The sequence below is a fragment of the Papio anubis genome, chromosome 2 (assembly GCF_008728515.1).
Source record: "Papio anubis isolate 15944 chromosome 2, Panubis1.0, whole genome shotgun sequence".
In the NCBI taxonomy this organism is placed as follows: domain Eukaryota; kingdom Metazoa; phylum Chordata; class Mammalia; order Primates; family Cercopithecidae; genus Papio; species Papio anubis.
This window is the reverse complement of record NC_044977.1, coordinates 67,697,572-67,985,929: the sequence shown is the minus strand read 5'-3', so window position 1 is coordinate 67,985,929 and position 288,358 is coordinate 67,697,572. Positions and strand designations below refer to the sequence as shown.

Below are 288,358 nucleotides of genomic sequence, written 5' to 3'. Positions count from 1 at the left end.
CGGATCTCCTGGAGTCAGGAGTTTGAGGGCTAACAAGGCAAGACCCTGTCTCTACTAAAAATACAAAAGTTAGCTGGGTGTGGTGATGTGTGCCTGTAATCCCAGCTACTCAGGAGGCTGAGTCAGGAGAATCACTTGAACCCCGGAGGCGGGGGTTGCACTGAGCTGAGATCACAGTACTGCACTCCAGCCTGGGCAATGGAGTGAAACTCTGTCCAAAAAGCAGAAGAGGAAGAAGAAGAACAAGAAGAAGAGGAAGAAGAGGAGGAGGAAGAGGAAGAGGAAGAAGAAGGAGGAGGAGGAGGAGGAGGAGAAGAAGGCGGCAGTGACAAGCATTTTCCCAAAGAAAGATGAAGGGAGAGTGCCAGTACAAATATAAAGACATGAGCGCTGAGTGGAAGAAACCACAAATGTTCATCTCAGGGTCCTAGGAAAAATCAGAAAAAGAACCAGACCATCTCACTCCTACCATCATACATTCATCAAACATCCCAATGGGCCTGCAGATAGAGATGACCTCACCAGCACTGTGTATGATATTACCTTGCAGCTAGTATCAGTCTTAGCAACTGGCCCCAAGTAGTCATCTCTGAGCAGTGATCCACAACTTGGAGAAGGCATGAAAACTATGTTTCTCTGATTCGAAAATCTGCTCACTTTGTAAGTCAGGATTTTGCAAGTTTTCTAATTATAGTGGTTTACCCTTAAAGTAAAACAAAACCTAAAAACCAATGCCATAATTGCGTGCCATGCTTGAAGCAATTACTTTTGGCAGCTCCAGGCACTACCTCCGTTCTCCGTCATCCATCACAGTGTGGATTGAATGTCTGCAGAGCAAGCATTCTGCTGCCATTCCAGACCAAAAGTCATGCTAATCTCTCTGTCTGTTTTTCCTCTTTCTTCCTCCCTCTTTTAAAGTCTTGTCCCTAGACAAGCAGCATCAGCATCTCCTGGGAACTTACCTGAAATGCAAATTCTTGAACCCCATCCCAGACCTGTGGAATGTGAAAGAGAAAGTAGAGGCAGCAGCAACCTATATTTTCATAAGCCCTCCAAGTGATCCTGACGCACCCTCATGTTTGCTGAATCCCACCTTATGTAATGCCCTATTGTCACACTGACCTCAGAGCTATGCACACATATGCTTCCTCTTTTTGTCTCCTGCTCAGAAACTCCCCATGGTCCAGAAAATAAATTACATACTCAGTTTAGCCATTCAAAGACCTTGGCAATCTCATTTTCCTAACTTATTGCTTATTAATGTATTCATTGTTATGAATCTTATTTATTTATTGAGCATTTAGAATGAGCCAAGCACTAAGCAAGGTCCTTAATATACCTTGTGTATTAGTCAGCTCAGTTGCCATAACAAAATACCATAGTCTGGGTGGTTTAAACAACAGGCATTTATTTTCTCACAGTTCTGGAGGCTGAAAGTTCAATATCAAGGTGCTGGCTGATTCCGGTTCTGGTGAAGGCCCTTTTCCTGGCTTGTAGACAGCTGCCTTCTTGTGGTGTCCTTGTATGGTGAAGAGAGAGAACTCTCTCTCTCTTTCCCTCTCTGTTTTTCCATCTTCTTATAAAGCCACCAATCCTATCATGGGGGCTCCTCTCCTATGACCTCATCTAGCCTTAATTACCTCCTGAGAGTCTTACCTCCAAATTCGTCACACTGGGGGTTAGTGTGTCAACATACTAATTTGGGGGGTATGCAGTTCAGATCATAGTACGTTGATTTATGTAAACCTTCCAACAAGCTGTCAGATAAGAATCACTGAGCCCATTGGCCGTTGAGGAAACTGAGGCTTAGAGAAGTTCGGGAAGCTGCCTAAGACCAAAGTTAGTAGGGGGTGGTGCCAGAGTCCAATCCTGTGGAGGCATTCTTCCTCCTGCACAGCATTACTCCCACGGCCTGTTCTCTCCATTATTCATAGCTGCCCAGGTGTCCAGACATGCCCCTACCTTCCCTCCTGGACACCTTGCTCAAACCACCCCCAAACCTGGATCTCCTCTCTAGGCTCCTTTGTCTAAATGTATTGAGTCCTGGAAAACAAATCCATCTTTACCAGCTTCCCTGATGAGAATCATTTTCTTTTTCTTTCCTTTCTTTCCTTCTTTTCTCCTTTTTGCAGCAAGTTTTTCATTCCTTTTTTTTTTCTAACATTATTCTCAGGGCTCCTCTGCCCCTCCAAATGATCTTTGCTCACCCCAAGCAGTGCACACCCCTCTAAGTTCCTTGCTAACTTCACTTCCAATAGCTCAAGGGAGATCCCTATGGAGCATTATTGATAACAGTGATTATTAGTGTTCTACATATTTTGGAAATGTCCACCACATTCTAGCTACTACAGGTTTCTGCAGACACCCAAAGTCTTGTTTGGAAAGAGCTGATGACCCAGAGTCAGCAGATTGAAACTCAAAGCAAAAGGTTTATTTGGCCAACAGTTTTCAAATCCTTTCTGTCTCTTTCTCTCCCTTTCTTTTTTCTTTTTCTTGTTTTTATTTTTATTATTATTTTTTTTTGTTTGTTTGTTTTAGGGATAGCAGAATCAAATGAAGCAATGACAGAAAAAGGTAAGTTGGAAGGAATAATGAGTGGTGTCCTCACTCCCAGTGGTCAGTTCTAATGTCAGTATGACAACAGAGTAGTGTATAAAGCAGAGGTTGGCGAACTATAGCATGCACCACAATGACCTGGAATGCTTGTGAAAACACGACTGCTGCTGCACCCATTCCTCCTTTCAGATTAATGAGAACTGGATGGGGCCCAAGAATATGCATTTCTAGTAAGTTTCCAGGTGATGTCAATACTGCTGGTCCAGGGACCACACTTTGAGAACCACTGACCTAAAAGGCTTCCTTACCCTTGTTAGAGATTTAGAAATAGACAAGCATATATATATCACTAAGATGCTTTGGCTATGGTATGAGTAAACCCACCTGAATGTAGTTTAGGCAGTAAGGCATCAAAGCAAGTCTGGAGGCAGTATCCATGGGTAGCTCAGCCAATGACTGACTTCAATAAGGATTAACCTCTCCCTGTCTTTCTGTCCTGCCATCCTCATCATGTTGGCTTTGTTCTTGGGCTTGCCTCTTCATTATTCCAGAAAGGCTGAAGGCTGCCACTGTTACAGGTATCACATGTGAACCCAGAAACATCAGTCTGAAGAAGAGATGGGGTTTTCTTCCTTGTGGTTTTTTGTTTTTTTTTTTTTTTTTTGAGACAGAGTCTTGTTATGTAACCCAGGCTGGAGTGCAATGACATGATCTTGACTCACTGCAACCTCCACCTCCCGGGTTCAAGCAATTCTCCTGCCTCAGCCTTCCGAGTAGCTGGGATTACAGGCATGTGCCACCATGCCCAGCTAATTTTTGTATTTTTAGTAGAGACGGGGTTTCACCATGTTGGCCAGGTTGGTCTCGAACCCCTGACCTCAAGTGTTCCACCTGCCTCGGACTCCCAAAGTGCTGGAAATACAGGCATGAGCCACTGTGCCTGGCCCATGTGTCTTTTTATTCAGGAGGAACGACTCTCCCAGAGGTGCCCAGAGGATATCCCATTAAATCCCACTGGCTATAATAGTCATGTACCCACAGTTGCTGGCAAGGGTAATGGAATTACCATGATCTGGTGAGTCCAAGCGATATTCCCTTCCTGGGGCCGGGGAGGTGCCCTGTCCCCCTGTCTCCCTGGCCCACCAGCGGATTGTGGGGAGGAGAGACAGCAGGCCGTGCAGGCCTACAGAGCATTGAAGCAGTGGCGGTGGCTCCATGGGGAGTGACCCCACCTCACTTCCCGGAAGAAGCCAGAGCCACAGCTGTGATGGAGAGACCCGGGACCTGGCCATGCTCCTGGGAAACAGGCACCAGGAGCTGCCATACCTGGGTGGGGGAGAGGCAGGCAGATTCTTTTCCCTGGCCATGCTAGCAGCAGGGGGTGAGGCCTCCAGGTACTCGTTCACACACTGGGCTTCAGCGGGTCCACATGTTGCAAGGGGTGAGTGCCCGATGAACTAGGGCCAAGGCCTGGTTGATGGTTGGCCTGTGGGGCCCAGGGTCACTCACAGTTGTGTCTCTTTGTTCTGAACGTCCATTCTGAGTCGCAGCCCAGGTACACCTTAGGAAGGGCTGGATCCCATTACCCTGTCCCTGAACACCACTTACTGAGACAGCTGATGAGGCTGGCTTGGTGTGTGATGGAGGCCCCCTGGGAGTTAGTAGAGCTAAGTGCACAGCACACATCAGGCAGAGCAGGCCAGGGATGGTCAACTCTTGAACTTAGGCAGCTAAAAGAAGGTGGGAAAGGTCCTTGGGTGAGGCAGTTGACTGTGTCAGCCACAATCACCTATTCCTTCTCTGCAGATGCCACTAGGAGAGAAAATAGACACAAGGGGGTGAGGGGAAGAAAGTATGGGTCAGGGCTTCCTGGGACATTGCATTGAAGGATGTCTGTGGTGGACATTTGCACTTTTCCTACCCAGTGTCCGTCCCCTCCTATCTCCTAACAGTACCCAATTTTCCTCTGGGGAACCACTCCACCCCAATTTGGGTGACCTTGGTGGGTCAAGCAAAGTGCACTGACTTCACCTGGCCTTACCCATCACCCAAGCTTGGCCAATCTGCGTTTCTTTCCTGGGGATTTCAACCTTAAGCAAAGCAACACAAGAGCAGAAAACATTTGGAGTGGGCAGGTGTCCTCCCCTCTTTGAAAATAGGAAATACGCATCCCCCACTTACAATCCTCCTCCTCTTCCTCTCCTCTTTCAGCTAGCATGTGCAGGTGCTCTGTGGGAAACTTTACATGCACGGTCTCAACTAATCCTAGCAATAGTCTTATGGGTGACTACCATTACCTCCATTTTACAGATGAAAAACCGAAGCTTTAAGAACTTTAAGGATCACAGAGCTAGTAACTGGTAGATCTTAGATTTGAATTTATACCTATGAGATTGCGAAGCCCTGTGTTTCTTGTTCTCCTAGAATATCAGGAGAAAATGAGCCCTCCCCAGGCAGCACTGTGAAATGGTTGAAGGTCTTTTATCTTCTCTGCCCATATACGTGGGAGTCTTAGCGCCTACACTGCTGTCTAATCTAGGCTTGTTAGGGCTGGGCAGTGTTTCACGATCCTCCCAGATAGCGGGCAGTAAGATGTAAATAACACTCACAGGGGCCCTCACGGACAGCTGCTTGGAGACAGTCTGTATGTAATATGGATAGAAAAAGCACTGCTGATAGTATCTGAACCTCTGGATCTGGCAATACCTGAAATCCAGACCCGTGAACTTCATTTTTGCTTAAGTCAGTTTGAATTGGGTTTTATTGCTTACAACTGAAAAAGTTTTAGCCAGTGTTTCTTAACCATTTTAAAAACTGGAGGAAGGCAGAAGTGGCTTCACTAGGGAAGCTTTCAGCATGGAGATGGCACAAGCTGGAGGTGGAGCAGTGGTGCCCAGGGCGCCAGTGGGTCCTGGGAGTCCCCGGCGGGTGCAGTGGCGGCACCAAGGGCAGCCGCTGGGAAAGCAGCGCCCAGTCCCGTGGTCCGGGCTTCGCAGCAAAGAGAAGAAAGTGAATTGCATGCCCAAGAACCAGGACGAAGAGGAGATCCCTTTCTGGCTCGGGGAGATTATGGGGAGCTGCCAGAAGATGAAAAACCCGATGGGTAACAAGAAGAGGAAGAAAGCAGCCCAGGTGGCCTTCAGAAAGACATTGGAGAAGGAAGCAAAGGGAGTGGAGCCTGACATCGCCATCCCCAAGTTCAAGCAGAGGAAAGGGGAGTCTAACTAGGCCTATATCCAGCGCATGCAGCAAGAGGTCCAGCACGTGCTATTCCTCAGCAAGAACCAGGCCACCCGGCAGCCAGACGTCCAGGCAGCTCCCAAGGAGAAGTCTGAGCTGAAAAGAGCAAAAAAAGCATTCCAGAAGCGACGACTAGATAAAGTCCGGCAGAAAAAGGAGGAAAAGATGGCAGACAGGCTGGAGCAGGAGTTGCTCAGAGACACGATGAAGTTTGGTGAGGTTGTCCTGCAGCCTCCAGAGCTGACCACCAGGCCTGGGAGGAGCATAAGCAAGGACCAGCCTGGCAGGAGATCGCAGATGCTGAGGATGCTTCTGAGCCCTGGCAGTGTGTCCCAGCCTCTGACTGCCTCCCTGGCCTACCAGCGGATTGTAGGGAGGAGAGATAGGAGGCCGTGCAGGCCTACAGAGCATTGAAGCAGCGGCTGCTGCAAGAGGAGCGACCCCACCTCACTTCCCGGAAGAAGCCAGAGCCACAGCTGTGATGGAGAGACCCGGGGCCTGGCCATGCTCCTGGGAAACTGGCACCAGGAGCTGCCATACCTGGGTGGGGGAGAGGCAGGCAGATCCTTTTCTCTGGCCATGCCAGCAGCGTGGGCTGAGGCCTCCAGGTACTCGTTCACACACTGGGCATCAGTGGGTCCACATGTTGCAAGGGGTGAGTGCCCGATGGACTAGGGCCAAGGCCTAGTTGATGGTTGGCCTGTGGGGCCCAGGGTCACTCACAGTTGCGTCTCTTTGTTCTGAATGTCCATTCTGAGTCGCAGCCCAGGTACACCTTAGGAAGGGCTGGATCCCATTACCCTGTCCCTGAACACCACCTACCGAGACTGCTAATGAGGCTGGCTCTGTGTGTGATGGAGGCCCCCTGGGAGTCAGCAGAGTCAAGTGCACAGCACACATCAGGCAGAGCAGACCAGAGGCACGGAAGATGCACCTGGGGTAGGGCCAGTGGGCACATCTGGACCACCTGTGAGGGCTCTGCAGGGGACCGTGACTACAGGCCAGTTGTGAGTGGTCCCCTGCAGAGGCTGCCCACTCAAGGTTTGGTTGGGGTGGAACGTGATGACAGCACTTACACCAAGAAGGTGAGAATGGGGGCCAGGCACAGTAGCTCACGCCTGTAATCCCAGCACTTTGGGAGGCTGAGGCGAGTGGATCACCTGAAGTCAGGAGTTGAAGACCAGCCTGGCCAATATGATGAAACCCTGTCTCTATTTAAAATGCAAGAAAGAAAGAGAGGGAAGGGAAGGGAAGGGGAGGGGAGGGGAGGGGAGGGGAGGGAAGGGAAGGGAAGGGAAGGGAAGGGAAAACAGTATTGCCACCTACATGACAGGGCTCTAAAAGAGCTGGGCAGGCCCAAAGTGGCTTGAGAAAGTAAAGGAAGGATCCAGATTTGGGCTCAGGGTCACAGAGCAGGGCCGAGGGGGAGTTCCTGCTGAGGGCAGGGTCTTTCCAGGCTTCAGTCTCCACCCTGAGCCAAAGGAGGGAGAGCCCAGGCTATCAGCATCTCCAGATGAGGGCAGAAGGGAGAGGCTTAAACCCAAGTCACAGATCTAGCAGTGGAGTCCGCCTGCCCAGCACCATTTGGGAAGTGAGGAGTGCCTCTGCCCGGCCACCATGCAACCCTCCAGGTGTGAAGTGGCAGCCTTGTGTGTGATCTTTTCTGTCCTCCCCTGTTTTGCATTTTCGACATTAAAGCCATTTCAATTAAAAAAAAAAATCACCCCAGGATTTTTTTTTTTTGAGGCAGAGTCTCACTCTGTTGGCCAGCTGCAGTGCAGGAAAGCGACCTAGGCTCTCACTCGCGCAGCTCCTCCTCACCTCCCGGTTCATGCCATTCTCCTGCCTCAGCCTCCTGAGTAGCTGAGACTACAGGCACCCGCCACCACACCCACTTTATTTTTTGTATTTTTAGTAGAGATGGGGCTTCACTATGTTAGCCAGGATGGTCTCGATCTCCCAACCTCATGATCCGCCTGCCTCGGCCTCCCAAAGTGCTGGGATTACAGGCGTGAGCCACCGTGCCCAGCCACCCCCAAGATTTTTTAGACAATTTTTTTCCTTATTGTCTGTTCCCTTCACCATGAACCTTTAGCACCACAGATATACTTTGTATCTGTTTATGTACAGTATGTATATCTTTGCTTATACATAAAAAGTAATTTTTTTCATTCCTTCCAAGAATGAATTTTTTTGCCTGGTTGGGATGATATTGCCCCTGCTGAGATTGCATGGCCTTGACTAATGAGGATGGACCTCAATGATCCTCACCTCCTGGTATTCATGCCTTCCCACATTTAATCAAGGCTAGCCTGTGTAGATGGTATACCATGGTGGAAGTGATGATTTGTGAGTTTCAAAGCTAAGTCATGAAGGCTTTGTAGCTTCTGTCTTGCTCTCTGCTTGGGTGGTTCAGCCTGGGGGAAGCCAACCAGCATGCCATCATGACACTTAAGCAGCCTCTGCAGGGAAACTGAGGCCCCCTGCCAATAGCCAGCACTAAGCTGCCAGTCACGTGAGTGGGCCACCTTGGAAGTGGATCTTCCAGCCTCAGTCAAGCCTTCAGATGACTGCAACCTCATGAGAAGTCGAGTCTGGACCTCCCGGCCAAGCTGCTGCACAGGAACTGTGAAATGTAATAAATGACTCTTGTTTTAAGCCACTAAGCTTTGCCATGATTCGTTATACAACATTAAGTAACTATTAGGTTGGTGTAAGCTCTCTTCTCCATCACATATATGGAATGGCTGGGCACTGCAACTCATGCCTGTAATCCCAGCACTTTGGGAAGCCAGGGAAGGAGGATTGCTTGAGTCCAGGAGTTCAAGACCAGCCTGAGCAACATAGTGGGACCCTGTCTCTACCAAAAAAAAAAAAAAAAAGACAGAAAGAAGAAAAGAAAAGAAAAAGAAAAGAGAAGAGAAAAGAAAAGAGTACTTATGGAACATACAAGTGGGGGCTGGGTAGTGTATAGGTATGCAATAACAACAAAAGGTTTAGGAAATCTGAGATTTCATAGTGCATAGTACAAGGCATGTTACAATAACGATTAAATAGCTTGTTTAAAAAAAAAAAAAAAAAAAAAAAAGCTAGTGAGAGAAATATTCCACCCCCACGTGAATTCAACAAGCCTTTGCCATTACTTACTCTGTGGAAGGTACTGTGTGAGATACTTAATATATTAGTGTCCTAGGGCTGCTGTGACAAAGGACCACAAACTGGGTGGCTTAGAACAACAGACATTTATTCTCTTGCAGTTCCTTCCTGGAGGCTGGAAGTCTGGAATCAGAGTGTCAGCTGGGCCATGCTCTTTCTGAAGACTCTAGGGGAGATCTGCTCCATGCCTTTTTCTGAGCTTCTGGTTTTGCCAGAAGTCCTGGAGTTCCTTGGCTCATGCGAGCATCATCACTGCAATCTCTGCCTCTGTGTTCTCCCTGTGTGTCTTCACATCATCTTCCTTCTGTGCCCGTCTGTTTGTGTCTCTCTTCTTCTCTTGGATTAGGGCTCACCCTAATGACCTCATTTTAACTTGATTACATCTGCAATGACCCTATTTCCAAATAAAGTCATACTCACAGGTACTGAGGGTTAGGACTTCAATACCCTTTGGTGGGTACACATTTGAACCCTTAACTAGAGACAGCTGAGAGAATCGGATTCATTCTTGACCTTTTAGAATACAAACCATGCTGACTAGAGACCCATGCATAACTAGCAATAACTCACGTTGCAAGGGCAAGCACAATTTGGGAATGCCTCGTGGGCAGAAGCGCAGTGTCACTGGCCTTCAAAGGATGTGTAGAATGTTGACAGTTGGAAGCAGGGCGAATGACATTCCAAACAGAAGCAGAATGAGCAAAGACAAGAAGGCCAGAAGACAGAGGAACTCTTAAGGGCCGAGGAGCTGCTCTGCAGCTGAGCAGGAGTGAAGATTTGACAGCGAGGTTGTCGCCAGGTGCAGGAGGTATTGATTGCTAGTCTAAGGAAGTTGCACTAGATTCTTGGAACAGACGCTATCAGTATCTGAGGTCAGGTGAAGGTGGGGAGTACGAGTCTGGGTGAGGCAGCTCCCATTGCTCAAGGGCAAGCCTCAGGAGAAGGTTGCAGGTGTGAGCCTCTACCTACAGCAGTGCAGGCAGCGGCTTGGAAATGGGCGTAGAAAAAAAGACCCCATGGGATCTGGGTGGGGCACACCAGCCTCAGCTACTCTAGGGAAAATCCAGGTGCCTAGGTCTTGGAGGAGGTGGAATGAAGGACATGGAGATTTGGAGCCAGGTCTGGGCTGAAGTTGTGGGTCAGGGATTCATCCCAATACAGAAGATGGTAACAGCTGGTAGTGGAGGAGATCACTGAGACAAAGCATGAGGAGTTCAAAGACAAGGGCAGAATGAAGATGGGGGTTGGAAGAAACTGAATTAAGGAGATCGGTGTGCCTGAACTCATTTAATTAGGCATCTGTAGTCACTAGATAATCACCACCAAGGGTGAAAGCTAGTGCCTTGGGGAGTTTCAATAAAACTTGTCCCCAAATCTTCAACATACTTTAGGGGCAGGAAAAAAAAAATCACACTGCTCCCACATGGCTGAGGTTCATTATAATAGGGGGCATTTGAGAGATACAGAGTCCTTACTCAAAAAAGTGATCAGGGTTAGTTGAGAGCTTGGGCTCTGGGGTTGGATGCTTAGATTTGGATTCCAACTTTACCAATTATTTAAGTGGGAGACTCTCACCAAGTTACATACTGATTTGGGCCTCAATTTCTTCCTCTGTAAAAGATGAAGAATAACAGTTCCTGTCTAAAAGAGTTGATAAGAAGATGCATGGGATGCTACATGTAAAGTGCATAGGACAATACTGTGCTTTTAATAAATGCTGCATAAGTAATTGTCACATTTAGTCATGTACTATGGCCAATGGGGGGTGGTATTTGTGGTTGGGCTGGAACTTAGGGGGTCTCTCAAGTCACCTCCACAGTGCTAAAGGGCAGGAGCTCTGGAGCCAAACTGTCTGAGTTCCAGTCTTGGCAATGACACCTGCTAACTCTGAGACCCCGTGTCCTGGTTTTCTTATCTGTAAAATGGGGATATAAATGGTACCTACTAATCTTGTGGGGTTGTTATGCACATTAAAAGAACCCATGCATGTAATATGCTCAGAATAGTGCCTGACATGTAGTGAGTGCTCAAGAAGTGCTTATCATAATGATTATTACCCCTTCTGTTCCTTCTTCTAAGCTCCGACACAACAAGGCCAACCTCACAATGCACACAGCTCCATCCAGTAAGCTAGGATTCCCAAATGGAATGGTCACCAAAGATGTTACACCAGACACTTTGGACATCAAGTGGAGAAGAAAATAATATACATTATTTGTGGCATGGCTCTAACTCACATCTCTGTGTGCGGGAGCCCGCATTTATCAGATGGTCTCTTGAGAAACTCTTCACTCTGCAAGGCTCTCAGTTGGGAGTGAAGCCCTGATTTTACCATATTTTAGAGTAACTCACATAAACTCTGGGGTCCATGTCATTCAGTCTTTAAGCAATAGCCTGTTGGAAGAAGCATAGAGACAAAGCCTTAAGTCATCTCTGAAGGAGGTTGAAGAGGCTCCCATCCACCCCACAGGCCTTCTTTCTATGGCTGGCAATGGCCCTAGAACCCCTGACCCCTTGCTCTTTTTCAGTTCTTCATTCTCAACTTTCTACTCAGCTTTTGCAGACATTCAGGCTTCAGGGTCTCTGTCTTTGAAACCCTATTCTTCTTCCTTCCCCCTTCGCAGACCTGCCTCTCTTCTTCATCCCCCTTCCCAGACCTCCTGAGGCCACAGTACGAAGTCTTGGAATGGGTTGGCTGAACCAACCCTCATTAGAGGGCCATGAGGAGGAGGAACTGAAAGGTGAAGACAAAATTCCCCTTGGACATAGGGATACATTGGGGGCGAGGGAGGTGGGAGGCCCTTTCATGCTCTTATCTCAAACCAGGCTCTCTGCCTCTCATGGGCACCAGCTACACCAGTCTCCTTATGTGGCCCACGTAGGCCACGTGCTCTTCCAACTATCTGCCTTTGCTTATACAGCTCCCTCTGCCGGACATGTTCTTCTCCCGCTCTTGTTACATCTCATTCTTCAAGTTTCAGCATAAACATGCCCTTTTCAGAGAAGCCTTTGCAAATCAACTTCTCCAAGTTGCCCCATCCCTCTCCCTGTTTTTCTCTCTGCATTCTCTTAGTTCGTCTTCCCTTTGTAACACTTACTGTAATTTGTGGTTCTTTCATTTGTTTACATTTTTGTTTACATTTTTTTTTCTATCAGCCTCTTTAGAATCCAAGCTCCAAATTGCATGAAAACAGAGACATTACAGAAGCATCCCCAGGGCTGGGCACTTAGTAGGGTTCTCAGTAAATAGTTACGAATAAACAAATAATGGAATGATTGTTTTACATCTTCAACTCACGAGCAGTTGTGTGACTTTGGAAAACTCACTTAACCACCCTGGGCTTTATTCACGTCTAAAGGGATGGCGAAATTTACTCTGACTTCCTCTAGAGGCAGTCATAAGGACCAGCCCCATAAGGCAACCACAAAACACCTCAAAATGCAAAAAGCTTTACTATGCAGAAGTATTAGTGAGCCCTAAAAGCTGAAAGTTTGAAAAGATGTAAACAGCACTGAATGGTGCCTGTTGGTGTGTAGTAGGGTACATTTTGTTGGAGCATTCTCTTGTTTTGAGTTTTCACTCTTTTCACCCTGCCCTGACCCTCAGTATTTTGGAAGGAGCACACCCAAAGGGTAGCGTGCCAGTAGGCAAATGATCTGCTGCTAACTGCTGCCCCTCACCTACTGTCAGTTGCCAAAGTGCCTGTCTACATGGACGGCAGCTTTCCAAGAAAAGTATACATCACTCTCTAATGCTGGTCTGGCTTGTTATTATCATATCATTCAGCTCTAGCCCCATTATACATCCCTCTGTCTGCAACTAAACAGTCTACAAGTGGGAAACCTCGCCTGGCCTTCCCAGAAAACAGGCAAAGTTTTGTAGAAGGGTGGAACTCTCTGCCACCACCTCCACCCTAAAGCAGAAGAAAAACAACCTAAGCCCCCAGCCTCCTCACACGACAGTTTGGCTATTATTTAGCTGACTAAATGCCCCCTTTTCATATCTGCACCTGGAGTCACAAATCAATCACATCTGCTTGCCAAGCGCTCTCCTGCCTTGTGATTAGCAGGCAGTGCTGAGACTGACAGGGAGGTGGGGCCTGGGCTAACCCTCTTGCATTCTGTTCTAGCACCTGAAATTGATCTTGCTTCTTGCATTTCTCCTCTCCTTTTTTCCCTACTCATCTGTTTACCACCCCACAAACTGCACTTATTTAGGGCTTGGGAAGACATGGCCATGTCCTTGATTTATTTCAAATGAGCGGAAAATCAATAATCTAGATACATCCCCTGTACGCCTGGTTTAATGCATATTAATTTTGTCCCATCCAGGGAGGGTAGCACTGTCTGTCTGTATACCTACAGCATCCACAGGAAAAAAGACTGGTGGATTACCACCACTCCAGAATGTTCTGGAGTAGTACTGTCCAATAAACTTTTGGCAATGATCAGACTATTCTATATCTGTACTGTCCAATATGGTAGCCACCAACCAGTGACACATGGCAATTGAGCAGTTGAAATATATGTAGCTAGTGCAACTGAGGAGCTGAATTTTTAATTTAATTTAAATCTAAATAACCTCCTGTGGTTAGTGGCTATGGTATTGAACTATGCAGTTCTGGAGCAGGACTTTTCAAACCTGTGTGGATAGGAATCTCCGTGTCAGAATTTTTTTTTTTTTTTTTTTTTTTTTGAGATGGAGTTTCACCTTTGTTGCCCAGCCTGGAGTGCAATGGCACGATCTCGGCTCACTGCAACCTCTGCCTCCCGGGTTCAAGCGATTCTCCTGCCTTCGCCTCCCAAGTAGCTGGGATTACAGGCATGTGCCACCACGCCCAGCTAATTTTCTATTTTTAGTAGAGACAGGGTTTCTCCACGTTGGTCAGGCTGGTCTCGAGCTCCCAACCTCAGGTGATCCAGCCACCTCGGAATCCACAGAAGTTTGAAAAGCCTTGCTCCAGAACTGCACGGTCCAATACCATAGCCATTAACCACATGAGGTTATATAAAAAGGAACGAGATCATGTCCTTTGCAGGGACATGGATGAAGCTGGAAGCCATTATTCTCAGCAAACTAACACAGGAAGAGAAAACCAAACACCGCATATTCTTACTCATAAGTGGGAGTTGAACATTGAGAACACATGGACACAGAGAGGGGAACAGTGTACACCAGGGCCTGTTGAGGGGTGGAGGGTGAGGGGAGGGAACTTAGAGGACAGGTCAACAGGTGCAGCAAACTACCATGGCACACATATACCTATATAACAAAACTACACATTCTGCACATGTATCCCCTTTTTAAGAAGAAATAAAATAAAAAACAAAACAAACAAACAAACAAAAAACAATAAAATGCAGATTCTGAAACAGTAGGTCTGAGAAAGGGCCCGAGACTTCTCAAGGATGTTGATGCTACTGATCCCTGCTCCAGCCTTTGAGTAGCTGGGGACTGAACTGTTGGTTCTCAAACTTGATTGCACTTTGGGCTTCCCTGGGGAGCTTTAAAAAATACTGATGCCTAGGTCCTGCCCGAGTGACTCTGATGTAACTGGTGAGGGTGCAGCCTGGGCATCTGGATTTTTTAAAAGTCCAAGGGGATTCTAGTCAGCAGCCTTGGCCACTCACACTGCGTTGCAAATGACCTAGTTAATGCTTTTTAAAATAACCTGTCATTGCAGAGAACAGAGCACTAGCTTTACACTAATCTCTGGAGGGATCTTATTGGTTCATGGCCAAATCTTCAGGGAGTTTAGACTGCTTTTGCCCATCCTGACTAGAATGGAAGCAAGCTTTTTAAGGTCAATCCAATCAGAGCATGTGCAGCTCTGGAGATGCGGTGGGGTGGGGTGGGGAGTTGGGAGGCCGGTAAGAATCATCCCAGGAGATATCCAGTCTATATCTGCCAGCTCTACCCTAGCCCCAACCTGGGATTCTATGTCACTACAAAGCCCTACCTGAGCCAACCCCTCCTAGTCCTCCTACCGGAGACTGAAAGCCATATGGATTTCAGACCTTAGGCTTTTGGATCAAAGTTCCTGCATTTGAACTTTAATTCTGTTGCTCATTAGGTTTGTAACTTGTACAAGTTACCTACACTATCTGGGCCTTGATTTTCTCATCTGTAAAATGGGAATACGTATAGTACCTTTCTCCCAGACTTGTGTGAAGGTTGGCCTAGTTCCCAGCACTGTGTGACAGTACTGTCAGCTTTGTTATTAATCCCTCACCACATATCTTTCCCATCCTCTGTGCTCCAACCCCACTGAACTCCTTCTAGTTTCTCTTTTTTTTTTTGAGACGGAGTCTCGCTCTGTCGCCCAGGCTGGAGAGCAGTGGTGCGATCTTGGCTCACTGCAAGCTCCGCCTCTCGGGTTCCGCCATTCTCCTGCCTCAGCCTCCCGAGCAGCTAGAACTACAGGTGCCTGCCAACACGCCCGGCTAATTTTTTTTGTATTTTTAGTAGAGATGAGGTTTCACCGTATTAACCAGGATAATCTTGATCTCCTGACCTCATGATCCACCCGTCTCAGCCTCCCAAAGTGTTGGGATTACAGGCGTGAGCCACTGCACCTGGCCTCCTTCTAGTTTCTTAAGCCCACCATGCTCCTGCTCACCCAGCACCCTGGCATATGCTAGTGTTTCCTGCACGGATTTATTTCCCTTTCCTTTAGGCTTACTTAATGCCTCCCAACTTTCCTCAGATCAGCCCAACTATCAGTTCCCTTGGAAACTCTCTTGTCTCTAATCCTTCTCAGCCCATGCTCGTTAGCACTTAGTGTGGTCCATGTTTATTCATTCAATATACATTGTTTGAGCGCCTACTATATCCCATGCATTGTTTTCTGCTCTGGGAATTTTGTTCTCTGCCGAGAACAATCAAATACTTTACAAAAAGAAAAATCTGTATTTTTATGAAGCTTACATTCTGGGATAGATGGTCTATAAACAGAGAAGTATGCTAGAGAGAAAAAAAGAGCAGGAATGTTGACAGAGTGGCCAAGAAGGCCATGAGTGAAGAGGGATGATTGTGAAAAGGCCTAGAGGAAGCCGGGCAGACACCTTGCAGGGACAAGCATTCCAGGCAGAGGGAACAGCAAGTGCAAAGGCAAAATTGCAACATCACATTTTGTGCAATCATTGGATTAATCTCTAATGCATCAACACAGATCACAAACTCTATGGCAGAGGGCAGGAGTCGTACTTTTTTGTTCTTAGCACCCAGCTCCTTGGCATGTAGTTAGGCACTAAATATGTGTGGAATGAATCCACTCACTAGGCGTTCTGGAATTTCTGGAGAATGTGTGCTGGGGACAGGGGCGGGGAGTGGTTTGTATTCACCCAAGAATCTTTCATCAGTTTCAATACCTGTCACCTGTTGAAAATAACTGTGTCAGGAGAAAAATCTCTTGAAATGGAATATTACTCTTTTCTTTTTCACATTTCCTTTAAATGATCTCCCTTCTACCCAGCCAGAGGGACCCATCACACTGGAGAGGATTAGGATTGTGTGGCAGGAATGCAGAGAGGAAGAAAGAGCTGATGTTCAGATTTCAACTCCTGAAATAGGCACTTGAAGCCCATTTCCGAGAACTCAATAGGCATGAAAGGCAGTGCTTCTGATATACCAAACTGGTGTTTGTGAAAGGAAAACATTTAATAGCTTTATAGAATTGGGTTTTTTTCTTTCTCCAAATCAAATGGTAAGGCTGTGAAAGAGGAGAACACACATTTATCTACAAGAAACAGATTCAAAAGCAAGTAGATGCGGTAGGGAACCCAGACCAGCTAGGATGGAGAAGGGTTGGAGGGGCTGGAGGGGTTGGAGAAGGGGGAACTGCAGGGCCCTAGAAGGTCACTCTGAAGCAAGGCTTTAAGCAGTGAGCAGTGGCCTAGACCATTTTATCAGTCAGCATCCCCACCAACTGCTCAACCAAAGAGACTTCAGTGGGGGGACTATTGACAAAGGTGTGGGCAGGAGAAAGGAACCAGCAAGGGAGGTTGAGGCACTCAGACACCAGTAACCATGGGAAGCCCTTATGTTCCTCGGCCTGAAGGGACAAGGGGAGCGGGGCCATGATTCTGATCCCAGGAAGAGCTGGCAGCGCTACTGCCTGAGCCCTGGTACTGAGGCAGGGAGGGAATGGGGAAGGATTAGCCCCACCTACCTCTTTCCCACCCTCAGAACTCCCGAGGGCTCCTCCCCAAGGCCAAGGCACCTAATGTATGGAAGGTCCTTTGGGATGCCCCACACCATGCCCCCTGGGTCTGCTTCTCATAAAGCTCAGATTCTCGAGACAGCATCCCACCTCAAATGCACCCACTTTCTGCTCAGGATCGTCCTTGAAGACAGGGAGCCCTCTCAGCCAGGGCACATGTGAAGCCCAGAAATGCAGGGCAGTGAGAGCCCTCACAGGCATCTCTGGTTCTTTGGGGCCTGGGAGCTGATGGACAGATACTGCCCAGTGAATGGCTCCAGGCATCTTGTACTCATCTCAGAGGTCCTAGCAGAATCTTTGTCTCAGACAACATACCCTTAAATTGACTGTCCCTGCTTTCCTGTCCTCTTTCCCTGCTCCCTCGCTCCGAGTCCTGAGACCAGCTCTGCCACAGGTTGGGTTCTCTGCAAGAAGACTCTGAGATGGAAGATGGGGTGCAAGGTTTTTATCAGGGAATCAATACCTGTGAAAGGAATAGGGAGGAAGTAGATTTGGGCAGAGGGGGAAGCTGAGATGTGATGCAGGGGTGCAGGATCAGCGAAGCCTTGGGCAGCCCCGCAGGTTGCTGGGAGCATGTCTTGAGTCTCCCGTGGGCTGAATGGCCAGGCTTCTGTGCCCCCACGCAGATGAGGATGTGAAGAGCCCAGGAGGGCGTGTCCGTGGCTGTCTCTGTAGTTTAGGCAAATCCTGAAGGAGGGGCAATCAGTTGCAACAGCGGGGCAATCAGTCCCTCCTGGAAGGGGGTCGTGCATGGGGAGCTCCACATTCACCATAAGCTCCCCAAGAAACAGGCTACCCTCACATCCTTATCTGGGGCTCTGCTTTTGGGAGAACCCAAATAAAGACACTGGGTGAGGTATTGCCAGGATCAGCATCCCAGGGCACAGAGAGGATAGAGAAGGGCAGATAACAGATGTGGGGGTTGAAAGCAGCACATCCATTCAACAAGCACAGCTGACATCCAGTGCTGGAGGCCCAGAGGTGCCCAGTGTGTGCCAGGCTGCCCTCCTGCCTCCTCTCTGAGTGGACACCCTCCCCTGCTTCCAGCACTCAGAGGACCCCGCCCAGGAAAGCCTTCCTGCTTTTACTAGGGAAGAACAGAACCTACTTGATCTCCCTGACAAGTGCCACCTGAGCTAAAGGGGAGTAAACTCTACCCTCATTTAGGGACCATCTCGTTTATATCTTTTACAACATTAAACAGAAGAAAGCATCACTTAGCGGGTGCCCACCCTGATATTCAGCACCACCCTTTGCATTTGCGATGATTACCTCCTTTAACACAGGTGGAAAATGTGACTCAGAGAGGTTAAGTAATTTACCCAAAGTCACACAGCCAAACCCCAACAGAGCCAGGATTTAGAGACATTCTGATTGACTTCACATTCCATGTAGATGGCACTATGAGGCACTGTCTCAGGAAGTTTACTGCACACAGATTCTCCCATCCTACTCCCCAAGGCAGAGCAGAAGGCTGGGTTCTGGGCTTTTCTGACTTGGGATGCGGTAATTAGACCTCCAGCCCAAACCAGTTTCCAGAGGCTTCTCCCGCGTTCCCAGCCTGTCTTCAATCACGCCGCAGCAGCCCCTGCTTTGTTCATCACCGGCTTTCCTTCTCGTGCCTCCTCTAATTTTGCTCCATATCCCTTATGATGAGCCATTGCATAGAGGGTGATTTACAGCTTCCACTCTCATCTGCCTAGGGTTGTTTTTTTTTTTTTTTTTTTTTTTTAAATAGAAGAATTAAATTGGATCAAGCGCTCCAAGAACCTGTCTCTGACTTCAGCCTCTCTCGTTTACCCAGTGATGCATCACGCTGTGTTCTAATGGCTTCCTAATGGGCAACTTAATCTGTCATTAAACCCACTCACCAAGGGCCCCTTGCCAGACTCCTTGGCCATTGGTCTGCTTGCTGAGCCATGGCGTCTGTGGGGTGACCCCGTCCTCAGATTAGCGGGGGTTCTAAGAGGAAGCGCATCATTTCGTCTGGGGTCCCGGGCTCAAATGCCGACGGGGCCAGAGAGGTAAGAAAAGTGAGCAGGGCTGGTGGCTGGGACTCTGCGACCGTCTAAAGGGCCGCCCCTGCTCGGTCCCCCTCATCGCTGACCTATGGGGATCTGGGCCCAGATCTTCCCATTTCTTGACACAAGTCGGAGATGTAGAAGTGTATGTATAATCTTCCCCTTTTAAAAATGTCAGCATCTATTTAAAAACACTTTTTTTAAACACTGGGCAGGCCAAATGAAACATGGCAGCCGGCAGTTTTGGCCCTCCTCAGAGCGACCCCGAGATACCCCGCTGTGCTGCTCCCGGCCCCGGAGATTTCCTACAGCTCTGCTCAGCACGGGTAAGAGAATAATAAATCGGTCGCTTCACTATCCAATTAGCAGCCGTTGCTCCCCGCTGGAGGAAGAAAACAAACAGGAAGACCCTGCCCTGTTTTGTTTAGGGTCAAACTCGCCTCTGTACCACCTACTGGAGGGACTCTGGAGTTTGAGTTCTGGGGACAAGCGCGTGCCTCTGCTTCCGAATGAGCTCCTTTGACGTGTGGGTCCTGGGCACCAAACCACAGCCACCACAAGCCGCGGGTGCTTCCCCAGCGGGCCCCGGGAAGGAAAGCTTTGGGCAGGGGCAAAGCTCAGTTTTGCAACCAGTGAGCGGGAGCCCGGGGGCGTGGCCAGGCTGAGGGGGTGCGTTGTCCTGGTAACCCGTAACTTCCAGAACCATCCATCCTTTGGGGACTTCCTGTATGGGGCTGAAGGACTTTCTTTCAGTCTCTCCTCAAGCTCAGTGAACATCACAGCAACATATTCCCTTAAAAGCCTGAAAAGGTGCCGCACTTGAGAGGCAGTGTAGAGTGTGAACCCTGGAACCAGACCGCGTGGGATTAGGTGACAGGCACTTAGCCTCCGCGGGAGCTGGAGCAAGACATTTAACCCCTCCAGCCTCAGTGTTCTTATCTGTCAAGTGGAGGTCATAGTTGTGCTGACCCTGAAGGTGAAGATTAAATCAGCTAACATACGTAGCACATCCCCTATAGTTCCTAGGGCAGGGTAAGTACTATGTAAGTGTCAGGAATGGTAATAATAATTTGGGGGAGAATCCGCTGTCCCTTTAGCTCTGAGAGATAGAGGCTCATCAATCTATGGGATCTCACATTAAGATATAGTTGAGCTGTCTCTGGGATGCCAAACTCCTAGTATTTATCACTTTCTCCCTCTCCATGTATTGTATCCTCTCCCCTCCATCTCCTCTGCTGCAGTTCTACCCCTTTCCAAACCCAACTCTGCCAATTCTCCTTCATACCATACACAATTTTCTTCACCCTCCTCTGAACTCACTTTATGCTCTATTGACACACACACAAGAACACTTATCACAGTTTGCCTTAGACGGTAGCTATGTGTGGATACGTCTTATCTCCCTGGAGACCGTGACCTCATCTTATTTTTTATATCCACTGTCACACTGTGTCTTCGACATAATAGGTGTTAAGTCAATATTTGCTAAAGATATGTTAAGTGAATAAATGAATTAGATTCCCCGAAACAACCAGGGAGATTCACCCGGAGGAAGTATGAAGTTTGGGAGCTTAGAACTCTCAGAATGGACTTGAACTTGGCCAAGGAAATCTCAGGGGCTATCAATAATAAGCAATAATTATAATAAATAATAAAAACACTAGCATTTATTGTGTGTCTGCTGAATGCCAGATGCTGCTCTAAACTATTGACACGGACTATTTTCTGGAATCTTCACACCTGTCTGGTGAGGTTTGTTCTACTTTTGTCATCTCACGATCCCAGCTGAGGATGCTGCGGTTCAGGGGAGTGGAGTAATGTTCCTAAGACACAGCTGGCCAGGGGCAGAGTACGGATTTGAACCAGATAATTTGGTTCCCATGGAAGCAAATATTTGAGCACATACAGTTAATTAGGGAAGTGGCCCCAGGGAGCGCTGGTAGGGGGATGGGGAAGTGAAACGGAGGGAAGGAAGTAGAGTGAGAGTGTGTTCACAAGCAGGTCATCTCTGTGTGCAATGAAGCTCATTCCCACTGGGGACCACGGGAGACTTTGTAGAACAGAACCTGCCTCAGAGCCATCCTCCCAGAGGCTAGGAAGCATGAGCATTTACCCAATTCCCTTCATCTTTGGTTGGGGCTGCTCTTGGAAACAACCCTGGGCACTTCCAGCCCGGCCAGTGCATGGACTGAGCATGCTCCTGTGGCCAAAGACAGCCCCAAACAGAGTGGCAGATTTCTGCGGTAAGAAGCTGGTGTTGTGTACAGCAATGGTGAATGCCAAAGGCAGGAGACAGGGGGCCAACACCATCTTCTATACCAGGGGGCTGGTTCCAGAGGCATTCCTCTTTCCACTGCCCGCAGTCCAGCTTTGCTCACCAAAAAGTTCCTTCCTTCCCTTCCTCCCTTCCTCCCTCCCTCCCTCTCTCCCTCTCTCTCTTTCTCTCTTTCTCTCTTTCTTTCTTTCCTTCTTTCACAGAGTTTCACTCTGTCACCCAGGCTGGAGGCAGTAGCCTCCCGGGTTCAAGCAATTCTTGTGCCTCAGCCTCCCCAGTAGCTGGGATTGCAGGTGCCCTGCCACCATGCCCAGCTAATTTGTGCATTTTTAGTAGAGACAAGGTTTTGCCATGTTGTCCAGGCTGGTCTCAACCTCTTGAGCTCAGGCAATCCACCCATTTCGGCCTCACAAAGTGCTAGGATTACAGGCATGAGCCACCGTGCCCAGCCCAGAAAGCCCACACTTTCTGATGTTCTTGCCTGGGTAGCAGATGCCTTCTCTAGGGCATTTTAGCCTATTTTTAGTCTCATTATTGTTTCCATCGTCTTGGCATCCTACTTTGTACTTCTTAACACACACACGTATATCACAAACATAAACCTCTAGGGGGCAAGACCTCCCTTCTGGAGGAAGTAAGCAAAGCCTGGAAGGTTGAAGCACCTTGATGAGGAACACCTGGATGGCTCATGGCAGCACAGTCGCCAGGCCTTAGCATCCAGAGAGTCAGACATGAGTTTTGTTTTATTTTTATGTATTTGTTTATTTGGGGGGTAAAAATATTGTCCTGTTGACCAGCCTGATGAATATTAGAAATGAGCTCTTATTGGTGAAATTTAAAAAATTCCCAAGACACATGGATGGGCTTAAAACTTTTGGAGCTGTGCCGCATAGACATGCAGGCAGGTAGGCCACTTCCCTAATACTGTTCTTTTTTTTTTAGATGGAGTCTTGTTCTGTCACCCAGGCTAGAGTGCAGTGGCACAATCTCTGCTCACTGAACCTCTGCCTCCCGGGTTCAAGCGATTCTCATGCCTCTGCTTTCCGAGTAGCTGGGATTACAGGTGCACCACCAGGCCCAGCTAATTTTTGTTATTTTTAGTAGAGACGGGGGTTTCACCATGTTGGCCAGGCTAGTCTTGAACTCCTGACCTCAGGTGATCTGACCACCTCAAAGTGCTAGGATTAAAGGCGTGAGCCACCGTGCCCGGCCCCTCATACTGTTCTGGCACATGGGTCATGGAAGAATAGAGAATAGCCCACCAGGAAACCCCATGCCCACTTCATTTCCCCTCCTGACTTTGCAGACAGCCCTCCTGCAGGCAGCGTAGGCCAGAAGTGAAGAACTTGGAGAACAAACAGACCTGGGTCCAAATCCTGGTTGGATCTGCTATGAAGACCTTGGGTGAGTTATGAAATCACTCCGAAGTTTGGGCTTCTCACTAATAAAATGGGTATAAATAACACTATCTATCTGATAGGGTTGTTGTGGGCATTAAATAAAGTACATGCACATAACACCAGGTACTGTGCCCAGATGCAAACTTACCAGAGACAGTTTGGTAGAGGACAACCCCAGGTTCTTTTGCATGCAGAGCAGCCAGTGAAGAGGTTTGAGGTGCTAAGGGTTTGCCACTCTCTACATGGCTTTGTTTCTGAGCTTTAAAGAAAGGGACTCTCTACCACACACAGGAGAGCTTATCAATTATTACTGTTTTAGCAAGCAGGCACAAAAACAGTTCATATGGCCTATTTTGTTGCAGCCAGCACCTAGCATGAAAAGATTCATTCATGAGAGCATTAAATGATTTTTGTCTAGTGATTTTCTTAGGGTAAAGTCTACAGACTTCTCTGAATTCTTCTATCGTGTTCGTGAAAACATGTGGCATGTCTCTCCAGGATTTAAGCCAATCCATATATTGTGAATGCCTTAATTTCACCAAGGAGAGCCCATTTCTAATATGCATTGAGCTGGTCAACAGGCCAATACTTACACAGAGACATGCACACTCTCATTTCTGACTTTCTGGGTGTTGGTTAACAAAGCTTTCATTGTTACTCAAGATGTGGGAAACAAGGGCTTACAGAAATCAGCTCTAGAATAAGCTTTCTGGCCTTTCATTCTTTTTCTTGAGATGGAGTCTCACTCTGTCGCCCAGGCTGGGGTGCAGTGGTGCAACCTCAGCTCACTGCAACCTCTGCCTCCCAGGTCCAAGTGATTCTCCTGCCTTAGCCTCTCGAGTAGCTGGGACTAAAGGCAGGCACCACCAACCCCAGCTTTTTTTTTTTTTTTTTTTTTTTTGTATATTTGTAGAGATGGGGTTTCACCACGTTAGGCAGACTGGTCTTGAACTCCTGACCTCAAGTGATCTGCCCGCCTCAGCCTCCCAAAGTAGTGGGATTACAGGCATGAGTGTGGCTCAGCTGAACCATTCATTCTTGATTGGGCTGCTCATTATTACCGGGTTATAGATTAAGCAAAATCATAATATCACACTACCTATGCTGAAGGACTTTAAAGGAAAGCAGAAACATCCTAAGCCCAGAAGACAATTAGCATTCAATAAGTGATAGCTCTTACTGTTGGAACAGGGCCATCCCACATCACCACCTCTACTCAACCCCGACTCTCCAGACTGGATCTACTTTTATGACGTACGGGCTAAATTGGTGAAAAAGCAAGCAACTGTACAATCTTCACTCAACTAACACTTGCCGAGGCTGAGATAAAGGTTTGTATTTCCTATGCAGCATGGTTAGGAAGAAGGAGGAGTGGCGGGTGGAGGCTGTGATGAGCTACCGAAATCATCCTTAAGGAGAGAGGCATTTAGGCCCCCAGCTGCTGGGAGAGCTGCCTGCTGACAGCCCTCAGTTGTCAGCACCCGAGGGGATTGCCTTGGTGGAAGAGAGCTGCCTCCTTGCCACTGTCACGCCCCCTTCCGTGGCGGGCTGCATCTAATGACTGATTGACAAGAGGGTGTGGAGTCCCGAGCCTCTCAGCCTCAACTTGGATGACTCAGAAAGATATTCCCAGCAAAGAATTCCCTGTCGAGTGGGCTGAGACCTTCCTCATGACTACATTGTAGCTCAGTGTCTCCCTTTGCCCAATTTGACTTCCTTCCCTTCCCTTCTCCAGATGTTGATCCCATGAGAACTCCCTAGTAAACCTCCTGCTCGCTAATCTCCATCTTTGAGTGTGCTTTCTGGGGAATGTACCCTGCGAAAGGAATGGAAGGGAAAAGTTGAGCTTGTAGGGGAGGAACGTGTTTTTCTCCACCCTCATTGGATCCCTGGCTTCATCTGAAAATTAAATTGACAAGGGTTAACGGAAGAGCATGTAATTTATTTCATACAAGTTTTATGTGACACAGCAGCCTTTATAGGAAAATGAAGACCCCCAAAAAACAGTAAAACAGTTACTAGGTTTGGGGAAGAGTGAAAAATGGAAAACCATGGTAGGACAAAAGGATGTGGGCTACGAGCAGTGAGCTGGGGACGCTTAGCAAGGCCTGCTCATGTGGATTCCTCTCAGGGTCCCTCTGTCTTCAGAGAGAAGGATGCTCCTTGCTCCCGGTACACGGAGGGGACCTCTCACATGAGGGGCTTATGACCTGCTTCAGGAAAGGTCAGAGTCCTTCCTGCACCTGTGGTTTCTCAAATTCGTTTAGCTTTAAATATCCAATATGCCAAGGTGCCATATGTTGGAGTAGTGTGTTCTGAAGCTCCTGAAGCTGCAGCACAAGGTATGTTATTCAGAATTCAGTTCTGGGGCTCATGGAGGGCCTGGGATTATGATTGTCTTAATAGCAGTGTGAGGACCACCTTTGAAGCCAGGTCCCCAAGGGTCAGCACATAGAGGATTTTATGTTTCCAAACTTCTTCCAGTTAATAGTTAGCAGATGCCAGATTCAAACCTCAAGGCAACTTGCCCCTGGAACCTCTCCCTTCTCAGTCTTCTTTCAAATATCTTCCAGTAAACCAAGTGCTCAGGAAGGAGGCTTTCAATGCAAATGGATTCTGCCATGCTCAGAGTAAAGCAGGGTCTTGGAGAGCCTTACCACTGGTTCAGACCTGATACTGTCAGATGAGGACACCAAGGCCTGGAATGGAGTATGGACAAATCCAAGGTCTAAATGACTTTGTGCTGGAGCTGGGACACAGCCCCAGACCTCCCAGCTCTGTCTTGAATTTTCTAATTTATTCAGCTCCATCACATGGGAGGGCGGTGGCGAGGATACTCAAAATCCTACCAGCCTGGGCAAAGGCCTCTTCAACAGTAATAACACCTTTTAGTGAGCATTTACTCTGTGGCAGGAGTCAGATTATACTCTTTGGCTTGTTTAAACTATAATCTCACTGAATTTTTACAATTATCCCATAAAAATAGATATTATACCCATTTTATAGAAGACGAATCAGACTCAGAGAGGTAACATAATTTGCTCAGGGATACCCAGCAAACTGGTGGCCAGATTGAACACACGGTCAATTTCACTTTATCTTGTTTTTTGAGACAGGGTCTCCGTCTGTTGCCCAGGCTGGAGTGCAGTGGCACAATCATAGCTCAGTGCAGCCTCGACCTCCAGGTTCAAGCAGTCCTCCCACTTCAGTCTCCCAAGTAGCTAGGACTACAGGAGCACACCACCATGCTTAGCTAATTATTTTTTTAATTTTTATTTTATAGAGATGGAGTCTCACTATATTGTCCAGGCTGGTCTTAACTTCTGGGCTCAAGTGATCCTCCTGCCTTGGTCTCCCAAAGTGCTGGGATTACAGGCATGAGCCACCATGCCCACCCAGCCTGACTTCACTTATAGTTCCCCCTCTTCTCCAGTGTAATTTACAGTCCATAGTCTTTTTTTCCCAGCCCACTAAAGACTTTAGTTTCCTTGCTGGTCTTTCACCCCTCTGCTCCCTATCACAACTACAAAGGAGGGGGAGATGATGTGTCTTACAAACCGGTGTTTAGGACTTGCAGTTGCCCTTGAGATCAACGTGTCCTGGATTCAAATCTTGACTCCACTGCTTGCTAGTTCTGTCCCCTGTGTGAACCTCCGATTCTTCGTTGGCACAATAAGCAGAAAACCTGTGATTCTAAACCCTTCTATCCTGCTGGAGAAAAGGCTGGGCTCCCGGTTAGAGACCTTTCAGGCAATTCTGTTCCAATAAGTCCTCACCCATGGAGTTAGGAGTAAGGATGTTCTCAGGGTTGATAATGACTGCAGCAGGGGGAAGGGTGAAGAAGCAGGCAGGAAGGAAGGTGATATTTGAAATATTCAACCAACTAATCATCATTGGCCTTGGTTCAGTTTTCCCATCTGTACAATGCAAATGAAGCTAACAGACCTGCCTCCTGAGGGTGTGATGAGACTTGAGTGAGATAATGCCTGGGAAGTGCCAAGGCCAGTGCCTGGTACATCACACATGATCAATGAATGGTTCTATTATTATCATCATCCCAGAGCTAGTGCCTTACAAGTCCTGAGTGTCACCCTCGGACCATGCCAAGAAGCAGAAACATGAGCTATAAGCCAGCAGGAGAATGTAGACTCTAGGTTCTCAGATTTTAGCATGCATCAGAGTCACTTGGATGCAGAGTCGCCTTCATGGGTGCATGTTCAGTGTAGTCACACAGGGCTGCATGCTCAGAGGGCTCTCTGCTTGGCTCAGTGTCATGTAGTCACTGTCTTGAGAGTCTGAATTTCTGAACAAGGGATTGATTGTGTGTTTTCATTTTGCACTAGCCCCTGAAAATGATGTAACCAGTGTTGTCTGGAGAACTGATTACAGCATAGATAACTGGCCCACCTCCAGACTTCTGATGTGGTAGTTCTGGAGGGTGGGCCCCTCAAATGTGCATTTCTGACAAGTTCCCAGGTTGTGCTGGCACTGCTGGTCCATGGGCCACATTTTGAGACCAGTGGATTGAGACTGTTGTTGTGAACACTGCTTATACATTAGAATTACCTGGAGAACCTTAAAAAAAAAAAAAGGCAAAATGCCTGGGATCTACCCTCACCCAATCAAATGGAATTGCTGAGAGTGCATTCTTGGCTTCAGTTGGTTTAAAAGCTCACCAGGTGGTTCTAATGCACAGCAGGAACTGTGAACCACAGGGTGCGAGCAGAGAATCCTTGAACTTCCCTCAGGAAAAGAGTCCCCTGTGGGCATTACTTACCCACACAAACACCCCACCCTGTCCTAGAACTAGTGTTTTGGGGAATCTCCAGAGACGGGACAAGGAGGCTGTATGTTCAACAAGCACCTCAGATGATCCTTATCCTGCCACAAATTAGGAAAAACTGGTGCTTCCCACCATCTGGCCTACCACAAGTCCCAAACGCTCATTTATAAGACACATCATTTTTCCCCCTTTGGTAGTTTTGAGAGGGAGAAGAGGGGTGAAAGACCAGCAAGGAAACTAAGGTCCGCAGTGGGATAGAAAAAGAGACTAAAGGACTGTAAATTACACCGGGGAAGAGGGAAAACTGTAAAGTGAAGTGAGGCTGGGTGTGGTGGCTCACACCTGTAATCCCAGCACTTTCAGAGGCCAAGGCAGGAGGATCGCTTGAGCCCAGGAGTTCGACAGAGAACAGAGCTAGCAACTGGCGCCTGTACTTCTCAATCTTCCATGCACACAGGAAACACCTGGGATCTTGTTAGGCAGCAGATTCTGGTTCAGGAGGCCTGGGTTGGGGTCTAAGAATTTAGATTTCTCACTAGCTCCCAGAAATGCTGATGCCACTGGTGCGGGGACCACAGTTTGAGAAACAAGAAGGTGATAGGGTGACTAAAAATTTGGCAAAGCAATCGCTGGTTGTCCTGTGAGAAAAGAAGCTGGTAAAAAAAAGGCCATGTGCCCCAGCTTCTGTTTGTGTGTGAAGTGTTCATTTCACCTTGAGGAAGCCAGATGTTAGGGCTCATTCTCAAAGTGGAGTCTCAGAAGTTCCAGTCATGCTATGGATAAGGACCTTGGCACGTGGCCGACATTCATCCCCCAGAAGAGTTCTCTTTTTTTCAATTTTTTCTAATTTTAAACTCTATTTGTTTATATTCTGAGACTGGGTTATGAGACTAGCTAATTTTTTTATTTTTGGTAGACACAGGGTTTTCACCATGTTGCCAGGGCTGCTCTTGAATACCTGGGCTCAAGTGATCCACCCGCCTCGAGTGGATTCCCAAAGAGCTGGGATTACAGGCATGAGGCACTGCATCCAGCCCTAGAGGAGTTCTTTTGCTCAGCCCATCAGAACATGGACCAGAGCTGTGGTTTCAGTTCCTGGTCCTGACACTGGCTGATGGTGAAACTCCGGACAAGGCCACTCCTCCTCTCTGAGCCTCCATCTGTGTACGGGTGAGATTGGCAGGATGTCTATTGGTCTACTTCACAGCTGCTTCTGGACGTCTCACTGTGAAGGTCCTTTGGATAACAAGACTCCACACCAAATATTGTTCTTGTTATTTCTGTATATTGGCAGGTTCCTTCTTCCCCTCCTCCCAATTTTCCTTCATCTTCCAGGTGGCATGCATCATGTCCCTGGAATGCTTACCCTCCGTCAATCCACACACCACTATGAGCACTCCAAAACTTTTATTTTTATTTTTATTTTTTGAGATGGATTCTGGCTCTGTCACCCAGGCTGGAGTACAGTGGCATGATCTCAGCTCATTGCAACCTCTGCCTCCTGGGTTCAAGCTATTCTCATGCCTCAGCCTCCTGAGTAGCTGGGATTACAGGTGTGTGCCACCACACCTGGCTAATTTTTGTATTTTTATAGAGATGGGATTTTGCCATGTTGGTCAAGTTGGTCTCAAACTCCTGGTCTCAGGTGATCCACCTGCCTCAGCCTCCCAAAATGTAGATTACAGGCCTGAGCCACTGGGCCTGGCCTCCACTCCAGAAACTTTTATAAGGTGGGTGAATAAAAAGTGTAAACAGGGAAGAGGTGGCAAGGATGGATGGCAAGCGAGGAGTGCGGAGACGGGTTCCTTATGAGAACTCTCCAGATTGTGGAAACCAAGACAGCCCCCGCGTTGAGTAGGTGGAGGGCAGAGCACCCAGGTGAAGGGATGAGGGCAGAGCACCCAGGTGAAGAGATGAGGGCAGAGCACCCAGGTGAAGGGATGGGCACATGAACAGGTGAACTCTATTTAGGGGACAGCAGGGACCCAGGTTGGTAGGACGGGACACGCGAATGGAAAATTCTAGGGTCTTTTAGAACTGCAAGCCTCCTCAAACAACCTATTCGTGCAGGAAAACTGAGGCTCTGAGTGAGGACATGTATCAGCAAAGCATCTTCAGTTACAGGTAATAGAAACAATAGTCCCAAGGAAGCACGAAGCCCTGCCTAAGCTGGAGGTGGTTTTTGCAACTGAAATGACAAGCACCTCGCCCACCTGTAGGCAGAGCAGTCGCCAGAAAACCTCCTTTGGCAGAGCACTGTCATAAATTAATCTTTAATTTCCACCGCTGGGTCTGTGGCACAGCTAATCACGACCACTAATTGCCATGACAAGCTTCTCCCTTTTCTTTTTATGTTTCCATATTAGCCTGTTTAGTATGCTTTGTGTCTGTTTATTTTATAGACAGAAATACTTTTAATAGCCTAGTAAATTGAAAATGGACTTTACTACCATCTGACTTTACCAGAGTTTTACAACCACCCAATTAATGGTATCAGTAATCTTCTTTCATAATTAGACGGTTAGTAGCTTTGTCAGACACTGCTGTTCACTAAATTCGTGCTCAGCATCCACCTAATCGTATTTTTGGGGGACTCCAAATGGGAAACTTGCCAGCTTGGGGGCTGCCAGGATAGAGTGCCACGATTAGCTGGCTGTAAATACCGCCTGCAAATATATGGTTTATTATGGTGATAACGGGCATTTGTAGCTTACATAAATCTAAGCATTCCTGCTGACAGAGGAGAAATGGCTTTCCTTGGTTGCTAGGAAATAGAGTTAGTTCCTGGGTCTCGCATGCTTCATTGGCTTCTCCCGGCAGCTGATGGATTCTTTACATGAGGGGAGAACAGCCCTTAGCCACCCAGAGCGAAGGTAGAAAGTATCAAATCCAGTTCCCCCCCATGCACACACCAAGTGAGTCTACTCTGTGCGAGGTGATGCCAGTGTGCTAGATCTGTAGGATAGAGGCAGACGGAGGATGAAGTTAGATCTGTGCAGCATTGATGGTCTGAAGGCTGATTTTTAATGTCTGAAAACAATCACAATCTCTCATATGCCCAAGAATTTCTGCCAACTGTCATACTTTGAAAGGAGACAGATTGTTTAAGTGCATGAGAAATTGGCAACTGGTAACATATAACCCAAGTGGTCCTATTTCCATATATTTACAGTAATTACATCCCCCAAATATATTTCAGTATTTAACAAAAATTTAAGTTCCTTTAAAAAAATAGATAAATGTTCCTTGTTAGAAATAGTTTAACAACCCAAATATTTTCCGTAATTAAAATGCAAAGAAGACTGTATTTTCATAATGCAGACACATTTGAGTGAAACTTCAGTAATTATCCAATTAGATTTCTGACACTCTCCTGAGTGTCCAGAGAGTGGATCCCAAACACTGACTAATGCTGCCATTCTATTCTTAAAACCTGTATATCTGCCAGCTTTCTAAAACTTCTGAATTCTGACGACACTTGAAATTTGATTGAGTAGTAGGTTCTTGAGACATCAAGAGGCGCTCAGCAGAGGTTTAAAAAAAAGGGTCTTGTGGGAACAGGGAAAAACATATAGACTTATTTGGGCTGAAGGTGAGCAATGGTTTAGCTGACTTTAATCGGGAAGTCAGTATTCTAGAAGGAAAATGAGACCAGAGTTCAGATACTGCTGCTGCTCATCACTAGCTGTGTAACCCTATGCAACTTGTTTAACCTCTCTGGGCCTGTTTCCTTCCTTGTAAAATGGGGATACTCTTTCTTCATAGAATTGTAGTAAGGATTGACGGGAATGACAGAATGTAAAACACTTGGCAAACAGGGTTCGCTGTAGTTCTGCAATAAATATTAGCTTCACTTCTTCCTTCTTTTCTCATTCCTTAAAACCCCCTACCCAGACTCCTTTTCTTTTTGTTCAGTTCAGCAAATGCCAAGTTCTACAGAAGACCCCCCACCCCCGCCCCAAATAAGGTCCTATTTCAAGAGGCTTTCAGTCTCCTGGACTTTTAACTCCCTGCCCATCCCACAACCCTGCCCAAATATCATAGTTGGAGGAGGTAAGGTCTTTTCTAAAAGCTGTTTAAGGAGTCTATGAAGCTTCTGTTGCGTGGACCTTCCTGAAATTTCCTCTGAAAGGCCTCCATACAATACCACTAGAGTAAACATAAAAGCAGAAATCAATTCCGTGGCTGAGGAGACTTGAAGTGATTTGAATTGTGAGCAGTTGGCTGGTTTTTATCCAGTCCTAGCGAAGTGAGAATTATCTTGGTGGACACAACCTTTTCCATCACCAAAGGACTGATCTTTAATATTTAAGAAAAAAGTTACTCTCTGGTCTTTATGGCAGTGTGGATGATAGAGGCAACAAAACATCCTGCTATTTGTAAGACAGTAAGGAAGGTCAGGAAGGCACAAGGTCGGTTGGAGGTAGTCTGGAGAGGTGGGCTCTGTGAGTCACTGTGAGGGGGTTACACTTTATCCTAAGGTCAATGGACAGCATTAAAGGGTAGGAAGCCACAAGGTCAGAGATGTGACACAGTGACAGAGTGGGATGCAAGGACTAAGTTGGGTAGAGTTCAAAACTAAGGCTATGGACAGGGAGATAATCTACCAGGGTCATCTTTTATAAGGTGCCTGCTGCGTGGGCTGGGGGTAGCAGCTGATAGCAACACAAGACCAGATAGCTTAGGACTGGGAGTAAATTGCCTGTAAAACTCTGAGGGGTACACCACTCTGTCAGGCTGAACTGAGGAATGAGGCTGTATATGTGTGATTTATGTACCTGTTTGAACCCTGGGCTCTCAAATAAATTTAGCTCCTGGCCAACAGCCTCGAGCACATGTGTTAGGCTGGAGGACTACCATGGAGGACAACCAGAGTGGAAATTGAGAACAGATGACATGCCGTGCAATTGCTCTTTGGAGAAAAGCCGCCGCCTACCTCCACCTCCCACCCAACCAGGTTTGGGGAGGTGATATCAGACAAGAGTTCTTGGGACAGAGCTTAGTTTTCCTCTAAAGTTACTTTGTTTTTTTCCAAGGTCACATCTACAAACTGTGTGAACTTGGGGAAATTAATCTCTCTGTAGCCTCAGTTTCCTTATTATAGAATGGCAGTGATGAACCTACCTTGTAGGTTGTCATAAGAATTAAATAACTCAATATATATGTGAAACACTTAGAACATAGTCTGGTACTTAGTAAACAGTCGTTAGGATTAGCTGCTGTTATTACTATCACAGTGACTTCATGTAGCCATTGGACACTGTTTGTTCAGCAACCATTAAGTGCCCATCTTCTATGGGTTAGATGCCAGAGATACAAAGATAAACTGTGTGTAATATTTATTCTCTAGGAGCTCCCCAATATTTTCAGTTTAAACTGGAGCCTTAAATAATTTAACACAAAAATGAAGGAGAAACTTGAGAATTTCTTGCATTTTGGTAAAGCCAAAGAATGTATTGTGAGAGAAGACTTTTAGACAGGCAACTGTTGCTTTTTCGCCCCTGAGTCCCAGGAATTTCACTTTATCCTCCCATCAACCCAATGAGATAGGAACTACTATTGCTGCTCCTGTTTTACAGACCAAAAAATAATACATGGCTTTTAGTTACACAACCAGTAGTTACGCAACTAATAAGAGGCAGAGGTAGGATTTGAACCTATTATCCAACTCTGGTGCTCAATCTCTAAACCACCATATGTCTTATTGTCTCTTAGGGTAATAAATGAGGGTGCAAGGCAAGTAGAAGCTGATGTAAATTGCAGCAAGACTAATTAAGGAAGGTATTTTTGAGAGCAGGGACCAAGACAAATGGGAGAGAGAGGGTCAGCCACGGAAAATGGTGACATCCTCCATAAGTTTAATGTATTTTGTCTGGGGACAAGAATTCAATTAAATAATTTCTCAACATACAATACTGACTGAAAACCCATTGGACACATGCCATTCTGCCTCTGCAGGGCCTGGAGTTAAGACATGTTCCTTGCTATGTTTGACTGACCCTGGAAATCTTACAGTGCAAGGACTCCTTCTTGCCAAATACTACAGGAATGGAATGCTCTCCCTACAACTCACTGGACAGCTCTGGCCATTGGGCGAGCTTTAAAATGCCAGCCATTAGAATGGTAATGAAGTGAAAATAAAAGTAAAAGTAAAAGCTTAGATCCTGGGGGTTCCAGTTCGTTGTAACTAGCGACAGTACCCCCTTTCCCGCAGGGGTGATTGGAAATGTGTGAAGGTGGTTCTGGTTGTCTCAGTGACTGGGAGTCTCCATCGGCATTTAGCGGGCAGGGGCCAAGGTTGAAGAATATCCCATAATTTCCATGACAGTCCAAGCCCAAATAAACTTAGCAACCCCATTGAGACTTTTCCGGACTCCAAATTCTCCCCATAGTCACTCCCTGGCCTTGTGACTGTGTTGATCCGCAGCAGACCCACTCTGACAATAGGGAGGGATGCAGACACAGAGCTACCTTTTTACCACTCCTGGACTCACTTTCCACATAGAGCGAGATCAACCTCTTAGCCTCCGTGTCAGTCCGCCAGGGCTGCAACAACAAAGTACCGCAGGCTGGGTGGATTACACAAGGAACATTGATTTTCTCACAGTTCTGGAGGCAGGGAAGTTCAAGCTCAAGGTTAGTTCCTGGTAAGGGCCCTCTGGCTCTCTTCCTGGCTTGTAGGTGACCATAATCTCTCTGTGTGCTCACAAAACCTCTTTGTGCATGTAGAGTAGGACAGGAAGAGAGGGAGAGAGGTGTGTCACTCTCTGGTGTCTCTTCTTTTAAGGACACTAATCCTTAAATGAAGCTCCTGTCCTCATGACCTCATCTAACCCCAGTTATCTCCCAGAGGCCCCACCTCCAAATGCCATCATGTTGGGGGTTGGAGCTTCAACATACGAATGATGGGGGATACATTTAAGTCCATAGAAGCCTCATTGGGAAGTCTGAACAATGGCTGTTTGAACCCTGGAGAAAGGGCAGATTACTCTCTACTTTCTTCATGCAAAGTCAAGAGCTCAGACTAAAGCGCATTTTACCATAGGCCTCAGCCACAGAAGCAAATCAAGACCATTTAGGAGAGAGGTACTAACAGCAAAAAGTCAGTCTCAGAGAATTCTTCAGAAACAACTAAAATGAAATGTCACTGGCATAAATTCTGATGGCTTTTCAGCAAGCAGTTGTAGCAGGGCCACCTGAAAATCTAGCCCTGCAGTGCTGCTCATTTGCTTTCTAATTATTAGAAAGCTTCAAATGATACATTTAAGAGTTTTTATTATGGGATTTCATGAAGTTTTTATTTGAGAAGAATGGGGTTTGGGTGGAGGTGTTTCCAAAATCTATGGCTAGTGATGTCTTTTGAAGACTGCTGCTACATTCTCAAAACTGAGGGCAGGGACTGTTTCTGTCTCCCTAGTTGGCCGTCGTATCCTGCGGATGAGTCTTGTCAATGAAACACAAGATTCTGCACCAAGAGAAGCAGCTCTTTTCTCTTTTTGAAATCCATGCTCCACGATCTTACATTGACTTGGGTGTCTGCCCACATCTGTCAGAATTCTTTTGTTTTCAAATGACAGAGCCTCCATTCATATTTGCGTCAGCAGGAAATATAATGAATTGGCATGTCACAGAAAATCCGGAGGTACTTTGGCTTTGGGCACATCTGAATCCAGACATTTCAGCAGTACTATCGGTGGGTACTAGTGCCTCACTGCTTCTCTCCATCCCTCAGCTTTAATTTCATCTATACTGGTTTCATTGTCAGGGCAGGAGGACTGCCAGGTGTCCAGCCTGGCGGTGCTTAGTTTTCATGATCTCAGGAGCAAGTGCATCCTCCTAGACAGTGCTAACAAACATTCCAGGGAAAACTGTGGTTGATCCAGGTTGCATTGGAGCCCTGAACTGATCACTGTGTTGGAGGTGATAGTGCTTGGGTCAGGTGTAAACTCCTAGGTCTTTTCTAATCCTTACAACCTGAAATGAGGCTTGGGGAAGATGCTCTGAGGCCCCACCCATTAGCCCTGACACTCACTATTCCCGCAAGCCTGCCTTCCTAGAGGAAGTACCCATGACTCAGCCTGGGGCTTCCACTGGACAGAGGAGCAGGTGGCACTCATGCACAGGGCAGGGCAGAGGGTCAGGGAACAGCTGTCAACCAATGACATGTAGGAATTGATGGAAGAAGACCCCGGTTTCCTCAAAACCACCTCCCAGGTGGAACAACTCAAATATATGCTCTACCCTGCCTTCCAGAGGTCCCCAGCACAACTGAGCTCTAGTGGTCCACAGTGGCGACCTGCTCCCCAACACATCCTCTAATTGGCTTCTGGCTCTTCCCCATTTCACTCTCCCACTCCTCTGCTGTGCATCCTGCAATTGTCTTCCAAATAAACTACTTGTAGTCAAATGCTTGTCTTCTGTAACTTCTGAATACAAGTATCTTCTGAATATCTTCTGATTCTGAAGGAATCCCAACTAAGTCAGGGATGCTGGGTCCTCAAGAAGCTTATGTCCACCAAACCGTCTGCAGGAGGGCCCTGCAATCATAGAGATGCACTTCTTACCTCAGGGCTGGGGTCCACATTATTTTTAAAAGTATATATCTGAGAAGCATATGCCAAGATGAGATTAAATGTATACAGATTTTATTATAAAAAACACTCATGAGAGAAAATCGAGAAAGGGCTGGAAGAGGTTGGGAGAGCTGTCAGACCACAGTGCAGGTCTAACTCTGTGTAAAGGAGAGAGGGAAGGAAGGTCTAGTAGATGTGCTCTAGAATGTGTGTAGTCCAAAGTTCAACAAGATGGATCATTAAAGTCAGCCATCAAAGGAGCTCTCAACTCCCAGAATTGGGCCTGCCTCAGTTTTCCCACTTGATCGTTGGCTAGGAGCAGCCTGTAAGGAGTGTGGCTTTGGTGCAAATGCAGGGATGGATCCAAGAGCACAGCAGCCAGGGCACTTGGCCAGTTAGGTTCCCTGTAGTCTGTAGGGTACATTCTCATGGGGGCCACATATATTATAAGAATTCCCACACATTCTCAGACTAAAGTGTTTGCCTCACCTTTCTGAGCCTCAGAAAGCTTGTTGTGGGGCTCAAATAAGAGCATATCTGTGAAAGCCAGTATTTTAAAAAATAGAATATGTGGCTGGGCATGGTGGCTCACTCTTGTGATCCTAGAGCCTTGAGAGGCCAAGGCAGGAAAATCACTCAAGGCTAGGGTTTGAGATCAGTCTGGCAACAGAGCAAGACCCTGCCTCTACAAAAAAAAAAAAAAAAAAAAATTACCAGGGTGTGGTGGCATGTGCCTATAGTTGCAGGTACTCAGGAGGCTGAGGTAGGAGGATGAGATGAGCCCAGAAATTTGAGGCTGCAGTGAGCTATGATGGCGTCACTGCACTCCAGCCTGGGTGACAGAGCAAAATCCTGTCTTAAAATACATACATACACACACACACACACACACACACACACAAACACACACACGAATATGTAATGAGAGCCAGTGGGATTCAGGCCCCAGGGACCACAGAAGCTTGTGGCATTAATGCTCCTGTAACAGATAATTCTGGTCTGTGGTCAAAAAGGCAGTGAGCAAAGCCGTTTGGATTCAGTGTCTCTCCTTCCCTCTGCAAGCCATAAAAGGCAACACATTCTAAGTGTGGCAAAAATTCCCCATGCATTTTTTTTTTTATCAACACTAATGTACATTTGAAAGTAAATCTGATCAGATTAATCTCAGAACCATTAAAAGTGCTTAAAAACTCACCTTCTAGAAGGTGTTTCAAAAATCTCCGATATCTTTTTGTGCCTTTCTTTAGAGACAGCGTTGCTATTGTTTGCTAAGGGTAAGTGGAGAACATTTGGAATTCCCTCCCCTATCAGGAAGCTGTGCTTCCTGCCTGTAGAGCACTTCTCATTCCCAAGCCTTCCAGAGAGGTCCTTGTAACTGCTCAGATAGTCTAGATCGGGGTTGGAAAACTATGGCATGTGGGCCAAATCCGGCCTGCTGCCTCAGTTTATAAATAAAGTTTTATTGGAATGCAGCTATACTCACTTGTGTGTACATTGCTCATAGCTTTATGTATATGTTTATGTATGTTTATACATATGTCTATGGCTTGTACGACAGCACAGTTGAGTAGCTGCAATACAGACCACATGATCTACGAAGTCTAAAATGTTTACTAGCTAGTCCTTTAAGAAAAAGTTTACTGAACCCCGGTCTAGATAATTTCCAAAAGGCAATAAATAGGAGGGAAAGAAAGAGAATATAGGACAGAATAGGAGGAAAAAAAAGAATATACAGTTAAAACATTTCTTAACCCTCATAGCAATGTAATAAGGCTGACATGAAATATGAGGAAATTGAAGCAAAGAGCACTAAATGGCTGACTCAAGGTCATACAGTGAGCAGATAATGGAGCTGGGATTTGAACCCATTTCTCTTTGACTCCAAAGCTCAGGCTTTTCAACTTAGTCTGTTTGTACAAGTCACTGTGTCAACAAGGACTGGCCCCAACATGATTTCTTACCCCAGTTGTGATGGTTAATTTTGTGCCAACTTGATCGAGGCATGGGATGCCCAGATAACTGTTTAAATATTTCTGCATGTGTCTGCGAGGGTGTTTCTGGATGAGATGAGCATTTGAATTGGTCGAACTGAGTAGAGGAGATCACCTTCACCAATGTCGGCGGCACCTTCCAGTCAGTTGAGGCAGAAGGGTGAATTTGTTCTCTCTACTTGAGCTGGGACATCCATCTTCTCCTACACTCATCCATCAACTCTCCTGGTTTGGGGGTCATTGAGACTTTTGTGCCTTCAGGACTCGGATGGGGACTTACACATCACCTCTCTGGTTCTAGGGCCTTCCAACTTCACCACCGGCTCTCCTAGGTCTCCAGCTTGCGGATGGCAGATGGTGGGGCTTCCCAGCCTCCATAATCGCGTGAGCCAATACCTTATAATAAATCTCTCTATATATATCACCTATTAGTTCCATTTCTCTAGAGAACCCAGACTAATATACCAGTCAAATAAAAACCTTCTTTAGTACGGACACTTTCTCAATATTATATAAAATTCAAATGACAGCATTTTTAACTTTAAGAAAACCTGTCTGCTTGCTGTATAAACAATGCTCGAAGATAAGTCCATCATTGCTGTGATCTAATAAAGTCAACGCTGTAGATCACTTACAAAGGAGTTGGAACTGTGATTAATAAAGACTACATCACCTGTAACTAGGGCCATCTCTGAAAAAAAATCATGAAATGTATAAACTTTGCCTCAAAGGTCCTCATCTCTCCTTTTGAAAGGTCTCACAAATTACATAATATTCCTAGGTCTCAGTTTTCTCATCTGTTAAATGGGAATAACTAGAGTACATTGCTCATAGTGATATTTTGAGGATTAAATGAGATCATCTACATAGAGTCTTGCTGTGGGCCTGGGACACAGCAGGAGCTCAATAAATGTTATCACCTTCAGCCCCACGCTGTCCCAGGTAATGTCCACCAGGACTTGCTTTTTATCATAACATTCTCACATTTAGTGCTTTAGCTTCTGAAGCAAAACTTAACAATTCTATGTTCTATTCTCCCAAAGCTTCGATCTGTTTTCCACAAGCTATCCCAGGGGATGTGGGGAGGGAGATGAATGTATAGACATTATTTCTGAAGACATATTATTCTCCCAGGTAAGACATTTAATAATGTTCATGGGCCTGAAAGTTCACCAGTTCTTCACAACCAAAATGTCCCAAGGAGCATTCCTAGTCTTTCCCCTTAACCTGCTGTCTCCACCCGACCCCTAAGTGCCCAGTGATGTCACCACTCACCTAGGCTTGGACTGGTTGGACTGGGAAAGTGGCCCTTGACCATGCCCTCACTTATTCACCAGGTTCAGCTCTCCCGAAGCCCTGCCTCTCTTCTCTTTCTGTGCCCCAAATTCCAGCCATTTTCTTGTACAAATCCTCATTCTCCATTTTCTAACTAGTAACCTCTAGTTTCCTCCTTTTTCCAATTAACCTGACCCAGACCTGTCAGATCCAATTCTGGCCAAGTCACTTCCTGTGCAGAAATCTTCCATGGCTCCCCAGGGTAAAAGTCCAAACACCCCAACCTGGTACCCAGGGTTCCTGCATCATGGCCCCAGCTTCCTTGGCTGGCATTAACTCCATTACCCGTACTATGGTCAAGGGTGGTGTTTAAATACAGTCATGCATTGCTGGAGGGATAAGTTCTGAGAAATGTGTTGTTAGGCAATTTTGACACTGCAGTCAATTGTAACACAATGGTATGTATTTGTGTATCAAAACATGGAAAAGATACAGTAAAAGTATGGTGTAGAAGATGACAAATAGTCCACCTGTATAGGGCACTGACCATAAACAGAGCTTGCAGTACTGGAAGTTGCTGTGGGTCAGTGAGTGAATGTGAAAGTCTAGAACGTTACTGTGCACTACAGTAGACTTTATAAACACTGTACACCTGGGTGATAAAGTAATTGCACTGATACTATGACAGCTGTGATCTCACTAGATAACAGGAATTTTCAGCTCCATTATAATGTTATGGGACCACTGCCGTATATGCGATCTGTCGTTGACCTCAATGCTCCCATGTAGTGCTTGATTGTATCTGAGAACCAGCCACAGGCATTGACCAATCAGATAGGAAGTCAGGGGTGCCAGGCAGTACCCTTCCAGTTCCTGGTTCAGGAGAAGGTCTGATGGAGGATTCCTGGGGGAACAATGCTCTCTACCAACTATAACAGCACACTTCAACACCTGATGAATATCAGACCTCCCTGTGGACAAACAGAAGAATTGGATACTTTCTTACCATGCCTTATAAACACTCCTCTCTGTGTTTGTAAGCCTGGCCCTTTCTTCATAGACCATCTTAATCGTCACTTTTCTCACACAATGCCATAGAGAAGTCACCTTTCTCTGTTATTGTGAATTCCCATAGCGTGTCCCTCATGTACCTCTCTTAGGACACAGAACTTTTACATTACATTAGAGCTATTAGCGTACATGTTGTATTCGCTCCTAAGATGATAACTTAGATCTACGAACTGACAACCCACAGGCTTAGCTTGCAGTGACTGGCAAAACCTGAAAGTATGTATTTTTTAATGATAAATTTCAGACTTCGGATTTCAAAACTCTGTCTTTCTGGCTTCTCTTGAAGCACTGGCATGCGTGGCTGCACTGGGCCTGTCTACTCCAGTAGTTACAGTGGGCTGGGTCCGCAAAGCGGCTGCCCCACCCCACTCCCAGAAGGGGAGCCAGCTCTTCATTTCTCCACAAGTCCCACGTGGCCTGTGTCACCCCTGCCGGATCCCTGTCAGCAGTGGAGTTTGCAGCCCTGCTGTAACAACTTTGAAGGCAGGAAGCATTCCTTACTAATCTTGGTTTGGTGTGATGATTAAAAGCACAGATGTCGGGCCCGAACTATTTAGGGTCCTATTTAGTGCTGATGCTCACTAGCTTGTGGGCCTCGGCAAGGTACTTATCCTTTCCTTGATCCGGCTTTCTCTTCTGTCAAATGGGGATAACAACATTGTAGTGCCTACTCGATAGGATTCTTGTGATGATTAAATGAGCTAATACATATAAGGTGCTTAAAACAGTGCCTGGTAGGTAGCTAGCCATCCAGTGCCAGCTTTGTCTACTAGCTGTAGTAGAGATGATAGAATATTCCTCACGGAACCTAGCATACCTGGTAGATATACAAACACATTTACTAAATGAATGAACAAATTACATATCATTTACAAGGTCCTCACAGAAACTTCGGGCTAACCCAGATGACAGCCTGATATAATGGAATTCCCATCAATGTGGTTATCCTGGATCAATTAGTTGAGGGCCAATAGGACATGATTGGGCTGTTTCAACTTTAGCCTATCACAGCCCGGGAGCGGTGGCTCATGCCTGTAATCCCAGCATTTTTGTAGGCCAAGGTGAGTGGATTGCTTGAGCTCAGGAGTTTGAGACCAACCTGGGCAACATGGCAAAATCCTTTCTCTGCAAAAATAAATAAATAAATAAAATTAGCTGGGTAGGGTGATGCACCTGTAGTCCTAGCTACTCAGGAGGCTGAGGAGAGAGGACTGCTTGAGCACAAGAGGTTGAGGCTGCAGTGAGCTGTGGTTGCACCACTGCACTCCAGCCTGGGTGACAAAGTGAGACCCTGTTTAAAAAAAAAACTTTAGCCTGTGAAAAGATATCTATATATGTATCCAAGGGAAAACAATGAAACAAAACATCAGGTTGAATGGTGGAGATTGTAAGCTAATTATCCAAGTACACAATTCTTAAAGTTCCAATAGGATTGTCTGAATTCCAGTCAGGGTCCTCCAAAACTTCTAACCAGAGGTGCTTGGGGACAATATGGCAAAAGAAGGGGGATGGCATGGAGTCATAGCGTGGAAGTGAAGTGCAACTGCAGAGAAGCTCATTATTTCCGCTGAGGTTGTGTGTTCATTGGAATGGCTCGAGGAGGTTCGTTGATGGAAATTATGGGAGAATTAACTTTTTCCTCCCTGTACAAGACCTCTTCCAGGTACAACTCTCAGTCTACATCAATGACCATATACTAGTTGAAGGGACTAAGCAGGGATGAAGATAATAGCAACATTCAAATGCAGAGAAAACAGACATTCACTTCTAGAAACATCTGACTCTTTATACTGTCTCCCAAAAAGAAGATGCCATGGAGCATAGTTGAGTATTCTCAGCCCTTATCCCTGAACCTATGGTGAGGGATTCTAATTCAAAAGTGATTTGTATCCCTATGGTGGATACCTTATGGATGACGTTTAGCTGAGCCTAAACCAGAGGAAAAGTACTCAGTAAAATAAACTTTATCACCCTCACAAAAGGCCAACAGCTGGAAGATATTTTATACCTATTCTAATTAAGGTAGATGCTTTGCTTTTCTTCTGGAATTCCTGCAGGAATGACCTCAGGGAGAATGATGTCAGTGGATCATCATCCCCAGGCCAAGAGTTGTTCCTTCCAAAAACAAGACCCCAGAACTCCATCTAGAAGGGATCAGCCAAGACTTGGGCGCCTTCACCTGCAGGCCATAGTTCAGTTGTGTTAGAGGAAAGGTAAACTGTGATGACTTTGAAAGCCGAGGTCTGACGTAGCCTTAAATTCATGTGATAACAAGTTTCCAGCCCTGGATTTGGAAGATCTCCAAGGAAACTTCTTTCCAGAGCATCAAAGGAAGCCAAGAGAGATTACAACATCTGGGACCAGCACTGAACATTTGAAGGTGATGATTGTTTAGGCAAGTGATTTACTGGTAACCTGCAGGGAAAACAAAGTCAAGCAGGGAAGGGGACTGACGTAACAGGCAGAAGCAGCCAGTGAAAGCCAATGGTATGAATAATCACTGGCCCCGAGCCAAGATAAGTACCTGAGCGTGAAGTAGAAGAGATTGGTGGAGGGAACAGGAGCCCTGTGTTCTGGTCCCAACTTGGCCACTTACTTTCTGCAACCTTATATGAGAGGCTTTGCTGTTGAACTTTTTTGTCTTCCTCTATAGTATAGAAGAGGAAGATTAGGTCAGCAGTCAAATCTCAAAAGCCTTCAGGGACCAGGCTGGAAATGTCTATCATGAAGGAGATTAGGTGAGACAATAAAGAGGCAGAGAATGTGGGTGATTGTGGCTAACCACAGAGTATCCACTGCTGGGTATGGTGGGTGGCACTTGCAGTCCCAGTTACTTGGGAGACTGAGGTGGGAGGCTTGCTTGAGTCCAGTAGTTCAAGACCAGCCTGGACAACATAGCAAGACCTTGTCTTTAAAAAAGTAAAAAAATAAAAATAAAAAAAAAATTAGCAGGGTGTGGTGGCGTGTGCCTGGAGTCCCAGCTACTCAGGAGGCTGAAGTCTGGGGGATCACTTGAGCCCAGGAGTTTGAGGCTGCAGTGAGCTATGACTGTGCCACTGCATTCCAGCCTGGATGACAGAGCGAGACCCTGTCTCTAATAAAAAATAAAAATGTAAAAAAGAGTGTCCACTCCTGGCTAAAATCTTTCAGGTGCATTATTGCTAAAGTGCTGCCTGAGGAACGTGCCTCTGTTCTGACTTGGCCTGCAGACTATCTTATCCATCCATGGGAACTGAATGATGCCCAGGGCCACATATGGCCCTAAGCTTTAGGGTGTCTGTGATCCTAGAGAGGGTCCATCTCACTCTTAAATACAAAGGACATAGGACTGTAGCTTGTTTGGATGAAGAACATGGGCTCTGCAGTAATGTGGGGTTGAGTCCTCTGCTCTGTCACTAACTAGGGGCCCATGTTCCATTGTTTGTGCTTCCAAAATTCAACAACTTTGAAACCCAAAAGATTTTCTGTAGGTTTACGGTCGTTTGGTGGCAAAACTGACCTGCATTATTTAGAAAGATCATTTATACCAGAGGTTGGCAATCTTTTTTTCCCGTAAAGGGCCAGATAGTATTTTTGGCACTCAGGTCTACCCTTGTAGCAGGGAAGCAGCCATAAGAAGTGGGCACAGCTGTGTTCCCATAAAACCTGATCTACATAAACAGGTGGGATTTGGCCCACAGGGTGTAGTTTGCTGACTTCTGACGTATACTATTTAGCAGAAACAATTCAGACATTTTGCTATAGAAATATTCATGATTCTGATTATTGGGTGCTGTCCCAGATACCTCTGGGGTTATGGCAGACAGAAGAATGGTCCCCAAAGATGCTTGGGTCCTAATCCCTAAAACCTGTGGATGTGTTACCTTACATGACAACAGGAACTTTGCAGATGTGATTAAATGGAGGACCTTGAAGATGCAGAGGTGATCCTTCTTTCTCTGGGTGATCACACCTTCCCCAATGTAATCACATAGGCCCCTCTAGGAGGGGATGCAGAGGCAGAAACAGAAAGTTCAGATGCACCAGAGATGCTATGGCAGTAGCAGAGCTTAGAGAAACAGGGGTTTGAAGACGCTGCGCTGCTGGCTTTGAAGATGGAGGGAGGGGTGTGAGTGAGGGAACACATGCAACCTCTAGAAGCTGGAGAAGGCAAGGAAACAGATCTTCCCCTAGGGCATTCAGGAGGAACACAGCCCTGCTGACCTTGAGTTTAGACCTTCCGACCTTCAGAAGTGTAAGAGAATAAATCTGTATTGTTTTAAGTCATTAAGTTTGTGGTAATTTTAACAGTAATAATAGAAAGTAGCATAGAGGTGTAGCGGTATATATGATATATGCACTAAATTTCCTTTCTAAAATCTAAGATTTATGAATATGAAAACTTGTGAGCTGAAAGCTTTGGGTCAGATACTGGCTTGTGGATTTGTAGTGGCATGATCTTGAGTCAGATAATTCAGCTCCTTAAATCTCAGTTTACCCATCAATACAGTGGGTATAAAATCCTATCTTTCCTTATAAAGTCGTTGGGGAGAAGATGGTGATGTTTCTTCCAGATCTCCCTTCAAGGAAGGGGTGCGCAAACTGCAGGAGGCGCTTTTGGTAGGGAGTCTGCCTTTGGTATCAGCCCAGTAGGGTTATCTCAGCTGCAGAACACCCTGAGGGGGAGCATATCTATGTCTGGTCAGAGTTGAGTATATGGGGCCTGCCATTTCCAAAATGCTGAGAACCAAGAGTCAGAATTTCCAGTTATCAGTAAACACTTCCGTCTAAACTTTAAAAATTGGGAAAGCATGGTGGATATTTCAAAATAGTTTGCTAAAGTCATAGGAAATGCCCAGTCTTCCAGTATTTGGGTGGAGTTGTGTCCCTCTTGGTGTCCCTATACCGTTCTCACACTTAGTAAATAGTCTCTTTATTAAAATCTCCCCAAGTTCCCCAATTTAAGTCTGTCATTTGCTTCCTGCTGCAACCCCACTAATGTCAGTAACAATGAACTTTATTAAACATTGGCTGTAAGTCCTGCAAACGCAGTGTCATTTAATCCCCATGAGAATTCCATGAAGTGAGTGTTACTAGTTCACCTTATGGAAGATGAATCTAAAGCTTAAAGAAATTACAATCACAGAGCTAGAAAATAACAAACCAGGAACTGAATCCCTGCTGAATCCCTCCTCTGCCTATTTGAGTGCCAACTCTGATCTTAACCACTACGCCATGCCACTGTGATGGATCATCAAACCTCCATTTCTGCAAAACTCGGCACATCACTGAAATATTTTTAGAAACTGTTTTTTCCCCCCAGCACCAAATAATGATACAAACAGATTAGTATCTGGTCTACACCGGATAAAAATGATCAGCATTATTGCTGACAATTTTCAGATGCACTCACTCCAAGCATCCTTTCTTCATCTTTTTCTGAGAGGCTAAAAAAAGTTTTGAATCTGTGAGATCTATAAGTGGTGGAGTGTGAGTGGGAGGGTGGGAGCAAGAGAGAGAGAGAATGAAAAAGGTCTAGACAGGCAGGTCATGCTTAAATATCAAATCACTCCCAGCCACGCTTTGGTCTTCAATAAGAGGGTGGCAGATGTACACATTGTGAGTGCTGACCTTTGAAATCGAGAGCCAGCTTTTATAGACAGGATCTCAGCTCAGTCCAGCAGAGTGAGAGGCTATGTGCACTAGGGAATGAAATTTTTGTCTGCCAAATTAGACCAGCCAGAGACCCTTTATCTTTAAACTGGTGGTTCTACAAACCATAGTCTCCACTTAGTGCAGTCATAGATCTTTGTGGCCTCACATTTCCTTTTCAAAACCTTCTTGAATATCTTGCACATACAGATGACCTTTAGACTCCATTTAGCAAGTTCTTAAATCTACCCCCATCCCACTGGGATCTGGGTTGGAATGGTGTGAACTTTCCCATTAATTTCAGTGCAACGCATTGTCTCCGTGAGGCTTCTTTGTTGCCAGCAACAGAATCCGACTGTGGCTAACCTAAGCAAAGAGAAACTTATTGAAAATATATTAAGGGCTTGTCAAATTTTGGGGAGACTTGTACAATTTTTAGGGACTAAATTTGACATGGGTAAGAACTAAGGAAGCTTCACAGTATCAAGGAAGCAGAGAAGAGAGCTCCTCTCTGGAACCTGAAAGAGGCTGATCCAAATGCCTCTGACTCCACCACGAAAGACTTCTAGCCAGTCCCTCCTTTCGTACTGGGCATAACTCAAAAAGTGTACAGAGAAAGTGCCTGGGTGACTCAGCTGAGGCCTTATTCACTCTCTCCCACCTCTTCCCAACTCCTTTCACCAACTATAGTGGAGAGCAGGGGATCTGACTTTCCCAGTTGAAAGTGGTAATCAAGAATTGCCCTCTGCAGATGATGCTGTCAGTACCCGTGTGTATCCTCTTGGCCTTCCCTGGAAGTTGCCTCTAGGTTTGTCTCCATCTCTGTGGCCAGTGGGCTACCCTCAACCCATGAGGGCCAGGATTTGGAAGATCAATAGCCCAGCATCCTTGACCCTCAGGAAGTTCTGAAGTGTGTTCCACACAGTCTCTCAGTGCGAATGAGCCAAGTTGCCCACAGCAGTAATCTGTGCATTAACGTCAGTAAGGGATATTGGCTTCCTCCATTCCACATTGCACTTCTTAGTGCTTCCTGAGATCTCCTCCCAAATAAACCATTTGCACCAAAATCTCTGTCCCAAGGTCTGCTTTAGGGGAACCCGTACTAAAATGTCTTAACCAGGTCTATGCAAAAGGGTAGAGTCAACTCCCTAATAAGCAACTGGGCTGCTCTGAGGTAAAGGGAATTGATGATGAACAACCACAAATGTCAAATAATCACACATCCATTAAAATGATAGCAACAAAAAATTTTAACAAGATTTTTTAAAAGGGGGAAAACTGTAGGGTTTTCCCTACTTAAAGCTTTTATTTTGCTATCTTGTTTTAAGGTAAATAGAATAAGATCCTCCGGTTGTATCATCATGTCTTTTAGAAGTACACCTGTATTAATTATCTGTCACTGTATAAAATATTGTTCCAAAACATGGTGGTTTAAAACCATAAATATTTATTATCTCACAGTTTTTGTGGGTCAGGAATTTGGGGACAGCTTTGTCGGGAGGGTCTAGCATGGGGGCTCTTGTGAGATTAGAGGGAAGATGTCAGCTGGGGCTGAGGTCACCTGAAGGCTGGAAGATCTGCTTCCAAGCTGGTGTTCTTACATGACTATTGGCAGGAGGCCCCAGTTTCTCACCACATGAGCCTCCCTAAAGGACTGCTTGAGTGTCCTCCTGACACGGCAGATGGTGGCCCCGAGTGAGTGATCCAGCAAGAGCAGGAGGATGGAAGCTGTCTTTTGAGATCTAGCTTCTGAAGTCACATTATTCATTTCTGCAGAATCCAATTGTTTACACAAGTCAGCCCTATTCCAAGTGGAAGAGGACTCCATACAAGTGTAAATATCAGGAGGTGGGGAGTACTGGGGACCATTTAGAGGCTGGCACAGTATTCGTCGTCTTCTATATCAGTCAACTATTTTTGATGTCTTTATGAAACTGATGATCAATTCTACTGTGGAGTCAAGTCAGGGAACCCAATCCCACATCTACTAGGTCCACAACTAGATGCTTAATGTAACAGTTTACTATGTAGCCAACATGTTCTATGTTGTGAAAGTAAGGACATCAGTGCAGTTTATTTAACTTGTGCTTGTGATTCTGGCCTTGAGTCTGAGAATAACCAAGTTGCCAGAGTTGGAACCAAAATGTGACTTGTGCTGGATAGACTTGTGTCTGGACAGACAGTCTCTCCCCTGCCAATTTTCTACCTCCTCCTCCACAGTGAACAGATCCTAAACTCTAGCGTGAAGTAAACAAAAGAGAGAAAATTCCTTTGTAAGCCCACCAGAACCTAATAAAAACAGAGCCATATGCTGCAGAACCCAATCCGGAAATTCCAGCTTAACATAAAAAATATAAAATACCATCCTCAATGTGCCAAGCTTTTATAAAGAAGATGAGTGACTCTGCCAACCCAAATAAGAGGGAAGGCCAAATGAGTTAAAGTGCCAAGCACATTTTAGAACTACCCTGCCCCCTCTAAATCATAAATCCAATGTTAGTAGGGCCTGTGGAGAAGGGCCTGGAAGATTATCTTTCATGGCATTCTTTTTATTCACCAGGGCTTGATGTGCATGTGTCTTAGATTGTACTGACCCAGAGCTCAAAGGGAGAATAACATTGTTACCTGAGAAATCAGCCCCTAAAAATAGACTCTAACAAAAGCATTTCTCTTCATGAGAAATGGAAATTACAGGGATATTTTGAAAAGCATTGAAATTTATACAATAGCAGTATCCTATGCATTGATTTAAAGAGTGGGTCATTTCACTGCAAATTTGGGACATAAATACACTGATTCAGATGACAAAATGCCAGACTTAAACAGCATTAGACAGCTCTTTTGCAGAAATGTTAATTGTGTGTGCTCTCTGATTCCCTAACTCCATCACTGGACTTGCAACCATGTGGTTGCTTCGGCCAAAAAACTGGGAGGCACTTTGACATTTCTCATTCACACACTCATACTCCGTTTCTAATTTATTATCGAGGTTTTCATATGCCATATCTTTCTCAATTTTTTTCCACATCTCTCTGTCTCCACCGCCCCACTCAGGCCTCTTGCTGGAGAGCTGCAGACACCCCCACATTCTTATTCCTGCTTCTATTCTTGCCACACCCCTCCTCTGCAGAAGTTATCGTTAGTTTCTGCTCTGACACATTCAAAATAAAAGTGTAAGAAGTATGGAGGTTAGAAATCCAGGGCTGGCATGACATTCTTTCACATCACCAGAGACCCAGGCTTCTTCCTTCTTGAGTTCTACTGTGTGGCTTCTGTGCCAAGGTCACCTCATGTATCAAAATGGCTGCTAGAGCTCCGGCCATTACATTTGCGTTGCAGCTAGCAGGAATGAGGAAAAGGGTTGAAGAAGACCACGCCCCCTTTTTAAAAGGACACTTCCTGGAATCATACACACAAACCTTTATGTTGCGTTGGCTATAACTTAGTTGCATGACCATACCTGAAGGCAAGGGAGGTTAGGAAATTTAGTCTTTATTCCAGTCATGAGTCCAGTAAAAATCAGGGCTGCTATTACTAAAGAAAAGGATAGAGTAGATATTAGGGTGCTACAAGTAGTTTCTGCTTCACCTCTTCCATATCCCCTCAGTCAGAACATGTTCTTTATATGCCCTATGAGGACATGCTCATAGCGGCCCCATAGGCCATGGTAAATAGTTTAGTTTTATTGGAAGATGGGAAGCCACTATGGGGTTTTAAGCATGTGAATGATGTGATCCAATGTGCGTCTTTAAAAGTTCACCTTGGCTACTCTGGAGCACCAGATGTAGTCAGGCACACATAAGGCAGGAAGAGCATCCAGGAGGCCAGTACAGTGCTCCGAGGGAGAGGTGATAAAAGTGGTAGCAATAGCAGTGCTGAGAAGTGGTTGAGTTTGAGCCATACTGTGGTTATAGAACCAACAGAACGTGTTGATAATTTGGATGTGGGTATGATCAAATGAAGTGTGGTCAGGAATGTCCCTGGATTTTAGACAGGAATGCCATACCATTCATTGAGGATGAACTGGCTGGGAGAGGAGCACACCAAGAGAGGGAAAAATCAGAAGTTCTTTTTTGGTGGAGTTAGCAGTGCCTAGCAGGTATCTAAGTGGAGACATCAGATAGACAGTTGGTAGAATCTGGTGTGCAAGGGCAGGGCCAGGGCTGGAGGTATATATATTTTTGGATTCCTGAGCACGTGGATGACATTGAAAGCCATAGAACTGGGTGAGATCACATATGGAGAATATCAATGCAAGAAGAGGAGAAGAAGAAAGGAAAGAAGAGAGGCTAAGGACAAAAACCTTGATGTATTCTAATATGTACAACTCTGGGACATAGGACATGGATCCCTCAAAAACTCAGTTCCCTGAGCTGCAAAATGGGAATGTGTGTGGAAAAGTGCATGGGCCTTCATACCATGCTTTGCAAATGAAAGATAGTCCTTGTTTCTGCATCAAAATATAAGTAGTATACTTTGAAACAACCTAGTACCTTTATCCAGTCAACTGGAATGTTTTATAGCCAGCTGTTATAAAAATAAGTTGTGGTTTCGTTGTGTTTAACGTAACTCTGCTTGTCTTTGCTCTGGTTTTCAGTATCAGTTTATGTGTTTAGGCATAGCCCATGAAACACCATATAAATGTAAAATTTGTTATTAAAAGTGTACATAAAACCTCCTTCATAGTTCTCTTGTTTTATGTAACAAATAACATCCCAAAACACCCTTGGGAAAAGGATTTGGAAGATAAACATCTAAAAGTAGAAAAAAATGTTGCTTTTTTTTTTTTTTTTTTTACATTGAGTACTAGCCACCGTATTAAATTTGTTCGTGTATATCATGATACAAATAATAAAAAGGAAAATGGCTAACATTTCTTAAACACCTATATGGGACACTGTAATTATTATGTACATCATCTTATTTGATTTTTTTCTAGCTATGGTAAGAGGAGGGTATTACTATATGCAGGTTACAGTGGGAGAAACTGAGGCCCAGAGATCTTGAGTAACTTTTCAAGCTATAAAGTATCAGAGCCGGTTTATAAATCCAGGTTCAGTTGGCCCTGAAATGCAGACATTGAGCTTTCATTCTACTGTCTCATAGTTATGATCTCCATTGCTACTCTGTCGTATCAGTTTCCTTTTTCTGCTCTAACACATTATCACAAACTTAGTGACTTAATACCAATTTGTTATCTTACAGTGCTGTAGTTCAGAAGTCAAAACATGGTGGTTATGGGCTAAAATTAAGGTATCGACCAGGCTACATCCCCTCTGGAGGCTCTGGGAGAGAATCCATTTCTTGTCTTTTTCAGCTTTGAGGGCGTGCCCACATTCCTTACAACAATTATGTCACTCTGGCCTCATCACATCTCCCTCTCTGACTCCGGCCCTACTCCCTCTATTGGATAAGGATAACGGTGACTGCATTGAGTCCGCTGGGACGATCCCCATCTCAACATCCTTAACTTAGTCATGTCTGCAAAGTCCCTTTTGCCGTGGAAGGAAATATATTCACAATCCCGGAGATGGGATGTGAAAATCTTTGGGGGAATGTCATTCTATCTACCACACTTACCTGACTTCTCTTCCATGTTCCCATCTTTCCCTTTAATGAGTAAATTGTGATAGAGCATTTGGGGTCTCCACGCAGTGATGAGTCTCCTTTTGGGGTCTTTGCCCACCTGTATCTGTCAGACAGTGTCTGGCCTGGGAAACATGGGCCCTGGGCAGAGTGGGGTCCCTTGCCTCCCTGTGAACTGATCACTGCCATTCATTTATCTTCTTTAGGTTGGGTACGAGGAATGTGGGGGAAATGGGTACCCCCCATTCTACAGGCTGGAGACTGGGTTGCTTCTATTTTCAAACAGCTCCTCCCATCCCCATGCCTTTTTCCCAAGGTCATAAGCCCTGAGTGGGAGAAGAAAGCTGAGAAGAGTCTGATGGGTGAACGGCAGCTTTCAGTGGTGGCATTCAGCCCTTTGTGGTCTCTGACTTTTCCAGCCACAGCCCCCATTCCCAATAACAAGGCCCAGCTCCAACCACAGCCAGCTCCTCACCAGCCCTGAACAGACCCTGCCCTTTCACTTATCACTGCATGTGCATACTCACCTCCCGCAAGTGCCCTGGACTCCTTTGCTGGGTGAGAATTGACTTATCTTTGAAGATGGCCCACATATCACGTCCTTCAGAAAACCTAAGCTGATTCCCCTGGTCAGAGTTAATGGGACTGCCCTCTGGGCTCCCAGTCACTTGCTCATACCCATTTTTAGACAGAAATGCTGCCGCTGCAAGTGCCTAAGCCCAACAGGACATGTGTAGCTGACGTTCAGGAGTGGATCTTGCTTCAGGTATAGCTGGATCCAGGGTCTCAGCCAATTTTGTCAGCTTCCTGAGTTTCCTCTCTCCTTCTCTCTACATCTCCCTAGCTTTGTCCTTTTCCATATGCCCACTTTTTCCATCTTAGCTCTGTCCTCTTCCATATGCCCACCTCTGCAGCTTGAGACAGTGACTGCCATTTGCACCTAATTCCAGTTTTACAAACCCAGTGGAAAACCAGGCCCTCTCTCCCTCACACAAATGCCAGTCCTAAGGAGGAATAATTTGCCCTGTTGTTCCCCTGCCCATGACTAACCACATCACTTTGGCCAGAGAGGATAACTTTCTCTATCACTGGCCACTCTGGGTCATAGTTCCAACCTTGCATGGAGAAGACAGGGCACTTTGGGTCAGCTCCAGTGGAACTCATGGTGTTGGAGAGGGGATCCCCAAAGAGCTACTTTGCTAAACAGATCAAAATCGCAGTGTCTTTGTCTTCCACAGCTGGGGTGGCACTTACCATTTTGTATTTTCCTTGATCTGTTTAAACCCTTAGCTACTAGTTGTCATCACTTCAGTTCGGTAACTTGAATTCATACATTTCATTCATTTGACAAATATTGACCAAATGCCTACTGTGTGCTAGACTATACTGAGGGGCACGAAATTAGGCTGCGTCTTATTCCTCATGCCAACACTGTGGGCTGGGCATTTTCATTACCCCCACACAGGGATGACATAGTGTTATGCGCTGAATGGTGTACCCCCAAATTCATATGTCAAAATCCTAGCCTCCAGTGTCTCAGAATGTGACTGTATTTGAAAATAGAATCTTTACAGAGGTAATCAAATCAACATGAGGTCCTTCAGGTGCGCCCTAATCCAGTGTGACTGGTGTTCCTATAAAAAGGGGAAATTTGGACCCATAGACATGCATAAAGGAAGACAAAGTGAAGACGTCCATCTACAAGCCAAGGAGAGAGGCCTGGAGTAGATCCTTCCCTCACAGTCCTCAGAAGGAACCAACCGTGTGGACGCTTTGATCTTAGACTCCTGACCTCCAGAACTGTGAGAGAAGAACTTTCAGTTGTTTAAGCCACCCAGTTTGTGGTACTTGGTTAGGGAAGCCCTAGCAAACTAATATACATAGATTTACCATGTACTTGCCTATGTGCGTTGCAGGTGCACACATACATACACACGTGCACATGCACACACACACATATTATTTCATTTTTTAAAAAAAGCCCCTAAAAAATAAAATGATCATGAATGCTTAGCAAAGAAATCAACCAAATTTCATTTATAGTCATCACCACCCACCCCTGCTCTCCACCACTAGAATAAAAGGGCTTCATTAAAGGAAGTAAGAAAGAAAAATTTTCTTGTCTCTCACCTTCTACATAAAAGGTTTACTCAGGGGAAATCACCATTTGAAAGCCAGTTTTATCTGGGTCTTACTTAGAAACAGCCTTACCAGAATGCAGAAGTGGAGCAGGAGAAGAGAAGAAAGACAGTCTTGAAGCCACATGTCTGCTGCTGCTCACAAGGGAGCCCGTTGGAAGAGCCAAGAGCTGAAGAGGCAGAGGGACCCATGAGGGTTGCCAACCATCTCGTTCTGCCTGAGATTAAGGGATTCCTGGGATCTGGAACTTTCAGTGCTAAAACTTGGATAGTCCTGGGCACACCAGATGGCTGGTCTCCCTCCAGTCCTTTGCCCCACAGGGTGGCAGGCTCCAAGGAGAGGCTGTGGAGCGGACAGCCTGTGCTAGGACCCCAGCCCCTGCCTCCTGGCTGGTCAGACTATTCACCTGTCTGAGCCTCAGTTTCCTTAGGTTGAAGATGGGGATAATAAGAATAATACTTACCCTGTAAAGGTGTTGAGAGGCGTGGCAGTAGCCCCTGGATGTTCCTGAGGTGAGCAGTTCTGGCTGAACTCAGACTCACCTGCTTTGCCTGCAAGCATCTTTCTGCATTTTGCTTTAGAGCTTTCTGTGCTGAAGCAGCTTGCTTGGCCAGTGCAGAAAGCGGAGGCCAGGAGAACAGAAGAATTAATGCCCCCAAGAGTAACCTTCTACCAATTAGGCTTAGAAGCAGTGAATCAGTGCTCAGACCTCTGTGAGGTTCGGGAACATTTCTTGGAGGCATTCTCCATGCTTCTCCAAGGCCCCACTGCAGCTGGCTTTGGGGTCTGGAGCAGCAATTTTGAGAAGCCCCCTTATATGAGCCTGACAGTCACCCACCTCACACTCTGCCTTCCTAGAATCACCCCTCAGGTAAATCCCCTGTATCCAAGCCCTTGTTGCAGGCTCAGGTTTCAGGGGAACCCAAACTTAGGATAATTAAAAGTCACAACCAGGTTTAGCAAATGTCAAGCAGGCATTTCAAAAATGCCCATTGTGGTTATTTGTCTGGGGTTTAGAGTTCACGGGTGCTGGGAAACCCTGCTTTTAAGGTGGTCCATCTCAGGGACCCAAGGGGTGTCAATACACTTTAGTAACGGCCCTAAGAAAGTGGATCGAGTCCACCTGTAGACGGATGTCACTTGGCTAAGCTGAAATTTGTTCAAAATGGAAAATACCTGGAAGGGTTTGGGGTATTTCTTCAAGTTGGATGAAAGTGTTTCACCCTCCCAACTGTATAAAATTGTGGGTGCCTAAAATAATAACCATTCTCGCCCCATTGGTTTTTATGTCCTCAAAGCAAAGAGATAAAGGAACAAAAAAAGTCTGTACAATAGCCAAACACAATGGTGTGATTTTTCCAGGGCATGAAAGGGTGGTTAGGGTACCTTCCCAATGCTCACTTAGTTTGTAAACAAATAGCTTTAGGCAAGCGACCTTGTCACAGAAATGTTTCTGAGATTTGCAAGGAGACAAGTCTTTTGACATTAACTAAAGCCTGAAGTACACAGGGAGATGTAAATGACTGTGGGGTCTGGATTCGAAAGAAATGACAATGGTGTTCCACAACATGCCATTTGAATATAAGCCATTTCCTATAAGGATTTCTGCCCAACATTTCTCCAGATACAGATCAAGAGTATTTGAGATCCAAGGGCTGGAAGTGTGGCTTGACTCCTGTTAGGTATTGGTTGAAGGTGAGCTATGTCTAGGTTCTCTAAGGCTCTGGATGGAGAGCCAGCTCTAAAGGGGTTGCCAGGGACCCAGAGGGGTCTGAAACACAGGGGAGTTACACAGGGGATCATCTACTTCAAGATGTCTTGGAAAAGACAAGGAAGAATGACAGAGGTGAGGAATTGGGATCCTTAAACGGCCCTTCTCAAACTTCCCTGTTGACTTGAATCCCCTGGGGCTCTTGTTAAGATGTTGATTCTGATTCAGTGGGCCCAGGATTGGGCCTGAGATTCAGCATTTTCCATAGGTTCCCAGGTGATGTTGGTGGTTCACAGGCCACACTTTGAGTAGCAAAGCTTTAAAGGCGGGGACTGTAAAACGGACTTGAATAGCGAAGACATCAGAGCAGAAGTTTGGTGCCCCACTGGAAGCTTGTTAAAGTCTCTTCTCAAATCACCACTCTGGGTATGTGTGGGACAGAGATTGAGAAAGGCTGAGAGAGGAGCTGAGGGAAGAAGGAAGAGGGGGGAGGGAGAGGGAAAGAAGAGGGGCTGGGAGAGACCATATGTGACTACTTCTACTTGAGTGAAATCAGAGAACAGAGCTAATTTCTCCAGATACTACTATGATTTCTGTACTGAAAGATTCTTTAATTAAATAAACACATTCTTAAAGACCATTTCCTTTGTAAGCTGTCAGCACCCAGTCCTTGTTAGCAAGATAATCAGGGACTGTGAGTCCTGGAGGGGCCCCTAGAGATCATTTATCCAATTCTTCCAATTTCCCCCAAATTTAGGGCTTGAAAAGCAAACTGCAGAAGGATCAGACTACCGATGAAGGCCTTCCAAATGAAGCCATTTGGACAGGTGTCTCAACCTATCCATACTGGGGTATAAAAATCTGAGCCATTTCTACCTTTGCAATTACTACTATGAACAGTGCAGCATGGACATCCACCCTCATCCCGTCCCTGCATCTCCAAGTGATAAAGGATTCCTTCACTGATTCCTTAATCCTATTCTGTAACTTTCCACCTCTGCTGATCATTAACATGGTCTTACTTTGGATCTTCAGTCTCTGCTCTATTCATTTTAAAACTCCAATCTCATATTTGATTGAAAGCTTGTCTACTTTGTGCCAGGGAGGTGGCCCCAGAGGTGGTTCTCCCCGCAAAGCCCCGGCCCTCGGGTGATGGGGAGAGAGACAGAAAACTGACTTCCTCTTCTCTTCTGCAGCCCAGGGCTGGCGTGGTTGTCTCCTTTTTCTTTATCATCGTTTCCAAGCTCTCTGTAGGGCAATTCCCAAAGGCTCATTCTTGGTGAAGCATATTTGTGGAACTTTTAAAATAGGCCCATAGACTGTTTAGTTTCCCTCTCCTTGAACATAAGCCAGGTTTAGTGATTCATTTCTAACAAACAGAATGTGGCAGAAGTTATGCAGTGTGGCTTCTGACTTAGGTTAGAAAATGTGATCCAAATTCCACCTGGCTCTGTCTCCTGGAGTATTTGCCTTTGGGACCAGCCACCATGCTGTGCAGAAGCCAAGCATGGAAAGGCCATGCGTAGGTATTTCAGGCAACAGCTCCAGCAAGTTTCCCCAAGGGCCAGCATTCACCACCAGACGTGGGAGTGAGAGGCCCCAGCTCTCGGCCTTGGAGCCACTCAAGCTGTTTATAAGTGATCAGGGAGGAGCTGTCTTGCTGAGAACTGCCCAATCTGCATACTCATAAGCAGAATGATGAGTTGTTTTGTTAAGCTACCAAGTATTGGGATGGTTTGGTACCCAGCATTAAATAACCACAACAAAAATGGTTGGTTCTTTGGAAAACCCACTGGGGATCTCCCTGCTGCATAGAGCTTAGACACAGGTGATCTGCTTCAGGCTCAAGTAACTCTTCCCCCACCCCTGGGTTCTGCTCTGGGCGATCAGCTTCATGACAGACTTTAGTAGCAAGGTCCCTGTGCCCAGAGGGTGGCGCTCCTGGTGGGAACAGCCCAGCTACCTTCACTGGTATCCACTGACCCACGGAAGACTGATGTACCCTTGCTAGGCCCCTAGGTGGGCCTGCAGGCAAGCCCACCCCTCCTAGAGACACTGTCTCATTTCCTCCATCTCCTTCCTGCCCCTTTCACCATTCCCAGGAGCTCCTGGACTAGAGTTTGACAATTTTGGACCAAAGAGACTATCACCATTCCCTGACATGCTCCACGTGCACCAGCTTTTAAGAGGTAGGATATGCAAAGGGGAGAGGAGGTTGCTGCCCCACACGCTGCAGTGGGCCCACAAGGTTACTGCCCTTCTCTCTCTACCGAGCTTCTCTTCCATCCATGGGTAGGAATAGAGGCGGATGATGGTATTGGAGATTCAGCCAAAATGTCACCACCCACAAACCCTGCAGGGAAGTGGCTGGTCCAGGCAGTTGGTGGTTCTTAGAATCTGGATTGAGGAACACTTAACACGATGGCTGCAACATGTCTTGTGCAGTTTGGGCACTGCCCAACTCCCAGGGCAGGGGTCTGCAACTTTTTACTGTACTGGGTCAGAGAGTAAATATTTTGGACTTAACCCTGGAGGCAGAGCTTGCAGTGAGCCGAGATTGTGCCACTGCATTCCAGCCTGGGCGATGAGAGAGACTCCATCTCAAATAAACAGATAAATAAATAAACATATTTTGGACTTTTCAGACCACGTAAGATCCGCCTCAATTATACAACTGTATTGTTTTAGAAAGAAAGCAGCTATACACAACACATAAATGGATGTGTAAAATTGCGTTTCAATAAAACTTTATTCACTAAAACAGACAGTAAGGAGATTTGGCCCCAGGATTATAGTGTGCCATCCTTCACTCTAGGGGATTCCATTCACAAAGCACAATGCACACAGTCTTAAGCTGTGGCTCTGCTTAGCACTGTGTGCTCTTTGGGCCTCAATTCTAGGAAAACAGGAACAATCCAGATGAGTGCCTTACACCGTCCTGGAGGAGTGTTTACAAGGAGGCAGCAGAATCCTCTGGGATGAGTCTAGAATCTTCCTTTCGTCTTAGGGGAACCTTTTGGACATTCTACTATTTCATTCATGAAAAGAGTCATTTTGAGCAGGTGCTCTGTGTCAAGCATTGGGCCCAGTGCTGGGAATATAACGCAGAACAAGACAGACACAGTTCTGGTCTTTATGGAACCTGCAGAATTGTGGAGAAGAGAGACTTCGAACGAGTAATTACAAACGGGGAGGCTTGGGGCTATGGGAGCTCTTGTGGGGAAGCTAAGCCCATCTGAGGAGTCAGGAAATAGCTGTGGTCTAAAGTGTAGTCCCCAACCTTTTTGGCACCAGGGACCAGTTTGTGTAAGACAATTTTTCCACAGACCAAGGTGGGAGGGATGGTTTTGGGATGATTAAAGCAGATCGCATTTATTGTGTACTTTTTTTATATTATTATTACACTGCAATATATAATGAAATAATTATATAGCTCACCATAATGTAGAATCAGTGGGAGCCTGGAGTTTGTTTTCCTGCAACTAGATGGTCCCATCTGGGGGTAATAGGGTGATGGGAGACAGTGACAGATCATCAGGCATTAGATTCTTATAAGGAACGTGCAACCTAGATCCCTTATAAGCATGGTTCACCATAGGGTTCACACTCCTATGAGAATCTAATGCCACCACTGATCTGACAGGAGGCAGAGCTCAGGTGGTAATGGCAGTGATGGGGAGTGGCTGTCAATACAGATGAAGCTTTACTCACTTGCCCACAGTTCATCTCCTGTTGTGCAGCCCAGTTCCTAACAGACCACAGACCTAACAGGTCAGAGTTTGTGGACCCCAGTCTAAAGGATGAAAAGGAGGTAACCAGGCAAACAGTGGAGGGATGTGTGTTGCAGGCAGAGGGGCCAGCATGTGCAAAGGGAGAGTGCAGCACTGTGAGGGAGGGTGAGCTTGCGACCTCGTACTCCATGGCTAAGTCTCTCCTCACTCTACTTTTGACCTTTTGTACATCACCAAGATCAAGATCATAACCTGGCATCTCTAATCAAGCTGGTAAATCTGTACTGCTTGGTCGCATAGTTTAAAAACTTTTGAACTATTTGCCAATATTAAAAAGTCAAGATATCTCAAATAAAATCTGTATCTCTGGCTTCTCTTATTAAAAAAAAAAAAAAAAAATCCTAGCACCTGGGTCCAATCCCTGCCCAGTGACAATTGGCTTGGGGCTGCTGGCGGCTGCCCCCTTAGATGGGACATGTGCTCCCTCTTTTGTCCCAAGCCCCATCACTCCCAATTGTTTTATATCAGGTCTGATGCACTCATTTGCATTACTCGTCTGGCCAATGCAGACATTTGAATTTGTGACTTTCTGATCCAGGCAAATCTCATAATGCACAGAAATGGATTCAAGACAGGATGAAAGGGGGATGTGACCACACTCTCCAAAAACAAATGTGCACTGTGGTAAAGATGAATTATGCTTTCCTGAAAAATCCAGTCACCAAATCGATTGAATTCCCCAAGGCATGCTCCTGAAATCCCAATGCAAGCTGCACACTGACAAAGGACATCTCTTTTCAGCCCTGTCATAGTCTGTTTTGTGTTGCTGTAACAGAATACCTGAGACTGGATGATTTATAAAGAAAAGAGTTTTATTTAGCTCATGGTTCTGGAGGCTGGGAAGTCCAAGGAGCATGGTGCCAGCATCTGGTTGGCTTTTGGTGAGGGCCTTGTGCTATGTTGTAACACAGCAGGGAAGCTGAAGGGGAAATGGTGTGCAGAAGAGAGCAAATACAAGAGTCAGCCTTGCTTTATAAAAATCCACTCTGGCAGTAACTAATTCAGTCCCTCCAGAGACAGACTGCATTAATCCCTTCATGTGAATGTACTTCTCATGACCCAACACCTCTTAAAGGTCCCACCACCTCTCAACACCATCATGTTTGGGACCAAGCCTCAATGTCAGTTTTGTTGGGGACAAGTCATACTCAGACCATAGCAGACCTCTTGCAGAAACCCTGACAGTGTTTAAGGACAGCACAGAAAGGCTCCAGAGAAAGAGGGCTGAGCTAGTGATAGGCTCCAAAGGAGGTTTTTGTTTTGTTTCCCTCAGGCTCTTCCTCTCCAGAAAATCATTTCAGGGATGAATTTTTCTCCAAGGAAGAGTTTTTCAAAGTATGTGCCAAAGAATACTAGATCTAAATGATACTGAAAGATGTTGCAGACACAAACAGCCTGAATGTTGGAGAAAGCAGGCATTTTAGGTCTAGTTCCCCAGTGGCTGACCCTGAGCTGAGGACTCATGTGCAAAGGAAGAACTGATCCTGGGCAATGTCCCGTAGAGGATGGCTTTAGGCTGGTCCCACAAGGGAACTATCAACTGTGAATGATGTCTCAGAGCTGCCCCACCCAGGACAACATATTGGTCACTAGTGGAGGTTGTCCCTAGGGGATGTAAATTTTAGAGCACTTTTATGCATACAGAAACCAGGGTTGGGGCAGAAACAGAAACTAGAGATCTGTGTCTGTCTGAGTGGAGCCCTGCCATTGTCTGCTACCTCCAGCAATTCTAAATGAATTACAAATTTGAAAGTGCTTTTTTTGTCTGCAGAACTTTTCAGAACTTTTAATGTGATCATTGCAATCTCTATGGAAAGGATAGCACATGTAGCAACTCCCGAACTCAACCGAGTATGAGGCTATCTTTTTTCCAGAATGCCTATAGACCTCAGTTTGGGGAACCCCTACTCTTAGGGTCCCATACGATGGAGAATTGAGAGCAGAAAAGGCTTTCTCATGGCCTCAGCTAAACACTGCCCTGGGGTCCTTTGGAAACCAAGAGGAACCCAGCCAGACTGGGCTCCAGACCTTACAGGGGCATTCCCAGCTCACTGCCACCTCTTGACCCCTGCCTCCAGGTGCTCAGTATAGGCTGCCAATGGAACTGACACACAGTCTCACACCAACAGAGTTGGACTCTTCCAGGGCCCCCCAAGAGCTTCCCAAGCATGGCCCTTTTGAACTTATTTTCACTCTTATAGTCCTCAATATCCATCTCTGACTTCTAGAGTCAGCCATCCTGGCCAACCTTTCCAACGTGATCCAATTTAACTCCCAATTTTCATATCTCACAACTCCATTCTGAGCCTCCTGCACCCCCACCAGAGTTGCCTGCTCTCTCCCAAACTAAATATGTTTTTAAGTATATTTTTCTTTTTCTTTTTTTTAATGATTCTTCATCATTCAACTTGAACTAACTAATTATGTTCGTGAGCTAAATTTCTTATAAGAGATGGTGGCTTGGTTTTCTTGGTTGACTCCTGTAGTGTTTCTAATTTTTCAGGTTGATTTTTGTCTTAACCTGCCAGACCAGGTTGGGAGCTCCTGATCACTGCCGTCTACGTTTTCTTTCTGATCGACCTGGGTTGAGTGCAGGCATTTGGCCCAGCCAAGGAACTGAGGGGTGAGCCAGTGAGGAGCCATGTGAGAAGAGCCCTTTGCTCTGTGAACCACAGTGTGGGCCATCTCTCAGATGCCTGGCCCCTGCAGGTTCTGTCTGAATTGTACACATCTTGAGATGAGCTGCATTTCTCCTGGCTTATGTGAGGCAGTTAATGGCACTCAAGAAATCATCCTGAGTTTAAAACTCATTCCAGAGAAAACACGGCTCTGACAGGGTGGCAACCTTGGGATGAGTCCACCCACCAATGTTTACCAAGGCCCTTCCATGTGCCAGTCACTAGAGCTGACTCAGATCGCCACTTCTGGAGTCCAGTCACTTTTTGCCTCTAACTTTTGCTGAGTGTGGACCTTGGTCCATGCACTTTTAGCCTGAGCTTCAGTTTCTTCACCTGTAAAAGGGGAACAATAAATAACTTTTACATCAAGGTGATATATGAATGAAACATACACTTAAGGCACTTAGCATTGTGCCTGAACCATAGTAAGTGCTTAATAGATGTCTCTCTCAATACAACAATACAATACAATACAATACAATACAATACAATACAATACAATACAACACAACAACAACAACAATAATAATAATAAAGAGTGGATAGTGCAATTCAGCCTTCACCCACTTCAAAATTGTCCTATGGCTAGTCCTGGGAAAAGTTACGTTGTGAACCCTTTCTTCTGCCTCCTGTTTTCTTCCACATTCCTACTTCCCTCTGTCACTCCCTTCCACCTTCTTTCCTTCCTTATTCCCTTCCAATCTCCTAGCGTTCTCAGCGTGCTTATGAATCTCAGGGGGAGCTCTCTAAATGTAGATTCTTGGGCCCCAAACCCAGATATTTTGATTCAGCGTGTCTAGAGAGCAGCTCTGGGTCTATATTTGTAATAGACCACCTAGATACCTGTGTTGTGGGTGGCATGTGCTGGTAAATGTTTAACAAGGACTTGGGGCCTGGGAGCGGGCTGGCTTATGTGTAGCATTTGCCAGTTTCCAGGGGTGTAAATACTCCCACTTCAATTTCAAGCTATCCATGCGATGTCACTGAGTGTTGAGCTGGGAAGAGATGTTCTATAACACACCATTATGTAGTATTACAGATACAAAAGCATAGGTGAAAGGAATGAGAAATAGAATAATTAGGAAATAAGTATTTTTAGTATAATTTATTTAATTGTAATTTTCTGTAATTTAGTATTTAATGTTGTGTTTCACAACTGGCTCACAAAATTCCTAAATACTTAACAATCGGCTCTTGAAAGTTGGTATAGGCAGGTGCCAGCACACCATGACAGGGCTGCTGCTTGAAGAAGCCTGCCCATGAGAATTAAATGAACACTCACCCTAGTGGAATGCACATACTTGCACATTTTTACTCAAATTCTTGGAGACTTTAAAAATAGCCCAAAGCTCAAGATGGATTTGGAGGACCCCTTGTTTCCCTGATTCCCTCCTGCACTGTGAGAGTGTCTTGAGGGCTGGTGGGAAGGATGATGGAAGGATCAGTATTTTGAGGGAAAAGGAATTTTGCAGATCCTTCTCTTTTCCTCCTCCTGAAGCTCCACCACCTTTGCCCTGTGCCGCAAACTGATCAAGGGTGCCACTACTACAAGCTTAGAAAGCACCCCATCCCTGTCAAGCCCAAGCTCTTAATCTCCCACTGGAGCTGTGGGGCCACCCAGCTGGTGCTATCTTATCAGAGGCTGGTGACAGCCACAGGATTCAAGAGAGGAAACGGAGGTATCTTATCTGCCTTGCTTGTATCCGGCTGGAAGGCGAGCTGTTCTTTCTCAGTGAAGGGCAGAGTCTCGTGTCACTGCCCTTGGTTGGGAACAAGGGAGAACAAAGGTCATTGCCCTTTGCAGACTCAAAGACTTAGAGGGTCATGAAGCAGGCAAGGGCACTGGGACAAAGAAAGGCTCCATGCTTTAATCCTTAGCAAATTAAATCCCTGAAAGGTGGATACACCTATTATCCTCATTGAAGAAGAAACGGAGGCTCGGAAAATTAACTTGCCTCAGGTGGTGCAGTGAGACATCAGGATTTAAGTAGAAGTCTGTCCAATTCAGGGATCAAGCTCTTAATGCTTCTGCTATTGCCCTTACTTAATCTTTCCAACAGCCCTTGTCCCCGTTTTACAGATGAGAAGATGGGGATAATCACCGAAAGTCTCAGAGCCCCAGGAGGGGCCAGTCAGAACTCTATGGGCCTCTCTCCGAAGCATAACACACCAGCAAAGGGCTGCATCCTTTATAAGACAGTGAATTTCTGTGGGGGCAGAGGAACGGAGAGAGATAGGCAAGACGTGGGTCTAGAATAATCATTGTACATGAGAGGCGCAGGCGTGAACAGCACATGCGGACTGGCAGGCAGGCTCCTGCTTACGCTGAGACTGGGGAAACTTGGAAGGAGAGGGAAGACAGCAGAGCAGTGATAACTCCCAGCCGCAGCCGCCAAACTCCCGGGATTTCTAGAGATGAGGTCATGGGGAACTGCTCTCTTTTGTTCTCACGACAACCAGGCCTACCCCCTTCCCACTCTCCAGGCCCAGTTGTACTAGGAATTGGGGTGGGGGGTGGGTAAGAATGTCAAACAGTGGCGGTGACAGTGGCTGCGGTTACCGTCACTGTCCTTCAATATTCAGATGGTACCCAGAGGTAACCATGGCAACCGGCCATGGGAGCAGTCGTTGAGGAAGATGTTTATCCCACCCAGTGGGTAGGGCTGAGGGATGGCCAGGCCACACCAGGGCACCCAGCCCCAAGGAGACAGCTCCGTGCCCACCGCAGCCTTGCTTGTGGGGGTTTTCACCTCTTACTCCAGGCTTCTGGGGGCGCAAATCCCCATTCTAACACATGGGCAAAACTTGGCCAAGTTCTTAACTCCTCTGAGCCATGGACTCCTCATTTGTTCAGAGTAAGCATGTGATGATGATGATGACGATGATGATGCCATGATTGTTATTATTCAAAGAATGAGCTATAGGACTCATCAATGAATGAGTCAGATGGACCTGGCTAGGAACCTCTGTAACTGAGACAAGCAGCTTTCCTCTCTGGGTCCCAGTTCTTTATCTGTAAAAGGTGAACCCCACAGGCATTTTACATGACTGTCATGTACCTGCACAGCTGAGTATGTGTCTTGGTTTGTGTTTCTGTGAAAACAGAACTGGAAATGGGGTTTGGGTGCAGGTAGTTTATTTGGGAGGTGATCCCACAAGTGGGAGAATGGGAGAGTGATGTGGGGGCCATGGATAGGAGAAGCCAGTAATGAGCAGGTGACCACTGTGGGCACCTGGGGCTCAAGCTCACTGCGGACCCCGGGGGAACTGTGTAGAACGTGCCTCTGGATTGTCCCACAAGGGGTGGGAACATTGGGGAATTTAACAACTGCCATCCCACAGCAGGAAGAGAGGCCAGCGCTTGGGTTAAGTAAGAGACAGACACTGTTGCAGGTAAGTTCAGAGGTAGGCAAGGGAAGATGGTGTGGGGTGCGAGAGAAGCCACTACAGAAGGAAACACTGGGTCCTTTCCATAAAACAGCATCGTGGTCTCATCGTGGTCTCCCTCGGCCTCCTGCTGCTTACACACATATGCGCTTGCTTTCTAGAGGCCATTCCTGTTTCCATGAGACTAGTGCATTAATTTAACTTATTTATCTTTTTAAACTTTAGGTTCAAGGTACATGTGCAGGCTTGTTGTATAGGTAAATTGCGTGTCACAGGGGTTTGGAGTACAGATTATTTCATCACCCAGGTAATGTGCATGGTACTCAATAGGGATTTTCTATCCTCACACTCCTCCCACTCTCCACCCTCAAGTAGGCCCTGGCGTCTGTTGTTCCCTTCTTTGTGTCCATGTGTATTCAGTGTTTAGCTCTCACTCCTAAGCGAGAACATGAGATATGTACATTAATTCAGCCTCTGTAGAAGGCAGTTTGGCAATTTCTCAAAGAACTTAAAACAGGAAACAGGTAATCAAATGGTTGATTACCATTTGACCCAGAAATCCTATGATTGGGTATATACCCAAGGGAATATAAATCGTTCTAACACAAAGACACATGTACACATATGCTCATCGTAGCATGATTTACAATAGCAAAGACATGGAATCAACCTGAATGCCCATCAAAAGTAGACTGGATAAAGAAAATGTGGTCTATAGATACCATGGAATACTGCACGGCCGTAAAAAAGAAGGAAATCATGTCTTTTGCAGCAAGATGGATGCAGCTGGAGGCCATTATCCTAAGTGAATTAATGCAGGAGCACAAAACCAAATACGGCATTGGCCTCCATCAGCCTTGATTATGAGGACCTTGTCTGCCTTTTGTATTAGCTGTGAGCCCCTGGGCAAGTGCCTTGATGCCTCTACATCTCTGTTTGTTTGTCTGTAACAGGGAACAATAACAATACTTACCTCACAGGGCTGTGATGAGAATTAAACAAGATAATGTGCAAATATGGGATCAGCAGAGTATTTTCATAAAGGGCCAGATGGTAACTATTTTAAGCTTTGTGAATGATCTCTGTTGCAACTACTCAACTCTGCCACTGTACCATGAAGGCAGCCATGACTATATGTAAATAAATGAATGGGTGTAGCTGAGTTCTAATAAAACTTTACTCACGAAAACAGGAAGCAGCCAGATTTGGCCCATGAGCCCTAGTTTGCTAATCTCTGGTATAAAGCCCAACATGCAGTACCTGGCACATAGTAGGTTGTCAGTGGAAGCAAGTCACAGTTATTATTGCCACAGCTTGGAAAGAGTACAAGCTGAAGGCTCTCCAGAGCTTAGCTAAGTTTCTACTTCTTCCCCTTCCATGCCACTTAACCATTCAAAGCATGAATCTGTGTCCTAGTCCTTGCTACTCAGAGCATGAAGGTTCATGTACCGGCAGCCTCACCAGACCTGTAAGTTTTTTAGAAATGCAGAATCTTAGGCCTCATCCCAAATCAACTGCATCAGAACCTGCATTTGAACAAGATCCCCAGGTGATATCTGTGCACACGATAGCTGGAGAGACACTGTCCTCTTTCATCACCTGCCTGCTCTTCCCAATCAGACAGCACATGGCCTGGCCCAGACTTGGAGCCAGTTCCTCTGGGGTTGCTTATTACCCCACTCTTCTCTCCATCCACTTTAAGTCGCTTTTCACCTCCATCCCAGGCACACTTCACAACTGGAGGCCCAAAGCCCCATCTTTATTCAGTGTAATTCTCACATGTAGTCCCCTGGATTCTACCCGCGCAGATGTCCTCAGAGCCTCTGCTCAGTTCTAATCACCCCACACCCTGCTCCTGAAATGATCTCTCCATTCCAGCTGCACAGGCAGCCATGCGCCCAGGTGTCCCAGCCAGTTTCCTTGTCTCTTCATTCTCCTCTCCTCCTTTCTCTTGTGCTTCCTCTACCCTAGGCACTCCCATGAAAAAATTTTCCAACTCAAGCGTTGTATTAGTCCCTTCTTGCATTGCTATAAAGAAATGCCTGAGACCGGGCAATTCATGAAAAAAAGAGGTTTAAGTGGCTCACGGTTTTGCAGGCTGTGCAGGAAACATGATGCTGGCACCTGCTTGGTTTCTGGGGAAGCCACAGGAAACTTACAATTGTGGCCAGAAGGCGAAAGGGGAGCAGGCATGTCACATGGTCAGAGCAGAAGCAAGAGAAAGGGAGGGGGGACGTGCCACACACTTTTAAATGACCAGATCTCGTGAGAACTCATGATCGAGAGGACAGTACCTAAGGGATGGTTCTAAGCCACTCATAAGAAATCTGCCCCCATGATTTAATCACTTTCCAGCAGGCCCTACCTCCAACACTGGGGATTACATTTCAACATGGGATTTGGTCAGGGACACACATCCAAACTACATCAAGTATCCTGCCCACCAGGGGATAACCCAGCTCCATGCTGCCCATTACTGCAGCCATTTACCACTGGTGGCTCATCTGAATTAAGATGTACTTAAAGTATAAAATACACTCTAGATTCCAAATATTTAGTAAGGAAAAAGAATGTAAAATATTTGTTAATAATTTTGTGCAATCAATGACATGTTGAAATGGCATTTCAAATACACTAGGTAAAAACATTAAAAAAAATTTCACCTGTTTCTCTCTCCGTTTTCAATGTGGCTATTAGATAATTAAAAATTACACATGTAGCTTCCATTATAGTTGTATTGGACAGCGCTGGTCTGGCAGGATACTGTGTGGATTAAGAGTGCAGGTACCAGAGTCCAACTGCCTATGTTCGGTTCATGAAAGAATGATTCTGAGACTTATTTAAAAGGTAAGGAAGGGTTTATTTAAGACCATCACAGTAGGGGTGCTGCAATAGGGGAGGGAGATGGGAATCAACTCTGAATACAGAAAGGACAGGTGGGGGATTATAGTCAGTGAGCAGAGTAAGGAGAGTCAGTGGATGAAAAATTGTGAAGAGGAGACACCCAGGGTTGGGAAATTCTTGCTAAACTGACCGAACAGGATTCTTGCTAAAGGCAGGTCAAGGACTTATACATTAAGGGTAGGAGATAAGGAAATTGATCAGATTTCAAGGGTGATCAGAGATCAAAGGTGAAGACATTTTTGCTAAACTGGCTTGGCATGATTTTTGCTGGGCAGGACTTGGGCCATATTTGAGGCCTAGTCGAATAGAGGGCTCAGAGGAGCCGAACTAAAGTTTGGGCGAGGAGAGAGTGTTTGTCAGTTCGAATCGTAGCTCTGCCACTGTCTGGCTGTGGGTTCTTGTTGAAACTGGACAACCGCTCTGTGCTCAGTTTCCTTCTCTAGAAAATGGTGATCGTAAAAGTACACGCTTGGAGTGTTGCTGTGAGGGTCACAGGAGATGATGTGGGCTAAGCTCTTGGCACCTTGCCTGGCATATAATTATCACTCAATAAATGCAAGCATTTGTTATTCTTTCCATAAATATTTGGGAGGACTGATTCTGAAACCTCCAGGGATCCTGAATTTGGAGCACTGGAAATGCTGACACAGATTCCTGGTTTCCTCCCACTTCACGTGTCTTGTAAAGCTCCATGAGCACCCAGTGCCATTCTCTTACCACAAGTTGATGGTTATTTCTATATCCTCTGAAACTTTCTCTTCAACCACATGACCATTTTTTGCCAAGAAACAGAACTTCCACCATGTCGTAAGTTCCACCAAGCTAAGGTGCTGGTGCTTCCCAGCCGTGAGACCCAGTTCCCCTCCCTGCTTCCAGATGCACACCATCCAAATTCATGCTTCATTCAAATGGTGCATGACTGTGGATCATGGACCTCTGGGTCATTCACAAATCCTGGAACTTCAGAGGTAATTTGTGAAGGCCAAGGTCAGCCCACTTAAAACAGTTCTCTCTCTTTCTGTCCTAATTTGAAATTCTTACTGACCCCAGAGTGAGCAAACTACAAGGAAACATTTGTTGTGAGAAGACATGGCAGGCCAGGACCATTGGCCAAAGCTGGGCCATTCAACATGTGTCATTGTTGGAAATGGGACAGACAGTCTAATTCTCTAGTGAGGAGATTTAGAATTCTCTGGAGATAGGAGAAATTCATTTCTTTGCCAGTAATCTAGCTCATTCTGTTTAAAAGGCCTTAAAAGAGCATCATGACAGAGACAGCTGAGTCTGACGTCCAGCCCTGCATGGGTAAAGTCAGCTCCATTTATTGGACCTATATGTAAATTTTGGTAAATAGTCAGGCTCTTATCTTTAATGAATGGTTTTTCCGAGAGACTCTTTGCCCAGCAGAGACCTCGGGAAACCAAAGATGGCAAAGAACTAGCCACTCTGTTCTCTGGCCCTATCTCTCCCAACTTCCACCTTTGCTCAGGTAAGTAGAACCTTCATGTAAATGGTTCCCTACTTATAATGCACATGGCAATTGCCCAGAACATCTGTTCAAAATGCAGGCTCCAGGGTCCAACTTCCAGGTTGAGAAAGCTGATATAGCACCCAGGTATCTGCAAGTTAATTTTTAAAAGAAAGTCACATGGGGCAGTAATTCTAGCAAACCTTCCTCCTAGGCCCCTGCAGATCTGTAGAAACCCAGTTGCATAGGGCTTCATGGCTGGCAGGGGCACCCCTTGCTCTGTGCATCCCAGAGGAGGCACGTCTGAAGTCTGCAGAGGAAGCTTTTAGCCTCCCTTCCCCTCCAACAAATTCCTGCTCAGGCCAGCAAGGAAGAGAGTTTGAGTGTGCAGTTGTTTATGGGGTAAGAACAAGAAATCTCTTCTGATTGCACTTCATAAAACTGCTTTACACAACTGTGACTTGCTTTACCATTGTCATTTACTGTGGTGATCCAAATGAATCAGCCCCAGTCTCTGGTCTCATCCCACCCTTTAAGCCTTCCCAGGATTTACTGCTCCTGAGTCCCTTTCTACTAGGCTGGCAGGTCTGGATCCCTGCCGCTAGGTGCACTGTGGAACACTTGGAGAGTTTTGTTTTAATGCCAGCGCCCAAGCTCCACCCTGAATCATGGAAGTCAGAATCGCAAGGGAGGAGTGGGGCCCAATGTAATGCTTTCTAGCCACTCCCTGGGTGCTACTGATGGTAGTCAGAGTTAACAACGTTTGTGCTAGGTTTTCTAGCCTGGCTGCATGTTGGACTCCTCCAGAGCAACTTTAAAAATCTGGATGATGCCCAGGTCCCACATTTTTCCCCAGCACTGGAGTGTTTTTAAAATCTCAAAGTTGAGAACCACTATTTAGACCCTTCTCTTTCACAAGGAAAGTCCTAGCACAAACTTGTCCTGGAGTCATTATTAACTCAAACATCTTTAGGTTCCTTTGGGGGCGTAGGAGTGAAGGTTTAGCTCCCAGACACCATGATGCCCAGGAATAGAGGGCGCTTGCAGCCAACTGGGGCTGTGTACGTGTTTGTTGACAAATGGAACTTTGCTCAGCCTGAGAGCAAACCCTGTAGTTCAGTGAGTTTGCAGACTTGCAGTGCTACTCAAAGCGTGGTCCCTGGACCAGCAGCACCAGCATCAGGGAAACTTGTTAGAAATGCAGATCTTCGGGTGCCACCTTGGACCTATTGAATCAGGAGTGGTTGTCAGTGTGGGGTCCAGCAATCTGTGTTTAGTAAGCTGTCAGGGTTATGCTGGCGCACGCATGCTCTAGCTTGAGAAGCACTTCCTTAGTGTGCATAGGAATCATCTAAGAAGCGATATTAAATGTAAGACCCCTGCACTTCCCTGCAGAGAGGCTGATCCTGGAGGTCTAAAGTAGGACCCAGGAATCTATTAGTCAGCACCCCAGGATAAAAATGGTTCCAGGGTCACACCTAGAAAAGTCTAGTAGAAGCCATTTGGGCACAGAGGCCAATGCTCCATTTGGCCACATATCCCACAGCCTGCGAGGCCTCCAGTCTTCCCTTCCAGGCTCACACCCCCACTCACAAAGCTTCTGGAGTATTAAGCCCTCACCACTCCCCAGCCTTCCCTAGAAAATGGGCTAAACCAATTCACAGGGGGTGAAGGGCAGAACTGGTGTCCCAGCACCAGGGTTCTGTTGCAGCTTCAGAAGTCTGTATTTGTGGACAGAGCTCTTCCAAAGGTTCCAGGAGGATGAAAACATCCAGTGACTCCCAGACATTGCTGGGCTGGATACATTTATTTGTAATAATGCTCCTGGCTCCACGCTTCCAGATGGACAGTCCCAAAGAGAATGGTTTGTTTCCTTTCCTCTTCCTCCACGATGCATTTTACGATTGCAGAGGGTCCTGCTTGCCATGTGTTTGCTTCTAATCTGTAAGTGCTTTTCCACGGGCTTGGCTCTTGGCAGTTCCCATATTTACCGAAGAGAGCACACGCCGTCAGAGGCTGGCTCCCGTCCAGCCTCCTCCAGAGTTCAGTGTTTGGAGGTTGGCAGCAGATGAAGAAGCATGGCCTCTCTGTCGCCGGCTCAAACTTTCAGGGCGTTTTGCCCCTCGCACTCAATTTCTGTTATCTTTGAGGGGCTTGCCTTTTAATTTGTTTCTCCGGCAGCCATGCTAATAAATGGGCCACAGCTGAAGAGCTGTCTGAGCAACAATAGCTGCTCAGTTCCATCAGCCAATTTGTCTCGGGCACCGTTTGTTATGAATCCTCCAGCCCATTAACCCCTGAACCTGGGAGATGCTATCTCCCCAGGGATGAATTACCTTTATTTCCAGACATGTGTTTGCTCATTTAGTACCCTATTCATAAAAGCAGGCCTGTTTTGGCACTGTTTTCCAGAAATGAAGGGGAAGGACACATCATTCGGGAAGAGTGGCTGGCCATAGCCTAAGAATGATGGCTGACATTTACTGAGCAGTTACTATGGGCCAGGCATAATGCTAAATGCTTTTTTGGACATTGCTTTTTAGTCCTTGCCACAGTCCTGAGTCCTGGACAAAATCATGAACTGCATTTTGCACAGGAAGCAGCTGAAGCACAGAGGGGTTCAGTGACTTACCCAAGAGCACTCAGCTGTAAGTGGTGAGGCTGAGAGTTGAACCCTGGTACCTGCTTATTTTAAGCCAACTCTCTCACCAGCTGGCCGAGCTCCTCCCCTTGAGCTCTTCCCACATGGGCTGGGGACAAGGAGGGACATTTGGATCACAGGAAAGAAGAGTTCATTGGCCTCTAATGATCCTTACCAATGGATTTCACTTTCAGAAAAGATGTTTGTTGACAAAAGTACCACATCTGACTATTTTGAATTTGAGTGCTTATTTTAATCCTGAAGTTTGTTTTAAGTTACACACACTGTTTTATTCATGTGAGCGAAAGGACAGAAAATTATACTTAATACTGCACAGATCTGTCACCATTCAGCTTGAATTGATATCTACCCATATCTACTCTTGAATGTGGTAGGATGCGATCAGGTCTCCTGATGGCTTTGGGCGGTGCTTGTTCTGAAAAATCTTAGAAGAGGGAAGTGATTCATCTTCTAGAATTAGATTTCTCATTGAAGTTGAGTTAGTCTGCATAACAAAACTAAAATACCATTGTTTAAAACACAATCAATTCCCTTACACCGGGATTTTTTCTTTAGCAGTGTTCTCAAGCTTAACACATTAGAATCACCAGGAGACATTTAAAAGAAATCATGATGCCTAGGCTGCGCCCCAAAAGATCAATTATATCTGGATCTCTGGGAGTGACATCCAGGCATGAGCATTTTTCAAAGATCCCAGGTTATTCCAATATACAGGGTGACTGAGAACCAGAGCTCTGACATAAAGCAACTCCTAACAATTCCATGATAATATAATGGTGCCACAAAGTCAACCCAGGTTCTTTCCATCTTTCTGCACTTCCAGCCTCAGGACCTGGCATTCATTCTCAAGGTTACCACATTGTCCAGTATAGCTGCTGAAGCTCCAGCCATCACGTCGGATTCCAGGTGGGAGGAAGGCAGAAGGAAGGGAAGAACTAAATGATGTAATGCCTGGCTGTGATGACCTGAATTGTGTCCCCCCTAAATTCATATATTGAAGAGCTAACCCCCAACGAGACTATATCAGAGATAGGGATTTTAAGAGGTAATTAAGGTTAAATGAGGTCATAATGGTGGGATCCTAATCTGATAGGATTGGTGGCTTCAGAAGAAGAGGAAAAGGGTCTTTCTCCTCCTCTCTCTCTTTCTCTCTCTCCCTTTCTCCCTCTCTCCCTCTCCCTCTCCTGCCTCTCTCCATGCCCCTACTTTCTCCCTCTCTCTGTCCCCTTCCCCTATGTGAACACACGGAGAAAAGCAAACCAGAAAGCAAGAAGCAAGCCCTCACCAGAACCTGACCATGCTGGTACCCTGATCTTGCACTTCCAGCCTCCAGAACTGTGAGAAACTAAATTTCTGTTGTGTAAGCTTCCCAGTCTGTGGCATTCTTTTATGGCAGCCCCAGCAGACTAAGATAGTGGCTGAAGTCATCTTACTTTCATCATTCTTCCCAGAAGTTCCAGCGGCACTTCTGTTTATATGTCATTAGCCAGACATCATCACCTGGCCACCCCTACCTGAAAAAGGGGTGGGTGAATGTTGTCTCTTTGCTGGGTTCATCACCATCTTAAAAAAAAATCAGGCTTCTATGACCAAGGAAGAAGGGACAAAAAGCATTTAGGTGGCAACCAGCAGTCTCTGGTCTCAATGCCTTGATGAAAAAGGGAGATGGGGTGCAGGGGTTTGGGAGATGAGAGTGAGCAAATGAGAGCTATGAGAGCGCCTAGGAGAGGGCACTTTGGAAACAAGGAAATTAAGCTCTGGTAAGCTCTACCACATGTCAGGGAGTACCAGGAACAGACGGCAGGGTTTCTGCATGGGAGCTTCCGTGGGACCCGGCCTCCCACCGCCTCTCCACCACATCACATCTGTTGTTAAAGAGGCTCCGATGTAGAGTCCAGCTGTTGGAAGAGCCGCCCTTCTATCGGCTGGGCCTTGCAATCACAAATCAGTTTGCACAAAGGTCCCTGGACAAGCACAATGACTCAGACAAGCAGCGTGGTTTTTTCAGGCTTTGTCACACGCAGAGAACGAACTCTTTGGCAGCCCTCTTCTGGGCCAGCATAGGAAGGGCTTGGGAAAGCCGGAGAAATCTGAGGTGCACAGACATCTGGCATTGCCCAGAAATATAGACCAGGAGCCTGTCTTTGCTCAGTGAGCAACTATTTGAGGATTTACAGCGTGCTGATGTGCGTGCTGAGAGGACAGATGAAGTCCCTGCTCTCACAGAGCTTATGTTCCAGAAGGATGAACAACAAGCAGTTGAACAAATAAGATAATTTCAGATGGGACAATGGGGAAAAGATGGGGCCACATTAGATAAGAGTCAGACGGTTCTCTTCAGGGAAGCAAGAGGGTTTTTTGTTGTTGTTTTTTTGTTTGTTTTTGAGACAGAGTCTGCTCTGTTGCCCAGGCTGGAGTGCAGTGGCAGTCTCGGCTCACTGCGACCTCTGCCTTTTGGGTTCAAGGGATTCTCCTGCCTCAGCCTCTTGAGTAGCTGGGATTACAGGTGCGTGCCACCACACCCAGCTACTTTTTGTATTTTTAGTAGAGACGGGGTTCAAGCCAGGCTGGTCTTGAACTCCTGGCCTCAAGTGATCCACCCGCCTAAGCCTCCCAAAGTGCTGGGATTACAGGCGTGAGCCACTGTGCCCAGTCAGCAAGAGTTAATTGATGAAAAAGAACCCAGATGTGGAGAGAACTGGTGGGGGAGGTGGGGGGAAGAATGTTCCCAGGGAAGAGTGAAGGGAAAGAAGTTGGAGTGTTTGGGGAGTAGAAAGGAAACTAGGGGGTGTGGAGCAGTGTGGACAAAGAGTGGGCAGAACGTGGGGTCAGAGAGGAGGCAGGGACCGGGTCATGGAGGGGTGGAGACAGTATGGAAAGACTGAATTTTCATTTAAGGGCAATGGGGAGCTACTGGGCAAATTTAAGCCAGAGAGAGACAACCACTGCTTACTTTTTAAAGATCACTCTAGCTGCCATGTGGATAGTGCATTGTAGTATCTGGCCCTTTATGAGAAACATTTGCCAGCCTCTGGACTAGAAGGGAACACAGTTGATGGGGATATATGTTGGTTGGGGAGAACCTGGGCCAACCAGATATATTGGTAGTTTGGGTGTGGGGGAAAGGGAATGATGGAATTCAAATTTTAGGCTTTTGGCTTGAGGATCTTGGTGAATGATGGTGTCATTTACTGAGATGAGAAGGTCATGTTTGGGAAGGAAAACTGAGAAGTCTTTGGGGCATGCTATTTGGAGATGCCTGATAGCATAGGGAGAGGCAGAGCACAGAGCATCTCTCTGTACATGGGTCCATCTGGGTTCTCATGCCATTCAGATAACTCCGTGGCTATTCAGAAGTTACTCCACAAGGGAGCCAGCCTTCTCACACAGGGGAACATGATCCCTGGGAGAGTCAGGAATCAAGGGGACAGACACTAAGATGGACCCACAGCAGAGCCCTTGCCAAGTCCAGAAGAATCAAGAGAGCCCAGGGACATAATATACATGAGCTTTGAATTTGGCCAGAAGGGCCAGCCAATGGCTAGCGTGGCATTAGCACCCCTTTACTAACTAGTTGAATTAGTGCCAGCATTATATGTATGTGTCTACTTAAAGGGTATGAATTGAGAGACTTTAGGTTCCCTTTTCACCCCCAAAATTGTCTCCCAGTCTGAGCTGGATACCTTTATGTCAGATCCCTCCATAATCACCCAGTTTTTTTAGTTGCATCATATGAGGCCAATAATAAGACACCAGTGGTGTCATTCACTCTTCTGGGTATCAAGTTAGAAGCCTCAGAATTATCTTCTTTCTCTCTCTCTTGGTTGTATCTTCGAAATGTCTTGCAAATCATCAGGCTTCACTCTTCTAGCATGGATTAAAGTAATAGCTGCCTAACTGGTCACTGACTGACAGCAGTTGGTCCTCACCCGGTTTCCATGGTGACTGCCAAGACACACATCTCATTGTAATGGACAATGATGGTTTTGTCTGCCAAGAAGAGCAACTCTCTTCTATCAGCCCTTCTCTGCACGGCATGTGGCTTCTGATGGGGCTGCTGATCCTGGTCCTCTGGCCCCGGCCACATGTAGGCAGATGACTGGTGTGGGCTAATCAGAGAATGCCACCATTCCAGATCCAGAGATTTAGTCAGTGACTGACATGCCAGGAGGAGAGAGCTTGGCTTTTCCCCTGAAGTTCAACATTTCAGTAGGTTGGTGCAAAAGTTATTGTGGTTTTACTCACACCTTCAAAGGCAAAAACCACAATTACTTTTACACCAACCTAATAGCTGATTGAGCCAATAGCTAAGAGAGTAACCGGGCAAAAAAAGAAAGGAAAAGTGCTCCAGGCAGAGGACACAGCTTGTGCAAAGGCTTGGTGGCAAGAGGGAGCATGGAAGACACCAGGCATGAAGAGGAGGCCAGTACAGCCACAGTGGGAATGAAGAGGGCCACAGGCAGCAGGTGGCATGATGTCTGTTCACAGTGGCAGAAGCAGCAGTGGTGACGGCGCAGCAAACATTTAAAAATGGCCCCATATGCTGGGCATTGTCCTAACCGCTTTACAGGCAGTCACGCGTTTAAACCTACAGTAATGCAATGAGGTAGGTATCATTAGCATCCCAATTTGACCTATGAGGGAAGTAAGACAGAAACAGGTACTTTTCTGAAGTTCTATATAGTGCATGAAATGAGATGGAGAGAGAGACAGGAAGGAGCAAATACAGCATGTGATGAGCAGTGACAAATTAATTTGTCACAGACCAGTCACTAGCTCCAAGCACACATCTCATGACACTGGGCAGTGTTACCAGTTGGTTTGGCCAGAACAGCTCATGGCTGACATGCTTTTCCCCACCAAGGCCATGGGTAATGTTGGCATTAACCAGCGCTCCCCACCAAGATGGTTTTGGTGGAGGTGCACCCGCGCACCCCCTCTGTAGCTTTACCCTACGTCCTCTGGAGAACCAAATAAGCACTGTCATGAGGTCAGAATCCTCAGAGCATTGAGGGGAAGCAATCATTACCCATCGGCCCCATAAAGCACTGAAGTGGGGCATCCAAGTGCCTGACCAGTAATTGGAGGCTCAGCCCCGCAGCCCGCTCTGCCCCCATGCAGAGCAGGTTCCTGGATTCGCTTCCCATTCCTTCTGCTGCTTTTCCACATGGCTGGATTTATTTTCAAAACAATTTATAGTTACATTAAATATTAAAGGCACTTTGCAGGTGGTGTTTACTGTTTGAAAAGTTAACAAATGTATGTTGTGCCGTATGAAATGGCAAAAACCAATTTGGAGCACTTGATGGCTTGGGCTGGGTGATAGCAACGTGACAACTATTTCCATATTTTAATGAGGCAGCTTCTTCAGAGCAGCCCTGTTACATGATTGGGTGCGAGGGTCACACAGTGCAGACTAAGCACGGGTGCCAGGGACAGAAAGGCCGCCGCTAGCCTCTGTGCTGCTCCGCGTAGCGGTTTGTGAAGCCCAGGGCTACATGGTGGCCTATTTTATGATAATAACTGGACAGTCCTGTTGTTCTTATGGGGAATTCACCCTGCGCCTGGTGCTGTGATGAGCACTCTCTGTTCTTCTATGATAGGCTTTTCCATTCCTTCTAGACTTGTTTATGGAACGCACACGCTGTGCCAGTCATTGTGCACAGAGAGACCCAGTTCCTGCCCTCTTGGAGTGTATATGACACGAGTTGAAGAGAGACAAGAAGCAAGTAAGTAGACTCAAAAATAAGGGAGTTGCAGATTGTCATTAGCACCTGAAGGAAATAAGTGAGTGTAGTGACAAGGATTAACGGGAGATGGGGCAGGGTTGGTGAAGAAGGCCTCTCTGAGAAGGTGCTATTTAAACTGAAGCCTAAAAGATAGCACCTCAGCCATGGGGAGAGCCAAGGGCATTCCAGGCAGATGGAACGGTAAATGCAAAGGTCCTGGGGCAGAAAAGAGCCCAGCAACTGACAAAAGGCCAGAGCCATCCTAGAGCCCCGAGTGCAGAAGAGGAGGTGGCTGATATTAGAAATCTCCATTTTACAGATAAGAAATCCACAGCTTAGAGAGGTTAATTTTTCTAACTGAGGTTACCTAGCCAATTAATGCAGAGTTTCTGATTGGGTAGGTCTGAGGTGAAGCCTGCATATTTGCATTTCTAACGAGCTCCCAAGTGATGCTGATGGCACTGGTCTGCAGACCACACTGCTTGACACTGAGGCTAATTCAGATTGTGTGCTATTATCATAAGATGGAAACAGAAGCCAGCCGCAATGACATCCCTAGTGCTGACCCTGTGTCGGACACTGATGTTTGTGCCTATATATACTGTAGATAGTGAATTTTCAGAGCAACCCTTTGAGGTAGGTATGATTTTTATCTGCATATCTCTATTTCTATGGATAGAGAAACTGAGGTACAGAAAGGCAAAGCACTTTTCCTAAATTTGCACAGCTGGTGGGTGGCCAAGCTGGAATTTGAAATAGCACCCGGCCTCTCGGGTCTGCCATCCTGCCCCTCTGAGGGAGGCACTTCTGGTCTCCATGTCTCTGGTGCTATTCACTCAAGTAATTACTAATTAAATTTCATACCTAACCCTGCAGTCTGCTGCCTCCTTGGCCCTCGTGGCACTGAGTTTGCAAGTCCTGCCCTACTCTGAAGGTTCCTTTTGCTTTCCTGCTCTCCTTCCCTGATTAGTTCAAGCAAATATTCAAAGGAGCACACATTCCCTGAGCTCCTTCTGACTGATGGGGGTTGTCACAGGCTTCTGGAGAGAGCCTGTCTGCAATGACTTCTCCGTGGATAATGGACATCGACTTGGCTGCATTTCTCATGCCTTCCCCTTGTGTTTAGCAATCTCACATTGTTGGAGCTGATGTTGATGGAACATCTGTGATGAACCAGGGGCTGGAATGAGAGCTTTGCAAACCCTCGAACCTGTGCTTCTGGGGAGGTGTTATCAGTCCTACTCTATAGATGGAGAAACTGACGCACAGAGAGGCAAAGAAAATTGCTCTGGGTCTCATAACTGGCAAGGGGTGGTGCCAGAATCTAATCCCACAGTTGGACTAGATCCTGAGCCCTGTCTTCTTCATATACTCTCTGGGCCCGTCAGGATTATCTGTAATGAGAGGCTCAGAGAGCCCAGGGTCAGGACCACATAGCTGGTGTCAGAAGGGTCCAGGACAGTGGGCCCATCGCAACAGGAGAATAAGCATATCATGGAAGGTCAGGCATGGAAGCCACACAGCACTCAGCCTTCTGCATCCTCCTATGTGTGTCTTTTGATAGATGGGGAAACTGAGCCCCTGGGGTGGGAAAGTTTCATTTCTAACTAACTTCTCTCTCTCTCTCTCTTTTTTTTAATTTCAACTTTAGATGGAGGGGGTACATGTGCAGGTTTGTTACCTGGGTATATTGCATGATGCTGAGGTTTGGGGTACAATTAATCCCATCACCCCCATACTCAGCATAGTACCCACAGTTAGTTTTTCAAACCTCGTCCTCCTCCCTCCCTGCTCTAGTACTCTGCAGTGTCTATTGCTGCCATCTTTATGTCCATGAGTGCCCAATGTTTAGCTTCCACTTATAAGTGAGAACATGCGGTATTTGGCTTTCTGTTCCTGCATTAATTTGCTTAGGATAATGGCCTCCAGCTGCATCCACGTTGCTCCAAAGGACATAATTGTGTTGATTTTTATGGCTGTGTAGTATTCCACAATGTATACGTACCACATTGTCTTTATCCAGTTCACCATTGATGGGCATTTAGGTTGATTCCATGTCTTTGCTATTGTGAACAGTGCTGCAATGAACATTCGAGTGCATGTATCTTTTTGGTAGAACAATTTCTTTTGGATACATACCCAGTAATGGGACTGCTGGGTGTTGAATGGTAGCTCTGTGTGAAGTTCTTTGAGAATTTCTCTTCTTTATAATACATTAATCCAGGCTTTCTCCACCTTGGCACTATTGACATTTTGGGCCAAATAATTCTTTGTTTTACAAGATTGTCCTACGCCCTATAAGATGGCTAGTGGCAACCCTGACCTCTACCCACCAGAGGCCAGTTGAACCTCCCTGGCCCCTGGCCAGGTTGTAACAACTAGCAGTGTCTTCAGATTGGAGGCTGGTTGAAAACCCTGGCATTCATCTAACCGGGCCCCTTGCTGGCTTACAATTCTTCTAGTTTCCCATAGTTTTTCTGGATAAAATCAAAACTCCTTTGCTACTACAATTCAAGATGCTTGGCTCTACCCAGCACCCTCCGCAACGCCCAGAGAAGAAAATAATAGCTGACAAATACCGAGTACTTCCTAAGTGCGAGGCATTGTTCTAAGTATAAGTGCGGTCTGAGGGTCACCATCTCTATGTCACAGCTGAGAAAATCGAAATCTCTAGAGTTTAAGAAACGTACGCAGGGCCACATGGTTAGCCCCTGGCAGATCTCCAGTTTGAATCCTGGCATTCAGACCTTGCCCCCAGCCCTTCTGCTTAACATACATGATAGGAACCATCGTTGCTCCAGCTTCTATCACTGCCATTCCCTGAGGATGAAGCCCCATCCTGCTTGTCTGCACCTCTGACTCCTCCCACCCTCACTGTTCCCAGAGAGCAGGGACAGCATCTCTTTCGTTGCTCATCAAATCCTATGCCTGGCACAGCCCCAAGCTCAGCCAGTGTTTGTAATTCACCGGGTGTGTCAGCCCAGGACTCACCTCTCCTGGCAGGGCTGTCTTCATCAGGGATGATTTGCTTGACCAAAACGAACTCACTTGAGCTAACTTAAACACAGGGAAAGCAGTCCTGAGGAGTGAGGTTATCTTGTGGGTCACAAGGACAGGAATTCATCTGGGTATCCTCTCGCTTAAGACTAGAAATTCTTCACAACAGACTGGTGCTGGGAATTGGAAAGCTGGAAGGAAGCAAATGGGCATTTCCTCCTCTCTCTTTGGGTTCTTAGGGAGCACTTTTCTCTTTCTCTGCTTCATTTGCCTGCTTTTTGCTGTAGACCAGCCCCGAGCTCTTTCTGTTTGCACACCAGAACATGTGACCCCGAATGCCTGCCCAGCACAGCCACCCCAGCCACCCCAGTGCGGGCAGCTCCAGCCCAAGTCTATGCACCTTAAAGGTTTAGTCCATGAAGTGACTTGATTCGTAAGTCTGAGCCCCAAGGCCAGGTCACTGGGAGGGAAATCCCATTGGCCCTGCTTGGTCAGGAGGTCACAACCTGGCAACAGATGACTCACTGGGGACTCTGAGAATAATCTCTCTCAGAAGGTAAAGTGGGCTGAGACGGAGGGAAGAAGATGAGTGAGAAAGGAATAGAAATCCAGGGGAGGCCAGGCGCGGTGGCTCACACCTGTAATCCCAGCACTTTGGGAGGTGAGATGGGCAGATCACTTGAGGTCAGGATCACAGGAGGTTCGAGACCAGCCTGGCCAGCATGGTGAAACTCCGTCTCTACTAGAAATACAAAAATTAGCTGAGTGTGGTAGTGCATGCCTGTAATCCCAGCTAATGGGGAGACTGACTCAGGAGAACAGTTTGAACCCGGGAGGTAGAGGTTGCAGTGAGCCAAGATCACACCACTGTACTCCAGCCTGGGCGACAGAGTGAGACTCCATCTCAAAAAAAAAAAAAAAAAAAAAAAGAAGAAGAGGAAGAAGAAAAGAAAAGAAAGAAAGGCAGGGGAAAATGGAAAATTATGGCAGAGGAAACAATGGGGTGAAAGAAAAGGCCCAGTGTCTCAGGTCACCCCAGGTGTCCCTGAGTTGAGGACACATCTCTTTCCTCCTTCCAAGGAGAGGACTTGTCACAATGTTCTTGCGGGCAGAGCTGGAAAGGCTTGAAGGAGACCACCCATTGAGGTCACCACACAGTCCTCTGCTGCCCCTCATCCTCCCTGCTTTACGGTGCCCAAGCCAGGGCTGCTGACCAACCACTGAGTGTCTTGACAAGTCTCAGGGAAGAGATGGACAAGGTACAAAATTCCTCCTGCTGGTCGGCTGGGAATGGGCTCCCTAATTATGTTCTCAGCCAATACTCCCTCTGGCCACAGCTTCCAGTTAACTAGCAGCAGTCAGTGGGGTGGGGCAGACAGACCACGTTCCAAGCAGTTATAGCCAAGCCAGAACTGAACACTGTCACAGAAATGTGAAGGGTGTGCTGGCTTCCGGACACCCCAGATTATGGCTCTGGTGTTGTGTCTATATGATGCAACCAGGGTGTGTATCTTCCCCCCAGGGAAAGGCCTTCCCCACTCCAACCACCACCACAGGTGGCGTGGAGAACTTGCTAGATGCACGCAGTGTCTTCTTCCTCCTTCTCAGGGGCCCTGCTGAGCCCAGAAGGCCTAATTATATTTTACGGGTTGCAGTTTAGGACTTGCGGTTAGGCAGGAAAGCGTGTGATTCTCAAAGTGTGGTTCCCCTTAACGCCTGCATCTGAATCCTCTGGGGAGCTTATGAAAATGCAGATTTCTGGGCCCCACCTTTGACCTATCGAATCAGAATCTCTGGATTGGTGGGACCCAGGAGTCTGCACTTTAATAAACTTACTTCCTCCCCTCTGCTGCACATCAATCGTGTACACACCAGTGATTCTGCTGTACTCAAAAGTTTAAGGACCGAAAATCACTGGCACAGTGGTTAAAAGCTTGGTGTCTAAACTCAGAGCCTGACTCTCTTATTAGCTGGCCCTGTGGCCAAATTAGTTACTATGCTTCATCTCAGTTCCCTCATCTGTAAAATGGGCATAAACACAGCATGCATGTCGTAGAGTTACTGGAAGCATTCAGTACCCTTAGCTGTAAGCAGTGAGCACTGCCTAGTGCTAGCTGTCATACTTTGTGGTTGGTGGAGGACAGAGAGGATATGAAAGCTGTGAAGGCCGAAGACCAGAAGCCAACCCAGACTTTAGGCTAAAGCTGGGGGACTGGGGTGCCAGGGAAGAATGATCCCCGAGCAGAGCACAGCAAAGATGAGATGTCATCCAGGGCAAGGCCCAGAGGAGGTCACATGCTGTAAAGTCCCTGCAGTGAGAGAGCATGGGGCACCTAGGGATCAGAGCCAGACACAGTCAAGGGCAAGAAATACAGGTAGGCAGGAGCCAGACGGGGAGAGGCCTGGTAGACCAAGGCATGGGCACTTGATCCTGTGGGTGATGGGGTGATGGGGAGCCATTCAGGGGCTTGATGCAGGGTCGTGTAGATTAGATTTGTACATCGTTACACCTTTAGACATGGGCACCTGAGGTTCTTGCTTAGGGTGTGATTTATAAGACTCTTCCCTGGACCCCACAGCCTCCCTAACAACCTGGTTGAGGAGTCGGTGATCCCAAAGGATATGCCACCTGGAACGTACACCTACTTCTTTATGCATCATGCTTTACATACCTGGAACTCCTGCTCCAAACACCCTGAACCTACCTTTGGGGTCTGTGCACACCTATTTCTATTGTCCCCCTTCCTTCTCCAGGGAGGCCGCTGCAGCCTTTGTCCAGCAGGCCAATCTGAGAGGCAACTGTGTGTGTACGGGAGGGGTTGGCAGCTCTTGAACTTGCGTTCTGTGGGGTCCACATGTGTGGGGCTGGAGATGGGTCTTGCACCCTCCTTTGTGCTTTTCTCCCAGGTTACAGTAGGTATCAGGGGCAGGACTGTTGCAGATTTGCTCTCTGGCTGGTCAGAGGGGAACGGACTAGGCGAGGCCTCCACACTCGAGGCCTGCAGACCTGTTACAAGCCTGTTGTCAAAATCCCAGCCAAAGAAAATGGTGGGTTCTGGCTAAGTCGTGGTGGCTACAGGTGGGGGAAGGTGACTGATTCAAGAACTATTCAGCGGGTGACCTCATACTGTTCCCTGTCTTGTCTTTGACTGCTCATGGGAACCAACCCACCATTCCACAGGGAGGAGGAGAAAGTAATTTGAAGCTAGCGGGGTTAGATGCAGAAACAATAGGCTCATCCAGACTATATAGAAAAAGGTAAAAGAAAAAAAAAATCAGTGACACACAAAAGCTAATACAAGATTACTTCACTTGCAAAGAAAGAGCGTTGCTGAAAGACAGGACCTCTGGTGCATGGCAAAGACTGAAGAAGAGGGAAATCAGGGAGGGAAGCTTTGAGTTTATGTGAGACTAAGGCTAGGTAGTAATCTCATGCTTTCTCATTGCTGCCAATGAAAAAATGTTAGCTTGCCATCAAAAAATAGAATTTCTGGAAAACTTACATCCTCCACTATGTGCGTGAGGGCTTCCCCATGTTTGAAGACTCTTCTGATAAGATCAGTGTGGATATTAACACATGTGACCTTTTGATATTATATAACAAAATGTGTCAACATTTGGTAGATGTGCGGAACTCTGTGAACCAATATTTTCCAAATAGTTGATATAATGTTATAGAATCACACATGGGTTAAAGGTCCATTTAAAACACAACATAGATTGATTTTAATATGATAAAATATAAAAGCTCACTGATAGGGTTTCAGATTTCAGGTTGCACCTAACCATTACAAAACTACCACTTGTTGAGTTTTGGTACAGTATCAAAAAAGAATAGCCACAGTTTTCTGAAGAGGGTGTTAAAATTGTCCTTTTGTTTCCAACTGTATGAAGCTGGATTGTAAAATATACTTCAACCAAAACAATGCATCACAATAGATTGAATGAAGAACATATATGCAAATCTGGCTGTCTTCAATTAAGACAGAAATTGAGGTCAGGCATGGTGGCTCAAGCCTTCAATCCCAACACCACCTTAGGAGGCTGAGGTGGGAGGATTACTTGAGCCCAGGAGTTCAAGAACAGCCTGGGCAACACAGTGAGTCCTTGTCTCTGCCAAAAAAAAAAAAAAAAAAGAAAAAAATAGTGTGGTGTGCACCTGTAGTCCCAAATACTTGGGAGGCTGAGGCAGGAGGATGATCGCTTGAGCCCAGGAGATCGAGGCTGCAGTAAGCTGTGATCGTGCCACTGTACTCCAGCCTGGGTCACAGAGCAAGACCTTGTCTCAAAAAGAAGAAAAAAGAAAAGAAAAGAAAAGAAAAGATTAGACTGGCAAAAATGTAAAAACAATACAACTTTATTTTACTAATTTTTAAGAAAATATAGTTATTTTTCATAAAAATATGATATACATGTTAACATATAAGGGGTTTATTATTGTTATTCTATTGAATTAATAAATATTTTAAATACATATTTTTAAAAACATTCTTTGGGCTCCTGTAGTTTTAAAGTTGTAGGGTTCTGAGGCCAAAGTTTGAGAACATCCGTTCAAACTATTTCTTGGAAAATCTCACTTTTTCACTTAACACCATGTCAAGGACATCTGTTCAAATATAATATCTAATAATGTAAATAATGCTCCCTTTTTAGTACTTAGACTATGCCCAGAGACTGTGCTAAGCAGTTTGCAAGCATCAACTCATTTCCATTTACTGTTTACAAAACAACCTGTGTGAGGTAGGTACATTTACCGCTATCTGCAGATGAAGAAACTGAGGCACAGAGAGGTTAAACTGCTTGTCCAAAGATACACAGCTACTTAGGTGATCAGCCAGTTTTGAACTCAGGCACTCTGACTCTAGAGCCTGCAGGTTTCATAGTAACCAAAAGTATGGAAGTCCCAATATCTCTGTGAATAAACATACCTTGAGTAGGTTTTAAGGACTAGAGTGGTATATAGGGCTTTGCTTAGGAAAACACTGCAACATAAATTTGGGTAGGTGATTTATGTAACCATGAATCTTTCTCACCATAAGTAATCTGTGGTCTTGGTGTACCTGTTGTGTTTTTGCACAGGTCTTCTAGTACCCCCAAAAAAACTCAAAGACCAGAGAAGACTAGCTGTTCACCTGCACACTCTTTTGAGATCCTCAGTGAATACCTAGGGTTTCCCTGCCAAACTGTGAGGAGTGCCTTCTCTAACCCACCTCAATCCACCTTCTGTCTTCTTATTTACTCCTTCATGACCCCATAGTTTTCCTGTAGCCATGTATCCCAATTGCTAATGATCTGTTTGTCATCTGGATTGCTCAGACTCCTGCTCTCTCACTAGATCATGTCAGGGTCTAGTTGCTCCTTGAGAACAGGGAACTTGGCTGTTTGCATTCATCTTTGGGTCCTGTGAACCTAGGACAGTGCTCAGTACACTATAGCTCTCGTAAATGCTGGTCGAGTGAATGACTGTGAAGTAGACACTCTCAGAGCTCTGCACCTAACCCCTTCACTGTTTCTGTTTACACCAGCTCCTGAGGGACTCTGTTTCCTACCAGTCTATCCCTGCGCTTCTTCATCAGGGGCTGCCATCAGACAACTGGAGCCTTGCTGCACCAGTCAAGTGCTGGCGGTACCTGAAAATGTGTGCCCCTCTGGGGACAGCCCTTAACCAATGGTGGTGAGAATTGCAAGTAGAAATACTTCGTCATATCACCCCTCATCAGGACACCCCAGATGCACCCCACTCTTTCCAAAGCTCCCCTGCAAGATTGAATCTAAAGTACCCTTCACAGCAGGGGTTTCCAACCCCCGGGCCATGGACCAGTACCTGTCCATGGCTTGTTAGGAACCAGGCTGCACAGCAGGAGGTGAGGCAGGTGAGAGAGTTAATTTTCACCTGTATTTACAGCCACTCCCAGAGCTCGCATTACCACCTGAGCTCCACCTCCTGTCAGATCAGCAGCAGCATTAGATCCTCATAGCAGCACAAACCCTATTGTGAACTGCACATGCAAGTAATCTAGGTTGCCCACTCTTTATGACAATCTAATTCCTGATGATCTGTCACTGTCTCTCATCACCCCAAGATGGGACTTTCTAATTGCAAGAAAACAAGCTCAGGGCTCCCACTGATTCTACATTATGGTGAGTTGTATAATTATTTCTTTATATATTACAATGTAATAATAATAGAAATAAAATGCACAATAAATGTAATGTGCTTGAGTTGTCCCGAAACCATCCCCCCACCCTCCTGGTCCATGGAAAAATTGCCTTCCATGAAACTGGTCCTTGGTGCCAAAAAGGTTGGGGACTGCTGCTTCATGGGACTTGACTTGCCACCATACCCCTGCTTGCTCCTTTCCCCTTCCCATCTGACTTCCCCACCACCCTGTGTTTTTTCCTGCAACACTTCCTCATTCAGCACACATATCTTTGCCTCTGAGTCTGCTCTTGGAAAACTGGACCTAAGACAGTTTAGAACTGTGTCTCCCTAAGAGGCATCACCCCTCATGCCTTATGGACACTTCATGTTTGTTGAATGAATGATACCAAGATCTCATTTATAATCCTAGAGCTCTTGGGCAAGATTTAAGGAGTGGAATGGCTAAGAAAGAAACTGTTTCAACAATATTCTCTAGAAACCTTGATAATGAAGACCTCTGGGAGGGTGGTATCTCCAGTGGAAGGCTGGAGCTGGTTCCTTCTGGCTTGTGGGAGCCAATTGTTCCACATTCTGGAATTTCGTAAGCCACTTGTTAAATTCTAAGGAGCTTGAAATTGGCCATGGTAGGAGTATTTACACCACAGAAATTGGCAGATGCTCCAAATCACAGCTATTCCCATCCTCTCTTCTACCTTCAGGGAGCCAGTTTACTCCACATTACTGGACATAACCCTTCAGGGTTAACAAGGAAAACCTGTACAATAAATAAAATATAGCATATTGGCTAAAACTATGGGTTCTGTAGCCAGAGAGACCTGGATTCAACTGTATTGTCATTTATTGATTCTCTGACTTTGGCAAGATACTTGATTTATCTGTGCCTGTATTTTCTTCATCTATAAAGCAGGGCTAACACCATTCATCTCTTGACATAATACATTTGGTCTTAATGCCTCATGTGTAGAAGCAGCTCCATGAATGCTGGCTATTAAGTTAGAACCAAGAGACACATAGAAAGTCCTGGAATATGGCCTTGGAGACTACTGTTATGGTGCCCTCAGGTCAGCAGACTTCACCTCACTGCTTTATTCTTTAGTTGTCAGTGCAGCCCTGTCAGGTCACCTTGACCAAAAGCTGTGGTCTGGTGACCTCTTAAGAGGATGAATTGCTGGTCTCAGCTGAATGCTTATCACGTAGATACCCAAGGCACCAGATGTTGGCTCATTCTACAGATCTCTCGAAGAAAGAATGAGCACTGGAACTCTGTCTCTGTGGCTGCCTTCTAGAAAAGACAATCCACCGGAGGCAGATTTGTTAGCAGGAGCTGTGCCCAGATGGCTGGAAATCACATTGCCTCTGAGAACAAGACGCACGGTCCTGGGGCACTACAGTGACACAATCCCATCAGACTTGGCACCAACAAAGCAATACATTTCCTGAGTCAAATGCAATTGATTAGCTAAACTTGAGCAACCTGAGGACTGTGTAGCCAAAGCCACCACTGCCCTGCCCATGTCTCCTGGGAACCAGTTCATACCTGCTGGCTTCCTTTCTGCCACTGCTGCCTTCCACTTTGGCCACTGTCAACTCTGCACAAGATACATGCCCCTAGGAGTAGCTGGCAGCCCATGATTGATCGGAGTTGGTGGCTAAATCCCCAGCTTCCTCACAACTTGGGTGAGACAACTCAGGGGTGTGCTCTACAACGTCTCCAGAGGTAACTAGTAGTGGAATGAGTCCAGTTGTCCACAGGAGTGACCTGCTCATGACACACTGTGATGGACTGCCTTCCCTTCCCTTCCTCATCTCCCCACACCCCTACTAGTACCTCCTAGCTCACTTCCCAGATAAAGTATAGGCCCTCACAGCTTGGTTTCAGAGTCTACATCCAAAGACAATAGATGCCAATTATTCAACACCTACTCTGGACTTTCCTCTGTGGAAAGGTCATAAAAGGGGTGGGTCAGGGTCACTGTGGAGAAAGAATAATGAGCCAAGCTAAGAATGACAAAGCGGGCTGGGATTTCTTTCTTATTTTTTTTTCTTTTTGAGACAGTCTTACTCTGTTGCCCAGGCTGGAGTGCAGTGGCATGATCTTTCGGCTCACTGCAACCTCCACCTCCCGGGTTCAAGTGATTCTCGTGCCTCAGCATCCTGAGTAGCTGGGACTACAGGCGTGCATCACCATGCCCAGCTAATTTTTGTATTTTTAGTAGAGACAGGTTTTCACCATGTTGGCTAGGCTGGTCTCAAACTCCTGACCTCAAGTGATCTGCCTGCCTCGGCCTCTCAAAGTGCTGGGATTACAGGTGTGGGCTGGGATTTCAGATGAAGGATTGTTCTTCTTCAGCTGGCCTTTCATCCTTCTTGGGTTTTGACATGCAATGCTTATGTCAACCTTATAAACATTTACTGCAAGTGTTTTACCAAGACCCAGAATTATGGGTTTGCTGAGGAAGCCCTGGAAAAAATGGAGCAGACATTTAAAACGAAGTTTCTGGACTGGACTTTTCCATGAATAATAATAAAAGACAGCATTTATGAGGCTCTTACTTTTTGTCAGATACTGTGACCAAGGGCATGATCTTATTCAGTCGCCACAACAATGCTATGTGGCGGGTCCTACTATGTTTCATTTTGTGGTTGAAGAAACTGAGTCTCAGAGAGATTAAGTCATTTGTCCAAAGATGTCCAGACAGGTAGGTGGTGTAGCCAGGAATCCCATGGTCACCGGTGTGCCAGGCCCAAAGTGTGATGAAGATGTATAGATCAAAGCCTCCCTCTTCCTCTACCCCACTGGACTACCAGATCCAGGGAATGATGCATTTCTCTGATTGGTTCTGTTTTTAACAAGGTGCTGATGCTCATTGTGGAATACTGCAAAATTCCCCCTCCTTTCTCGACCTTTCTGCCTCTGCAGCAGCCTCATGTGTTCATCACAGGCACATCAGGTGGACGGGAATGAAAGCCACTGTGACAAACAAGACAAAGGCCACCGTTGCCAGTGGCCTGGGACCTGAAAACAAGTCATTGTGTGTTAATTCTTCATGGAAGAAAACGAAAGGTCGTGTGTGTCAGTGTGAATGCTGGCTGTGAAATTAATGCTTTAGCCAAATGACTCAGTCGAGACAGAAACATGATTTTGTTCGCACTGATGTGAGCCAACATCTCAAAAAAAAAAAAAAAAATGCTGCTTAGAGTCAATGGAATCTTCGGAGGCCAGGCCTTTCAGTTTCTGCTGCTCCTAACCAAGCTACTTTGGTCTCTCTGATTGCCGCCCTGCAAAAACCAGACAGAACTCACTTTTCTCCATCTTTCCACAGGTGTAAGAGTACCAGAGGGAGGAAAGTGGAAGCTACTAGAGGCAGGAAGCATAAACCGGGTCCCGATCCCTGATTAATTGAGAATCAGCCAACTTGGGAAGGGGACGGCTGCACAAGCCCACAGAACACAGACTCCCAGAGGAGGCAGGGGTAGGAAACTCTTGGCTGTGGCCCGATTGTCTGGGAGACGGGAGTCAAGATGGCTTGGTTTCAACAAACTGGCTTTGATTACTTGGCGTTTGGCTCTGTGTTCTCTGGCCGGGTCAGCCTGACCCAAGGTTGTCACCCCAGAGGACTGTGAACTAACATGTGCAGTTAACTGGCCACTGCTGACCTGCACCTGGAAGACAACGTCTCAGTTGTTAGGGCTTTTGTTGGCCTGCTCGGGAACCGATTCTTTTTGCCTGCAAATTATTACAGGTTCCTGAGGGAACCATGCCAGTCCTTGCCCTTTAGCTGCTCTGCTCTGTGCCGGGGGTAGAGGCTAAAAGAGGAGACAGAATGGGGATAAGGAGGAGAGGAGAGGCCGTCCTTTGGAGGTGGATATTTTAAGGCTCTAATGTTAGCTGTGGTTGGAATTGACCAAGGGAGGCACGAGCAAGAGGTTGGCGGGCCGGAAGAGGAAAGAAATCAGACTTTCTCTCCAACTCCTCTCTCTCCTTCTCTGCCTCAAATGGTCAAAATTTTAGGGAGACAGAATACAACAGGGCTGGGATTAGGATGAAGTGAATGAGGCTGAGTTGTGCAAATACGAGGTCAGCTCCTGACCTTGTTCATCATGGAATTTTTGTATTAATGTTGATATTTTTTAAATGTTGCATTGAAATATTTATCTTGATTACTGAGCTTTTTGACATTTCCTTAGACTTTACCCCAGAGCAAGAGCCTTGCTTGGTTCACCCTGGTCCTGGCCTTGCCTTCCAGTGTGTGGGACACATTTACATACAGAGAAAAATAAGCAATCCAATGGTCTAACTCTACTGGATATTCTCTATGCTGCTTTCATGCACTCAGTAATGTGTAGTTGAGCACTTCTATGTCAATGAATATAGTTCCACATTGTCCTGGGCTTGAAGGATGTGTTATCAAATATTTTACTAACCCCCCCATTGATGCATCTAGCAGGATCTGTCCATGCCCTGCCCATATCTCTAACATTTCCGTGTGTTCCAGCCAAACTCCACTGCCAGTTCTGCATTTCAGATCTGCAGAATGCCATGCTGCCTATCACTTCAGCAGGGAAAACTGCCATAGAATTAACACCTGCCAGGAATAGCTCTTGACCAATGATTAAGAGGGAATTGGTGTGTAAATACCCCAGCTCCCTTGCCCATTGGGTGGGACAACTCAGGTGTGTGCTGTACACAGTATCCCAGAGCTTTCTCCATGGCTGCAAGCTCCAGTTGCCCACAGCAGTACTTGGCTTAATAACCTGCCTTGATTGACTGTCTGTGCTTCTCCATATCACTTTTCCTTTCCCTCCTGGGGCTGTCTACACCCCCCAACACAATAACAACTGCACTTGAATCTTTGTCTCAGGATCTGCTTCTGTTAAGAAGGCCATTCCGATTATTTTGAATTTTTCAATATTAACATGTTCACCACCCGTATGGATTTTAGCATATTAATAGCCCCCACCCCCTCCTTTGCGGATGTGGTCCATACAAACCAAGGGTAATAGAAGAAGGTAAAGTAAAGAGACAGAAACTCTGAAATTCTACCATGCATCTCAGAGTTATGTCCTATCAAATGAGCCTTTCACTATGTGCTGTGGCATCAAAAGTGTTGAGAAGCATTGTTCTCACTGGTCAGACTGTGCCTTCACCTCTGTAGCTCCAGTGAGTGACGCATAGTAGATAATGGATAAATACATGTTGCATGAATAAAAGGAGGAGTAATTGGTTCATGCTCTGAGCCTCTGCCAAGCTGAGTATGTGAGACCATTTGATTTACCTGAGCAATTGAGCATCTGTGCCTCAGGACTCTCTAGTTCTACCATCAAGACAGAGAATGGTGTGATACTCAGGTTAACAAGGTGAGTCCAAGAGAATTGCCCTGGAGGCATAAAACAGGGGCCCAGCCTTTGGAGATAAAGCATGCTGTGGTCCTAAAAGGCAGCAGGAGAAGAATCTTCCCAAAGTGAGAGTCAGGCCACAATACCTCCCCTGGGAGGATGTCTGTGCCTGTGTATGTTGGAGAGAGAAGGAGCTTTTTCATCCCAAGCGAGTAGAGAGGTTACATCCTCTGACTGCTTCTCCCTCTCTCTGTCTTTCTCTCTCTCCTGCTGTGAAGGCCAAGTATGACTTCACAGAATCCCTAAGCTCCATAAATCAGTTCTAGATCCATCCCTTGCAGCTGTAATGAAAGCAGGATTTTTAACAAAAACTGGATGCTTCTACTGTTTCAGTTGCTATCAATTTACTCTAGAAGCATTTTTCTAAGACGAGGAAGGAAATCTAGTTACTCCAAGAGCTGACAAGGGAAGGCTGGAACTTTTCCTGAAATGTCCCATAGGAGCCCTGGCTTTTGAGTACATAGCGCTCTTTCCCCCACCACCACCCAGCTGCCAACCCAGATCAAGGTTGACTTTGTTCATGTGGCCTTTGTAAATGGCTTGTCCCAGACAGTGACCCATCTGATCATGTCTGAGCTACCCCACCTCTTTTCCCCTATCTCCTCCCCACACTGAAGATTCCTGCTCTGTCCTGTAATTCCCTTGGAGAACAGATGCTGCCATTCCAGAACCACCAATACTGCTGGGAGTTTGCATTTCAAGAGACAGCAGCCCCTTTAGGAGGAGCCGAAATGGTGGTCAGCCTTCCACTGTCACTTTGAAAGGTATAACATTTTATTCCCTGAGTTTGTATGCCTCCATTTTGACTCATCTTCTCTTCATTTCTGTCAGCATATTTACCTGTACTTCTGTCCACGGTTAAATCTTTGCCCACAAGGAGTTCACCTTGGAAATGACAGCATGACCCGACTTCACACTAAACATCCTAGATCATACACACAGACGGTCCTTTCACCTGGGACAGATGAGGAGAGCCAAACTTAAGATTTGTGTCATATGAAGGCTTGTTCTCAGCAGCCTGGCTCCTTGATCTTGCCCAAAAGGCAACTTTTCAGCTTCCCATAAATCATTCACTCACCTGCATTACATCATCTTTGCAGGACAACTGCATAGAAGTAACCTCCCAACCCAGCTGACCAACCTGAGCAGGTAGCAAGAGCTTCGTACATAACTTCCTAGTGGCCTCCTTGCAGGATTGGTTCCCTACCCACTTGTGTTAGTCAGCTATTACCAAAACAATGCTGCATAACAATCCACCTCAACATTTGGTGGCTTAAAATGACTATTGATTCTCTCCACTGACTGTACAGTTCAGTTAGCTCCAGGCTGAGGATCGACCTCAATCTGCTTTACTTGCTAACCAGGGTATGCTCTTTTCACGGTGAACAGTGGGAATGCCAGAGACCAAGCTGAATTGCACACTTCAAGCCTCTGCTTATGTTGTAGTTGCTCATATTCCATTGACTCAAGCAAGTCACAAGGACAAGCCTCAAGTCAGTGGGGCAGGGGAAGTATCCTGTTCCCTAAATGGGCAGGGAGAAGAGTGAACATTTGCTGAACAATAAGATTATCAATCACACTACCCATCTAGCCTCATCTTGAGCCATCTACCCCTTAATTCCTATTTAGCCAGTCAAAATGTACTGGGCAGTCTCTAGCCTCAGGACCTTTGCATATGCTGTTCTCTCTGCCTGGAAGTCTCTTTCTCTTCCTAGTCCTCAATTACTCCTTCTGATTCTTCAGATTTATGTCTCCTTACTTCTGCAGAGAATTCTGCCCTAATCCCAAGACCAGGTTGAGCCTACACTCTGTACCAGGCACTGCCCTTAGTCACTGCCCAGCTTCCAGGAAGTCGCTCCATTCATAGCACTCTGAGAAAGCTTCCCATTTTCATGCTTTTGCTCCCTCTATCTGTGGTCTCCTGTCTTTTCGTTGTTGTTGTTTTTGAGACAGTATCTTGTTCTGTCGCCCAGGCTGGAGTGCAGTGGCGCAATCATGGCTCACTGTAGCCTCAACCTCCTGGGCTTATGATCCTCCCACCTTAGCCTCCTGAGTATCTGGGACTACAGGTACATATCATCATTCATGGCTCATTTTTACATTTTTTGAGGAGACGGTATCTCACCACGTTGTCTAGGCTAGTCTCTAACATCTGGGCTAAAGCAATTCACCTACCTCAGCCTCCCAAAGTCCTGGGATTACAGGCATGAGCCGCCACGCCCGGCCCATCTGTCTTACCTGTATCCATTTGGCTCCTTTGTATAATTCATAGCTCAGCCTAAACATGACTTTCCCTGAGCACCTAAAGTAACACATTACACTCTGCATAACACTTACAATTGACTTTTTTTTTTTTCTTAGTCATTGGATAGCTCCACCAGCACGTATACCCCGGTAAAGAAAATTCTTGTCTAATTTACTCAACCCCATGTCACCAGAGCCTGGCACACTGCTTGGCCCATGGTAGGAACTCAAATATTTTAAAAGCGAATTGCAAATTTGGTAGTAGTGCTTCAGCAGGCCTTGTGTCTGTGAGGCTGACCTCTGCAATGTCTGGGGCCAGATCTGTCTGTTTGCGGTCACACCTCTTTTGCCTAAGACAGGCCCAAGCGGTTAGTTACCTGGCTCAGCACGAATATGTGTTAAGCCTCTGAAAGGCGTTCTCAAGGTTGAGTTCTCACTGGCACAGATGTCAGTGCAAGTGGTTAGGTGACCCAGTAAGAGAGGGGAAGTGAGAGAAGGAAGGGAGAAAAAGCCCTACAGGGTGTGTCTGCGGGGAACTGGGGTCCGCAGTATGGGGCATGGAACACACCTTAGCTATCCCCATGGAGGGGCACAGGAGCTGGGGTGTGTGTCCACCAGGCATGGCTGAGGGCAGCTGGGGACTGGAGGGGTAACACCCTGGAACTTCTGGTCTGGCTTGTACCAGGGGCTGGGCTGGCTAGGGCAGCCAGAGAGGACCCTCGGGCAAACCCAGCAGTTGTTGGAAACCATTAGGGTGGGATCAGCCTGCCCAGGAGTGAGGGTCAGCGGCCACAGGCAGAGCCTGTTGGGGTCTGTGACAGAGACCGGTGGAATGAATGAGCTACCATCAGGGAGAGGACAGCGGGGTGAGGAGCAGGGCGGTCAGGCATGGAGAGAGATAGGAGCCATGCCGAGGCCAGCTTTTACAGCCACGTCTGGAGCAGCTCAGGGGTCTTAGGAGGGAGGGGTCCTTCCGATGAATGATGACTCATCCCAGGGGTGGGCCTAGGAGGATTCCGAGCCCAGAGTCCAGGCTCAAAGCCATCGGCAATTACTTGGCAATTCATTCCCGGTTTCTCAGAGGTAACAGCCAACTCAGGAACAGTGTGTTGCTGCCTTTAAAAAGGTTTAGAACATTCCGGAAAGAGACCTAAATTTAATAGCAGGAGAGAGGGAGGAGGGGAAGTGGTTGCAGAGCCTGGAGGGAAGCCAGGAATCCTGCCTCCTCCTCCCCAGCCTTGGAGGAGGTGCGGACGTGTGTGGGCAGGTCGTTTCTGACCCATGGCAGGTCCCTGTTGATGGTCAGGCTGGGGACCGTGCCGGCCTTTTTGTTGTCCTGGGGTTTCCTTCTAGCCTATCCCAACACTGTGCAGTGCCTATAACCAAGAAGAAAAAGAAAAGAAACAGAGGAAACTCAAAGCAGCCAACCTCTCTGATTTGTGAGCGGCTTGGGTCAAGGACCGGTGGTTGAGCCAATTTTTAATCACAGCTCACCTGCCTAGTCCCACCCGTGGGACCAGTGACCACTGAAGCCAGGCGAAGGCTCACGTCTCCCTTTGCGGTGGTTTCTGTGGTTATCTCCGCTGCACTGCACACCTCCCCTCTCCCCTCCTCCCCTCTTCACTTCTGCCTGTGCGCCTTGTCCAGACCGACTGCCCTAAAGCTGCTTTAACTCAAGCACTGCCGGTCCGTGGAGGTCCCCTTGGACACCCATACTGCACAAGGGTTGTAGGACCTTGCCTCTGGGGCCAAATGGTCCGCGTTCAGAACCTGGCTGCGCCAACCACTGGGTCCCAGTTTCTCCGAGCCCTGTTCAGTGAGCGTGTCTTCCAATAAGCGGGGTGAGCCTCACATCACCTCGTTCATCTGGGGCCCAGGGAAAGCACGGTGGTCTGTTCCAGCACTGGAGGAAGCACTGTCTGTGTTGGCCTCGTGGAGAGACGGCTGTCCTCTCCAGAGAGGTCCCTTCCCAGAGAATTTTCAAAGGCAGTTTGACCGTTAGCAATTTTTTTTTTTTAAGACACAACTTGAGAATCTTTTCTCCTGTGTTTCAAGTGACTTCCATTGGTGTGGTTTCTCCCAGGGACACCAGCTTGAGAATCACCTGGGGAAGGGGTAGGGTTGGGAGAGGAGGGGGCTTATCAAATGCAGTTCCTTGGGACCAGCTCGTCCTTTGCTTCTCTCAGAACCCCTGTGAGCAGATGAATAATCAACCTCCCTTACCATAGATGAAACTGAGGCTCCGAGAAGTTAAGGGACATGCCCACGATGATTTAATTAAATAATGACAGGCACATCTTCAACTGCTGCAGCCCCGGCCCTTGTCACAGGCTCCCTGTGGACCCCAGCTGCTAAGCATAAACAAGCCCATAGTGCAGCAGCCACAACTCAAGCTGGGGGGCCTTTGGGGAGGTAGATTTTTATCTCCCCCCAATCAGGCACAAGTGAGAGTTTCATAAATAGTTCTAACACAGCTGCCTTCCACAGCCAGCTCTTTGCACTGTAAACAAACAAACAAACAAACAAACAAACAAAAACCTGATTTCAGAAACCATGTCCCCAGGCTTCATCGTTTCCTTCTGTTTTTCAATTCTTTGACATTTGCTTTCAGGGGAACTTTCTCAAACACTTCATGCATCCATTCAACAAATATTTATTGAGTACCTTCTATGTGTCAGGTGCCATACAAGGTGATAGAATCAGCTGCTGTGAATAAGATGAAGGTCTTGCCTTTATGAAGCTTCTACTCAAGAAAGCAAAAAGGGCAAGTGTCAGAGGGAAATGAGAGCTAGTAAGTAACATTAGGCAGGTGATAGGATTTAGGATATGCTCCCCAAACTAGAGCATCTTGGCATCTGAGAAAACCACAGAAGCGGGAAGGTCTCTCTGATCCCCACCCCCTCCCCTGAAGCACACCATCAAATATCATAGAATCCTCTGACCTTCTGCTCAAGTCGGTCATAAAAGCCTCATGTGGAATACAGTGGAATACTACCCATGTGGGTTGTGCCCAACTCATAAGCGGAGGAAAGGAGAGTCCATGACGCAGGGACTCAGCGAAGAATCTGAACAAACAGGCCCCCAGGTTATTATCAGTAGATCACACCCCCTGTGTCCTATCACACTTCTCCAGGACTGTCCACCTCTTCATCAAACTTAGCGTAAAAATACACAGGTTTCCCCGTTGTTGTTGTTGTTTGTAGTCTTTCACTTCTAAAGGCTCCCATGTCATATAAAACTATATTAAATAAATTTGTATGCTTTTCTCTTGTGAATCTGTCTTTTATGATAGGTATCTCAGTCATAAACCTAGCAATGGGTGAGGAAAGAAATCTTTCCTCCCCTGCACAAGGTAAGCAAGCTGGAGTGTGAAGGTGGAGAGGTGTCCTTTATTTTAACTCTAAAAGACAGAGACTTTTACAAAACATAACCTCAATGCCATTATCGCACTTAAAAAATAACCAGGACTCCTTAATATGCGATCATGTCCCATCAGTGTTCACACCTCCCCATTGTCGCAAATATTTTTGCATGCTATGAACTTTACTTAAATTCAGGTTCAAACAAATCTCTTTCAGTCTTTAGGTTCTTACCCATTTCCTTTCTTTGTTTTTGTTTCTTGCAGGTTTTTGTTGAAATGGCCAGGTCATTTGTCCCCTAGAATATCCTGCAGTATGGATTTTGCAGATTGCATGCCTATGCCATCATTTCATCTGTTAGGAGGTGCCATTGTATGCAGAATGTGACATCTGAGCAGAGACCGGACTGAAAGACACAAGGGCGGGAGCTATGCAGAAATCTGAGAGCAAGAGGTTTCCGTTCAGCTTTCATTTTTTCTTAGCTTTACTGTTCATAGTTATGACCTCTGAAACCTCCTTCTTTTTTCATGTAAGTTCCCCTGCCCGACTATTACAAGTAACCCAGCTGGCTCATGCCTGTAATCCCAGCACTTTGGGAGAACGAGGCAGGCAGGAGTTCAAGACCAGCCTGGCCAACAGAGTGAAACCCTCTCTCTAATAAAAATACAAAAATTAGCCAGGCATGGTGGCATGCACCTGTAATGCCAGCTACTTGGGAGGCTGAGGCAGGAGAATTGCTTGAACCCAGGAGGCGGAGGTTGCAGTGAGCCAAGATCATGCCAATGCACTCCAGCCTGGGTGACAGACTGAGACTGTGTCTCAAACAAACAAATAACAACAACAACAACAACAAAAACAAGTAACCCAGCTGCCTTCATCAACCTACAGTGAAATATGTGTGGTTAAAAGCACTTGGCCTTGAAAACTGGAAACAACCTGAATACTATCAGCAGAACAAATCAATCAAGTGCAGTGTATTTCTAAGTGGAATACTACTCAGCAATGAAAAATGAATGAGCTACTAATTCAAGCACCATACACATGGGTAAATCTCGAAAATAAGTTGAGTGAAAGAGGCTAGATACAAAACAACACACAGGGTAGGCTACCACCTATGAGGTTCAAGGGCAGGCAAAACTACTCTGAGCAGCACTTTCTTTGGGAGTGATAGTGACTGGAAAAGGGGCATAAGAGAACCTTCTGGAATGCCAGGGAAGCTCCATAGCTTGACCTGGGTGGTGGTTGCACAGGTGTATGCATAGGCAATAGTTCCTTACACTTAAGATGTCCATATCTTCCTATTTGTAAGTTATACCTCAATTTCAATAAAAAATTAAAATCAGGTGGACTTTGGATTCAGGCAGACCCAGCCACTAGTTAACTGTTTAACCTTTATCAATTCTCCCATCTGCTTAGGTCCTGTTTCTTCAACATAAAATGGAATAAATACAACTTACTTCATTAGTATTGCATGCAAACACTTCACACAGTGTCTGGCAGATAGGAAGCCCTAAAAAATAGCTATTATTCCTTGATAATGTTCTTACTAATATCTGCCCAGCTCCCAACCCATGGCAAACTCAGGGTGCAACCTCAAACCAGCAGACTCTGTGTTTGTCTCAGCTCCACGCGACATGTCTCTCTTAGACTCACCGAAGGACTCATATTTGTAACTTGTTCTTTAATGATATGCACATTACCTCCTGCTGCTATTCTTTTAACATGTTGCTTTTATTTGATCTAATTGGAGCCACAGCGTGGTTAATCACAACATTTAGTGGGAAGTTTGAAGAAGCCAATGGGTCCCTCATGTGTGCTGGGCTGCAACGCCGGCCCTGCCAGGTCTCCCTGGAGCCTGGAGACAAGAGACTTATTGGGGAAACATCCTATCCATTTGGAATCCTTTCTCAGAGGACCTTCTTTGCAAAGCTGCTGCCAAACATTTGCAACTGGTTTTTCAAGAAATCGCAGTTTATTGGGGCTGGGAAATAATCTCAAAATTGACTTCTTCCCATCCATTTCCTTTCTCTGTGTTTGATTCTAGCGGTTTCTGTTGGAGCGGCAGGTCATTTGTCATGTCTGGATGTTGCTGCCCTCATCTCTGCTCAGCTGAATTCCCATTTTCCTTTGGGTAATGTCTCCCTTGGTGACATCTTGGTTCAATTCTGGAACTTTTCAGACACTTTAAGTTACTAGAAAAAGCCCATTCCAAGAAATGAGACTTAGTGTTTTTGTAAATATATTCAAATATAAAAGATATGTAGAAAAGTACACAGATTACAAGTGTACAGGTCAATGAATTTGTATGAAATGAACGCATCTGTGCAAACTCAGATCAATAAATTAGACAAGATCATAATCTTACAAACCTTCCTCTAATCATCCCCTCCCAAGGTACCTGCTGTCTGGACTTCTAACACCATAGATCTGTTTTGCTTCTCTCTGAACTTGCTATGAATGAAATCAAATAATGTGTCAGCCTAGCTTTGTTGGCCAGCACCTGTGTCTCTTTGCCTCTTTGCCTGGGGGCTTCCTCTGAGGATTGGAGCTCACTCTGCCAGAGCAAGCAGCAGGCTGAAATTAACCAGGGAATTAACACCTTTCAAGACCAGGAGGCAATCAATGGCTCTTCAGAGTTGTTGAATCAGTATCCCAGCCCCTGTGAGGAATATCTCAGAAGGCATGGTCTCTATTGACTGTCAGAGGTCCCCAGTGGGACTAAGCTCCTATTGCCTGCAGTGATACTTTGCTCTGTGACACACTCTGAAGAGTGTGACTTCTTCCCTTCCCTGATTCGCTTCCCCATTTCTCCTATTAGTGTTTCCTGGAATCCCCTCCTAAACAAACTAATTGCCTCAGAACCTGCATCTAAGGGAACTATAACTAAGACAACCCCTGATTGTCTTCCAATTCCTTTTGCTTGGCCTCAGAAAGCACAGTCCCCTTCCTTTCCCCAGTGAGGTTAGAATAGCTTTAAAAAACAAAAAAAGTGAGGGAGGAGGAGGGTGAGGAGGAAGAGAAAGAAGAATAAAAGGAGAAGGAAAGGAAGAAGGAGAAGGAAAAGAAAGAGCTGAAGGAAGACGAAAGAGATGAAGGAGAAGGAGAATTACACTCCTTCCAAGGCTACAGGACTCTCCCCTCTCATTTTGTTCTTTTAAACTGATAGCTTGTGGAAAGGCAGTAATGATGATTAGTAGTAACAGGGCCCATTCTGCCAACCTCGTCAGGCCTGAGGACAGTGTGCTGCCTCCTTGTTCTCCCCTATCCCAGCGGTGGTGCAGAAATCTCCCTAGCTCTGTGCCACTGTCAGCCAGTCTTAGATGATGGGAGAAAATGCCACTTAGTCTCCTGTTATACATTTTCAAGGCTGGTCTTAGCCTCCAGTCTTTCAGGCTTCTCCCAGACACCAAGAATTTACGTCCTCATCATTCTTCATCTTCCACTTGGGACCCTTCAGTGGGGCTTAGATTCTCCCAGCCTGCCCCTTCCCAGTCCTGGATGACTGCCTTCTAAAACCAGAACCGCTCTTGGCACACCTAGCAAAGCAAGGAGCTGCAAATCGCTCCACTAATGGACTCCACTGGGATTTCAGAGGTAAACTCCTATTGTAAGATTTCTGTGTCAGAAACTTCCACCAAACTCCTGCATATTCCTCTTGCTATCAAGGAGGAAAGGCCAAGACTCTAGAATATGCAGTTTTCAAGTGCATATCTGCCTCCACAAGGCACTCTTGGAGACGGTAATGTGCTCACTGATTGAGCACATTTTCAATATGAGTTGATTTGCAGGTGGCTGGGACTGCAACATCAGGCAGAGCCCTCCCCAGCTTCCTTGACACAGGGGGCCGAGGTTGGGCCTCTGGGTTCAAAAACTCCTAAAAACTGTTGGCAAAATGTTGTGTATATTTGCTCACCTGCGTTGTTCTGAGGAATAGTTTTGTAGATTTCCAAAACTCCTCAAAGTGGCCTAGGACCCCATATTATTTGCAAACTATGCATCCAACAAATGTCTAATATCTAGAATCTGTAAGGAACTCACACAAATTCACAAGCAAAAAACAAAAAAATTAAAAAGTGGGCAAAGGACATGAACAGACACTTTTCAAAAGAGGACATACATGCCACCAACAAGCGTATGGAAAAATGTTCACTATCACTAATCATTAGAGAAATACATATCAAAACCACAATGAGATACCATCTCATACCAGTCAGAATGGTAATTATTAAAACGTCAAAAAATAATAGATGCTGGTGAGGTTGTGGAGAACCTTATACACTGCTGATGGAAATGTAAATTAATTCAGACATTGTGGAAAGCAGTAAAACAGAATAACCATGTGACTCAGCAATCCCATTATTGGGTATATTCTTAAAGAAATATAAATTGTTTTACCATAAAGGCACATGCATACATATATTCATTGCAGCACAATAGCAAAGACATGGAATCAACCTAAATGCCCATCAGTGTAGATCTGGTAGACTGGATAAAGAAAATGTGGTACACACACACCATGGAATACTATGCAGCTATAAAAAAAAGAACAGGATCATGTCCTTTGCAGCCACATGGATGGAGCTGGAAGCCATTATCCTCAGTAAACTAATGAAGGAACAAAAAACCAAATACCACATGTTCTCAGTTATAAGTGGGAGCTAAATGATGAGAACACATGGACACATGGGGGGAATAACACACACTGGGGCCTATCAGAAGGTGGAGGGTGGGAGAAGGAGAGGATCAGAAAAAATATCTATCAGGTACTATGCTTAGTACCTGGGTGATGAAATAATCTGTACACAGAACCTTTACGACACACAGTTTACCTGTAAAACAAACCTGCACATATACCCCTGAACCTAAAATAAAAGTTAAAAAAAAAAAAAAAAAAAAAAGAAGAACTCCCTATTGGTAAGAGAGCTGATTATTTGAAAACTGAGTAACCCTCCTAGGCTACTGTGATCCCGCTTCAACTTTACCAAATAGACACAGGTAACCCAATTATGGCCAATTAGCCTTGGGGCTGGGCTCTAGGCCATGATGCACTCCATTAAATAAACCCAACTCCAGAAGACCTTGAGGAATGATGTAAATCTCCTCCTCCAAGAACACTTGAATCACACCCTGAAACGTAGGCTACATTTCCTCTTCACACATTTCTTTTCTCAAATTCTGACTCGTGGAAGCAGCTACTCTCCCCAAAATCTCCTTTCCCTGCCTCTTCCTAAAGGCCTGCTCTTGCCCGTTTCTCTCACCTCGTGCACCTCTTTTTTTCCAGGTAGCTTGAACCTTTCCTAACTCAAGCCTACTTTGTCTCTCTCAGCTTCTTACCACTGTCCCCTCCACTCATTAACCTGGGCAGCTCAAGGAAGGAGCTATGGAGCCAAGCAACACAGGCATAGAAGTCTAGAAGGTAGCAGAGGTGCAACAGCTCCAAAAGCTATGTCCAAATCACTTTATTGGTATCATACTGGGTAGACAAAAATGAAACCAAAGCAAAACTTACCCTGTATTTTATTTTTATGTTTTATTATTATTATTATTATTTCTTTTTTGAGATAGGGTCTCGCTCTGTCACCCAGGCTGGAGTGCAGTGGTGTGATCATAGCTTATGGCAGCCTCAACCTCCCAGGCTCAAGCAATCCTCCCACCTCAGCCTCCCAAGTAGCTGGGATCACAGGCATACACCACAATGCCCAGCTAAAAAATTTTTTTTTTTTTTGACAGAGTTTCGCTCTGTCGCAAAGGCTGGAGTGCAGTGGTGCGATCTCTGCTCACTGCAAGCTCTGCCTCCCAGGTTCACGCCATTGTCGTGCCTCAGCCTCCCAAGTAACTGGGGCTACAGGTGCCCGCCGCCATGCCTAATTTTTTTTGTATTTTTTAATAGTAACGGGGTTTCACCATGTTGCCCAGGCTGGTCTCAAACTCCTGGGCTCAAGCGACCCTCCTGTCTTGGCCTCCCAAAGTGCTGAGATTACAGGCACGAGCCACCACCCCTGGCAGTAGTTACCTTTAAATTTAAACTGTATTATGAAAAAAATGAGGTAGGGCTCTTTAAACTGACATAGATATCTAAGATATATTACGCAGGGAGTACCAGGACATACAGAAAAGTATTACTTCCTTAAGAGTAAGACACCTGGGACACAAAATTTAAGGGTGCGCTCACTGTCAGGGTTGTGCAAACCATGTCCCTGGGCTAACATGAGCCTGAGAGTGGTTGCCTCCTTAAATTCTGCACCCTTGGCCTGGCCCTGATATGAAAAGAAAACAGTAAAGCAGAACCATCTTATACATGTGTAGTATGACCTCGTATGTAAACACTACGCGTGTGTATTAAAAATATAGAAATCTCTGGAGGGATCACGCCCAACCTGTTCTTAGTGTTTCATTCTGAGATGTGGCATTGGAGGGAAGAGAGAAGGGCTTCCCTCTTAACTGTACCCACTTCTGTACTGTTTTAAATTACAAAATAACAATTATATATGGCTCTTATAATTTTAGACAAGACAGAAAAGTAAATAGAATAATAAACCGTATTACATGTCAAAGGGTCTACAAAAAATATATACACAGACTGGGAGGATTTTCTTCTGTGGTCAGATGCGAATTGTGAAAACTGAGACATGTTGACGATTCTTCTTCCCCTGATTTCAAAGCACCCTCAGTCCGCACGGCAGCCGCCACCTCTGATTCATCTAGTTTGAGGTCTGTTCATGCAGCAGATGGAAGTCAGCATGCCCTTGGGACAACACGGCAAGGGTGGAGGGTGATAACATTCCCCTTTCTCTCCTGCAGAGTGAGGGTGAAGGCGACAATCAGCTGCCCCTTCCCATGGGGTAGCACTGTGATGGGAAAGAGTGAGGCAGAAGAGGCTGGGACTGCCCCACTGCAAATGTCTGGCTGGCAGACACACCTAGGAAGGCTCTTAGCCATCCATGAAGAAGCCTACACATTAGAGTTGTTTTTCCAGACTCCAAACTTTCTAAGCAGTGATATTTATCCACCTATCTTATCCAAGTTTTTCAGTGAAACGTTTAAAATGTACACATTACTCCAAGCAGAGCAGAAGAATATAACGACTTCATTGTTTTCCTTCCTGGCATCCTCTGCATGTCCCTTGACCCCTGGCTCTTCCTGCCTGACTCGGGAGTTCTCCATCATTGGCACTGTTTCCATCATTCTTGGAATCAGACAGGAGATATACCAAGCCTGTGGCCCAAGGGTTTCTTGTCAACACCCCAGAGAATTGTGAGCTTACTGGAGAGTCCCCAGAGCAGTGGTTCCTGTCTCATGGGAACTTGCACCCCAGGGGACACTTGGCAATGTCTGGAAACACTTTTGGTTGTCACATCTTAGGAGGAACTCTTGGCATCTTGTGCGTGGAAACCAGGGATGCTGCTATAAACAACCTCCAATGCACGGGGAAGCCCCCACAACACAGAATTATCTGGCCCAAAATGTCAACAGTGCTGAGATTGAGAAACCTTGCCCTAGAGCCTCACTACTCAAAAAGGGGTCCATGGACCAGTAGCATTGGCATGTCCTGGGAGCTTGTTGGAAATGCAGAATCCCAGGCCCCACACAAACCCCAAGTTGAGATAGAGCAGAAGATGAATAACCCCTGTGTCAATCAGGATAGGCTAGTCAGTAAACATTCGTGTAGAGGGCCAGAGAGTAGGTACTTTAGGCTTTGAGGGCCAGATGATCTCTGTTGCAACTACTCAACTATGCCTTTGTAGTGTAACAGCAGCCCTACATGCTAAGTAAACAAATGCACATGGCTGTGCTCCAATCGTTTGGCCAGCATCACTTTGCTGACCCCTGGACAAAGTCCATTTGTGGAAATAAATGATCCCCCAAATAGTGAAGATTATTTCTCATGCACACTGCATGTCCATCATGAGTTGTCTGAGGTCCCTGCGCCATGCCAGCCCCGGTCAGGAACCCAGGGTCCCACATTCTACCATCACAACCTTCACTGATCATCAGGGAGGGAAAATACGTAGCAGGCACGGCACATGTGGTGCACAGACCAAGCATGCATTTGCTCCTGGAGCTTCCACCTGAAAGTACCACCCACCTCTCTCATATTTTATTGGCCAAAGCAAGTCATCTGGCTGTGCCTAAATTCAAGAGAGTAGGAACATATTCCCAGAAGGATGGCAAGGCCTAATGACCATGCCTAATGACCACCTGGATCTCCTCTCCTCAGAAATCCCAGCCCTACCATAGGCTTAATTCATCCCATCTATGAAATCCATTAACTATCTGGATAGACTTGAGCAGAGTTGCATCTCAGATTAGGCATGGACCACTTAGTGGTGAGTTCATCTCTTCCTCATGCCTTTATAAGGAATAACAGTACAAGCATACATTTATGTGATTGTCTGTACTGTGCCAGGCACTGAGCACTTAATATATTTCATTTATTTCCAATCTCACAACAGTTCTAGGAGGTGAATGTTATCTGCCTTTTACAAATAAGAAAACCTGAGACCAAGAGGTGATGTAGCCTGTCCAAGGCCACCAGCTGGTAAATGGTAGAGTTAGGATTCAAGTTCAGGTCTGTCTAACCTCAAAGCTTGTACATTTTAACATCATCTTTTGTTTTTGTTGTTGTTGTTTGTTTGTTTGTTTGTTTGAGACACAGTTTCACTCTGTCACCCAGGCTGGAGTGCAGTGATGCCATCTCAGCTGACTGCAACATCTGCCTCCCAGGTTCAAGCAATTCTCATGCCTCAGCTTCCCAAGTAGCTGAGATTACAGGCGCAAACCACCATGCCCTGCTAATTTTTTGTATTATTAGTAGAGATGAGGTTTTATCATGTTGGCCAGGTTGGTCTCAAACTCATGACCTCAAATGATCCACCTGCCTCAGCCTCCAAAGTGCTAGGATTACAGACATGAGCCACTGCACCCGGCCTATACTTTTTTACTTTTAATCTTCACAATAATCTGATGGGGTATGTATCATTAGACCCATTTTACTGATGAGGAAAAGGGGCCAAGAAGTTAAGAAATGTGTCCAAGCTCACATATTCAATGGTAGAATCAAGATTCCAACCCAGATCTACTGACACTGAAGACTGCGCTTCTAACAGTTTCTAGTACTGGGACATCTGTTCCATAACTGAGGCCCTAAGGCACTGTAGGTGCCTTGCCCATATCCTTGAATCTTACCACTTCAGAGGGCATCAACTGACTGTCAACTGTTAGGACTTCTGTCTCTTTGCTTGAGGGCTTTCTCAGAAGTCACACAAGGAAGACATTCCCTGTCTGGGCTCAGGGAAATTCAGAAGAGCTGAGAGATGGCCACTGGAGAACCAGCACCCTGCCCCTACCCAAACTTTCAACCAAAGATTGGCAGAGTAGGTGTGAAACATCCCAGCTCCCTTGCCTCCTGGGTAACTAGGCGTGTACTCTAAACTGGTTCCCAGAGGCCACAGTAAGATAAAATTATAGTTATCTTCAGTAGCAGCTGACTCAATCACATACTCATTATTGGCTATTATCTTGGATCGTCAGAGTTCACAAATAAAAATTACAGGATCCCCAGTTAACTTTGAATTTCAGATAAAACTGATAGTTTTTGTAGTGTAAGTATGCTCCAGGCAATATTTGGGACACATACTAAAAAAAATTATTCTTTATTTGTCTGAAAAATATTGCATAGGACATGCTTATATTTAAAAAGTACTCATTGTATGACTTTCTAATTTAACAGGCTTCCTGAATTTTACCTGGCAACCCTACAGCCAGTCCTTTCCTAGGTCATGGCCTCACTTCCCTATCTCCATCTCCAACTACACCGCTTATATTTGAATCCTTGTCTCAAAGTCTGTGCTAGGAGGAGCTCAAATAAGATGTAGGGTGACATAAGGAGCCAAACATGTCTGCACACAAAGAGATTTTACTGATGCTTAAGGGCCATCTGGACCCCATTGGAGCCAGGACAGTGGGGCCACCAGCCAACCTCTACGAGAACCATTTTGAATTCAGTGTATATGAAAGAGAGAAGGCTTTCTTCCCATATTGCCACCATTATTATAGCTGGAGGCTTACTGTGGGCGGTAACTCTTTATCTTCTCATTATATGCTCTTCCGATCAGCATTGAAAGACGTGGACATTTCTAGGCACTTCTTATCTGGGATTTCCTCCACTGAGTTGAGCATCAACAGATCAGACAAATACTAGGGATGACATAGTCCCTCCTTGGACCAGATCCTGCTGCCACTGAATGCCCATCCCACCCACGATCTTCTTTCTTAGCATACCTTGATTTTGCTCACCTTCTTCAGAGCAGCTGCATTCTTCAGGAGAAGCCTGAGCTATCCACAGAGAGTGACTCTTTTTCAGTGCAAATCAACCATGATAATACCATTGTCTCTGCCAATATGTGGTTTAGAAATGGATATGAGATGTACTTCTGGCCAGGGGGACATGAGAGGCCATATGGGAAACACCTAAAAAGAGGCTCCTTTATTGTGACCCTTGACCTCCTAAGAGGCACGAGTAGTGGATGCTAGCTGTACCACCCAGATCCTCTTTCAAGACAGGCACTTTCCCCATACCCGCCAGGAGTGCTTTATCCGAGGTCACCCCACCACCACCCACTCAGCGTCAGCACACATCCAATGACTAGTCAATGGAGAGGTACAAAGGTCCAGCCTCTTGCCACAGTTTTGGAAACTCTGAAGCTCCATCCCAGCTCCAGAGGGCCCTGTGAGTTCAGCTGAGGCCTCCGTTGCAGCCGCATCATAGCTCAACTCCTCCTTTTGGCCAACCTTGCCTCTCTCATTCCCTAACAGCTGTTGTTCCTGAGAATATTCTCCAACAACCTCCCTGCACACAAATTTCCATTTCAAGGAACTGGTGTTAAGACAACATATGAGGAGCAATTTCCCTTTTTCACAAGCAGATATTGCTTTCCACACATGGAACTACAGCAGCCATCTTGGGGCCATGAGGGGAACCAGCCTAAGAAGATAAGTCCATGCTCTGAGGACAACAGAACAAAAAGATAGAAAGAACCTGGGTCTTCAATGATGTCATTGAGCTGCTAAATTAACTTGCTCTAGAACTGCCCTACTTCCAGGATTCTGGTTATGCCAGCTAATAGATGTTCTTTGTCATAAAACCTCTTTAAGTTGAATCTTATGTTGCCTGCAGCCCAAATCACACTTTAAATTACATACTACATATCAGTAGGAGGCAAAGGGAAATACTTCAAGTCAAGGAAGTGCCCAGAATAGCATGGATTCCAAAATCCGGTACTTACGTGACTTGCCAGAGTACTCCAAGTCCAGATGCAGTCCCCTCATCTTAACTACTGTGACACTTGTCCAGATGCAGTCCTCTCATCCTAATCACTGTGACAATTCCCTCTCCTTTTTATACCACTGTTGTCCAGTAACGCCAGAGGCTAAGAAGTATGCAATTCTTTGCACAACCCTGAGAAAGAAGAAATCCCTAGATAATATTTTGACACCTTGTAATTCATGGAACAGCCATGCCTCTATTTCACTTTCTCCTTCTTTTCTTGTTACTTAGAAAGAAAATAGCAGAGAAACATGTCAGGCCAAGAAAGGCTAAATCATCCCAAGCGATGTCAACCTCATAAATATTATGAAATACTGTAGGATGTCCAAAAAATATTTATACAGTTTTGCCCCCTCTTGTGATGAAGGAAGTCATTGAGCTGCATCCCCAGGCCTTTTGACATCTCAGTAGCCCTGTCTCAAAAGTCAGGGGTGCCTTTGGCACACAAGCTGTTGTCAGTGAGCTAAAGATCAGACAATCTGTGCATTAAGTGCCTAAATACACAACTCAAGCATGTGGCCATTTTTGCCTGAGTCTTTATTTTAATCAGTTATATAGAAGATTGGAAGTAAGATCAAGGGCTCTGGAATCAAACAGTATAGAGCTAAGTGCTAGACTGTGGACAAATTATTTAACTATTCTGTGCTTGTTTCAACATCATCTATATAATGGAAATATTAATAGTACCAGTCAGCTTGGACTAAGTTATGCCGCAGTAACAAACAGCCTTAAAATCTCAGTGGCTGGCAACAACAGAAGTCCATTGCTTATTAGAGACACATGTCCACTGTTGGCTGTGGCTCAATTCCATGTGATCTTCATCCCATAATGCAGATTGACATGGAAGCCTGTATTTGGGATACTGTCAATCCCATGGCAGGGAAAAAGAGATCCTGGCAGAACCACACAATGATTGTCAAAGCTTCTGCTTGGAAGTGGCACACATCAACTCTACCCAAGCTTTATAGCCCAAAACTTGTCACACAGCAAGACTAAAGCCATGGAATGGAAAGTATAATTCTCGCACATGGAGAAGATGCCAGTGTTTTGGACAGTAATACAATCTACCACATAAGCATGCAGGATTGTTCTGAGAATTGAAGGTAAAGGGAAGAAAGTAAGGTTTCAAAAAGTTAGCTATTATGAATATTAATACCATCGTTTTAAGTTCTAAGTTACTAATTGGGATAAGAAAGTTTTTATAAATGGTTTCTTCTATTCAGTAGTCATTTAGATTAAGCTTTTGAAAGTGCTGACTCAAGAGCATGTGGATTATAAGGTTCTGTGAATCAGTAACCAAATAAATAAAGTTTATTGGCATAAAAGTAATGTCTGCTACATGAAGATGCTGTGAAGATTAAATGAGATGCCTGCAAATTCTTTGTCACTTTTCCCATTGAAAGTGAGTCTAATTCTCCTCCCCTGGAATCTGAGCTGACTTTAGTGACCTACTTGACCAACAGAATGTGGCAGAAGTAATGTGCCAGGGCTTCTGAGGCTAGGTCATAGAAGCCTTGCAGCTTTATTCTAGCCTTCTTAGAACCTCTTAGAACACTTGTTCTTGGAGCCGTGAGCTGCCACATAAGTGAGAGGGGGATCCAGCTGACTCCAGTCTTCTGGTCTTCTGTGCCAAAGTGCCAGATATTTGAGTAGAGCCATCGTGAAGCCATCAAACTAGCCTGTCAGTTTAACACCACCAAACAACCTTGGTTGATCCCTTGTAGAGCACAAGAATCACCCTGCTGAGCTCTGCCTGAATTCCTGGCTCACAAAATCATGAGATAGAATAAAATGGTTGTTTTAGCCACTAACTTTTTGATAGTTTGCTGTTTAGCAATAGATAACCAAAACACATGCAAGCCCTTAGCAAAATATCTGACTCATAATTGCTTTGGAAATTAATTGCTAATATCATTGGGTCTTGGGTAGACTCACAACTTACCTTCCCCCATTTAGTTTGGAATGCCCATGACTTAAAACTGAAGAAAGGATGGTAAAGACAAAACTTTAGTCAAATGTTTTAGTCTCCTTGACATTTTCCTAAATGTCCAAAAGGGAAGCCATAAACATGTAAGACAATAAGCCTAGGACTTTCAGGAATCCCCTGACTTCCCTTGGGTTCATTGGATACACATGTGCCTAAATCTTTCAAGAAAGCTAAAATTCAGTATTTTAAAATTGCTTAAACTTTCAGGTAAAATTGACGCAACTACAAGGTGTCTTATGTTCACCTGGCGGTTCTATGTATCCTTCAGCTTTGTACTCATTTTAAGAAGTAAGGACCTAGATTCTAGAGTTGGAAAATTGCCATATTCAAGAATAGATGAGCATGTATGTCTGGGCTGGTGCCATCTCTTTTGTTGTTGTTATTATTGTCATTGACTTGTTTATATTCTCAGCATAGGGACTTGGCCATTTTAGGTAGAGGTTGAAACAGAGAGATACTATATGTTCCCCAAATTTCACTCTTTTTCCACCTGGGGACACAGCTAGACCATATTTCCCAGGATCCCCTGCAGTTAGATGGGACCATGTGACTGAGGTGTGGCCAGTGGAATGTGGACAGCAATGATGGACACCACTTCAGGGCCTGGTCCCTGGAAAAAACTCCTGTGTGACACTTCACTTTTTCTTCCCTCATCTGGAAGACAATCCAGGAAGAATTCTGTGGCCCTAAAAGATGGTAGAACCCTAACGCAAAGGAGCCTGGGTCCCTGAGTAGCTGAGTGGAGCAGATCTCCATTTCCATCCCCACCAGGCTGACCAGCACTGGGCTGTGACCTTAGTGAGAAATAAGCCCTGATTACAGTAAGCCCCTGAAATGAGGGGTTGTTTTGTTCTAGCAGTGAGGCTGTCTTAAGGAATACAAAGATATGGGGCGGGGAACATGTTGTGGCTTTCCCCCATCTCCAACATGTGCAAGCCGAGGAGCCGCAGTGCCTTTGTTGGAGAGTTTACTGACAATAGTTACGCTGCCTGTCACAACTCCCAGAAGAAAGGAAACAGCGGCTGAGAGGGCTGCCCCTGCCCTCCCCAGTCTCCTAAGGGTATAAAGCATGAATCTTTTCTTCGCTCTTTCTCTCTGCAGGGGAACAGCGGGAAGATATCTAGCACATCATGTTCTGCTGGCTCCAGTGACAAGTCGATGAACTTCTATCACTCGTCCGACAGGAGACCTCAGAAGTGACTAATTTAATCCCTGAGGCCTCTTTAGAAGGAGAATCCTCAACTTTCTGGGCAACTCCTCCCTTTACTCTGCCTGGTTTCCACGAAGCAAGATAGTCAGTCACACTCAAATCAGCTCAGCAGGGAGCAGATATTCTTAGAGTGATTCTTCCCTAATTTGGCTGACTGAATTGAATAGCTATTTATTAGAGTTCTAAAATGGTGCCTTTTGCGTAACATGGCCTTCGCGCCATTCCCTGGAAATCACTCTGTCGAGAATGTAGGAAGGGGAAGATGCATCTGCCTTGAGCGAGGTGGGATAAACCAGTTTCTGGGGCCAGGCCAGACTGGGAGGCAAAGAAAGCAGCATCTATTACAACCTTCTTCAGCCTCAGGACTTGGATGTCCTTGGCCGCTATTCCCCAAGACCAGATTAATGTAGTGGTGGATGACTCAGAAAGGAGACAGCCCAAATCTGGAGGTCACACAGACCTAGGCAGACTAGCACCTGCTACCAGCTGTGTGACCTAGGGATGTAAGTCAACCTTTCTGAGCTCCTGTTTCTATACCTAGAATATGGAGGTGCATAAAATCTAACTCATAGAGTTCTTAAAAAGGGGTGAATGAGGGCTGAGCATGGTGGCTCGTGCTTATAATCCCAGCACTTTGGGTGGCCAAGATGGATAGATCACTTGAGGTCAGGAGTTCAAGACCAGCCTTGCCAACATGGTAAAACCCCACCTCTACAAAAAATACAAAAATTAGCCAGGCATGGTGGCATGCACCTGTAGTCCACAGCTACTCAGGAGGCTGAAGTGGGAGGATCGCTTAAGCCCAGAAGGTTGAGAGGTTGAAGCTGCAGTGAGCTGTGATGGCACCACTGCACTCTGGGTGACAGAGTGAGACCTTGTCTCAATCAATCAGTCAATCAATGAAATAATTAGTGAAATGCCTGACTTCATTGTAACTCTCCCTCACTCACCTTCTGGAATCTTCATAGTCACTAAATTCAAGTCCAAATTCTTGCAATTGACCTTGCCATCTGTATTAGTCAGCATTATCTAGAAGGGCAGAACTAATGGAAAATATATATATATATATATATATATATGGGTTTCTTAAGTGTTAATTCACATAATCGCAAGGTCCACAATAGTCATCTGCAGGCTGAGGAGCAAGGAGAGCCAGTCTGAGTCCCCAGACTGAAGAACTGGGAGTCTGACGTTCAGGGACAGGAAGCATCCAGCACGGAGAAAGATGTGGGCTGAGAGGCTAGGGCAGTCTAACCTTTTCACATTTTTCTGCCTGCTTTATATTCCCTGGCAGCTGATTAGATGGTGCCCATCCAGATTAAGGGTGTGTCTGCCTTCCTCAGCCCATTGACTCAAATGTTAATCTCCTTTGGCAACACCCTCACAGACATACCCAAGATTAAGACTTTGCGTCCTTCAATCCAATCAAGTTGACACTCAGTATTAACCATCACACCATCTTACTGCTCCTCGGTGGCCATTAATGTGAAATTTGCAGGGGAAATGAGCTAGAAAAACAAGCTTGAGATTTCAGAGCAGTAGCCATAGTGGACCTGGTAGCTGAATCTCCACAGAACCTTAGAGGAGAATAGGGAATAGCACCTCTATCTAACACTTAAGTGGGCTCCTGTATGACCCCAAGTCTCCTAACCACCTATGTCAATCTCTACCCTGCAGTACTAAACAGGAAGAAATTGGAGGCTGGTTGGCAGACCACACCACACTCTCCCGTCATACTTGAAACACATCGTCAGATCATCCAGAAGCCAGGGATTACAAATACATGGCATGCATCTCACTACTCTCCAGTCCTATATCTGTGGCAGACAGCATTAATCAATCACAGCCTTCTTCCCCACTGAGTCCACACAAGGCAGCAGAAGTCTTTCCCACTTAGCACTCCAGGCAGACACCACCAATCGATCAGAGATGTCATGTAAGTGCAAAACCCTTTATGAAGCCATAGACATTTGCCCTCTGGAGTGGCCTAACCCCAGAGAACGAACAGGCAGCCAGAGGGATCCAGTAAGGAGTAAACCAAGACAGATTGTTGAGCTTTCAAGTGCTTACAAGAACTCATTGCATGAGTGCTAACAAAATCTGGATGTGGTGATGCAGTTAGCCATGGAATCCAAGTTTGGAGGGCTAGTCCTCAAATCATGATTTCTGCACTTTCTAGGTATTGCTTTCCTGGGCATTTTCTTCCCTATGGCAATGAGGTTTCCTCAGGAGCATAAGCAAAACACACAGAGAGGGAGGCCATTTCCACACAGTTCTTGGCATCGTTAGCCAATCCTCTAACTAAACACTGGTGTCAGCAAGACCCATTAACCAGAGCTCATCCCACCCCCAGAACTGTTAACAAGACAATGACATATAGTGCAGGGTGTTAAATCTTCTAAGGTGGAATCCTTGTCTTCAGCGAATGGCCATGAATCAACTAAACAGGATATGCCAGGATGTTTAAGATGGCCATATATTTATTTATGAGTGAATGACCAGTTCAGTATTTCTGCCAGTTACCTTTACGGTTTTTATGAGATTTGGATAACGTGTATTTATTGCCCATACTGTTTTCCATTCACAATGGAGCTTTGTTCGACATTTAGAGACATTTTAAATGTTTTTTACTGGTTTCTCTGGCATGAATAAAGGGAGATTTTTTTTTTTTTTGGATTTCTGCAAGGAACTCATGCAAAGCTAATTTGGATGATAAAATGATACCATTTCAAACATCTTCATGCTCGGATTATATTATTTGAACCTTTTCATAGGAAGAGATTAATTATGTGGTTTGCATCACTAACCTTAGAATTTTAATAACAAGGCTGGTCAGATGAAGGGCCAAAATATGTCTTTTACAGCAAAATATGTTACGTCATGAAAATATCTTCCGCTCCTACTGTTGGACTGTGCTTATGTGCTTGTTGGCAAGCCAAGAGGTAAATTTGTTTAATTGTTTCCAGAATAAGCAATATACACCCAAGACAAAGCTATACTATTTATTGTTGTTGTTAACTACAATATGCATAGCTCCCATTTATTGAAAGTTTATTATTATGCCCAGATTGGATGCATAATCTCATTGCAACCCAGGGAAGTGAGAACCAGTGTTCCCTGCTTTCTGGGTGAGGAAACTGAGGCTTAATATTGGTAAGTAGCATGCCTCGATTCCCCCAGCAGGTACATCATAGAGGCAGGACTCACGGGCAAATTTGTCTAATGCCAAGGTGAGTCTGTCTCCAACTCTATTCTGCTGTCCTTGCGACTCAGGCTTTTGAGATCCTCCTCCCAAATTATGTTATATGGTCAAATTCATGAAAAAAAAATCCAATTGGCTGCCAAATTTAATGTAGACATAACAAAGAGCTAATTAACTGAAACTCTTATTTTCCAGGCTACTCTTGTGGTTTTAAGGATAAGTAATCTGAGCCCTGGAGCTGGTGACCTATTGGTTTGAAGGGCCCCGGGGGCTGTGTTGTACACTCAGAGGAGCCGGGGTACAGAGCCTCACCTCTTCCCTCCTTTTTGCCAAGTGCTCTAATCTCCTGTCACGACATCTTCTGTCTGGCTCTCTACCAAACCGTCAGGAGAGCATCACTCCAACCATCCCAGTAATTATCATAAGCATCACAAACCCCTCCAGCAGCCACAGCAACAGCTTGCTTTATGGTGCACCTACTGCCTGCCAGCCAGGCCCTGAGTGTCACATCATAGATGTGCCTGCTCTCATTTTATTCTCCCAACATCCCTGGAAGGTGGGAGAAATACACTACCCATTTTACTGGGTAAATGGGTAAATGCTGGGACACTGCAGTTTAACTTGGATCTGTCCAAAGTCACACAATGTATATGAGCTGGGGACTAGAATGCCGGGTGCTAACTCCAGGGCCTAGGCACTTAGCTTCTCATTGTGAGAGGCTAAGAGACCCTTCACCAAAGAGGCAAAGGAACACACCCAGGACAAACTCACAGGTGGTCCCAGAGCTACAACAAAAACCAGGGCTCTCTCTTCACCTAGAACTTTCTGCACCATACTGCTTCCATTCTTCCTCTCCAGTTGTTCCCCAGCAAACAGGCATGGATGGTTGGCCACTATATACCAGGAACTGTGCGATATGCTGATGGAAACCTACAATAAAACAAAAATTGGAAATAAGTCATAGTTCCTGTTCTGAGGGAATCCAAAGTCAGACTTTCCTGTGTTAGATTCCTGCCATCCATGCCATTAGCTTTGTAAACTTGGGCAACTTATTTCATCTATCTGAGCCTCAGTTTCCTCAACTGCAAAATGTGATAATATTACTATATGGCTTTTTTTTTTTCTTTTTTCTTTTTTTTTTTTTTGAGACAGGGTCTCACTCTGCCACATAGGCTGGAGTGCAGTGGCATGATCACTCAACCTCCAAGGCTCAAGTTATCCTCTGGCCTCGTCTCCCAAGCAGCTGGGACTACAGCTGCATGCCACCATGCCCAGCTGATTTTTATTGTTGAGTTTTAGTAGAGATGAGGTCTTGCTATGTTGCTCAAGCTGGTCTCGAACTCCTAAGCTCCAGAGATCCTCCCATCTCAGCCTCCCAAAGTGCTGTGATTATAGGTGTGAGCTACTGTGCCTAGTGTTACCTGCTTTAAAAGGTTACTCTGAGGATAAAAAGAAAGATACCAGGGCTTGTATAAATGGGTTAAGGTATGTAAAATACCTGGTACTTTCCCTGGATATTTTTAAGCTCTCAAAAAATGAGGGCAGCTATTTGTTCATGTCCCTTGAGTGTGAACCTAGGGACTTGCTTCTAACAAATAGAATGCAGCAAACACTATGGGACATATAATTACACTCATGAGTTGGCACCCAAGTGCCAATCTAGATTTATAAAAGGCAAATTCCAAAGGAGGGAGTTGAGATGTGAATTGGAATGCTCTGGGATACTTTCACAGAGGAAACATGGGTTGATACGGTTCTTGAAAGTTGGGCACCTCGAATTTAGATAATGAGTAGTAATTTTAAAAATGTATAGCTATCATTTCCTACCTACTACACACTTGACAGATGGCACTCTCTTGCTTATAACTCTATATGTTTATAGACTGTATTTAATAGCTATGAAGAAATTGAAGCTCAGAGAGGTGAAGTGACTTGAACAAGATCAGACGATCACAAAATAGTTGGACCAAGAGTCAATCCCCACCTGTCTGACTCTTTGGCCTGCTCTTCTCTCTTCTGTAAAGGTCTTTGAGGATAGCCCAAATAGTGGTCAAGTGGGAAAAGCTGCCCCTGTGTCTGGTGGTAAGTGGGGTGCAGTTCTTACTACTGTGGTTGGTGCTGAAAACAAGGTCTTCACCTGTTGCACATGGTCCATGCACAGAATTCAGGAGGTCTGTGAACTTTGGTGGAAATACAAATTATATCTTCCTTTTCCTTAACATTTATCTGACATTTAGCACTGCCTTCCATTTTGAATCTAGGCAATAAACCACAGTACTGTTAGCAGTGCCTGTGACTTCTTCAGCAATAGATTACTTGGCCAACGCGCCACAGCAACAAGGGGAATAACCTGGCTCCAAAGTCAGAGTCTGCTCTGCTTTACTCAGATGCACACATTAATTCACAACCCTACCACCCTGTGTCTTAATTGCTTGCTCACTTGATCAGCTTCTCGTCTAGACTGGATTACTTCTGAGGCCAGAAACTGCCTCTCATTCGTCTTTAAATTAGTATTTCAGCAAGAGCCTGGCACAGAGTAGGGACTGATACAACATTTGTTGCCTGTGGTAGCCAACCTTCTGCAATGGTCCCTTGTGAGCCCTGAATGTCTGAGACGGGTCTCAGTCAAGTTAGGAATTTTATTTTGCCAAAGTTAAGAACAGGCTCCTGTGACACAGCCTCCGGAGGTCCTGATGACATGTGTCCAAGGTGGTCCAAGCACAGTTTGCGTTTATAAATTTTAGGGAGACATGAGATATCAATCAATATATGTAAGAGAATGGCAGGACAACTCAAAGCAAAGGTGGGACAACTCACAGTGGAGAGGGGCTTCCAGGTCATGGGTAAATAAGAGACAAATGGTTGCATTCTTTTGAGTTTCTGCTTAGCCTTTCCAAAGGAGACAATCAGATATGCATTTATCTACTGATAGAGGGATGACTTTGAATAAAATGGGAGGCAGGTTTACCCTAAGCAGATCCCAGCTTGACTTTTCCCTTTAGCTTTGTGACTTTAGGGCCCCAAGATTTACTTTCCTTTCACACCCTAATGACCCTACCTCCTGTTATTCATGTCCTTGGCAATGTTATTCATGTCAAGGGTAATCTTTGACCCTTGGGTGTGGACCAAGAGACTTGCTTCTAGCAAATAGAATGAAGCAAACATGATGAGATGCCATTTCCAAAATCAGATTGCAAAAGCTGGAACTTCTCTCTGACATTCTCTTTCGGACTTTTCTTGCTTTTTTGCCCTGATGGAGAGGTCTCCCTGGCAATGAACCAAGAGAAGCCTCTGACTAACAGCCAGTGAGGAACTAAGGTGCTTAGTCCAGTAACCCAGGAGGGATTCTACCAAAAATCACTGAGTGACTTGGAGGTGGATCCTACCCCAGCTGTGCCATCAGATGAGACCACAGACTCTAAGCCAGCATCTTGATTACAATGTATAAGACACCCTGGGCTGGAGGACTCAACCAAACCGTGACCAGATTCCTAGCCCACAGCAACTTTTACATAGTAAATCTGTGGTTTTTTTTGTTTTTTTTTTTTTTTTTTTTGAGACGGAGTCTCGCTCTGCCGCCCAGGCTGGAGTGCAGTGGCCGGATCTCAGCTCACTGCAAGCTCCGCCTCCCGGGTTCACGCCATTCTCCTGCCTCAGCCTCCCGAGTAACTGGGACTACAGGCGCCCGCCACCTCGCCCAGCTAGTTTTTCTGTATTTTTTAGTAGAGACGGGGTTTCACCGTGTCGGCCAGGATGGTCTCGATCTCCTGACCTCGTGATCCGCCCGTCTCGGCCTCCCAAAGTGCTGGGATTACAGGCTTGAGCCACCGCGCCTGGCCTGTGTTGTTTTTAAGCTGCCAAATTTGGGGATAGCTTGGCATACAGGATTAGATAACCAATATCTTGCTTACCAGAAGAAAGGAGAAAGGGGAGAAAAGGTGGGAGAGAAAGTGCAACAGAGCTCTCTGCTGTGACTTCCCCTGTGGCCATAGTCTGGGGGTCATTTCATACTTCTTAACACCATAACCCCACACTCCAATCTCTCCCTGGTTCCCCTTAATACTAGTAACTGTAGCACAACCTTGTCTGTGGTGGCACATGATTTAGGTCTCTAAGGTTTAGTGAATTTCCTGCCATGGGCCATACCATGCTCAGTGACTCAATCCAAAATTTTATTGTAACCAATATACCTTTCTTCATCAGGACAGAGGCCAAAATTGATTAGTTTTCTTTTTTAAACCAATTTTTTTTTCTTTTTTTTTTTTAGAGATGAAATCTCACTATGTTGCCCAGGCTGGTTTCAAACTCCTGGCCTCAAGTGATTCTCCTGCCTTCCAAAGTGCTGGAATTATAGACATGAGCCACCACACCTGGCCAGATCATTTTTATTTTTATTTTAGAGCTGGAGTCTCACTCTGTGAGACAAGGCTGGAGTACAGTGGTGGTATCATAGTTCACTCCACTTTTGAACTCCTGGGCTCAAGCAATCCTTCTTCCTCAGCCTCCTCCATAGCTAGGACTACAAGTCTGCACCACCATGCCTTACTAACTTTTAAAAAATCTTTCGTAGAGAGGGGGTCTTGCTATGTTGCTCAGGCTGGTCTAGGACTCCTGGCCTCAAGCAATCCTCCCACTTGACCTCTGGGATTATAGGCATGAACCACAGTGCCTGGTTAGTGTTCTTTTAATACTTAGGTAATGACTCCAAATCCATCCTGTGACATGCACAAAACCGATTTTGTTACTGTTCACTGGATTCCCAGTAATTTCTAAAATTTAGCAGTGGGGACGATTGGTCCACAAAATCACATGAACGTGGTCAGTTGCGTCAGCGCCATCCTCACTCAATCCCTCAGGATCCTACACCTTCAGGGAAGGTGGATTTGCACCCACTCACCTTCCATCCATGCCCAGCTACTTACACAGCTCCACTTTAAGCCCATGGACCCTAAAGCCACTGCCAGAGCCCAGCTTTCAATGGGGTTTTCTAATTGGAGTAGAAGTGCCAGCTAAGAGACTCCCCAAAGAACTCCCAAAGATTTCCCACTTTTCAGCCCAGACAAGTCGTCTTCTCATTGACCACAACACTCATTCTATGGGCTGTAGTGGCTTTATTTGCATAGCTTCATTTTCTCTGTTCTAATGCACCAATCATGGGAATGCATGCTGCAAATTTAGTAGTAGAATTTTGTGGAGGAAAAAAATCTATCATGTTGAATATATACATTGATTTTTTATGATATCAAATTTATTGAGGTGTTTATATATAGTTTATATATAGTTCATAAACTATAAAATGTACCCATTCTAACTGTACATTTCAATTAGTTTGGTTAATTTATACCCCTATATAACCATGACCACAATTAAGACATGCAACACTTCCATTACCCCAAAAAGTTCCCTTGTGTCTTGTTCCAGATAATTCCCTCCACCCTTGTCCCTGGGAAACTCCTGATCTGCTTTCTGTCATTTTAGATTCAATTTGTGTTTTCTAGAGTCTTCTATATAGAATGCCATAATATGTCTGCCTTTGTGTCTAGATTCTTTCACTCAGCATAAGGTGTGAGATTCATCTGCAGGGTCAAATAGAAGGTATCAAGCATAACCATAGTTCATTCTTTTTTGTTGCTGAATAGTATTCCTGTCTCTTTGTTTTGATGTGTTGCTCTTTTTTACATTTTCCAACATTATTAAAGAATAATTAACATACACTAAATTGCATATAAAATGTGTATAATCTAACCAGTTTTAACATATGTGTACATCCATGATGTACACACAGACTTTTATGAATCAGAATTACAACAAAACAGTGCAGCTTAGATCATTGAAATATAAGGTTGAATAACTCTTTTATTCAAGTCCTTTCCAGAACTCTGGGTTAGTATTTGCCTTGCATTTGACAAACCAAAGAATCATTGATTATTTTCCTCCAAAACACATCTCCTCTAAGGAGACTTGCTACCTCTGAGGAAGAACATTTTGGTCCTCCTGCTGAAAAAACAAACAAACAAAAAACATAAAACAAAAAGCAATGCTTACAGTGCATGTCACTGCATTCGGTATTTCCATGAAAGGACTCTGAACTGCAGTGACATGAATGCAACTCAAACCGGCTCAAGAAGAAAAAAGCAGGGAGATGGGCAGGATTTATTGACTAACATAGATGAAAGCCTGAGGGCTTCAGGCATAGCTGTATCCAGGAGTTAAAACATCATCAGGACTTGGTCTCCCTTCCTCATTTTCCCCTCTCTCTAGAGGCTGCTTTCCTCCCTGTTAGCTTCATTTTCTCCATGTGGTGGACTGTGGCAAAAGCCACTTTGGGTGTTGACCTTGGTGAAATTGAATGCAGGGAATTGGTTACAGAGGTGATGGAGTTGCTGAGAGGACAGCATGGCCATGGTGAATAACCCAGGGATTAGCGACAGGAGGAAGACACTGCCTTCCTGTCGCAGTGAGACAAAGAGGGAAGGATGGTGTAACTGAAACCCAGGGGCTTGGGGACACCTGACAGAAGCTGGAACCAGAGTAGGGCAGCCTTGGGGGGCATTGGAGCCACAGAGGAACTGCAGCTGCTGCCGGAGATGCCTCCCAAGGCCAGCAGGGAGAGGGAGAAATACCCTGTCTCTTCTCTCTACTTTCACCCTCACCCTCCCCGAGCGTCTTTCTTGGCCCAACCCAGCTGGAAGCTAGCTGGCAAGAATGCCCAGGAAATGCAGCCTGCAAGGGTTAGTGCCCAGGGATACCAACAAGACAGAGGAAGAGGAAGGAAGTAGGAGGCACAGTCTGGGGGCAGGAGGCCCACCCCAGCACAATCCCCGTGGAAAGTGAGCTTGTGAATGGTTCCCACAGAAGTCAGGGAACAGAGTCTGAGGTGTCCAGGTGCGGGTATCAAGCCCCCCCAGAGGTAGGAGGCTGGCAGAGGATGGGGAACCAGCAACACAGACACCAAGCAGAGCCAGAGAGACCCAAAGCAAAGTCAAGGTGCTCTTCCCTGACATGGATGTGGGGCTGGCAAACACAAGTGTCCACCACATGCTGCTCCAGCTGGACACGTGCTAGAGTCCACACAATTGCAAATGGCCCAGCTCGGGCTGTTTCCACAGAGGAGAACTTCAGGTTTGCTGTGATTCCAAATCATGGCCAAGGTTAAGACCTTACTGATACAATCCTGGTCCCTGGGAAAGTGAGAAGGGGAAGAAAGTGATGAAGCAGCACTATTTCTGCCCCTTCCAATGAGGCGCCCTGATTCCCAAGCCTGGCGTTTGCAGCATGAGGCCCAGGGCCCGGGTGGGAACAGTGGCTTAGCATCCAGGACCTGGGAAATGCAAAAAGTAAATGACTCACCAGTCTTCAGTGGCACATTACCTTCTAAAGGAGACACTTTGCAACCCAAATGCCGAGGCCAGAGGATTTCCTACGAGTCTTTTACGATCTCTATAAATTTCAAGAGAGAGAATTGGTGAGCAACTGGGCTCTGTCACTGTCTGGCTCACTGATTGAACGTGCCTTTAATGGAGTCTCCGGCAGCCATAAAAATGTATGGAAACAGCCTCCTGGCCACAAGCAAGCCTGATAGATGGGACAGTGACACTCAGGAAAAGTCAGATGGGCTGGGCTTGTCCTCATGCCTGTTGAAGAGGACACATCTTGGTCCCTTAGGATAGAACTTGTGTTTGGAGACACATGAGGCATTCTACATACAATTTCTCCCCAGGGGAAGATACACACACACACACACACACACAATCAAAACATTGCATGAGGATAGCTTTATACGACAGTGTGCCCCAGTAGTTAAAGGCTTGGGCACTGTAGTGGGTTAAATAGTGTTCCCCTCCCAAAAAAATTTCTGTCCACCCAGAACCTCAGAATGTGACCTTATTTGGAAATAGAGTTTCTGTGGATGTCGTTTTCCATGTCATTTTAAAGTCTTTGTTCCACTGCACACTGAGGATATTGATAATGATACCCACATATAAAATGAGCAGAGGATAAAGAGCATGTATGATCACCTAATAAATGCACAAGCTATGTGTCGACTATTTTTACTACGTATGAGAAAAAAGAGAAAGAGGGAAGGAAGGAGGGAGGAAAGGGGGGAAAGGAAGGAAGCTATTAAAAGTTGGCTAATTCACATTGTAACCCTGAAATAATACAAGAGCATCCTAAAGGAGATCTCGCTTAGCAGACAAGTTGCCTTCCTTCTCCATAACCCTCTAATTATAGCACTTCAGAGGCCTCTTAAATCTCCTAGAGAAGGGTACACCCGCTCATGACATTCTTTCCTGCCTTCTGGCGTGATGAAGCCGCGCCACTAGCTTAGCCCTAGACACCCCCTGTCCTAGTCAGGTGGTCACCTGATGGTGCAAGCCGGCCAGAAAGTTCAGGAGTCCAATTCAACACTCAGATATGAAAATGTACAGAACCCCTTTATTCCTGACATGAGCATATGGTACAAATCATTTGGCATGCACTAAATCATTAGATACTCGTTTATTTTGGAACGTATGTGAAGTGAGCAGAATAAGGCATGTACTGTTTTCAAGAGAACTCATTCCCTCTGCTGGGGGCAAAAGACCGCTCATGGCAAGGTATTCTTTGAAAGTAAATTATCTTCAGAGGCAAGCACGTGCTGTTCTAAAAGAGAACATAGCTCCCTACACATTCTCAAGTTCAAGGGGTGTCTGTGTATGCGCACGCACACATATATGTGTTACATGCAACAACAATTAATATATGTATTACATGCAACAATTCATGGTTGGAAAACCATTAATCATATTTATTAAAAATTGAAAAGACATATATATCCCAAATAACAGTTTAATAAGTTCAAAAGTTTTGCTCACACATAAATAAGAGAAATCCAGAGACAGATAGTTCAGTGATAGCATACTGGCTCCATGGTGTCATCAGATATGCAGGCTCATGTCTTTGTGCTTTGTTAAACTCAGAGTGAGTGTCTTCCATCTTTAGAGTAACCCTCTGGCCCAAGATGGCTGCTGGAGCCTCAGCTACTACATGTGCATTCCAGGCCAGAAGTAGAGGGAGGGGAAAACAAGGAGTGTACCTTCCAGGGATATCAGCTTTTCCATATCATCTTCCCGAGGTCCTACGCATTTCCACAGTCACATACACACCCCTAACTGTAAGTAAAACTGGAATGTTCTCTTTCTATTGGATGCTTTTCTATCTCAAATAAAATTAAGATTCTGTTACTCAGGAAGCTTGTGGCCTCTGCCATGACATGAAAAACTTAAAAAAGTAAACTTGACCGAGTCATTTGTGTATGGGATAAGGTCTAGAACAGAGATTGGCTATCATTTGGAGGATAAAATTAATCACATTTCTTTGCTTCTGTTTGTAAACTGATTAGACATATTCAAGAGTTTCAATGCAAGTTTGAAAACAATTACACATCTGGAGAAATACATGCCTTTGTGGACTTTACCTTATAATAGAGTTTCTCAACTTTTGAAATAATGCTCTAATTATACCCCTATTTATTGACATTTATTTATTGGAGGGCAATGGGAGAAGAGAACACCATTTCTGTTAAAATCATCTCATTGGTGCCACACCTGTCCCTAGACAGTTTGCATGAAATAGACATAAAGTCATTGAGTCAGTGACAACCAGAAGTACTGAGAATCTTTCACAAAGAATTCAGGGATGGGCCCCCCTAATCTTTTCCTGCAGATATGAAGCTATTGAGTCAGTGACAACCAGAAGCACTGGGAATCTTTCATAAGGAATTCAGGAATGGGCCCCCCAATCTTTTCCTGCTACTCCTGTGAGGCCACAAGCCAGATTTATTAAAGCCAATAGAAAGCAGACCTGTGCATCCTTCTAGAGCAGAGACTAGCTTTGTATTTCACAAAATACTCCACAAAGGATTCCAGAGGCAAGTTCATTTGGAATACACTTAGTCCAGATAACATGGCTTCTTGGTATGTTTTATGTTTTGACTGCAGGTCTTCTCAGGGCCTTAAATGTTTGGGTGTGTTGTGAATCCCCAAGACTGAGCCACATGATGCAGCATCTTCCTAATGACCTCAGGCCCTTTTTGAGTGGGCACTTTTGAGGATCAGTGTTCTGCAAAGCACACCTTGGGAAGCCACAAAGAGCTTTTCCCTAGAGCAGGGTTTCTCAACCTGGATGTTGTTGGCATTTGGGGCAGGATAATTCTCGGTTGTGGGTGGCTGTCCTGTGTATTGGAGGGTACTTACCAGCATCCCTGGCCTCTGCCCACCAGATGCCAGTAGCAATCCCTACCCCACCCAGTTGTGACAATCAAAAGTGTCCCCAGATATTGCCAAATGTTCCCTGTGGGCAAAATGGCCCTCGGATGAGAACCTTTACTCTAGGGAAAGTTCTGGAATCAAGAAAACATATTGCAATGATACAAGAGACCACTCTCTCAGGTATGAATATTCAGCTCACTGTTAGAGTCCTTGGCAATAAGATTGTTATTTGTTAAAAGAGACAGTATTACTGGTGAAGACTCATTTCAAAAATGGAAGTGACGATGAAAGTTGCTGTTTCTATGATAACTAATTCGAAAGCTTATGGAAATTTATGGAACAAGTGCATAAATTAAACTTGCTTTTAAAATGTGGAGGCTGGATGCGGTGGCTCACGCCTGTAATCCCAGCACTTTGGGAGGCCAAGGAGGGCAGATCACCTGAGGTCAGGAGTTCGAGACCAGCCTGGCCAACATGGTGAAATCTCGCCTCTACTAAAAATACAAAAATCATCCAGCTGTGGTAGTGGGCACCTGTAATCCCAGCTACTCGGGAGGCTGAGGCACAAGAATCACTTGAACTGGGGAGGTAGAAGTTGCAGTGAGACGAGATCATGCCACTGTACTCCAGCCTGGGCGACGGAGTAAGATTCTGTCTCAAAATAATAAATAAATAAATAAATAAATAAATAAATAAATAAATAAATAAATGTTGTGGAGTTAGGTATAGACAAGGTACTGTGTTCTTTAAACAAAATTTAATCCCCCCCTCCACCCCGGCCAAACTCCACTTTTTACATTGTTTCAGGAAAATATCTATTGTTGAAAGTCAAACATGGCATTTTTTGATGCTCTTAAAAATCCAGTGGGTAACATCCTACCAATGCCGTTCATTAAAATTCTCCTGGTCCAGTCACGTAAGTGTTAAACTATGAAAACCCTTCTAGGAGGTGCCATCCCCAGGGTATTTCAGTGGACTTCAGAAAAATCTGGGTCTGGAATATCTTATTGCCCCAGAAAGTAAGGAAGTGCTCAAAGATTGATGGACACATGTCCAAAGAACCAAGAGCCAGGCTGATGGGGCTCCTACTGTCCAAATACGGGATACCTTGAACATTAAAATAAATAGCAAGCGAGTAAACGCATTGAACAAACTAAAACTTCATGAATTCATGGAAATAAAGAAAGGGAGGGAAGGAGGGAAGAAGGAAGTAGGGGAGAAGGGGAGGAAGGAAGAGAGAGAGAAAAAGAGAAAGCTCTTCCTTACAGTAAAAAGAGAACAATACCGTTAAAGGTATGATGAGATTAGAAAATCACCATTTGACCCATCGTAATAATAAATAATTCTGTCAAGAATCATGAACACATACTAAAACCAGTGGGTAAAAGTTTGAGGAATAAAAGGATATTTACAGAGCCCCAAACTATCTTCTTATAATATAATTGATTGACCAGGGGAAGAAGGAACTTTACAGCGGACAAACCTAACACCTCAGTCACAGGACCGACCAACATCAAGGGCGGCTTGATAGGACACACTGGGAAGGCCACACTCTGCACTGTGGTATTCCTTCCAGAAGTGCAGAAACTGAGTCCATTCATGAGGAGACATCAGACAAACCCAAATTGAGAAATACTTTATGAAATAGCTGGCTCATACACTTCAAAAATGTCAGTGTCACAAAACACAAAGAAAGCCAGAGAAACTGTTCCAGATGAAAGAAGATCAAGGAGACATGAGAACCAAAGGCAACACATGATTGGGAGTTTCTTTTATTATAAAAGGACAGTCTTGAGATAAGTGACAAAATCTGAATGAGGTCCATGGATTAAATAGTAGTATTGCATCAGTGTTGATTGCCTGATGATGATCACTGTACCACTGTGATTATGTTAAGAGAATGTCCTTGTTTTTAAAAACACCTACTAAAGTAAAGGTATATGTTTGCTATGACTCCGAATGGTTTGGGAGACCGGGAAAATATATATGCATGTATGTGTGCATGCATATTATTATGTATAATTAATATATTTAGGGGGAGAGAGAATGAGAGGGGATGGGAGTGCCCTGGAGAAAGCACGTGTGATAAAATGTTACCATTTGCAAAGTTGCAAAGTCTGGTGAAAAGTATAAGGGGGCTCTTTGTACTTTTCTTGCAATTTTCCTGTAAGTCTGAAATGATGTCAATATTGAAGGACTAAAAAGAAAAAACTCTCATATCCAGGATCCCTCCTCCCACTGAATTATCCTTTCTGCTTCATGCCCCCTTCTCCTCCCACTATACCAAAAGTCTTCCAAATCTCCTTCCTCTCTCAAGGGGGTTCTGAGCAATTACCCACTAGCCTTGGTCTCAGTGGCTTATTACAAGTAGATTCCCAGATGCCACCCCCAGAAACCCTGGCTTGGGGCATCTAGAGCCGGTGGTTGTCTACAGATGCCTGAATCTGGACACCCAGAGGTTCTGATTACATTGGATTGCAGTGCACTCTGGGCCTCAGAATGTTAGTTCCCTAGGTGATTGTTATGGGTAGCCAAGGGTGAACGTTCACAGGAGTCATCTGAGTATCTTGTTAAAATACAAATTCTGGTTCACTAGGTCTAATGAAGCAGGAAGCTGAGATTCTGCATCTCTGATCGTCTCTCTGCGTGGATGATATGCAGTCCAAACCTTGAACAGCAACGGTGTCATCAAGAGTAGATTCCAAGTGTTCTCCACCAACAGATCTTCACCATCTCAAGTTCTGAAAACTCTAAAGGGGGCAGACACAGCATCTGTTTTATGCTCTGCTGAATAACCCGCACTCGGTGCTCCATAAATAGTTGTTGAACGCGTGCGTGAATGAGTGAGTGAAAGGCTCCTAGTACCATGCTAATCTCCACTAGTACCTCCCAGCCGCTTAATATTTCAAAATGGTCATGTTTTGCATTAGAATCACTCCCATCAGATTTCAAACAAAAATCAATGGCTTTTGAAACTGAAAACCACTTTGGGGTGAGAAGAGTTGGCAAGATCCCACTCCCCTTCAGGAATGGCCTGGTGCAGGTGCAGATGACGAAAGCGGCCTCTGAGTCAGCTGCTACCCTTCTTCTGCACTTCTCAAATCATTTTCGTATTAGCATATCTCTAAGTGCATATAATTTTCACATCAAAGAGTGTAATTTTTTGCAGAAGTGGAGTAGAGAATAATTTATCCACTGAAGTATCTCAAGCAGCAGTCTTGATAGCATGACATAAAAATTACACAGAAGACAGGCATTTAGAAAAATTTGGTGGCAGAATTTGTATTATTTAAGTAGATGTGGAGAATATTCACCCATGGAAACTGAAAAAATATACATTTTTGGAGCTAAAACAGATTCCTAGTTGAGGGAGGAGAGGGCAGTTTGAGCTGGTATCTCACTTCCTAGTTCACTGAACGAGGAGATAACCCATGGTCTGGCTTTCCTTCCTAATGGAGTGGTTCCCTAGGACCACAGAATTCACCATCCCTGCTTGTCCCCAGGCCCTGGAATTCCAGCTTCTCTGGGATGCAGGAACCTCAACTTCATCTGAGGGAACCCTCCATTTTGAGAAACAGTCTGGCGAGGTGAAAGGCACACAAAGAGAACCCCTGCTCTAACTTCAATTCCTCAGCGTCACCTCCCTCGTGCAGCCAGCTTGGCTGGGCACATGCACCCTCTTTCTAATAAAACAGGTCTCTGCGGTCCCCTCCTTTTGTCCCAATTTCCATGTCTTTGGACGCCAGTCTCTCTTCCTGGTCCCCTGTGCCTGAAACCCTCTCAGGGAAACCTGAGTAGACCCTGTACACAGAGCCCTTGACTACACACACACACACACACACACACACAACTCTAACACACACACCCCTCTAATACACACACATACCTAACACACACATACACCTTTAACACACACACATACTAACACACACACCTAACACACACACCCCTAACATACACACCTCTAACACACACACCCCCACACACACACACCCTCTAACACACAGACGCATCCCTAACACACATACACACCTCTAACACACACTCATCCTTCACACCTCTAACACACACACATACCTGCAACACACACACCCCTAACACACACACCTCTTACACACACACCCTCTAACACACACGCATCCCTAACACACATACACACACCTCTAACACACACTCATCCTTCACACCTCTAACACACACATACTCGTAACACACACACCCCTAACACACACCTCTTACACACACACCCCTCTAACACACAGACGCATCCCTAACACACATACACACCTCTAACACACACTCATCCTTAACACACACCTCTAACACACACATACTCCTAACACACACACAACCTGAATACACACACACACCTCTAACACACACACATACTCCTAACACACACATATCCCAACACACACATACCTCTAACACACACATATGCCTAACACACACACCTTTAACACACATACACACACACCCTAATACATACACACCTAATACACACACACACCTACTACACACACACCTCCAACATACACACATGCACCTAATACACATACCTAATACACACATGTAACACATACATACACCTCGAACACACACACAGTGCACACATACCTACCATATACACCTAATACACACACCCCCCTAATACATATATACACATACATATACACTTCATATTGGAGAGAAGGAGATGATGTTCCCGCCCCTAGAAAATGTATCAGGCAAATCTCATAGCTATTTTGGTCATTTTTCGGTGTAAAACACTTTAATTCTGATGTATGTAAAAAGTCCAGTTGAGGACACTGCCATGCAGTCGGGAGGAACTATCTTTTCAATGAATGCTGGTAGGTCTGTTGGCTATTTCTAGGGGGAAAAAAATGTATCTTACCCTTCCTTAATTCCAGATGGATGACAGTGCTAAACACAAAAGGTAAAACAATAAAGCTCTTAGAAAAGAAAGTAGGAAAACATCTTCGGGATCTGGGGTAGGCAAAGACTTCTTAAGCAGTACTCAGATAGGGACTAACAATAAAAATGACAAGTAACACTATTTATAATAGTCCCAATATTGAAACTACCCAAATATCCATCAATGGCAGAAAAGTAAATAATTGTGGTATGTTCACACAATGGAATTTGATACAAAGGTGAGAATGATTATAATTGCACACACACACAAACAATAGGTAATCTCATAAACATCAAGTTGTGTGAAAGAAGCAAAACACAAGAGGAAATACCAGCCAGGCACAGTGGTTCATGCCTGTAATCCCAGCACTTTGGGAGGCCAAGGCGGGTGCATCACTTGAGGTCAGGAGTTTAAGACCAGCCTGGCCAACATGGCGAAACTCTGTCTCTACGAAAACACAAAAATTAGCTGGGCATAGTGGCGGGCACCTATAATCCCAGCTACTCAGGAGGCTGCAGCAGGAGCATCGCTTAAACTCAGGAGGGGGAGGTCGCAGTGAGATGAGATCGTGCCACTGTACTCCAGCCCTGGCAACAGAGTGATTGAGACCCCATCTCAAAACAAAACAAAAGAGGAAATAGTGTATGAACCCATTTATGTGAAGTACAAAAACAAGCAAAACTAATCTGTGCTATTGTGTTTGGAGACAGTGGTTACTCTTGGGTCCTCTTGGGTTGATGTGGAGGCAAAAGGGCTTCTCAGAGGCTGGCGTGTCCTATGTGTCCCTTGGAGTGCTGGGTACACAGATGTGTTCATTTTATGAAAATCCCCCAGTTTGGATACTTCGAATATATGTGAGTTTCTGCACATCTGTTAGACTTCAATAAAAAGCTTTCTTAACTATTATCCAAGTTAAATGAAGATTGACATTTGGCAAAATGCTTGTGTCGCTTTTGAATAGGGGCTTTGTTAACGTTTTTATTACTTAATAGAAAAAAAGCGCATGTACGTGGTTCAAACACAAATATTCCCACCGCACAAAAAGTGTACAATGAAACATAAGCCCTTCCTCCATCCCAGACCCACAATCCCCTTCTTCAGAAGAGCAACTGAATTATTTCTTGTGTATCCTTCAAGAAATTGTATATGCATATGTATAGGAATTATGTGTGAATCTGTATTAAGCTACATGTGTTTTTTGTACAAATAAGAATAAACACTGTTTCCTGTACCTTTCTTTCCCCTTAACAATACCTTGAACATAGGTCCATATTATTAATCTCACTATATGAGATTTACAAAAAGAGGTGAGTCTTTATGTATTAGTAAATATGTATTAATATTATCTATTAAATATGTATGGATTAGTAAACACATTCTCACCACTTTTTGTAAATATCATATAGTGTTTTGTTGTAGAGATCCTATATTCCAGGGTGTGTGAGTCTATTCTTGCACTGCTATAAACAACTACCTGAGACTGGGTAATTTATAAAGAAAAGAGGTTGAATTGGCTCATGGTTCCACAGGCTGTACACTGGGGAGGCCTCAGGAATCTTTCAATCATGGTGGAAGGGGAAGGGGAAGCAGGCACATCTTACACGGCTGTAGCTGGAGGAAGAGAGGGAGGGAGGTGCTACATACACCTCCAAATTTAAACAACCAGATTTCTTACTATCATAAGAACAGCAAACAGCAAGGGGCAAGTCACTCCCATGACCCAACCACCCCCAACTAGGCCCCTCCTCCAACATTGGGGATTACAATTCGACATGAGATAGATTTGGGTGGGGACACACGTCCAAACCATATCACTGGGGTTGGCAAATTATCACCAACATGCCGAATTTGGCCTGCTGCCTGTTTTTGTAAATAAAGTTTTATTGGAACATGGCCATGCCCACTCATTTACATATGGCCTATTGCTGCCTTCTTGCTACTGCAGCAGAGTTGGGCTGCAACAGAAACTGTATGCTTTCGTTTCCAATGGCTGCTGTAACACATTGCCACAAACTTAGTGGCTAAAAACAATGCATGGTTATCTTATGTCTGGGGGTCAGAGCCAAAATAGGTCTCGCTGGGTTTAAAGGAAGGTGTCAGAGGGCTGCAAGCCTTTTTGGAGGCTTTTGAGGAGAATCTGTCTTGGCTACCCGTGTTCTAAGGCTTGTGGCTTCCTTCTATCTTTCAAGCCAGTGATGGCTAGTCATGCCTTCCCCACATCACATCGCCCTACCTGGAATTTCCTGCTTCGCTCTTTCATGTTTAAAGACCCTCATGACTAACTTGGAGCCACCCCAATCATGGAAAATAAAACTTCCTATTTTAAGGCCAGTTGATTAGCAACCTTAGTTTCCTCTGCTAACTTCATTCCCTTTTGTCATGTAACATGACATATTCACAAGTTTTGGGGATTAGGACGTGGACCTCTTTGGAGGAGGCATTATTCTGCCTATCACATATATCACCAGCAAAACCTACAATATTTACTTTTTGGTCTTTTTCAGAAAAAGTTTGCAGACCTCTGTTCTATGCTGTCCTTAACCAGTAGCTGCAATTAGCTAAATTCTAGCCACCAGCTGCTCTTCTCCCAGCATGGTAATCTACAGCCTCTTGGTCAGTGAGGACTTCATTCTTGGCTCATGTTTCTTTCCACCAATCCCTCTCCACCAGATGTCCTGCTATAGTTCTTGATGACTTCAGTATCCATGTAAATGATTCTTTCAATATTCTGGCCTCTCCTTTCCCAGACTATCTCATCTCTAACGATCACAGATCACAGCCTCCACTCCCCTCAACCACCCACTCCCAGGGCACTAGGCCCCGGACCTCGTCAATACCACTCAGTGCACCTGTCCATCATGTAACTTTCAATGTTTCCTCTCACAATCACTTCCTGTTTTCCCAACTCACTCCTCTAATGTGCAACAGCCATAATCTTTCAGCTCCTCTGGGACCTGCCATCCCTGTAGCACCTTTTCCCTGTGCCTTCCTCCATGTCCCCACTTCCCTCCTTACCCAGCTCAACTATAATCCCTCCCCTGCACCATCCACACCCTCTCCCCGTCTTTTGCCATTTATCCTTGCTGGTGAATGTCCAGACCTCATGAAATCCAGTTCTCCACTCCCTATGTGCTGGAGCCACTGAAGCAACCTGGAAAAAAAAAAAAAAAAAAAAAAAAAACCTATACAGCCTCAAAACCACAAGCCTCAGTGGGCCTCCAGGACTGCGGAACCATTTTCCATCCACTTTCTCTTCATCCCCACAAACCTCCCACCCCCACAACCCTGTCATAAACCTTGCCTTTATTTTTACTTTGAAAACTGAAGCAACCAAAAAATACATTCAGAAGCTCCCATTGTCCAGGGTTGCCAGATAAAACCCAGGGTGGCCAGTTAGATTTGAACATTTGAACTTCAGATAAATAGTGAATTATTGTTTAGCATAAGTACATCCCATGTAATGTTCTACAAGAAATTATTTGTTATTTGCCTGAAATTCAAATTTTGCTGAGCATCTTGCATTTTTATTTGCTAAGTCTGGCAACCATACCGCCCAGCTTTAACCAACCTACCTGAATCTGTCCCCAAGACTGTGTTGCTAACCTAAGCTCAGCCTTGGTGATGGCCCCAAGGACTCTTGTAGTTGTTCTCTCTTACATGTCTTCAAGTTTTCCTTGTAACTGTATCACCAGCATCAGAACACAAGTGTAGCATCAATATCTTTATCTTTAAAATAAACTTCCTTGACCCTCTCCACCCTTTCCAGTGATCACCCCATCTCACTGATCGCTTCTAAGAGAGCAAAGCTCTTGTAAGGCATCATCTACATCTACCTTCTCCCCTTTTCTCCTCCCATTTCTCTCCAGAAAGACTTTGTTGCCTCCACTCACCAAAACTGCTCTTAACAAGGGGCAGTGATTGCCATACGGCTAAATCCAGTATCAGTACTCAGTTCTCATCTTACTCAAACTATCAGCAGTTCTCATCCCAGTAGACTGCTCACCTTATTAAATTTATAGACTTTATTTTTTAGGGCAGTTTTAGCCTCGCGGTAAATAGAATGGAAAGCAATGCAGAAAACTCCTTCCTATATAGCCCTTATCCTTCCCCAACATGCACAGCTTCCCCCACGACCAACATCACACACCAGAGCAGGACATTGACTACAGCCAATGAAACTATATTGACACATCATTATCCCTCAAAGTCTATAGTTCACATTAGGCTTCATTTTTGTTGCTGTGCATTCTATGGGTTTGGACATCTGTGTAATGACAGCTGTCTACCATGGTAGTCTCATACACATTCACTCATTCTTGAAACACTTTCTTCACATGGCCTCTGGAGTACATGTCAGTGTTTCCCTTTCTCTCTCTCTCTCTCTCTCTCTCTCTCTCTCTCTCTCTCTCTCAACTACCGCCCTGGCCACTCCTCCTCAGGTTCCTTTATGGGACCCCTTTGGCCTCTTGACTGCAGTGCCAGTCCTCATACATTTCATTTTTATCCTTACTCATGTTCTTGGAGGTAGATGACCTCATTGCTTTAAATCCCAACTATATTCTGATAATCTCCAAATTTCTATTTCTAACCCTGGCCTTTCTTCTAAACTCTAAACTTAGATATCCAAGTGGAGATGTTGTGTCATTATTTAGAGCTTGGTATATAATAGGCATTTCAGAATTAACATGTACAAAAATGAGCAGCCGATTCTATCACCACTCCAGCTTGTTCCTCTTAAAATCTTTCCCCTTTAAGCAAATGTCACCTCCATTCTGTCAAGCATTGTGAAGGGTTTGAGATTTTTACCTTACTTGCAAACTAACCAGTTAGCCTCCCACAGTTTCATAGATGCTAGTAAAACATAAAATTCCTGGGCCAGAGACAAAGGACCTTATTATTCACAGACATAGTGGTTTCCAGGGCTTCATCCTTTTATTATACCAAATCCCCAGTTCCCATAGGGTAATGTGAAGGAGGCCAAGTGTCACCTGCAGATTCAGTGGGTAGCATTACAGGACAGGGGCCCTGCTTAGAGAACCCAAATATTTTCTGATTTGTAGTCAGCAAGACTGTCCTTTAATTTGAGGGTATCTCTGTCCATTTTCTGCTGCTGTAACAGAATGCCATAGACTGGGTAATTTATAAAAAACAGAAGTTCTGAATGCTGGGAAGTCCAAGAGCACAGCACCAGCATCTGGTGAGGGTCATTCCAGGTGGAAGCACAGAAGGTGGAGGCAGGCAGATAAGACAGACAGAGACAATCTGGCCAAACTCATCCTTTTTATCAGGAACCCACTCCTGTGATAACCAACAAGCTCCCACAGTATCAGCTTTAGTCAATTCATGAGCAAGCTGTCCTCATGACCTAATTACCTCTTAAAGTCTCCACTTCCCAATACTGTTACATTGGGGATGAAGTCTCAACACATAAAATGTTGGGGACACATTCAAACCACAGCAGAGAGAAACATTCTTTATCTTCCAAAGCTGTTCCCTATACAAACATCATTTAAAAGATTGTCTGAAACTAAGGCCTTCCGTGCTTCTGCTCACCAGATGTGTGGAAACATGAGAGTCCCTGGAGAATTGTCTCCTAACATATTCAGTCTTCCCATTACCCGGGCCAAAACCTCCCAGTTCAGTCTTGGCTGCTTTCTGCTTCCCACCCCAGCAACACATTCTGCTGTCTCCTCACCACCATCCATTCCACTCTACTTCATGCCTCCATCAGCTTTCTCCTGGAGGATTGGCCAATGGCAATGATTACTGCTTCTCTCTCACAACCCTTCAGTCTTCCCTCAATACAGCCATCAGAGCAATCCTCTTACACTCCAAGTCCAAGCCTGTCCCTCCTCTGCTCAATACCTCCAGTGGCTGCCGTCTCACTGAGGATAAAGCCAAAGTCCTTCCCTTCCAGGCTTATGACCACACTTCCCCAGCCCTCCCACTCTCTGCTCTCATTTCCTTCCATTCCTCCTCACTCACTCCTCACTCACTTACAACCATAGACCCACACTTTTTTAAAAAATTATTTATTTTGAGACAGGGTCTGGCTCTGTCACCCAGACTGTAGTGCAGTGACAAGATCTCAGCTCACTGCAACCTCCACCTCCTGGGCTCAAGCGAGGTCCCACCGGTCTCCTTGCTGTTCCTGAAGCTCATTCTCAGCCCATGGCACTTTTCATTTGCTACTCCCTATCCCTGTAACAGCTTCCTCCCAAGCATCTGCCTGGCTCAGTCCCTCAACTCTGTCAGAGTCATTGCTCAAATGTCACCTGACTGGAGGAGCCTCTGGATTTGGTTTGGGTTCTCCCAAAAGCAGACCTACAGACAAGGGCCTGGGTCCGTTAGCTTATCTGGGAGGTAGTTCAGGCCACAAAATCAGGAGGTGCAGGAAGTGAGATGGGGGAGGGATAAAAACTCATAACGTTTATGGAAAAATGGGGGCCACTGGGCCTAATCCCACTGGGAACCCTCTGAGAGACCATTTAGAACATACTTCAAAATCCCACAGAGAATGGGAGAAGCTGAGAAGCTGGGCCATTCATTCACTGAGTCGCTCCCTGTATTTGTTTGCTAGGGCTGTCATTTAAAAAAAATACCACAGACTGGGTGGTTTAAACAACAGAAATGTATATCCTCACAGTTCTGGAGGCTGCAAGTCAAAGACTAAGGTGTAAGTGGGGTTGGTTTCTCCTGAGGTCTCTCTCCCTGGCTCGCAGATGGCTGTCTTCTCACTGTCTTCTCGCTGTGTCCTCACGTGCCCTTTGCTCTGTGCACAGGCATCCTGGTGTCTCTTCCTTCTCTTATAAAGACACCAGTTGTATTAATTAGGGCCCCACCCTCCTAGCCTCGTTTTAACTCAATCACCTCTCAAAAGCTCCTGTCTCCAAATACAGTGACATTCTGATGTACTGGGGGTTAGGGCTTCAACATATGAAATTGGGGTGGACACAGTTCCACCCATAACACTCCATCATTGCTTGGTTGTCGCTATTGTACCTGCTCATGCAGGGCAAGTTTTATGACAAGGAAGAAAACCCTTGTACATCAAATCAAAGGGATGCCGGAGCCGGGGGTGGGGGAGCTGCCAGCAGGGCCAGAATGACCCCCATGAGTCAAGCGTGGGCAGAGGGGAAATGAGAAGTGAGTCTGCAACATCATCCATGTTTCCCTGACTACTCTGTCTAACAGAGCACCTCTCTGTTACTGTCTGGTTCTTCACCTTGCTTTATTTTTTCTCCTTATCTCTTATTACCACTTGATATATTCTATGATGATATTTTTATTGAGATCTAATTTGCATACCATATAATTCACCCATTTAAAGTGTGCCATTTAATAGTATATTCACAAAGTTAGACAACCATCACTGCTATCTAATTCCAGGGCCCTTTGATCACCCCAAAAAGGAAGGCCACGTTCATGCCCAGTCACGAATATATTATATTTTACTTTATTTGCTTAGCGACTCTGACTCTTGCCACCAGAACATGCTCCTTAAGTGCAAAGACTTTGTCTAACTTGCTCACTGTTCTGTCTCCACTCCTTAAAAAAGAGCTGGGTATATGGCAGTAACTCAAAAAAGTATCTCTTGATTTAACATATGAACCAGAAGCCACCTCCCTGAAATTGACTCTGGATTTTGAGACAAGGGAAAAGACCAGGAATGGCAGGTAACTGGTTCATTTCACCTCAGATGAATCTTGTCCTAAAAATGCAGCCAGATGCTCAGGGGCTGGTATTCAGGCTCCAGCCTAGAATGGAACGGGGCCCCTTTTGAGGTTGCTGGCTCCATAACTGGGCTAATCTAAAATGTATGGGACTAGGGCCAGGTGCGGTGGCTCACGCCTGTAATCCCAGCACTTTGGGAGGTAGAGGAGAGCAGATCACCTGAGGTCAGGAGTTTGAGACCAGCCTGGCCAACATGGTGAAACCACATCTCTACTAAAAATACAAAAATTAGCTGAGCATGGTGGCTCACGCCTGTAATCCCAGCTACTCGAGAGGCTGAGGCAGGAGAATCGCTTGAGCCCAGGAGGTGGAGGTTGTAGTGACCGAGATTGTGCCACTGCACTCCAGCCTGGGTGACAGAGCCAGACCCTGTCTCAAAAAAAAAGAAATAAAATAAAATGTATGGATCTGTGGTTGGAAAGATTTCTTTTGATGTGTGTTACATCGACTGTGTCATAATTCTTTTCTTATGTCTTGAATTTGAACACTTGTAAGCTTTAGAGTGAGTTGAAGAGGTAGCGGGTGTTCAGCCTGATACCAGAAAGAATAGGCTTCCATCTCAGCTTGCTCACTTAGGAGTGGTGTGACCTCAAAGCAAGTAAAGTAACCTTTCTCAGCCTCAGTTTCCTCATCTGTAAAATGGGGCAGGGAATGAGGAGAACAAGCCCTACCTCATAGAGTAGTTTTGAGGATCATATGAGCAAAAACACATAGTTCACCCTTGATGCATAGTAAGTGCTCCTCAGCCATTAGCTGTGAGCCCTGAATGAGGCCATGCTCATAATGCCCAGAATATGACACAAAATAAAGTACATGCAACAAATGACTTGGATGAATTGGTCTCCTGTCTGCTAGACATTCCAAATGATCACTGAATTCTGTGTCTCTGCTCAGGAAAGTGAAACCCTATAATAGTAACTTATCTTTCATATGTATTTGTGTATATATATATATGTGTATATATGTGTGTGCATGTGTGTGTGTGTGTGTATATATATATACACACACACGCACACACAAAGTCTATAGCTTCTTATTTAAAACCCTGGGGCCCAGAAGCATTTAGGAAATCAGAACTTTCCAGATTTTAGAAAGGGGTATATACATATACTATGTGATTCCCCCAGTGGGATGAGGGCAGCAGTCAGTAATCAAATGCATTGATATTTTTGCCGTGAGACTTATGAATGGCCACAGAAGTGAACCACGTGGACTGACAAGCAGCACTGCATCAGCACAGGTCAGGGTTAGCAGGCAATGATTGGAAGTCAGAACAGGTTTTAACACCAACAAGTAATTTTATAAACTTTCAGTTTTCAGAACTTTTCAGACTTGCATAGAAGGGATGGTAGATTTGTACTTCCATTTTAGAGACCAAAATGTTTTGTTTTCTACTCTCCCCTAAGAAGAGGCAAGGGAAACAAACATCTTTATTTCCCCAAGCATGATACTTTTATATATTTGCAAAGAGAAAAAGATGATTACAATGTTCCAATAAGAATGATATATGCAAAAGAAGGGGGAAAAAAAGATCCAAACTTGAGACTAATTTCAGCAACAGCAATGTAGTTTTTTCAAAATTCCTTGCTCACAAATTCAAAAACAAAAACTGTCACACTGATGTGTCTTCCCAAATTTGGTTGAAACATCTCTCCTGGTTTTGGAGAGGTCTTCTTTTGAGCACCAGCCAAGAACACATTCTCATGGCCAAGTTAGAGACATAAAAATGCAAATGCAAACACAGAGAGGCCCTTCCAATAACAGCCTGAGCGTGACTCCGGTGGTCCAGACACCTTCTGAGCTACATCATTAGCCCACTGAGTGAGGCCTCCATCCCTGGCGAGGCCAGTGTCTGTCAGACTCAGAAAACATTTCAATTGCGTGTAAACTCTACCCATTTTATTGAAGCGTGATCAGTCCCTTGTCAAAATAATTAATGTGCATCAAAAATAAAAACAAACAGTTTTTCCTCCATTGGGAGTTGAACATTCCCAGAGAGGAAAGCAGCTGAACTGCAGACAGTGACCAACACGCAGGGTACCTCTGCAATCCTGGGCAGATAACAGGTGTCTTGGAAGATGCTGTTCCTGCTTACAGTTCTGTACAGCTGAATTCTGCAATATAAATTATTAAAGAATGTGCAGAACATTACACAGTTCATGTACTTAATGATTATAGTTCACAGTCTAGGTCAGATATAATTAGATGTTACATTAAAATAGCTTCACAGAGCCATTTATTCTGATTTAATTACTTAAAATGATAGCATAATGAGCAATGCTTTCAAGGAAAAAAGTACTCCTTTAAATGGGCTCATTTTAAGTTAATACAAAGAAAATTAATCATTTAACTAAATGTAAGAGGACAAGTCCATGTCTTAAGTGACATCATTTCCATGTCACAAAGGTTACTTCCCTTTGACAACATGTTGCAAGTAATAGGAAAATAAATTCCACCCCCTCCCCCCCATGAAAATAGACTCCCGTTTTCACCATTCTCTCCAAGTCTTATTCTCTTTTACTTAAGCCTTGGTGCAAGCGAAGATGACTTAAAACACCAGCATTGTGACGCTCACATCCAAATGAGATCACCTCCATGGAGAGTAAGGAGGTACAAGGAATCCACACCAGTGAGACGGTGGCATTAGGAAATAGAAGCAGCATCGTGGCACAGCAATTAAGAGAGCAGACCCTGGAATCTCACAGGAACAGGGTCAGATAGCAGCTTTGTCCCTTTACCTGTGAGACTGTGGGCAAGTTGTCTGGCCTAGCAGTCCCCAATCTTTTTGGCACCAAGGACCAGTTTTGTGGAAGACAATTTTTCCATGGACCGCAGAGGGTTGGTGGATGGTTTGGAGATGACTCCAGTGCATTACATTTATTGTGCACTTTATTTCTATTATTATTAAATTGTATAATGAAATAATTCTACAACTTGCTATAATGTAGAATCAGTGGGAGTCCTGAGCTTGTTTTCTGCAACTAGTTGGTCCCCTCTGGGGGTGATGGGAGACAGTGACAGATCATTAGGCATTAGATTCTCATAAGGAGAAGGCAACCTAGATCCCCTCGCATGCACAGTTCACAAAAGGGTTTGCGCTCCTATTAGAATCTAATACTGCTGCTGATCTGACAGGAGGCGGAGCTCAGGCAGTAATACGAGCAATGGGAGCAGCTATACAGAGGAAGCTTTGCTCACTCACACCGCTCACCTCCTCTGGTTCTGTTCCGGTCCATGGTATGGGAGTTGGGGACCCCTTGTTTAGCCTGTCTGGACCTCCACTTCCTCATCTTGAAGCTGGGGATAAAAAGCACCTACCTCATTGGGTAGTTTTGAAAATCAAATGAGATTCAGTATGCAAAGTATTTAGCACATGCCTAGCATGGAGTAGCTGAGAATAATTAGTAGCTCTTGTTAGTGTAAATGGAGATAACCGAGATTTTGCTGACTCCTGACCCCTTCCCTGCATGCACTCCTCAGAGTCTCTAGGCCTCTGTTGCATTTTTCCAGGATAAATTATAAACGTCTTGAATGGAAAGAATGGGGCCTCCCCAGTGCAATTTCTTTCTTCTGTTTTCAATAACTATAAATGATAAGAGATCCTCATATGAAGCTTTGAGAGGAGTATCAGTTCACTCAAAGAAAATATTCTACAAGGTTTAAAAACATATGGCAATGTTTATCTGCTTTTTTTCTGTCCTGAGTCAGGCTTTGTAGTAAAAACATTTGATGCCGGGCTCAGGGGAATGGGAAAAAAATGTTCAATCAGGAACCTTCCTGTGAATACCTTCTTAAGACAGCTGTAATACTACTCGGGGGATGCTGTATTTATTTGGATCCTGGGACGCTTAGCAAAGGTGATGACAGAAAACACTGGCTTATGGATGCAGGGGGCTGTGGCAGCCAAAATAATGTGTCAAACTTGGCCTTGCTTGAGCAAATACCATCCAAGAGAGAGCTGACACAATCTCCAAATGTATAACATTCTGGATGAGAAAACCAAAGCCACAGGGTTTGGAGAGCATGGGCTGCCATGGGAATTGCTTTTGTTCAAAATGAGTTTTGCCCCCACTGGGGGCAGCACCGCATGCTGTGCTGAGTTAAGGAGGAGAGTGAGGTCAGAGGGCTATCTTAGTTAGGGTTCCTCCAAAAGCTGACTCTAAAGCAAAAATCTAGGCACAAGTAATTTACTTGGGAGGTGTGGTGGTTGGTTTTATGTGTCAACCTTGGCTAGGCTATGGTCCCCAGTTGGTAAATTAAGAACTAATCTAGGTGTTGCTGGAAAGGTATTCTGCAGATGTGATTACCATCTACATCAGTTGACTTAAAGTAAAGGAAATTAGCTTCCATAATCTTGGTGGGCCTGATCCAATCAGTTGAAAAGTAATAAAAGCAGAGTTTCGGGTTTCCCTGAGGAAGAAGAAATTCCACTTGTGGACTCCAGTACCAGCTTCTGCTCAAGAGTAGTTTCCTGCCTGCCCTGTCTGATGGCCTGACTTACAGATTTTTGGACTAACCTAGACAGCCCTCATAACTGCATAAGCCAATTCCTTTCAATAAATCACACACACACACACACACACACACGGAACATTTTCATTTCTTTAATGAAATTTCTTTTTTCACTACTTTTTTTTAGCTGTTTGCTTAGTGGGTTCTCTAGGGCTTACTATATACATTTATAACTTACCATAATCAGCTTCAGATTCATATTAACTTAATTCCAGTGAGATATAGAAAAGTTATTTATAGGGACCTCTACTTTTTCCCCTTTCTGGGTTATTTATTTTTGTACACATTATAGCCATAAATGTCATAAGCCCAACAATGTATTGTTACAGTTATTACTTTTTATGACATTATGGCTTTTTTAAAAGGTGAGAAAGGAGAGCAAGTATATATTTATAACTTTTGTTATATTAGCCTTTTTTATCATTTCTGGTTCCCTTCATTTGTCCCTGTGGATTTGAGTTATCATCTGTGATTCTTTCATTAGTCCAATGTAGTTTTGCTCCAACCCAAGCATCTTTAGTGCTGTTATTGGCAAATATTTTACATTTTTGTAGGTTATGAACTCAACAGCACATCATATGCATATCTTATGCAGTTGCTTTTTAAATCAGTTAAGAGAAGAAAGGAAAAGAAAGATGCATTTATATTGTCTTTTATAATTACATGATTACATTTGCTGGAGCTCTTTGTTTTTTGTTTGAATTCAAAGTATTATCTGGAGTGATATGCTTTCAGCTAAGGAATTTTCTTTAGTATACCTTATAAAGTGGGTTTGCTAGCAAATTCTCTCAATTTTTGTCTATTTGGGAATATCCTTATTTTGTCTTCATTTTTAAAAGATAGCATTTCTGGATAAAAAATTCTTGATTGACAGATTATTTTTCTTTGAGCACTTTGAATTTGCTATCCCACTGCCTCTGACCCCCCATTGCTTCTGGTGGAAAGTCAGCTGTTAATCTTATTGGTGATCTTTTGTAAGTGACGAATCATTTTTATTTTCCTGCTTTCAAGATTTTCTCCTTGTCTTTGGTTTTCATCAATTTTACCATAATGTGTCTGGTTTTGGATCTCTTTGCGTTTATCCTATATGGAGTTAGCTGAGCTTGTTGAATGTGCAATTAAATTTTCTTTACATTTGGAAAGTTCTGGCCATTATCTCTTCAAATACTTTTTTTCCTGATGTTTTGCCTCATCTACTTTTGGTACTTTCATTATGCATACCATATATTGGTGTACTTAGTAGTGTTGCACATTTCTCTCTGTTTATTTTTCTGTTCTTTTTCCTTTGTTTTTGGATGGCTTAATTTCTATTAATCTATTTTCAAGTTCACTAATTCTTTCTTCTGTTGGTTTAAATCTCCTGGTGACTCTCTCTAGTTAAATTTTTACTTCAGTTGTACTTTTCAAAACCAGAATTTCTATTTTGTTCTTTTTAATAATTTCTATCTCTTTATTGATAGTCTCTATTTGATGTTACATTGTCCTCATACCTTCCTTTACTACTTTAATCATAGTTTCCTTTAATTCTCTGAACACATTTAATGCCTGATTTAAAGTTCTTGTTAAATGTAACATCTGCTTACTCTCAAAGGCAGTTTTTGTTGCCATCACCATCCTGCCCTCTTATACACACACACACACACACACACACACACACAGAGAGAGAGAGAGAGAGAGAGAGAGAGAGAGAGAGATAGAGGAATCATACTTTGTTTTTTTGCATGTCTTATAATTTTTTTGTTGGAAACTGGCATTTTAGATCAGGTACTGTAGCAACTCTGTGTACTCTCCACCCTCCCTTGGACGTTGTAATTGTTATTTGCTTGTGTATTTGTTTAGTGACTGTCTGGATTATTTTAGTGAAGTCTATTTTGCTCTGTAAGTAAAACTTCTGATATTGCTCCTCAGGAATTGCAGCCTGGGGTATGCCTACAGTCACCCTGGGATGACAATAGTGTTGACAGACTTTGACTTTCTCTTTCCTTGACTACTCCTAATGTTAAGCTACACTACTGGCTCTAGTGTTTCAACATGCCCTAGGGTATAAATTGCTTCACAGGCTGATCCAATCAAATTCCATTTTCAAGAAATAGTTGCTTAGGTCAATGTTTGATATTTTTTTCTGACTCCAGGAAGGTTCTTCTTATTTATTTCTTTTCCCTGTTTCTCTCTGGCAAATAAATTGGCCTATAGTCTAGCCCATGTCAACAATGAATCTGTCAGTCTCCAAATTGTCTTTGAACACAACCTCCACTGTTTTTGAGAGGACTGTTAGGCTTGAACTTCTTCACACTTTGTGGCTAATCAAGTCAGTTCCTTTGTGGAGATATTTGGAGCTCTCTGTTCTACAGTCTTCTCACCCCAGGCAAAATCTCTAAGCCCAGGTTCTAGTACTGTGGGCAGGATCAATGGCACATTTTTATCTAAGTAATAATCCCACTTTGGGAGCTAAAGATTTGGTGGAGGGAGGGGCAGCATCCCCAAGTCACCTTGTCTTATTTCTCTCCGCAGCATGGAACCCTCACTCATGAGCTGGATCAAGAGTGATTAAGGCCCTGGTGTTTTCAGTGGGACTGTGCTTGAGGTAGAGCCTCTGTCCCATGAATGAGGGCTAGGCAGAGGAAGAGAGCCTCCAACTCTCAGCCTCACTTGCCACCACTTAGCCTCAGAGACTAGGAGCTAGGACAGAATGGGAAACACTGACATCCTGCCCTTCCTGGGAAGATCACTCTCTGGGAGCTAGGAGAAAAAGAAACCTTGTTTTCTTGTCTGTATCACTCTGGAGTGGAGTTTCTGTTTTGCTGGGCTGAGAGAAGGAAAGGAGGGAAAAGATCTTGATTCAAATATCATAGACTCTTGCTGTTCTTACTGAATATCAGTAGATTTTCTTCAATAAGGGTTTCTTCATTTGCTATGTGCCTTTAGGAGCATTTCCAGAGGTTAAAAGAAAAAGAAACAGTTCTCACCAGTTTCACTGAGAACAGGTCAGCAGAGGTCTTCACACCATTATGCCAGAAGTGGAAGCCACCTGAGTATTTAAATATGAATCTGATTCATAATCCCCCTGGAAGAGTGGCAAGAAAAGGGGATTTATTTTGAGGCTTCATTTGAAAGTATGTTGCATATCCTGCTTCCATTGCATTGCTAATTCTATGACTTCAGGCAAATTATTTTACCTCTCCTTGTCTTTGATTCCTCGTCTATAGAATGGGAATAGTAATCCCTACATTGCAGAGCCATTGTAAGGAATTGAAATTATGTATCAAAGCGCTTGCCAAATATTAGGTTTTCAGGAAAATGAGGTGGTTTTTATTATCATTTATTATCATTCAGGAGAGCTGAGAGAGGAAATTGGCTCTGGAAGAAACGGAACTCAGGCTCAGGAACACCTAATAGTGGATCCACCTCACAATTTCTCTTTGATCATGAAATTGACTCTCTTGAGAAGTTAGGCTATTCTCCCTGCCTCTGTGTGCCCACCTCCACACATACACACATAGTACAATTCATTCAAGGGGGAAAAGAAAAACAACAGCTGATTTTCCTCTTTTTTAAAGAATCTAGTTTATCAGTTTAACATACCACAGGAAATCCTCCCACACTTGAAGAAAACTGTTACAAAACAGAGAATGGCAATGACATAACTCATCAACAAAATGGGAAATTTGGAGGAAAGAGGTCCCCCAAAACAGTGCTAACATGAGCAGGACCTTTCAGCAGTGGTTTTCCAATTGCAGAGTATAGAATTACTTCCGAGGAATTTTGTTGAAAGGCTGATTCCTGATCTCCTCTTCTTCCTCCCTCAGAGACTCCGATTCTAGAACTGGGGCCCTGGAATTCGCATGATGAACAGCCCCCGGCGGATTCTGATGCAGGTGATCTTGCTACTTTGAGAACTCTTCATTGGAAGCTGACTCAAGCATCTGTAATGCCTTCCAGGTTCTTTCTGAACAAAGACATACAAAAGGTTCATACTCTGGGTCCTCGCTGAGAAGACTTTGGGGACTCTTAGATCACTTCAGTTCTTAATTCAAGCTCCCTCTTTCCAGAAAGTCTAAAGGCAGCCCAGGGTCCCTATGCACAACCTGAATTCCTTCACTTCTTCCTTCTAGGAAGAGAAGTAAGTAGACCAGTCCTGGGCCTGTTGTCCTCACATTCATTTCCCACCCTTCCCTAGCTCTGCTTTGTATATCAAGGAAGCTAACTCTGGGGGCTGCATCTCCCATGTTCCTGGGTGAGCTCCCTTCTAGCTGCTTTTGTTCAACTGGAGGTATTGGTGGGAAATCAGAGGCAGAACGAAGAGAGAAGCCAGAGGATTTCTCCCTGCGCATCCATCCATTCTGCAGCAACATTTTCTCCATGCTCCAGTTGCCACTGCACAGCCCACTGTGGATCCTGAATTCTAGGTGACCCTGGCCACTGGAATCTGGTGACATAACCCCACTTCCTTCCCTAGTCTCTATAGCCTAAGCGTGGCATGGTCTATCCCTTGCCTTCTTACCTCCCCCAATTCTCCATATTCAATTCCCTGTGTTGTAAATACCTGAAGGGGTATTTCTACCTAGACTCTTATTGAGACATTAAGTTTGGCAAATAGAGGTGAAGTTTCTGGTGAGGAGGGAAAGGTACCCTTTGTAGAGAACAGGGAAGAAGGAGGGAACAACTAGGGGTCCTTGCCCTGAAGAACCTTCACTGGTCAAGCTCCCATACCTCCTACCTCCAAAAAGTAGGGAAGGAATATGGATGCAGAGGAGCTAGAACCAAAGGAGAGGGGTGCTATGGTGGGCATGCATCCCCCAAATTTCACATGTTGAAACTAAATCATCAAGGTGATGCTATTAACTGATCTTATCCTTCGTGATCTAATCACTTCCTAAAGGTGGTAATACTATTTAATCACCGCCTTTAGGAAGTGATTAGGTCATGATGGATAAGATTAGTGCCTTGTGAAATAGTTGGAGAGGGCAAATCTGTTTCTTGCATCTCTTCCACCATGTGAGGACACAGCATTCTTCCTTCTGAAGGAAGCAGTACACAGGGTGCCATCTTGGAAGCAGAGAGCTATCACCAGACACCAAGCCTGTTGGTGCCTTAATTTATACTTCCAAGCCTCCAGAAGTGTGAGCAATAAATTTCTATCATTAAATTACCTATCCTATATTACTTTGTTATAGCAGCACAAACGGACTAAGACAGGGAGCAAGTACATCCTAAGCAGAACCATTACATCAATGGCTTCACTGTAGACCAGGATTTCTCAACCTCAGCATTATTAACATCTTTGCCAAATAATTCCTTGTTATGCAGAGCTGTCCTGTGCATTGTAGGATGTTGAGTAGCACGCCTGGACTCTACTCATGAGATGCTAGTACCATACTACCCTGAGCTGTAACAACCAAAAATGTCTCCAGACATTGCCAATGTCTCCTGGGGGGCAAGGTCACCCTCTCTCCCCTCAGTTGAAAACCACTGCCCTAGACCCATTTAGCTTCAGAGTTCTTGAGCCCCTAGTAATTCTTCTGCTGTGTTAGCCTTGTTGGAGTCCACAAAGTCAGCTGAGAAGAGAAATAAATAATTATTGCCACATGCTCTACAAAGAAGTTGCAGCTAGGCCAAGTGCTCAGAGCTGTCACCAGGAAGTATGGAGTCCCCCTGCATTCTCCTCATCCTCTGCCTCTCTTTCCCCATTAATCTAGGTGAAATCACATAGAAGCCTGGCTTCAGAGGTAGAAGATTCAGGGCAGAAGCAGGGAGGGTCTTTCCTTTCTATCTAAATTTCATGAGGTAGCTGGGAGTTTTGGCTATTTGTATAAGAGTCTCAAGTCGTTTAAGTGCAATCCACTGCTTGAGGCTGCAGAGTCAAATACACCTGTCGCCTATTCAAAATCTAGTTCTGCACTTGAATGTTATTGGGCAAGTTCCTTAATCCCTCTGAGCCTCAGTTTCCATATCTGTCAAGTGAGGATAATTCTTTTTTTATTGATGTTTTCTGGGTACTAGGGGAACAGTTGTAAACTGCAAAACAAAAAACAAACAAACAAAAAAACCCACAGACACTCACTAGATGAAAAGCTGGAAAACCATGACCCACAGTCAGATCAGGCTCACCTAAGGTTGCCAGATTTACCAAATAAAATATTGGATTTGGCAACCCTACATGTTGGCCACCTGCTTTCATAAATGAAGTTTTATTGGATATTGCTATACCTGTTTACTTCTATGTTGCCCACGGCTGTTCTTGGTACACAAGGCAGAGTGCAGTAGACCGTGCAGCCCTCAAGTCTCAACTCTTTAATATCTGGCCCTTTACAGGAAATATTTGCTAACCCCAGCACCACAGGGTCAGTGATGTTCATAACAGCGGTGTGATAGTGCCAGCTTTTAATGAGGCAGCGCCTCCTCTAAATGAGTAGGCAGCGTGGATATGATGGGACTCTGCACCCAGTCAGGTGTCCTCACTTCAAACCCTGGTTGTCCTGTGGAGCATTGGACAAGGCATTTAAACTTGTAACACCTCAGTTTTCTCCTCTCTAAAATGCTGCACTATTGGAGCTGTCATAGGAAGGCAGATTGCACTCGGATTGATTGGCTGTTCTGGGTTTATTTGAAAAACCCAGAGAATCCTCTCATGGGGTCCTGGGAAAAACTCATCAATTAAATGCATATCAAAGGAACACCACAGTGCTAGGAACATGGTAAATACTTATCACATCCTAGCTTACTAAAGAAGTATGATAGCTATTTCTATTACTACCATTACTTCTATTACTGCTATTATTTTACTACCTCTGCTAATCCTTCACAGCATTGTTGTGAAGCTTAAATGAGATATGAATATAAATGGTCTGGCCCTAGTAAATGCTCAATAAATGCCACTTTTGCTCCCTTCTCCTCTACCCATTTTCCTGGGTCACTGCCCATCTGTCCACAGCAGGGTCTTGCATGCCAGCCAGCCCTGGCAGCTTTGCATGAAGAGTGCAATCCGGCAGGCTCTCCCACTCAGAACATAGCTCTGGTGCCAACTCCTTGGGCCTTGTCTGCCCCAGGAGTTTCCCATTGCCTCATTCCCTGCACAACAGCACCACTTCCTTCAGTAGCCCTGTCTCCTTCCTTCACTCTCCCAATCACATCTCAGTTCCCCAACTCACACACTTACAGAAATCAGGGGAAGGGAAGAACTCGTTCCTGCATCTTGGCCCCTTTCCTGGGATCTGGCTGAGAATCTTGTGCATATGAGGTGCTGGCAGAACCCCATAGAAGATTAGTGTGCTAATGGCCTCATAAAAATGAAACATTTATGGAGAGGGCTTTATTTCACTTTACCTCAGTTCCCCTCTTTTAATGAGGCTGGCTGAACTGTGGGAAGCCTTGGGAGTCAGACAGACAACACAATTTCCAGTTCCAGACTCTGGTTGTGAGGAGTGAGAAAGAAGTTGTGTTCCCCATCAGGGGGGTTGCAGGGCAAGGGGCAGGAGCTGAGGAGTACCAGGGGACAGAGGGCTGGGGCCTCTGGGAGGACTTCATCCTTCACCAAGGACCCTTTATCTCCTCCCCAGAGTAGAAGGAGTTCTTTCAAGAGGAGAACAGCTAGAAGCATTGGCCAGTCTGCCAGGCTCATGACTCCTGTGCCCCTCACTAACAATAGGTCCTTTGACCCACAGTGGATTCATCTCAGTCAGTGACCAACATGGCCCTCACTGGCCTTGGCTTCTAATCTTCACATGATAGGAGCTCACAGCTTGGCCAGAAACACTGGACTAAGTTCTGGCAACACAAGGCTCTTGAGAGAAGCACCTTGTTGCTCCCCAGCCCCCGTCTCCTCTCTTCATCCCTTGGCCCCAGACTGCTTCCTCACCTCCTATCTGCCTCCTCTCCAAAATATAGCCTGGGTGGCTGGATCCCTGGCTTTGACATCAGGTAGATCTGGGTTCAAATCCCACCTCTGCTGTCCAACCTTGGACAAGCTCATCCTCCTCCCTGGGCGTCATTTCCTCATCTTTCAAATGGCAATGCAGCTGCTGAAGACATAGAGCAACAGCACTGAGAGACACTCACAGCAAGCATTTGATAAACACAGGCTGTTTCACAATGGCAGGATGACAGGGCTTCAGTGTTGCCTCACCTCTGGGCTGGGACACTTACCAGGAGCTTAGCCTAAGGGGCTGGATGAAGGCTTGGTAACGAGTGATGCTTGAAGGACGTAGTCTGGTTTCTCCCTACTGTATGCCCATCTTCCCTCCTCTTGCCTCTTCTTTAGAATTTAACAGCCGCAGAAACTGATTGAACACGTGCTGTATGTGAGGATCTGAGGCAGACCAAATGCCTGTCCTCCAGGCTCTCCTGTTCTTTCATCTGGCTGCTGAAATGCTGACTGGGATCAGGGATCTATCAGATGCAAAGATGGAGCTGGATGTGACGCATTCTTAAATCCTGCCGATGCTGCTGACCCTCCACTTCATGAGGCTCTGAGAAAGATGCCTTCTCAAGAACAGCAGGAAAATGTTGGCTAAAGCAGGCAGGGGCTCCACCCCTCAAAGCAAAGAATGCTGGTAAACTAGGTCATTGCACATGAAGAACTGCTTCTTCCTAAGCGACTGGACCTAACTATTGTCAGGTCTGCAGCAGGGCCCCACCCCAGAGGCCCCCAGAGGCAGAAGCCCTAAGAGGCTTCCCCATCTCTGCCTAAGGCCATCTCTGGAACAGGGAGCGAGGTGGAGTTGGTGGATCTGTGCCTCAGCTTCCTCACTGCTCAGTGCTGTGTCCTATGCGGTGTCCCAGAGGTTCCCCATGGGATTGAGCCCGTTGCTGCCAGCAGTCACCTGCTCATTAACTCACTCTGTATTGATTCCCTCCCTTCCCTCTTCACTTCCTGACTCCCTCACTCCCTCACTGTGCCTGTTAGTGAAGTGGGAGAAGTTCCCTTATCCCCCTGGCAGGGCGTGTGTGCCACAGGGCTGTGGCTCCCTTCTTCTGTGCTCCGCTGTCCAAACCCCTAGGAGGAGCATGCAGATGGGCAGGTCATGGGGAGTGTTTTTGAGCTCCAACCCAACAGCAGTGTCTAGGGTTGTTTACAGCTCCCCAAGCCCCAATGGGAGGGTGTCACAGTGCATTCTTTCAGCTTTGCCATCTGCAGGTGGCTCATGTTAATCAACTCAGTTAGACCCTCTGCCTTATCACAAGGACAGAGGGCTTTCTGTATCCCAGGTCTTGGCCAAATGTACCAGAAAAATCAGATCACATGTCGGCTTGGAGGATGGGTGCAAGGTTTTATTGAGTGGTGGGAGTAGCTCTCAGCAGATGGATGGGGAGCCAGAAAGAGGATGGAGTGGGAAGGTGGTCTCCTGGAGCTGGACCTCCCAGCAGTCAGACTTTCCTCCGACCGCCCCCAGCTGAAATCCATGTCGCCCCGCCATGGATGGCCTGCCAGCATCTGCTGGTGTCTGCCGGTGTGCTCTTCCACTCCTCTGCTCCTCTTGTCATCCAGACACTTGTGTGTGTGTCCACTTAAGGTCTCTTGGGTTTATATGGGCACAGTATTGGGGGTGTGGAAGGCCAGAGTGGTCTTGGAAAATGCAACATTTGGGCACAAAAACAGGAGTGCTTGTCCTCACTTACATCCATGGGCACAGGCCCTTGGGTGGAGCCTTCACCAGCACCCCACCCTTCTCTAACCAGCACTTTCCTGCCCCCTCCTGTATCATTAGGATCACCTCCCAAGTAAGCTACTTCTACCCAAGCCCTTGCTGCAGGTTCTGTGGTACATGCAGAGGCCACTCTTTAAAGAAGGGCCTTGTGGGGATGTGGACAGCTGCAGCCTCAACTGTGAGCTCCTTCAGAGGCAGCCTCAGCTGCAGAAGTCCTGACCCGAGGTCTTGCTTCAACCAGGCAGCTCACACCCAGTCATTGTGTAAGGCAGGGTATAAAGACCAGGCCATTTCAGCCCAGCATGGGGACAGTGACAGGCGATGCCCACTCCCTGTTCCCTGCCCCTGCTGGCTGGCTGAGCCTGGGGCTTTGTCAGGCCTGTGCTACACTCTGACTTCTCCCCTTGCCTGATCCTATTGCCTTTCCTTTCCCTTCAGAAGACTTGATCCCTAATAAACATCTTGCACCCCAAACTCCATCTCAGGGTCTGCATTTGGAGAACCCTGCCCTCAAGATTCCCTGAAGCAAACCTGCATCTCAGATCTTACCTCACAATGTGGGTGAGCAAGAGAGGAGAGCAGAAGCCAGTGCAACTCCTTAGCTGGTGAAGTGCAGCCAGAGACAGAGAGAGAGAGAGAGAGCGCCCAATTCCTAGGTGAAAGAAAGGAAGAAATGGGATTGAGGAGAGAGAAAGAGATGACTGGGCCTCTTCCCATGGAACAACACTCTGGGCCTATGGGACCACAGGAAAGAGAGAAGCAGGAGAGAGAAAACCATCAACTTGCCTAAGCTTTTGAATGCAATGACCCTGCCACCTAAGGAATGGTGGCCCATGGAAATTCTTCCCTCACAGGTCCCCAGTTCCTCTGCCTTCCTCCCTTTGTCCAGGGAATGGCGTTCCTTCAGCCTGTGAGCAGCGGTTCTGCCAAACCTCATTAACCAGGTCCAGGGAACGAAATTCCACTCTGGCCTCTGCAGTGCAACACTCGGCCAAACTCCCTCCAGAAGCAACTGCATGGCCAGCAGAGGAACCTGACTCACTGGAATTTGCTTTGTCAACAATCGTTGCGTTATGAAGAGAATGACAGGCTTAGCGGGGTAGCTGTGGGAGAGACAGAACTAGAGGGTGTCTGCCTTTGAGGGGCTCTAGAACCTAGCTGCAAACTGACACAGACCCAAAAAAACTACAGAGCAAGGCAAGAGATGCAAAGTGACATGTAAATAGTTTTTGAAAAAGAAATGCCTATGGGAAACATCTTCAGCTGGAGTAGTCAAGAAGCTTTCAGAAGGAGGAGGTATTTGAGCCAATCAACTATCAGCCCTGTAAGCCAGCGCTGTCCAATGGACACATTATGTGAACTATAATGCGAGCCACATACGTAACTTCAAATTTTTTAGTAGCCACACCAAAAATAAAAAGAAACAGGTGAAATTAGTTTTAGTCATATATTTTACCTGACCCCTGCATAGTTCAAAATAGTATTAATGCAATAATTTTTAAAAAGAATAAATTTGATATTTTATGATGTTTTTTATGCTAAGTCTTTGAAACCCAGTATGTATTTTACACTTACAGCACATCTTAGTTTAGACCAGCCATATTTCAAATGCTTAATAGTCACGTGTGCTTACTGACTACCATACTGCTCAGTGAGACTCTGTGTTCTTGTTACTGAAAGGGCTCACGGACTGGGAGTATCAGCTTATTAGAAAGGCAGAACTTCAAGCTCTGGCCCAGACCTCCTGAATCGCAATCTGCACTTTAACAAAAATCCCTGTCAATCTGTTCAAGCTGCTGGAACAAAGTACCTTACACTGGGTAATTTATTAACAACAGAAATGTGTTGCTCACAGTTCTAGAAGCTGAGATGCCCAACATCAAAGCACCAGCAATTTGGTGTCTGATGAGGACCTGGTCTCTGCTTCATAGATGGTGCTTTGTTGCTGCACCCTCACATGGTGGAAGGGGCACAGAGCACACTTGAGTCTTTTTTTTTTCTTTTTTCTTTTTTTTTTTTTTTTTTTTGAGATAGAGTCTTGCTCTGTCACCCAGGCTGGAGTGCAGTGGCGCAATCTCAGCTCACTGCAACCTCCACCTCCTGGGTTTAAGCAATTCTTGTGTCTCAGCCTCCTGAGTAGCTGGGATTACAGGCACCTACCACTGTGCCAGGCTAATTTTTGTATTTTTAATAGAAATGGGGTTTCACCACGTTGGCCAGGTGGGTCTCGAACTCCTGACCTCAAGTGATCTGCCCATCCCGGCCTCCCAAAGTGCTGGGATTCACAGGCTTGAGCCACCGTGCCTGGCACTTGAGCTTTTTTTTTTTTTTCTAATAAGAGCACCAATCCCATTCATGAGAGTGGATCCCTCATGACTCAGTCACTTCCCAAAGGCCCACCATCTTAACACTATCACATTGGGTATTAGGTTCCAAGATGTGAATTTTAGGGGGACACTAGCATTCAGACCATAGCAATCCCCAAGTGAGCTCATGCTAAAGTTTGGGAAGCATAGCTCTAAGACTTTTCTCTTCTCTCCACACAACCAGCCAGTCACCCAGTCCTGTTAAGTTCAACTTTAAAATATCTTCTGGATCCATCTCATTTGTTGTCTTGCCTCTGCCACCAACTTGATGTAAGTAACTACTTTCTCACCCTGTTATGGATCAAAGTACATCCTCCAAAAAGGTGTTGAAGTTCCAACCCCTAGGAACTGTGAATGTGCTCTTCTTTGGAGATAGGATCTTTCTTTACAGGTGATCAAGTAAAAATGAGGTCATTAGAGTGGGCCCCTAATTCAGCATGACTGTGTTCTTATATAAAGGAAAAATTTTGGACACAGAGAGACACATACAGGAAGAAATGCCACGTGAAGATGATGGCAGAGATCAGAGCGATGCAGCAGAAGCCAAAGAACACCAAAGATCGCCAGCAAGCCACTCAGAGCTGGGAGAGAGGCGTGGAACTGATTCTCCCCCACAGCCCTCAGAAGGTATCAATCCTTCAGTCACCTTGATCTCAGACTTCTAGCCTCCAGAACTGTAAGACAGTAAATTTATGCTACTCTGAGCCACCCAGTGTATGGTACTTTATTCATGGCATGGCAGTCCCAGCAGAATACTAGACACCCAAGTCTCTATAATAGCTTCCAACACCTCTTCCCTCTTCCACTAGTGCCAACCCTTACCCTAAAACACTGACCCACAAGGGTGCTCTGATCACAACCAGAGGAACCTTCTCAAAATGAAAATGGGAGCAGATCACTCTCCCCCACCGCCATGCCCTTCCATCACTCTGCATTTCATTTCTTTCTTTCTTTCTTTCTTTTTTTTTTTGTCTTTCTCTGTCACCCAGGCTAGAGTGCAGTGGTGTGATCTCGGCTCACTGCATGCTCTGTCTCTCAGGTTCACGCCATTCTCCTGCCTTAGCCTCCTAAGTAGCTGGGACTACAGGCATCCACCACCACTCCCGACTCATTTTTTGTATTTTTTTTTAGTAGAGACGGGATGGTCTTGATCTCCTGACTTCATGATCCGCCCGCCTCGGCCTCCCAAAGTGCTGAGATCACAGGAGTGAGCCACCACGCCCAGCCTTGCATTACATTTCTAACCAACTCTCAGTTTTAATACACATTCCCCCACCTCTGGTGATCTTTTCATTCCTCAACAGGCCAAGCTCTTTCCAATTCTGGGCTGTGGCATATGCTGTTCCTTTCCCAGGAACGCAGATCCCTCTACATCCCACCTTGGTTGCCTCTACTCATCTTTCAGGTGTCAATTCCTCAAGTATCCTTCGTTGGTTGCCAGCCCCCAGTATTCTCTCTCCTAACACACTCTCCTGTCGTTGATAAAGTGCCACTCAAAGTGTGGACCAGTTGCTGGGCCACCAACAGATTATTATGTGTTCATGTCAAGATGCGGAATTTGAGTACTTAGAAACTTTTGTTGCAGCTTGACATCACTGTGACATCTAAGCAAGTGATCGGGGGACTTCTCTCCTGGAACAGGATTCAGACCAGCTCAAATATTGCCCAACTCACATGGTACAAACTCCAGTTGTCCCTCAGTATCTGTGGAAGATTGGTTCCAGAACCCCCACGTATACCAAAATCCGTGCATACTTAAGTCCTACAGTCAGCCCTAAGGAATCCAAGGATATGAAAACTTTGCCCTCCATATATGTGGGTTTCACATCCTGCAAATTCTGTATTTTCAATCCATGTTTGGTTGCAAATGTGGAAACTGCCCATATAGAGGGCCAACTGTTGTTACAAAAAAAAAAAATCTGGGTGTAAGTGGACCCACATGGTTCAAACTCGTGTTGTCCATGAGTGAAATGTACACACAAATCATGCACAACAGGACCACGTATCTATCTGTGGTCAACAAGAAATGGAAAATAACAGGTCCACAGATATTAGAGAATCTCTGCTTCCTAGGAAACATCACTAGTAATTCTTTTAATTGGTAAGAGGATGTGTGTCCATTATCCACCCCTCCCACGGGGTGAGTTTCACTATGGTGGCAACTGTTCTGCTCACCACAGATCTGTCCCCAGAACGTCTCCCTGAGTCTGACACAGAGAAGTGTAATAAATCCTTGATATGTGAATGAGTGGGCTGAATCATAGAAGGTAGGAATGGGGAGGGCATCCTAGGTGGACGAAGGGCCTGAAGCCAACATTTGAAGGTGAGAAACTGTACTGGCAAACCAAACAAAGACTCTGCCTGCAATATTTTTAAAGCCCAATGACTTCACATTGAGGAATTCCTCAAATCTTAACATGGGGTCCAACAGGACAGATGGAGAATTCCAGAGGAATGGATAGATTCTTTCGATCTTGGGCTGCATTCTGTTTTCACAATTGTTTCTGGCAGAACCCTAAAGAAAAACACAAACCAGATGTACAGAGAAATATTTTCTTTGTCAAGAAAAGAAAAAGTGGCTTATCCTGCTCTCACACTGCTGCCCTCAACACAGGCCAGATCCACAACCTTTACTTTGAACGGCTTAAAGAGGCTCCAGAATTCTTCTCCAACCTCCCATGTTTGGAGTAACCAGGAGGCCAGCCCTGGAGTGGCCACTGTCCCCATGCTTGGGGCTCTCCAAGCTGCAGAAGCAGATGGAAATGTGATTTCTGCTTCTCCCTGAGGAAGGGTGAGCACTGTGGCTGCATCATGAGCCTGGGGCTTAATTGAAGTAAATAAGAAAGCTTATGCAAGCAGTTTGGGCAGGCTGCAGAGAATTGTTCATCCTTCCCTTAGATTCTTGGGAAGAGACTGTCTCCCACTAGGGTCTTGCTGGTCCCCCCTGGGGCCTTGGCTCCCTGCCCCAGTTGCTAGTGACCCTGACCCAGAAGAGCCAGCTTCTGCCAAAAACCAGAAAGCAAGCCAAGTTTGCCTTTAGCAGCCCTGACAAACCTTGAAGCAATCCCAGTGCTCAAATACCTCATGACTGATTAGATGTCCCCACATCTGAGCTGTCACTCTCCTCTCCCATCACCATCAAAATGCATCCATCTTGTAGGCCATTCCCAGCTCATGGAGGAACCTTGTCTGCAAGCATGTGATTAGGGGTGCCAATGGGAGAACATGCCTCTTCAGAGCTTCTCAAAGTGTGGGTCCTAGACAGCAGTATCAGTGTCACCTGGGAACTTGTAAGGATCAAAGTTTCTCAGGCGTAACCTCAGACCTCTTGAATCACAAGCCCAGCAGCTGTTTTAGGCAGCCCTCTGGTGATGCTGATGCACACTTAAGTTTAAGAACCACTGTGCTATTTATTACCGATCCTTAAGTTCTCCCACCCAAACCCCTAAGGGGTCAGGCTGGAGAGTTAAAGGAAGAAACTGGAGAGCACCTGTCCATCTAGGGAGGAGCTCCAGCCCTCTCCAGGCCACCGGAGTCAGGCAGAAGATGAGCCCAGTTTTACCAGATCTTTCCATTGTTCAAGAGCGGCTGTAAATGTGAATTAAAATAAAAAAGTAGAATCTTCCCATTTTTAAACATCGTCTTACTGTTTTTTGTTTTGGTTTGCTTTGGTTTTTTTAGACACAGTGCAGGCCTAGCCATCTCCATGAATGACAATTCCATCCATCCGGTTCTATGCGCCAAGAGGTATTCTTGATTCAAACTTTCTCTCACTCCTCACATCCTATCTGTCTGAACATCCTGTTGGTTTCACCTTCAAAATACATCCAGCATACATCTACTGCTCCCCACACTCATACAAGGCCCTGGGTCAAGCCGTCATCTCTTTCTTGGAAAATTGCAAAGCTTGCTGCCTGGTCTTCCAGCTCTCACCCTTGGCCATTGCACTTGCATCTCAAAGCAGCCAGAGCCATCCTTTAAAAATCTAAGTCAAGTCCTCTTGTGCCTCTACTCAAACCCCGCAATGGCTCTTACACACTGCTCATCATGAAAACCAAAGTCCTGTGAGGTTCTCTGGGACCTAGCCTCACAGTTACCTTGCTGAACATCACTTCCTCTCTCCCTTGATCACTGGGTCCAGATGCACTGAAATTCTTGCTGTTCCTCCACCAGGCAGGCACTCCTTTGCTCCCATCTCCCACCCTCGGTAGGGCTCTCATTCTGGCATTCCCCTGCCTAGAACATTTCTCCTCAGATGGCCTCATGGTGCCTAGAACATCCCTTCTCAGATGGCCTCATGGCTCCCTCCTCCAAGGATTTGTTCCAATATCTCTTTCTCCATGAAGCTCACCCTGGGAGCCCCACTTAACATCCTTTCTCTGGCACTCCCAATCTCCTTGGCCAGGGCTATTGATCTTAGCACTTAATCACAGAGCGTACTATCTACATGAATACGTACTTTCCTAACTGCCTCCATCTGCTAGAGTTGAAGCTCCACAGGGGCAGGAACTTCTGTCTGATTGACTGATGGATCCTTATCACCTAGACCAGTACGTGGCATACAGCAGGTACTCAATAATTCAACTCAGTAGGTGTTGAATGAATACATGAATGAATGCAGACTAGATATTGCCACCAAGCAAGCAGCTCTGTGTTTGTACTTCAACAGAAATTTCTGGAAGCTGTTGCTCCAAGCCCAGATCTAGACTCTACTCAGAGGAATTTGCCAGCTGACCAGAGGGAGATTGAAGGACAGGAAGTATTTCTGGGGCCCTTGAATCAAGAGCCACCTTCCTTTCCTGAATGTCACTTCAATCTTGCCCATAGTTCTAGATCACTGCTCACGCCTTTGGGGAGTTTTTCAGCCAGGAAAGCGGCTCCTTTGCAGCCTGAACAGTAACTACTCTTTAAGCCAAAGTTTCTCAAAGTATATTCTTTGCAATGCTGGTCCCAGGAGATGATCCAAGAAAAATAAGCTCTAGAAATATACACATTCTCTTTCTCCTTCTTGGAGCTCACAATACATCTTAGCATTGTAAAGGCTTCAAAAGGTCTGGTAGCAAATGCTTTATAGCTTTGTTTGTTCCCATGTTCCTCAAATTTGTTGGACCACACAACCCCTTCCCCAACAAAACACCAATTAACGCTCCAAGACACTAAGCCTCTGGCCAAACAGCATCATACTCTTCATCCTTTTGTGGGGCAAGGCTTTTCCTATCTTACTATATTCTAAGACAATGTATTCTATGCATTTTTTTCTCCAGCTGGATACACATGGTGGGCTAGATGAGATACGAGACTTCCTCATGCTCACACTTCCCTGGTAACCATGTGCTTTTCTCTCTACTGCTGTCCCCAACCTACAATGTGCTGCCATTTCTTCCTTGTCTGTATCAACCAGAGGTCTTACCATTAAAAGTGACAGAAAAACCTACTCAAGCAGACTTAAGCAAGCAAAAAGAGAATTTATGGATTCATATAGCTGAAAAATTTAAAGGTAAGTCCAGCTTCAGGCATGGCTGGATCAAGGATAAAACTGTGACATTAGGACTAATTTTTATCCATCTTCCTGCTTGGCCTTCCACTCCAGAGTCTTCTCTTATGTTGAAAATATGGCTACCAAACTGCCAACCTCACATCTTCCCAAGTTTAGTTCCAGCTGGATAGAAATAAAACATTTTCTGGCAACTCCCTCAAAAGTCTTGAGTTTTGCTCTGATTGAACCTGCTTAGGATCTATCCCCATCCTTGAACCAATCACTATGGCCAGAGGGATGGGATGCACCGATTGACTTAGGCTCAGGCCCTATATGCCACCCGTGGAGCTGGGCTTAGAGCCCTACCCAGACAAGAAGGACTGAAAATGGGTGAAGGGTGCATCTACCCTGCCACCAACCAAATTAGGCCTTAATGCTGGAAGCAGGAGGGATGGATGCTGAGAAGACAAATTTCAAATAGGCACTATACAGCCTTTACACACATGCAAACACTGCACCTCCTCCAGGAAGCAGTCCTAGATCCACCAAGCCACATCTATCTAAACATCTCTTTTTAGGAATTAACGTATATACACAAATACCTGTAGAGCATGGTGGAAAGTTTTCAGGTGCACAAGAGGAAGTGCTAGGCAGCAAGAAATATTTGAGATTTGGAGTCTGACAGACTTGAGTTCACTCTTCTGGATGCATGACCTTGAACAAGTTAAACCTCTCTCAGTTTCCTTTTTCTCATCTCCACAGATTTGAGATTTTTAATAATTCCGACTCATGGTAGAAAATGTCACCAATAAAGAAAAGTATAAAGAGTAAACTTGGCCGGGCACAGTGGCTCATGCCTGTAATCCCAGCACTTTGGGAGGCCAAGGCACTATGGTCTAGGTGGTAAAATCCCAGCATTTTGGGATCACCTGAGGTCAGGAGTTCGAGACCAGCCTGGCCAACACGGTGAAACAGTGTCTCCATCAAAACTACAAAAATTAGCCAGGTGTGGTGGTACACTCCTGTAGTCCCAGCTACTCGGGAACTGAGGCAGGAGAATTGCTTGAACCCAGGAGGCAGAGGTTGCAGTGAGCCAGTTCTCACCACTGCACTCCAACTCCAGCCTGGGCGAGAGAGCAAGACTCCATCTCAAAAAAAAAAAAAAAAAAAAAAAAAAAAAAAAAGAGTAAACTCAAGTCAGCCATTACCCCAGCTCTTCGTGCCTGGATCTTGTCCACTCCCTGCCTCCAGCCCCACACAGCAGGGTCATGTCTCTCCCAAACCTCTCCAGGAACAACTGCTCCCTGGCAGCCTGGGGAAGCATCTTGCTCTCTCACCACTCCATCAGCAAGGAGGCGCTTCTTGCAGTCTAGCCTGCACTCTCAGCTGGTACAGTAGAAGTCAGCTCCTGTGTTCTCAGCCTGCACATCCCCCACCAAGATGGGAGACCAGAAACAGAGTATTTCTTCTGGCAGCTGCCAGTACTCACATGAACAAGACAAACTCTGGGAATAAAACAAAAGTAAATACCAGTATTCAGCTCCATCCCATACAAAAACCCTACTGACTCACAATTAAAATGGGAGAAAGGATGTCCAGGCACCAAGGATGTGTCTTTTTTTTTTTTTTCCTTTAGGAGGCAACCAATCAAACGGAGAAGAGAGCAGCAAAGACCATGCTCCTTGTGGCAGAGATAAACAATGGAGATGGGGAGGAGACACAAAAAAGGTGGAGGGAAATGTTAAGGGAAGCAGGGACCGATTTTGTCAACGACAGGGCTCCTATTTTATGGGAAGGATAAGCAGTCTAGGAGACAGATCAGAAGCGGTCCAGAGGGAGGCTCAGAGCATCAAGGAAAGAAGACAAACTCTGGAATTCTCCTCATGAGGGCTTAGATATACATTCATTCATTCATTCATTCCCTGGTCAACAAATTTGTATTCAGCACATGACACGTGCTGAATGTGTCAGGCATGGGTGGACATAAAATGCTGAGGCCCTGCCCTCATTGAGCTTAATCCAAAGGGATAGACAGGCCATGGGCAAAGCCCTCAAATAAAGACACAGCCACAAACTGTAATAAATGCCACAAAGGACACTAACCCGGAACACTAAGAAAGAGTATCAGGTGAACCATTCTCTCTCAGGGTGGTCAGAGAAGGCCCCTCTGATAAGGCAGTTCTTAACCCAAGTCCAGAGAATGAAGAGGAGGCCCCTGAGTCTGTCAAAGCAGGAAGGACCCATGTTCAAGGATGGAAGAAGCCACTGGGACTGGAGCTTTGTGTGTGATTAAAGGAAAAGAGCAAGGTGGGCTGGGAAGAGGAGGGAGGGTCCAGATTACACAGGGACACCTGGGTGCTCATAGAACTTAGATTTCAGCCAAAGGACAGAGCCTTTTTTCTAAACCACCCCCCACCAGTAGGGTCCTATTCGTGGCACCTGCATTCATTTGAAACAAAGAAATGCATACGTGAGGTCTCATTTGTTTGGGTAACAGACAGTGCTCATCAGGAGAACAGAGGCCTTTACAGTAACTCCCCCAGCACACCCAGCCCACAAACCAGGAACTCCTGACCTGGAACATAGTACAAAACAACCAAGAGACCTCAAATAATCTACGCAAGGGGAGAAACGAGGGGACAGAGACAAAACAGTGTCAAAAGCCAGCTTTCACGGAAGCCACTGAACAGCCTTCTCCCACATCCAGGTCCTCACCTGGCCTAGGAGGAAGCCCCACCCTCAAGAAGCCTGAAGCTTTGTTACTCACAGCGTGTCCTGGAAGCACCACCAGGAAGCTCAGCAGAAATGTGGATTGTAGGAGTTTTCTCATTGTTGCTGTCACAAATTACCACCAACTTAGTGGCTCCAAACGACATGAATGTGTTCTTTTAAAGTTCTGTAGTTCAGAAGGCTGAAATGGGTCTCGGCAAAAATCAAGGTGTTGGCAGGATCTCAAATTCACAATCCTGGAGGCTCTGGGGGAGAATCCACCTCCTCGCTCTCCCCGGCGCCTAGAGGCTGCCTGCATCCCTTGGCTCGTGACTTCCTTCCTCCACTTTCAAGGCCAGCAAGAGCAGGTTGAGTCCTTCTCACTCTGACCTCTCTTCCTGCCTCCCTCTCCTCCATGTAAGCACCCAGTGATTCCACCGGGCCCACCTGCATAATCCAGGATAATCTCCCCATCTCAAAGTCAGCCACTCAGCTACCTCAATTCCATCTGCAACCTTAACTTCCCTTTACCGTGTAAGCTAGCATATTCACAGGTCCTGGGGATTAGGAAGTGAAATCTTTGAGGGGCTGTTATTCTGCCCACCACATAAGACACAAGGGCCCCACCTGCACCGACTGAATCATCTGCTTTGGAATGAGATGTACAGGGGGCTCAGATGCACATTCAAGTTTGAGAAGCCCTGGCCTCCTGGCCTATCCAGGACCGACATCTCCTGGGCTGTACCCAGCACTGCCAGACTGGTGTGTTCAATTAGGCCTCAGAAACCCCTCCCTGAAGTCTGATTGTCTCTGCCGGGTTGCCACAGCTGCAAGCATTTCCTCTCTCTCCACATGCACTCCCATCCTTCATGGAGAAGGGGGTCTTTTGTCCGGAAGCCTGGACTTGGAGGCAGCCTCTTGTAGGGGGTCTGAGGTTTCTGAAATGTTTCCTTGGGGGAGGAAATGGGATTCGCATCTAGATATGGGACTTGAACACATCAGGGCAGAAGAGCAGTTTGCTCGTCCCCCATGGCAGGTCTGAGGATGGCTGGTTTTGGGAAAACGTCAGCAAAGCTCGGCAACAACTGTGATTCCCTACAACTCACTGCAACAAAGACTTCCAGATCTGGCGGGAGGGGCTCTGGACATTTTACAGATGAGGAAACTGAGGTTCAGAGAGGATGTGACTTGCTCAAGGTCACACAGGAGTGGAGAAGTTAGAAAAACAGGGAGCTGGGCCAGCGGGGCCATGCTGCACACCCCTGCTTCTAACTATCACTTGGGGGGTATTTCTCAACTGAGGGTCACCCCCTACAGGAAGGAGAGAGCAGGGATTAGGATCGCCAGACCTCTGGCTCCATGTGCTCTGAGGGAAAACGATCACAGCAAATGCCTGGACTCAGCCTGATCCGGTCAGCTCCTCCGGTTCCTCCAGACCAGAGCCGCCAGCCAAACCTGGAATTTTCCAAGCAACCAGTTCAGTCATGGAAGCCCTCCAGGTGTCACCATCTGGGTCCAGAGACTCCAGGGCCGCAGTGGGAGGAAGAAGCATGTGCACTCACTGGGAACGCTGACCCAGAGCATTTCCTCCCTGTGGCAGACTCATCCCAGCCCAGCACGAGTTCAGAACCAGCAGCCAGTTCCTGGCACACTGCTGGAGCCCCAGACAGGTGCCAGGAATGACACTTCTTGGAGGTGTCCACTTCCAGGCAAAGCGCTTCTCTTGCCCGTCCCAGAGCCACTTCCCCTCAGCCCCCCTGAGGAGCTGACATTTGGAAGCATCCCTCCACACCCTAGCAATGCTCAACCTCCTTTCGCTGCTGAGAAACATCTGGCTGGCTTGGCACCTAAGCTGGGTAAAAATAGCATGCCATCTTGTGAGCAGGCACCATGCCATCACAGCAGATGGAGACCTGCACTGCCAGCCAAGAGACTGCCGAATGGCAACAGACGCATTTGCAAGGGGCAGGATTCGCAGCTGGAAGGGTCAGAGGGCGGAAGTCAGGACCCTAGTGAGAGAGGCAGGAGGTGAAACAAGAGGGCCAGAGATTGGGGCAGGTCCCTCTGCCCTTCACAGGTGGAACCGGGCAGGGATGCTAGAAGGCTGCAGAGCACACCAGTGACGTCCTGGTTTTGAGGCCAGATGAACACACATTTAAATCTTACCTCTACCTTTACCAGCTGTGTGACCCTGGGCCGCCTGTTTAACCTCTCTGAGCCTCAGTGTAAAATGTACCCCGTAGGGTTCTGAGAAGGATAGTCCATCATTATTTCTTTCAATATGCGTTTTAGTGAGTGTCTCCCATGTGCCAGGCAGGCGCTGTGTTAGGTGTGGGATGTGGTGGTGAGCACGGGCCACCGAGTTTTCTTCCAGTGTGGGAGACAGACATGAATCAAAAAACGACACAAATAAAAGTAAAATGTCAACAGAGATAGACAGGTACCACAAACAGAAGGTTCGTGGTGCAATCAGAGCACATAATAAGGGGATGGGGGCAGCAGGGGTGAAACGAGTCAAGGAAGATATCCCCCAAGGAAGGGACAATTAAGATCCGAAGGATGAGTAGGGAATTATGTAGGGGAAAATGAGAGAAGGTATGTTAAGTCCTTAGCACAGTGCCTGGGATCTGATAAGTGTTGGTAAGTGGAATAGATCATTTATGAACACTTATTGAAAATAAAATCATAACCATAGCAATCTCTTCCACTGAGGGGTTACAGTGCAAGTCTTGGGCCTTTGGGACTGTGAACAGTCATGTCACAAGAGAGTCTGACCTGTGTCAACTGGCAAGGGAGCCAGAGGCAAATGGATGTTAAAAATAAAAACTCATAAAAATATCTCAAGCCTCTAGTGAGGCCCGTTTGCAGGCCTCAGATACTGCAATTCAAGCAACAAACCTCCTGAGACTCCTCTCCTGTGAGCTTTGGACAGGTTGGCCAAGGCCCAGCCAGGTTCGCTGGCAAGCTTTCTCCCCCTTTCTACAGGCAGCCTGCACAAAAGCCAGGACCTCGCCTGCTCAAGCCTCCATTGCCCTGGCCCGAGCACGGCACAGGCTCCCTTTCTGTCCCCGCTGACTGCAAGTCCTTGGCTGCAGCACACTAAACCTCACCCTTGGGGCAGAGCCAGCTTGTAGGGTAAGCAGGAGGCAGATTTCCCCCTAGGAATACAGACTGCCTTTGGATGAATGTACAGACTCGAAGGGAGAGATGCTGGGAAGCAGGGTGAGATCCCTGATGAAATGTCGGTCCCCAAACTCTGAGAGATGCCATGCTGTGTGTGGAGTCAAAGGTGACCCCTTCCTCACTAGCTGGAATGCCCGCCAGCCAACAGGCAAACTGTGCAGAAGCCCCCTGCGACCTGACTATCAGGCACATCATGTGCCTGTGTCCCTCAAAGAGGGATAAGGCAGAGGAAAGTAGCCAAGGGGTTGCTGCACTGAACACCCCTGGTGCCCTGCCCTCCACCCTCCCCACCCACGCTTTGCCTCCAGCCGGTGCTGCAGCCATCACGTGTGTCCACATCTCTCACTTTTCACCCTGCGGATTCCCGGCTGCCATTCCATGCAGGAGCGCACTCTGCTGTTCTGCTGCCTACCCAAACCCAACACACCATGGGCAATCTTTGACCCATGGAGGGCAGGAGCCACTATACAATTCCTTCCCTCTCTGTTCTTCAGCTAGACAATTCTTAGGACTCTTCTACGTGGCTTCTCAGAGGGTCCTGGCGGCCCTAAGCTCCATGGTCCACAGTGATGATGGGCTCAATAACGTATCCTGCATTGCTTTCTTTCCTGCCCTGTCCCCACTCTGTGGGGACAACATAAACTACCTGCATGCAAGCCTTTGTTCTGTAGCTCTGCTTTCTTGGGGGAACCCAAGCCAAGACAGTGGTCTTCCTGCTCTCTCCCTACCAGCTGTCAGGAGAAGTGGGGCTTACAGTGGCACGTGGGGCAGTTCTGTGGTCAAGAAGCCAGAGAGTTCCTGTCCCCTCCTCTCCTGGCTGGAGGCTGAACGGCTGAATGGGATGAATTTCTCTAGTTGTCATGTGGGAAGGGCCCTTAGCCTGATGCCTTCCAAATGAATGTACAATAGAACTCTTCTGCCAATAAAATCATATGCAGAGAGTGAATATTTGTTATTTGGGACTGTTGATCATCTACTCCTTTTTCCTAGAGAACCTGGTTTACTTCTTAGAAAAACACCTCATGTCTCTGTGTGAGGTCTTGGTTGGAAAGATTTTTGGGTGACCACTGCCCACTTTGAAAGTCCAAGAGGTAATGGCTTCTCTTCCTGCCCCAGAGGCAGGCTCAGCCCACTGAAAGCCTTCTCCCTAGATTCAGTCTTAACAAGAAAGCCAAGACTAATGGCCTGGCTGGAAGACAGCCTGCATGATGGCAGCATGCCCACCTGCTGGGGTTCCCAATCCAGCCTTTCAGAACTTTCTTGGCATTGTTTCCTCCAACCCCAAGCCTGGTCCTCCAGCATCTTATTGAATCTTTGAATAACTCTCTCTACCTCTACTGTCCTTTTAATTAGTTTCCTTTCTCTGGCTAGGGAAGTCTGATTCTATAGTTTGCAACCAATAATGCTTGCTGATACTCACAGAACCCTAATATTTAAAATGGATAAAAATAGAGATACTCTGTTGAAATGGGGAAGAGTGGGCAGGAGCTCCTCCCTTGAATCATACCCCTAACCATAGCCTCCCTGTTATCTCCAGAGTGCCACCAAGGCCTCAAAGAGCTGAGTGTGAAACCCTTGGTCTCATCCCACCCTCTTTGTAGAAGTGAAGAAAGCTAAGCAAGAGAAGTCTGCTGATTCGCCAAGATCTCAGCACTGCTTAGTGATGGTCTTCTATTCCCAGAGCAACGGCCTTTCTACCACACCACGGTAGCTGCCTCACCAGAATATGGGAGACAAGGAGACACCACAGTGAAACTCAGGGGCCATGCAGAGATCAAGGACATAAAGTGGTCTCTCCTGTACTTCTCCCAGGTCACAATAAACAGCAGCAGCAGGACAGACAGCCGTGGAGGGCTCCTTCACGGCATCAGACCCATTCCTCATCTCTGGTCTTCCAGTCCGCTGGCCTATGTAGGCACACTGGTACCATGACACCTTCAGGTCATAGTGACAGATACACATCTCAAAGTACTCTGCCAGCATTTCCCAAGGCATAGCTCCCAGCATCCTACACCGACAAGATGTTCTGTAAAAAAATGAGTCCCATTGCTTCACAGCCTTTTGGCTAAGATCAAGTGTAATATCTGCTCTTATCAATGTGGCCAACAAGCATATGAGAAAAAGCTCAATATCATTGATCATTAAAGAAATGCAAATCAAAACCATAATGAGGTACCACCTCACACCAGTCAGAATGGTTACTTTTAAAAAGTCAAAAATAACAGATACCGGTGAGGTTGTGGAGAAAAGGGAATGCTTATATACAGCTGGTGGGAGTGTCAATTAGTTCAACCATTGTAGGAAGTAGTGTGGCGATTCCACGAAGACCTAAAAACAGGACTACCATTCAACGCAGCAATCCTACTGCTGGGTATATACCCAAAGGAATATAAATCATTCCATCATAAAGATATGTGCATGCATATGTTCATGGCAGTACTCGTCACAGTAGAAAAGACATGGAATCAACCTAAATACCCATCAATGATAGATTGGATAAAGAGAATGTGATATATATACACTATGGGATACAATGCAACCATAAAAAGGAATGAAATCATGTATTTTGCAGGGACATGGATGGAGCTGGAAGTCATTATCCTTAGCAATACTAATGCAGGAACAGAAAACCAAATACTGCATGTTCTCACTTATAAGTGGGAGCAAAATGATGAGAATCTATGAGCACAAAGAGGGGAACAACAGACTCTGGGGCCTACTTGAGGGTGGAAGGTGGGAGGAAGGAGAGAATCAGAAAAAATAACTATTGGCTTAGTACCTGGGTGATGAAATAATCTGTACATCAAACCCCTGTGACATGAGTTTACCTGTATCACAAACCTGTGCATGTATACCTTAGCCTAAAATAAAACTTTTAAAAACAATGAGTCACTTAATAAAATCTCTAATTTCCTAGATCCTAGGATGCACTTTCTTGCTTTTTCATGTATTAATAGTAAGTGCAAGGTTGTGTCATGAAGTGAATAACAAGTCCCCTGAAATCTGACTACCTTGGTTTGATGATCAGCTCTGCCACTTACTAGCCATCTGATCTTGGGCAAGGTACTTAACCATTCTGGTCCTCAACTTTCCATCTATAAACTAGAAATGAAAGAAAAGATCCAACTGTGTTAGTTCAAGACGAGATTAGACGTGCAAGACATTTGTTTGGGGAAATACCTGTGAAAGAGTATGGGGAGAAGTCAGAGGAGGCTGGAAAAGTTGTGAAACCTCAATGTAGACCTAATTCCTACAAAAAAAAAAAAAAAGAAAGGGAAGGAAGAAGATTGGGTAGAAATAGCCTTCCATTGCAGTGCAGTTCTAGGAAGTTTTGGCAAAGTTTTGAGGAATTTTTGAGTCAAAGTCAACCATCAAAGGAGCCCTGCATCTCCCTGGAAGGGACCTACATCAGTATCCCTGACATGCTCAGTCATTGGCTGAGAGCAGCCTGTGAAAGCAAGGCCCCTGCCCAATGTGGAGGTGGATTTAGAATGCAGCAACCAGGGCCCTTGGTCAATTATGCTCTTGCAGTAAGAGATCTGAGAAGTGCATTCTCAGGCCCCACATCCACCTCAAAAGACAGGATTAAGTGAGTCATTTTATTTAAAAGCTCTTAAAGTAGTGTCTGGCACATAGTAAGTATTCTGCATATGGTGCCTTAAAACAAACAAACAAAGTTATGAAATCAAGTTGCTTCTTAAAATCAATTTGCACACCTGATGTGATAGTGTTTCCTTTTGGTTTGAACCCTGGAAGGCTATTACTAAACTCTGGATACATCTTACAGTCAGCACATCTTGGAATTGAGGTAATAAATTTGGAAAACTTTGCAAAAGATATTTCTCTCTTGGAGATTTGTATTAGCAGACTAAAGATCCTGAGAAGTCCCCCAGTAGATAGACCTATGGACTTTGCTCAACTCCCTGTTTCCCGAACTTCTTTGGCCACAGACCTCTGGTTTGCATAACACTTCCGATAGATTTCTTTTCTTTTTAGTTAAAGAAGTTGGTTTCTGTTGCTTGCACCGAAATCCCAGCTGATACACATATGCAATCTCAGTATATAAAAGAGGCAAAAGTGCAATTGCTCTGGTTGATGAGAAGGAGGAGAACAGAACTGGAATTCCATGGAACACATTTTGCCAAATGCCTGGCTTTGCAAAGGTTGGCTGCTGCTATTTCAGATGATTCTCAGGTATTAGGTTCAGAGTAAATGGAGCACAGGAAACAAAGGAAGGATGGGAGATGGGAAAGGAAGAAGAAATGTCTCCTGATCCACCCAGGTCACCCTACCCACCTTGCAGCTTTTTCCACAAGGTGCCTGGAGTATACAACTGAAAAAGTCCTCACCTAACCCAACCCCGTCACCGAGGTCAGCCTTACCAACGTCATCCCATAAGCAGAGCAGCTTCTCCTTCCAGTCCCCGAAGAGACATGAATACCATAGAATAAGAAAAGGCAGAAGATAAACATCTCCCCACTGTAACCAGTGGCTGAGGGCCATGAACAAATACAGCAGGAACTTTTCCCTCCATTCCACATTTATTATGTGGATTAATGCCCGCTCCATGCCAGGCACAGTGCTTAGAGGTCGGGATTCAGGGATGCAAAGGTAGACTTTAGCGTTGGGTCTGACATCTTTTATGCACCATTTCACACTCTTACAGCCCACCTTTTTGTTCCCTCCAGAGCTGTGGCAACCCAACGGTGCTTCACTTGTTTGGGGAAAAATATTTAAGTCTTCTGTGTCTTGAGCAGAGCATGCTGAGGTGCATTCTCTACTGCTCAGAGGGACCCAGGCCCACATTGGTATCGCATTCATTAATGCACCTAAATTGGACTGCAATCCCTGTTGCCCTCTCCCCCAGCCCCCAACACCCTTTCCCAAAAATTACTTCTTCAAAATAAATTATCTGCATACAAACCCTTGTCTTATCCTCTGCTTTTCAAGGAAACACAAGGTAGGACTTTAAAAAAAAAAAAAAAAACTCTTGTTTTGCATTAGTAGCAATTACAATGGCACATACTTCTATTAATGCAGTAACTGGAAATGAAACATGAGTCTAATGTCATTTTCATTTTAGAGAAGAGAAAAACTGTAGCACAGAGAGGTCACTTGCCCTGCTAAATGTCACACAGCTAGGATAAAGCAAGAACCAGGGTTCCCACATCTCCTCCAGAGCTGCTGTTACTAGATGAGTCAATTCAGGGACTGAGAGTCTCAACACAGCCTCACAAATGAACGTTTGGAGTTCCTTTGGCTGGATTTTGAAGGATGCTTATTAATTAGCTAGATGAAGAATGGAAAAAAGAGAGGGTTGGAATAGGAATTCTGCCTGAGGGAATAGCAGAAGCAGAGGCGTCCAGTGAAAACTATTCAACAGGGTTTCTTCTGGAAACTAGTGAGCAGGGGCTTGCAGCGCCACAGGTCTGAGAAGACATAAGGGGCATGGTAAGAAATAAAGAAGAAATAAAGCAAAACATCATACAGGGCCATGTGGACTAAGCAGTTTGTTGACTTGTGGACACTAGGAATCATGGGGTGGAACAGTGGGAAGAGTGGGTGTATTAGTCTGTTCTCACGTTGCTAATGACGATACCGGAGACTGGGTAATTTATGAAGGAAAGAGATTTAATTGACTCACAGTTCCACATGGCTGGGGAGGCCTCACAATCATCGCGGAAAGCAAACAAGGAGCAAAGTCATATCTTACATGGTGGCGGGCAAGAGAGGTTGTGTAGGGGAACTCCCCCTTATAAAACCATCAGATCTCATGTGACTCACTAACATGAGAACAGCTAAGAAAGACCCCCACTGTGATTCAATTACCTCTCACCAGGTCCCTCCCATGACACATAGGGATTACAGGAGCTACAATTCAAGATGAGACTTGGGTGGGAACACAGCCAAACCATATGAGTGGGTAAGGCACACAGGGATAACTTCAGATTTGTGGATTTTGCCCTCAGTCAACTGGCCCGTATACAGAGCCTCACCATCACACGACCAAGGTCAAACTGTTTCCCCAAGGGAAACAGTTTTTGTTTTAGTTTTTGTTTTAAAAAAAGATAGTTCTTGTTCTCTTGGGAAGAGATGCATCTTGAATCTCTAACAAATAACTATTTAAGATCAGTGAGGGGCTAGAAAGGAAAGTGGTGCCCATAGATGGACTCAGAACCAGCAGTCTACCAACAAGCCTCCTCCCCAGCAGTCTCTTCAAGCTGTGGCCATTTCTGTGAAGGAGGCTGAAGAGTAGCTCTTCACTCCACAGAATTAATTACTGAGGACCACAGGCCTTGTCTACACTTGGCGTAAAGAACAGTTTTTAACAAGTGATTGATCTCACACACACACACACTTGCAGCAATCAGTCTCTCAACAGGCAGTCTCCTCCTTTGCTGGTGAGAACATAAACTAGTGTGGGCTCTCTGGAGAGAGATTTGGCAGAATGGATGGAGAACCTTAACAGAGCTCGTACCTTTTGCTGCTACAGTTTCCCTTCTAGGAATTCATGCACAAGAATGCTCATTCTAGCCTCATTCGTATTAGGAGAAAATTAAAATCAACCTCGATGTCCAGCCATCAGGACTGAATAAATTATAGCATGTCCATTCAATGGAAACGAATGCAGCCATTAAGCAAACATAAGGTATGTGGTAGACTGCAAAAATAGCCACAATTATTCCCCTCCCCTTATCCATGCCCCTTGTAATGTGACTTGCCACGATTCCCAAAAAGAGGTAGAGTCTATTTTGCATCTCCTGGCCATGTGAGTCACTTTGGTCAACAGAATATAGAGAAATTGACAGTGCTCCTGTCCTCAGACCTCAAGAAGCCATGAGCACTCCTGCACTCTCTCCGTCTCTCTCTTCCCCCTCCCCACCCTCCTAGCCTTCTTGCTCTCGCTCTTGTTCCAGCTCTCAAAATCTTGACACTGACGTGTGCACAAGCCCAGGCTAGCCCACTGGAGGATGAGAGACCCCATGGAGGAGAGCTTAGCAGTCTCAGCTGAGGCCATCTTCGATCTGACTCTAACCAGCTAACCCTCAAATACATAAGGGAGTCACCAAGTTCAGCAGAGCCACCCACCTGCCACACTTGATTATAGACACACCAGTGAGCTCAGTCAAGATCAAAATAGCCCTCCAGCTGACCAGAGGTCTCATAAGCAATAGTAAATTCTAAATTTTTTAAAATCAGCAGTTCTCAAAGCATGGTGTGGGGTCTGGGAACTCCTGGGGAGTCCCTAAGGCCCTAGTAGAGGGTGTGCAAAGTCCAAACTCTTTTGGTAATACTACTAGCATGCTGTTTGCCTTGTTCACTCTCATGAGTGTACAGTGGACTTTCCCATAGGTTATATGATGTGTAATACCATTATTGCTTTGAAAGTTAATAGAATACATGTGTGTGCATTCTTCATTTTAAAATTGTCTCAGCTTTAATTTCCTATACAGTAAATATTGATAGATATAGCTGACCTAACAAAAGCTCTTTGAGGTCCTTAATGACTGTATAAGTGTAAAAGAGTCCTGAGACCAAAAATTTCTGAGAACCACTGTAAAACCATTGAGTTTGGGGGTAAATTGTATAAGACTTTTATACAAATATAAGCATGTAATCAAAATGTTAAGAGTGATCATCTCTGGATGATGGGATTATGGGAAATGTGTATAGGGATTTTTCCCTTTTTTATACTTTATCTGTATTTTCTAAATTTTTATAAGAAATGTTTTGCTTATATGAGAAATACAGCTTTAAGATAAAGTTGACTGATCTGTATAATCTTTAGAAAGAAAAGAGAAACCTCTCTTGCTCTGTGGGAAGGTCGCTCCTGTGGGAAGGTCTTGGCAGAAGGAAATAAACATGTTGAAGGCCATTCTCTGTAGCCCTGGTCACCTCCATCCAGAGAAAGTAGCAAAGGGATCCTGAATTTCCACCTCCTCCACTTCTAGAGGGCAATTTGCTCAGGTTTCTCTCTCTGTCCTCTTTTCAAATAAGAAAACAAGGACTCTAGTTCCCAGTGTAAGGATCCCACTCAGAGAAGCCCCCAAACAAGAAGTGAGCAAGAGCCATTTTCTATTCCTGCCTGTGAAGAACCTCTAGAAGTTGACTGCATTCCAGCAGCGGTTGCCTAGGGAACACCAGTGACAAAAAGGAGCCGTGAGGACACACTAAATAACTTTAGCAACTATTTGCATTTGACAGATGTAGCCAGGGGCAGGGCCCTGCCTGGCTCCCTGTGGAAGCCGCAGGAGCCCCACAAGGAAGAGGGGAGCCATTGGAACAGTCATAGGGGAGCAGGGAGGTGGGTGAAGAAGTGGGGGACTTAACTCTTTCATTGCCCCTCCCCAAGCCTGCTGGGGCAAGGGTTTGTCCCACAAGAGATCCCCAGGGCTTTGTGGAAACCCCAGAGAATGTGCAGCCTCTTCCCGGAACTGGGTCCTCCCACACACCCCCTGCCTACAGCCCCCCACACACTCGTCATGTCCCCCAGTCTTGCTTCTGCTTCCACCACCAGGGAAGGCAGGTGACAGGACGGGCTGTGAGCTCCAGGCTCAGTCTTGCTGTGGCAGCTAATTGGGACGGGTTTTACCAGCCAGGTGAAAAGTCTGCGTGGAGAGGGGCAGTCAGCTCTCTGTTAACCCTGCTCCCTTTCTGTCTGCCAGCTCTCATTAGGACTAAGCCAGTCCCACGGAGCCCCAAGAGGAGAAGAGGCCAATGAACCAAGCCATTCCTGCCTGTGGCCTGGAAATCAGAGCTGCTTCAAGCAAGCTCTGTGGGGGCTCTTTAAGGTGAGCCCCAGTGCCCGGGCTTCCCACTTTTTGGCTGGAATGGGGACAAGACCGAAAACAGAAAGCTGCAGAGGCCCAGACCAAGCCTGGCTTTTCTCACTGCCCCCTTCAAAAAGTTCTGGTCAGATCAGATGATATCAGAAATGATTGGCGCCTTTATTTCCCCCCTTTGCTTCTAGTCCCCCACCCCCTTTCCAGTTTGACCACATCTGTAGGCTCTGTTGAAACAGAGCCAACATAAACAAAAACAAACTGAAACCCAGCAGCCAGCGAGGGTGGGATGTGCCACCCATCTGGGCAGGCCACGTGCAGGGCTGAGGACTGCCAAGGCACACCTCCTGCTGGTAAAAGGCACCGTGTGGAGTATTTAACCTCCAGGCCTTGGTGAGTGAAAAGCACCACGTAGCCATGCTGGGTAATTGAAGAGGAAGAGAGGAGCGCTCTCCCAAGTGAACATTAACATGTGTGCAGCTTGCTTGGCCCTCTCAAGCAGGATGGCAGTCGGTTGGCCACGCCCCATAATGTGACTGACATCATTTGTCTTCCACATTGTTGCCCAATCAGAATGGCTTCAGGACCCTTCGGCTTCTACGTATGCATGCGTAAAGAGACATCGTAAAACCATGCAGGATTTGCTGTTTTATTTTTTAGTGAGAATGTCCAGAGCTGGCAAAAGCGGAAGAGAAATAAACACCGGTAGACTGCTAGTGAGGATGACAACTGGTCGACATTTCTGGAGGCCAGTTCCGGCTCCAAGACTGTTTGTGTGCATCTGTGAAAGAGACCCAGGTGCCATGAGGCTAGGAAGGCTGGAATTTTGCAGCTCTTTGCACTGAAACTGTGCTGCTTCCTTACTGATGCTGCTGGAGCTGAAAATCCACCATCCTCCAGAGCTCCAAATCTCTCCTGGCACCAGCTCCTGGTGGCCAGCAAGTCCTATCATCAACTAGAAGAAATGAATGACATGCTCTCTGCATCACACTCACTTAGAGGGGTCACACAGCAAAGCTGCTTAAGCCCCTAAAGCATTCGAGTTTAGAGATGTCTCCCCTTCAATTGACAGCTATGACTTTCCAGAAAACACATATTTTTAAAAAGCCCTACTGTGAGGTAGGGTAGGTTCTAGTATTCAATATACAGTACCCAGAGCTCCTTCTCCTTGTGATGTTGATGCTGTCAGACATCTGGTTTACCATGCAAGACACCATCCCCCATCATGGGGGTCCCCAAAACTGGACCACCATCCAAGCTATCAAAATTCATTAGTTCCATTAGCATATGTCCAAACTCAAATGTGGACGAGTCAGGAGACTTCACTTCTTAGAAGCTGCAAATAGACAACCAGAAAAAGGATTCTCATCTAATTCTGTTCATCTGGTCATTCAAATTCTGGTTCCTACTCCACCCAAAACACCATCACATGAGTCTGGGAAATGACTGGATTACGCAGACAAATATATTCTCAATGTGTTCCTTGGGATTGTGGGATTAAGCTGATTTTCTGCCCTTTGCATCTTTCTTTGCACTAAAGACTTTCTGCTCTTCCAAGTGATCTTGAGCCTGTTATTTCATAAGTGTAACAGACTGTTTGCAAAAGTGGCCAGAACTATTCTACCCTCTGTATCTGCAGTAAGCCTTTGCAATGTGACTTTGCTGCTTTTCCCATCAAAAGGTAAAATTTGTTTCTCCACTCCTTGAGTCTGGGCTGGCCTTGTAACTTGCTTTGACCTACAGAATGATGCAGCAGTGGCACCATGACAGGCCTAGGTCTAGGTCTGAAAAGGTTTTGTGTCCTTCTATCCTGGACTCCAGAAACTACCTGGGGTAGCCTGTTAAAAGATGAAAAGCTCATGGAACAGACACTGTCTCAGCTGAGTCAGCCTGGACCAGCCAGCCCTCAGCAGCCCCAGCAGTTAACCAGAGATGCATGAGTGAGCCTAGTCAATGCTGAAGAACCACCCAGCAGAACCCAGCTCAAACTGTCAGTCACACACAGCATCATGAGCTAAATAAATGGTGGTTGTTACAAGACACTAAGTTTGGGTGGTTCTTTTTATGCAGCAAGAGCTGATACCATGAACTCCAAACTAAGTGGAAGGGGTGTCCACTTAGCCAGTTAAGACCCAGAAAGTGCTGGCACAGAAGGACTGAGTGTTTTATTTATTTATTCATTTATTTACTCAAGGCCTAGTCAGGTAGTAATATATTCAGAACTTGAACCCAAGTGCTCCACTGGCCTGTTCCTCATTTGCATCTCCTCCTGAATGGCAGGTACTTGGGAAGCTTCCAGACAGCAGCTCCTGGAAATCCCTCCTGAGAGAGCCTGCTACATTTTCTTGGGGATCTGTCCAATTTCACCGGCTGCCACCCCACCCCGGCACCCTGCCTGTCTCCAACCCTCGGTCCACAGCAAACCCACATCCCCACCATCAGCTCCCTCATAACAACTCAGCCAGCACTGCCAGCTCTTTCCATCTGCACGGTTCCAGCAGCTCCATCACCAGCCAGCATCGCTCCCTTCTGCAGGCAGCAAGAGCAACGAGCCCCAAGAACATGAAAACGCTTCTTTTCAGTCACACTGAAAGAGATCAGTGGGTGGGCCCGTCCACTTGTCGGCATCCATTGGAGATCAAAGCAAACACAAGAGGGAACAGACCCAAAGGAAGGAGGAGGGAAAAGCCCCCCTCAACACCCTGCAAACCCAGCCAGTGGTTCTGAGGGGAGAAGTGGGAATAATCCTGACCGAAACCCCACCCCTCCCCAAGGAGCCCAGAGGAGAAAGGATGACAAAGAAATAGGAAGGTGGGGGGTGTGGGGTGGGAAGAGGAAGTAGCAGAAGGTACACAGGAAGGGAGGAGGGCTTGGAGGAAGCACCCCCACCTCTGGCAGCTCCCAAAGAGGGCCTTGCTCTATTGGGGCCCTCGGAGAAACAACAGGAGGGCAGGCAGCCCAAGGAGGGGGCAGCTGCACGCAGGTCCTGGCTGTGCACGCGGGCACCGGCTGCCAGCTGGAGGCTGCCCTGGCTGTGGAAGGGAGGGGGTGGTGCTTTTCTCTTTTCTCTAAAGAGTTGGAGAAAACAGAGCCCGGCCCATGAACACGGCCAGGCCCAATTTCCTCCCACCAGGCAAATTCTTTCCTGTGCTTGGGAAACACACCTGGCTAGAATTCTCATCCCATGGGCCAGGAGCTCAGAGCTTTCTGCCCAGTGGATGGTCACTAGGGAAAATAAAATGTGTGGCTAAAGCAAAAGACTCTGATGTCAAAAGTCATCAGCAGGAGACACATGGCAAGCACCAAATTGGCTGCTCAGTGTGCCCTGAGTTGGTAGCAGTCACAGGAATGGTAATGGCAATAATAATAAGAGTAATCTAAGGGCCTGGTGTAGTGAGCACGTATGAGGTGCCAGGCATTATTTTATGGCTCCCTCACAACTCTATGGGGCAGGTATCCGAAACACTAACAGCGCCTGGCTCCTTAAACACGGTGCATTCTGGCCCGACTTCCCCTGCCAACATGTGCACTCTGGCCCAACTTCACTTGCTAACACCTGCATTGCTTTGCCTAAGGCTTTCTTCTCACTGGCTCTGCTGCCTCACCTAGCAGGCCAGCGGTCCCCAAGAATTAATATCACCCCAGAGCAGCCCTCAGCCAATGGGTGACGCAAGATCAATACCCTAGCTCCTCTGCTTTTTGAGTGGGATAACTCTCTGTGGGATCTTCAGGAACCCCCAGTGTACCCAAGGGCATTAAGCTCCAGTCGCCCATTGTGGTGACTTGCTTGATAATATGCCTAGTATTGGCTACCTTCTCCTCCCCAACTCACTTCCCCATGCCCCTCCTAGTGTTCCTGGGGTCATCTTCCAAATAAACTACTCGCACTAGAATCCTTGTCCCAGGATCAGCTTCTGAGGGAATCCAACCTGAGAGAGGTATGGCTCCATTTTAGAGGCAAGAATGTCAAGGCTCAAAGGGTGTTAAGAACTCAGCCTGGTCCGCCTGACCCCAAGTGCTCTTAACGACTATTCTCTACCACAGTTACGATGATTTTTGTTGAGTCTTTTGAGTGCAAAGTAAACTTTCGTTCAGGCCAGAAAAAGCCCGAAGCTCACACCCCCATTGAGAGGGGCTTCTGGCATGCTATTCTGGGGTCTCCTGAGCAAACTGGAGCTAGACACAACTGGTTAAGAAAACAAGCTTTGACATCAGAAGATCTGGGTTTTCCTTCTGAAGATGCTACTTAGGAGTCTATGGCCTTGGGTGAGTCACTTAACCTCTCTGCACCTGAGTTTCCTTCTCAGTAAAGTGAAGATACAGAGGCTCCCTGGTGAGGTAGAAAATCCAAGGAGTAAGTTCCCAATGGCATGAGCGCCTGTGAGAGAGAGGGAAGTAGTGCAGGCAGGACAGGGCCAGCCAGGGAGGTGTCCTTGGAACCAGCTTCAGTTAGGTTTGGGCAAGCTGCTTTCCCTTTCCCCTTTCCCCACATGGGTGAAATGGGTGTGTGTTGTGTCACTGATGACATGAGACCATGAAAGTGAGACTCTCGTACATAGGACAGAACTGCTCCTTCCTTTCTGGTCTTGTATCAAGGATTTGTGTTTAACAGGCTTGATCTAAGTCCCCAGAGATATTTAAATAGAATCAGAATTTAAAAAATCAACCTGATTCCAGAGCACTCCACGCAGCTGCCGGGTGCCCAATTAGCATCCTGAACTGTGCCAGGCAGTCAGCTCAGTGGATCTCCAGCCATGAACAGCTTCAGAAAAAGCCTCCCTAGCCGCAGGCCAGGCAAAGCTGGAGGCGCAGTCATGGGGCACTGGCCAGAGGGTGGAGGCCACTTCTTGGAGAGAAGACACAGAGCAAAGAGCACTCCAAGTTCAAGGCGAAGCTTTTGGAGCTGGAGCAGCGGTTCTGAACTGGTGGAGCACAGCTCCCTGGAATGCCTGAGACCCTTCATGAGTGGGCCTCAGACCCTTCACGAGACAGGAGTCTCCAGCGTGCCCCTCCAGATTCACCTGCCATTTTTCTCTACGCTGCTCTGTGTCCTGGGAGGCCGCCCTGTACGGAGTCCTCTGGCTTCTTCTTAGTACAGTGGTCACCTCTTACCCATGATTTTAGTTACCCACAGTCAACCATGGTCCCAAAATATTAAATGGAAAAAAATCCCAGAAATAAAAAATTCATATGTTTTCCATTGTGCACCATTCCAAGTAGAATGATGAAATCTTGTGCTCTCCCACTCCAGCCTACCTGGGACATGAATCCTTCCTTTGTCCGTTGGATCCACACCGTCTACAATCCCCACCCTCTAGTCACTTAGTAGCCCTCTTGGTGATCAGATCGACTCTCACGCTATCCCAGTGCTTGTGTTCAAGGAACCCTTATTTTAGTTAATGATGACCCCAAAGTGCAAGAGTATTGATGCTGGCAATTCAGGTATGCCAAAGAGAAACTGTAAAGTGCTTCCTTCAAGTGAAAAGATGAAAGTTCATGATTTAATAAGGAGAGAAAAAAAATGTATGGTGAGGCTGCTAAGATCTATGGTAAGAATGAATCTTGCATCTATGAAACTGTGAAGAACGAAAAAGAAATCGTGCATTTTATATATATATGTATATAGATGTGTGTATATATGTGTGTACATATATGTGTATACACGTGTGTACATATATGTGTATATATGTGTGTACATATATGTGTGTATATATATGTAGGGTTCAGTACTATTCTACGGTTTTAGGCATGCACTAGAGATCTGGGAACATACTCCCCATGGAGAAGAGGGGACTACTGGCAGGAGACTGGTGGGTGGAAAGAGAGAGGCCAGGGTGCTTATTGCACTGCAAGTTGGCAGCATCCCTCCACCCCAGGGCACACTCCTGTCAGGCAGCCTTCTCTCACTCCTCTTTCTGGCTCCTTTCCTTGCCCTGTTAGCCTAAGGGTGAGAACAGCTCCCAGCTGGTAGCCCCAGGGCAGTAACCAATCTCTTGTGGTTTCCCTAAATCTTCCAATACCCTTCCACTGGTGCCTTCATTAAACTTTCTTTAATTACACTATTTGAGTATATCGTCAATTCCCTGCTGAGACCCAGATACAGTCACCAAACTTGGAACAAAATATAAAGTATATTTTTGCCACAACTAAGCTTATAAACCATGATGGGCATCTGTCTCTGTGCCAAGCTGAGCGGGTCATGTGGTGCATCTGCCAAGACGCCATTTGGTTGCAAATAACAGAAACCCTGATTCATGCTGCTTTAAATAGAAAATGGGGTATTTTCTCACCTAACAGAAGGTCTGAAGGAAGGCAGTCGCTGACACTGATTTCATTGATTTCAGGATCAACCTCTGTGATTCTCTAGGCCTTTCTCTTGTGGACACAAGACAGCTGCTTCAGCTCCAGGCAACTCATCCATGCTCAAGTTGGGAATAAGTTGGCCTTATGGCAAAAACCGCAATTACTTTTGCACTAGCATAAAAGCATCAATCACTTCTGTGCAGGAAAAAGGAAGATTTCCCAAATGCTGCACCAAGAAGACTCACAGGCTATACCTGGGTAGCCCAGCCACTCTGGCTGCAAGGAAAACAGGAAGAGAATTATACAGCATTCAATCCTCTGGAGGGGGAGGTATAAAGGGAAAGAGAGTCTGGAAACCGTTTGAGGGTAAGGTAACTCTTCAGCAGGGTCTTCCATTGCACCAAAATGTAACAGAGGTACACCTTGCAATCGGTACAAAGTAAGAGGCACAGGTGAGGGGCAAGTCAGTCTCCCCATCTCCCATTTCCTGTGTTTACCGGTAAGCACGAGTGAGACTTTTGCTAGTCAAGGCAGTAAATGATCCTATTCTACCAGCAGCCCTGTCCCTTCAATTGTGTTACCAAAAATACTAGTTTTTTCAAAGTCTAATTGGCCCACAAAAAGTTACAGTAATTCCGGTTTTCCTGGTGCAGAGAGACAAATTCCTGACTCGCCCCAGAGTTGCAAGGCACAGTGGCTTAGGGCAAAGGGCAGAATCCTCCAAATTACCAACCTGAAAGGCTGCAAACAGAATCCAAATCAGGGAACGATGCCTCCCACCCCCCTAGTTCCTCATCTCCGCCCTAAGAGTGCGCTCATGTCTTCTCAGCCTCCAAATGTACTTTGCACTTTAAGCAAGATCATTCTTATTCCCCAATTTTTCCCCCAGCTCTGCTCAAATATGTAAGCATACAATGACTGTTTGGCTGCCTCATCACTGTCAAATGACACCAGACCGGTTGTTATTTTCTTCTTTCTGCTCATCTGTCTCTTCTCATTTTCTTGACAATAAACATGGATGGTGTGTAATCAATTTTTTTAATTTAGTTTTTTTCTTTTAAACAACACTAGGCATCTATCAGAAGGGAAAAGAGAATACCCCTCCAGCAAATTATACCGTTGCCCCCATTTTGCCCATCCATGGCAGACTAAAAAAATGTAATCCCTAAAGGACACAAGTAGCTGCCAATCATTCGTTGAGTCAGAGGCAAGAAGCTTTGGAAGGAGTAGTTCAATCTAGTGGCCTTCTCCCCACTCCCTCTGAGCTTCCTGCATAGTCTGGGGAGAGAAAGGTTAATTCCACACTGTGATTGAGGTTTATCAAACATATCAGACTTTCCTCAAACAGTTTTGGAAATGGTCAAGTAATGGAATGACCTTGCCAAGCTCTTTCGCATTTAATTTCGGGGCCTGTGTGTATTTCAATGGAAATATAATCCATATGTTTGCTTCATTTATACATCCTCATCCACACAGCTCTAAGAGCAAGCTGATTGATGTCCAAGGGCTCTTAGAGACTTTTTGGATAATTTTTTTACTCAAAAAGGAGGAAGCTGACTTCACTGGCAGCAGTAGGAGCTTGCCTGCCAAACATGTGGGAGTGAGTCAAGATACAGAAGCCAAAGGTCTGGAGAAGAAGATGAAAGATCAGGTATCATCCTTCTCCAGGAAGAAGACTCATGGCTTTTTTCTATATCTAGTACTGATTGCTGTGGTTCAAATGTCCCCTCCGAAACTCATGTCAAAATTGAATTGCCATTCCAACAGTATTAAGAGTTAGAACCTTTAAGAGGTGATAGGTCTTGAGGCCTGTGCCCTCACGGATGGATTAATGCTGTTAACACAGGAGCGGGTTAGTTCTCACAGAAGCGTTCTCCCAATAAAAGGATGAGTTTTCTCTCTATCACACCCTTCCTCACCATGTGAGGCTTTCTGCCACATTATGATGCCACAAGAAGGACCTCATCAGATGGCCAAGCAGGGGACAGCACCATGCCCTTTTACTTCCAGCCTCTAGAACCATGAGCCAAATAAACCTCTTTTCTTTATAAATTACCCAGTCTGTGGTATTCTGTTACAGCAGCAGAAAATGGACTGTGATACTTATTGAGCGCCTACTATTTACAGGCTGCAGTGTTGCTGCAGGGAGCAGAAAAACTACAAAAATGATTCTCATCTGTGGATTCTCTCCTCAAGGAGCTATCTACCAGTTACACTGGGGGCAGCAACTTTTCTGTAAAAGGGCAGATAGTAAATAATGTGGCTTTACTGGCCTGGAGGTCTCTGTGGCAACTCCCTAACTCTGCCAGCAAAGCATGAAAGCAGTCATAGACAATACATGAACAAAAGAGGATGCCTATGTTTCAATCAAACTTAATTCACAAACACAGGGCTGGGGCAGACTGGTCCACAGACCATAGTGTGCCAAGCCCTAGTCCAGCTGGAGCCATGTGAAATTGTTGACATTTGATTTTTCCCTACTTCCATAAACAGCAATTTCTTACGGTTTCACCTAATGGTTGGGGAGAGTAAATAAAGTCAGACAGCTGTAATAGGAAGAAGAAAGTAACAAGGCCATGATCATGGTAGAGATGATGTTGTTTGTCTGATGCTTCCGAAATGCAGAAAGCTCATATTTCTAGCCAGGTGGCCTCAAACTCATCTCTCTTTACTACCCTACCCTTAGGGCACCATGGGGGCCTTCATTTCCAATGTGAAAGTACAACCATTTGTTCTGCTAAAGTTGCATTAAAACCTAAAATACTTTGTAGGTTTTAATGGTATTCATGGCAGGGAGGCGTGACATGGCTGAAGATGTTTGAGAAGCACAGGAGTAACTGATATCAACCAGGTTGGTTTCTTGCAGGTCTTACCAAAACCTTTAACATGATCATCTTCAGAATCTAGGACATCTAAAGAAGGAGATGGAACAGAAGCATTTCCCCAACTGATTTGTTCAAGAAGACCTTTGTTTATGAAAAGCATCCCTCCAGATTGTGGTTCTGTGAACTCTACCATAGGAAATTCTGAACTTCATGTTTCTAAAGAGGCCAGTCTTCTCTCATGGCAGATCCTGTCTCTAGGAACCACGTGATTCTCCCATGACTCTATTAACAAAGTCGGATTAGGAAAGGTGGTAAGACAAAGATTCTGCCATCAGCCTGACATCTGCCTTGGGCCTGGGGGAGGAAGGTTTGACCAAGGATGATCCCAGAAGCAGTACTGATTAGATAGCTGCCACTTTCCATTTTCTGCTTTAAGGGATGTAACTTGACACCCAGACTTGAACCTTTCTGGGAGAATTCATGTAATGACATTATGACATCTTGTGGCCACTTAGAGGAACCCACAATATTCCCGCTAGGTTTCAATCCTGAAGGACAAAATCCCCCATTAAAAGACCAGCCAATGGAGTCCCAGGAGGACATCTCCCCTTTTCTTGCTCCTTCTTGGCCAACTGGATAAGTTTCTACCAGTTAGTCCCTTGCTACTCATAGTGTGATCTGTGTACCAGCAGGACTGGAAGCATCAGTACCAACGCAAATTCTTCAGCCACCCCAAAGCAACAGAGTCAGAATCAGCATTTTAATAACAGCCTGAGTGATAGGAATACACAGTAAAGTTTGAAGAGTGTTGCTTTGGTCTACCTTTCTTTGTGGGTAAATGCCAAGTTTTGCTTCTTTTTTTAGTATTGGGGGAAAGACAAGCATCAGAAGTGGGCAAGCAGAATGTTAAGCTAGAAGCTCTGCTCTGTGGTTTGAGCTATGTCACTGTTTCTGGGAATTTCCAAGGACCCAAGAGTAAGGCCAATAATTGTGTTTGGTTGTTTTTTCTAGTATTTATTGGAATTTTTTTTTTTTTTTTTTTTTTTTTTTTTTTTGCCAGATCCCATGCTAAGCATTCTCCATGCACACTCTCACTTAACTCCCACAGACTTTGAGGTGGAAACTATTACTAGCCCCATTTTCTAGAGGAGGAGACTAAGGCTAAGAGAGGAAGCGAACTTCCAGCTAACCACATAGATGGTGATCTCTGCTCAGTCTTCAAAACTCACTAGAGTCGGGGGAAGGAATAAAAAAGCTATAAACAAATAAGACATAAACAGGAGAGGGAACAACAGCAAATAGGAAATGTCAAGAAGTTTAGGGGGATGGAGAATGGACAGACAAGGACAGCCAATTTGGATCTTGGCTTTCTCCTCTCTGATAAGTGCCTGCAAAGACAGGAGCAAATAAGCAGAGATCATGCACTGCTGAATCTTGGAAGCTTCTGGAACTGGAGGTACCAGGTACCTCGGGAGGCAGGCTGGGGAGGGTGGTTGAAAGTCATTACAAGCTTAACCTCTCCCTTTCCCTATCTTCTTCCCAGGCCCACATTACCAGGCAAGTGCCCCAGTTCTGCAGCTGCAAGTGGGTAGCTGACTCTCAGCAGATGCTATGCCAAGGATGCTGGTTTAGGGGACACCAGACCCTACTAAGGGTAGGAATGAGGAACTGTACTGAAAACAGGGGAGTAAGTGAGTGTCTGTCCATTGAAGAGTGAGGCTCAGACCCTTGTCTCCATCTCAGCTCCAGAGTGCCATCATCTAGTTCCTCAGCATCCTGCAAATATGGCCTCCAATCCACAAACACACACACATACACACTCAACCCCCAAGCAGACCCTTAGGTGCTTCTTCCCCAGGGAGGCTGGCTGAGTCAAAAGCAAAGACCCAAGGAATTTGATATTTGGGGACTGTATTAGTCTTTCTTATGCTGCTGATAAAGGCATACCTGAGACTGGGTAATTCATTAAGAAAAAAGAGGTTTCATGGACTCAGTTCCACATGGCTGGAGAGGCCTCACAATTATGGCGGAAGGTGAAAGCCACATCTTACATAGTGGCAGACAAAGAGGGAACGAGAATCAAGCAAAAGGGGTTTCCCCTTATAAAACCATCAGATCTTGTGAGACTTATTCACTACCATGAGAACACTATGGGGGAAACCGCCCCCACGATTCAATTACCTCCCACTAGGTTCCTCCCACAACACGTGGGAATTATGGGAGCTACAACTGAAGATGAGACTTGGGTAGGAAAATAGCCAAACCATATCAGGGACGCTTTGGAAAAAAATGCCCACCCACAGGATTTTCAATTAGACAACTGCATCCCCCTAGACATATGAACAGAACCCAAAACAGACTGAAAGGGAGAAACAGAGAAGCAGAAGAAGGTTTTCAAAAACATCCTCAGGCCAGGCAGGCATGGTGGCTCATGCCTGTAATCCCAGCACTTTGGAAGGCTGAGGTAGGTGTATCACAAAGTCAAGAGATCGAGACCAGCCTGGCCAACATGGTGAAACCCCGTCTCTACAAAAAATACAAAAATTAGCTGGGCATGGTGGTGGGCACCTGTAGTCCCAGATACTCAGGAGGCTGAGGCAGGAGAATCACTTGGACCCAGGAGGTGGAGGTTGCTGTGATCCGAGATAGTGCCACTGCACTCCAACCTGATGATAGAGCGAGACTCCATCTTAAAAAAAAAAAAAAAAAAAAAATCCTCAGAAGAAAATATAACATATCCTTTAAACAAGAGTAGGATACTCTTAGAGACTACTAGAACTGAGCAGGAGAGTCTAGAAATTAAAAACAAGTAGGTGCTGGGTGCGGTGGCTCACATCTGTAATCCCAGCACTTTGGGAGGCTAAGGCGGGCAGGTCACCTGAGATCAGGAGTTGGAGATCAGCCTGACCAACATGGTGAAACCCATCTCTACTAAAAATACAAAAATTAGCTAGGCATGGTGGCATAATCCTATGATCCTAGCTACTCGGGAGACTGAGGCAAGAGAATCACTTGAACCTGGGAAGCGGAGGTTGCAGTGAGCCGAGATTGTGCCACTGCACTCCAGCCTGGGCAACAGAGCAAGACGCCATCTCAAAAAAAATAACAAAAATAAATAAACAAATAAAAACAAGTAGGTAACCAAAGCAAGACAGTGATGGGGTTGTGCATTCCAGCCCCTGTTTCTTTGTTTCTTCCCTGCTCCTGCTTAACAACTGCTCCTCCCAGGCTCCCTCTCAACGTTGCCATCAGTCACCCACTTACGAAGCCCTAGGAAAATGCTATGGGCCGAATTTTTCTCCAAAAATTCACATGGTGAAGTCCTAACTACCAGCACTTCAGAATGTTCCTGTATTAAGACATAGGGTCTTTAAAGAGGTCGTAAGATTAAATGAGGTCAAATAAGTAGGCCCTAAAGCACGTGACTGTCCACACTTGGAGATGGGGCCTTCAAAGTAGGGCAGGCCCTAATCCACCTAATCCAATCTGACCAGTGTCCTTATAAGAAAAGGAAAATTGAATGCAGGATGAGAAGGCAGGAGTGCATGCGCACAGAGGGAAGACGATGTGAGGACACAGTGAGAAGGTGGCTGAATGCAAGCTAAGGTGAAAGGCCTCAAAATGAAACCAAACCTGCAGGCACCTTGCTTGGGCTTCTGGCCACCAGAATCATGAGAAATACATTTCTGTTGTGTCAGCCACCCAGTCGATGGCATTTTGTGATGGTAGCCCTAGAAAACTAATACAGAGGACTGTATTGTTTAATTGAGGGTGAATTTTCTTATTACAGTAGTTGAGAAACAAACCAACCAATCAGGGAACTGACCCTGAAAGAGTAAATCTTTTCCCAGAGAACAGGACTCTCTAGGCATGAGTGAGATACAAATAGTCCTTTCTGCCTCCTCTTCTTCCCAAGAACTGATAAGGTTGAAAGAAAAGAACCCATTCAGGGAGAGAGGGAGTAAAGGATTCTGCTACAACAGCCACATACCAGCGTCATCCTGGGAGACCACCGGCTGATGGCCCAGGCCCAGATGTGAGCTCTTCCCAGGCCTGAACTCCCCTACTCCCACCTGCTCACCCTCACTAAGCCTCACAGGCTCTTTCCCATCTTATAGTCTGCTCCCTGGAACATTCGGCAGCCAGAGTTAGCTAATCCAATCAGTTTAAAGGCGTTTTGCATACGCCTGATCATAACCCTCACCTGAGCAGTGTTAAAATAAGCAAGCTCCCTGGATCCTCCCCTGGAGATTCTGATTCACAGAATCAGAATCTGTGAATGTGGGTTATTCTGAACACATTGTCTAGAAAATTCTAATGGAGGTGTATTGGGAAGACACTAGACTAATGCCACTTAGCGGGATGGCCTCTTTTCTGGATCCAGGGCATTTGAATGGTGGGGCTCTTTGAAACCCAAGAGGCTGCCTCTGCAGCCCTGCTCTCTGAGTGACCCTGAGGTTTGACTCCTGACACAGCCATTCAGATGAGGGATAGTGCAGATATATGGTGACCTCCCTGGGCCAGCCTAAGCCACCCTCAGCATGAACCAAGGAATGGAAATTCCAGGATGCTGGCTGTAGCCACGTGGAAAGCAGAACTTTCTGACCATCAGAGCCACTGTCCAACAACAGAATGTGGCCCTTGGGAGGAAGGGAGCTCCCCATCCTTGGAGAAATCCAATGACCAAAGGGTGAGCTTTGTAAAAGGAAACTATACATTTTACTTGACTCAGATGTCTGATAGATGCTTCCTGGAAGGACAAGGGGGTTGTTTAGAGCCTCCCTACTCGAAGTGTGGACCACAGGCCAGCAGCATGAGTCTCACTAGGAGCTTTTAAAGACCTCTGACATCAACGTCATGTCCTAAAATTCCAGCCACCTTGATTCAAGGTTGGGCCCTGGCATAAGCACCCTTAAAATCTCCCCAGTTTATTCTCATGTAAAGCCAGGATTGAAAGCCGGAGAGAGCCAGAGACCCCAAGGGTTCCATCTAACTGAGATAACAAGAATCTCTGGCTAGGCTGGTGGGGAATAAACTTGTGAGAGAAGGGAAGAAACATTTGTGAAAAGCTTCAGTCTCTTTTTCACTTTCTTTTCTGCTTGCTTCAGCAGGAATTTGTCTCCCAGCTGCCAAAAGCAAAATGACTCAGAGAAGTGACATGACCTGCTCAAGGTCACTCCGTGGATGATGCGAGACTAGCAGGCAAGAATATCTTTGGATTCCTGCTCCAGGGCATGACGACATCCCAGGCCACTGGGGTGGGGCTGCAAAGTATTAAAAAAAAAAAAAAAAAAAAAAAAGGGAAGAAGAGAAGTTTCCCACCCCTAGATATAGCCTGGCAGTTAAAGCAAGTCAAAATCAAAGTACAGCAGACACAGACGTCGTAATAAACTTGTCTCAAGTGCTTATGTGTGTATTCTAACCACTGCATTTTTTTTTACGTGTGTCACATCATTTCATCTCTGGAACAGTCTCAAGAGAGATTGTTAGGTCCTATTATTAGCCCCTATTTTACTCATGAGGACACTGAGGCTCAGAGTGGTGCAGTCATTTGCCCAAGGTAGCACGGCTTGTACGTATGATAGCAGAGCTGAGACGCAAACTCAAATTCAAGAGCCCAAACACCTAAGCACTGTGCTCCACTGCTCTTGCCTAGAAACAGGAAGCACAGAGTGAGGGGGACCTCTGTGAAGGCCGACAGACTTAGGAAAGGCTTCCTGGGGGAAGATGCCTTTCTTTGAGCTTGGCCAGAATGGGTCAAAGAAGAGTAGATGTGCGGGGCAGAGGTGAGGCTGGGGATGGGGAGCAACAAGTATCAAAACTGAGCGCAATCTAGGATTTAAAATCCAGGTATTCGTAGCTGGGCATGGTGGCAGTTGCCTGTAATCCTAGCTACTCGGGAGGCTGAGACATGAGACCCACTTGAACCCAGAGGTTGCAGTGAGCCGAGATTACGCCACTGCCCTCCAGCCTGGGCAAAAAAAAAGTAAAAATTAAATAAAATCCAGCTATTGGAGGAAAGGGTGGGCTGGTGAGCCCTTTGGCAGAAAGAAGAGGAAGTTTTTGCTCTGAAGTCCTAGAGAAAATGAATTGCTGAAAGCAGGGATGGAATAAAGTGTGGCCCCTTTGGGACTGCTGGATGGGCTCTGAGGTCCTGTGAGAGAGGGAGGCAGGGAGACAAGGAGCTGAGGAAGTTGTAGAACACCCTGGGAGATGCGGACTTGAGGGGCTTCTTCAAAGAGCCTAACCCCAGCCACCCATGTCTGGCCCAAGCTTGGCGCTGCCCACAAGTTCTGTGGTCTATTATCATTATCATCCCACTTTACTCTTCACTTTACTCTTCTTACTTTGAAGGGAGGCCAGGCTAGAAAGGAAACCAGGCTTAGATGGGGTCAATGTGCTTGTCCAAGGCCACTTAGCTGACAGGAGCCGAGCCAAGATGGGAAACTACGTCTGCCTGACCCAACTCTCATCTCACGCGTTGAGGAAATGAGACTTCCGGCAAGGCATGGCAGAGAAAACATGTGCTGTTCTCTGCTCCTTCCTGAGAATCACTCACATGCCAGCAAATAAATTTCTAAAAAGTCATAAATAAGCCTGCAAGGTAAAAAAGAGAAGGGAGAAATGCAAGAAGACATGTCCAAATACATACGTGTGTGTGTATGTATGTATATATGTATTTGGAAGCTGCAAAGCAGGTTGGATGAACTAATGTATCAGAGCTGAAAGCTGAACCAAGACAAAGGGGAAACAATGGGAAGCAAAGTGCACTGGGTCCCAGAACCCCAGGAAACATCAAGAATTCATCAGCTCTGAATAAAAAGTGTTGGGAGGGGCTGGAAGCAAGAGGATTGCTTCAAAAATCTTTAAAAATAGAATCTAGATCTCCAAGTTCCTTCCTCAACCCCAGGCAGCAAAGTGACTACCTCTCCTCCAATCCCACAGAAGAAAAGAAGTTTAACTTCTAGCCAGCATCAGGAAAATAGGCTCTGGATTCTGGGCTTAGGGGCACAACAGAAGGTAAGGCTCAGCCATCTAATTCAAAGAAGGGGGATTAAATGAACTCAACACATTGAATGATGAGACATCATCCCCCCTCCCAAAAACGCAGGCTCTTATCTTGGATGACCAACTGTCCTGATTTTCCTGAGACTGATGCATTCCCAGGGTGATGGATTTTCAGTGCTAAAGCCAGGGATGTCCTAGGTAAATCAGAATGAATTGTCACCCTTCTTCTATCCCTCTGAGACTAGAAGATGTCTTTCTGGGGAACATGACCAGCCAAAGTGAAAAGATCTGCAGAGTAAGAGGCAAGAAGCAAAAGCCCTCACAAGACGACAAGGTCCTCATCCTATAACAAGACCACCCACGACCAGGTCCTGCCCCACACACAGGCCTTCCACTCAGTAGATCACAGCATGAGCCTGGTGGGTCGGGGCACAAGGCCCCTGACAATGCCAGCTGGGTGTGGCAGAGCTGTCTGCCCACAGAGGGCATCGGCAGCAGAGGCTGCCTCCAGGCACCTGGGACAGAGCATCCATTGTGTGAAACATCCCCACGGATGCCCAGAAATAGAGGAGACTCTTTGGTGGGGGTGTCACTGTGTGAGTGCTCAGTGACAAGGCTGGCAAGAGAGCAAGGGCTTATGTGGGACAAGAACAAGCTGGCAGCACTCCTCACAGTAGCCGACATTTGGAATCAACCCAAATGCCCATCAACAAGGGAATGAATGAACAGGTTGCAGTCTATCCATACAATGAAATATTATTCAGCCATGAAATGGAATGAAGTACTGATTCTGCTGCAACAAGGATGGACCTCAAAAACATGATGCTGAGGCATAAAAGGTTACATCCTGTAGGGTTCAATTTACATGAAATATCCAGAATAGGAAAATCCATAGACCTGGAAAGCAGATTAGTTGCCAGGGTCAAAGAGTAGAGGGATGGAGGAAGGGGGTGACTGCTTCATAGAGACTGACTTTTAGGGTGATTGGAACTGTTCTGGAACTAGACAGAGGTGATGGTTTCTCAACAAGGTGAATGCACTCAATGCCACTGACCTGTATGCTTTACAACAGTTAATTTTCTGTTATGTGAAACTAACATATATCAATTAAAAAGAAAAAAAGATCAATCTGTCAAGAATGGAGAGGCCTATACCACAGACCCACCTAACCCAAGCAAATACCAGCAAGCGTGTCTCAGAATCTGAGAGCTGCTCCCCTGTCTCCCATCCATCCAGGCCCTGCTCTCAGGAGACCCCAGAGACCCAGCGGGTAGACAGGCTTGTTCCCAGCAAGGCAATGGCCAAACTGAGCCCTAAGACTCCCCACCACCAGAGTGCAACAGGTAAATCTCATGGTAAGTGTTCTCACCACAATAAAACAAAATCTTAAATAAATGGATAAGCCCAAAATTAAACAAGGACACTCACACACACAGAGCTCTGAGTAGTTTCCTCTCTTCCTACTCCCACCTGACCTGCCAGGCACCCTCCCAGCACCTGGTGAGTCCTGCAGTTCTCTGACATGCATGAAGACCTGCCGGTTTCCGGAATATTCTCATGAGAAATTGTCAATACTTGGATGCCACAGACCATGCTTCGTGCAACTGCACTCAGATTTGTTTAAGAAACACAATTAGGAAGGAAAAGCACACTTTTTTTTCCTTGTTAAGACCTGAGGGAATTGTTGGTATTCAAGCCGGCTCTCTGGAGGCCTCTTCCTCCTCTGAAGGAACATAAATACACTGCATTCCAGCCAGCCACAGACAGACCAGGGCCCTGTTACAGACCCGGCCCGGGAATGCACAGCCCCCAACAGCCAACAGAGCCGAGCACAGCCCTGCTGGCTCCACACGCAGTTCTCAGAAACTCCAAAACTTCCCGAGCACCTTGTCTGGTAGTGCAACACATTTTTCTTTGCAGCAAAACGCTTTTTCTTTTTTTTTTTTTTCAAGGAATTTTATGTTTAAAACCACAAAATAAAAAGCAGGTTTGTAAGTGGAGCTTTTCTTGTTGATGGAGAAGTAAGGGACCCTAACTTCTCTCCTCCCTATCTCCTTATAGTTCACCTAAGGGACTTCGGGTTTCCCCAAGACACTCAGGGTTCCCGAGGGCACAGTTTGCTAACCCCTGATCTGCTCCCATGTCTTCATGTCAATGTATAATTCTCAAAAAAGTAAAAACGTGACTCTTACACAAATAGTAAATGAGCACATGTCAAGGATTTCTTTAACCTATGAGTGGGGGGACAAGCAGGACAAGAAAGCCAGTTCAAAGCCTTACGGGAAAGACCAAAGTAACTGCATCAGAGGACAGAAATACCACTGGACTAAGACGGCAAAGTCAGATTTAGAAATGATGAATGTCCTGCGGGTCAATAAAATCGTATTCTTCGAGGGTATCCTTCACACTGGACAGAAATCATTTTCATGACTACTGGACTGAAATCATTTGCAAGTTATCAATCTTCCAGAAATTAGCATCACACTTTCCAGAGTCTGGGCCCGAACCGGTAGTAAAGAGTAAATCACACAAAAGTACATTCCCCTCCCTTGAGCAGGGTCAGCAAAAGTGCTCGATAAAGGGGCAGACAGTAAATAATCGTCAGCTTTGTGGGCCATATGGTCTCTGTTGCAACCACTCAAATGCAGCCGTGGTTGCAAAATGAAAGCAGCACAGACAATCTGTACGCAAAGGGGTGTGGCTGTGTTCCAATAGAACTTTATTTACAAAAACAGGCAGCAGCCAGATTTGGCCCGTGCCCTGAAGAATTAGATTACCATTGGGCAGGGCCTGTCTGACAGTGCTTTAATGTGGCATTCAAAGGACACGCAGTCATCTTCTCCCTTATTTCAAAGTTTCAGATGCTTTTTCTTAACACACAGATATGGAAACAACAGAGGGGAAGCAACTGGGCCCAGGGGACATGACCAGGCTGGGCTTCTGGCCACAAATTCCCTCTGTCTCCTGTTTCTTTGGAAGCCAAGGCACTGCTGGTCTCTCCCACCAGGAGGGCAGGCTAGGCTAAGGTTGAAGCAGCAGAGTTCTCACTTCCCCAAAGAACCAGCCTTTGGGAATTTCCAAAGGAAATTTCCTTCTCAGCATCTCCAAAGGGGGCCTTTGATTGAATGAAGAATCTTTGCTCTCTTCACCCACAACAGATGCACGAAGACAGAAACGCGCAAACCCTCGGCAGATCAATGAGCTTCCTCTTGACGTGCTCCACGGTTTAAAATCAAGTCAAACAGGAGACATCGCCACTAGAACAATTAGTCGGAGACAGCGGTTCATTGTCAGAGTTTCTGGCACATTGCTGCGGGAGAAAGTGAGGAAACGATTTGACATCAGAGCCTTGGAAGTATTTTTTCATTCAACGGGGAATAAAAGCACTTTGTTCCCTTTTCCTTTCAAAATCAGTGCTTCCCTGTCCAACCTACCACAAATGTCTCTCACTGCATTAGAGCTATGCAAAGAGATTTTTAATGGAATGCCGTCACGTGTGTGTGCGCTCGGCAAGGCTCTTTCAGTAAGCAAGTCATTGTCTTTGGGAGGAAAAAGAAATGAGTGGGTAAAGGAACACGGGGCTGCTTTGAAAAGGTGCTTACATAGGGTGTGAGGAGGAGACTATGTTGCTCCATTTTACCCAGCCCCTACTATGGGCAGGACGTGCTTCACACAGAACGTCATCTAATCCTTGCCACCATCTATGAGCTCAGAACCCAGGCACAGAAGCTTATATGAGGTCCCAGAATCTAACGTATGGAGTTCTAAGACCTTGATATTTATTAGCTAACTTCATTCTCACAGCCACATTGTGAGACAGGCACTTTGATTACTATCCCCATTTTACAGAAGAGGGAATGAAGACACAAACAGGTTGAGCAAACTGCCCAGGGGCCCACAGCTAGCAAGTGACAAGACCAGGATTTGAACCCAAGCAATTAGGCTCCAGGGACCATGTGTTTGACTGTTACACTCACCTGCCTCCAAGAGCTGAAGTCTAGCTTTGTCTCCAAACTAACAGGTGCTGGTGAGAAGAGTAAAACTGAAAGTTCCAATGCTTCTGAGGCCCAGGAAAGAATTCCTAAGTCAAACACCTCAAGCAGCGGGTTTTATTTTTATTTTTGGTTGATTTCCTCTTAGGAAAATCAACAGGTTCTATTTTTACTTTTGGTTGATTTGCTCTTAGAAAAATCTGTGACTTGCTATGGCACAAGGAGGGGCAGATATCAGGTGAAGTTTCTAGTCCAGGCCTCTGGCTCCTGACAAATTGACTTAAAAAGACAGTCAGTCATCTCTTATTTATTGAGAGGTTGTGAAAGAGTCAGGAGGCTTCCAAGATGGCCGAATAGGAACAGCTGTGGTCTACAGCTCCCAGCGAGACTGATGCAGAAGACGGCTATTTCTGTATTTCCAACTGAGCCTCTGCTGGTGATACCCAGGCAAACAGGGTCTGGAGTGGACCTCCAGCAAACTCCAACAGACCTGCTAGAGCTGAGGAGCCTGTCAGTTAGAAGGAAAACTAACAAACAGAAAAGAATAGCATCAACATCAACAAAAAGGACATCCACTCCAAAATCCCATCCGTAAGTCACCAACATCAAAGGCCAAAGGTTGACAAAACCACAAACATGGGGAGAAACCAGAGCAGAAAGGCTGAAAATTCCAAAAACCAGAACGCTTCTTCTCCTCCAAGGGAACACAACTCCTCGTCAGCAAGAGAGAAGTTGTTGTAGGGTCTGGCCAGGCTTCCAGGCCATCTTCACAAATCACAGTTTCTCATAATGAAGATGTGCGACATTAGACTCAGGCTTTCCCTGTCAGGGTCGGGGCCCATGACTCAAGCTGGGCCAGTCAGAGCCTTCCCCGAGATCTTTGCTGGCCCTTTAAGGAAATAAGCACACTCTTTTGGCTAATAGGGTACTCTAACTGGCAATTCTGGGTCATTTCTGAGACTCTGTCACTGACAGCCCTGCCAAGTGGGAGAAGGACAGTTTCCAAAAGGGAGAGATGCAAAGCTGTTGGGCAAACAGAAATAACAGATGTGCTCTTGGCTCATCAACTCAACATCATTTTACATAAGAACATCCCTGTGCCGCCTTCAAAATGAGACAGTCAACCTGGCAAAGGCAATAAGATGCTTCTCCCAATTGCCTACAACATCCCTAGTGGAGAAGCCCTTCCTTTTCCTGTTCATGGAGCCCTGATGTTCTGGTGTCTACTTTCCTTCCAGAAGGCAGCTGCTCCCTAAGATTCATCTGGAACCCCAGCACCAGAGTGCACCATGATTTGTCTCGGCTACTCACGGTTGTTCCATCCCCTTGCTGGGGATCAGTCTAAGCACGGGCCTCTGACTCCATTCAGGCTGATGACATGTGGCAGGGGATGTCTGCTGATGGGCAGCAGAAATACACAGGAAGAACCCCTCTCTCTCCTTCCACTGGCTGTTGTCATGTCTACATACGTTTCCTGGAGCTATGGCAGCCACACTGTGAGGAGGAGGCAGTCAACTCACTGAGGTTGGCGAAGTAGAAAGATGGCAAAACCATGGGTCTTGCTGTGTAGTAAGCTGCTAAATTAACCAATGCTGAAGCCCACCCTACCTCTAGACTTCTACTTCAGTGAAATAATGAATTCCTTATTGTTCATGGCACTTGACTCTAGTCAGGCTTTCTGCTTCTTGCAGCTCGAAACATTCTAAGAGAGTGCCATCCCATAGAAAACTAGCAAAAGCCACAAATGCAAGCCATGCATATAATGTTCAATTTTCTTTCTTTCTTTCTTTCTTTCTTTCTTTTTTTTTTTTTTTTTTTGATGGGTTTCTCTCCTATCACCCCAGGCTGGAATGTAGTGGTGTGCTCTCAGCTCACTGCAATGTCCACCTCCCTGGCTCAAGCAATCCTCCTGTTTCAGCTGGAACTACACGTACGTGCCACCGTACCTGGCTGATTTTTGTATTTTTAGTAGAGATGCGGTTTCACCAAGTTGGCCAGGCTGATCTCGAACTCCTGATCTCAAGTGATCTGCCCGCCTCAGCCTCCCAAAGTGCTGGGATGACAGGCATGAGCCACTGTGCCTAGCCTAATGTTCAATTTTCTAGCAGCCATAGAGGAAAAGGGTAGAATTCATTTTAATGTATTTTATTTAACCCAATGTATCCTATTATTATTATTTCAACATAAAATCAATACAAAAAGTATTAATGAGTTAGAATTTTGTACAGCGCTCTTTTCTTTCCAACCTAGTCTTTGAAATCAGTGCATAGTTTATATTCACGGCACATCTCAGTTCCAACGGGCAGCATTTCAAGAGCTTAATAGCCACGTGTGGTTCTTAGCTACCAGCCCAAACTGACATCCCGCACCATCTTTCTCCTGTCTTTTACTCCTCTCTTTAATCCCTCCATGGAGTGTCCCAGGATTTGAGACACTGACCTGAAAGCCATGGCAAGGACTCTCCACTGCAGCCTGAGTTCCCCTGTCTTCTTTCTATTTCCACATATGAGCCATGTGCTTTGCTCAGCCCACAGAGCTCATGCAAAGACAGTTGTGGCTTCTCTTGGCCCATAAGGAGCACCCAGTAAGACAGGGCAAAAAGGAGGTGGGGTCAGAAATCATTATACATGCAGATGCCCCAGGAAGACAACAAAGGGAAGGGGACAAGGAGTAGGAGAAAGCTAGAGGGCATACCCTGCCCTGGGATCATGGAGAAAAGGCAGCCATGAGGGCGGGGAGCAAAGTGACTTAAGTTCTGGTGCCTCAGTTTTCTCATCCATATGATGGGCATATTGATAGTATCCACATAATAGGATTCTGAAGAGGATTAGGTGTGTTAGTGCATTCAAGGTGCTTAGTGCAGTGCATGTTACATAATGTTTACTAGTATTTTGTTATTTTTTAAAAGAGGGGGAAGAAAGAAAGCTAAAAAGTAAACAAGCTGATATGCTGGGACACAGCAAGAAGAGAATGGGAGGAGAGTAGAAAGGAGAGAAAAGGAAGGAGGAGAGAAGGAAGGAGAGAAGGAAGGAAGGAAGGAGGGAAGGAAGGAAGGAAGGAAGGAAGGAAGGAGGGAGGGAGGGAGGGAAAGTGAAGGGAGGGAGAGAGAAAGGATCTTCCCACTGAAACAGCTTCAACTTTGTCCAAAAAGGCAAAGCAAAATCCAAACAGGGTTTACAATGTTTACTCACTCAAAGAACATAAAGAAGATCCAGGGTGGAGCCAAACCAGCTCTGTATTAAATTCCCCAGCTTTCCAGCATCCTGGATTCCCCTGCACAGAGCTTCTCATCTCCTTTAGTAACGGAAAGCATTTTCACTGCCTCTGTCTTCCCCCTTACTCACCAGAGAGCTTCTGAGAGAGAGGTGAAGGGTGGGCAGGGGTTAAAAAAAATGTGGGAGGGATCTGGGAGGGTGCTGAGGAATAGGAGGGGAAGGTGTGCAGAGAAGGGGCCCATCAGAAACCTGCAGCCTGAGCCCTGTCAGTGGCCAACAGGGCCTCCTTCCAGGATGCTGGGTAGGAGAGGCCGCCAGTGTTTGTCTACTTGCCAAAACTCCAAAAGCTCCAAGAGCTGGGGCATAGGATTTATGGGGATCTTTTCACTCAAGGTGCTACACCAGGGGCTTTCCATCATGAGCCGTAGATAGAGGGAGGGACAGAAGGGCACATGGGGGAAGGGAAGGAGGAGCTAGCGGGAAGGAGGAGGCAGTAGTGGGGAAGGAAGAGGAGGAGGGAGAGGGCAGCAGGAGAGAAGGGTGGAGAGTGGGGAGGAAGGAGGAGGAGGGAAGGAGCAGGAGGGAGAGAAAGAAGAAAGGAGCAGGGAAGAAGGAGGCGAGGTACAACAGGGAGAGGGTGTGGAGGGGAGGGGAGGAAGAGCTACCTCTGAATGTAGCTGGAGCCCAGAAGTTTCCAAGTCTCTCTCCTGGCTCCTCCCTAGTCTGTCCCCATCCACCCACTCATTTCCCACATGAATCACTGCAGTGGCACCCTCATACCTTCATAGAAGCCTCGAGCTGCTGTGAGAACAAGTGCATCCTCAGGAAAGTAGGTTTCTCATGGAGCTGGGGCTCCAGTTTCCCCCATTCACTGTGTAATCTTGGGAAGCTCTGCTCCACTCTGAGTGCCCAGATTTCCTCTGCAGCTTGTGCTTCTGGAATTTGTTTGACATTTAATAACCAGAATCAACTTTTCCTAGTATGGTATGTAATAAGTTCTATGGCCATCCCCATTTTACAGATGAAGAGAGGAGGTTTGCAGCTAAATTAACTTGTCCAAGACTATTTGTCCAGGAGCTGGCAGAACTGAAGTTTGAATCCAATCTCTGCAGCCTTAAGGCTCACCTATCTCCCTAACCACCTCTGGAAAGCCTCTCTAATCCAGAAGTGTGGGCAGACCTATCTGTTTCTCCTTCTACCCTTCCAGAAGCCCAAACGTTAGCCAGGCACATGGCTGCCCAGAATCAAAACGACGTTTGCAACTCTCTGGCAGCTACATATGGCCGTTGACTGTTCTGGCCAACGGGATGTGTAGGGAAGTGAAATGTACAACCACGGGTCATGCCCCAAAAAGGAAGGTACACTCTTCCCCTACCCGCTCTCCCCTTCCTGCCCGCACAATGTGAGTCTGGTGATAAACTATCTTCGTAGGGCCAGGACCAGAGGGAGGTCAGGGAGGCACCTAAAGTACAGAATTTACGGAGGCGCTCACTCTTTGGGTTGCACAATGCAGACCAAGAAGGAAGGTCTGGGTGAATGTTGTTCCCTGTACCTTACTCACTTCATCCTCTTCCTGGCCTTGTATTTTGGAGCATATGGAAAGAGCAAGATGCTCAGAATGTGGGAGCCCCTGCATTGTGGAGCAGAGCCCCATCTCAACCACTAACAACTCAGTGGGGCAGAAGATGGGGTGGGTGGGCAGGAAGCATTATGGAGAGTGGAGAAGAGACTACTTTGGTCAGCATGTTTTGCACAATCTCCAGTTGCTTCCTCAGCAAGGACTGAGGGGCCCATGCTCCCCAAATGCATTTTTGTCCCTCCAATCCATTCTCCAAGCTACAGCTGGGAGAATCTTTCCAAAACAAGATGTTTTCCATTGTTCTCAAAATAACACACAAGAATAACAAGCAGAAGAGTGTCCCTCACTGGCCCACCAGGTCCTGCCCCATCTGGTCCCTTCCTTCCTCCACGGACCTCTTTCAACACTCTCTGTGATTAGCCACTAAACACACTCGAGCTCCCTGAAACCCCCACCAGGGCATATGGCGCCTCTCAGCCTGGAACATCCTCCCCAACCTCTCTCGCTTCACCTCCTTGTTTGTTCCCCGGCCTTCAGATCTTAGCTGAAGTGTCACTTCCTCGGGGACACCTCCCCCCACCCCTGACAGGCCAGCTCCCACAATATGCATGCCTGCAGCCCCCGTGTTCTCTCCCCTTATGGCTCTCCTCGCAGATGTCGCTTCTCCCTGGTTTGTGTCATCAAGTCATTATTGTCTCCCTTCAACACTATGGGGACATCAAAGCCATTTACTTCTCATTCACCTCGCAATACCCCAGGTCTGACACAGTGTCTGGCACCTGATGGTACTCGATAAATATTTGGCAAATAAGTAAATGAAAGAGGCGGCTATGGTTTGAATGTTTGTCCCCTCCGAAATGCACGTTGAAATTTAATCTCCAGTGTGGCAGGATTGGGAGGTGGAGCCTTTAATAGGTCATGAGAGCTCTGCCCTCAGGAATGGATGAATGGGTTAATGGATTATCAGGGGAGTGGGACCGGTGGGTTTATAGGAAGAGGAAGAGAGATTTGGACTGGCAAGCTCAGTCCCCTCACCCTGTGATGCCCTGACCCATCCCAGGACTCTACAGAGTCCCCATCAGCAAGAAGGTCCTCACCAGATGTGGCCCCTGGATCTTGGACTTCTCAGCCTCCATATATATGAGAAATATTTTTTTTCTTTATATACTACCCAGTTTCAGATAGTCTATTAAAAGCAACAAAAGACAGACTAAAACAGAGACCCTGGGACTGTTGGGGGACCCAGGCACAGTTGATGAGGCTAAGGCAGCCAAGAGCAATGTCAGGGTTGAGCTACCAAGAAACAGATCCTCATACAAGTTACACCCTCTGTCTCTGTCTGACTTGGCCTGCACTACACTGGTTCTAAGGAAATCAGAAGAACGCCTCAGAGCCTGCCATGGCTCTCCCTTCCATTCCAAATTCATGGCCTGTTAACTACTATCTGCTCTGGGCAAGTCACACCTCAGAGCCTCAGTTTTACCACCTATAAAGTGGGAGAATCCAAGGGATCTGCCAGTCTACTTTTTTTGAGATTATCATGATTCTCAAAATGAGATAATATAAAGAAACATGAAACAAATTAAAATCATTTCTATTCCCCCACTGAGAAGTAGGGTCTATTTTCTTCATCCTCTGAACCTGGGCTACCCCTGTGACTGCTTTCACAAATGGAATATGGAAGAAATGACTACATGCCAGCTCCAGGCCTCACTTTTAAGAGAACAGTAGCTCCCACTTCCTCTTTGAAACCTAGCCACCTTGCTGTGAGGAAGCCCAAGCAGCCTTGTGGAGGAGCCCACATGAAGGAAAACTGAAGCAGCCCCAGCTGAGCTCACAGCTGGCAACCAGCACCGCTTTGCCTGCTATGTGAGTGAGCTCTCTTGGAAAAGCCTCTAGTGCCAATTGAGCTGCCCATCAAGCCCTGCCAAAGTTGCAAAACTGTGAGCAGATAGATTAAAAAAAAATTGTTGCTTTAAATCACCAAATTCTTTGGGGAGGAGGGAGAAAATGGGGTTTACTGTGCAGTAGTAGATAACCAAAGCAACATTCTTTGGACTTGTATAGTTCTTATTACTTGCCTTTATTTCCAACCCAGGGCAGTACTGTTCTCCTGGGGGTGTTTTGAAAATGAGAGACATATTTTTGTTTTTTGTTTGTCAGAAAGACCAGGTTTGTGGAGTGGGAGAGATTGTGCTACTGGCATTTAGTGCCAACAGGACCAGGGATATTGAATGTTCTACAATGCTTCAGATAGTCACCCACAATGAATTGCACCACATAAAATGACAATAATGGTCCCATAGAAAAAAAGTAAGGCCCTGAATGGAAAAAGGGTTTAAAGATAAAGATGAAATAAAACTATAATAATTCAAGCCAGGTGCAATGTCTCATGCTTATAATCTCAGTGCTTTGGGAGGCCAAGGTGGGATAATTGCTTAAGGGCATGAGTTCGAGACCATCCTGGGCAATATGCAAGACCCATTACTACAAAATTAAACATTGAAAAAGTATCCAGGTCTGATGGTACACAGCTGTAGTCCTAGCTACTCAAGAGGCTGAGGCAGGAGGATCTCTTGAGTCCAAGAATTCGAGGTTGCAGTGAGCTGTAACTGTGCCACTGCACTCCAGCCTGGGCAACAGAGTACAAACCTTGTGGCTAAATTTTTTTTAATTAAAAAAAATAGTGTAAACTGCTTTCTAAGGAAAGAAAAATATGATTCATCTCAAAGCCAACTTTGATTGCTCAGAGTGACTGCCTAGAGCGTTGTATAGAGAATGTGTTGTGGGGCTGCACGTGGACTGAGCACAGAAATGGTGCTGTGATCAACTAGTGATGTCTGCCACTGGCAAGGAAAGAGAGAGTGATGGCCTTTAAGTAGGGTGACCATGTGCTTTACCATTCAAACTGGAAGACTTTTAAGAGGAAAGGGGCACTATTAATAAGTACGCTGGGACAACAGGCATAAACTGGGACTGTCCCAACAAAATCAGGACACCTGCTCATCCCATGCCATGGATGTGGTCCCTGGTGCACCCTGATATGTAGCTTAGAGGCAACCTAAATAGGGGCTGTCTAGACCTACAAGCCCCTGAGATCCTAAACGTTAATTTTTCTTTTAAGTATTCTGTTTCGGTGTGTGGTTAGGTATGAAGAATTGTTCTAAAGAACGCATTAAAAATTAATTAAAAGAGTTTCCTCTAATATTTAATCTTACCAGCCATGTACTCTGAGTGATGTATTCCCAGTCAGCGTGTCAGGTCCTGAATAATTAAAAGAGAAGGGGAGTGTGATTCAGCCCCTTGAGGAGGCTTTCTAGGGTTTTAGAATCAGCACAGACCCAGGATTACATCAGCTAAGGAAAAGTTCTGCACTGACCAGCAGGGTCCAGTTCAGTCTCTACTCTAAGGCCAGCTTCACCACCAGGACAGGTACAGTCCAGGCTAATGGAAGCCTCAGAGAGAGATGGAGGTGAATTCGGTTCTGCTGAGCCATCAGTCCCCAAGACATCTCATCCTTACCTCCCTTCCCTCCCTGATAAGGAGGAGGGAGAGGCGGTGGTAAATTATGGAAGCCTTCCCAGGGCTCCCCCATGAGTTTAGAGCCTCCATATTTCCTCACCTCCAAGACACATGCCCCTTCATTTTGTAACATTTCGGAAATCAAGACGTGAGTTAAAATCAATGGGGGGATTTAAGGCAGTCCTTTTTGGGAGGTGTCACAGAACGATGGCTAAGAGACTTGCTCCCAGCTGGACCCTGGCTCTGCCATTTGCCAACTGGGTGGCCCCAGGCAAACTGCACCTTCTCTGTAAATTGAGGCTATTAATAATAGCACCCAATCAATAATAAATAAAAGAAGGTTTGAGTGCAGTGTCTGGCAGGTAGTAAGATCCCAACATACGTTAGCTATTGTTTCTTCTTGTTTATCTTCTGCACGCTGTTATTAAATTGCTGGTGGGTCTAAAAATCCTCTTCAGTGCGTCTGCAGTACTGTCAGCCTCAGAAAGAGCTCAAAAGCAATGACTATGGAGCTCAATCTTTGGTGACCACCAGTGTGGATTATGGCCTATTTTTGGAGTATTGGGTAGGAGCAATTCCTATTTGATAGCAGGACTTGACTTGATATCGTTACTACTCAGCTAAATGTGGGAAAGATAAAGATTCTCTTCCCAACTTCCAACCCTCCTTTTTACCATAGTTTGATGCATTAAGCCTAAGACGTGAGCTTTCTTTTCTTTTAGCAATGGGCGTTCATCATTAGGGCAGTGGAAAGTGATTAAAAGGAAGGAGGAGAATTTTTATCTGGGCACCAGTACACAGAAAAAGGCCATCAGCCATCATGGCAAGTGAAGAAAGTTATAGGCCCAATGGTTCCAAGAGACAGTGAAAAAAACAAGCTTTGGATCTATACAGCCCTGAGCCTGCCATTCAGTTCCCCACACAGGCTCCCCACTCTGTCATATGTGGCTGTTGGGATAATCTATTGAAATAATGCATGCAAGCTACATAAGACACAGCCAGCCTCCTACTAAACCCTCAGTAAATGTTGACTGTTATTTTTGAGATCTAGAAGTCACTCAGACCCATATTGGGCAGGATTGTTAAGGACAAATAACAGAATCTACTCAGGCTTGCTTAACCAGAAAAAAAAAAAATAATATATTAGAGGAGATAAGCTCACTCTCTGCACAGCACCCCGAGGAGGACTATGTATGGAAGGCCACTCTGAAGCTTCACAGCCAGGAGCCATGTCCGGCCACACCATGGGAACTTCTGAGAAAACACTGGTCTTCTGTCATTGCAGAAAGCTCCTCGGGCACACAGAACCACTATCCGGGGCCCCTCTCGACTGCCCCGAAGGGCAGAATTCCTTGGCCGCTGTTCTTGCCAGATGATGGGGTTCCCTTTGTGTGGCCATGTCCTCGGAGTGCTCACTTCTGAACACTGGGCTCCCGTGGAGGCCTCGAATGTGCAGGCCCTTGCAGGTCATGTTGTGAAATGCCAGGGAGTCCAGCAATGTGTGTCTGCTTCCTTCCATCCTGTTAAGGCTGGACTCAAAACAAGGGAAATTGCCTAAAATGGAGGAAGAGGGTTTCTGAGTGATGGGCAGCCACAAACGACCAATGTCTGCTCCGTGCTACTCTGTCCCTTGGGATTCAGGTAAACTCGGCTCAGACCCCTGCACCCCACCTGCGTGACGCATGATCCCACAATCGCAACAGGTTGCCCACCTTACTTCTCTACCCTTGTGTCTGCTGTGCCTGCTCATTTTGGACTGTACCTTGGCCCTGTCACTTGCTTTACAAGAATCCCACCACCTGCATGAATTGCACAGCTTAGTAACTTTCCAGAAGGCTTGAGGAGTCACCAGGAGAGATTATCCTGCCCACAGCTTCTCCCCCAGAATCTCCCATCATCTCTCCCCTGGCCTCTGCTCCCTTCTAAAAGCCCAGGCTCCCCACCGGTGACCCTCTGCCTCAAATGGCCCCTAAGAAGGAACAGCTTAGCCTTCCCTGTGATTCTGTGGGGAGTAGTCCCACCAAACAGCAGCCTCCCATGGGCTGTGCCCAAGAATTCTGATTGTCATTTGCCCCACTCCTGTAAATTGCTGTCTCCATCATCGTTGATGTCATCTTCATCTCCTTAAGATGTTAGAGCTGTTTGGCAGGGGGCCTTTATGGTCTTCAAAGTTTCCCAGTTGGTCAAAGACTAGCTACTGGTCCATTTAGCTCAAGGATGCCAGCCTCTGGCTTTAAACTGTAATCAGGAAGAGAAAGCAGGGGCCGTTTGACTGAGTATCATCCCATACGTGTCTTTCTCTTGGTTCTCCCCCAAAGCAGACCCCGAAACAAGGGTTGGAGTTCAAACAGTTCATTAGGAGGTGATATTAGGAAGCACCAGTAGGAGAGAAGGGAAGGGAAATAAGGATGGAAGGTGGCATTAATAAATGAGTTACCACTGTGAGCAACTGGGGTTCAATCACCCTGGACACTCTCTGAGAGGCTGCAGAGATTCTAACTCAGAATCATCCTGTCCAGAGATAGGGAGGCTGGGGATCCACCCCACAGCTCCCAGTCCTCACTGACCGAGGGCTGTTCACAGGGCATTCATTCTTGGCACCTGCAGCCTCCTCTGTGCCCTGCTGGGCTTGCTCTGCATTCAGAGAGAACCTTCGGGCAGGGAGACACCGGTGCTTGAGGTAAGAGCCATGGTGTGCACACCAAGCTTCCGGTGACTACAGGGTGGCCTGGAGAAAAAGTGCAGGCATTGATGGCCTCTATGATCATCAGGCACTGTCTTTGTTTGCTCAGGCTGCCATAGCGAAGTACAGTCAGTCCTCTGCATCTGTGGGTTCCACATCCATGGAACCAAGAATATTCGGGGGGGAAAAATTATATCTGTACTGAACAGGCACAGACTTTTTTTTCCCCTGTCATTATTCCCTAAACAATATGATATAATAAGTACTTACATAGCATTTATATTGTATTAGATATTATCAGGAATCTGGAGATGATTTAAGGTATACAGGAAGAAGGGCATAGTTTGTATGCAAATACTATGCCATTTTATATCAGGGACTTGAGTATCCTTGGATTTGGGGTGCACAGAGGTCCTAAAACCAATCCCCCATGGATACCAAGTGATGACTGTACCAAAAACTGGGTGGCTTCAAACAACAGTGCATTCTCTCCCAGTCCTGGAGGCTAGTCCAAAATCAAGGCTTCAGCTGGGCCGTGCTCCCTCTGAAGGCTCTGGGGAAGAATCCACCTTGCAGAGGCAGTTCTTGATAATCGTCAGTGTTCCTTGGCTTATGGCCGCATAACTTACCTCTGCCCTCACAGGACCACCTTCTCTGAGTCTTAGCTCTGTGTGTATCTGGCTCTGTGTCCCAGTTTCCCCCTTTAAGAAGAACACCAACCACACTGGAAAGGACCCACCTCATCCAGTGACCTCAACCAATTACATCTGCAACAACCCTGTTCCCAAATAAGGTCCCATTCTCAGGAACTGGGGATTAAGGCTTCAACATATCTTTTTGGAGGGATGCAATTCGATGCCCACCAGGCACCTTATCCACGCTATATTCTTCAATCCTGACAGCAGCCTGTGAGACAGGTGTGCTTCTCCAAGTATCACACGGAAGAAATTGAGGCCCTGAGAGGTGAAGCAACCCTGTCAAGGGCCCCCAGCTAGGAAGCTGCAGAGCTGGAAGCTGACACTGTTCTGTGTCAGGCTGAAGTCCCCCGTGTGCTCTTCCAAACAGTACCGTCTACTATAGCCCATGCTGACTTTAAGGAGGAGCAAACCAATGCACAGGCTCTGAAGTCAGGCACCTCGAGTTCATGTCCCACCTCCACTGCTGACTACCATGAGACCCCCCACACATTCCTGACCTCCTTTAAGGCTCCCTCTGAAAAATGGGAATCAGATCTGTGCCTGCACCACAGACTTATGATGAAGATCAATTTAAGTCATATATGAAAAGTATTTAGTAAGTATACAGTGAATGTCAGTTGCTGTCATTATCATCACAGTTACATTTAATATTCTGAACGTTAAACACCACGAGCCTCTACAAAAAGCTCATATTTCCAGGCCACAATCCAGGATCATTTTTGTCTTTCACTCCTTACCACAGCTGCCCACGAGTGATTCCAGGCAGGGCCATGACGGCTGCTGGGCTGGGCAGTGCCAGCCCTTCTCCCCCCATCCCTGCGCGCCCCCCTGCTTGCCCCAGCTTGCTAATGCCCATGTGACATGAGACTCTGAAAACAGCGATAAAAACAGCAGCTCTTAATCTCCTGCCTGCTGCATGTGGCTTTATCTCAACCCCTCCTTTCTGGGCTGCTGGGGGCTCAAGGGGAGATGGGCAGATTAAGAGCAACGTTTCCGACATGCCCTCCCACCTCCTGCAAACTGGGGCCGCCGCCAGCAGATTTCCTCAAAGCCCAGCGAGGCAGCCGCCAGAGGAATGTGCGGCCTCCTTGGCATGGCAGACATTCAAGGGAGCCCACAAAGGCGCTGTTATGAAAACCCTCTGGAGCACGGGGTAGGATGGGAGTGTTTCATTTGCAATTGGGATTGCACATTTCAAGAACGGGAGCTCGGCAACAGAATGCATGCATGTGAACACACACGGCTCATAATTAATTCATTTCACTTCCTCCTGTTGAAAAAACATTGCAGGAGATGGGGGGTGGAACCACCAGTCTGAGCAGGTAGTTATTTCTGTGCCTGGGGCTCAGCCTGGCTGAGAACCAACCTGTCTAACGTGGAAGCTGAAGGGCAAGTAACTGTTGTGCAGGCTCCTGCCCCAGCCCAGGTACAGCCAGCAAGGCGTTCCTGGGTGCCTGGAAGTGGCTTTCCCAGGCTGGTCTCCTCCGCCTGCATTTTGTGTGGTCTTCTCATTCTTGGACGAGATTGTCTTTTAACTGCTAAAAACTAGAGATAGAGCTAGGAGCTATCACTTAGCCACTGGCACTTCCTAGCCATTCCCCAGGAGTTACGATGCTCAGGACGTATTGGCAAACTTGTAGGAACTACAAGGCCCGTGCTAGGTCCTAGATAAGGTGAGGAAAGCCCCACTCCCTTCCTTCAAGAAGCCTACAGTCCAGAGGGAGGGGGCAAGTCAGCGGATGAGAATCAAGTATGTGTGTGTATGGCCTACTGTGGAAGAACAGAAGGGGAAAACCAAATCCAGCCTGGCAGTCAAGGAAGCTCCCGGGAGAATGGGATATCCACGAGGAAATGGAAAGAATAAACAGGGGTTAGCAGGGAGAATCAAAAGTGCAAAGACCCTACAACTAAGAACAGCCTGGCACATTCTGGAATATTCTGGAATGGGAGGTTTGAGGGGCGGTGATGGCACCAGGAGGATTAAAGAAGCAAATAAGGTTTAAAAACTGACTTTGATTTCTCTATCTGGGGGGCACTCACTTAAAATGATAAAGAGAGGCTGGGCTTGGTGGCTTACACCTGCAATTCCAACACTTTGGGAAGCCAAAGCGGGAAGATCTCCTGAGCCCCGGGGGTTTGAGATCAGCCTCGCCAATATGGCGAAACCCTGTCTCTAAAAACTTTTAATGATTAGTGGGCATAGTGGCATGCACCTGTGGTCCCAGCTACTTGGGAGGCTGAGGTAGGAGGATCACTTGAACCCTGAAGGTCAAGGTTGCGGTGACCCATGATCACGTACTCTAGCAACAGAGCAAGACCCTATCTCAAAAAAAAAAAAGGTACCAATAGCCCAAAATGGTCATGAGTAAATTTTACTTGATAGAAAAAAATGTGTAAGTGCTTTTTTTCATTCTATCACTTACTCATGTAAATAAATGTTTACTGAACATCAGCAACACACCAGGCCCTGTGCTAGTTATTGGTGATTCAAAGGTAATTCAGATGTGCTCTTGTCTTCAAGGAGTTCACAGTCTAACAGAAACAGAAGTCGTCACTAAGGTTGTTCGTACACTCAGATGTCCCAGGAGCTCACGTGCCCTGTCCCATTTGTTCCTCTGCAGGCTCTGCCTTCTAAGTGGGAGTGGAGGGAAACTTTGGGACACATTTGTCTTCCACAGTCACTCAGTGCCCTGTGTCAAATGCGTGGTGGAGAGGGGACAGGGAGATGGAGAAAGGAAGAGACAGAAACAGACAGACAGACATTGAGACAGAGAGAAGCAAAGATATTAACAGAAACAGATAGAAAGACAGTCAGACAGTGGGGAGAAACTGACCAAATAAAGAGAAGACCAGGAAAGTGAGGATGGGAGAGAAAAACAGATAAATGCAGAGAGAGAGAGAGAGAGAGGCAGAGGCAGACAGGTAGAGAGACTGAGAGAGAGAAACAGAAGCAAAGCACAGAAAGAGAAAGAAACAGAGGGAAAATGAGAGACTCCAGACTGAAAGGGGCAGAGGCTGGGAGGGTGACACCCCAGCTGAGTTCTTTTTTAAAAAACATCCAGGGCTCCAGTGCCTGCTAGCTGGGGTCTGGCTTGGCTGGTCTCCAGGTGTCCCTACAGGCACGGCTGAGTCAGAGCCAACACAGTGGGAGAGACTGGGGCTCCAGGTACAGAGTCCTGAGACACCCAGCCCAGGGGAGTGGGAGCCAGCAACAGCAGCTCACCACCCTTCCCCAGGTGTATTCCTCCCCACCTGACCCCACATACCTGGCCAGGGCCCTCACTGCAGGGACAGGCTGGTGCACCTGAGGAGTTAAGGTAACTGAGAACCCTCCAGGACTGGCCCCTGCAACTAGTCATCTGCAGAGTCTGGCCAAGGAAGCAGTCTCCAAAGCTGCTGTGTGTGGAGTCCTGTGGGCTGCCTGGGACCCTCAGCTGTCCAGCCACTGTGTATGGGGCTGTCTCTTGGTGCCAGGCACTGCATCCTCACAATAAGGCAGGTACTTGTAGCCTATTTTACAGATGAGGAAACCAAATCCGGGAGAAGTCAAGGGCTTATACAAGATTACACAGACAGCACACCTAACTAGTAAGTTTCACTGCTACTGTGCTAAGTATTTGTCATTCATTATTACAGAAACCCTTGAAGCAGGCTTTAGGAGTCCCGTTTTATAGTAAGAAACTGAAGTCTGAAGAGGTTAGGCAGCAAGCTTGGGTTACAGAACCAGTGTCAAAGAGAGCTAGGATGAGAACCTTGGCATGCTCCTCTCAGAAGCTCTGAATCCCTTCCCTACACGCCACTAACCCCAGGACACACATCTCTTCCCCCCTTTAAACCTCAGCATCCAGGACCTAGGAGAAAAACGGATTGGATCTTCTGATGGAGACACGCTGTGCCCGGTGGCACTCGCCTTCCACAGCACAGCTGCAGCCTGCGATTTGCCCTCAGCTCTATTTCTCTACCCCAAGGGTTCTTAGCCTGGGACCACGAAATTCAAGGATCTGTGGATAGAATTCAGAGGGTCAATAGACTTGGGTGAAATCATTATTTTCACTAACTTCTAACCAAATTTCAGCATTTGTCTCCATTGTAAATGTAAGTGACAAACTACAGTCAGATTAGCAGCACCTGTGACTGTCACCAGTAGAAATCACAGATAGTTGCCTATGGAAGGACAGTTGCTGCAGACATCTCAGCACACTATGCATAGTCAGCACCACTTCAAGCTTCTGGTAGCTGTGAGACACACTGCCAGACCTTCTAATTTAATCCATTCATAAAGAAGCACATATGTATATATATTTTTTAATATCTTGATAATTGCATTTCTTTCTTTCTTTTTCTTTTTTTTTTTTTTTTTTTTTTTTGAGACAGAATTTCCCTCTGTCACCTAGGCTGGAGTGCAAGGTGTAATCTCATCTCACTGCAACCTCCACCTCCCAGGCTCAAGCGATTCTTGTGCCTCAGTCCCCTGAGTAGCTGGGATTACAGACATGAGCCACCACACTGGCTATTTTTTGTATTTTTAGTAGAGACAGGGTTTCACCATGTTGGCAAGGTTGGTCTTGAACTTCTGGCCTCAAGCGATCTGTCCACTTCAGCTTTCCAAAGTGCTGGGATTATAGGTTGTGAGCAACCATGCCCAGCTGATAATTGTATTTCAAAACTATTTCTTTCCTTAGTGTATATATATATACTGTATTTCTTGTACAGTACTGAAGCTCTCTTTGACACTGGTTCTGTAACCCAAGCATGCTGCCTAACCTCTTCAGACTTCAGTTTCTTAATCTATAAAATGGGACTCCTAAAGCCTGCTTCAAGGGTTTCTGTAATAATGAATGACAAATACTATATATATATAGAGAGAGAGAGAGACAGAGAGAGAGACAGAGAGAGAGAGAGAGGACAGAGACAGAGCCTTGCTCTGTCACCCAGGCTGGAGTGCAGTGGCATGATCATGGCTCACTGCAGCTTTGACCTCCTGGGCTCAAGTGATCCTCCCAGCTCAGCCTCCCAAGTAGCTGGGACTACAGGTGTGCACCACCACACCTGGCTAATTTTATTTTTAATTTTTAATAGAGACGATGTCTCACTCTGTTGCCCAGGCTGGTCTCCAACTGGGATCAAGCCATCCTCCTGCCTCAGCCTTCCAAAGTGCTGGGATTACAGGTGTGAGCCACCATGCCTAGTCTCCTTAGTCTTATTATGTAAAACAAAAACTTTTTTTTTTTTCTGAGAAGAGTCCAGAGGTTTCACCAGATGCCCAGGGGTCCAGGACTTCTGAGTATGCATCTGGGGACCTGGGGGTGCAGAATTGCAGAGGTGATCGTTGCTCCCCACCTGCCCTGCCGAATCCCTGGAGTCTGGGCTATGGGTCCATGCCTATTGGTTCCCTGGCTCAGAAGCTGAACCTCTACCAGCTATCTGAGAAGTGCAAGCTGGAGCCAGTCAGCACAGATTCTTCTGTGTTACCAGGCACTCCTCTGTGTTACCAGGCACAGCCATGTCAGAGCACATGCTCAGTGTTTGAAGACAGGAACCATCACTCTTGGGTTTGTAACCAGCCACCCAAAAGTGTTCAAAGCAGACCCTTTTGTTCAAAGCAGAGCCTTCTTACAGTTTAATTAATTCAGAAGGCAGCAAAGTGTGAGGCACTGGTTCTCCACCTTGGCTGCTCATAGAAATTGACTGAGGAACTTTTAAAAGTACTGATGCTTGGATCTCCCCTGGGAGATACTGACTGACTTGATTTGGGGTGATGCCTGGCTGTCAAGATTTTTAAAAATTCACTAGAGGATTCTAATGTGCAGCCTGGGTTTAGTACCTCTGATGTACTGAGAAAAGTCAAGCCCCAGGCTAGCCCTGAGGGTATCAGAGTCCATGTCAATGTTTCAGGCAAGCAGAAATCCTGCTGGGTCAATGCTGCGATTTAAATGTGTTTCCCAAAAGTCAATAGGTTGAAAACTTGATCCCCAATGCAACAGCATGGAGAAGGGCAACATCTGGGAGGTGATTGGGTCATGAGGGCTGTGCTGTCATGAACAGATTAATCCATTCATGGAGTAATGGATTAATGGGTTATTGAGGGAATGGGTTAGTTATCCCGAGAATGGGTCTGTAATAAAAATGAGTTTGGCCATCTCTCCTGAGCCCCTCATCTCTCATGAGCCATCTGATGCCCTGCGCCACCTCAGGATTCTGCAGAGTCCCATCAGCAAGAAGGCCCTTACCAGATGTGACCTTGGACGTTCAGCTTCCAGAACTGTAAGAAATAAATTTCTTTTCTTCATAAATTACCCAGTCTCAAGTATTGTTATTGGGACAGAAAACGGACTAAGACAGTCAGTTTCCCCATTTGCAAACCTTTGGGATGGGAAGAAAGGAATTATGTTTATCAAGCACCCACCACATGCCAGGCCCTTTATCATGTACTTATCATGCTCCATCACTCTGCTAAATTGGCACTGCTCAAACTTTGCTAGATCTTGTTAAAGATTTAGAGATCTTGTTCAAGTACAGATTCTGATTCAGTGTGTTAGGAGTGGGTCCAGAGACCCTGCATTTCCAGCAGGCTCCCAAATGATCTGATGCTTCTGTCCAAGGAACCCACTTTGAATAGCAAATGGCTAATCAGTCTTTGTAGCCAGCATCTGTTCTAATTGGTCAGTGCCTGTGCCAGGCCAGTTGGTTAACTATTTAAGCCATCCCCTCTGCCAATTCATTCCCCTATTCTGATGACAGCACCCAGGTTTGCTCTAGGATCTCTGTCCTTCCCCGTGCTCAGGCTTGAGGCTCTTGAGAGACAGATGACCACCTCAGCTCCAGAGAGGGGCCTGATCATCCTAAACCAACCAGCACGTCATATCCCTAAACCAGGTGCTATGGCTCAAGGATGGGTACCTAATTTAACCCAAGCAAATGGAATGCCAAGAGTTTGAAAGTAGAAGCTCCTCTCTCTTCCATGGATACTACCAGAGGGGACATTCTTCTTCAGATTGATGAGGCTTAAGAATTTAAAAGATGTAGCCACTGTCATTATTTCCTTTCCTGAAGGAAGAGCTCAGAGATGTGGGCTATAGGAGCCAATGGCGAGGAGCCTAAGGATGAAGGCTGGCAGAGCAGAGAGAAGCCAGGTCCTTGAAGACATCATTAGAGTGGCTGGATTAAGCCTTGCCTGAAGTCCACATCTGGGCTATCAACTCAAAAGCCACTGAATCCCCTTACTGTTTAAAGCCAGGTTGAGTTAGATTCTATGTCTTTTAACATCAATAGTCCTAACACAAGCTCAAGCATTAGAAAGAGCAGAGTTTTAACCTCAGCTCAGTCACTCACTAGCTGTGTGGCCTTGTACAAATCATTTGAACTCTCTGAGCCTCAGTTTCCTCACCTATCAAATGAAACTAGTAATACATATCCCAGGATTGTTGTGAGGATCAGGAGAAACCATGAGTGTGAAATGCCTGGCGTCTATGCCATAAATGGTAGCTATTATTATAAAAACTCATTATTAGTCCTATCTTGGCAGGCCCTCATTCTACAAACTGTGTATGTCAAAAGTTGTTTCTAGCTGTTGGCCAAAAAAAAAAAAAAAAGGTAAATTAACCTAAAAGATTGGGAAGGAGGTGCTTCATGGTTATTAATACCATTGAGAAGGAAAGGGGAAAGAAGTCAGAACTCCCTCGGTAACTAGAAGAGATGAGGAAGCTTGTCCTGGAGGGGAATGTAAGGCTTGCCCAGGCCGTAATTGGTTTGGTCATAACACATCCAGACCTTGGCTCCATCTAGCAAAGTGTATGGAAACCACGTTCTGCTTCTCTGGATATTTGATGGTCTGATTGGCTCAGCCTTCCTAATTGTGTTGTATTGACAAATATATTTGTTTGGAACAAGCAAATGTATTGCAGGCAGGAAACAGACCAACTCCAAGAATTTATTTTGCTTTTTGGCACTGCTGCACTGAGTTTAGCATTCATTATGCGCCCATGTAAAACAGTCTCTGGGAACGCTGGCCTGAGTTATCTTTTTAATTATATTTATTTTTTCAGCTGCATTTCGGATCATGAGCAGACTTGCTGGTACTAAACAGGCCTCATTGGGTGAAACCTCCTGCCTCCCTCAAAATCACGTTGCGTGGATTACATGTTCAAAGACATCAGACAAACCTGTGACGCTGCCATGGGCCATTATCGCTAATGGGAGAGAGATGGGGTTAAGTCAGTCAAATCCCTGCTCTGAGCCCAGAAAAGTCCACAGAAACTAAACCCTGGTCACCAGATTGAAATTGAAATCAGGTTTAAGGAGACGGATGAGAAGATGAATAGAAGGGAATTTAGAATGGATCATTTGGCGATCACCAGGCCACATTTTGCTTGTACTCCCCCCACTACCACCACAGGGGCACCTGGCAGCCATATTTGAATATGGCCCTCCTCCTTGATTGGATAAGGGGTTAGCACTGACCCCAGAAGGGCCAGAGTCCTTGATGGAGTTACTAGGAGAGAGACTAAGGGGCAGACAGACAGGCAGACTGACCACACGGCAGGTGCTGTAACAAGAGATCTGGGAGATGTAAGCAGCCATCTTGGATGTCATATGGACAGAAAAGTCCCAAAAAGGGAAAGAAGCCATCACAGGGAGATGCAGATGGGAGGCAACAGGAAAGATCCTTCTGTTGGTTCTCAGCTTCCTGGTTCCAGTCGCTGAGGCACCCTGCCTACTTAGACTGAATGCTTCCTTTTTGTTCCAGCAAGCTCAAGTTGTTCTCTCACTTACATCCATACAAGGGAAAACTATGCAACCAACCAAACAATGTTGTGGGAGAATATTTATTAACATGAAAAATGTACACAAGAACATTGTTGAGTGCAAAAAGCTTGCTGCTTTCCTCCTTTCAGCCGATATTTATCGGGCATCTACAGCACGTCAGATGCTGTGTATTCAATGGCGAGTAACGTCACGGCCCCCGCCCTTGTCAAGTTTACAGTCTGGTTACAAAATGTCAGAGAAGATTATACTTCAGTAAAAAGAAGAAATAAAATAGATTTATAACAATATTCAAAACTGGTGCTGCTCCAGGTGTGATCTGTGGACCGCAGTGCATGGGCATCATCTAGGAGCTTGTGAGAAATATAGATGCTCAGTCACACCCAGAGCGACTGGGGGTGGGGCCAAGAAATCTGTGCTTTAACAAGCAGCCTACCAGATGATGCTGATGTGTCCTCAAATTTAAGAACCACTCCAGGGCCAGGCACAGTGATTCACACTTGTAATCCTAGCACTTTGGGAGGCCGAGGTGGGCGGACCACTTCAGGCTAGGGGTTCAAGACAAGCCTAGCCAACATGGTGAAACCCCATCTCTACTAAAAATTCAGAAATTAGCTAGGTGTGGTGGTGCACGCGTGTAATCCCAGTTACTCAGGAGGCTGAGGCATGAGAAGCACTTGAACCCAGGAGGTGGAGGTTGCAGTGAGCCAAAATCCCGCCATTGCACTCCAGCTGACCCTCTCTCAAAAAACAAAACAAAACAAACAAACAAAAACCACTTCAAAGCCTCACCTTCCAAATTAACAAGAATTTCCAGCTTTTCCAGTGTTCCCATTCCTAAATGCTGCAACTTCAAGACCACGTAAGTGTGTATGTGTGTGTCAGCAAACATAACAATCAGCTAGATCTAATTTTACATATATTAATTTAATCCTCATAACAACTCTCTAAGATAGGCACTATGTGTCCTCCCACTTTACAAATGAGAACACTGAGGCACAGAGAGGTGAAGCCACTTGCCCAAAGTCACAAAGAAAATAAGTGGTAGAGATGGGATTCAAACCCAAGCAGTCTGGCTCCAGAATCTGTGCTCTTAATCACTAAGTTTAACCACTTGTCAAATAAGCCCTGAGCTCTTTGCTGCCTGGTAGAGAGAGAGAAGTTCAGTCAAATCTCGCAGACTGGGCCATATAGCTGCAGCTGGTTCTACGCCATTCTCTGCCCCTCCCAGATCTGATCAGGTTGTACAAGATCTACAGTTGCTGGCTGGACTCGTAAACTGGGGATACCTCTTTGTCCCTTCAGAACTGTGTACTCTTGCAGTTGAGAAGGGCCCTATAGCAATGTTGCCCGAGCTCCAAAGTGTTAGAACTATTAAATTTTTATTCATGATCTTCCCCATGGGGTACCCACTCCTCTAGGGTGGCTGGATCAGGAAGGTTCTAATGCCAGCCTCAAACCATGCTCAGAAGGGACCCTCACCTCCAGCCACCAGGGCCTGGGTGCTGAGTCCTGGCACCTGTCCAGGCTGTGTTTTCTCTTGTGGTATCTGTTCTAGAATCCTGTGATCCTTTCTGTGTGCTCTAGATTGAGGCCAGCCTCGCCCAGAGGGTGAAGTTGTTTTTACCCTCAACTCCTAAAGTAAAAACAAGGATCACAGATTCTTTTTCTTCCAGGAAACCTCTCAGTCCCTGTTGTGGGGAGAGGGTGATGAGGGAAATATGGATTTATAAAAAGAGAAAGGGATATGTGTGGCTCAACTCACCCTCCAGGAGTAACAGAGTTTCAAATGCAAATAGGGATGTTGACTAGGAAGTGACCCCTCCTAACGCCAACCAGCAGTAGTATTTCTAAGCCCAGGCCTGCACCCAGCCAATATGTCAAATTATACCCTAGGAGAAGTAGGGATAGACACCACTGAGAATTATCCATAAAGTGCCAGCTCAGCTTGTTAACAAACTTGTCCCTGTCTCATTGGAAAGAGCTGTCACTTGAGCCCCATGCAGGCCACCCCATTTGCCCTGGCTCCACCGCCAGGAACCCTAGACCTTCCCACCAGCCAGCAACTACAGGGTTAATGCCTGGCCCAGCTGGGAGGCCTCCACTCACCCCAAGGCTATAGCCGTAGTCCATTCTGAGGGGCTGGTGCCTAGAGCTGCTGAAGTCTGGAAAGATACACACCAACTTGTTGAAATAATGCTTTTCTCTAGGTATCGGAACATAGATGTCTTTTATTTTCTACTTTTTGCTTATCCATGTTTTTCAGCTTTTCTGCAATAAACATGATTTATTTATGTCATGAAGATTACTTTTTTAAAATATTAAAGAGAATGGCAGGTTTTTAATTTCCTGAGTAGCAGAGTGCCCTTTCTCCCTCCTGCCTCCACCCCAACCATTAGCATTGGCAGTTCTTCAAAGATGCAGCAAGTGGGATCCCAGTGGTGGCAAGAGCCTCCTGAACATGGCCTTGGATACCTTTGGGAAACAAGGCCCATGCCCTGGGGGCTCAGCAAAGAAGCATTGTGCTTTCCTGGCCTTGAGCCCACCTACTGCCCCTGGTCAGCATGACTAACCATCTAATTCTAGAGAAATGGGAACTCATTGAGTGATCTGGCTTCCTCCAGAGAGCAGCCCATTCGTTTCCTGAAGTGACCGGTCCACTGGGAAGAGGGCCAGGGTAGACCTTTGAAGTACTCAACAACAAAAGGAGGAGAAAGAAGAGATCGCACAATAGAGCAGCCTGGGGCTATGATGAGAATGAGAGTTCATGTCCCTGTTAAACAGCAAAGATTAGATCAAAGCTAGCAGATTCATGGCACACACACCATTACCACCCATTTGCTGTCCAGAGAAGACATTGCTAATCAATCACAGCACTTTATCCTCACCGAGTTCTCTTCAGTGCAGCCCCAGGCAATGTTACCATCCACTGCCAGAGCTGAATCTTATTTGTCACCCCTGGAGTACTTGGGTTGGAGATGCTAACCCTTCAGACCAGTCCACTTAGACCCCTGGGTGCAGGGTCATGAGTTTTCCTTGGATCTAGAGTCTGCACCCAACAGTGCCATAAGGTCTATAGTTGATAATTCCCTCTGACTCACAGAGATGTCACTCTTCCTAGCATCAGGGAAACTCCCAACTGGGTGTGGCTCTACCTTCTGCCAGATGGAACATGAGAGGTCATCCCTCATCAAACTCTTTTGAATCACGGAACCCTTTCTTCAAATCAAAGCTGAGTCAGAAGGCCAAATTACAAAACAAATTGAAGCGGAACTACTGGGCTTAAAGAGGAGGTGACAGTTCCAAGCCACAGCCACCAAATGCCACCTCAGCACCTGCTGCTGAAGGACTGACTTCCCAAGGACTCCTAGGACTCCATGGGACAGTGAGGATCGTTGATCCTATTCAAGTCATAGCATCTTACAAATGGGGAGAACGAACCCAGAGAGGAGACGTGAACATCCCAAACTCACACAGCCGGCAAGGGAGGGACAAAGGCAAGAACCCAGGAATCTCCCAGCTTTTGATCCAAACACAGAACCCAGCATCAAACGTTTGGTCCCTTCTTTCTTGGCATGATGCAGTCTCCCTGAGGGGCTGCCGCTGCTCCCTGATTCGGGTCTTGTCTGTCCACCTGTGACTCCCATTTCTAGAGCTGCAGCTGCAGCCTCAACCTTTCACATTGATCTTTTTTTTTTTTTTTTTTTTTTTTTTTTTTTTTGAGACGGAGTCTTGCTCCGTCGCCCAGGCTGGAGTGCAGTGGCGCGATCTTGGCTCACTGCAAGCTCCGCCTCCAGTGTTCACTGCCCTTCTCTTGCCTCAGCCTCCTGAATAGCTGGGACTACAGGCGCCCGCCACCATGCCCAGCTAATTTTTTGTATTTTTTTTTAGTAGAGATGGGGTTTCACCGTGGTCTCGATCTCCTGACCTTGTGATCTGCCCGCCTCAGCCTCCCAAAGTGCTGGGATTACAGGCGTGAGCCACCACACCCGGCTCACATTGATCTTGACCTTGACCTCCATCCATTTTTCTCCATCCCCATGGCCATTTCCTTATTTCAAGCCCGTATCAGTTTTCCCCTGGATGTCTGGCAACAGCCTCTTAACTGGCTCCAGTTTCCCCACTCCATTATTCAGAATGTGTCCAACATGATCTTTCTAAAACACAAATTTGAAACAACCATTCCTTAGCTTGTAATTCTTCAAAGGCTTCCCATTGATCTTCAAATGATGTCCAACCTCCTTGCATAACTTACCAGACCCTTTGTAATCCGACACATTTACCTCTCCACCCCCATCTTTCATGATTCCCTGACTCAGACTCCTGTGAAATGGAGGAGACTCTGTGTCTGCAGTGTGTGTGTGTGTATGTGTGTGTGTGTGTGTGTGTATGTCAGGGTCTAAATTCTTCTGCCTCTAGACCTTTACACAAACAGTTCCTTTTGCCTAGAATATTTTCCCCTCCCCTTGGCACCTAGCTAACTACTCCCCATGCTTGAGGACTCCCCTTAGCTGTCACTCTTCCCACTATCCCTTCCTGCCCCCAAGAGTCTGCACAGCATGACCCTCTTTGAAGCTCCCCACACCTATCCCGCCCCTTCCCATAAACTACCCTGAAAAGCCTTTGCTTAGTGTCCGCACTGTCACCCACACTGGACTCAAGATCCTTGGGTCAGGGACTCTCTCTAGTTCAAGGCTGGAGCTTGGGTGGATTGCTCCCATGACACCTTTGTTCTTGTTTGACTTCATGTCATAATCATTGAGTCAGGAAGTTGGGGCCCTGATCTACCAACAGGATACAATCATTTTATGTAGAACAGACGGTGCATTTAAAGAAAAAAAAAAGAAGAGAGTGAAAAAAATAAGAGCAAGCCCCGCTATGAAGGGAATGGTGCTCTGTGCCAGGCCCTGACGGTGAGCTCTAGACATAGATGTGGGCTCCTTCTGCATCCCTGAGTGCGCGAGTATTTCTCCAGCCTATCATTTGCCTTTGAACTTTATCTATGGTGTCCTTCCATGTACAAAGAGTAATTAATTCCGCCAATTCATCTCACTGTTATTCTCAAAGAGCACATACATCTTTTCTCAGCAGATATTACAGATTCATCTGTGGGTCCTTCCAAATGGACTGCAACATTCCTCGAGGACAGGAACATTTTACTCACCACAGTGTCCCTAGGGCTTGACACCATATCTGGCACATAGTAGGCCTTCAATAAACACTGGGTAGGTGGGTGGATGGGAGGTAAGGAGTGAGGGAGGAAAGAAGGAAGAAAGGGCAAGGGGTAAGGCTAGGAACGATGGGCTGAAAAAGGGAAAGAAGAAAGAAGGAGAGAAAATAAATGCTCAGTAAACACTGGAGGGCGGCTGCTTCTGTTGACTACAGTCCCTGGCACAAGCCTGGCTCCGCCATGGCTTGTGACCATGGCTCCCAGCCCACATGACACACCTGCCTGGCAGGTCTGGCTGTGCTTGGCAGTTCAGATGTCCAGCTCCTCTTCAATGTGGGGCACACCTTCACAGACCCTGGCCCATCACGCACTGCCTGGGGCCTCCAAGACCCTTTAAAAGTCTGGCACATGGTAGGCCCTTGATAGAGGTGCAAGGGATGTTAGGGATGGTCTGTGTAGCCGGGAGGAAAGGGAGCCTCTTTCCCCTCTATCTAAAATAGCAGCCCCCACACACACACTTTTTTCTGCCTTGCTGCTTTTCTCAGCAGCCATCACTGCCACTCTACATTCATTAGAGAGATGAGTATCCCATATCCGAAGCGTTTGGGACCAGAGTGTTTCAGATTTTGGATTTTTTCAGACTTTGGAATATTTGCATATACATAATGAGATATTTTGGGGATTGGGACCCAAGTCAGCAGCACTTTGGAATCATGTCTAGTCCCGGGAGTACACAAAGTCTAAAATGCATGAACCCCCCGGCGCCTCGGAAGCAGCAAACTAGCCAAGATGCCAGATGCTTACAGAGCTTGGAGTGGAAGGGACGGGTTGTGAGTACAAAAACAGTAAAGGAAATTCACTTATGTTTCATATATACTTTATACACATAGGCTGAAGGAGTAATTTTATGAAATATTTTCGATAATTTTGCACATGAAACAAAGCTTGTGTTGAGTACTTATGTGTGGAATTTTCCATTTGTGGCTTCATGTCAGTGCCCCAAAAGTTTCAGATTTTGGACTGCTTCAGATTTTGGAATTTTGAAGTAGGAATGTTCAACCTGCAGTAGAAGTAGGTGATGAAAGCACTCACACTATAGCCAATCTGACTGGGTTCAAATCCCACCACAGCCCCATTTAAGCTGGGTGACCTTGGTCAAGTTTCTTAACTGCTCTGTGTGGCTCAGTTTTCCCATGAGAAACAATGATGCCAGCATCTTCCCCATGAAGCTACTGTGATGGTAAAAAGAGTTGGCTAATGTCAAAGGCTTCCAACAGTGCCTGGCATACAGAAAGGGTTCCATAAATGTAATCACAGTTCTGATGACCATTTCCCAGCCCAGAATGAAGCTCTGTGAGAAGGGGTACTGCGTGCTCTTTGCTGTGCACTCCCAGAGCCTAGAACAAGGTGTTGTGAGTCATAGGCACTCACTTTCTTTAAATGGAAGGATTTGAGAGCTGGGAAAAGAAAGGCCTAGAGAGGCAGAGACACTCACCCAAAGTCACACAGCAAATTGGAGGCAGAGTTCCCACCTCCAGTGCACCACACATTTTCCTGGAGAGGCCTGCCATGGAGCAGCTGTGGGAAATTTGGTGAAGGCCAGAGCTGCACCACCCAATATGGTAGCCACCAGCTACACATGGCCACCGAGGTCTTGACATGTGGCTAATGTGATTGATGAGCTGAATTGTTTGTGTTATTTAATTGCATTTTTTTTTACACTTAAACTTAAAAACTCATACTTGATTTGGTGATTGGAAAACTTTTATGAGGTTCTGGATCAACTTAGGTAGGTGAATCTTTTTCAGCTCCAAGTTTTGTGAAGTCTAAATGCAGATCAAATATTCCCATGAAAATTTTAGTATCCAAATTGAGATGTGCCATAAAAGCATAAGACACACACCGAACTCGGGAGCCTGGGTATGCAAAGAAAGAACATAAAATATCTTGTTAAAAATTGTGCACATTGGTTATATGTTAAAAAGATCATATTTCGGATATATTGGGTTAAAGTGTGTTATTAAAATTTCATCTATTACCCTTTGGGTTGTTTTAATGTGGCTACCAGAAAATTGTAAATAACTTATGTGGCTCTATTGTATTTCTATTATTTCTATAGGACATTGTATTTCTATAGGACAGTGTTGGGCTTAGAGGGACAAGAACAGGGTGAGGAGGAAGGTGGCTCACTGGCTGGGAGGGCTGTCCCCCACTGCTCCAGGACAAAGGAGCAGAGACTCTGGGGTGGGCATGTTTGGGGAGCCCCTGAGCACTGGAGCTGGGCTGTACTACTTGGGAGGCCTGAGCTGAGCTGGCTCCCAGGCCCTGCGCTCTGACACTTCCATCCACAGGCAGGGAAGCAGCTCAGGGATTAGCGTTAATTCTTTCCCTCGAGGGCAGATGGGGAGAAGGTTAAGTGCAAACTGACGGCAGCTGCCCAATTAAGCCCTGGGAGAGGGATGAGGGCAAAGGAGGAGGCTGGGGAATGTTCTTAGGGATTCCCAGGGAGACAGGAAGCAGCAAGGGCTTGACCGTCTTTATCTCATTTCCCCCTTACCAGTGACGGTTTTCCTGCAGGCTCTGTGGGTTGAGTTCACTCTTCCCAAACCACATGGCAAGTACGGGGCTGACCTGGGCTCCATTCTCCCAGTCTTTGCTCCAGCTCTTGAAGCAAAACTACTTGCCTGCTTTTGCTACTGCTCTGGGAAAACACTGGAGGCAAGAGACTTTGAGGTGAGAGAGGGATTCCACCAAGGCTGAGGGCTGACACTGATCTGATACTCCCCACGTGCCAAGTGCTCGCCAGGCGTTACATCACTGACTTCTCACCCTGTGCTGTTGGCACTGTTCTCATCACCCCCACTTATAGGCAAGGACATGCAGGCCCAGAGAGGTTTAGCACATGGCCCAGGGGCACACAGTTAGTCAGTCAGGAAGCCAGAGATATTTGAACATCAGGTTACCCCATCTGATCTGAACTCTGAGCTTAAGCACTATGTCAAGTTGCCTCTTGTCCTATGAGCCTTCTCACCAAATATCGGACTCGTCAGCAGGGAGGCAGAGGTGGTGGAATGACTTCCTAGAGTCCTCCTCTGATATATTGGAGCCTGAACTGGAGGTGGAGAAAGAGAAGGCATGTCATGTTCCCCGGGACCACGTCCTATTGGTCCCAGCTTAGATGCTACCTCCCCCAGGAAGCCAGCATGGATTCCTCCCACCTTCCCTTCTAGGCTAGTTACCTGCCCATCCTCCTTGCTGTCTCTGCTTCCCTGATGCCTACATCCATCCACACAAAAATAGCCAACACATGTGTTCAACATTTTACCCACATTATTTCAATTTGCCCTCATAAACATCTAGTAAAGAAGGTACTATTATTACTTCCCTTTGACAGTTGAGAAAATCAAGGCCCAGAAAATAAAATGGATTGGTTCATGGTCACCAAGCTCAGAAGTAGCTAATAACAACCCAGATGTCTCCTGCGAAAGTGCCTACTCTCAGCAGCCACATTGTCCTTGCTTCCTGTAGCAGAATCCTATTGGTTTATTGGTTTGCTCTTCTCTCTCCCCTACACTCTTGCAGGGAAATTAGAAAGACTAAGTTGAGACCTTGCAGGTATAGCAATCCTGGGAGCACCCTGGTTACCATTTGGAGTCACTGGGTGTGTCTCGCTCACTACTTAGAAGCCTTGTGCTGCCTTGGAGCAAGTCATCCATGCTCCATTGCATTGCTTGATTCACATGTTGTCTACTGATTGAGCACCTTCTATGCGCCAGGCACTGAGACCAAGGAGGTCCCCATCCTCATGGAGCTTCCACATTAGGTAGAGAAACAGAGAGAATCCCAGTACTCAAAGAAGTATATAAAGTAATTTCCTGTAGTGGCAAGGCCAAGAAAGAGAACTAAAGCGGAAGATGGGGGAGAGAATGACAAACAGAGGGGGTGGTCTGGAGGACCCATATGAGGAAGTGGTGTGAGGACAGGGATATGAAGTGAGGGGCCAGCCACAGAAAGACCTGGAGGAAGGCAGCAGTGGGGGAAGGAAATGGCAAGGGCAACAGCACTGCAAGGGAAGCATGTTTAGCATGTCTAAAGAACCAGAGGTCCAGGCAAAATACACACATGTTCACAGCAGCATTATTTATAAGAGCCAAAAAGTAGAAATGACCCCAATGCCCACCAACTAATGGATGGATAAAGTGCAAACCAACACAACACAATATGGTTTGGCCTCTAAAAGGGATAAAGTACTGATTCGTGAGACAATGTGGATGGATCTTGAAACATTAAGCCAAGTAAAAGAAGCCAGTCACAAAAAAACACACATATTGTCTGGTTCCATATGTATGAAATGCCAGGAATAGGCAAATCTGTAGAGACAGAAAGCAGATTCATGGTTACCAAGGGCTAGAGGGGAGGGAGAATGGGAATGACCGCTGATGGGGAATTTGGGGATGATGAAAATATTCTAAAATTTGATTGTGATGATCATTGCACAACTCTGTGAATATATGATACTAAAACCATTGAGCTGTACATTTTAAATAGGTGAGTTTCATGAGATTTTTTTTTTTTATTTTTTGTTTTGGAGACAGGGTCTTGTGTCACCCAGGCTGGAGTACAGGGGCGCAATCATAGCTTACTGCATCCTTGACCTCCTGGACTCAAGAGATCCTCCTGCCTCAGCCTCCTGAGTAGCTGGGACTACAGGTGTGCACCATCACACCCGGCTAATTTTTTGTAGAAGTGGTATCTTGCTGTGTTGCCCAGGCTGGCCTCAAACTCCTGGGCTCAAGTGACCTCCACACCTCAGCCTCCCAAAGTGCTGGACAAAGGCTTGAGCCACTATGCCCAGCCTTATGTTATTTATAGCTCAATAGAGCTGGTTTTTTTCTTTTTTAAAAAAAAAAGAAAAGAAATGAACAAAAAGAAGCAAGAACAGGCAAGGTGGCTGGAGGGGAACGGGCAAGGAGAAGACAGAGAACAGAAGACCAGAGGTTCTTACAGTTTGAGAACTTTGGGTTTCACTCTGTCATTAGAAGCCACTCGGGGTTCTGAGCTGGGAATCTAGTGGTCCAATTTACATGTTTTAAAGATTATTCATTTGCAGAGCAGCATAACGGTTGAGAGGATGAATTCCGGGGCCTAGATTCAAATCCAGCGGAGTCTATGTGGCTAGCTACGTGACTGCAGCAAGCCATATAATCTTTGGGGGCCTCAGTTTCTCAACCATAAAATGGGATGATCATAGCATCTCCCTCCTAAGGAAGCTTAACTGAGTGAATATTCATGAAGCACTTAGAAGAGTGCCTGGTACATAGGCAATGATCCATGAAAGTTAGGTAACTTAAGTCAGTAAGAAAGTACTCACTGGATGGTCCCTGTCTGCCTGGGGAGACAGTGCTGCCAGCCAGGCACTGCTTTCCGCTTTGCAAATCTCTAGCCCCTCTCCTGGCTCAATCCAACAAGTAATTGCTCCGAGGCCTCATTCCAAATGGGCCATAAATCAGAGGCCAGGGTCTCCTGTTACCAGCGACTGGTGGTGAAGTCCCTCCTCCAGGTAATGGGAAGCAGATGTTGGCAGCCCCTTCTGGCCTCCAGAGGGCTGTGTACCTGGGCTGCTCACGTCACAGCAGTTGGAGCAAGAATTTCCATGAGCTTTTAAATCGAAGGTTGTCAAAGAAACGGCCTCCCAGGGCTTCCAGATGTTCTGCGGCTTGTTTCAAGCAGGAGGTGGGCAGCTAATGGGGGCCTTCAGGGACTGAGAGAGGAAGAGCGGGGTCAGGGATAACACTAGGTTCCTTCCAAGGGGCCTGACCAGCAGGCAAGGTGTGGGGCCTGAGAGGTGGCAAGCTGTCAAGAAAGCAGCACGGGCTTTGCAGCCAGGAGGACCTGGTTCAAGTTCTCTGTTTCTCATTTTCTCAGCCTGTGCCCTGAAGTCAAGGGTAAGCCACTTTCCAGACCCCAGTTTTCTCACCTGTGAAATGGGTGTGGTGTTACTTATCTCACATATATTTGAAGGGTGGGAAGTAGTTTAAGTTAAAGTACAGTGTCTGGGGCATGGTAAATGCTCAAAAAAATGAAGGTAGTTATTAGAAGCGAGCTATGCACAGAGCCTTGTTACCCAGTAAGTCTTTATTGTCGCTGGACGCTTAGCACTGTGACGGGCAAGGAAGTGTAGTCACCTCACAAGACTTTCTACATTTCCTAAGGCCAAGGCCTTGATAAGGTCCAGAAAATTCCTTAACAATCTTTCAGCGACAAGTCCATGCGCACTTAGGCTTTAGGTACAGTTCAGGGCTCACATTGATGTCACCAAGAGGCAGCTCCTTTTTAGCTTCCGCTGACCGGTTGCCAGATTTAAGCGAATAAAAATATAAAACGTCAGTTAAACTTTAATTTCAGATAAACAAGAAGTACTTTACTTAGTATGAGTATGTCCCGCTAAATATTTGGAAGATACTTTTTCTTTTGAGACAGAGTCTCACTCTGACACCCAGGCTGGAGTGCAGTGGCACAATCTCAGCTCACTGCAACCTCTGCCTCCTGGGTTCAAGCTATTCTCCTGCCTCAGGCTCCTGAGTAGCTGGGATTACAGGCACCGGCCACCACAACTGGCTAATTTTTTGCATTTTTATTGAAAGTAGAAATAGGTTTCACCATGTTGGTTAGGCTGGTCTCCAACTCCTAGCCTCAAGTGATCAGCCCACCTCGGCCTCCCAAAGTGCTGGGATTACAGGCATGAGCCACTGTCCCTGGCCCATTTGGGACATACTTGTACTAAAAACATATTCGTTGTTGAATTAATTAACTGGGCCACCTGTGTTTTATCTGGCAGCTCACTGGAGTTCAGCCTTAGGCTGGGTCCTCTGGGATAGCAATAGGGCAGCAAACCTCTCATGGTTCAGACTGGGTTATGTGACTATCCCAAGCCAGTCGCTGTGGGCAGGGTAACTTAATACATTGGCTGCTATCACCTGGTTTACACACTCCATTCCCAGACTCAGAGTCTGTCTACCTCTAGCTTCTGGAAAGAGGGTGCTTCCCTTAAAGAAAAAGCAAGTACTGTAGATAGTACTGTAGATGGGGTATATGAAAGGAAGGAAAAACAGGATCTACTGTGCGCAGATGCAAGGAGGAGAGATTCTTAAACCAGAGGTAGGGAGGTGGGTATCCCCCAGCTCCGACGAGTGGGGTAAGCCCAGCTAGCCTGGTACCAAGAAATAAAAGTAGATCTTTGAGAGAAAGAACCCAGGTTGTCCTGGTTGACTCTTTGACAGCATCTCTGGGTAAAACCACCTGCAGGAAGTCCTGCCCTAATTCTCTTCTCTGAGGCTCAGTGTTCCCATCAACAAAATGAGTGTAAGAATTCAAACTTCTGGCCAGGCATGTGGTGGTTCATGCCTATATCCCCAGCATTTTGGGTGGCCGAGGCAGGTGAATCACTTGAGTATCAGAGTTCGATATCAGCCTGGGCAACATAACAAGACCTCGCCTCTAAAAAAAAAAAAAAAGAAAGAAAGAAAATTCAAACTTCTTGGAGGGAGTTGTGAAGATTATCTGAGGTTCAACTGACTCCTAACTTGAGACCCAGTTAGTTATTACATAATAGTCACAAATTCAGTTGGCAGCACTCAAAAATTTATTTCCTAAGGGCAGATTTTTTACAAAGTGGGGTTCCAGTCCCAGTAATCTATTTCATTCCTTGACAATGCCAAAATTAATTATGATTGCTTGTTGTGGCTTCTCAGCCTCAGCACTGACATTTTGGGCTGGACACTTCTCTCTTGTTGGGGTCGCCCCTGTGCACGGCAGGATGTCTAGCAGCACCCCCAAGCCCCACCCACTACAAGACGATAGCAGCTGCTTCTTAGCTGTGACAGCAGAAATGGCTTCCAGACATTGCTAAATGTTCCCCTAAGGTGTAAAGTCGTTCTCTCCTCTGAGAACCACTGTGATAATAGCATAAAATACAAATATATATTCTTATAAACATGTATTAAGCTATTGCGTCGAATGTGTGCCGTAAACCCTATATTATGCATATCCCATTGGGGAAGCTTATGTATGTGGGCTGAGCCAGCTGAGGTCTCTTAAAATGAAGTTCATATAAATTGGAGGGAAGACACCACTTCCTGAAGTAGGCAAGCCCGAGTGTCTTCCTGCCCCTAGGGACTTTCAAACTGCATTAAAAATGAGAATCATCTGTCTCAAAAATGTTTCCTTGTCAAGTTAATTGAATGGAGGGGGAGGTGGGGCAATGCCCAATCGCCTCTTCTGCTTCCGTTTTAGCAAGAGCCAAAGGGCTTCTTGGAGCAACATCAGGACTTGTGTGGTGTTGGTGTCTTGAAGTCATGCTTTACTTTTTAATGATGCTTTTTAAGTTATAAAAATAAGGCCGACAGCCAAGCCATGGTAGGTGGGAGGGAGGGATGGGGGTGTCCACAGGTAAAGACCAGGAAGATAGCAAAATTCAGCTGGAGGCTGTCCTAGACCTTGTATGAAAACCGCAGTTGCCTCTCACTAGCTGGTGTCCTTGGACTAGTTACCTAATCTCCGACAGGGTTGACTTCAACAGCCTGTGTCCCAGGCAGTCACTCAGGGCCGGTGACCAGGACACCTCACTTGGTTTAACACTCTGCTGTAGTTTCCGTCTTGAAGTTCTTAATTTTTGAACCAAGGGCCCCACACTTTTATTTTACACTGGATGTCCTAAATCATGCGGCCAATCCTGCTTTCTGAACTCAGGTTTTACATCTGTAAAGTGGGGGTCATGACACCCTCCCATTGCAAGACGACTGTGAGAGTTACATAGTAGTCCAGGGGCTGACAGTTTGCAGCACTGCAGGTCCCTGCCTGGCCATCCCAGTGGCTGAAACAACAGTGGCTGCAGTCATTTTCAGGCCCCATCTCAGAAGGAAGTCTTTAACGATGGGCCTGAGACCATGACTCTGAGCTTCCGGAACCTTTGAAATTCTCTCTGTTTATTATTTTTGTGACTCCCATCTGTTTCCTGTAGCAATGAACTCTTTAAATGAAAAGGTCTGTGGACTGGGGGGTGGAGCAGGAGGGCGGCGGGGAGACTCCACCCTCCAGGGCAGCCTGGCCGGGAGGAGAGTCCCCAGGGGAGAGTTGGCAGAGCAGAGAAAACAAGCAGCATCCCCAGAGCGCCTGCAAGGCAGGAAGGAAGACGGCCTTCTCACGTTGCACCCTGTTCAGCTTTCCGAAGAGGGAGACAAAGGTGGAGTTGGAGCCAGTCCTCAGATTTGCGTGACCCCATGGCCCATCTTTCGCCTCCCTCTGCACGCCGTGAGCTTCTGTAATTAAAGGGCTCCTGGGGACTGCAGGTCACCATCGCCCCACCTCCGCAGGTGGACCCTGGCAGGTTCAGGGAGGTAGAAGTGCTGAGGGACCCTGTCCTCCTGTCCTTTCTATCACTGCTACCCCAGCAGATGTCCAGACCCCCACCCCCTCTCCACAGTTTGCAGATGGCCTGAGATGCTGAAACAGGAACATCCATGAGGGAGAAGTAGAAGGTGCCAGACAAGCCCTCGGGATGTGACTGGAGGTTCCCCTCTGGGCTAGGAGGTCCCACCAGCCATCCACAGAAAGGACCACTCTTGCAACTCCCATGTGTTGATGCTGGATGGTAATGCACTAATAAGCTGGAGGGTGTGGAGGCGCTGACTGAGAGCCCTTGGGCATCATTGGTGGGTGACCCAAGTCCCCTCTCCAGGAGGGGTTGGGCAGTGCCTGGAGGCTGAGTCTCCTCCAGCCCACATGGCCTCAGGACCTCTCTCTTTTATTGTGTCCCCTCCATCTCTCTTCCTTCCCCACCCAGAAGAAACCTTGCCACCTCCAGGCCCAGAAATTCAACTTGTTCCCAGCTCTCCTCCCCACTTCCATCACCAATGCCCATCAGTCCTTCTCATCTCATCCCCGCAGGCCTAAGATTTTGCATCTTCAAGGCCAAGAGCTGACATTCTCTTTCTCCGAGTTTCTGCTGGACCATCCTCTCCCGAGGCAATGAGAACAAAATGCACACAGCAGCCAGAATGGAGAAGGGAACGAGGGTAGAGAGAAACACCAGGAACAAAAACCTCATGCCTTCACACTTCCAGAGTCACCCGCCACCCCACTACATGCTCTTGAGGATTTATGGCGAGTCCCATGATGATTTTTTTTTGCTGATTTGTTTCACATGAAGAATTGACCTATGCCTGTGGGAATGTGTCACCACAGGAAAATCATATCTTAGGTGACAAGATGCTGGAGGAAGGAGAGGTCCCCTTGCCTTGTGCCTCAAGACACCAAACTATCAAAGGAGGCACGGGGAGAGACCCAAAGTCCAGCATTACCTGGGCTGGTACTGATTTCTTGAGCCTGAGACCAATCAAGTCTTCTCAGCCCCAGACCCCTCTTCCTCCACGCTCTGAAGATGACCATCTGAGGCCTTTAGAAAGTCACTTTATGAGACAGTGGTCTCATAATAGTGGTCCATAGGTAGTGGTCACCACAGAGTCTATGATGAAGCCACAAGGGAATTTGTGAGAGTTTTAATGCTCAACAAGGAAGCCTACTTACAGGGAAGTTAGACATGCTTCCATCCTGAGCTTCTTTCAATGGCAGCATTATTTAGCCAGTACATTTTAATACCTCCATTAATTAGCATAAAAATATTTTGGAAATGTCCTCACCCACCTTGGGAAGGCTTCCAGCCAGGTTACAAGGGGAAGTCTTCTCTCTTCCCCTCAGTAAGCGGGACCAGCTGTAGATAGACTCACCGTGGTCTGCCTTCTTGTTGGTGAGAATAACTGTCCAACCAGCAGCACCGAGGCAGTTCTGAGAATGAAGGAGCTTGCTCAGTGACTAATCTGGGAAATACAGTCCCTCATCCTAATTTAGAAGGTATCTCCAGTTCATGACTTTGCTAAACTGCACCTCCTTTAGTCATTTCATGCCAGTTCAACCCCTTTCAACAAACGCATTTTCCAGTTCAGAGCTGGAATGGCCTTGGGAGGTTTTGGAGGCCCAGAGGATGGGGGAGGAAGTAGGTGAGGCGAGATTGGGCTTAGAGCTGCCATCACAGAGAGCCCCCTGGGACCCTTGTCAAATGTTGATCCTGAGTACAAGACCAAGTCACAGAATTTTTTTTGCTGAATGTGTCCCTAAATTAGTAACACTTCAAGTATTCCTCCAGAGTTCCTGCATGGTGCTGCTGGGAGATCCCTGCCACAAACCAGTCAGCTGATCTCAGCTACCTTTTATTTTTTATTTTATTATTATTATTGTTTGAGACAGAGTCTCTCTGTTTCCCAGGCTGGAGTGCAGTGGCACGATCATGACTCAATGCAACCTCCTGGGCTCCAGTGATGCTCCTACCTCAACCTCCTGAGTAGCTGGGACTACAGGTGTGCACCATCACACCCAGCTAATTTTTTATATTTTTTGTGATGGGTTTTCACCATGTTTCCCAGGCTGATCTTGAACTCCTGAGCTCAAGCGATCATCCCACCTCAGTCTCCCAAAGTGCTGGGATTACAGATCTGTACCAGGCCCTCAGGTACATTTTATAACACTTCAGAGTCCATGTCTCCAGTTATAAACTGGGAATCATACGATTTATCCTCCTTCATAATACAGTGAGTTCCTCCTATCGGAATCATGAGCTGAGGATAAGGATCATATCTTAGTTATTTTCTACAGGGTCCAGTAGAGGTACCTATTAGTAATAACAAAAACAATAATAATATTCAAGTATCTTTTCTTGAGGACCTACTGTGTGCCAGGAACTCTGCAAATCACTGATTATACATTCTCTCATTTCATCCTCACAACCAACTCTGGTATGGTTATTATCCCCACTTTACAGATGAGAAAACTGAGGCTCAGAGAGAGGAAATCTAACCTACTCAGCTTTTAATACTCGATCCTAGTTCATTTGCTCTCACTTCTCTCCCTTTCTCAACCCTTCTCCCTCTAGCGAAAGGGAAGGACAATCTGGTATATGAAAAGACTTTCCATAAATGCAAACTCAAATAAATTGTGTCTAGAGCATCTGTAGCTTCCTCTCCTTCCCCAGGATCATGGGCTATTTGTTTATTCAAGAAATAATGATCACAAGTCTCTTCTACAAAGCATTGGTCTAAATGCCGAGGATAAAATAATGAGCAAAAATAATCCCCATCCAGCTCTCAGGAGCTTACAGTATAGGAAAATAGTCAAACCTCTGGGCATCTCTATAAGTCAGTGATGCTCTCCACTCCACTCTACCCCACTGCTTCCTCAGTCACTCTTCAACATTTTTGAATTATTGAACTTCTATTGAGTTACACTGCAAGTAACAGGAAACCCAGATATCAATGGCCACCTAAAACGCTAAAGAGAGGGGTTTTATTTTTCTTATAAGACATAATGTCCACAAGTAAATAATAACTAAAAGGTGTCAGAACAGAGAGAAGTCCTGGTGGCTGTCTTGGCTTTTGCCTCATGTACATAGAAGGCTGCCACAGCTTTAGCCATTAAGTCTGTATTCTATCCAAAAGGCAAGTCGGGAGATCCTGAGCAAAAGAGGCCATATCTGATGAGTCAGTCTCCATCTGGGGGGCTTTTCTGGATATCCCTTACAACAATGTAGACTTACGCTTCCATAACAGACACTACTGGTGCCTGCCCTACCCACATCCCCTTGGCATTCATCATCTGGGCTCCACAGAACCTTCTTCTACAAACACCTTTCTTTGGCCCCAGTGGCTTGCTCAGGTAGTCACACAGAGAGGCCAGAGTTAGCTGCCCAGAAGCAGTGTCAACCAATGACAGACAGTGGTTGGTGGGCAAATACCCCAGCTTTCTGGCCTTTGGGTGGGAAAATTGGGGGCCTGCTATATACCAGCTCTCAAAGGTTCCCAGCAGGATATGGCCCCAGTGTTACCCCCAGCAATAATGTGCTGCTCACTCACACTCTCTGCACTTGGCTTCTCTTCCTTGTCTCATTTCCCCTTCCAGGAATCCCCTTCCAAATAAGCTACTTGCCCTTGACTCTTGCCTTCAAGGAGTCTGTTTCTAGGAGCCCAAACTAAGATGACCTGGTGGGACAGAATGCATCACGTGGTCATCTCTGGCTGCAAAGGAGTATGGAAAGTGGGATGTATTTGGTAGCTACATCCCTGCTCCCAGCAACATTGGGGTTCTGTTGGCAAGGAGGGAACAGGTACTGAGTGAGCATTCAACAATCCCTAACACGCCTACTCCATGCTGGGCACAGAGCTTCAGTGGTGACCAGGCATGGCCTCTGCCCTCAAGGGGCTTCCAGTCTCAAAGAGGGGCAGCCATTATACAGCTGTGGGCACTACGAGGGCATGGTGGGTGCAGCCTTTGAGGAGCACTCATTCTGAATGAGGCTCTGTCCTAAGAGCTTGCATGCATGATAACATGGAACCTCCCAGCACCTTCTGAGGCAAGGACTATTTTTACTCTTTTCCTCTTACAGTTGAAGAGGCTGAGAATCTGGGAGGTTGAGTAACTTGCCCAGGAAGACAGGGCTAGTATGTGTCAGAGCTCAAACTTGAAACTCAGTTTGACCCCAGGAGCTAGTGACATCTCAGCAATGCGTGCAAAGATGAGCAGCATTGAAAAAGGTGGAAAACATGTGAGAGTTCAAGAAAATAGCACGTGCTGAGGCCGGGAGGCTTGAGGCTCCATGAGACCACACAGGCACACAGGCTATAGAAGACTGTCCAGACCTCCTCAAGTGATTTGCCCCTAGCAGAAAGGGAACCACAGCTTGAAAGGAGCTGTTCAGGTCCCCGGAGTTGAACCCTCCTCTAGGGGATATGGGCCACCGTTCTCTCTCGCTTAATCGCTCACTCTCTCTGTTACACACACACACACATACACACACACACACGCACACACACCATCCCATCTTCTCCCCTCCACACTACTCTGCCATGCTCACCACCTCATAGATACCTACTCCAACACAGCACTTCACTCAAACCCCAGTTCACTACATTGGCTTTATGTTACCTCTATGTCAAGTCTGGAATGACCCACGTTTGCACCAGGAACCCTCCAAGTATGGCCTTCAGAATTCAAGAGTCACATACTGAAATCCCAACTCAGGGTTAGCTATGGCAAGTCATGCAGTCTGTCTGTGCCTTTGTTCTCCTATTTGTAAAATGGGAATGAAAATACCTACCTCACAGGGTTGTTGTAAGAACCTAATAAGAATGTATCAGCAAAGCACAGATTGCAGAACTCCACCACTTTTTTTACTATTACTAATACTAGCACCTTTGAATACCTGACCTTATGTTTTACTGCTCCCCAATATTACCCCAAATTCTGCAATGTGTATTCCCACGGCCCCTTCGTGCTGCAGCTGTTCCCACCTGCAACGCCTTCCCTTGCCATCTGGACTTACTCCAGCTGTTCCCTCATTAAGGCCCAAGTTATTGCTATTGCTCCTCTGGCTCAGTGGACCCCAAACTTGGCTGCACATTAGAATCATTTAGGAGCTTTTAAAAATCCCCACACATGGGCCACAAAGCGGCCAATCGCATCACAATCCTGAAGACCCCGGGGGCCCAGGCACCAGTAGGTCTTCAAGTCCCCCCAGGTGATTTAGATATGCACAACCGGTGCTTTAACGCCTGCCTGCTACGGAGGCCTGCAGCTTGGCCCAAATCCGCCCAGTGACTTTCACTGCGTGATAACTGGCTTGTGTGTCATTGCAAGCTGGAGTTCCACGAACAATCCCACAGAGCATCCTGCAAGCCCTGAGCCTCCCTTCCACCTCAATCGAGACTTGTTTGTCAGGACGTTGGTGGACACACAGCAGGCTCATTTATCTCCATCTCTCTTCTCCTCCCCACACCCCTTTCTTCTCAGTGGAGGCCATCGCTCAGATCCCCCAGGAGCGGTCCTCTATCTTGTCCACATGCTGCTCTCAGTAGGGACTCCTCAAAGCAAGTCCAAGGGTCCTGTGCTGCTCTCCAGGCAGCCTGCCCCTAACACTGGCAGGGTCAGAGGGCCTTGTGTGTGGCGTGTGCACGCCCAGCAGGTGCCTGACCAGCCTGCAGCTGGCTCCATCCACCCCAGCCCCGGCAGCAGCTCCTTGGCCTTGCCTCCTGCAGGGTGCATCCTCAGGAAGACCTCAGGGGGAGAGCAGCATGTAGGCTGTTGCAGATGGAGTCTATTTGCCAAAGACAGCCCTAGAAGTATCTCCCATCTTATAGATTCTTCTTATAATGTGACCTTACCCATCCACCTCAAGAGGAGTAGAGTCTCTACCTCCGCCTCTTGAATCCAGATGAATTTTTGTGACTGCCTCAGGCCGTAAAGCATGGTGAAGTGACACTGTGTGACTTCCAAGTCTAGGTCATAAAAGGTGGCTCAGCTTCTTCCTGGTCCTGCCTCTTTGAACCTTGTTGCCAGGCTGTGAGGAAGCACCAGCCGCATGGAGGGGCCGTGTGCAGATCCTCTGGCCACAGCTCAGCCAAGGTGTCAGCCCCAGCCAGATCAACTGCAGATATGAGTGATTCCAGCCCAGTCACCCTCTGACAGGACCTCAGGAGAGGTGCAAGGAAGAGCCTCTCCACAGACCCAGCCAGCCCCCAGGACCCGGAGAGGGTTGAGAATAATATTGAAATCATTGGTGCTTCCTACCCCTAAGTTTAGGTGGCTTATGACACGGCAACAGATAACTGATGCACAAGTCCTGAAAGTGGGCTCGAGGCCTTTGGGGCAGGAACTTCGTGGGTCTCTAGGCCCAGCAGATCTTCTGCCTGGTGGAAAGGAGGCACAGCTGTAGGAGGACCAGAGTGAAGCCTTCTGAAGTGCGGGGCCCAGCAAAGACCTAGTGGTCTGAATCTAAGGGTGCGCCCAAACATCCACCTCGAAAGGGGTTCAGGGGTGACAATCCAGATTGTGGTTCTCCAAGCTGAAGTCGCAGTCCTGCCTCCTGCGTGGTGGAGGTAGAGCACAGTGTAAGCAAGCTGGGCTTAGCAGTTAGAGCAGTGCTGTCACCCGAACACATGTTTGACTTGGCTCCTGCTGTGTTTTTTTAAGAAAAGGAATGTGTTGCCAACATTGAAAAATTAGAAGACTTCAAAGAAAAACCTGTAGATGTATAAATACGTGTTTTCCCCCCGATTGTAGAAACAAACATGCTAAGATTTTCTTTCGAAAATCAGACAAGCTGGCCCCACAGGGCACACATTTCCCTGCAGCAACAACTAGCTGGAGGTGGGTAATAGATGGTGTGTTCCATCCCAGTGGGCCCCAATCCCCACCCCTCCCTAGTGCCTTCAACTTACCAGATTTTACTCATCGAATTAAACCACCCAGCCCCTGTAGGCATTTGATTTTAGGAGTCTCAAGATACATTTGCTCAGCTGTGCACTCAGATCCCTTCCTTCCTGGCTGTATGATTTTTAGCCAACTTACTTTTCTCTACCTCTGTTTTCTACCCTGTAAAACTATGATACACCTGCCTTGGAGCACTGGGGTGAGAACTAAAGTTAAAATGCATGGGACGGCTGGGCAGTGGCTCATGCCTGTAATTCCAGCACTTTGGGAGGCTGAGCAGGGCAGATCGCTTGAGCTCAGGAGTTTGAGACCAGCCTGAGCAACAGGGTGAAACCCGGTTTCTACTAAAAATACACAAATTAGCCAGGTGTGGTAGCATGTGCCTGTAGTCCCAGCTACTTGGGAGACTGAGATGGGAGGATACCTGAGCCTGGGAGGTCGAAGCTATAGTGAGCCATGATCAGGCCACTGCACTCCAGTCTGGGTGATCAAGTGAAACCCTGTCTCAAAAAAAAAAAAAGCATGGGAAACACTTGTCTCAGCATTTGGCATATCATAAGTACTTTATATAAATAGTTGCTATTATCATCACTGCAGTTATTTTTGCTATTTGAGTCCTTGGGCCTAATTCCCTGCGTGCTATCTCGCTCAGCCCACACAAGCTGTCTCCCAACACCCTGCTCTGCAAATCTATCCCCTGGGCCCAGGAAAGCCACAGGGACGGAAGTAGCCCTGAGCTGCAGCCTTGCCTTTGAATGTAAATATTAGCGTTGGCCCAGCCTGGGATTGCTGCAGGCAGAAGAGCGAGCATGCTGGAGTCTCAAGTGGCATATGTGCCGGGAGCGGTCAGGCACCAGGCCCAGCCCAGCCTGGCCCTCCAGCGCTCCGGGTTGCTTACAGGATGGTCGGAGCTGGGGAGAACTCAGTTGGCAATATTTGCACCCCGATCCCATACCCTGCTACCAGAAAGGGTCAATTTGAGCACCTCCCTGAAGACCGCAGGCCCAGGCTCTCTGATTGCAGCAGAACAAGAGCTGAGGCTGGGATTTAGGGTATTGGCTTTGATGATGATGGCACCAGAGTCAGGGACAGCAGAACCAAGGCTTCCCTCAGGGAGAACAAGTCCAGGAAGGAGGCAATTGGCTTCTGCAAGTCAAGCTGAGTGACTTGCTTCAGCTGTAATTATCTGATTATTTCAGGCAAAAGCAAAAAACCAAAAGCCAAAGGCTTTGGATCCAGCTGCTGAGTTTCAGCTATTTGTCACTGGCAGCAGCCAGACACCCACCCTGGCTCCTCATAGCTATTGAGTATGGACAGGGAGGTATGGTCATACCTGGGGCTCTAACAGGCACAAAGAGTGAGGTGCAGTCATGTCCTCTTATCTTCTCTTTCAACAGTAAGACTTCAGCAAATTTCCTGAGTACTGGGTCCTGGATATGACTCAGCAGCCATCTCCTCTGCTTCTCCTTGAGAGAGGCGGTGGCTACAAGGGTGGCCTTGGGGGTTAGTCAGGCCTGGGCTGCATTCTTGCCCTGCTACTTACTAGCTGTGTCATCTTGGGCAAATGTCTTAACTTATCTGTGCTTCAATTTTCCTACCTGTAAAATAGGGATAATAGTACTTACCCTACAAGTTGTTTGGAGGATGAAACGAGATGCTCTTGTACCAATTAGACAGGGCTTTGTGCCTGGCACCTAGTAAATCACTGACCAGCCTGTGAATAATCAGTCATGTCCCCACATTAGTTCAATCAATGTCCACCTCTCCCACAACACGGCAGCCACACCACGTGTGCATAATGGAATACTATGAAGCAGTTAAAAAGGAATGGGCCTCCCCTTTGTTATTATGTGGGAGGATTTCTTAGCAGAGGCTGGGATGAAGCAGGTCCTTTGGGATGGGCTAGTGGACATCCAGGGATGACTGATGAGTACAGCTTTCTCGGCTCATCTGGTGGTCCTGGTGGGTGGGCAGCCACTGCAGGCTGATGCGCAGATGCTCATAATGTTGGCTGGATATGAAGACCTCAATAACCCCAGGCCCACACCATGAAGCCACCCCTGGTCCCAACTCAAGCATCACCCCCAATATCCGTGGACGCAGTAAGTTTCTACCAGGGAATGGGGGAGAATCCTTCTCCACTCAACTTGCTGCCAAACCAGGCAAGTGCTCCAACTTGACAGAATTACCAGCAGTGAGCGAGCAGTGACAGATGAACCGAGAGGCGAGTGCGGACAGCCAGCCTGTAGATCTGTTTCCCAGCTCCAAGATTCCGTCTGGGCTTCCCCCCAACAAAACAGGAATTTATCTGCAGAGGTGTCTGCCGGGCCTTGTGTGGGAGTCAATTTTATACCCCTCAGCCTTTCGTGAGCAGCTGAGGAACGAGGAGGGAGACCTGGGCAACAAGCCCCTTGTCACCACCCTGAGCATCTTCTCACCCAACAAGGCTCCCACATGACCCAATCCTAGAGGCCACTGGAGGACCTTGAGGGGAAAAGGAGGTCTGGAAATGTGGTTGTGTAGTAAAAGGGATTGGCTATCTTAGGGGTGAGTGGAAAATAGTCAACTTCAACCCAGTGAGAAAGTATTCCTTCTGCTGGCATTCTGTCTTATGAGTCTCCCCGGCCAGCCTCATACCTCCGCAGCCCTCTAGGGATGGGAACTGCTTGTGTGGGAGCCACTGGTCCTGCTGGGGAAGGCTCCTAAGATGATAAGACTGGAAGGCTCTCTCTCAAGTCAGCATTGCATGGCTGCAGAAAAGCCAGATGGTGCCCACACGTGTGTAGCTATGGGAGCTGTTTGACCTCTGGAGCTATCACACTGCACAAGGGATAGGGGTTGGGGAAGGGGGCAGCAATAAAGGCCTTCCTAGCCTCCCCATTGACACTCTGTATGAGCTGCTAAGTGACCAGGAAGCTCAGTGCCTGTACTGTCCACCCGTCAATTGGACTGGTGGGACTGAAGCTGGAGTCCATCTAAAGATCACTGTCCATATGTCTTCCATGGAATGTTTCTGAAAGCTGGCCTCCCGGAAGTAGAACTCTAGGTCAAAGGGCATGTCGTGAAACATTCTGATAGACACTAAGAACTCTACCAGTTTTCACTTGTGTCAGGCAACTTTTACTGTGTAACAACCTTGAACTCTCCGCTGGAGAGAACAACAAGCATTTATTTTCTCACTTACTTGCTTGCTGTTCGGCTGGGGTTCAGCTGATCTAGGCTGGACATGGCTGGGCTGGGCTCCGGACTGTGTCTCACAGGCTTCTTGGACCAATGGCTCCCTCAGGAGTGTTACTCTCGTGATGAAAGTAGAAGCCGAAGAGGGACAAGTGGGAGCTTTCAAGTCCTCTTCAGGCCTAAACTCAGAACTGGTGCCCCTCACTCCTGCCCTCATTCTGTTGGGCAAAGCAAGTCACAGGGCCAAGGTGGATGTCAACTGGATAGGAGGTACACCCCTCCCATAGAGGCTGGAGTAGGGGAGGATTGAACACTTGCTGAACCACAGTCTACACACCTCCCTATTGAGTGTGTGTCTGCTTATGCTCACAGACGTGTACAAAGATGTATGTACAAAAATGCTCATTGCAACACAGTTTGTGATATTGACATTTAGGGGGGAAAACAAATACCCATTCACAGGGAGTGATTAAGGAAGCCATGCTGCGTGAGTACAGGCACCACCTCAGCCTTGCTATCCAGCCCCTGGGAGATGAGAGAGAGAAAAGGGAGCCACATTCACAGGGTCTTGTCAATACAGAGTGACACAACCCAGGACACCAGGCTCCCTGTTGGCCTTCCCTCCTCCTGGGGAGAGATGAGAAAGGAGATGGGGAAGGGCAGAGTCATTGCCTATGTTGTCATGATGTTTCTTCCAAACCTCTAGAGCTGCATGATCCAATATGGCAGCTGCTAGTCCCATGAGGCTATTTTAGTTAAAATTCAGTAAAATAACAGATCCAGCTCCTCGGTCACAGTAACCACATTTCACGTGCTCAGCAGCCACGTGGTTACTGTATTGGGCAGCACAGATGGAGAAGGTGGCTGTGCATGAGGAAAGCACCGCTGGGCAGTGCTGCTTCCTCCTCTCACAGACGTTCTCAGGTGGACGGACCAAGGAGCCCACCCCAGCTCTTGCACCTGGAACGGGAGTTGGGGGTGGGAGTGATGAACCTTATTCTTCTGTTTTGAACATCATTAACCTTTCATTTAACAAAATCTGTGATTCACAACATTGCAGGAGGCCACTGGAAAGTGTCAGCAGCTCCGTCTCCCTTCAAATGGGATTGGTGGGGAATGGGCTTCACACTGGCTGAGCAGTCCTGGGCCACTCCCTTCCAGGGTAGCTCTGCTCTGAAGCAAGGACACTTTCCTTCATTATTCCTTATTGTCCCTTGTAAATAAGGTGGTATCTTAGTATGTTTGGGCTGCTATAACAAAATATCACAGACTGGGTGGCTAGAAAACAACAGAAATTTGTTTCTCACAGTTCCAGAGGCTGGAAGTCCAAGATCGAGGCACTGACAGGTCCAGTATCTGATGAGGACTCTCTTCCCGGTTCATAGACGACATTTTTTTGCTGTGTCCTCACATAGTGGAAGGGACAAGGGAGCTCTCTGGAGTCTCTTTTATAAGGGCAGTAATCCCAGTCATGGGGGGCTCCACCCCCATAACCTAATCACCCCCCAAAGACCCCACCTCCTAAAACCATCACCTTGGGGATTAGGAATTCACCACTTGAATTTGAGAGGAACACAAACATTCAGCCATAGCAGGTGGAAACTTTCTGATGGCCCTGAAAAGATGGCTTCTGCCCCTACCATTGCACGAACTTGTTCTGTGGTCCTCTGTAGGCCAAATTTCCGTTCTCAAACTCGTGGCCTTCTGTGATACCCAGCACTCCAACCCACTCCCTCCTAAAACCTCTGACCTCCTGTGATTTCCTTCAGAGAGCAAACCCTGCAGCACCGTGGCCCCAGGGCTCTGCCCTAGCTTCTTCCTTGCTCCTCTCACCCCAGAGTTTGCCAGCTGATTGATCATGGGCTGCATTCTGCTCACAGGTGTGGCTTATTTGACCCATACAGTGCTTTTGCAAATGCATGGCCTTAAAAAAAAACAAAAAAATTCACATGAAAATTCAGATTTCTGGCTTCCCTCAATGAACCAGAAGCTCTTGCAAGCCTGGGCCTGTCTCCCACATGACAACACACTGACACTGACAGAAACTGGGAGATGCCCCTGTGTCTTTTGGCAGTGACACTCGCACTTTATTTTGCCATTGGCCCTACCGCTCCCTGACGCAACCCACTTGATCACGTGGGCACTGGAGTGAGGAACTCTGTTCTCTCTGTCTGTTCCAGCAGCTTCACCTTACCAGTCTCTGGGGTTTCCAGGGTTCTTCCATGCTGGACTTTTCACCTCCCGCCTGCATTTCCATCAGGGACCTAATCCTCACATGGACATCCAGAAACACCTCAAGCTTCTCCCACGCCAGCCTACTATCTCCCTCTTCCCTTGCAGCTGACTCCTCCCACCCTGTCTCCACACTCCCACACAGGCCCAAACACCCAGAACATCCTCATGCCTCCCTCTCCCCACCAGATACCACAGCGCTCCCCACTCCATCTCCACAGCACAGTCTGTCCTCACCTGGAGTAACCCAACAACTTCCTAACTGGCCTCCCTAATAACAACAGCCAACATCCCTTCATTCACTCAGCAACTCTTTAGAGAGCACCTATTATGTGCCAGGCACTATTCTAGGGGTAGCGAGCAAAACTGAGAAAAATCTCTGTCTTGGTGAGGCTTCCATTCTAGTGGAGAGAGAATGAGAAAAAAGATATTGATATGTTTTACAGCAATAGGTGCTATGAAGAAAAAATCAAAAAGAGGGAAAGATAGAGGGGGGAGCATCATTTTAAATAGGTAGTGAGGAGTAGCCTCAATAAGAAGATGACATTTGAGCCATGATCTGAAAGAGCTGAAAGTGAGCCATGCGGTCAGCAACAGGAAAAACAATGTGAGCCAAGGGAACAGCAGCTGGAAACCTCAAGGTAGTGTGAATATGCACCCAGGATGTTCAAGGAACAGTGAGGAGCTCCGTGTGGCTGGAGTGGAGTAAACCAGGCCAGGGTGGGTGAGTCAAGATGAGTCAGGGAGGTAAGCACTGGAGAGGGAGTTGCAGAGAGTGTAGGGCATTGGAAATCACTTGAAGCAAGAATTTTGGTTTTTGGGCTCAGAGAAATGGGCTGTCACAAGAAGGTTTTGGGCAGAGGCGAGAGATGATCTGACTTACATTGTAAGGGGATCTCTCTGGGTGTTGTGTTGAGAAGAGACTAAAAGGACCAGGACTGAGGTAGGGAGAGCAGTCAGGAAACTGCTGCGGTAATGCAGGCTCCCACCAGTATGTAGCAGTGAAGGGACGGGGGAGGGAGGGAGAAGGCATAGCTTTTTGAACCCAAAAGAAAGTAGCACCAGACAGGTCTGCAGACACCTTAGATGTGAGATATGAGGGAAAGGGAGGAATTTGAGCATAATGCCAAGATTTATGGCTAAGCATCTCCAAGGATGAAGTTGCCATTAACTAAAATGGTGAACTTGCCATGTCCCAAACACTGAACACAAATGCTTTACTTGAATTTTTAAATTAATTCTCCTCCAAGCCTATGAGGGTGAGTCTAGTACCATGCCAGTCCATGCAATGGATAGATTAAATCTGCAAAACCGTGAAGGCAGGGCTGGATGCTCTATGGGTTGAGCTCATGGCTCCTGAACCAGCCTGTCTGGCTCCAATCTTGTTTCCATCCTCCAGCTCCTTGATACAGGGCAGCTGATTTCACCATCGTATCAGTTATGGATGTATAATAAACCAGCCAAACTTAGCAAGAATCATTCTATTATGATCACTCCTGGTTCCGGGGGCTGGCTGGGCTCAGCTGGGTGGTTGTCCCTCAGAGTCATTCATACAGTTGTAGTCAGGCAGGGGCTGAGGCGAGAGTCATCTCCAAGTCTTCCTGACCTACATGTCTGCTGCCTGAGCTGGAAAGACTCAAACTGCTGGGACTAGAGTGGCTGGGGGTCCTTGGGGCTCTTTCTCTCTGTGCGTGTGGTCTCCCTACATGGTCCCTCCAGCATGATGGCTTTAAGGCAGCCTGGCTTCTTTCACGGTGGCTCAGGTCGCCAAAGGCACTTGCCTCAGGAGAGACAGAGCTAGGTAGAAGCTGTATCACCATTTTAATCTAGTCTCAGAGGTCACACGTGCCATCTATACCTCATTCTAATCCCTTGCAATCAAGTCACAAATCCCACTCCATACTCAAGGGGAAGGGAATTAGGCTTTATTTCTTGAAAAGCATATCAAAGAATTTGCAGGCATGTTTTAAAACCACTATAACAACTTCTGTCCCTCAGTTTCCACATCTGAAAAATGAGAAAAATGATAATACAGTCTACCTCAAAGGGCTGTTGCAAGGATGACATGAGATAATTCAGGTGAAGCATTTATATAATGTTCTATACATAGTAAGTACTTGCAATACACACACACACACACACACACACACACGGTTAATCATTTCACATAGATCAAAATCAAGTAACTTTCTTTTTAATTGATATATCATGGTTGTATATATTTGGGGATCACACATGATATTTTGATACAAGCATACAGTTTGTAATGATCAAATCAGGATGATTGGGATATCCATCACCTGAACATTTATCTTGTTTTTGTGTTAGGGAAAAATCAAGTAACTTTCAAGTCAACAATCTACCTTTCCTCAACTCTTCTGATATTCTCCTGGGTTTTGGCTTAAGCTTTCTGGATTCTTTGCAGGCGCCAGCCAACCCTGGAAGGGACTCCCAGCTGAGCAGCACCTGGCTGGGCCTGGGAGTTGGGCCTCCAGGTTTTGCTCTGCACCTGGCAGGTTGGGGTTAACTCACTTCTAGCTTGTTAGTGAATTCAATTGCTGAGAGCAAGCACAGGTCTCTGGTTTCCAGCCAAGTTCCCCTGCTCCCCTTCCAAGGAGCCATGTCAGAAAAGGGAAATAATTAGTCATTAAAACAAATGCTCAGGAACATGACAAACGTCAAGCCCCAATCTCACAGCTGGGTGATATCCTGACATTTAAAACAGTTCCACAGCCACCTCCTGATGCTCAAGATGCATCATCCATCTGGTTTCCAAAGTCATAGCTGGTGGCCCAGAGAACCCTCCGGCTGTCCTGCTGAGTGCAGACCCAGCATGCCCTGGGGTTCTGTCGATAACTTATTCTTTGTCATTTATCTGGCAGAAGTGGCATCACACAGATTGCCCTGTGCTAACAATGTCGAAGTCATGGGCCTGCCTCCCAACCCACTTATCTATCCATCCATCCACCAATCTACCCACTCATCCTCCATCTATTCAACCATCTATCCATCTATATACCAGCCTACTCAGTCACCAATGTATCTGTCCACCAACCTACTCACCCATTGCCTCCATCTATTCGTTATCCTCCCATCTATATGTCAACCTACCCATCCATCCATTCATCCAACCACTCACCAACCCACCCACTCATTGCCTCCATCTATTCGCCTATCCATCCATCTATATGCCAACCCATCCATCCATCCATCTATCCATCCATCCATCCATCCATCCATTCATCTCCTTCATCTATTCACCTATTCATCCATCTATATACCAGTTTACCCACCCATTGCCTCTATGCATTCACTATCCTCCCATCTATATGCTACATACCCATCCATCCATCCATTTATCCATCTACCCATCCATCCATCTACTCAACAACCCACCCATCCCTCACCTATCTATTCACCTATTCATCCATCTATACACCAATCCACCCATTGCCTCCACCTACTCACCTATCCATCCATCTATATACCAACTTACCCTTCCATCCTTCCATCCATTCACCAACCCACCTGCCCATCACCTCCACCTATTCATCTAGTCATCCATCTATACACCAACACACCCATTGTCTCTCTCTACTTAGCTATCCATCCATCTATATACCAACCTATCCAACCACCCATCCATGCATCCATCCATCCACTCACCAACGCATCTACCCACTACCTCCATCTATTCACCTCTTTATCCATCTATATACCAATCTACCCATCCATTGATCCAACTTTTCTGCCATCCACCTACCAATTCAACCCATCAATCATCTACCAGCCAACCCATCCATTCACCCAGTGAGGCAACAGACACTTAATGCGTACCTACTAACTATTCATGTATTCATTAATTTATCCAGAAAATATTTATTAAGAGCTACTATTAATTCATTCACTCAGCCAACCAGCATGTATAGAGAATTTAATATCTCATTCATTTATTCAGCACTGAGCACCTACTATTTATGTATTCACTTAATAGTAATTAGGCAGCAAACATTTACTTATTCATTCAGTGAACATTTGTGCAGTCATTATTTAGTCAATCAGCCAGCAAGCTGGCATTTAGTGAGCATTTACTAGTGCCAGACTCTGTTCCAGGCACTTGGGATAGTGTGATTATTAGGACAAAGTCCATGCCTTTTAGCAACAAACAGCCTAAGCAAGAAGACAGACCTATCAATAGAAAACTGTTGTGCAAGGCTGTTAGTGCATTGATAAAGGCACTCAGGGAGTACAGGAGACCTCCAAGAAGGTGTATGAAATCCAGTCTGGCAGCTTTAGAGAAGGCTTCCTATGGGAGTCAACAAGTGAACTGTAAGTCACCTGTAGGTGTGAAATTAAACCACCTGAAATCCCCTCTCTATTTTCTAGTTCTGTAACTTAGGGGTGTGACTTTCTATCTGAATGTCAGTTTCCTCATCTGTGAAGTGGGGATAACAACAATGCTTACCATACAGAATTGTGAATAAGTGCTAGCTCTTACTATTTCTACTTAAAGCAAGGGTAGCAGTTAGTCAAGGGAGAAGTAGTGGGGAGGGCACTCCAGCCAGAAAGACCCAAAGCAAAGGCCCAGAAGCCACAAAATTGTGAGTGCAGGACCAGGGTATGGAGAGACTAAAAGTAGTTTAGGGTTGCTACAAGCAGTGATAAGACACGGAAAAGAAGAGAAAAAAAGGGGCTGGGGAAAAAGAAGAAAGGGACAAGGGCCACGGAATCTAGGACGGCAGTTCTCAAAGGTTGCTCCTGGAGCACAGCATCGGCGTCACATAAGGACTTGCTAGAAATGCAGATTCTTGAGCCCAACCCCAGACCTGCTGGAGGAGAAACTCCAGGGCCGGTGCCCAGCAACCAATGTGTTAAGAAGCCCTCCACGTTACTGTAATGCCCTCAAGTATGGGACTCTTGAGACTGGTCCAGGGTGCTGGAAGTTATTCTATATTCGGGGGAGGAACTTGGGAGGAATCCAGAAAGGTTTCCTTGGGGGGTATTCATCAACAGATTTACCTTTACTCCCAAATAATAAAATAGCTTTAGTTCCAAGGAGTTGGTGAGGGAACCAAGTGGGCAGGGAGTGTGGGTACCTGAGAGAAAAACCCATCTCTCTTGCTGGCAAAGACATGCCTTTCCTGCTCGCTGTGAAAGGGATGGGGACACGGTGTCCAGGTATGAGGAAGTCCTTGCCTCCAAGACTGTCGCTCCTGAAGAGAAGGGGCAGCTTCTGACTCTGAGCCCGCAACACCAGACCTGGGATCTGCCAGTTCTGGGGTGCTATTGCCCTCCCCGCCCCCCGCCCTCTGCCTGTCACACTCAAGGATGTCACAGGAAACAATGTGCCCCTGCGAGGCCCGGCTGCGTCGGCGTCAGGCCTGGCGTCAGGCATCACAATGACTCTCATTTCCTAGGAAACAGGGAGTTGCACTTGTACCTTTGCTGGGAGCCTCCGCATTTGGAGCTGTCATGTGACTCGGGGAGCTATTTTTAGCCTCCCCAGCCCTGTGTTGTAGGAAGAATGATTTGATGAAAATACTAAACTCATTAAAAACCTGGGGGATGGGGAGGGAAAGAAGGGCTGCCAGAGCAGGGAGGCTATAGCCTCCAAGATTCCAACCCAGGCTGAGCAGCACAGAGGTAAAGACAGCAGGGACCTGGTATTTCCATGGGCACTGTGCCCTGGGGAGGTGGGGCAGAAGGGACTATTAACTCTAATACCCGGTACTGCTGGTCAGTACTATGGGCTAAGCGCTGTGCTCAATACTTTACTGCATCTGCCCCACAATACTCCTAGAAAAGAAGAGCCAACAACATTCCATTTTGCAGATGAGAAAAGTGAGGCCCAGAGGAGTTAAAGAAGTTGCTCAAGGTCATTAGCTAAGAAGCTGGGAATTCCTAGGGCTCAAACCCAAGGTATCTGACCCAGGAGTCTGCCCCTTACCCATCCTGCTGCAGGAAACCCCATCTGTTCCCACTCACTGTTCAAAACAGGGGCATAGGACCAGCATCAGGGGCATGTGACCCGAGCAGTCAAACAGGACCCCACACTTAGAAGGACCCTATGCTTAGTTAATGCTCAGCTGTCACCGTCATGAAATTCTCCATGATTTTTTAACAGGGGGCCCTGCATTCTCACTTTGCACTGGGCCGTGCGAATGATGCCACCTACGCTGCTGGAGAACCCTCCTGCCCTCTTTGCAAGCTCCTCCAATCTGCACACGCAACTAGTTTCTCAATGTTTCTTCCTCCTGTTCAGAATCAAGGGGGACTTTCTTTGTATTGTGTTCACAGCTAAGATTCAGGTTCTGAAGTCACCCAGGCTTGGGTTCCAATCCCAGCTCTTCCACTTTTTAGCTGTGCACTCCCACAAATCACCTTCACTTTTCTGAGCCTGAGTTTCCTTGTCTATAAAAATGAAGACAGTAATAGTATCTACCTCTTTCATCGCTGCAAGGATGAAATTTGTGTGTGTGTGTGTGTGTGTGTTTGCGGCAATCACTGAGCCCAGGGCTAGATACATAGTAGATACTCAGCTGGGGCTCAGTTGTAACTGTGTGTAAAGAAAGTTAACAGCTTCTGGCTCTGCCCTTGGTTTCTTGCAACATTTAGTACCTTTTCTGCCCTGCCCACTTTTCCCTGGGTGTGTTAGGTGTTTTAAGGGGGTGATTCCCATTGGCTTATGAACCTGCTTCATGCTGCAGCAATTGCCATGGACTCTCCTCATCTGCAGCCATCAGTGTTCACTGCCTGGAATCTCTGATGGGGGTCCTTAGCTGTGCCCCCAATGTCAAGTCAGCTGAGTGGACCCTAACACCTAAGCCAATAGCATGTGATTCCCAAGGATCCTCAAAAGCTCAAATCCTCCAAGAACAAACCCAAGGAAGCCCCAGGTTTCGAGCTGACATAGGCAGACAGTCTTTACCTTCACTCTATCATTTATCAAATGTGTCCATAGCTAATGCCACGTTCATATGAGCCCTGTGAAATTGGCATTAAAACTGCCTTCATTTTATAGATGCAGAAGAACGAACCTGGAGACTTGCCCAAGGTCACAGCCAGAAGCGGCACAGCCACGATCAGTACCAAAGCCTAACTTCGAGTCTAGCGGGAATGTCAGCTTCCCCCATGCTAGGCAGGCAGCTTGTCCCCTTATCCCACAGAAAAGGGTGACTTCAGCTTCCACCCCAGCCTCTTCCTTCAAAGACTCAGAGCCTAGCCTAGATACGCAGGCAGCAGTGGTGTGGGCAAAAAACAGGCCAGTGGCCTCTGGACACCTGTACAGAGAGCCCCTTCCTTGCTCCCTTAGCCAAAAGTGCTTTAAGTGGCCTTGTCCAAACCAGCTCCTTCAAGCTCTGACCACCCATTTCCCCACTGCAACCTCAGAGGTTCAGCTCGCTCTCCAGGCAGGATCCCCCTGCTACAGAGGGACTGGGGAGAAAATGCTAGTGAAAGTGGCAGTGGGAGAAGGTGCTTCAGACAGAGACCAGAGGGTTAGTGCGGGTGCTTCAGAATGCGGGAGAAGAGGAAGGATTACAGGGAGATTGTTTTCAGAATCATATTTTGCCTTCCAAGGACATCTAGAATCAGAGAGCTACCAGAGCCCAAGTCGAGTCTGTTGGTGCCTTGCCTATACCCCATCAGCCCTCACTGCTCCCTGACACCCACAGGTTTCTTGGGCAAGTGCCTACACCCCTCTGTGCATGGCGCCCTCTGTCCAGGAGCGTGCTTGGCCAGGGGAGGACATGGAATTAGCACCCCAGGAGCAGCCGCAGGGATACGCAGGGGGAATTGGAGGCTAAGCACCCAGATTCCTCCATCCTCAGGGGGAACGTTCTACTGTTCTAAGACATGCCCCCACTGTCTCCCAGGGTCCCTGATGGGATAGAGTCCCCGTCACCCACAGCAGTAACCTGCTTATTAATGTCCCCTGCTTCTCACATCCTCCCAGAGTTTCCTGGGGTCGCCTCCCACACGAACTACTGGTCCTCAAATCTTCACCTCAGAGTCTGCTTCCGAGGGAATCCAGCCTAACACAGAAGTCATTCATTCATTTGTTCATGCATTCATTCATGCTTCAGGTCCTCCTTGCCTATCTGTCATTGTATGAGCATGAAAAGTTCGTTCTGTGGGCCTCAGTTTTCCATCTCTAGAAAATAAGATTTTCCATTCAGGCAACAAACATTTATGGAGCAATGGAGCAACTCCACGTGCCAAGCCTCTGACACCAGCTCCATCTCAGATATCTCTGGATATGAATAAAACAGATGCCTTTACTGAAGGTGTCCCATGTGCCAGACCCTGTGCAAAGACCTCCACGGGCATTCTCTTCCTTCCTACCCACAATGACCCAGTAAAGTCGATATTATTAGACCCCTCTCACAGGCAGGGAATTGAATTCTCAGGGAGGCTACGTGTTTTTCCAAGGTGACAGGACAGTCAGTAAGCAGCAAAGCCAAGATCCCAAGCCAGGTCTCTGGGAATCTTGAGTCTGGTAAACCTTGACCTAACCACCAAGCTGCACAAATGCTCATTCTCCCCTTGAACACCAGCTGGTGCAGAGCCTCGAGGAGCCAGGTTCCTCGCACCAGCCATGCAACCACTGTCATTTTTTTCATCCAATGGCTAATTCGTGACTCAGCCTTAAGTGGAGGAGTTAAGATGAAAAGGGCTCAGGCACAAGAGTCAATTCCCCATTCCTACCCTTACTCATTCTGTGACCTTGAGTAAGTCAGTTCACCTCTCTGAACCTCAGACTCTTCATCTGTAAAATGGGGTGGTGGTGAGGGTTGGGTCTTTGTATTCTGATTATAAAGTAATGCCCTTTGACTATTATTATAGAATTTAACTCAGACCCAGCCGGGCATGGTGGTTCACGCCTATAATCCCCTGCTTTGGGAGGCCGAAGCAGGTGGATTACATGAGGTCAGGAGTTCGAGACCAGCCTGGCCAACATGGTGAAACCCTGTCTCTACTAAAAATACAAAAATTAGCTGGGCATGGTGGTACATGGCTGTAATCCCAACTACTCGGAAGACTGAGGCAGGAGAATCACTTGAACCCAGAAGATGGAGGTTGCAGGGAACTGAGATCATGTCTCTGTACTCCAGTCTGGGTAAGAGCAAAACCCTGTCTCAAAAAAGAAAAGAGAAACTCAGACCGAATTTGTCAGATTCTAAACCCTATATTTAAAGAAACACCACCACCACCACACACACACGTTTACCTACATATCAATCTAGATGAAGTTATTGGTGAAGGCAGTGTCTGTGTTTCTAGAAGTTTCCAGAAGTGTCTGAAAATCAATGGGACGGACTCTGAATGCTTTTCCCGTAGAAACAGTGTTCCCAGCCCACAAAAGCTTCTTTAAGCCACCATGTGCCTAAAGGCTGGCTCAGAGGCCCACACCAGCCTCACCCCACCACCAGTTGGATCTTCTTACATGAGAAAAGACTGAGTACAAAAGGCAAACTTCACAAGGCCAAGAACACTATAAGCACTAAGTTTGGGGGCCTCCAAAGGAGGAGGGAGGAGGGGTGGGCAGGATCTTCTAGACAGCAGTGACTAGTGATGTCCACCTGAGTAACACAAGGCTCTGGAGGGAAGGAAGGTCTGACTCTGTCACTGTCTAGCTGGGTGACCTTGGGCAAGTCACCTCTCTGAACCTCAATTTCCTAATTCATGGAATGAGATAACAATACCGCCAGCAGTCGGCGGTTGTTGTGGGGATTAGAAGAGATAATATGTGTAAAGGTCCCAGCTCACCACCTGTGCCTGGTTAAGTGGTAACTCTTGTTGCCTAAGTCATACGGCAAATCATGTTTTCCAAAATACATAACTTTGGCACTCTTCCACCAGGAGACAGAGCCTGGGTTCTCTCCCCTGGCATCTGGGCAGGCTTGTGACTATGGTGGAATTGACACTACGCAACTTCCAAGGCCCGGTCATAAAAGACAATGCAACTTCTGCCTAGTTCTTTTGGGATGCTCACTCTTGGGATCCAGCCACCATGCTGTGAGGAAGCCCACACAGCCCATGGAGAAAATCCTACACATGGAGAAAATCCAAGGTCCCCAACCCACAGCTCCAGGCTGAGCTCCCAGCCGACAGACAGACCTACTTGCTAGCCACAGCCACATGAGCGAGCCATCTTGAAAGTGTCTTCTCCAACCCAGTGGAGCTGCCTCAGCTTCTGTCACATGGGAACTGAGAAAAGCCCTCCTCTCCGTGCCCTGCCCAAATTGCAGATTTACGAGCAAAATATATTATGTTGTTGTAAGTCACGGAGCTTGGAGGTGGTCTGTTTGCAGCAGTAGATAACTGATTCAGACAGGATAAGGGGCTGCCCAAGGTCACACAGCCGCTCAGTGGAACCCAGTCTTGAGCCACAGTCCCCAGCATCTTGGAGCAATTCTTCTCCCTTTCACAATCCCTATTTAAACAGACAGAAAAGCAGGGCTCAGGGAAGTTAAGATATACACTTAGCTTAGAAGTTAAGGTCACGAAGCAAGTGTTCTGGTTTAATTGTGCTCGCTCTCAAAGACGTTTTGAACTCCTAAACTCCAGAACCTCAGAATGTGACCTTATTTGGAGATAGGCTCTTACAGAAGTAATCAAGTTAACATAAAATGATTAGAATGGGCCCTAATCCAATATAACTTGTGTCCTTATGAAAAGGGGAAATGGACAGAGACAGACATGCACAGAGGAAGATAGTGAGAAGACACCAGGAGAATGCAATGTACAAGCTAAAGAATGCCCGAGGCTACTAGAAGCTAGGAGAGAGGCATTCTGGGAAGGCTTCTTGGAGGAAGTGACGCCTAAGTCCTGAAGGATGCATAGGAGTTAGCTGAGAGATGATGGGAGGGAAGCATATTCTCTGTAGAGGGGGCAGGTTGGGGTGCCAGGAGTCCTGCTGTAAGGACTGAGAAGCTCGCAGTAGCTGGAATGGTGTGTGTGGCAAAGGCCTGGGCTGGAGCAGTGCTTGGAGGCAGGATGACGATGGCCTTTGTTAATTCAGCAGGCAGGCCGTTTGGATGTCATCCGAGGGCAGTGGGGAGTCATCTGCCTTTTTCTTCTGAGCCTTGTCACCCCAGCGGGAGTCCTCTAAGAGCATTTCACACTGTGGCCTGGCCCTCCTCCTCGGAGCCTGGAAGTGAGAGAAATGGTGGGTTTGTGCTCAGTGGGAGAGGAGCTGTCTTTGCAAAGCCCCCTCGGGTCTGGGAATTAAGGGCTTCTGCTGCCGACTTCCACCCTGCAGCCCTTCAAAAAGTGTCATCACTGCCAAGTGCGATTCCAAATAACGAGAGGCCTTGGCAGAGCCACCTGGGGTTTGAGGGAAAGCTGGAAGGCTGGGGAGCATCACTGCGAGGCCCTTGGAGGGCTCCTCACAGGAATCTCTCCTAGGGGGTGGCCCCAAACTGGAGTCCTCTCGCTGCCAGCCCCGGAGGCACTGGGTGGCATCCTTACGTTGTTACTGTTAATAGAAAGGGTTTCTGGATAAAGACACCCTCCTCCGACCTCCTGTGGAGCCCAGGGCCTGTAGAGAGTTGTCATTAAGATTGCTGTTATCGACAGCAAGGTCCACATGATGTGGAGATTTGGATGCCGTTCTCCTCCGGCCTCCGCTACGCCCATAATAGCTTCTGTGTCTCCCGAAGCCTTCTCGTACGTTCCTTTCAGATATGAACTGCTCAGCCAAACCAGAGCTTTGGAAGTGTTCCTGGGGCCTCCCCAGGCTGAGGAGTGCCTCCCCCCGCCCCCCAGCTTCTGGAGTGCCTGTGCTTCCACCAATATCCACTCAACTTCACCAATCCAAAGTCAATGAATGTTGTCAACAAACATACCAGGTAACCAGTACAAGATAGAGCAGAAGCTGGGAACCTGGGGTAACTGGGGCAGGGAAGACACCTCCCCACCCTCCCCAAAGGCCCCAAAGATGCACATGTGGCTTTCAGTACCAGGGCAGGCACCATGCCAGCCTACGGGCCTCAGGAAGTCAGCCAGTTCTGGCTCTTCCACTCACTACCTGCGGCTTTGGGCATATTAGTCTAACTCCCAGAACCTCAGTTTCTTCCTTTGTAAAATGGGCATAGCACGGGCACCGACATCATGGGGCTACTGTGAGGGCGCAGGGTGATAACGTCAACAGAGCACCTAGCGTGGTGTTGGGCACTTAGAAACCCTCGGTGACTGGAAGCTGAAATAGGGCAGGGGGTCATGGAGCCAGGTGAGACAAGAGGCATGGAAAGAAACTTCTAGAGCCCCCCTTCGGCCTGGCCACCAAATTGCCTGGTTGAAACAAATGAGCCTCAAGTTGGCAGTCACAGGAGCTACCAGACTCTGCCCTGAGCCCTCTCCACGTGTTCTTCGTTTCGTCGTCACCCAGACCCAAGCAGGTGGGCTCTGTTAACCTCTCTATTTTAAAGAGGAGGAAGCTGAGGCTCCTAAACCCCAATTAATGTGCCTAGTGTGATCACAAGGCTAGTAAGTGGTGGAGTCCAGGTGCCAGAAGGAGGCCCAGAGAGCCCCTCTGCCTAGAGTGTGGCCCGCTCAAGCAGAAAGCAGTCCTAGTCTGCCGGAGATGAACAGATCTTCCCTCGGGCTTAGAACTCCCAGCTGCTTCTCTGGGCTGGGTTCCTGCCAGTGTTCGCCCAGGTACCGAGATCGCCTGGGGAGCCCTGCTTGACTCCAGGGGAAGTTGGGGGCCCCAGGCAGAGAAATGAAGTGAGCAAGACACCTCCCCTCCCCAGCCTTCCCCTGCTCATCCCTCTCCTCCAGAGGAGCTGGAAGGAGGAGTTGCTACAAAAAGAGTCCACATCCAGGACACTGCACTCAGCCTCGTGCCAGGAGGGCCGCCCCCTCCCACTGCCAGCAGGGCAGGGCTGAGCCCTGGCCTTGGCCGAGGAGGGGCTGGCCCAAGGAGTGTCTGAGAGCCTTCTCCCAGGCTGCCTGGAACAGGATGTTCCAAAACGAGAAGGCAAGCCAAGAAGCAGGGCGTGTGTGTCTGCGTAGTGTATGTGTGTGTGTGTGCGCGGTGCACATATGTGCATGTGGTATATGCATGTGTGGTGTGTGTGCCCTGTGTCGTAAGTGCGTGCATGTGGGAGGGTGCCGTGTGTGAGGGCTATGTGTGAGTGTGGTGTCTGTGTGTGATGTGTGGCATATGTGATGTATGTGGTGTGTGAGGGTGTATATGTATGTGGTATGTGCACATGCACACGGTGTCTGGTGTGTGGTGGGGAGTGTTTGTGTATGTGTGGTGTGTGTGCATATGTGTGAGCATATGTGTGTGGACCTGTGTATGTGTGTGGGCATATGTGGTGTGTGTGGTGGGGGGGCATTATGATTGTGTGGTGTGTGTGTGTGTGTGTGTGTGTGTGTATAGTGTGGGGGGTGTTTGTGATTTGTGGTGTGTGTGGTGGGTGTGGTGGGGGTGTATTTGTGTGGTGTGTGTGGTGGGTGTGGTAGGGGTGTTTGTGATTGTGTGGTGTGTGTGGGTGTGTGTGGTGGTGGTGTGTGTGGTGGTGTTTGTGTGGTGTGTGTATGTGCATGGCAGGGGTATTTGTGATTGTATGGTGGGTGTGGTGGGGGTATTTGTGAGTGTGAGTGTGATGTATAGGTGTGTATGTGTGCGGTGTGTGTGGTGGTGTTGGACTGTGGTGTGTGTGGGTATATGTGCAGTATGTGTGGTGTGTGAATGTATGGTGTGTGTGGTGTGCGTGGTGTGTGGGGGTGTGTGTGTGTGGTGTGTGGGTGTGTATGTGTGTGGTATGTGTGGGTGTGTATATGTATGGTGTGTGGTGTGTGGGTGTGTATACGTATGGTGTGTGGTGTGTGTGGGTGTGTGTGTATGTGTGGTGTGTGGGTGGTGGGTGTGCATGTGTGGTGTGTGTGGGTGTGTGTATTGTGTGGGTGTGTATGTGTGGTGTGTGGGTGTGTGTATTGTGTGTGTGGGTGTGTGTATGTGTGGTGTGTGTAGTGTGTGTAGGTATGTGTGTGTGGTGTGTGTGGGTGTGTGTATGTGTGGTGTGTGTGGGTGTGTGGTGTGCGTGGGTGCGTATATGTGTATGTGTGTTGTGGGTGTGCATGTGTGTGGTGTGTGTGGGTGTGCATGTGTGGTGTGTGTGGGTGTGCATGTGTGTGGTGTGTGTGGGTGTGTGTATGTGTGGTGTGTGTGGAGTTATTGGCCAATTGTGCGTGGGGTAAATATATATTATTATGTGTAGTGTGGGTGTGCATGTGCGTGGTGTGTGGGAGTGTGTGTGTGGTGGCCATGGGTATAATAATAATGTGGTATAACAGGTATTAATATATATGGTGTATTAGTGTGTAGGTAATGTATATATATATGAATTATTAGCAATTGTGTCACGGGTGTGTTAATGGTGTGTGTAGTGTATGTGGGTGTGTATGTGTGTGTGGTGTGTGTGTGGAATTATTATGTATGTGGTGTGTGTGGGTGTATTATGTATGTGGCGAGATTGTGTGGGTGTGTGGTGTGCGTGGGTGCGTATATGTGTATGTGGTGTGGGTGTGCATGTGCGTGGTGTGTGTGAGGGCGTGTGTGGTGTGTGTGGTGTGTGGGTGTATATGTGTGTGGTATGTGTGGGTGTGTATATGTGTATGGTGTGTGGTGTATGTGGGTGTGTGTATGTGTGGTGTGTGGGTGTGTGTATTGTGGTGTGTGTGGGTGTGTGTGTATGTGTGGTGTGTGTCGGTGTGTGGTGTGTGTGTGGGTGCGTATATTTGTATGTGGTGTGGGTGTGCATGTATGTGGTGTGTGTGTGGGTGTGTGTGGGGTGTGTGTGTGTATATATGTGTGTGGTATGTGTGGGTGTGTGTGGTGTATGTATATATGTGCGGTGTGTGTGGGTGCATATATGTGTATGTGTGGTGTGGGTGTGCATGTGTGTGGTGTGTGTGGGTGTGTGTGGTGTGTGGGTGTATGTGTGGTGGGTGTGGGTCTGTATGTGTGTGATGTGTGTGGGGGGGGGTGGTGTTTGTGGTGGTGTGGTGTGTGTATGTGTGTGGTGGGAGTGTTTGTGATTGTGTGGTGTGTGTGCGTGGGGGAGAGACTGGCTCTGTGGAACACCAGGACAGGATCTGAGTGTGTGGGTGGGTTAGGTTCACCTATGTAGAGCAAGGAGGAGGTGAGGAGGAAGTGGAGGAGCAAAAGGAGGGGGAGGAAGAGGAAGAGGGAAGGGAGGGAGGAAAAAGGAGGCGGCCAGTGATTGCAGGGGTATCTCATACTCTCACTCTCCCCTACCTGGTGACAGCAGGGGTGTTGGAAAGGGCACTGGGGGTCCCTGCTCTGAGAAAACCCTCATGGAGCATCCAGGTGATGAGACTGGAAAGCTGGCCCAAGGGTCTTCTGTCCTCTCCATGGCCGTCAGCCCCATGGCCTCTCTGGCTGACAAGTGGGTTCCCCTGAACTCATATGTCATCTTAATTGCCTCCCCTTGCCCCTATCCTTCCTGATGAACAGCAGCAGCTGGCTGACTGGGGACCACTTATTCTGGACATTGCTGAAGGGGGTCAAGGCATGCTTTCGGTTTGATCTAGGGTTTCTGTCAGTGATCACTAGTGATTCATGTGAAGTCAGTCAGGGCCTTGGTGTTGACAAGGTTAGATGATTGACTGACTGACTTACTGACTGACTGATGGTCACTATGGGTTTCACTGTGGCTGGCTGGCTGTGATCTAGACTGACCAGGCCATGGACTGTGGGAGCTTGTGACTAACTATGACTGGACCAACTGCAACTGGGCTGATGGATTGAGTGGATTAAGCCTGACTGGTGAGGTGACAGGTTGACAAGGAGACCAACTCATTGGCCACGTGATTGACTGACTGGCCAGTTGATGGCAATGGGTTTGGTGTATGGTTGAGTGGTTGGTTGTTTAATTCAAGCTGACTGGATAACTAGGCAGCTTACTGTGACTGACTATTGTTCCTGCCTGCCTGCCTGCCTGCCTGCCTGCCTGCCTGCCTGGCTGACTGAGGGAATAACTGAGTCGGTGTGACCAGCAGGCTGATTCAGACTGACTGGATGTCTGGATGACTGACTGTGATCTCCTAACTGATAGCCGTCAGTGATGATCTTGACTGACTGACTAGCTGGCTGTGGGACTGGCTGTCTCTTCCAGACTGACCCCTGAGTCTTGACTGACCGCCTTGATTGCACGCCTGACACTTTGAGATCAACTGACTGGCTGGTTGCCTGGTGTTTCATTGTGGCTGTGACTGAACAGGCCACAGCCTATGGCTACCCATGACGAACCATGGCTACCATAGAAATTGATTACATCCAACTGACAGGACAGACCAGGTGGACTGATCACCTGCCTTAGTCATGGAAAACTGACTCTGGCTGACTCAACTGCCAGAGACTGAGAGGAACGGGCCAGCTGAGAGACAGCTGGGTGGCTCATGGTGTGAGCGGCTTTGTCTGACTTGATGGCTGTGACAATGTAACTGAGTCTGGCTGTGAGACAATAACCTATGGACTGACTGACTTGAATGTGTTGACCGGGTGGCTGATTCTGATTGGCTGTGTGGGTGACTGATGACTCCTGGCTGATTGGCTGACCCTGCCTTGACTGACTGATTGACGGGCTGACAGATCGAGTTTGACCAGACAGCAGAAGACCTGCTGACCACGGCTGTGACTCACAGTGTGAGCAGCCATGTCTGACTGTGTAACACAATCTGACCAAGAGACAATGACTAATTGACTGACCGACTGACTGAGATTGGCTGGGTGTCTGACCAGCTGTGACTGCGACTTCTGATGTGAGTGGACATTGACTGGGTGGCCCTGACTCGTATAGGCAAGCCTGGCTGTGAGACAACGGCTAACTCCCTGACTGGCCGGGCGTGCCAACTGGCTGACTGCTTGAGGCTGGCCAACAGACCAGCTGACCGTGCCTGGGACTCATGGTGTGCATGGCCTTGCCTCACTGTGTGGCCCTGGCTGTGTCTCAGAGTCTGACTGTGAGACAAGGGTGGACTTACTGACTTTCCTGGCCAACTGCCTCCAGGTAGCCTGTCAACACAGTCCCTACCCTTCCCAAAACCATTAAAGTGTGTAGTGGGAACTGACCCAGCCTGAGGGGACAGAGCTGCTTCTGTGGAGCAGCAGGGACAGGAAGAGGGAAGCAGGAGCTGCCGGAGGGAGAAGAGGAGTAGGCCCTGCCTCAGGGCTGGGCCGCATGGAAAGTTCTCCACCTCACCCTGGCGGGGGCTGGGTCACAGACACATGTTCTTGGAGCTGTGTTTTGGCTCCAGTCTTATAGCTCCTTTGTTTGGGGGTGGAGGGGGAGGGGAGCTGGGGGAACCTATAAACATATTGAGCCAATAACTCACCTACAGGACTCCAATTATAGGGCTGGGGGAGGGAGGATAGCCGGGTGGGGGCGGGGCGGGCCAACTGGCAGCCATTTATGGGGCTTGGATTGGGGCCAAACACTGCCCTAGAAAATCCAAGCCTTGGAACGCATGGCTGGAGAAGCCTTAGCAAGGAGCGATGTGTCTGTCAGTCACACCTCTGTTACCACCACCATTTTATAGCTGGGAAAACAGAGGCCCACCGCTCTCAAGGGCCCAGGGCATTTCCCACACCTGGCCCCCCGGGGCTGTCCCCCAGAGCCTGGGCAGGTGGTGAGCCTCAGCCCTCCCTTACTCTCCCACAAGACACCGGGCAGCAGACTTCTGGGGGCGGGATTGATGACCTTGAGCAAGTTACTCCACCTGTCTGAGCCTCAGTTGCCTCATCGGTTAAACAGCTGTTTCTGATAGAAGCCATTTGGCAGAACTCGGATTGGGTCCCCAGATGCCTCTGCCACCACCTATGTGGTCTCCGGCAGGGAGCTTTGCATTTTGCACCTCGGTGTCCCCACTCACAAATGGGAACTGGATCAAGAAAGGCACTTACTTCATAAGCTTGTCATGAGGAGGAAAAAAAACAATCCACGTGAAGACTTCAGCTCGGTGCCTGGCACCTAGTAAACAACTCAGAAATGTGAACCTGCACAATGATTAATCCTCATCTCTTGGGAGGCATTAGGATTAATCAAGATCTTTGACGCAAATGTACTTGGGAAGCCATGACACTCAGCCCCAAAGTGTTGGGAGGCAGCTGCACAGCCTGGTAACAGTGCCACCGATGAGCCCACCTGGGCCCTCCGCAGCCACCCTGAAATGCCACCTGTTCCCCAAAGGATCCTACAGACTCTCTGGAGGGCACCAGCTGCTCCTGACACCACAGCCACTGGGGCCTGGTCACCAGGGACAGGGAGGTGAAAACAGGAAATTTTCTGGGGTTACCTCAGGGAAGAGCCAAGGGCCCAGTTATCACAAATAGGCCTTGGTGGGGACAGGAGCCTCTTCCAGGAACGCCCAGGGTCTCAGGCCCTCCAGGAGCTGAAGAAAGCGCCAAACTCTTCTCTGAAGCTGAGAAGAGTGAGGGCAGCCAGACAGGCAGAATTTCCCCAGGAGGCTGAGAACCTGGGTGTGGGCCCAGAAAAATCCCTCCCACGCTAACACTGCTGTCCTGTTCTCGAAGGGCTGCTGGGGAGGCGAGCTCATTTGACCTTCACAGCCACTTATAACTCTAAAGGACAACACGCCAGGTAATAAAGCATCCCCAAGGTCATAGCCAAGGAACTTCAGGGCCACCTCCTGATGCATTCCTTCCTCATTCATTCCTTCATTCAGCAAGTTTTTAAGAGCATTTATTCTGTTGAATCAGGCAGAAACAATAGTGATGAGGGCCCAGTCTCTGGCTCTAGGGGTGTGTAGTCGGAAGGACAGCACAGCAGAGGCTTAAGACCTCAGACTCAGGAGCCAGGCAGACCCACTCTTGAATCCCAGCTCAGATGTTTACTAGATCCACAACCATGGGCCAGTGGCTTTGCTCTTCTGAGCCTCAATTTTCCTATCTGTAAAATGGGAATAGTATGGCACCAATCTCACTGGGTCATGGTGAGGATCTAACAAAATATTCAGTAAAATGGGCATAAGGCCCTACCCCATAGGGTCACTGTGAAGAATGAATGAGCACTTAGCACTGTTGCTACCACCTCACACAGCTCTAGTGGGTGCTGTTCACACCAGGGTTGATCAGTCATGGCCTGTGCAGCTCTTCACAGTGGCCCTGTCTGGCAAACAGTAAGGGCTCCATAAATGGGGAGCTATTTGTCTTACTCTTAGAGGGGAAAGCAAAGTAGAAAACAAGTATTTAAATGCTAAGAGTATGCGAGGGCTCAGTTAGGGGGTAAACCCAGAAGCAGGAGCTCCACACTTGGTGGGGTGATGAGGAAGGGAAAGAAGGGGTCAGAGCCATCTCAGGCTTAGCCAAAGGATGAATGGGGCCAGATGGGGGAGCTCCTGGCAGGGAGGAGGGCCTGCGCAGAGGCCTGGAGGCAGGAGAGAGTGGAGCCTCCAGGGGCACCTTGGACCTGCCAGAGGGACTGGAGCTGGAGTCCCAGGGGTAGCCTAGTTCTCAGGCCATCTCCGAGCAGCTCTCCCTCCTCAGGCAGAGCTGCCAGGCTTCCTGTCCCCTAATTCCACAGGGCCTCAGTCAGGGACTCTCACGGTCCTGTTTTACAAAAGAAGAAAGGCATTCTTGGACTAGTTTCCTATTGCTGCTGGAACAAGTTGCCACAAACTCAATGGCTGAAAACACCGATTGATTCTCTTAGAGCTCTGGAGGTCTGAAGTCTAGCATCAGCGTGACAGCAGGTCTGCATTCCGAAGGTCTCCCTTCTGAAAGCCTCAGGGGAAAAACCATCCCCTTTGTCTCTTCCAACTTCTGGAGGCTGCCTGTGTTCCCAGGCTCATGGTCCCTTCCTCAGATCCCTCCAACCTCTTGTTTCCCTTGTCACATTGCCTTCTGTCCCTCCAGTCTCCTGCCTCCTTCTTAGACGGAACTTTGTGATCACATTCATCCCCCTGGACGATAATCTCATCTCAAGATCCTGAGCTTAATCACATCTGCAAAGTGCCCCCTGCCTCAGGGCCTTTGTGCGTGCTGTTCCCTCCACCCGAAATGCTTTTCCCCCAGACATCCACATGGCTCATTTCTTCGCACCCTTCAGGGAGCTGCTCATATGAAACCCCTCATCCCATGCTTGACTTTTCTACATCCACTCATCACGAACTGGTGTATTAGAAATTGATGTATTTATTTATTTTCTGTCTCCCCCCAAGTAGATTATAAACTGCATGAAGACTGGGACTTTATCTCTCTTGTTGGCTGCCACCTCCTCAGCACCTAAAAGAGTATCTAGTATCTAGCAAGAACTCAAAATCAATAATGAGTGAACAAATGCAGCTACTGAACCTCAGAGAGGTGAAGTGACTTGTCCAAGGTCACAAATTATAAAGTGGCAAAACCAGGGATTTGAACTCAGCCAAGCCTTAATGGTTTGGCTCAATGACGCCTGTCAGCCTCTTAAAATTTACTTATGTGGGTACCAGGCTCTGTCTTCTCCTGGTGGAGGATGTGGGCTCCTCTGTGACTCACACTAAGAGGAATCATAATCGTTTCTATTGGCCCAGAGCATTAGATTTTACAAGAGACCGAGGGCACTGTGAGAGCAGAGAGCCCACCTATTTCACTTGGCATTGTCTAATCAGTACCAGACACATAGCACATAGTTGGTGCTCATGAAATCTTTGTTAATAAATGATGAATGACTCTCACTTTATTGTACAGAGATCTGCTCTATATGTATCTATTCATCTATTCATCTATCATATATCTAGCCAGCCATCCATCTATCTTCTGTCTGTCTATCCATTCGTCTGCTGATCCATCCATCCATCCCTCCACCCACCCATCTATCTATCTGTTTGACTGTCTCTATTTTGTAGCAGTTCCTAGACTCACAACATTTACCCAACCCTGGGACATTCAACTGGAAGACCACAGAATTCTGAACAAGGTTTCCCTTCTTCCCAAACTGTACCACGGAGGTCTTTGCTCTGGGAGAGCAGTCTTAGGAGAAAACTTTAGGAACCCCTATTTTTTCGCCCTGAAGTCCTAGCCGCATTCCCTGCATCTATGCGCATCCCTCTTGCCTCTGTCCCTCTTGGTTTTGTGATTGGTCCCACCCAGAAATGCCTTAGGATGAGGCCCCTCCCACCTCCCCTGAAACACCTGGTCTCAGAGGTCAGGGACCATAACAGTGACCCTGAGGACAGGGAGGTGAGGAAAAGGCCCCACATTACCCTTCCTGCCTCTCAGCCTGAGAGCTGTGCCCTCTAAATCAGCCAGAACATGTAGACAAATGTGGTCTCTTAGACTCCCCCAAACACCTACCCCCACTTTCCCCACCCACCTCTCTCTTCTGTACCTACCTCTTCCTTCCCTGGGCAAGATTTTGGAGAAAAACAGACCCTTATCCTTCACTACAGTTTCCTTCCTACCAAGCTACTGGAAAGAGAAGTCTTGAAACCCCCCGTGCTGGGAGAGGAAAAAAAGCAAGAAGAAGGTGTAAACAAAGATTAATTAAACCTCATATGCAGCCCAGAAGAACAGCCTAGGGGAGCTGCTGCTGCTGGAAAGCTATTCCCCAAAGAGGGAAAGGATGACAGGAGGGCCACTTGGGCTGGCGGGCAGGAGGTGGCAGGTGCTACATTGAAGAATAAAGTTTCAGGACAAATCTTGCCTTTGAGCGAGATTTGAGGAAGATGTGTTGGCACACCCAAGGAGGAAGCTCTAATTCATGTCACTGTAGGATTCATTCAACTCCATACACAGACATTCCAACCTGCCACTGAAGTAGTATGATGGCCAGCATTGGTGAACTATACTCACTCCAAGTCTTTGCTTTATAAATGTGATGATCATTCCAGCTGGATGTACTAATAATTAGTGCAGCCACTAGTGTTGTTATGGCCACTGAGAGTCGACCACCTACCACGGGCCAGGGCTCTGCGCTCAGAACTTTATCTCCATTAACACTCAGAAATTTCACAACATCTCTATGAGGTAAGATGTGCCTGTTCTACAGATGAGAAAACTGAGGCACAGAGTTAAGTCACTTGCCCCGGGCCACAAGACTCTTCTTATTTCCACTTTACAACAGAGGTCAGCAAAGCACAGCCCCTAGGCCAGGCCAGCCACTGCCTGTTTTTATAAAGTGTTTTTTTGTTTTTGTTTTTGCTTTTTTTTGAGACAGAGTCTCTCTCTGTCGCCCAGGCTGGAGTGCAGTGGGGTGATCTGGGCTCACTGCAAGCTCCGCCTCCTGGGTTCACACCGTTCTCCTGCCTCAGCCTCCCCAGTAGCTGGGACTACAGGCGCCCGCCACCGCGCCTGGCTAATTTTTTATATTTTTTTTAGTAGAGACAGTATTTCACCGTGTTAGCCAGGATGGTCTCGATCTCCTGACCACATGATCCACCTGCCTCGGCCTCCCAAAGTGCTGGGATTACAGGCATGAGCCACCGTGCGCAGCCTGTTTTTATAAAGTTTTATTGGCACACAGCCATGCCTGGTTGCTCATGTATTACCTCTGGCTGCTTTGGGGCTACAACAGCAGAGTAGTCACAGCAGAGACTATATGGCCCCCAAAGCCAAAACTATTTTCTTTCTTTCTATTTTAATTGAGACAAGGTCTAGCTCTATCACTCAGGCTGGAGTGCAGTGGCATGATGTCAGCTCACTGCAACCTTCGCTTCCAAGGCTCAAGCCATCCTCCCGCCTCAGCCTCCTGAGTAGCTGGGACTACAGGCACTCTCTACCACATCTGGCTGATTTTTGTATTTTTTGTGGAAACAAAAAATACATGTTGCCCAGGCTGGTCTCAAACTCGTGAGCACAAGCGATCCACCCGCCTTGGCCTCCCAAAGTGTGGGTATTCCAGGCATGACCAACCATGCCCAGCCAAAAGCCAAAAACATTTTCCATCCGCACCTTTAGAGAGAAAGGTTTCCGACCACTGCCCTATAATTTATTCTCTGCCAGTCCCCAAAGGGATCTGTAAAAATGCTGACTCAAGTCATGGCACAACGCGTTTAAAATCTTTTGAATAAAATCCAAATTCCTTCCCACAGCCCATGAGGCCGGTAGGATTCAGTACCTCTCCCACTCTCACCCCCACTAAGTACATTCCAGCACTGGACATTTTTCCATTTATGAGCTGGGCTCTTTCTAACCGCAGGGCCTTTGTGCACGCTGCTCCCTCTGTCTGGAATGCTTTTCCTCCAGCTCTAGGTCTCAGCTCAAATACTACTTCCTCTGAGAGGCCTTCCCTGACACTCTCCATCCCCACACCCAGTCTGTTTCATTTCTAGCAGTGATCACAGTTTTGTCATTATTTTATCTGTCTAATTTCTCCGGGCTGCAAGCTCCTGGCGCTGTGTTACTGTTGCTCTATCACACAGGAGGTGATCTATGAATATCTGTCAAGTGAATGCAGCACTGGCACCCAGGCTATGGGACTCCCAAGTCACATGCCTGATGCAGACCCTCCTTTCCTCTCTTCCCCCACTGCATTCAGAAAGCAATATTCATCAAAGTCTGCAGAGGAACCAGACCACTCTAAAGAGGTGGATAAGCAGGCCCCCGCCCTCAACAGACTCCCTGAGGACCAAATCCTCCCAGCTCAACCCCTTTCCTCCTTCAGAAATGGATGACCAGAGCAAACAGGCCCCCAAGATGGCTGTCTGGGAGCAAGTCGCTTCCCCAGGAAGACTCTTGCTGCTCCTCACCCAGGCCCCATCAAAGATGGCCCCAATCCTCATCCCCCAAGGGGCCTCAGGACATAGTGAGGCCTCCCTGAAGAGGGCAGCACTGCAGAACAGGGATTGGTGCCGACTAGGGACCAGATCCAGGTGTAGTGGGTTGAACGGTGGCCACCGAAAAGACATGTCTAAGTCCGAACCCCTGGAGCCCGTGAATGTGACCTGATTGCATTTGGAAAAAGGTATTTGCAGATGTAATTAAATTAAGGACCTCAAGATGAGATCATCTTGGATTACCTGTGTGGGTCTTAAATCTAATGACGAGCATCCTTTAAAGAAAAGGCAGAGGAGAAGACACTGACACAGAGGAGAAGGCCATGTGAAAACAGTGGCAGATATTGGAGTGATGGGGCCACAGCCATGGAAAGCCTGGAGCCAGAATCTGGAATGCTAAGAAGCATTCTCCCTCAGTGCCTTCAGAGGGAGCGTGGCCCTGCTGACAGCTTGGTCAGACTTCCGGCCTCCAGAACTGTAAAAGAATACTTTTCTGTTGCTGTAAGCCACCAGTTTGTAGTTAATTTGTTATGACAGCCACAGGAAACGAATACACAGGGGAAGAGCGAACTCACCTCTTGCTTCAGCCCATGAACAGCATGCTTCTGAGAACCACAGAATTTTCTGCTGGAAGGTACAGCAGAGCTGAGTCACCCGACATTGCCTAAATCCTGGCATCCTGGCCCCACCTGACTGCTGTTTCTACTTCCACTCACCACCCTGCTGCTCTTCCCTTAACATTTGCCTTCTAACTGACCTAACTCTTTCTTACTCAATTGTATTTACAGGCTGGGAGCCATAGTTCATGTTTGTAATCCCAGCACTTTGGGAGGCTGAGGTGAGCGGATCACTTGAGGCCAGGAGTTCGAGACCAGCCTGGCCAACATGGGGAAACCCAGTCTCTACTAAAATTTTAAAAATTAGCCTGGTGTGGTGGCTATGAATATTTGTTGAGTGTATTAATCCCAGCTACTCAGGAGGCTGAGGCACGAGAATCACTTGAACCCAGGAGGCAGAGGTTGCAGTGAGCCAAGGTCGCACCACTACACTCCAGTCTGGGTGACAGAGCGAGACTCTATGTCAAAAAAAAAAAAAATGCCGTATAAAATATTCACACGTAGAACTTTATGTCACCTATCAGAGGGAGAAGCAGCACCGCATACGTTCATTCACTCCATCCTCTTATTCAACAAAACATTTATAAGGCACTGACTGTGGATGGGGTGCTATTTAAGGCTCTGGAAACACAGTAGGGATGAAGCAGACAAAAACCCCCGTCCTTGTGGAGCTTGCATTCTCATGCAGAAGCAGCTGGGAATAGCTGCTGACTTGAGTCTATAGCCGTTAAGGTTAAAAATGTTCCTTGGGGCCAGGTGTGGTGGCTCACGCCTGTAATCCCAGCACTTTGGGAGGTCGAGGTGGGAGGGTCACTTGGGCCCAGGAGGTTAAGGCTGCAGTGAGCCATGTTCATACCACTGCACTCCAGCTTGGCAACAGAGCGAGACCCTGTCTCAAAAAAAAAAAAAAAAAAAAAAAATGTCCTTGGTTGGTATGTCCCCTGATTGTCTGTGACCCCCACATGGGGCAGTGCTCCCAGGGAGGGAGTTGAGGGCAGAAGCAGAAGCAGCATGGGGGCAGAGGCCAGGGTTTGAATTCTGGGGGTGCCACTTGCTGCTCTGTGCCCTGGGAGCCTGAGATTTCCCTCCAAGAAAGCTGAAGGAGTCTCTAGGGCCCCTGGTCTCCTGCCACTAAGCGCCTGCAGTTCTGTGAAGGGGAAGAGCTCCTCCGCCAGGGGCAGGGCGGGGCTGGTCTGCAGGGACAGCACAGCCGCATTCCAAGGTACAGAGCTGCTGGGCCCAGAGGTGGCCTGGAGAGCAGGCGAGAGGGACGTTCTGGGAGAGAAGGCGCAGCCTGCCAGAGCTCGGAGCCCGTGCCAACCCCAGCCTCCTGCGGGCAACAGGAAGGGGAGGTCGCGTGACTTGTGGGATCTGTGGGCAAACAAACTGTGAGGCTGGACTTTCGCCCAGGGAAGACAGGAAGCCTGCTTCTGAATCCTCAAGTGAGCATACGCATCAGCCATTCACCAGACCCAGACAACCCGTTTTATATGGTTTACCCTCACAACCACCTCAAAGGCAGCATGACTATTCCCATTTGACAGACGCAGAGATCAAGACTTATTAAGGGCACACAGCTCTAAGTGGTGGGGCCAGGATTTAAACCCAGGCCTGATCTCAACCATCTTACTCTACCTTTGCCTCTATTTCTGAATTAGTAAGGTGTTGTTTAGTTACAAGGGACAAATATCCAATTCAAACTGGCTTAGCCCCAACCCCTACCCCAAAAAGAAACTGGTTGTAGTTTAGGGCTTTCAGGCACAGCTGGATCCAGATGCTCAATGTTCTCTCAATGTTGCCTCATCCTTTGGCCCTGTTTGCTTCTGTGTGAGCTTCACGTTATGGTATGAGAGGTACCAAACATGGCTGCCAGAGGCTCCAAGCTTATATACTAGAAGCTTTACAGACTCACCAGAAATGAGAACCCCTGTTCTAATAACCCTAGTATAAGTCACTGGCCCAGTTTGGGTGAGATGACCAGCCCAGAGACAGTCATTTGGAACAAGGATTTGCAGCAGTATTTCCATTGGCCAGCAATGGATCAGGTGTCCACCCTTGACGCTGGCAGGCCAGGACAGCAACCTCTCACCCTCAAATCACAGGGACCAAGAACGAGGAGAGGTGATTCTCCAAGAGGAGACTGGGAATTACCAGCTGAATGGAGGCTTCACAAGCAGAACCGGTGGACATCCCCTACAGCCTCTCTGTGTTTCTCCCTTCAGTCTTTAGTAAAGCTTTTGTTTGTTTGTTTGGAAAATTTCCAACCTCATTCTCATGGAAAGAAGAGGCAAAACTTTTACCCACCATGGTAAGGCCTGGTGGTCTTGCAGTAAGCTGCCCTTGTGTGGCAGATTGGGCTGCAGAGGAAGTGGGTTGTGCATCTCCGTTACAGTGATGGAATGTTTGGCTTCCTTAGGCCAACAGCACGTTAAGTGAACGCGAGGTGAGCAGAGGTTTTAAATGTGCTCGCTTGGTTTGGCTGGGTCTTTTGTACTTCTGCCATTCACCATAAGACATCCTCTGTGAAACCTCTGATTCCAGAATGAAGCACATGGAACATTCCTGATCCTAACCCAAAGCCTAGAGCAGGTCTACCCCCAGATGACCCACAGACCCAGGAGCAAGACAAAGAAAGAGTGGTGGTTATGAGCTCCTGAGATTTTGTGGGAAGGGTTTGTTATGCAGCATATCACAGTGCAAAATCTGACTAACACACTTTGAAAGTGTGGGAGTTCTTCCGCTGAGGGAGGCCACTCTCTTGGAAGTAAGCAGTCTGTCAGGAAGTGGGTCCTCTGAGCTGTGGCCACTCTATATTCTTCCAAAGATGCCCTAGGAACACTGAAGGGCTCGGCCACCGTATTTCAACCCCCACCCAGCGGAGTCTCCAGAAGGAGTTTCAGCATCTTTTCTGGAGCAATCTGCCCTACCCTGCATCCTGAGTCTCCCGGGATCTTGACCAGCTGTGTGGCCATAAGCAAGTTAATTGCCCTCTTTCAGCCTTAGTTTCTTCACCTGTAAAAGGGAATAATACTAATCCTTAGCTTTTAGGGGAACTAATGGAGAGAATGCACGCAAAACACACATTTATAGCACCTGGCACATGATAAATAGATCAAAAACTGTCAGGTTTATAATTATTTATTTTTGAAATTGCTGGAGGAGCAAAAATGCATTTGAATATTCAGTCTGCTCCTCTAAGCCTTGGGAACACCATGCAATTGGCGTGTCTGTACTCCGGAGCAGACAAACCCCCAGGTGCCTCAACTCAGAAGAGGCATCTGGGCCACTGAAGAAGCAAATTTTGATTGGTTTTGTTTTGGTTTGTTGGGATTTTTTCTCCCTCGATTTTCAGTTTCTGTTTTGGTTACTTGAAATCACACAGCCGATTTATTTATTTTGATTGCTCTTCACACAAGTAAAAATAAAACAAAGAAGTGCGAACAGTGACAGCCTTTGCTACAACTTTAACTCAGGACAAAGAACCATGGCTAGAAGAAAAGTCACAATTCCATTAAGTGAGAAAACACTGAACTCTCACGCTTCATTTCCATCGGAAATTTACTGTGAGGTGGGATTTTCATGCCAATTGACAAACCGGCCCCCAGTTCAGACTCCTTCAGGCTCTGCCTTACTCAGCCTTCTGTCCCTTACTGTGCAGTGTGCAGCTTGGAATGAAAAGAGTGATCATTGTTAAATTATAATAGCAAAGCAGCCACGTATTGGGCACTGACCAGGTACCAAGCACCACGCTCAGTGTTTGATGTGTTAAGTGCTTCATTTAGTTCTCACCACATTGCTGGGAGGCTGCTATGCATTCTCTCTCAGCCAAGGAAACTGCCATTCAGAGAATGTAAATGATGTGCCCACAGCTAGATGTGGGGAAGATCTGGGACTTGAACCCAGCTCTACTTCCAAAGTTTGTGCCCCATACCCTATTTTGGGCCACAGTGCGTGGTCCACGGTCCCGAGGACTCTGAGGTCCTGAGTCCTCAGAGGAGGTTGGTTAAGTGACAGTCATCTCCATCATGTGCGGAGCCCCAGAAGGCAGCTCAGCTCCACGGCATGCCTTCTCTTTATGCACGATCTGTCCCAGCCTGTGAATTGGCCCCGTGGCTCCCCTCATCTCCTGGAAGGGATGGATCACAAAGCTGCAGCTCCTTCAGGGCCCTCTCTGGCCACATCCAGGAAAGAAAGAAAGAACCTTCTGCCCTCACAGCAAACTGCCCAGTTCCAGCCTCGGAGGCAGGCGGGCTTCTCCATTGCCAAGGGCACTGAGTTAGGAGTGGCACAGCCATGTCTGACCTTTTCCCAGCCGTGTGGCCTAATCTCCCTGAGCCCCAGTTTCCCTATCTGTAAAGCAGTGGCACAAACTTGTCTCAGTGGTTTCCAGACACTATCAGGCAAGGAAAGCACAGATGAAAGCACTCGCAGATCTCTGTGTGTGCAAAACCAATGAAAGAGCAGCTGTTCCAGACAAAAGAGGCCTGGGTCTTGGCGCCCCACAGTCTCCACAGGGAGCAGTCACGATACTCCTGACCTAGCCCATCCCAGAGGCCCCACCCGGGTCTGACTTTCTGTGAATCTTGGATCTTGACACGTCTCACTAGAAAGGTTTTTCTTCCCGAATGTGCTCATCAAAACTCTTGGGGTGCAAGAGACAAAAACTCAATTCAAACCAAGTTAAGCAAAAAAAGAAAGGTATGGGCAAGATCCCTAAAATTCCACTTTGTCTTTTCTCAAAATCGAGCCGATCTTTATAACGAGGAAAGCAGACTCTGTCACTCCCCGGCTTAAGGCCTTCTTAAATGGCTTTCCTTCTTAAATGGACCTGGGGAAAGGTGTAAATGCCTTACTTTAGCCTGTAAGTATGTGCACATTCTGGTCCCTGATTCTCACACCAACCCCATTTTGAGCCTTTCCTACCTCTGGGCCTTTGCACATGCTATGCCCCCTACCTGAGATGACCGTCCCCTAGCTCTTCCATATCCAGCTCTTTCTCACCGTTCACGCTTCAGCTCAAATGGCAGCCCTTCACAGTGGCCTTTCTTGTCCACCCCAGCTTAATTAGCCCACCCTTTTTACCCCCAATCACTCCTTAGCACGTCACCTGGCCTTGTTTTCTTATCATACTCTGTACTAGTCTTATCTATTTGCTCACTTATCTACTGTCTCCTCATTAGAATGTCCATTGCATAAGACACTTCGCATTGCTTCCTGCAATATTCCTGACATCTAACACCATGCTTGCCCATGTCCAACTGCCCCATAAATAATTGTCGAATGAATGAGTAGGCGATTGACTGTGATGCCCCATGCTTTATCAAGTCCAGACTCCTCAGATTCAACATGTCCCTGTAAACCAGATCCCCTTGCTTCTCTCAGTGAGAAGCCACACCACCCAGCCACATCTGTAAGCCTGTCCATCCATCCCTGGCACCTCCCTCCCATCCCCATGTCCTGCCAATCTACCCCTAATTTCTCAAAGCCATCCACCCCTCTCTGTCTCCATCTTTTCCACTCCCCTCGAAGCCAAACTCCCAGCTCGCTCTTGGGGCATCTGCAGCAGCCTCCCCGAGGTCTCCGGAATCCCTTCTTGCCCACTTCCAACCTGATTGCCCCAGTGCTACCCTGAGAGTGTCACCTTTTGCTGATAAGTTATCAATTTCACCATCTGGTACATTCCAAGGAAGCTCCAGATGCCTTCCCCCGGGCTGCAGGCTCCACATAGCCTGGCCTCCCGCTGCCCCTTGCAGCTCAGAGCACTTATCACAGTTGGTTCATACATTTACACTGTGAATACCAGATCGAGTCTCTTCCCCTGCCTCACTATACACTCCATTGGGGGAGTGACCTTGTCTGGCTTTGCCGCGTTCATTTGGTGGATGCTTGCTTGATAAATATGGGTAAATGAATAAATAAGTAAATGCTGCTGAATACCTATATATGCCAGATATTAAGCTAACACGGAAATAAATTTCAGTTGTTTACTCATTATTTCATTTTTTTCAACAATCTTATGAGGATGAATGATTGAACAAATGAATGAATGAATGAATGAATGAACTATGAACTAACAAGGGAGGAGTCACCATCCAAAAGCACACAGGAGGTTGGATGTGGTGGCTCACACCTGTAATCCCAGTATTTTGGGAGGCCAAGACGGGTGGATCACTTGAGTCCAGGAGTTCGAGGCGGGTGGATCACTTGAGGCCAGACTGGCCAACATAGTGAAACCCCATGTTTACTAAAAATACAAAAATTAGCCGGGCTTGGTGGCGTACGCCTATAGTCCCAGCTACTTGGGAGGCTGAGGGAGGAGAATTGCTTGAACCAGGAGGCAGAGGTTGCAGTGAGCAGAAATTGTGCCACCGCACTATAGCCTGGGTGACAGAGTGAGTGAGACTCCATCCCCCAAAAAAAGATATACAGGAGCCAGGAGGGAATGTAAACAAGTGAGAGGAGAAGCGCCAGTGTAAGGTACTCACAAGTGGATGGTACCGTGGCAAAATGAAGTGCTGTGGTATGTGTTATGGGCTGAATTATACCCCCCAAAATTCACATGCTGAAGTCCTAACCCCTGGTATCTCAGAATGCAGCCTTATTTGAAGATGGGGACTTTACAAGGATAATCAAGTAAACATGAGGTCATCAGGGTGGGCCCCGATCCAGTGTGACTAATGTCCTTATAAAAAAGGGAAATTCAAGCACAGACATGTACAGAGGGAAGACAGTGTGAAGACACAGGGAGAAGATGGCCATCTACAAGCCAAGGAGAGAGGCGCAGAATAGATCCATCCCCTGCAGCCCTCAGAAGAAACCAACTCTGCCCACGCCTTGATCTCAGACTTCCAGCCTCCAGAAGCATGAGACAATTTCAGTTGTTTACTCCACCCACTTTGTGGTACTTTGTTATGGCAGCCCCAGGGAACAAATACAGCATCCAAAGGCATCCACGTTCAAAAGCGTTTTTCGACCCTGGCTAGGCCAAATAAGATTTGTCTGGAGGCCACGTTCTGCCCGAGGGGGCGCAGGTGGCAACCCCTGCAGCCTGGAGAGTTCTCAGAGCACACCCTGTCCACCAGGGAATTGGCACTATGGGAGGCTGAGGTCAAACAGATCAAATGGGAATTCAATTATGGTTTGGAGACAAGTCCGTGAGGTCACAGATTAAATGAGGGCAGGGACTGCAGCCTGGGCCTCGCTGTGGTGTTCTTGCTCCGGGCTCCAGAAGCTGCACTGCTGCCTCTCACAGAGCTGAAGGAGGCCCAGCCTGCTTGTCACATAGAGGGAAAACCGAAATTTAAAAAACAGATAGGTCGGATCAGTTTATATGTGGCTGTGGACTAACACCCGCAGCATATGGCAACCAGTATGCTGCGAGGCACACTGGAACTCCTGTATATAAGTATCTGTTAATTATTGAAATTGAATCTATTTTTCTCCCCTTTATTTAGTTGAGAAATCTCACATTACACAGAAAGGTTAATTACAAACTGCCTTCAAGAACCCTTTGTTGGAAGCTTCTGTTTCAGTTTCTCCAAGATGAGTCCTTGAACTCCCTATTTGGGAATGCAGACACAGGCTGGCTTAGCAAAATCGCTTCCTCACTCTAGCAGACCCCAGATGGAGCAAACCTCTCAGATGGCTCCATGGAGCTGGAATTAACCAGAAACCACTTCAAACCACCCATAACCATCTAAAATGTGGTTTTGTTGCTTTTTCCATTTAGAACAAAGACCACCATCTTTTCAACATGTTGTCCTGGTTGCAAAAGTAAGAGGGTCTCAAGTTCTGGGACCCCAGTGGGAGACATACAATATTCCAGTGGCTACACCAATTAGGTCTGCTTGCCCCCGGCTTTGGGGAAGGTAAGTGGCCTATTACTTGGCAGATAATGCATACCACATGGCATTCCTTAGCCTCAAGGAAGCCTCAGAGGCCTCATATTTCTAGAGATAACTGGAATGGCAGGGTGCAGAGCAGGCCTCCAGTACCAAGGCTGAGCCTCTTCCCCACCAGAAGCTCTACCAAAGAGCCATGGCCCCATCACAGCCTTTCCAGATTCAGTTCTCTCCAGCAATGCTTGGAAACTTCCTTGCAGTAGGTGGACGTAGTACTGGTTTATGTCTATCTGACTACTTTCTGCTTCCTCTGCCCTCTTTAACTCCATGTGTCTCCACGTGGTCTCAACAGACTGTTATTATGGTGCCCAGACCCTGGGCATCATGGGTACATGCCTCAAACTGTGCCAGTCATAGCGCAGCTGTGTGCCTCTGTTTGGTTCAGGGATGGGCACATAACCCACATTCCCAGGGATTCAAAGCTAGTGTGTAAAAATAGTCCTTCCCTCTTTTTGTTTTGTTTTGTTTTTTTCTTACATTTTTGTGCTATAGGGATATAGATTCAGGCTTCTAAGAACCAACTGTCTGGCCTGATGGAATATTCCTGTCTGCAGCTGATCACAAAATAAATAATAATAATGATAATAACAAAGACTAATTTAGTATTTACTGTGCCTAACACTATTTTCAGCACATTACACATATTACCTCACTGAATCCCCACAAGCCTCCTCCTCCTCCTCAGCACCCTTATCACCACGCATTCTATAAAGATGAATAAACTGAGGCCTAGAAAGGCTAAGCCACTTGCCCAAGGTCACATAAGAAGTAAGATTCAAACCCAGGTGTCTGGCTTGAGAGTCTTTACTCTTAACCATTACCAGAGAGTGAGCAAGGGAAAGAGGAAGGGATGACATCAATTAAGCCCCTGGATCCAGCCATGCCTGAAGCTACCCCTGGATTTCTCAGGTAACAAGCCAATTCATTCTCTCTAAGCTGCTTTGTTTTGCTGTATCTTACCACCAAAGAGTCTTGCTTAATACATACTTCTAACATGTTCTTCCTGGGTGGAAGATAGGCTAAAAGCATCTTAGTGTTTCCTATAGTGCGTTTAGCACAGTGCTCCTATAAACACAAAACCCCTTCCTGTGGTTCTATTAGTAATTTCATTCTGCAGACTATGAAACTATGAGGCCCAAAGAAGTTAAGCTACTTGTCTAAAACTGTAGAGCAAACAAGAGCAGATGTGCCAGAATCCACTCAGGTCCACCTGACTCACTTTCCATAATCCTCCTTCTAAATCTATAGTGTCATTATACTAATTTTAATGCATAGCCCAACTACTTTAAAAACTAACATAAAGGAGGCCGGGCGCGGTGGCTCACACCTGTAATCCCAGCACTTTGGGAGGCCAAGGCAGGTGGATCATGAGGTCAGGATATCGAGACCATCCTGACTAACTGAAACCTCGTCTCTACTAAAAATAAAAATAAAAATAAAAAAATTAGCCAGGCGTGGTGGTCCCAGCTACTCGGGAGGCTGAGCCAGGAGAATGGCATGGACCCAGGAGGCAGAGGTTGTTGTGAGCCAAGATTGAGCCACTGCACTCCAGCCTGGGCTACAGAGCGAGACTCTGTCTCAAAAAAAAAAAAGAAAAAAGAAAAAGCTAACATAAAGGGCTGTAGTCGGAACACAGAAGCCAAGACAGTTAAAATTAGGCTTAAAAAATAATATCAGCACCATAGCAAAAGGGAAAAATTTTAATTAAAAAAAAAGACTAATATATGTATGATTCACATACAATGCAATTCAACCATTTAAAGTGGACAAGTCAATTATTTTTGTATATTCATGGCAGAATATACAACCATCACCAAAATCAATTTCAGAACATTTTCATCACCCTCCACAAAAGCACTGTGTGCTCGTTAGCAGTAATTCTGTGTTTCTCTCCAAATCCCTCCCCAACCCTAAACTACCACTAGTCTACTTTCTGCCTCTACAGATTTGCCTGTTCTGGACATTTCATGTCGATAGAATCATACAATATGTGAGCTGTGTGTCTGGATTCTTTTACTTAGAACGTTTTCAAGGTTCATCATGTTGTGGCATGTATCAGTACTTTGTTTCTTTTTATTCCCAACATTGGAATCTATAGGATACATTACATTGAATGTATCCATTCATTAGTTGAGGGATATCTGGGTTGTTTTCACTTTTTGGCTATTATGAATAATTCTGCCATGAATATTTGTGTGCAAGTTTTCGTGTTTTTTATTCCTTGGTTATGTACCCAGAAATTTCTAGGTTCCTCGGTAAGTCTATGTTTAACATTTTGAGGAACTTCCAGACTATTTTCCAAAGTGGTTGCACCATTTTACATTCTCACCAGCAATGTATGATGGTTCTAGTTTCTCTACATCTTCAGCAACACTGGTTATTGTTATTATTATCTGTCTTTTGCATTTCCTGAATAGCTAATAGCATTTCCTGTTGAGCATCTTTTCATGTGCTTATTGGCCATTTGTATGTAATTTTTTACAGAATTGTCTGTTCAGGTCTTTGGTTCAATTTTTAATTGTAATGTCTTTTTGTTTTTCGTTTTTTTGAGACAGGGTCTCACTCTGTTGCCTAGCCTGGCCTAAAGTCATCCTCCCACCTCAGCCTCTCAAGTACCTGGGACTACAGGTGCACAACACTAATTAGATTGTCTGGCCCATCTAATTAGATTGTCTTTTTATTATTGAATTGTAAGAGTTCTTTATATGTTCTATAAGCAAGTCCCTTATCATAAGCAAGTCCCTTATCATATGATTTGCAACTATTTTCTCCCATTTCATGAGTTATCTTTTCAGTTTCTTGATTGTATCCTTTAAAACACAAACGTTTTACATTTTAATGGAGTCCAATTTATCAATGTTTATTTAGTTGCTTTTGTTTTGGTACAATGTAAAAAACCCAATCTAAGGCCATGAAGATTTATCATTGTTTTCTTCTAAGAGGTTTTTTTTTTTTGTTTTTTCCCCACCCCCGCTTTTTGACAGGGTCTTCACTCTGTCACACAGGCTGGAGTTCAATGGTGTGATCACAGCTCACTGCAGCCTCAACTGCCTGGGCTTAAGTGATCCTCCCACCTCAGCCTCCCAAGTAGCTGGGACCACTGGTGTGCACCACCACACCTGGCTAATTTATTTATTTTTATTTTTTGTAGAGATGAGGCCTCCCTATGCTGCCCAGGCTGTTCTGAGAGTTTTATAGTTTTAGCTCTTACATTTAGGATCTCGATCCATTTTGAGTTAATATTTTATACCATGTGAAATAGAGATCTGTCTTTCTTCTTTTGCATGTGGATATTCAATTGTCCCAGCACCATTTGTGGAAAATATTATTCTTTCCCTATTGCACTGTTTTGGTAACCTCATGAAAAATCAGTTGACCATAAACGTGAGAATTTATTTCTGGACTCTCAATTCTATTCCATTGATCTATATGTCTATGTCAGTACCAAGACTGCCTTGTTTACTGTTGCTTTGCACTAAGTTTTCAAATCAGAAAGTGTGAGCCCCTTAATTTTCTTTTTGTTTTTGTTTTTTTTTTTTTAAGATTATTTTGGCTATTCTGAGTCCCTTGTACTTTCTTATGACTATTGGGATCAGCTTGTCAATTTCTGCAAAGAAGTCAGTGAATAGGGACTGTGTTAAGTCTGTAGAGCAATTCAGAGAAGTCCTGCCATCTTACCAATATTAAATCTTTTGGTTGGTGAACATGGGGTGTCTTTCTACTTATTTAGGTCTTGTAAAAATTTCTTTCAACAATGTTTTATAGTTTTCAAAGCATAGGTTTTGTACTTTTAAATTTTATTTTATTTTATATTTTAAGGGATACTCAACCTGAATTTATTTCATTTATAAAAATAATATGTATTATACATGTATTTATAAAAATAACAATATACACATATAAGATCTGTATGCTGAAAACTACAAACACTGATGAAAGAAATCAAAGACCTAAAGCAATGGAGAGACATACTATGTTCATGGATCAGAAGATTGTACAGAGTAAAGTTGTCAACATTCCCCAAATTGATGAACAGATTTAACACAATTCCAGCAGGATTTCTGTTGTTGCTGATGTAGACAAGTTAATTCTAAAATTTGTATGGAAAGGCAAAGACACTAGAATAATCAGAACAATTTTTGCAAAGAAGAGTAAAATTGGAGGAAGATAATCAAAACGATGTGGCATTGGTGAAGGGAACGATTCATGTATCAGATAGAGAGAGTAAGGAGTCCAAAAACAGACCCACACAAAGGAGGTTTTGCACTTCCTTGTTAAACTAATTCTTAAGTATTTTGTTCTTTCTGATGCTATTGTAAAATGGAATTGTTTTCTTAATTTCATTTTCAGATTGTTCACTACAAGTGTATAGAAATACAAGTGATTTTTGTATATTGGTCTTTTATCTTACAACCTTGCAGAACTTGTTCATTAGCTATAATAGGTATTTAGCAAACTGCTTAGGATATTCCATATACAAGATTATGTCATCTGCAAATAGAGATAATTTTACTTCTTCCTTTCCATCTGTATGCCTTTAATGTCATTTTTTAACCTAATTCCTGGATTCCTCGCAGGGAGTCCCAGTACAATGTTGCACAGAAATGGCAAGAGCACTTCTTGTCTTATCTCATTCCTGATCTCAGGTGAAAGCATTCAGTCTTTCATCCCTAAGTGGGATGCCAGCTGTAGGTTTCTCATAGGTGCCCTTTATCACATTAAGAAAATTTCCTTCTAGTCCTCATTTGTTGAGTGTTTTTTAATCATAAAAGTGAATGCTAGTTTTAAAAAGAGACTTTAGGACTTGCAGGCAAAGGTGGACCCTTGAACACAGGTCATTTTGTTCCCTCTTGGAACCACTTAAACTAGAGTAAAGGATTTATTTTTTTCTTTACTGAAAAACAAACAAACAAACAAACAAAAACTGCACAGGACTGGGAGAATGGAGAGGAGACAATGAGAAAATATTCTAAGCTAAAAATAGATGGGTAGGCAGGCACTACCTTGAGAAAGCCAAATCCTAAGCCAAGTTGTAAAATCCAAGAACCAATGGAATCCTCCAGAGCTCAAGAATTTGTTGCTCTTATAATTCCAGAAGTGGAGGTGAAGGGTGGGGAGGACTAAACAAGGAGTGGGTTAAAGCTGTTAAAAGAGTAGATGGATCTGCTCCTTAGATCTGCTCCTTAGTCCTGGCCCTCACTCTAGGCTGCAGGACACTGTCTTCCCCAATCCACTCTAGGTGGGGCTTTGCCCTCTGGAGAGGGTGACACAGAGGTCCCCAGGGCAGGATGTGTGACTTTACATAATGAAGACTGAGACTCCAGACTGCTGTCTAGGCAGAAGACTGGAAGGGCTGACTAGGCCAAGGGGGAAGACCTAAAGACTTTTATATTTGGGTTTCCCCCAAACAGAGCCAACCACATCCCTCTAAGTTTAATGCCCTCTGCTCTTGGGTTGGTGTTTTCACCTTTATTGTCCTCCACACTTCTTTCTTTTCTTTTTCTCTTTTTGAGACAGTGTCTCATTCTGTGGCCCAGGCTGGAGTGCAGTGGTGCCATCAGAGCTCACTGCAGCCTTGACCTCCCAGGCTAAAGCAATCCTCTCACCTCAACTTTCTGAGTAGCTGGGACTATCAGCATGCACCACCACACCTAACTAATTTTTAAATTTTTTGTAGAGACAAGCTCTCACTATGTTGCCCAGACTAGTCTCGAACTCCTAGCCTCAAGCAATCCTCCCACTTTCACCTCCCAAAGTGCTGGAATTACAGGCATGAGCCACTGTGCCCGGCTCTCCTTCACTGTTAAATAGGAAATTTAGGAGATTTAGACACACCTGAGAAAATCCTCTAAGAGGACAGATATGAAACAAGGAACTTGACAACAGAGACTAGTCTGGGAAAAGAAAGCTTTGAATATATGCATCATTAATTTTCTCAGAGAAATGAAATAATATATTGCAGGCATGAAATAAGAAGAGGATGTAACAGGGCCGGGAGCGGTGGCTCACCCCTATAATCCCAGCACTTTGGGAGGCCAAGGCGGGTGGATCACTTGAGGTCAGGAGATCGAGACCAGCCTGGCCAATATGGTAAAACCCCATCTCTAATATTAAAAAAAAAAAAAAAAAAAAAGAGAGAGAGAAAGAGAGAGAGAGAAGTAGAGGTGACCAAAAGGATATGTACAAATGAATGGCTCTTGGAAATTTGAAACATGATGGAAGAAATGAAGAACTTAACAGTAAGAACTAGAGGCAACGATGGAGTATATTAGTTTGCTAGGGCTGCCATAAAACATGTGAAAAGAAAAACTTTAGGTAAATTAAATTTAATGGAGTTTAATTGCATAAAGAACAATTTGACAATTGGGCAGCTCCTTGAACCAGAACATGTTCAGAGAGACTCCGGGGCTGCCACATGGTGGGGTAATATTTATGGAGAGAAAAAGGAAAGCGAGGTACAGGAAATGGAAGTGAGGCACAGAAACAGCTGAATTGGCTACACCTGGGTGTTTGCCTTATTTGAACATGGTTTGAACAGCTGGCAGCCTGTGATTGGCCAAACCTCTGTGATTGGTACAAGAGTAGGTTACAGTCTGTTTCCACATCCAGTTGGGTTACCGTTCACTGTGTGCAGAGAAACCTCTAGGTTGAACTTGAAATATGTAAGGACGCAGCTTTGGGCTAAAGTAGAGGCTAAGCTTAATACAAGGTACCACAAACTGAGTGGTTTAAACAACAGAAATGTATCATCTCACTTTTCTGAAGCCCAGAAGTGAAAGTCGGCAGTGTTGGTTCCTCCTGGGGCTGTGAGAGCCCATCTGTGCCCTGCCCCTCTCTTAGTTCCTGGTGGGTTGCTGGCACTCTTGGGCATTCCTTGGCTTGTAGATTTATTGCCAGATCTATCTTTATATGGTGTTCTCCCTGTGTGTGTGTTTGTCTCCGTATCCAAATTTTCCCTTTGTATAAGGATACAGTCATATTGGATTAGGGACCTGCCCTAATAATGATCTCATCTTAACCTGATCATCTGCAAAGACCCTATTTTCAAATAAGGTCACATTCACAGGCAATGGGGGTTAGGACTTCAACATCTTCTGGAGAGGCACAATGCAACCTCCGCATAACATGAGGAATTCTCCTTCCAAGAAGAACAAAAGCATAAAGAGATACACAAGACAACACAATACAAGACAGAAATTGCAAGAAAATTAGAGGAGATCCAATACCTGAATAGCTGGAGGTCTAGGAAGAAAACAGAAAAAAAATGAAGAGAAGGAAGTCATTAGTGAAATATTTCAAGGAAATTTCCCAACACTGAAGGACTGAAAGGGCTCATTGGGTATTTGGCACAGTGGTGAAAAGAGACCCACACCAAAGAGCATAGTCATGAAACCTCAGTATACTGAAGACACAGAGAAGATTCTTTAAGTTTCCAGAGAGAAACTTAAAGAATCAGGAATCAGAGGGCTTTGATTTTCTCATCAGTGTCACCAGCTGTGAGGAAGGAAAACCACTTCCTCCTGGGAGATTATGCCAGTCAAGCTATCAGTCAAACGTAAAGGAAGAATAAAGACATTATTAATCTTGAAAGGTCTCAAAGAATGTACCTCCCACACACACATCCTTTCTCAGGAAGCTACTGCACAATGAGCTCCACCAAAATGAGGGAGTAAGCAAAGAAGGAGAAAGACAAAGCCTGCAGGAATTAGGATATACAACACTGAAGAGAAGGAAGGGAGTCCCAGGATGACCATCAAGGAGATCCCGCCGTGACAGCAGGGCCCCCCAGCCTGGATGGAGCAGGTCAGGAGGCTCTGCTCTGAGAGACATGTCTCCAAAAGCTGAAACTGCTATAATACCTGAAGCCTGTGAATCTGCTGAGAAGAAATGAGACTACTGGATGAATGTGCTAGGAGTCTCCACCATGGCCCACCTCTTTCTGCCTTTCTTTGGCCGGCAGCCTCCAGGAGGCTGTCTCTGCTGTCTCTGGCTCCCTCACCTGGGTTCTGATTGAGTTTGGCTAATGGGAGGCACTGGGAAGACATGTGAGCAGAAGAAAAGAGAGAGGCCAAGTGTATTCCATGGCTCTCCCTGACTGCTTTGATGCCACCTGGTAAGGTTTGGATTTGTGTCCCCACCCAAATCTCATGTCAAATTGCAATCCTGAATGTTGGAGGAGGGGCCTGATGGGAGGCGACTGGATCGTTGGGGTGGACATCCCCCTTGCTGTTCTTGTGATAGTGTGTGAGTTCTTATGAGAACTGGTTGTTTAAAGGTGTGTAGCACCTCCTCCTTCATTCTCTTCCTCCTGCTCCACCATGGTGAGATGTGCCTCCTTCCTCTTCACCTTCCGCCATGATTGTAAGTTTCCTCAGGTCTCCCCAGTCATGCTTCCTGTACAGCACGCAGAACTGAGAGCCAATTAAAACTCTTTTCCTTATAAATTACCCAATCTCAGGTAGGTCCTTACAGCAGTATGGGAGCAGACTGATAAACCACCATTTCAGCAGTGGCTATGTCATCCCTCCCCAAACACAGCTCCTACAGGCTTCCCCTCCACAGCTCAATCTCCTAAGCTCCAGGAACACTATTTCCTTCCCTTGCCCTTCAGGCCTGGCACTGTCAACAGCATCCTACTGTTGCTGAAGTCCTGGGGTGCCTCTCCATCCTCGTCCACACCTCTCTCAACAGCCCCTTCATTTACAAACCCTTGGATTAAAACATCTGTGTGAAATGCTACATCCAACCAGGACTCCAACTCACCCTGCCCGTGTTTGTGGTAGAATTGATGATAAAGAAGCAAACAAAAAAAATCATAAACTCTAGGAAAACAAAAAATTGTGTAGGAAAGGTTTTACCTTAATATCATAGTTTTACCATAAAACACCACTGTGATGATGCGCATTCATAAAGCCAAAACAATAGAAATAGTGAATATTGATTTAGCCAAATACAGTATAATAATATTGCGAGTTGGGCAGGGAGTGAGAGAAAAGTCTGCTTACATGGGATGAGGATGGGCAGAAGGAATAAGGGCTAAAATCTCATCTTCCATAGTGGAAAGTCAAGAGAAAACACTGAAGATGGAAAACACAGCAAGGAGCTCTAGGCATGATTCTTAAGAGATGTGGAAAGAAGTACCAAAGAAATAATGATACACAACAGAAAATGTTTCCTCTGAAGAAGGGGAGAAGGGAAGAGGGTAGGGCTGGGGATTGGGGCTGCTATTTTCCTTTTTCTTTCTTTCTTTTGTTTTGAGACAGGGTCTCGCTGTTACTCAGGCTGGAGTACAGTGGCACAATCTCAGCTCACTTCAGCCTCTACCCCCTGGGCTCAAATGATCCTCCCACCTCAGCCTCCCGAGTAGCTGGGACTACATGTGCACTGCACCATGGGTGACTAATTTTTTAATTTTTTTTTGCAGATATGGGGGTCCCACGATGTTGTTGAGGCTCGGCTCGAGCAGTATTCCCACCTCAGCCTCCCAAAGTATTGAGATTACAGGTGTGAGCCACTGCACCCGGCATATTTTTCTTAATGTATTGCGATGCTTGGGCTGTCATAACAAAATACCAAAGACTAGGTGGCTTAAACAACAGACATTTATTTCTCACTGTTCTGGAGGCTGATCGTCTAAGATCAAGGTGCCAGCAGGGCTGGTCCCTCCTGAGGCCTCTCTCCCTGGCTTTCAGATCATTGCCTTCACGCTGTGTCCTCACATGGCCATTCCTCTGTGTCTCTTCCTCTTCTTACAAGGACACCAGTCCTATTAGGTTAGGGCCCTGCCCTTGTAACTTCATTTAACCTTGATCACTTCTTTAAAGGCTCTGTCTCCAAATACAGGGTTAGGGCCTCAACATATGAATTTGGTGGTGGTAGCTGGGGTGGCAAGGACACAATCCAATCCATTACACTTAGCATGCTGTGTAGATCTATGAAATTCCCTAAATTATGAGTATGTTAAGCAAGGTACATCCAGGGAGCATGACCTATGTGTTAAAATCATCCTGATATAAAGGCCAGTACTGGGGCCATAAAGAGGCAGGCCCCAAGTTTGGTTAATTGCAGACATTTGTTAAACACACCCATTTTACTAGTCTTCTCTTTTGCCCATCACAAAGACTCCCAGAGTCCAAGTGCCTCTACCTGGTTTTGCTTTTCTTCCAATTTTAACAATGTGGCAAGAATGGAAAACCAGGTTTTTCTGTTGAGCATGTCTCCTTGGCTGCAGAGGGTTGAGTAGACTGAAATTGAGGAAGCTGGGTTCGGTTTAATTCCTGCTCGTTTTTGATCAATTTCTGTTTGTGTTCTTGTATCCCAATAAAATCATGTGGTAGATCGATTAATGCTCAGAATGTGTGTTTCCTCTCCCTCTGGCACCCTCCTCGTGGGATGATTATACATCCCAGTCTTCTGTGGTCAGGAGTGATCATGTACTTCTTAGGCTAGTAAAATGTGAGCAAAAGTGATGCGTGTCGCCTCTAAACAGAGGTTGAAGAGCCAGTGCATAGTTTGCTATCCCTTCTGCCTCAAGATTGACAATAATATCCCAGAGAGAGGCTGCTCCATCAGCCTGGGTTCCAGAGTAATGCACAGATACACTGGTATGGGTGAGAAACAAGCCTTTATTGTTAGCCTTGGAGATTTGAGGTCATTTGTTACAGTAGCAAAACACAGCCTCAGCTGATTGATTCTGGTGGGCATATCTTCCATTCGAAGCAGCCCAACAGTGCCCCATTAACTTATGTGACCCTCACATTCTCTGCATTATACAGATTCTTTTTCAAGGAAGAAGCCATTTAGCAGAAGAGAAGTGAGAGCTATACCAAGATTATCTGGATCCTTTTTAGCTCGCAGCAGCACTTCCACTTAAGACCATGGAAGCATTCTAGACTCTAATAAAAATTACAAACCTGGCCAGGCACAGTGGCTCACGTCTGTAATTCTAGCACTGGGAGGCCAAGGCAGGCGGATCACTTGAAGTCAGAAGTGTGAGAGCAGCCTGGCCAACATGGTGAAACCCCGTCTCCACTAAAAATACAAAAATTAGCAAGGCATGGTGGCGGGCATCTGTAATCCCAGCTACTTGGGAGGCTGAGGCAGGAGAATCGTTTGAACCCAGGAGGCAGAGGTCACACCATTGCACTCCAGCCTGGGCAACAGAGAGAGACTCTGTCTTTAAAAAAAAAAAAAATTACAAACCCTGCCTCCAATAAAAATGCACATTTGCCATCACACACACACACATATTTTTGTGAAAATTTTCAAGAAGGAACTTGTGTCACAGACCCTCTGAGGCCATTCATGAATCCTTCATTTAAGACCTAACTTCAGTCTCATCTTCAAAAACTCCCAGCAGCAGAGACTAACTCGGCTAGCTGAAACCTAACTTAGCACTTAAGACAGTTTCTGCTAGAAGACAGGGACTCTATTATTCAGCTCTGGATCAATATGGTAATTAGTACAAAGCAGGCAGTCAAGAAATATATATTGGATTAAACACAGCAGCCCTATGAAAAAAGGTATTAATATGACCTGGTTGTATAGGAAAAATCCTCAAGGTCATCTAGTTATTAAGTGACAGGTGGATTTGGACCCAAAATCCACTAACCTTAAACCCTTGCATTGTCCATAGTTCCAAGCTACTCAAACCCAGGGCTACAGGAGGCTTCAGGAGAAATGTGGCCTATTTTTTCTGGGGGGAGGGGAGCATCAGTTTTACTAGAAATTTTGAAAATCAGTTCATACCAACTTCATCTACATATAACAGAAAGAAAACTCAAAAGTAATAGTGGCTTAAATAAAAGAGAAGCTAGTTTATGTCATCTGTAAGAGGTCAAATGCTAGAGAGGGCCGACCTGGAACAGCAACTTCGTGGTTCACCTGGGACCCGGGCTTCTGTCGTTCAGCTCTTGCCATACTTAATATGTGGCTTCCATCCTTAATGTTCCCCTTATGGTCTAAGATCACTGATAGAGTTCCAGGCATCACATTCAAGTTCCAAGCTGGAAAGCTAGAGGATGCTTGTCTCTCCACTTCCACTCCCATCATTTGAGAACACTTCCCAGAAGAGACACATGGCACTTCAGCTTGCTTCGCATTGGCAAGAAATGGTCACATGGCCATGCTTAGCTACCAGGGAGGCTGGGAACTGTTGTCTTCATCCCAGAAGGCAATCAGCCCAGCTAATCACTGGGATTCCATTAGGAAAAAGGAAGGGAAGAAAAGACCAGGCGCGGTAACTCACACCTGTAATCCCAGCACTTTGGGAGTCTGAGGCAGGGGGATTGCCTCAGGTCAGGGGTTCGAGACTGGCCTGGCCAACATGGTGAAAACCCATCTCTACTAAAAATACAAAAATTAGCCGGGCGTGGTGGCAGGCACCTGTAATCCCAGGTACTCAGGAGGCTGAGGCAGGAGAATTGCTTGAACCTGGGAGGTGGAAGTTGCAGTGAGCTGAGATCATGTCATTGCACTCCAGCCTGGGTGACAAGAGCTAGACTTCGTCTCAAAAAAAAAAAAAAAAGAAAAAAAAAGAAAAAAAAAGAAAGGGAAGAAAGGAGATTGAGAAGCAATTTAAATAATTTAAATTCTCTACCATGTAGTAATTGAGAGATGTCATTGCCTTTATATTCAAATACAAGCCCTTCTCATCAGACAAACCTGCTTTTCAGCGTGGCTGTGCGCTAAGAGAAAAGCAGCCAAGCAGAGTCATACAAAACTCAGGGAATAAAATGTTACACCTTTCAAAGCGACAGTGGAAGGCTGACTGCCATCTTGGCTCCCCTCCTCCTGAAGGGCCTGCTGCTGCTTAGGATACAAACTCCCAGTAGGATGGGCGGCCCTGGAATGGGAGCACCTGTTCCCCAAGAGGATGGTGAGGTAGGACAGGGAGGAGCTGGAGAAGG

General features: G+C 46.4%; 5 long non-coding RNA genes and 2 pseudogenes across 6 annotated transcripts; 4 read left to right on the top strand and 3 right to left on the bottom strand.

The window, feature by feature from the left end:
- Window positions 1-5,376: 5,376 nt before the first annotated feature.
- On the top strand, window positions 5,377-6,278 carry LOC116273757 (annotated as a pseudogene).
- A 13,734-nt stretch (window positions 6,279-20,012) lies between these two features.
- LOC103881976 lies at window positions 20,013-38,709 on the top strand. Of its 2 annotated transcripts, XR_001899710.3 has the most exons (4): window positions 20,013-20,227; window positions 22,777-22,874; window positions 24,062-24,201; window positions 38,519-38,709. It is a non-coding gene; the product is annotated as an uncharacterized LOC103881976 (long non-coding RNA). The 2 variants fall into 2 exon arrangements; XR_643616.4 differs by lacking the exon at window positions 38,519-38,709 and having other exon boundaries at window positions 20,014-20,227; window positions 24,062-24,567.
- A 50,927-nt stretch (window positions 38,710-89,636) lies between these two features.
- LOC103881973 lies at window positions 89,637-238,078 on the bottom strand. The gene is made up of 5 exons (XR_004182134.1): window positions 236,728-238,078; window positions 232,166-232,306; window positions 116,950-117,064; window positions 98,644-98,815; window positions 89,637-98,115 (listed from the first exon to the last, which is right to left on the bottom strand). It is a non-coding gene; the product is annotated as an uncharacterized LOC103881973 (long non-coding RNA).
- On the bottom strand, window positions 147,091-169,065 carry LOC103881974. Its single transcript, XR_001899712.3, has 2 exons — window positions 162,369-169,065; window positions 147,091-153,841 (listed from the first exon to the last, which is right to left on the bottom strand). It is a non-coding gene; the product is annotated as an uncharacterized LOC103881974 (long non-coding RNA).
- Window positions 168,969-169,090, top strand: LOC116274077 (annotated as a pseudogene).
- LOC116273755 lies at window positions 189,438-190,109 on the top strand. The gene is made up of 2 exons (XR_004182135.1): window positions 189,438-189,524; window positions 189,946-190,109. It is a non-coding gene; the product is annotated as an uncharacterized LOC116273755 (long non-coding RNA).
- On the bottom strand, window positions 223,164-226,000 carry LOC116273756. Its single transcript, XR_004182136.1, has 2 exons — window positions 224,022-226,000; window positions 223,164-223,380 (listed from the first exon to the last, which is right to left on the bottom strand). It is a non-coding gene; the product is annotated as an uncharacterized LOC116273756 (long non-coding RNA).
- Window positions 238,079-288,358: the final 50,280 nt, after the last annotated feature.